Raw genomic sequence first — 288358 nt, 5'->3', positions numbered from 1 at the left:
CGCTGCCGCGCCGCCGTCGACTCCACTTCCGCCTCTTGCCATGGTGGATTTCCGGAGTCGACGGAAGAGCCATCGGGGATCAATTTTATCGCGTCTTCACTAGACGCGATAAGTCGATCCCCAATAGATCGATTGCTACCCGCCGATTCGGCAGGTAGTGAAGACGTGCCCTCAGTTACTGTGCCTGGCACCACAATGGCCTCCAGCTGCAGCAAGTGCAGGGAAAGTCTTGCTCAGCTTCTAAACCCCTGTGGTCAAATGTACTCAGTGTAAACAGTATCTTTGCAAAATTTAGCTGCCAAACTTTACCAGTCTCTACTGAGCATGTGCACACTATGATTTTTCAAAAGCTTATAACATGGCCAAATCAGACTAATTTTCTCACTGGGAAAGCAAAAGGCACATCCCTCACACCAGGGTGACACCCGACTGCTACCCAAATTTCAAGTTCCTGCCACAGAGCATGGAGGTGCTAAATCAACTCAACAAAAAGGTTGTAAAGTATTTTTTAACATGAGCAAAACAACATTTCCCCCAATCTCATTCTTGGAAATGGTTGAACCATTTTGGCTGAAATTTTCCAAAAATTCAGCCTGCGGCAGGCCCCTGGCATGGAGAATTTCAGCCTGGATGGTTACAATTTGGCAAACTTATAAGCAAGTTCAGAGTCCTATAATGGGACGTGTAAGGCAACTTTACCTGTAGGTGGTGCTGCCAGTTCCACCAACATTATTAATTATTATTCTTATTTATTTGTATTGCAGTAGCACCAAGAAATCCAAATCATGGACCAGGACCCCTTGTGCTAGGCACTGTACAAACACAGAAAAAAAACTAACCCCTGCCCCAAAGAGCTGTATAATAAAACCTTTTTTAAAAAAAATGTTCTGAAAATATGGCAGAAATAAAGCACTATTTCAATTTACTAAACACCTGTAATTACAACCTTGCCTACACTGGGAGTTTCAGCCATTAGGGAATTTATGTCAACTTAGCTACATCACTCAGGGGTGTGAAAAATTTCAGGCCCTGTGTGACAAAGTTAGGTCAACCTAAATTCCACTGTAGACACAGCTAGGGCAACAGAAGAATTCTTCCGTCAACCTAGCAACCACCTCTCAAGGGGGTGGATTGACTACAGTGATGGAAAACCCCCTTTCATCTCTGTAGTAAGTATCTACACTAGGCAGCATAGCTGTAGTGCCTTGTAATGTAGACAAACCCTTAATCTATGTGGGAGCAGCTGTGATTGACGTGTCGGGATGCAGGTGTTGTTGCAGAGACCAAAGGTCATCCTCCATTTTGGAAAGTGAGGCATTGGACTGTAGGGAGCTGCAGTCAAAACCAGTCTTTGATGGCTGTTTTTGAAGTTACATAAAACACCAAAGTGGAGATAGGCAAAACTGCTTTAAACAAGATTTGCATCAGTGTAGCTTGTCCCTGCTTGAAACTGCTGCCTGGTACAAATTGTGATTTATACAGCTTTGCTTGTCTACATTCAGGGTTTGCACTGGTACAGCTATACTGGTGGCCAGACCCCAATGGATGTAACTGGGACAAGTCCCCAGTGCAGACAAACCCCATGTTTCTTTCTTTGCATGTTCTACTGGTGATGATAATGTTGCTGACAAGACAGTTTGGTAAAAGTTTTGCTGCTCTCTCCCTCAGTACATATAACCTTAAGTCATAATGCAGTTTGCCAAGAATAAAGGTGAGGAGGAGCAAATGTTATGTCATTTCTCAGCTGAATCTCACCTGCCCCGATTGTTTGTTTCATTTCATCATTGGACAGCATTTCTAGTCAGTGTTATTCTGCCCACCAATTACAATTTTAACAAACTCTGAATTAGCCAGCAATTGTGTTCTATGAGACTGGAGCTTTTCTGAATAACAACACACGCACTACAGTTGCCGTTGAAATCTGTTTCATATTTAGTGTAACAAATTATGCAAAGAACACAAAATAAGAACCATTTAAAATTCCAGTGGGCCTTTCTGGAGAAATGTTTGCTTGGCTGTTTCCCTTCTGCTCTCATTAAAAAGGTGATTCACTAAAAGTAATTGTGTAACAAACCAGAAAGACAATCAGTTCAGAAAGCAGCATGAGAGCCTGTAGAAAACCAAAATGAATGTCTTTGTTTCTTTTATGCCAGTGAGAGTTTTACTACATAATCTTGAATGGACACTTGGCTTAGACACCACACATGTCTAGCCAACAAGGAAAATTCCAAATATTTCTCACTATCAGATATTTCAAATGCTCCTTCTACCACAGTCCTTCTGTACAGAAAATGTCCTTTCTTAAATGAAGAATAATACTAAGGGGATGAAATGGCACTGAGGACTGGTAACAAGAAACAAAGAATTTTAACTCTAGATACCTATATACCAAGATGCTTTAGAAATAGCTGAAGGAGTGAGAGAGGAAGGACAGATAGTTTATATAGATATCCTTGGTTCAGGTCAGGCCTGGGCAGGTGATTACCAAAAGTTATTGCCATTTAATGGCTGTTTTTATCCAGCTCTTTGGGGAAATGGGGACATTAAAAAATGGCACTGTGATGGGGTGGATTAGGCCCAAAAGCCCCCTTGCTGGAGGCCTCAGGGTTCTGCCACACCCATCCCAGGAAAGGAGCAATGGAGAGGTCTTCCAAGCAGGCTAGAGTGGCTGCCGGGGAAGCAACCAATCAGGGCCCAGGAGGGCCATATAAAAGGAGCTGTAGAGCACAGCAGTAGTCAGTTGCTGCTTGGAGCAGGAGGAGAAAGGACTGCAGGTGCAGCAGAGCCATGAATGATGGTTTGCTAGCAGGGACTGGGGAACCATTGAGGGAGCTCCTGGCTGGTTGCAAGGACTGAGTGGGGACAGAGCCTGGGGAGGGCTGCAGGAAGATAGTGTCTTCAGGGAGGAAGCCAGGGCTGGACTACTACCATCAGAGGGGTACTGAGATAGGCCCTGGTGGACTGTATACCCTGGAAGGGGTTTGTGCTGGTTAACAGGCAGATAATGTGACTTGGCCGGAGCACTGTGTCACTGACAAAACCACCTGACAACCACTGAAAGGGGTCACCAGAATTAAAGAATGCAGACATGCCCAACCAGAAGGGGGCACTCATGAGAGGTGGGTGCCAACCCCATTACAGGCACTAATTCAGTATTACCAACCTCAAGTGTTGAAAAAGCAGGCTTCAGAACATCCAAAGCTAGCTGTTCTGTTGTCACAGTACAAGCCCCTATGAGATCATTGGCTTAACATCCCTGGCTAACTGTTCCTGCATCCAGGTTCAGGCCTCTGTGACATCACTAGCTCACCACTTCTAACCTGCTGGACTGATGTCATAGCACAGGTCTCTGAGAGTACTTGCTCAACAATTCTAACTGGCTGGACTTACATCAAGGTTTCTGCTCCACTTACTGGTGGGAAAGGCTTGGAGATCAGTAAACTCTTGAATCAGGCACAGTTTCTCTTGCTGCTCCTACCTCAAATTCTCCTGCCTGATTTCACCACACTCTCTCCACTTCACCAGGCAATGCAGAAACAGCAAGAGGAGTAACTCTGGAGGAAATGAGCTCCCTCAAGCTCAAGAGAGGGAGATGAAGGGGGATTCCCTCTCTGATTTCAACAGAAATCTTCATCTTTAATTTAAACCCCACTCCTTCATCCTTGCTCTTCTAACAGAGAGTCCAGAGGGTGGTAGTCTTCAGAAACCCTTCCTTCATTACTACTACTTCACTGGAAACAGGTGAGTATTTTAAATAAAATGACTATCTCAAGTTAGCTCTCTGTGTCTTTAAAAAAAAAATATAATAATAACATTTTTTTTGCAGTGAAGACCAAGCCCCTGAGGCTAAGCATTATTTCACCCCTTCAGAATGACCCGAAAGAGATTCCTCAAGGACAGTGGGTTGTAGTAAAACAAGATTAAATACCAGGACAGAAAATCAGCTTGAAAGAAAAGAGTGTGCCTAACACATTTAGTCTTATACTTTGCAAAAGCTAGTCTGGATAACCATTTGGGTTATTATCCTTGTCTCTCTTCTCTGTGCTTTGCTCAATTTGTATATCTTTCTGGCAATGTGGTACTGTGATAGGGTATCCAATGTGGTACTGTTAAGGTGGCCAGGTGGACCAATTAACTCCACAGGCTGCATCTGGAGGAGAAGCCAGGCAGATGGGAATTGATTGGAAGCAGGCTCAACTGGACAGGAACAGGAGGGACATCATATCCCTACTCCTGAATGCATTTGGTTGTATTTGTTACTGAGCAGCTATATGGGTGTGTACAGGATTCAAGAAGAGGGAAGCCAAACTAACAATAACAAATGCCCCCTTTAGGAAGGCCTCCAAGTAGAGCCCTGCTAGCAGAGTTTCTAGTTCCCCTGTCGTTCTAGGAGGTAAACTGGCTTTCTCCCTTTCCCTTAGCCATCTGGTCAGGGGAGAAGCAATTTAACCCAGTTCATAAGGCCTTTACCTCAAAGCCTTGAATCAGAGCAACCAAACTTAGAAACAGCAAAATAAAGCATCTAGTGCTCAGGTCAGGCTAGTGATCTGGGGCCTGTAACAGCCAGCATTGTTCCTAGCCCCAGCATTGTTCTCTCTTGCTCAGCTTCCTTTTCCTGTTCATATAGCCCACCCTCAAGGACAGGGCAAGGTGTTCTTTGATTTTTTCCCCCCCCAGGTTGTCTTGGTTGTAAGCATCAGACTATCCCTTATAGGGGTAGTACACCCCAAAACAGGATACTTAAAAATCCCTTGGGTTTGGTGTCATGTGGCTTAGAGTACTTTAGCACCCAGGCACAATGGTCACTGGTACACTAGAAATACATCTAGAGAGATTAGCAGCCTGACTTTCAAAAGAGCCAAGCTTCTGCAGCTATTATTGACTTTAATGGAGGGGAGAATATCAGACATTCAGCAGGTCTGAGAATTGGGCTTTAAATGTTAGTCCAGATATGTTTGTTAGCACCACCACTCACTGCACTGTCAAACTGTAGTTGCTAACACTGTAAATACTTTTGACACCGAGTGCACTTCTTCTTCCCTTTTGATCTTTTCCATATAGCTGTGCTGCCATTCCAGTTGAGAATTAACCCACCAAGGCTCAGTAATGCTCCCTAAGTAAGCCATAATTCCCATCATCTAATATATCTAGGTTGTCTTACTTGTTCTGCATGTGTACAGAAATGCTAGTGATTAAACTCACCTACTCTTCTTATTCTCCATCTTTTATTTCAGAACAACCCTATTTTCCACCTTATTTTATATGTTGCAAGTACTTACACTATCATTTGAATTAACAAAACTTTCCCCTCTCTTCTGCTCCTACTGATTTAAAGCATAATTAAAGAGGTCTGAAAGGTTTGCACCTAGGAGGTTGATGCTGCTTCTGCTAAAGTGAAGATTATTTAACCCAAATAGGCTCTTATCATGGCAAATCCCAACGGGACGTAACCTCCTGGCATATTGAGCACCACCCACATCAATCTCTAGCTAGGTCCTTAAAGCTGTCATCACAGAAACCATTCCAATGATCCATGAATCCAAAACCCTCCTCTCTATAATACCCTAATTAAGATTTCAAATGTGGGGCATGATTCTTCCTTGCAGCCCACATCTGCTCTGCTACCTTCTCCCAACTTCTGTCCATGCAATATTCCAAACTTCTTTATGAAGCCAGAAAGTTAGCCAAAATTACTTTTTCTAAAATGTGGGAGAATGAGTGGAATATCATGGCATTTCTGAGGATCAAAATTTGATGCTAGTTGAACTATACAATATCTCGATTAAAATATGCCAGGTTCATGAAGACTAAATTGTATTATATAGAAAATTTATTGAAATAAATGAAATCCTTAAATAAAATATGAAAGATAAGGCCAAACATGCTTGCTTATCTGCCTTACTTATGAAATGCCCATGAACTTAACTGAAGATAGGCATATTAGCAACAATGTTGTTCGGGAAAATGGTTTTCAAATAATGGGCCATCTGGTGATTTGATAAAAGTATTTAGTTTCTCAAGGCAATCTGAGTGTATACTCCCTAGGCGCCACCGTTTATAGATTAAATTTGACTTGCATGTGGATTCAGCATTACAAATAAGAAACAGCAGCCATTGGACATGTACACTAATGTAGTCCTTTCATCACCCAGTTACCCTTAAGCATCTCCTTTCCTATTGTAATTTAGGTTAAACGCAAAGCATTAGTCCCATCAATAAAAACTAATGGTTATACTTAAAAAAAGAGGCTTATTTAAAATAAAGCAGATAAATAGCTTTCTTTTCCCCTCCCAATCTGACTGTCACGTTGTATTTGGAAGCCGCAGGAAGTTTGCTGGAGGGTGGATTGCAATCTTCAACTGCTGAATGCAAGTCTATCAAAGCAGTGCCTGTTGGCACCGCTGTTAAGGGTCAGTCTGCATTTCTGTTCTTAATCATATTTTCTAGGGGAGTTCTAACTCACCAGCTAATGCACTCTGGTTGATATGAAACTAGGGTGGCCAGATGTCCCAATAAAATGGGGATCGTCCTGATATTAGGGGCTTTGTCCCAATCCCGATCAAAGTCCTGTCGAGAAGTCATTTTGCCCAGATTTTTCACAGTGCTGAAGGAACCCGAGCCGTGCCACGCAGAGGGGCTTGGGCTTCAGCTCGCTCAAGGAGGCCTACTTTGTACTGTAGGGCTCCTTGAAGGCGCCTATGTTCACATTCTACTTTCAACTTTTTAAATCTTATATACACAACTATTCCCTCCTTTTCTCCCCGCCCCTGGAATTTTCCCCCCCTTTTTCTACACTTGCTGTCTGGTCACCCTATATTAGACAGGCAAAGACAGAACCAGGGGATGCATTTTTTCTTTATCAATTTTACATAATCATATGTTATGGCACTGGTGTGTATGAAGACCCTATTGAGGGAAAGCAGAGTTGAAGATATGAGTAACACATGTGCACTGCAATATCTTGTAACAGTGGGAACAGTGTAACATTAATTCCTATGTATTCTTGTCTCAGAGCAGTTAAGTTAGTAACTGAATGTTCTTTAACTCTATTTCAGTTGACATGGCTCAGGTTAGGACCAGGGAATTTTTATAAGGAATCAAACATAAATGATTAAATATGCCATAGTTTAGCAAATCAAGAGAGAAACAGACATTGTGGGCAAGACCTTCAGCTAGTGTAAATCAGAGTAGGTCCACTGAAGCTAGTAGAGCTACACTGATATACAGTCGGTGAAGACTTTTATGGTACCACTGAGTCTGAAATAGCACAGAACTGTATTAAATAACTTTGTTTCACAGTAGCTGAGATTTGTCTAAAAAGGAATTTACACTAAAAATAGAATATTGTATATGTGCACACTTCAGTTATGAACATTAAATATGCCACTTATGCCTATTGTTGGGGTTGGCCTACTCTACACTAGTACTGACTCCTGACTTACTACTCATGAACAGAGCAGAGTTTCTTCATGAAGCTAATAATGAGATCAAGTACTGAAGGCAGGAGGCCCATGCAACATTTTTTTGCAGTTAGTCATAGAGTTTAAGGCCAGAAGGGACCACAAGAAAACCATTCCCAGAGAGTAGTTATCAGTGGTTCATAGTCATGCTGGAAGGAAATAACAAGTGGGGTCCCACAGGAATCAGTTCTGGGTCTGGTTCTGTTCATCAATAATTTAGAGACTGGCATAGAGAGTACACTTATAAAGTTTGCAGATGATTCCAAACTGGCAGGGGTTGCAAGCTCTTTGGAGGATAGGATTAAAATTCAAAATCTCCTGGACAAACTGGAGAAAGGGTCTGAAGTAAATAGGATGAAATTCAATAAGGACAAATGCAAAGTACTCCACTTAGGAAGGAACAATCAGTTGCACACATACAAAATGGGAAATGACTGCCTAGGAAGGAGTACTGCAGAAAGGGATCTGGGGGTCATAGTGGATCACAAGATAAATATGAGTGTAACACTGTTGCGGGGGAAAGGGGAGAAGCAAACATCCTTCTGGGGTGTATTAGCAGGAGTGTTGTAAGCAAGACACAAGAAGTAATTCTTCCACTCTACTCCGCATGGATTAGGCCTCAGCTGGAGTACTGTGTCCAGTTCTGGGTACCACATTTCAGGAAAGATGTGGACAGATTGGAAAAAGTAAAGAGAAGAGCAACAAAAATGATTAAAGGTCTAGAAAACATGGTTTATGAGGGAAGAGTGGAAAAAATTGGGTTTGTTTAGTCTGGAGAAGAGAAGACTGAGAGGGGACATGATAAGTTTCCAAGTACATAAAGGTTGTTACAAGGAGTGGGGAGAAAAAATGTTCTCCTTAACCGCTGAGGATAGGACAGAAGTAATGGGCTTAAATTGCAGCAAGGGCGGTTTAGGTTAGACATTAGGGAAAAACTAACTAAAAGGGTAGTTAAGCACTGGAATAAATTGCCTAAGGAAGTTGTGGAATCTCCATTACTGGAGATTTTTAAGAGCAGGTTAGACAAACAACTCTCACGGTAGTCAATTATTTTTTGTCAAGGTCCAAATTTCTTGGCCAAGGTATAGTCAAGATCCAGACTCCAGAGAAAATAATAAAATAACAATGATAATAAGTAAATAAAAAGATGATGGGGTCCCTTCAAAAGCATCTGGTGGTCCAGCTTTGACATGAAGTCTGCCTATTGACTGCCCCAGTCTAGATAATACTTAGTCCTGCCATGAATGCAGCAGACTGAACTAGATGAGCTCTTGATGTCCCTTCCAGTCCTATGATTCTAAGATCATCTAGTTCCTGACCTCCTGTATATCACAGGCCACTAAATGCCCCTCACACCAAGCACAACCACCAGAACTAGACCAAAGCAGTACAGCATTCAATAGATTAAACTATACAAACTTTCAAAAATGGGCTTTTGCAATATAAAGGCTTTCCCCTTCCAGAAATAAGTATAGATGTATCCTTAGAGAGACAAGATGGGTGAGGCAATATCTTTTATTGGACCAACTTCTGGTGCTGAGAGACAAGCTTTCGAGCTTATACAGAGCTGAAGAATAGCTCTGTGAAAGCTTGTATCTCTCACTAGATTGGTCCAATAAAAGATATTGCCTCACCCACCATGACTCTCTCAATCTTTAATGTATTTATTATCCTCCTAGCACTCCTGGGAGGGCAGAGAGACAAAACCTTTTGCCCTAAGTCAGATTGCAAGTCGGTGGCATAACAGGAAAATGAACCTGAGGCCTTGTCTACACTACAGAGTTTTGTCAATTAAAGTCATGCTGCTTTAATTAAAGCGCTGGTGCATGTCCACACTATGCTTCCTTGTGTCAGCAGAGTGCATCCACACTAGCAGCTCTTGCATTGACACAGAGAGCAGTGCACTGTGGGTAGCTAACCCACTGTGCAACTGGCCACAGGGTGCTTTGGGAAGGGTTTGCAATGCCTCATGGGGCAGATACAGAGTCACATGATGCATGCAGGTTTCTCAATCCCATTGTTCTATGGGCATCCTATTAGATTGCCAGAAGCTTTTCAACTGAAGTGGAGGATGGGGAGCAGAGTGTGTGACAGGGAGCGTGTGGGGGCAGGAGAAGAAACAGACAGAGTGTATGTTGGGGGGCATAGGCACTGACTTCCTCCAGGCCTGGGGGGGGGTGCTCAACCACCTGCTCCACCCCAGGTCCCACCCCCATCCCCCAAGCCTCCTCCTCTGTCCCGCATCCGCTCTGCCCCAGGTCCTGTCCCCACCCACCCCCTTTCCCAAGTCCCCACCCCCTCCCCACCTTTTCCCACCCAGTTCTGCCCCCTTCCCTGAGTGCGCACCGTCCCCGCTCCTCCCCCTTCCTCCCAGAGCCTCCTGCACACCATGAAACAGCTGATTGTGGCAGGAGGGAGGCATTGGGAGGGAGGGGGAGGAGTTGATCGGCAAGGCCACCGGCGGGCAGGAGACGCTGGAGAAGGGGCAGCCAAGCACCCACTAATTTTTTTCTGTGGGTGCTCCAACCCTGGAGCACCCACGGAGTTGGCACCTATGGCTGGGGGAGTGTGTGTGTTGGGGGAGAGTGAGTGTGTTGGCATGTTGTCTCTATGTTCAGGCAGCCGCTGGAAGCAACCAGTCCTGAGGGAGGGGGACACCCCTAACATCAGCCCCTGCCTCTCTCCCTGGCTCTGCACAGCACTGCAGTCTCTCTCTCACACACATACACACACACACCTGCCCCTGCCTGCCTGCCTCTGTGTTCATAGTCGGGGAGAGAGCAACATGCCACGTTAATGATTTGCTCTTTGTTGCGGGCAGCAGAGCAGCAGACTCAGCTGTCAGAATTTCCTGGAACTTTGAAAGGGGAGGGGCACATGCCTTCAGGGCAAAGAGAAATCAAAACAGTGAGCTGAGCGGTCATGGTGGGCATTGTGGAATACTGGGGGAGACCAGTTATCTCGACATAATGAATGGCAGCGTCTGCACTGATGCTTTGTCGCTTTAACTTTGCCGTGAAGAGCTTTATGCCTCTCGTCGAGATGGTTTTATTTTGTTAGCAAAAACAGCGGAGTTTTGCCACCAAAAGTAGCTTTGTAGTGTGTACACCTCCACTGTTGCCTTTTGCCGACAAACCTGTGTAGTGTAGACAAGTGCTCCGTCTCCCAAATCCCAGGCAAGCATTCCAACCCCTAGGCCACCCTTCCTCTCCTTATGTGTTGAAATTATTTACAGCGAATACACTTAGGCCGGAATGTACTTTGGCCTGTAAATATTATAAAAATAATTTTTACAGTGCACTCCATTTAAGTTAATATTGTCAGTGCATGATCCTTTCATGCACAGAAGAGTCACACAGTCCCAATCAAGCCCCATTACCCCATGTGATCCTCTGATTAATTGATTACAGTACAGCCTACAGGATTGTTTGCTTTATCTGCATGCCAAATTCAGTTCCAGCTATTGCTCTGATTATTAGATTAATCCTGAGATTTTTTTTCCATTAATCTATTTTTGTTTACACTGAAAAAAATCAGCTGTCTGTCTATCTGTAGGAAAAAATCTCACTGATATAGACAAACATTTTTATGACATGAAAACCATCCCCATAATGGTGAGAAGACTGTGTAAAACTTTAGGTTGAACCAAGTGAGGGTTCAGTTGTCTAATGCTCTAAAGGAGTGTTCATTAGAGACTCTCATAGACATCAGTGGGAGTTTGATGGGGCCCTTAGGCAGGGTGACCAGATGTCCTGATTTTATAGGGACAGTCCCGATTTTGGGGTCTTTTTCTTATATAGGCTCCTATTGCCCCTCACCCCCTGTCCTGATTTTTCACACTTGCTGTCTGGTCAGCCTACCCTTAGGTGACTAAGTTTTGGAAACTACTATATGCTCCTTTTTCAGGGTATAGTCCTATGATTATGTCACTACATAGTGTGAATGTATATATATATGCATATAAACTGTGAGTGTTTTATATACACAAAACATACACCACTCCAAGTACAAGGCTGTACAATAGTCACACAAGGATAATTTTATATACATAAAATTTATGTGGAGTAAACTGTGGCTATAAAGATAACATGTAAACATCTTTCTCTCTTTTAGTACAGTATATAACAATTACTGTTAGGGGTTTTTTAAAAGACATTTGCAACTAAATAAAACTTTTTAATTTTATTAAGACTTCAGAAAAAGATGAGACCCAGCAGCCTGTAGACAGGGGTAAGTCCTACAAAAACGTAGTTACTAACATTCTAAAAGCCAGCTAACAGCTGTCTGACCATTGGATATGGCTATTTGCATGGTTAACAATTGGATGTCTATCTACTATTTGAATGGCCTGCAACAAGCTGTTTGTTTGGAGACTATTCATAATGGCACAGTCAAAAGTCGCCTGAAAGGCATACTCGTTTCCATTTCTGTTCTTTACCCCTCCAAAATTGGCAATTTATTACATCAAAAAATAGCAGTCACCCCAGAAAAGAACAAAATTGACACAGTTCCCTTTTGATCTTTTAGTTTTGAATAGGCACTCACCAATGAACTTCCCAATGAATATTCAGTGGATGCAAAAGACGTCGTCCAGCATTTTTATAAATAGAGAATTTACTCTAAATATTTAATAAAAGGATGCCAGTTGGTTCTTTAAATGCTATGGAACCCAATTACAAATATCTTTATAAGAGGCAGAGAGAGAATTGCTCCTTATGCATTTATTACATTTTCACTCTTTCCATGGGTTTTTGACATTTCTATACTTGTGGGCAGGTTATTCCATAACTGCCTTCAGCAGAGTTTCTTGCACTTTCCTCTGAAACTGCTGGTACTGGCCACTGTTAGAAATGGGACTGGACTCTAGATGGACCACAGGCTTGCTCCCCTATGGCAATTCCTAAATTCCACTGAGTATCTATATTATGATTCAGAAGCTTACAGTACAAGGAAGTTTCCTATTCCTGCAAAAAGACAATGATCCCTACAAAAATATATTCACTTCAAACTACATGCAGTACCATCGGAATAGTTGTAATACAATATAGTAGTCTTTGTTTCCATATCAAAGTCATTTGAAAGAAGTGTTCAAAAATGTTTGAATGCTGTGGAATACTTAGCATGGTATGACACCAAGCTTTTTCTTGAGACAGACCAATAGAAGAACTATCTGAGTTTTCAAATGTGCACAATTCAGTTTCACCAGATTGTAAGTCTTCCAGGATGTGATTCCCACTGAAATCAAAGTGAGAAGTAGGCACTCAGATACTCTGATGATTAGCACAGTATAAAAACCTATGTAGGACAGAATAGTTGTCGCTGGCATAGCAACTTGTGGTGTGAAAGATGCCACATTAACTATAATTGGAGCAAGTGCTTTTGTCCATGGTTCTGTCAACTCATATTTGTGCAGTAAAATAAGTTTCATATACTATTACTCATTGCCATTGTTATGTTATCTTTTTTTGGCAATGGCAAAATACAAGGAATTTTGAACCCTCATTTTCCCCCGTATTTTCCAGGTAACATCAGTGGTTTGTGAAGTCTTTTTTTCACTGATCTTGGGATGACATGTTCATCCTTTTCTCCCACATGTTGACCACAGTTGTTCTGTATTTTTGCTTCACTGACTAGATTACTGTGCTGCCTTCTGAACACATTATGTTCTTGAAAGTCTTGGAAGCTCCAGCTAGTGCTCAATGCAGTGGTCTAGTTGCTTAGTAGGACTGGAGAAAAGGAGAATGTAATATCAGTGCTCCAAAGATAACTATTAATTTGTATTCAGAAGTGATGTAGAAACTAAAATGTTGACTTTTTTCCTCTCTAGAGACTTACATGATTTAGGACCTAACTACCTTAGAAACCAGCTCGCTTTGCTCTCTGTGCACTGCTGCAACAGTAGAGATCAAATGAGATGCTGGTTAACAGTCTTTAGAGTCATGTCTGGGGCTGAGGGCAGAATATTCTCAGAGTCCTCAGATATGGAATTTCCATCCCCATTTAGTCCAGTGGAGCCTAAGGGTTTGTGTACTGCACAAAAGTTGCACTTCTGTATCTACAGGGCCGGCTCCAGGCACCAGGCAACCAAGCTGGTGCTTGGGGCGGCACCTGGAGGGGGGCGGCGCGGCGCTCGGGCCGCCGGGGAGAGCGGGGCCACAGCCGGGCTCGCCGCCCTCCCCCCGGCGCTCTGGCCGCCCTCCCCCCCGCGCCCTCCCCCCGGCTGCCAGGGGGAGAGCGGCGAGCCCCTGCCGGGGCTCGCCGCCCTGCGCTCTGGCCGCCGGGGGGAGAGCCGAGCCCCAGCCGGGGCTCGCCGCCCTCTCGCCGCCCTGCCCCCGGCGCTCTGGCCGCCGGGGGAGAGCCGAGCCCCCACCGGGGCTCGTCGCCCTGCCCCCGCCGGGGCTCGTCGCCCTGCCCCCGGCGCTCTGGCCGCCGGGGGGGGGCGGAGAGCCGAGCCCCCGCCGGGGCTCGCCGCCCTCCTCCCAGGGCTCCGGCCGCCCTCCCCTCCGGCGCCCTCCCCCCGGGGGGAGAGCGGAGCCCCTGCCGGGGCTCGCCACCCTCGCCCCGGGGCTCCGGCCGCCCTCCCCCCGGCGGGAGAGCGGAGCCCCCGCCGGGGCTCGCCGCCCCCCCCCCCCCCCCGCGGGGGGCGGCCGGAGCCCCGGGGCGAGGGTGGCGAGCGGAGGCTTTTTTCCTGGGGCGGCAAAAAAGCCAGAGCCGGCCCTGTGTATCTATACCTGTATAGTTAAACTGCCACAACAGTGCTAGTTTGGATTCAGTTATATTGATATTGCTTTTTTGCCCAACACACTGGGAATTGAACCAGGAACTTTCAGAGCCAAAAGCATGAGAGGCTAGAGCTAAAAAGCCAAGCTTTTGTAGCTGGGGTTGTAACAACACACACTGACTATGGACTGGCACAGAAGGGGACCTGTAACATCCACTCACCAGTGGGTTACACATGTACTGGAATAGCTTATTCCCATCTAGCAAATGGGAATAGATTATTTAATGTACCAATATAACAGTGTCCACACTAGGGATTGTACCAGTATAACAATAGTGGCACAAAATCATACCTCTAGCAAACATAGTTATATTGATGGGGAAAATGTCTTGTGTAGACCAGACCCCAGTCTGCACACCTTCAAGGCACAGCCCATTTCTTCATGCTTTCGTCATGCTTTGTTTTAGGACTGCCCAAGGTAATGGATTAAGAACATTATGCTTGTCTTTGTTTTTATTCTGTCAGAAGTAGCTGTAAATTCAAGGAGTCCATCTTGTTCCTGCTACTTGATGGCATATCATGGTGTTTCAATGTCTAGCTACATTTAGAGGCTTAGGTGGGGACACATTTTCATAAATTGAATCAAAATTGAAATAAGCATGTACGTTTTTTCTGCCCATAGTCTTAATTTAGAACCTTAAACAGTTTAACCATGCAAAAAGCTTTGTAATTCACCTATAAATGTTCAGACTGGCTTTTGCTGTTTGGGTGCTCAGTGGTGGTCCTAAAGGAAGAAAACATGGTACTGTTATGTTTACAGCTACAGTAAGTCGTGGATCAGTCTAGTAGCGATTTCAGAATCCCCCTTTAATTCCTCTGCTGAATTACATTTCATTTGGCTAGTTAAATAAGATATATTAAGTAATATTATCCACAAAAAGGTCCACTCCTGTAGCAAAACTCCCAGATGATAACGAGGCATTTTGCTTGAGTAAGAACTACAGAATGAGGTCCAGAACAAAGGTGTTTTTGATATAAAGAGGTGAGTAATAACAGCAATGCTTGACTATTTCCCCCCCCCCAAAAAAAACTCAGCTCTCATTCTGGCACTCAAATTAAGTGGCCAAGTTTTCAAAAGTTCACAATGAGATTAGTACTTTTGAAAATCTGGCCACTTCACCTAGGTGCTTGAATCAGGGCTGAGCTCTATTAAAAAAAAATCAAGTCCCTCCTCTAAGTTCTAAGCACTTTTGAAAATCTGTCCTGTTACACTTAACATTTTTAAATAGCACTTTAGTCCAACGTTCCACCATTAAATAATGTATCAGCCAAAGACAGCTTAATTCCAGCTCATTCAAAACACAGTATTTTCCATGTTCGTATGAAGTAAATTAAGAGAGGCTAAATGGATTTTCAAGCTTCTTTAAAAGAAATTACAAACAATTCAATATAAAATTGTAAAGAGATTAGCTGAAAATTAAAAGGATGTTTTAATGTACAGTTTTTCAGTTGTTTCTAGACTGAATCTAGCTCACATTTTCTCAAGGATTTTTCTTACTATCCACAAAATATATGTTTAATACTAAATTAGGTAGAACTAGGAGGCAAACATGTCTAAAGCCTGTTTGCACATTAGTCAAATAGTTCTAAATCAGTTCATCTTTAAAAAGAGATCTCTACTCTGCTTATCTATTTGCCATATAAATGAAAATGATATACTTTAAATCTGAGAGGCTATTTAATTTGTACTCTGATTCCCACAAACTGAGTTCTAGGTTTTATGTTTATAAAGTAACAGGCCTGTTTCAGGATTCATTCTCCGTTTTTGTTTATTTTTTGTTTGTTTTTTGGTGGTTTCCCTGCAAATTACTTCCTCCTTGCTCATGGCACTCAAGCGCTGATCCTGCTCCCATTGAAACAGATAGTAAAACTCCCAATGACTTAACAGGGAGAAGGATCAGAACCCAATGGCTGAGAACCTGTAGCTCCCATTGACATCAGTTAGAGTTCTGGGTAGAGAACAAGATACAAGATTGCTCATGGATATCATCATTATGATGCCAATGCTTGGAGCAGAAAGGACAGTGGCCCAAAAGATTTGGAAAGACCGGGCATGTCTTAGGGAAAGTGAAATAAATTGCTGCTTGAGTGCTGCGGAGATTGAACCTGTAGGTGTTTAATCAGAAAGTGAGCTGGAATTTGGACAAGGAAATAACACACCTTTGCTCCCAGCGGAATGGGAGGATTTGTAGCTATCAGGAAGCAGTAGATTTCGTGAGAAGGCTATCCAGGGGAAAGTAACTAGTACCACTGGGGAACAGATGCAGTCTCTCAAACCCAAACCATTCCGAGCTTTATAAATCAAAACCATCTTTAAATTTCATCCAAAAGTCAATCTAGAGTTGTTGCCTTAAGTGCGTTGTGCCAGACTGGGGTTTTGACATAGCTTGTTGTAGAGAAAATAAGTGACCCACATTGCTCTTTTAGACATCTTGTACCTTGAAAAGCTTTGATCTCAAGGAGTAAAGACACTGTTACATTTTGGAGTAGGATGACTATAAAAAGGGTTTGTTCCAAATGGAAACAGACGTTTTGGCACATAGACCTGCTTTTCTTTATAAATCTGCAGTAAGCCCTAGTCTCTTCCCTGCTATGCAAAAAAGCCTGTGATGGATTTGTCACAGAATGAATGCATACAGTAAGGCATTTCTTTGAGAAACTATGTGTAAAATACCTGTAATTTACTACAGAAAAACACATCCACTTTTGGTGCACAGCTGGGTAATTTTACCCACTATTTCCAAATGTCAAAATTCAATCCATGGCCAGTCTTTCACCTAGATCAAACAGTGCAAGTAGGCCTCTTTTTTACTGATGTGGATAACAATTTAGCCACAGTATTAAAAGACTATTCCACGGAGAGTGTAATGTGATATATTAAGATCACAAGAAAACAGTATACAACTTGTGTTAAACTGTCTAGACTTACTAATACTATGATGGATAGTCATGAAACCATTGAAGAGGTCCCAAAAGAATAAAATCCTACATCACCTATTTTTTCCCAAGAATCAAAATTATGCAGAGGTGGAAAATAATAATGCTTTAAAAAATACAAAATAACCCAACCCATTGTGTGAGGAAAACCTTGTCTTGAAGTTTCCAGATTTATATGGTACATCCTTTATATATTATAGTGCTTCATGCAATATAAAAAAAAAAAGATTAACATGGACAGCTTTTCTAGTCCTACTGCAACACCCTCCGACCCCAAAAGTGCTTTGTGCCAGCTAAAAATTACTGGAGCAGACACACTTCAATCATGCCCTTTTCAGCACCCAACATGCACTCTACACCAGAGGCTAGGAAGGGGATGATGAAGAGCCAGCTATGGCATCTTTGTTGCCAGGATCCACAAAGAGACTTAGACATTGCAAACCTCACTGTGGAAAATGCCTAAGTTTTAGGGTATGTCTACACTTGAGCTGGGAGCATGCTTCCCAGCCCAGGTAGACAGACACACAGTAGCTCTGCTCTAGCTAGCACAGTAAAAATAGCAATGTGTATGTTATGGCACAGGTGGTGGCTCAGGCTACCCACCTGAGTACAAGCCCACCTGATCCCTTTGGTCCAAGCTCGGGTGGCTAGTCCATGCCACCATATTTGCCATAATGTCCACACTGCTATTTTTAGTGGGCTAGCTACAGTAGAGCCAGCAAGCCTCTGTCTATCCAGGCTGGGAGGCTTACTCCCAACTGCAGCAGAGAGAGACCCTTAGATGCATGCCTAGGAAATCACTGCAACAAGAATGGGATCCACAAAGCCTTTAGGTACATAGAGTCCCTATACAATGCCTGCAAAGATAGAGGTGCCTAAGAATGGGATCCACAAAAGCCAACAAACTAAGCAGGGAGCTGCCTAAACTAGCCAATGGGAGACGGTGAGAAAAGAGGCATATTATCCTAAGTCCCTCCCCCCTCAGGAATTTCAGTGCCTAAATCCATGATACAGGGAGACACCTAACTCTGCTGGTGACCCACTGTCAGGAACCATCCTTGAGTCTGATGGCTTACGTGCCCAAGTCATTTTTTGCAAGAATTAAACAGGTGCCTAACTCCACACAAAACTGGGTCCAGGTTGATATGCCGCTAAGGCTTCCCTTATACCTTTTATCCCAGAGGTTAGAATGCTCACCCAGAATGTGAGACACCTTGAGTTCAATCCCCCCCACTCTGCCTGAATGGGAGAAAGGATTTGAAGAGGGGCTCTGCCACCTCCCAGAGGAGTTCCCTCACCACAGGACTATGGGATATTCTAATGTTGCTGTCCTTCAGTTTCTCCTGTTGAAGCCATTCCACAGTATATAAATAGTCATTGGAGCAGGGGTTCTGGATTCTAGATCTCCTACCTCCCACATGGGTGGTCCAACCACCAGGCTATAGAGTCATTCATTCTCATGTTCCCTCTTTGGCTCAAGGACCATTTAAGTATTTATCCAAAGTGGAATGGTGTCAACAGGAAAAAGTGAGGAAAACTCACATAGCATATCCTATTGCTCAGTGGTCAGGGCACTCTCCTGAGATTGTAGGAGACCCCTGGCCAAATCCTCGCTCCTTCTTGGACAGAGAGGAGAACTGAACCCAGGCCTCCCACATCCTAGGTAAGTGTTCTAGTCACTCGGATAAAATATATAAGGGAGGCAGCAGCCTTCGCTGGCCAGATTTTGAACAGGGCCCAATGCAATAAGGGCATATTCAGAGCATGCCTACCACATTGGATCCTACAGGCAAGATAGGCGGAGGAGTGCCTATCTTCCCTACGCTCGTGGATTGCACTGGGGCTTAGTTGTGAGATAGGCATCCAGGCTCATAGAGCAAGGCAGAAGAGCGCATGCCCAGAGGCAGGAACTTAGGCATCCTAGGGAACTTTTACACCAAAAAATGTAGGCACGGAGTGAGTTTAGGCACCTGCCGGGTTAGGCAGCAGCCGACTGGGGGATTTGTGGGTTGCAGTGGCACCTAAAATTGGGACGTAAGCACCTAAATTGGGGATTTAGGAGCCTACATATCTGTGTGTATCTGGTTTATGCTACCAGAAGATTCCCCATACACAGAAGGAATCTTCAGCTGATGCTTAAGCTAGCAGTATGGACTCTTGACATGACCAATATAATAAAAAGATTCCCCAATGAAGCTCAGGATTTAGCCTTAAATATCTGAGAGACTTCACTTACATTAATGAAATTCTTGTTGTCATACTGCAAAGAATCAGGGCACATACCCAGACCTCCATTCAAAAGTATTTTTTGTCAAAGCTAGTTCATCTGTCACCTACAAATTACACTTTATAATGGAATGACTGTAATAACACTGTAGTTACACTGCAATTCTTATGTAATTACTTTATGGTTATGCTTTTTGATACATGTAATTTAATTACCAATAATTCCTTTAACCAAAAGGCTAATTGCAGTGTATATACACTGCATGTACTTGGTTTTAAAAACATGGAAAAGGGGTAATTAGTAACATTTACTTTGTAGCTGGATTAAAGTTATATGAATTAGTTGCCAGCAGTCAAAGCATAATTGCACTGTAAATGCAAGGCAACTACAAGGCCATTAGTCACTCCGTTAAAAAGTATAACCAGTGTTTCATTATTCATTTATATTAATTATGTTATGAAAAATATCCTCATTTCTAATTACTCTGTTCTTCTTGCCATATTCAGCAATATTGCTATCCAATGTTTAACTTTGACTTCCCAATTCACTACCATGAAAGGAGACCTGTGATGTAACAAATATGGAATAGTGGGATCACCAAATGAACCAACCTGGACTTATTCACATAATTCATGCTACATAAGGAAGGTTCAAAATGAATGAATATACATACGTATATGCAACTCCCATTGGCCTCTACTGGTTGTGTGTGCATAAAGACATAAATAGGTATTGGTTCAGAAAGAGAGTGAGTGATTCTCTAAGCCTAGTGATTAGAGCAATCTCCTATGAAACTCAGGTTCTAGTCCTGCCTCTAATGAATATTAGATTATTAAATTAATGTCATATAAAATGGAACAGTCTCACAAGAAGAGAGTGAGCAAGGATACCCTATAGCCTAGTGGTTAGGGCACTTACATGGGAGAGCTGGGTTCAAATCAAATCTGATAGAGTGGTATTTGAAGCTGGGTCTCCAACAGCCTGGGTGAGGGCTCTAACCACTGGGTGAAAGGGGACCAGGACATCATCACCATCACTTTTTAAAGAAAGGGCTGATGTGGCTTAGGAATCACAGCTGTGAATCCAAACAGAGAGGCGCTTAACTCTCTTTAAGGGGTGTGATCTAAGCCCTGTCTCTCTCCTTGGCATTTCTTATTGGCTAGTTTAGGTGGCCCCCATTCTGCTTGCTGACTTCTACAAATCCCATTGTAAGCACCTAACTCTCCCTGTGCATTGTATAGGAAGCCTGGATACCTAACTTAGGGCTGTGATTCTGCTAGACAGCAGGGCGCATAAAAGTTAGGTATTGGAACGCTGAGCCTAAGTCCCCTTTGTGCATCTAGCCCGAAGTGAATTAATCAAAGTCACACAGGAAGTCTGTGGCAGAGCAAGGAATTGTACCTTGGTCTCCCAAGTTCCAGGCTAGTGCCCTAACCACTGGATAATCCTGTCTCTCAATTTCTTGTTCCAAACCACAGATGTAGTAATGGGGGGGACATTTCTAAAGAAATGCTGCACAATGAGATTGGGTATCTCAAGACCTGAGTATAAACAAATGTCCCTGCTGAAATGGGGAAATAAAACCACATGATTGTATCCTTTTGGCTTTATAACATTACAACCAAAATTAAAAACAACTTACATTTGCTTTCTCCCAGTATGTAAAGCATCCTTACTCTCTGCCTTCAAATCCCTCCTGAAAACCCACAGCTCTTGGCACTGACACACTATCTCTCTTTTTCTATTTCTTTTGTCTTTCATTTTGCACGCCTGGTGATGGTGAATTCTGACTGGATGCTGCTGCAGTGTCATTCATTCTAGATGTAATTCCAGGAAAATATAAGGACATGGCAGTTTGGCAGATACAGCTGTGTAAATATTCTGTATTCCTCTGGGTAGTAGAAGTGGTTGGTCCCATATTCATAAAAAAAAATAGTCTTTGTTCCTGTCTGGTCTCCACCCATCCTTGCCTGCTGCATGACTACTCTCCTTGGTGTGAAGTCACAATTCCACCACTCTAAATATTTCACTGAACAGGTGACTTGTCTCTGATGTCACAATTCCTCTGCTCAGCATGAGCTGTTCCTAAAACAAAAGCAGAGGGAAAGGAGAGCCAACGCCAGTGGCACAGGTCCACCAACCAGGGATTCCCCCCAGGTACCAGTGAGCTTAAATATCACAGAAGTGCTCACATTTTGATTGTCATGTCAGAATCACACACTTTTCATCGTCATTTGAAGAAGATTGGCGAGATGTAATGTTCAAAGAGATTGGTTTTGCACACTGTATAAAATAATACTCTCTGTATCTTATTTGAATAGACAAGGCTTGGCAATTCATGGCCATCAGATTGATGAAGGGAATTTTATTGAATTACTGAAGCTTCACAGCAATGACAATGAGACCCTGGGAAGCTAGCTGAAGAGAAAACAAGATTACACAAGTCCAACAATTCAGAATGAAATCATCAGTCTAATGAGCCATGAAGTTATCCACACTATTGTAAAGGAAATTAATTGTGGTTCACAATGCCATTCTGTCATAGCTGATGGAGCTCAGGATTACATAGATATGGCATGCAGTAAGAAAGTGTTAGTCCCCACCATGTAAACCCTGGCATGCAGCATTGGGAGGAATCAATTATATTTTACCAGCTACCAGGCAGTTTGGGGGATTTCACTGCAAAAACTACTATTTATATTAAATAAGCCAAGTCAATTCTTTACATGTGTCCTTTAGGTGCACATGGTTTCATAGATTTTAACACTAGATGAGACCATTAGATCATCTAGTCTGACCCCTTTCATAAAGGGACAGCATCGTTAAAAGCTGTTATCCAGTCATGTGACACTACAAAAGAAATTAAATTGGGAGATGTAAAAACAAAGGCCAGCAGTCTCTGAATAGGAGAATCCAATTGTAAATGTGTTTGCTTTAATGTCCCTCACTTGTAGAACCCCAGACACCTCTGGAATAAAAGTTTACAGGAGAGCCAATGCACAATACCAAGCTGGGTATGTCAAGTAAACTTTGTCAAAGAAAAGTTAATGAGGCAAAAGAAGTGATTCAACTGTGTCTATTATTAAATAAGCAGAAGAAATTGTCTAAACACTGGACTTGGATCCAATAGCACCTCCACAGCCCAAAGCTCCCTATGGTGATGTGCTGTTAGCAGAGGAGCAACTTGATATAATAATGGCTGAAGAATTTTTCAGCATGTAGTACTTCAAAGAAATTGTTGTGCCCTTTGTACAGCTGGAGAACTGATTCCCAGAGCCTGAACTGAATGAGTATCTGAAATTGGAAGGAATGCTTCATGCTGACGTGAATGAGGAATTTGCTGGCTGTGAACTTGAGGGGAAAAGATTCATGACTGAAGAAATATCCCCCACTCAGAGTCTGAATGCTTGAAATACAGCTAGAATACTGTTATGAACACACAGCCTGGGAACTGTCATAGTAGCTCCTCTATTGCATCAGTGTGAGTGACAACTGCACAGGCTTCTGCCATAGAAAGGCTGGGACTGCAGAGTTCCACAACTGATCCATCTCCAGATTAGACTGAGGCAGATGAATTAGTTTCCCTTTACCAGAGAGATTGCATCTTTTCTTTGTTGTTTTACTCACCAGCAGAAAAATTCATAGCACATGTTGTTCCCCCTAAGGTCTGTGCTGTTATGAATTGATTGGCTTTTGAGGCTGTATTAGCATCAGATCATCAGTACAGGCCACTTCAGGATAAAAGATCCTTTAGCAATACCCGTGTCCATCATATGACGTTGTACACCTATCCAGAAAAACAATACATTTTTAGATAGCATGCTTAATACACAGGGCTAGAGCCACAAGGCGGACTTAAGCATTGCAACACACAGGGCTGCAACACCTAACTTTTAAATACCCTGCTGCATAGTGGAATTCCTAATCTTGAGTTAGGCACTCAGGCTCCCTATACAATGCATTGAGAGAATTAGGTGCCTAAGAAAGGGATTCACAGAAGCCAGCAAGCTGAGGGGGAGCTGCCTAAGCTACCTAGTAGGAAATGCCCAGGAGGTGTTGGGGCCTAAGTCCCACATCTCAGGGAGTTATTAGCCGTCTAGGGCATGTCTACACTTACCTCCAGAGTGATCAATCCAGCAGGGGTCGATTTATCGCGTCTAGTGAAGACGCGATAAATCGACCGTCGAGCGCTCTCCCGTCGACTCCGGTACTCCACCGGAGCGAGAGGCACAGGCAGAGTCGACGGGGGAGAGTCAGCAGTCGACTTACTGCAGTGAAGACATCGCGGTAAGTAGATCTAAGTACGTCGACTTCAGCTACGTTATTCACGTAGCTAAAGTTGTGTAACTTACAGGGCCGGCTCCAGCATTTCTGCCGCCCCAAGCAAAAAAAAAGCCGCGATTGCGATCGGCGGCGGGGCAGTTGGGAAAAAAAAAAAAAAAAAAAGCCGCGATCGGCGGCGGCAGTTCAGCGGCAGGTCTTTTGCTCCCAGAGGGAGCGAGGGACCTGCCGCCCCCAAATTGCCGCAGGTGCCGCCCCTCTCCCTTGGCCGCCCCAAGCACCTGCTTGTTAAGCTGGTGCCTGGAGCCGGCCCTGGTAACTTAGCTCGATCTCCCCCCTCCTCCCCCCAGTGTAGACCAGGCTTAAGGAGGCACCTCACTTCACTGAGGATTCTCAGCCATGAACCCTCTCCTGGAGATAGGGCTTATCTGGCTTAAGTGCCTTTCTCACAAAAAGCAGAGGGGGAACCTATACCTCCCTTATATTGAGAGCATTCACCTGGGATGTGGGGATCCAGGTTCAAATCCCCACTCTGGCTGAGCTGGAATAGGGATGTGAACCCATCTCTCCTACTTCTCAGGACAGCGTCCTAACCACTGGTTTAGGGGATACTCTGGGGTTAGGAGGCTCTCCCAATCTCTCTTGTTGGAGCTGTTCCACTCTGTATGAAAAAAAAATGCTTAAATATTCATTAGCCTAGGGACTGGAACCTGGATTTCCCACATTGCAAGTAAATGCCCTAACCACTGAGCTATTGGGTATAAAGGGTGATAAGGACACAGTACCTCTTCCTCAGCCAGCTTTTGTGCAGGGTAGATATGCTCTGAGTATGCCTACTGAATAGGGCCCCACAGGCAAGATAGGTGGTGAAATGCCTAGCTAATGAATCTCACCAGGGCTTAGGCATGAGTTTGGGGCTGAGGTACTGGGCAGTGTCAGGACTTAGGTGGGTTCCCACATGGCCACAGGAACAAACTCAGACACCTAGGGGACTTTACCAATGGAAATTTAGGAGCTTAGGGACTTTAGGCACCTCCAGAGTTACCAAAGGCAGCTGAACAGTGGCTTTGTGAATGCCAGTGGCACCTGAAGGGGCAGTTAGGTGCTTAGGTCCCCTTGTGAAACTAGCCCAATTCTCAATTAGTGGGTCATTAACAGGAGCTCCAAATTCCCTATTGCCACTTATGTGCTCAAGTGCCATATAAATATTCAAAAGCAAGGTCTGATCAGACAAAAGATGGCCTAAGGTTGCCATATCTGAAAAATGGGTCCCCTGTATCACACACGTTTTTAGAGATGATTGTAAAGCAAGATACAAAGACAGAGTTCCAGGCAGATAGAACTAGTGACCCTCTGACAACTGCCCCTCCCCCACGGTGATGTGTTAGAGGAGGCTCTGAGGAGACCCTTGGTAAAATATCAGCACCATGCTGAAGGGAGAGTTGGGATAATTTCCCTGCCTCTGACATCGCTTACTCCCACTCTGGATGTTGGTATATCATCCTTGCCAGATATGATATTCCTTTAAATAATGCCAGACTTCCATTACACCTGACCTCTCCTCTTTTTCATTCCCTCTTCCCATTGTCCCCATCTCCATCCCCCAGTCCCCTCCTTCCCTTTCTTACCTATTTGTGTATGTCGTCTTCTTTTTTTATGTTATCCCCCATCCTATGGCTGTGTAATATTGTTTGATTTTGCATTCTCTGGTCTTGCAGCATTGACAAGTTGTAAAGTTGCATAACTGCATCATTTTATTGGCTATCCTGTGAAATGTGTGGTATTTGGTAACACATACAACCTGTAAGTTGTTTTACCTTTTTGTATTTTTTATTGTTTCTTTTTTAATGAAAATTAACAAAAACAAGGAGGGAGAAAAAAGATGTGATACTCTTGGGGCTCATGAAAATAGATCTAAAGTGCAAATTTTGTGGATTTGGAAGGGTCCAAATTGTCCCAAAAAATTCAAACTATGTGGGAGACTGGTACAGTCATCTTTTTTTTTTTTTTTCTCAGAGTCCAACAAGGATAGAGGAGAAAGTGATATCATCATAGTCTACTGAGAGATCAAGAAGGATGAGATAAGAAAGAGATCAATTATTAGAGGTAAGAAATAGTTTGTTAATTACAAACAAGTAATGGGCAAAATTCAGAAATGGTACAAAGTGGGTGTAACTCTACTCATGGGACTTCAGTGGAGTAACACCAGGTCTTAATTTGACACATAGTATCTATATAGGGCTGTGAAAAAAAGACTTGAATGTTTAAGAGGTAGCTAAAATATTTTTTTTACCTGAAAATTAACAGACTTAATTAACAGGCCTGCCACATGACTTAAACTTTTACATGTAAAGAATATCTTTATTTTCCTTTGGATCTGTGAGACTGTTCTGAAATTCATGGGCCAAATATAGTATTTGGGGAGGAGGTTGGGAGACAGATTCCTATTTCAGATGTTTTAGTCCATGTTGAAAATATACAAATATAAAGGGTTTCAGAAGCATTTTCTGGATGGTTACTTTGTTATGCTTTCTTTGGAAAGAAACTTTTTAAATGTAATTCTCCTTATCTACAGTAGAAGTTCTAGCAAGTTTTAAACTCCGCTAAATTTTGTATTGCGATGTCCAATGTACTTCATTAGAGTTAACTCAAGATAGGAGAAGAAATAATATTTTGAACTTTAACATTACTTTTAGTACATAAAAATTGCCATTGCTAAATTAAATCAATGGTTCATTGAGTTCAGCATCTTGTCTCTGATAATGATAGATGCCAAATATTTCAAAGGAATAAACTCTCCATGATACTGTACCATTGGGCACAGCAATTTCTTCCTGGCCTTATCTCTCAAGAATCTTATACCGTGTAGCATGAGACATATACATTTTTGTCCTAGCTGCATAGACACTTGGTGCATACAAATAGTTGTGTTAATTTTTGAGGTAAGGTTGTTAAACTCATCTCCTACCAACACAAACCATAAAATGTACGGAAATGAGCAGTTAAGTCATTCAGTGGTCCATTTACATTCCACACATCAGTTCCTCTTGTCATCCTCAGTTACCTTTCCTTCCACCACGCACATCAAGAACAACCAGTCTCTCTGAAGAACCACAGGTGCTTTGTCAGAGTGGGGATCTATACTCTCCGATTCTTCCTGTAAGCCCTGTAGCCTTAGAGAGTAGAGAGCTGTCTAGGGATACCTGTTGGTAAACAGGGAAAAGAGTGATCCAGAGCTGCTTGAGAACTTCACATGGACAGAAGTTCCATATGGGAGGGAGCTATCTGCTGGTGAGCAACGCAAGATGACTGAATGACACAGGTCTTACTTGCATCTTTGTTATGTAACAGTTTGGGGCCTTTTGGTCAAAATTCATTTAAGTTTAAAATATGAGAGGAATAAAACAGTAGCATCCCTGTTAGGTAATGACTGTACAGGAGAACTGCACCAAATGATTCTGGGGTAAGCACTCACCCGAACCAAAACCAGTCCGGCATTGTTGGGTAGTAGAGCCTGGACAAAGCTAAATAGAGAAAGATGGGGAAAGGGGTGTCTGTCTTCTGGTGGAGTGCATCCCAGGGCTCTGCTCAGGGTCCTATAAGCCATTGATCCCTTTCTGAAGACCAACAGAAGAGGCAATTTTGAGGTGGGTGGGGGCATTGAGGTGGCGTTTGCAGAAGCCATAAAGGGCAACAATATAACTGTGCATCTCCAGTAAGGATCCCCCCTACACAGTAATCACTAAAGCTGTAATCATTACATCTGGGTTAGGTGGTAGAGGCCCCTGGAGCAGAACTTAGGGGCTGGAGGTGGACCTATCTGAACTCTGGACTCTGCTAACCCTGAACAACAAACAGTGAGTGAGGGATGAAGGGGAGGAGGGAAGTGGCTATTTTAGGATCACATTACTTTACTGGATGCTCACAATGCAAGTGGATGAGTTTATTTAAGACCATTGCCAAGACACCTAGGGTTGGGGAGTCTCACTTACATACACGCAGATATTGTTGATATATTATTACTGGCTTTCCCTGGTTTATTTGGTGCCCTTTTTTCCTCCAGTAAAGTTTTATTGGTTTTGTACAATGGACTGTGTGCTTGTGTAGGGGCAAGTATTGCTTATCAGGGTCATCCAGGGGAGGTAATATAGTTTCCCCAGGTTTCTGAGCAGGGGCTCAAGCAATGTTATTTAAGTTTTCAGAGGGAAACATTAGATAATTAAACCTGGCCCTTGTTGCTGCAGACAACTCCTGGGAGAAGGGTTACACCCCCTCCTAGCTCAAGTCCTGTATCCCCCCCCCCCGTCTTCCCTCTATGCCCCCTCACCCATCACTTATACACCAGCCTTGCATTTCCTCTCCACCAGCACAACCCTCATGTCCCCGATATTGCTCTTCCCACCACCCCACGGGCTCATTCCCCATCGTGCCCTGTACTTCCCTACCACATTCAGTTCTCACCCCCCTCTTGGCCCATATACCCCACTGACATCCTGAACAATCACTGTGCAACCTTCACTCCATCCATAAATGTAATACACCAAAGCACATGCAGATTTCAATACTGTAATTTCCTCATAAAAATTAATACCAAATGTAGAGCAATCACTAACATAGATCATCACCCATTCAGACATTTCCCTGAACATTCAAGAAATATAGCTTGAAGCTACTATTTGCAGTCTGACACTGTGTCTTACTTACACACCCCAATAGAAAATCACATACAGAATCACTTAAAGTGTAATTCATGAAAGCCACACTAGCCATAGAGTAATCATTAAAACATAGGAACTTATAACCAGTAAACCTGGCCAAAGTTCAAGGGTGCATGTTGGTTGTTTTGGTTGGAGGTCGCGATATGTGGGCTGCAAGTGGTGGAAGGGAAGTAGTTGGGGTTGAGAAGAGAAATGGATGAGTGGACTATAAATGGGGTGTGGAATGATTTAACTGCCTTGTGTATTCTTTAGTGGGCTATGCCCAACGTTCACAAAGACTTTTGTGTGGTGTCTAATATATAAATAGATAGATACACATACACACACACACACACACACACACACACCCTTCAACACATTGAATTTTCCCAGCCAGAACATAAATTAACCTTGCAGAGTCTGGTTCTTACTCTCACTGGTGCAAACGTGAGGTAATTTCATTTTGAAGTTATGGCATTACACCAGTGTAAAATTGGTGTGAGAGGAGAACAAGAGCCAGTATATACATGTTTTCTGAGCCTAGTGTTGTATAGCAGCAAGCTAAAGGAAATATACAACAGGATCTAGAAGCCCCCTCTTGTGTTTGTCCTGAAAACTGCAAGTCTGCAATATTTTGATATTGTTATGGCTGTAATTTATTTCAAAACACTTGAACTCTATTTGCTATTGCTAATTCTGTTGTCTTTTAAAACAATGTGCTTTTGTGGTAACTTTTCTTAAGCAACAATTTTAAAAAAATTAAATATAGTCTAACTTTATTTGCAAACCCAAACAGCATATAAAGATTACTGTAAAAATTAATTTCAATGCATTGGTTTCTTTAAATGTTACATACATTGCAAACAGACACCCAAAATCACTTAGTCTAATATTAAGTCACCACAGGGGGAAAACCCCTCAAGTCTTTACCTAGTTCTTACTTGGGCAAAACTCTCAATACTGCTTTGAAGAGACAAAGTGCCATGCAAGTGTTAAGTATCATTATTAAAGTGCAAACATGCTCAAATGGCAAAAAAAAAAAATTATACGGTAAAGGGATATTTTATTGAAAGAAGCCAAAATTGTTATACTGCAAAGCCTTGAGGTTCATGACAAAAGCAAAGTCAAAAGTGTGTGAGAACTTCATGTCAAAAAAAGATCTGCAGGGTATTTTCTCTTGCTGTTCAAAACAAACTCAAATCACACAAGGTCGAGACTCAGCTTCAGATTTTGCCTGAATATTTGACAGCTATGAAATTGCAGTATATTTTGTTAAAAGTTTACTGCTTATGGCTTGAAAGTGCTAATATTAAGTACAAGAACTTTTAACTCAAAGAAATAGCTGCTTGGTCACATTTTTACAGCACGCATGCTTGATGTTTATTTAAACAATGATCCACAGACTACTTTGATACAGACTTGCTTGCTTGTATGCCAGTGATGCTATTGCTTGTACGTCAGTCTAGTTAGTCAAATCAAGTAAATATGCTTGAAGGACCAAGCATTTCTACCATTAAATATGACTGTAATGACATTTGCAGTCACAAAACCTAAAACAAATTCCTTACAACGAGGGCAAAGTGAAGTGGTGGGAGGGAGGGAAATGACTCTGGGACATAAAGACAGTGTGGGAGATTCATCACAAGGTAGGGAATCCCAGAGTTATCTGTATACCCAGAAAAATGAAACACAGCAGACAAAGAAATGACTAAGGGCTTGTCTACATAGTATGTTAGCCCACACCAGTGGGGAATAAATTCTAATGCGTGCCAGCGTGCAGTGCATTAACTGGCCCATGTGAACTGTGCTGGCATGCACTAAAAGGTCCTAGTGCACGGTAATGTCGTATTGTTTGAAATGGGACTACATTAATGTGCACTAGGAACTTTTAATGAATACCAGCATGGTCCACACAGACCAGTTAGTGCGTGATACACTGGTGCATACTAGAATTTACACCCTTCTCGTGCAGACTAATGCCCCATGTAAACAAGTCCTAAATACTAATACTTTGAAAGTATCTTCTCATCAGTCATGTTCTTACTGCTTCAACAATGCCCTGTGTATGGGTACTTGGGTTGAAACACAAAATAAATCGATATATGACCAGATTAATTTTAGTGCCAGTTCTTGCAGTCTTTACTAGGTCCTTATGCAATTTCAATTAATTTTAGTGTGTGTTTTGATTGAAGACTTAAATATCCTGCTGTCCTCTGTCTAGGTTTTTATACAGGCCACAGCCCTGCAAATTCTTATTCATGTAAATACCTTTACAAACATAAGTAGTGCCATTGAGCTCAGCAATACTACTTGCATGGATAAAGGTGCCTGTGCATATATTTTTGCAGGATCGGGACCATGGTGCCCATCACCATGGTATCTGAGTACCCGTTGGATAGTAACTTTTTACACAAAAGGGTAAGAGGATAGTTATAAATGCACTTTGAATGGAGAGCCATTATATGTTGTCAACTATTTTTGTAAACACAACAGAGCTCTTCAGATTTGTTTTTATACAGACAACAAATTTAAAAGGACTAGCTAGAAATACTGCTGTTAAATCAACCCTCTACTCTCTATCGTTCACCACCACATAAGGAACAGTTAGGACCCAGATAGGCAAAGGCTAGACGGACTCATTTATTTCCCTTCTCAAAATGTGTCTTTAAGAAGTGTTAAAGGTTAATCAAAATAAAGGCAATCACTTTTCTGTGAGTTTATTTCAAACCTAAAGATTAGATCATTCCCAATGTGTTCGTAGACACTGATGCTGGTTAACCAGTTTAGAAACATTATGCTTAATTATTTTGATTGAGACTTACATACATCAGATTTTGGTGGTATCCAGTTTTCATCTATCACACATTTCTCTCTGTTTTCCATTGCCAAAGAAACCAGGCTTCAGAACTCAAATTTCACCTTCTACATTATTTCAAGTGTCTATCATAGATACTAGTAGCACACACTACTTTTTCTTGCAGCCTCCATTCGGATGCAATTGTGCTTATCTTTTCAGAGCTTCCATACTGTTTTTTTCATGTTGCTGACCACCAAGATACATGACTCAAATATTTGTATATTGTTTCCAGATTAATATGAAAATTTCCAATACAAACAATAGTTTTATTACATTCTACCAATATTTACATTTTTAAAAAAATCAAATCCTCCAGTATTTGATTCCATGGCAGAGGAGGAACATAATATGCTATAAAATTAGCTTTAAATCATGTAAATATCCCCTAATTCCTTTAGCTCCAGGCAAAAGATGGTATCTCTAAGAGAGAAGATTTTTAAAGCTTAAGGACATTTTGCATCCAAGCAGTAAAAGCCACTAAAGTATTGCTGTTACCTTTGTATTACTATTTGTGAAGAACAAAGGCCTTTCTAAGCACTGAAAAGCATATTGGTGCAATTAAGGTCTGCTAATAACAATTGAAAGTATTTTCATAAGCCAGTGTAAACTGGGGGTTTGATCTTTGATGAAAAGATTTAATCAGGAAATTTCTCACACACTGTAATTGTTGTAAAAACTGTTAATTTGGTAAAGAGTTAGAAAGAGAACTCACATCCTGTTGATGTGTCTATACTTTTCCCATCTAACTATTCCATGAGCTCATTCTTTATCCTCAGCATTCTAATCCTAGTTTTATTGTCCCATAGAGTCAATATGGCCACAACTTGTTTCAAATCTTAAAATTAGTTACATCCTAGTAAAATCCTATTTGGAAGGATCCATATTGTGTTGTAGATGCACATCAATTAAATGCAAAATATAAACATGCACCAGGAGAGAGACAAAGCAAGATGCATACATAATGCAAAGGGAACGTGGGAAAGGTGGACAGCTTTTTAAGAGAGTTATGTAGAAAGGGTTCTCTGCATACTGCTAATGGACCACTCTACACTTTAAAGTTTGGTAAGTGTACAACATTTGTGCAGTCAAAGTAACTCCTAAAAATAAATTTTACCAATATAAACAAGCTGTTCTTACTTCAAGGTCCATTTACCAGTAGCAAACCAGGCACATTCTAACGTGCTGAAATGGTTTGTTTAAATTTATCTTTACCTGGAAAAACCAATGGCTTTCCAGAAGCTAGGTCTTCCACTGTGGAAGGAGCTTACCAAGTCAGTTCACCAAAGCCTGACCTTGCTGACCTCTACTTCATGCTGCAAAGTCTGTTTGTTCTCCCAAACTTTTCCAAGCAGTAGGGATGAGCAGAGGTGATGGGAGAGCTTTGGTTTTGGAGGCTATGCTCCATGTAAAATGACAATAAGAGTCTTGCCTTTACCTTGCCCTTTGTCTCTTTTGCCTATTTAGATTGTAAGATCTTGGGGGCAAGGACTGACTCTCAGTCTGGAAGACACTCTCACTTACTTCAATAGGCTTTGGATCAAGCTTTGTGTGTGTGTACAGAGCCTAGCACAATGAGGCACCCATCTCACTTGGGGCCGCTGGGCATTATTGTAATTATGGAGGTGCCAGTCATGAAACCATAGTTAAGGCTGAGTTCTGTTTTGCCCTTAAGGCAAGGATTCAAGCTCTTTGTTTTGTATGACATATACAGCGTATCCTCCCCAAATCTGCAACATTTACACGGAAGGCACCCAAACAACCTTAGCTCTGTCCTGTTGTGATGCCATGAAGGGAAAAATATATGAACAAAAATTAATGTTTTTAAAAATTAGTTTAATCTAATCTGGGACCCCAAATATTAAATACCTTAAACATAACTACATGGTTATTGCATGGCATCACTACAGGGCAGATTTAAGGCTGTTTGGGTGCCTTAACTGTGCATTCCTTTCCTTAACATGCATGGATTTCTTTTTAGATTAATCTTAACTCTAAATTTCCTAGATTCATAATGGTTGGTTCTGACTTCATTAAAACATCCCTGGAAAGTATTTTACCCGTAAATTACTGATGTGTATTCTCAACCTTAACTCCATTTTAACATAAGTTACTGAGTTCTTTTGTCTCAACATATAAATAATATTTTATTTCTAAAATAAGAGGACATAAGCCTAAATCAATGGAAATATGAATTTTTAAAGAAAGAAATATATAAATATATAGAAAGATATTCAGCTAGGGTTGGAATTAAAAGCCATAGTTGTCGAGTGTACAGAGAAGTGAAATTGGTTTATGGCAATAACTGTAGCTTTATATATAAGATAAATCAAATCTTTTAAATAAAAATCAGTTCAACATACGAAGATTTTTTTTTCCATTCCTTTATTACTCACAGTGTGGAAACACTTGCCCCACTAAAGTCAATAGCAAAACTCCCATTGAGTACAATGGGGCCTGTGTACAGTTAATTAAATAGTTAAAATGTTGTGACCAGAACTTGAAAAGCTAGTGCTCTAGCATGCATGATTGTGGCTTAAGTATTTTTATTTTAGAAATATATGGCCTACTCTCTAAATAGGTTTGTTTATGTGTATTCCATCCAGTGCTACAAATTGCTCTGTCAATAAATGTCCATGATTGAAATCAAGGGAGGAGCACCATTCTTGGATTACTAAACTTGGGTCTTAAAACCATCCAGGGGAAGGAGTTGATAAGACCAGAGATAAAAGGTTGCCACCAGTCTGAGATCTGGAATGTAAATGATACCCAGAAGCCATTTGGGTGCTTTATTTTTTTAAAAAAAAGCACAAAGTCAGAAACACTACTTGAGAGTGTGTAGGTTTTTGCATGTATGGTCACTAGGATTATTCTTATGTAATAGCTGTGATGACTAAAGATGAAAACAGTGCTGTTTTGCAAAAGTAGTAAATTTAAAGGAGGAATTTTTAGGACAACGGTTTGAAAGATTTACTTGTAAAATTGCTCTAATTATACTACTTTTTTCTGAGTCATAAGGAGGTCTAGACCTGGCATATAGGAATAATACCTATAGTTGTAAGCCCACAGTTGAAAACAAAAGTGAGTATGAGAAACCTTAAGACCTGGCCCTGCAAGATGCTGAGCAATGCCAAGTCCCATTGAAGTCAAGAGGTGGTGCTCAGACCCATGCAGATCAGCCTGTTGGAGTGAAGAAAGCTAAAGCCATTGCTAAAAAATAGTCTCTAGTATATTATATTAGTAGCTTTGCAGTAACTCTCTTTGGTAAATCAGACCATGCTTGCTGGTGAATGGGCACCCCTTAGCAAAAGCCTGATGAACTAGGATTATTTTAAAGGCAACTTGCTTATTGGGTAGATTTTTTACCTTTAATTAAGATGATCATTTTCACACCAGAAACAATCTCCAGGGCCAGATTCTGCGGGCCAGATTCTGCCATGATGAACTAATTATTTCTTTGTTCTGCAAGTAGTCCCACTACTTTAGCAAAAAGCACAGAGGCCTAGATCCAGCAAAGTGCTGAAGTCAATCGTACTGCTCACATTCTTAAAGTAAATCTTGTGCCTAAATGCTTTGCTGATTCAGGCCTAAAGTCACAAGCGTGAGAAAGAGACTTAAATGAAGCATTAAGGAGTGAGCAGAGTATAGGAAAACCCCAAACCAAACCCTATTCCATAATGCTGCCAGGAGCCAAGCTCTAAACACAAACCAAAATTTGGCATGAGCATTGTATAAAGTAATTGGGGGTGAGGGTGGAGAGGTAGTTATGGTAAGCTCCCTGGGGTTAGGAACTGTCTTCTTACTATTTGTCTGTACAGCATCTAGTACAGTGGGGCCCTGATCCTTGATTGGGGCCCCTAGCTGTTATTGCAATATAAATAATAATCTAGGGGTAACCAGTGTTACTAACTATCATGCTTTTATAGCAAGTCTTATGATAGTTGATGTTTTTCTTAAAGCCCCAGTTCCCAGTGACTACTTGAGAATCTCAGCTTTCATTTAAAAAAAAATATGTTTTTAGCCCTAATGGTTGTGGAGACAAGCCTGCAAACGTTAACCAAGTGCACCATAAAATAAACCCACAGGCAAATTTAAAGAACCCAACATTCATTATATATTATGATTTTTAAGCCAGTCTTGTGATTTTTTTGGAGCCTGACTCATGATTTTTGTTTATTTAGGGTTGGCAATACTGAGTACTAATTTTCTTCTGGCCTAGCTAGCACAGACTGGCCTAACAACCATGTATTGTTTGATAGATTGATAATGAGGGCAATTGAATATTAACATATAACCAAAGACTGCCCCCTGTTGTAAGTAATTTTCAATTAAGATACCATCACTTAATCTGAGATTAAAGCAAAAGAGATACCATAGGGAGGATATATAACCTTAAAGAGCTGTACAGGGAAAAATCTTAAATGTCAAATGGCTGTTTACTGAGAATCAGAGGGGGAAAGAAGAGTGATGACTCAGTGCAGAGTGAATATCAGGACCTAGGTCTAAAATAGAGAGAGAAATGGTAAGATTTAATTTTTGTCTGTAATTTGTTATACTTTGTCTCATGAATCTATCTTGTTTTTATACCTTTTGGGATTCCTGTACTGACAGATCTAAATGCAATAGAAATTCTGTTATCTTATTTTCAACAAGTATTTTCTCTGCACTAGTTCTTTATGAATATCTATAAATAATAAATACCATTCTAAAGAGATCTGATTTTGATCTGTTGTTTCAAATTAATTTAATTAATTAGCCTCTGAAGGGAGATATTATATGTGTAAAGCCATATAGTGCCAGATCTTAGACTCAGAGCCTAGAGAGATTCTGTTTTCTCTAGAAGAAGAAGCAATGCATAAATCCAGAGCATAAACCAAATAGTCAGGAAAGATAACTACACACACAAAGTGTGGATTGGAAACAGGCAGCTTCATGATGCATCTCTTTCAGGGTATATTGTGTCTCTAATTCTTACATTAATGGATTTCTACATTTTCTTCCTCTGTATGGTAAACATGAGAGAGCTATAAACATGACTCAAATGTATCTGATCCAACTAGCACAAGTGACAACGAGCAAGACAAGGCAATCTTGTTACTCTCAACCTCCTGCCCCCCAGTTTTCTTCAATATTTCCTGTAACAGTAACCTCCATAGGGCAAAGCAAGGCTCCATTCTCTGCACTGCTGCTCCCAGTTCACTCCTGGCATGGTGCCGTTTATAGCTGCGCCAGGTATTTCCCGTTCAATGCTTTGCCGTGTCAGAAAATTAAGTCCATCCACTGAATAAAAACATCATCTCCCGACGTTATAATGGCATGAGCATTGTGTGTGGTCTTTTAGTGCCTCCTGTCTTTGTTACCTCTGAATATGCATACTGCTTATGGAAAACAGACGTTCCCCGGTCTTGAAGGAACCAAATACAAATGGTGTTTTTTGGCAGGGCCAAGTAAAATAAATAAAGTGGCTTTCCAATTTCAAAGTCATTCAGAAGGCAGTGTCTGAAATAAGTGTTAGTTATGGGTAAATAACTAAAGGGTCAGTTTAGCTATGCGTCCAAAATATCAATGGTGAATACCTGGCCCTCTTGAAGTCAATGGAAAAACTCCCATTAACTTCAGTGGGGCCAGGATTTCATCCCCAATGTTTATCCTAATTATCCAACCTTTACACTGACTTATCACCAGCCCCAAGCCTGGCTCTAATATTTGTTGTGTTCCCTCTTTATGGAGACCAGCGGCCCACAACCTTCATGGGCCCTCATATCGAGCAGCTTTAGGGCTGGACTTTCAAAAGAACTCAGTATCCAGTTAGGCAACTGGAAGAGACCAGAGCACCTAGCAACTCCCTCTGTTCTCAATGGCAGCTTCTGGGTTCTGAGCACTTTTGAAAATCTGACCCTTAGAGCTTAGCATGACTGAACTGAAGAGTCTCTGCAGTTTATGCCCCAGCATGCAGAGTAGGATACTTAAAGCACCGAGCATTTGAGCTCCCTCCTTCCTTTCACATAGGAAGCACTAATACCACAAGTAGTGTTTTCACTCACTCTCTGAGCTTTTTCTGCACTCTGGGAAGACATTTTAAGGAAACCCAACATTTTTAAGTGGTCACTTCAGCATAGGGTTGCCAGTTTTGGTTGGACATATTCCTGGAGGTTTCATCACACGACAATCTTTAATTAAAGATTAATCTTTAATTCCCTGGAGGCAACCCTAGTTCAGCAGGCCCTTTGGCATGGGTTCTCACAGAGCAGAGCAGATAGTGACCTACCAGATCAGTCATGACCTATCTCATAGAACTGGAAGGGACCCCGAAAGGTCATCGAGTCCAGCCCCCTGCCTTCACTAGCAGGACCAAGTAGTGATTTGTGCCCCAGATCCCTAAGTGGCCCCCTCAAGGATTGAACTCACAACCCTGAGTTTAGCAGGCCAGTGCTCAAACCACTGAGCTATCCCTCCCCCCTACTTGATCAATGTGTAAAAAGTACCCTACAAAAGAAGGGGAGGGAGTATACTATCTAGCTACTGTAGCCTTCAAGAAGACATGCCACAACAGGTCGGTAGTGTGATGGATAGGTCCTTAGGGATGGGATAGGAGAGCATGGAAGCTTTCTCTATGTTGGCTGGTTGACAGTGGGGAATGGAGGGATTAGGAGCAGAGGACAAGTATACCTATCTCTATATCCTCAGTATTGTACGCTGTTCAAAGGGTTTAAATGGTCAGATAAGCAGACCTTGGGTCCATCATATCACAGCTAAACTGACAGAGTATTTCCCAATGAAGAGATGACTAATGTGCAAGTCACCCTGTCTTACAACAGTGCGAACTTCACAAAAGATTCATAAAAGAGAAAAAAATAACTTGTGATGGTGGTTCTGTGAGCTGCCTAAACGAGAATGGACACTACGGTTTTTAAGACATAGCAGTTACAATGATATTTGTGCCTGGAAATACTGACACTTCAAAGTTATTGCATGTCATTTAGTTTTTTGCAGTTTTATTGGATCTGTTTCAGGGGAGGGGAGTTAAATGAAATTCCATGGGATTTTGCTCAAAAATAACAGGAGTACTTGTGGCACCTTAGAGACTAACAAATTTATTAGAGCATAAGCTTTCGTGGGCTACAACCCACTTCTTCGGATACAGACTAACACGGCTGCTACTCTGAAACCTGCTCAAAAATAGGATCAATATGGAGTGGAAATGGGCTCTGGTTTGATCAAAACAATTTAAAAAATAAATTGAAGAATCAAAATAATATTTTTGCCAAAAAAACATTTTTTCTACTTTTTTTTTAATTGCACTTATGAAAATTTTGCATGAGTTGATGCACAGCTGCCATTTTTAGAGATGTTTTGTGACAAGGAACATTAGGGAAGAAGCCTGCAAAACAGTGACACATTTTTCACTCCATTTTCATTTACTCCCAGTTCCAAATGATAACACCAGCAGAACTGAGCCAATGAGGGGAGAAATCCTATGCATGGGGAATACTGGTATCTTACCTTGACTGAGAAAAAGCAGTTGTCTTCGAGATGCAGAAAAGGAACATACGTTCAAGTGTTTTTGAAAGACTATCACCTCATGCATCACTAGGAATGAAGAAATTCCAATCTAATTCAACATCAAGAAAAAAAAAAAGAACAACAAAAAAAACAGTAAATCAGCCAAGCTTGAATAGTACTAAGGAGAGTTTATAGCAGTTACTAGGTAATGTGTTTTACATGATTATATAAGTGTTGAAACTGACTTAACTTGCTCTTATAAATAAAGAATACCAGTATGCATGTTTATCTCCCTGGAAAAGATAAAAGCGTTCCATCTGCCAGTAGCCTCTGGTTGGGTTTTATCTGTATTGCATGGGTTCCGGATCTGGTAATCAGCAGTGAGCTTTCCCATGTGGAACAGTTTTGGCACTCTAACTGTATTTTAATCTTATTTTTAGTTATCTAGAATTGCTGATTCATAAATGTAAAATTAGGCTGCCAGGGAGCTGGGTCCTGATCGTCAGTTTTGTGGCACTTTGTTTTCCTGTACTAGCGGTTCGAATAAATCACTGATGCCACAATGGAATTTAGTGCTAATGATCACCTGTACACCTCCCCTACCCTTATCCTGCTGAACACATGACAATGAGTATCAAAGCTATCTTCTTCAGTGAAAACTAGGTGAGAAAAACCTGAATGTATTGAAAACCCCAGGAAATTTTATTTGTTACATTGTTTAAGCTAGAAACACTGATGTGCAATACCCATTTATGACAGCATTTCTGTGAAGAAATATGATCAGACACTTCCTTATGCAAGTTGTGTTTTCACTTAACCTCTTTATTACATTGTACATATTTGGTTTTTTTTTTACTACAAGCTTAATAAATTCTAACATCCCTGGACTTCCTGACCACCACTGTCCTACACTAACATGTATATCTTTGGAAACTTCAGTAATTAGATATAACTTACTTTTCTTGCTACCTTTGCTACTTATGCTTTAATCCAGTATAAAACAAATAAACTTTCATCTTCTAGGCACTTAAGCTAATTACATTTAGTCAAAATTTTAAAGTACTGGAATCTGTTCTATATACAGCCATTACGAAGCCAAACATCATAAAATCCAGATGCAAAACTCACAGCAGCTTAGTCTAACAACTTTTCTTTGTCATGAAGTACAAAGCCCTAAAAACCATTGCGCTACCTCAAATGTCCAACTGTTAATCAGACCTTCAAAACCCCTTTTTATTTTATCATTATTAACATATATTCACTTTCTATAGAAATATTAACAAATCTGAGTTGTAACCTTTAAAAGACCCATTTGGATTTGGTCAGCCTCTTATCTGTGTATTTATTTTATCCATATTCCAAAGATGTTAACCATATGTTATAAAATCTACTTGATCCTGATATAAGATTGTCTGTCATTTTTGCCATAGAAAGGATTTCCCATACCTTATTTTTCCAGGCCACTAACGTAAGGGGATCTGTCCTTTTTCAAAAATGAATGAGCTATCATATTTGGCAGCAAGTAGTAAATGTGGTAAATAGTAAATGTGTAAACTGGTCCTTCCCTGATCAATCAGCCTTTTTAGGTCCAAACATAACATTTGAAATCATCCTGTAACTTTTTTCCCAAGCCATACTAAATAGTTTGAAAAAGTAGAACCAAAAAAATCATAATCTTAACTCAAATCAGATAATCATAACTGATCAAGAAGAGTATGAAGATAATTCCCCACTGCCTCCTCCTTTTATTCTGTGCAAAGTGGGTCAGATATACTGCCCATCCACTGTGCACAGGTGGAAGTGAATTTCGATTTGGTGCATTTTACACCTACTCTGCAAAGGTGCATATGACTTCAAAAGGTTCGGAAAGGTGTTATATAATCTCCAAGTTACAAAAAGATCAGTTCAGCCATATAAAGCTATATGGAGCCTGATTCTTCTTTTATTTGCACCAGCGTAGAGTGTGGGGATGTATCATCCTTATGCCAACCTAATGGAAAGTTCCATGAGAAGGTAAGGGTCACGATGGGACACTTGCCAGGCAATGGCTCATGGCCTTGCAAAACAAAGGCGCCCCCTGGTGGTCTAGGGATTATATAAAATGAGGTAAACAAGGTAATAAATCATGGCCTTATGTAAGGCCCCCTGGTGATCTAGGGATTATATAAGATGAGGTAAACAAGGTAATAAATCATGGCCTTATGTAAGGAACGGTTGAACCAATCGGTGTGGGGCTATACATGTGATAAACACATGATTCTCCTTCTTGTCCAATCGGTAGATGTGTGATTATAGCCTAATTGTGTTATGTAATGTTGAGAAAAACTATAAAAGAAAGCTTGTAATAAACAGGATTCGATTCAGCTTGCAACCACATTGGTCGTGTGCTTTATCCGCTCCGCATGGGACCCCACAAATGGTGACCCCGACGTGATTCGGCTTGGACATCGAGGCAGCCGACTGAAGCGTTCGGTGAGAAAAGGCGGAGGTGGCAGCCGCGGCAGGAGGTACCGGAGGATACCGGCTCCTAGTCGTCCGAGAGAGACGTTCGTGAGCTCACAGGCAGCCGACTGAAGCGTTCGGTGAGAAAAGGCGGAGGTGGCAGCCGCGGCAGGAGGTACCGGAGGATACCGGCTCCTAGTCATCCGAGAGAGACGTTCGTGAGCTCACAGGCAGCCGACTGAAGCATTCGGTGAGAAAAGGCGGAGGTGGCAGCCGCGGCAGGAGGTACCGGAGGATACCGGCTCCTGGTCGTCCGAGAGAGACCTTCGTGAGCTCACAGGTGAGCGGCTGCATTTGATAAAATGGGCTCTGCTTTGTCTGCAGAGGAGGAGATGGTGCATGATTTTTTATTACGCATCTCTGAAAAGCGGGGAGAGAAGCTTCCCTCTGACGCGTTGTCCCGTTTGCTGAAATGGGGACAAAGACGCGGGTTTTTTGTTACACCAAATACTGTCTTTGATAAGGCAGTCTGGAAGAGTCTAGGCTCTGACCTCTGGGAGTCGGTCTCTCACGGCAACAAGGAGGCCGTGTCATTGAGCCAAATATGGTGCAAATCTAAGAAACTGATAGAGACGCTTGCGGCAGAAGCCGAGGTCCAGTCAGCCATTAATGACCTCTCTTGGCCAAAAGAGGAGCCACCTTGTGTGTTGTCGGTGGGAGCCCGTGAGTTCTTTGGGGGTGAGGACACTATCATACCACTCATCCCCAGTGCACCCGAAATTAATTCTAGTACCGTCCCGTTACCGGACGACCCCGCGGATAGAATGGAGGTCTCGAGCCCAGAAGGGGATAAGTTACAAGAATTTCGGGCGGAAATGTACAAACAGGGCCTTCAGCTACAGGACATGCTGAATCAGTTGTCCCATTTGGCCGGTGAAAGCCATCCCCCGCAGTCCCACACATTGCGAGCCCTAAACCAGCCCGGCTTTCCTGTCACCAATAATGTTTGTACCCCAGAGTTCCGGGCGGAGTTCCAGGGGCAGGGTAAGCAGTTGCGGAATAGGTTGAAAAAAATGGCAGAACCGGGCTTATCTAGCTTTAAAAGGACATATAGGAAAAAAACACCGAATAAGATCCCTCCGGCGGATGATGTAGCTACCCCCTGTCCTCGTTGTGGTTTGTGGGGCTACGCGATTGGGTGCACCGGACGGGATAACGTGTCCACGCACCGGCCACTGGATGTCACCAACCCGTTTGCCCCGAAGCCTCCGGCATACTCATCCAATGTTTCCACCAATGCGGGTCCCCGGTGGGTTCCAGCGAAGTGGGTCCGGCCGTGGCTCAAGACACGAATTGCTGAGGAGCCCGACGCCGCCACGCAGGAGCCGGACAACGACCCTGTGACACCGGACCTGCACTTGTTGTTTGTCACAGCCTAGACACCTAATAATGCTGTACTTCTATTTGTTCGGACTCCTTATCATAGGAGCGGGGGTCTTTGTATGTCCAAACTCTGTACCTTTTGTTAACCCACGACAAAATGTTTGGGTCACCTGGGCGAACCAGACTGGCCAAGAAGCCTTTTTTGCTTGTCCATGGCCACCCCATCGAATCCCTTTAGAAAATGTCTTATTGGCTATCCTTATTTACACCCCAATGGTTTTCGTGGGTATTTACGTAATATTACGTTTCTTAATAGTTCCTTATTTAAGAAAAAGGGGGGAGGTGTGGGGATGTATCATCCTTACGCCAACCTAATGGAAAGTTCCATGAGAAGGTAAGGGTCACGATGGGACACTTGCCAGGCAATGGCTCATGGCCTTGCAAAACAAAGGCGCCCCCTGGTGGTCTAGGGATTATATAAGATGAGGTAAACAAGGTAATAAATCATGGCCTTATGTAAGGCCCCCTGGTGGTCTAGGGATTATATAAGATGAGGTAAACAAGGTAATAAATCATGGCCTTATGTAAGGCCCCCTGGTGGTCTAGGGATTATATAAAATGAGGCAAACAAGGTAATAAATCATGGCCTTATGTAAGGAACGGTTGAACCAATCGGTGTGGGGCTATACATGTGATAAACACATGATTCTCCTTCTTGTCCAATCGGTAGATGTGTGATTATAGCCTAATTGTGTTATGTAATGTTGAGAAAAACTATAAAAGAAAGCTTGTAATAAACAGGATTCGATTCAGCTTGCAACCACATTGGTCATGTGCTTTATCCGCTCCGCATGGGACCCCACAGTAGAACTGCTGTAACTTCAGTGGAGTTACTCCCAATATATCTACCTCTAGGGATGGTGTCCTTAGCCTCTGTTTGCCAGAGGCAGGGAGTGGGCAGCAGGGGATGGATCACTTGGTGATTGCCTGTTCTGTACATTCCCTCTGTGGCACCTGGCATTGGCCGCTGTCGGAAGACAGGATACGGGGCTAGATGGACCTTGGTTCTGACTCATTATGGCCGTTCTTAGTTTTTAGGTACCCATCTGTCCTAGGGTTTTATACAGCTGTAGTATCTGAGCACCTTCAACGTAAAATCAATTAACAGCAACGTTTCTAGTAGATTTTGTGGCGTCTCTGGCACATCTCCTTTTTTGGGGTAGAAACTTTACTTGAGGTTGTTTTTGTTTTCCTTAATTTAGTTTTTAAGGTTGATTTTTTTTGTTCAGGGTTATTTTTTATTTTGTTTGAGGGATTGAGGATTTTTTTTTTTTTTAGAAAAATGGGGTGTCAATGTTGTGGTAGTCGTATGGTAGAAAGGCCTTTTCAAAGAGGAAGGTTTTGCAGTAATAACAAGATAGCAAGACTGTTTCTGTCTGGTTTCAAAGTAGGGACCACATGAGACAAATGTGATAACCAATAAACTACAGAAATTGGAAACCTATGTGTTAAGTGAGAGGGAAAATCAGCCTAATGTATCTTTTAAAAGGAGCTATGCTAGAAAAGGTTAGCCATTTAAGGGTCCACTCCTGCTGCCCTTACTCAGACAAAATGTCCACTGGTATTAATGGAAGTTTTGTGTAAGAACAAACTGAGCAAAAATTAGCTATCTAGTTTCTCATCTAGACCCCATCAGAGCAGTAACTGATCACCATATTAAATAAACTGGATTAACTTGACCACCCTACTAGGGTTAATAAGCTTATATACAGGAGCACCAAGTTAGCCCTAATTGTCTTATTTCACTTGACCCTTTAAGGGGGTAAATTAAGGGCAGAGAAAAACCTTTACCTCTGAATTTCCTGGATTTTGTTCCTTTAAGCCAGACTCTTAACTTCTTTAATATATTTTTTGTATGTAATAAAATGATGTTTTGTCTAGCTTAAGATATTTCCTCCTTTATATGTTTTTAAACACAACTTATCAGCAAGAGTTTCATATAGTTTTCTTTTTTGTGAGTGAATATTATTGCTGGCATGGTCTGAGACACAATTAATTCCTGAAAGGCAAATATCCCATGAAGACATAAAAATACATAAGAAAGAGTAATAATATTGGCATTTTTGAAAAGAGCAAATACCACACAGGTTATACTTCAATTTATTTACGAGATCATCAAGTCTTGCTGGAGTTTAAAGGGATTCTTTCCTTCATCTAAGCAAGCAAGAAACCAGTAATGCCAATTTTATAATGTAATCATAGAATCGTATGACTGGAAGGGACCTCGTGAGATCATCTAGTCCAGTCCCCTACATTCAAAGCAGGACTAAGTATTATCTAGACCATCCCTGACAGGTGTTTGTCTAACCTGCTCTTAAAAATCTTCAAGATGGAGATTCCACAACCTCCCTAGGCAATTCATTTCAGTGCTAAAGTACCCTGACAGTTAGGAAGTTTTTCCTAATGTCCAACCTAAACTGTCCTGTTCCATTTGTGTGTTCCATTACATGGTCATTGGACTAGAGAGAGAGAGAATGATTCTATAGACCACCAGCTAAGGCACCCATGTGGGAGACCTAGATTCAAGTCCCTGCTCTGAGTCAGGCAGAGCAAGGATTGAACCTGTATTTCCTGCCTTGTGGCTGAGTGCCCTAACCTCTGGGCTATTAGGTATAAGCCTCCTTGGGTTTTCCTGCAAAAGAACTGATGTGAGAAGGTTCACAGCTGTGAATCCCAAGTGGAGGTAGGTGCCCGCCTCCCTCCAGCCAGATATTAGGCACTTAACATCTTTTGAGAGGCTGGGTTTAAGCCACACCCCTTTCCTTGGCTTTTCTTACTGGCTTAGGCACCTGCCCACTCACCATATTGGCTTCTGTGAATCCCTTTTTAGGCACCCAATTCTCCATGTGGATTGTATCGGGAGCCTGAGTGCCTTACTCAGTGCTGTGAATTCCATGAGATAGTAAGGCATCTAAGAGTTAGGTGTTGCAATGCTTAAATCCCTTTGTGAAGCTGCTAGCCCCTAGACTCACACCTGCTGACCACTATATAATTTATAATCCACCACTTATCAATTTGGCCCAATAAATCTGAGTGTAAGGGAGTCTAAGACCTTGTCTATAATAGAAATGTGCACAGATTTACCTAAATGTAGTTAAAACTTGATCTAGTTAAGTTAGTACAAATCCCTCGTGTAGACACATTTAACCGAGTTTCATCCTTGCTTAAATGGGATTAGTTTGCAGCTATAAATTGTGAGGCAGAGACTGTCATTTATTATATCTCTACAGCATCTAGCACAATGAGGCTCTGATCTGGTTGAGGCTTTTAGGCCCTGTTTCATTATGTTTATATGAAAAAGATATTCAAATGTACTAGTGGCAGTTAATCATCTAATTCCAATTAAAAGTCAATGGCAGCCACGTGCCTAACTGCCATTAATGCCTTTGACAATGCTGTTCAATGGCATTTATTGTTCATAGCCAGTAAGTTCCTAAATTACAAATAGACTTTAAAGCAAAGTATAAGGAATGCAGTTTATTTTTCACACAGCTGCCAGGTAACAGCTCAGAGCTGTTTCCCCAATGTAACCCCTGGTGCTCGCTAGCAGAGGCCAGGACCTGTGCCTAGTGTGTAATTACTATAGCACTTATTGATGTCATGCCCTTAAACTAACCTCTTTTCCAATGGGATACAAGAGAACCTACAATACTCATTATTACAGCTGGTCAGAAATGATCCATTGAAATGTTTATTCAATGGGAAATGCAATTTTCCTCAAGAAAACTTCACTTTTGCTGAATTTTTTTTTTTTATTTTCTACTGAAATAATTTAAACAAAATATGTTGTTTCAGATCATGTAAACCTGAATCTAAACATTTCAATTTGTCACACTGAATTCAAATGTTTAATTTTGGATCAGGTTGACATTAATTTTTGTCTGCCTGAGTTGACGCACTGCCTCATGAGAGTTGTAGTCCAGCCAGAGAGAGAGCCTGGCCTATAGGGGAGGGACTTGGAGTACCTGAACTACTTCTCCCATGATGCAATATGGTGTCCCATCTGGTTGAACTGATGTGGTACATCATAGGAGATATGTGAGCTTGATTCCTCATGTGAGAGTTAGTCTGATTGGGGAGCCCAGCCCATAGGAGTGAATTGGGGTCTGAGGATTTCGAACTACAGCTCCCATTAGGCACTGTGGCAACTCAGGGGGCACAGATTAATGTCAAACTGAGCCAAAACTAAACGTTTTGACATTTCCAAAACAAATTGTTTTTGGAATTACCTTAGAACAGAAATTTCAATTTTTCAACCCAGCTCTACTTGTTATGCAGCAAGTACAATAGCTGTTTCATCATTCCATCCCATGAAACTCAATAACCAGACAAACAAATAGCTAAATGCAACCATCTGCTGAACCCGGAGGATGCTTTAATTGGCATCACAAAGAAGACTTTTTAAAGTGAGATTTTAAAAAAGGGGGGGAGGGGACAGGAGAGCAAGGATTACAACATAATGTGAATAACTCATGTAAAGGACCATGTTGTATCATATTCCTTGTCTTCCCCTAAATGGGCTTCAGCATGTGTTCTCTTTCCAAACTATTTATGAAAATGGCTTCTAATTTTGGGTGCCCTTGATTTCTGATTGCCTAATTTCTGACTCATTGAGTCAGAGGTGCTTTGCAGCCTCAGCCTCCATTGATTTCAACTGGAGTTTTGGGTGCTCAACGCTTCTGAAAATCGAGCCCAAGTTATTCAAAATTAGAGGCTATTTTTGAAGCATTTGGCCTTGGTAATCTTGTGATATTTAGGCCTAGACCCTGTTTAGCTACTGCATTGTTAGAGGGCAAACAGGTTCATGTAGTTACATACTATGATGATTGGTGCTATGTAAATACAGACACATATGCTAGATTAGACAGAGTTGGCAGTAAGTTGTCCACTTATAACTCACAAATGATCTATGTTCCTCTACATGTACAGTAATAGTTAAACTTCAGGGAATCTTCCAACTGTGACTAAATAGTCCCATGGAATAAAAAGGGTTAATGAGTTCAAATATGGTAGATTCCTCCAACGTGATGCCAATGGCAAACTAACCACCATCCTTTCTGTGGAGGAATACATGAGGCAGCATTCAAACCTTTACTGGGTTCTTTAGTCAGATTTTTTGGAGAAAACTTCCATCACCTTGACATATACCCTAACAAATGAGTTAATTAATTATACAAATCCCAAGTGCAATGGTGGAATCTCCAGTTGGCTATTTAAGGAAGCTATGTGGCCCATTTGTACTGCCAGAGCAGTGGGAAAAATTGATTTAAGTGAAGCTGTTAAGTTTTACACCAACTGAGCATCTTGGTCATATTTTGTTGTTCCCTTACACTTCTAATTCTTCATATTAATTAGTAACATTAATATTTTTAAGGTACCCTTCATCATAGTATCTCAGCTCCATTAAAAGCACTGATGCCTTCTAAAAAACTAACCAAACTTTTCTCCAGATTTTACTTTTCTTCTCTTCTATAAACATGCATATCTAGGGTGGGGATGTTTCACTAAGGATTGTCATTATTTCAGCTTGCCTTAGGACTGAGCCTTTGGTGAGGGATGATATGTGACTTCACTTTAGAAGAAATGGGGGGTTTGTGAGTAGTTAAAGGGAAAAAATTGAATTTGTTAATGGCGCGTTCCACACTTTTACAACTAAGCCTGTGACACATGTCTTTGTAACTGGCATATAACATAGCACCAGATGAACCCACATAACTAAATTGCAACATACCATTGCTTTTAGTTACTAATAAAACACGGACATGTGTCTCAAATGTTTTTAATTATGTGTTTATTATTAAAGTGCATTTTCTCTGCTGTGTTCCTATAAAGTTTTGATGTAAGTAAAAATTTATGCTCTGAAATTTAAGCTTAATTGTATAATTCAGAACCCTTCTAGATTGGGCATACAGCAGCTAATGGTCATTATCAACATGTGTAGATAATGTAGTGTCACCGCCTCTTGGGGTGGTCTCTCAAGGGGCCTCAGCTTCTCATAAGAACGGCCATACTGGGTCAGACCAAAGATCCATCAAGCCCAGTATCCTGTCCTCTGACAGTGGCCAATGGCAGGTGCCCCAAAGGGAATGAACAGACAGGTTATCATCAAGTGATCCATGCCCTGTCACCCAATCCCAGCTTCTGGCAAACAGAGGCTAGGGACACCATTCCTGCCCATCCTGGCTAATAGCCATTGATGGTCCTATCTTCCATAAATCTCTCTAGCTCCCTTTTGAACCCCGTTATAGTATTGGCCTCCACAACACCCTCTGGCAAGGAGTTCCAGAGGTTGAGAGTGCGTTGTGTGAAAAAATACTTTCTTGTGTTTGTTTTAAACCTACTGCCTATTAATTTCATTTGGTGGCCCCTTGTTCTTGTATTATGAGAAGGAGTAAATAACACTTCCTTATTTACTTTCTCTATGCCACTCATGATTTTATAGACCTCTATCATATCCCCCCTTAGTCGCCTCTTTTCCAAGCTGAAAAGTCCCAGTCTTATTAATCTCTCCTCATACAGAAGCCGTTCTATACCCCTAATAATTTTTGTTGCCCTTTTCTGAAACTTTTCCAATTCCAATATATCCTTTTTGAGATGGGGCAACCACATCTGCATGCAGTATTCAAGCTGTGGGCGTACCATGGATTTATATAGAGACAATATAATATTTTCTGTCTTATTATCTATCCCTTTCTTGATGATTCCCAACATTCTGTTCGCTTTTTTGACTACCGCTGCACATTGAGTGGATGATTTCAGAGAACTATCCACAATGACTCCAAGATCTCTTTCTTGAGTGGTAACAGCTAATTTAGACCCCATCATTGTATATGTATAGTTTGGATTATGTTTTCCAATGTGCATTACTTTGCATTTATCAATATTAAATTTCATCTGCCATTTTGTTGCCCAGTCACCCAGTTTTGTGAGATCCTTTTGTAGCTCCTTGCAGGCTGCCTGGAACTTAACTATCTTGAGTAGTTTTGTATCATCTGCAAATTTTGCCACCTCACTGTTTACTCCTTTTTCCAGATCATTTATGAATATGTTAAATAGGACTGGGCCAGTACAGATCCCTCGGGGACACCACTATTTACCCTTATTCTTACCTTTTTTCCTATCTTTTAACCAGTTACCAATCCATGAGAGAACCTTCCCTCTTATCCCATGACTGCTTACTTTGCTTAAGAGCCTTTGGTGAGGGACCTTGTCAAAGGCTTTCTGAAAATCTAAATACACTATATCCACCGGATCTCCTTTGTCCGCATGCTTATTGACCCCTCAAAGAATTCTAGTAGATTGGTGAGGCATGATTTCCCTTTACAAAAACCATATTGACTATTTCCCAACAAATTATGTTCATCTATGTGTCTGACAATTTTGTTCTTTACGATAGTTTCAACCAATTTGCCCGGTACTGAAGTGAGGCTTACTGGCTTCCTGACTGATCCTCCTTAGTTTTCTCTCAGTCCAGTCAGATCCTTGCCTTCAATTAAGCCTGTCAGCCCTTCACTTTGGGGGCTTGTTATCTCTTTCCTTCTCTGTACTCTCCCCTTTATAGCAGGCCTTATTTCCTCTGGTTGCAGTCTGGGTGCCTGCCTCCATGATTGGCAGCTCTGGCAGCTGAGTGGAGTTGTGATCAAGCTGCTTGCTTGTAAACAGGAGAGAGACTCTCCTCCCTCCTCTGCCTATGTTCAGAGGTTTGTAGACCTCATTACATATCCTCCCCCACAAGACCAGCGTCCCACCTTGGCTACTTCCCTAGGCAGAAAATCGGCAGTGTAATGCAAGCTTCCTGCCTGGTGCTGTATCCAAAAGGCATATGATTGTAGTGACAGGTACCATCTCATTAGCCTCTGGTTTGTTTCTTTCATCACATGTAGCCAATGAAAGGGAGCATGATCAGTAAATAGTATGAACTCGTTTCCTAGGACATAGTAGCACAGGCTTTCTATTACCCATTTGGCACCCAAGCACTCTTTTTCTATCACTGAGTATAGAAAGTTTCTGACTGACATATGCTAGCGGATGGTCTTCTCCATCTACCGTTTGGGAAAGGCCTGCCCGTAGTCCTACCTCTGATGCGTCTGTTTGTAGAACAAATTCCAAAGTCTGGGCTATAGAACACTGGGTGTCTGCAGAGTATGGCCTTAAGTTATTGAAAGGTGTTCTCTCAGGTGGGTGTCCACAACATCTGTCCCTAGTTAGGTCAGTTAGCGGGGCAGCTATGATGGCAAAATGGGGTATGAACCAGTGGTACTAGCCAGCTAAGCCTAGGAAGGCTGGCACTTACCTATTGGTTGTGGGGGGTTTGTAGGTCTCTAAGACTTGACCTCCACTGACTCTGTCTCCCAGGTAATGGACTCGTTTCTTCCCAGTTGCACATTTAGCAACATTTTCTGTCAACCTGGCTTCTCTTAGTGATTGGAGAACAGCAGCTACTTTGTCTAGATGGGAGTCCCAATTCTTGCTAGAGTTAACTACATTGTCTAGATATGCTGCCGCATATTGACTGTGCTGTTGGAGTAATCAGTCCATCAAACATTGAAAAGTGGCTGCCACCCCATGTAACCGTAACCCAAAGGTCATGGTCTTAAAATGAAATGGGCTGAACGGCATAGAAAAAGCCATCTTCTCCTGGAATTCTGGCATTAAGGGGATCTGCCAATGCCACTTTGTCAAATCCAAAGTGGTGATGTGTTGGGCTTCGCGCATTTAGTCTAAGAGTTTATCCACTTGGATGGAGCATCAAATTTAGAAATTGCATTCACTTTTCTGAAATCTATGCAAAACATTAGTGAGCTATCTGGCTTTGAGACCAGCCCAATAGGACACCTCCAATCACTCTAGAATTCTTCTATCACCCTGAATTCTAAAATGGTCCTGATCTTTTTTTGGAACAACCACTTTCACCTTCTTGGGGATTGGTCGGAGCCCTTCCTGTATTACTTTAACAAGTTTGGTATTAATGTGACATTGTGCCAGGAACGTCTTCCCAGGGAGAGCTGAAAATACCTGTGGGAAAGTGACCACCAGTTGGAGTGCCTGTTCCTTTTGCTTTCAGTTTAGATTCTTCCAAGGAGTTCTGAGCTTTCTTTTAGGCAGTCATTAACTTGGGGTCTTAGTTCTGGTTCTTCCAGATATGATGTGATGAAAAGGTTTTCCCTGTCTTTCCAGGGCTTCAGTATATTTACATGGTAAATTTGTTGCTCCCTTCTCTTACCTGGTTATTTGACCACGTGGTCCACAATCCCCACTTTCTTTTTCACCTTATAAGGGCCTGGCCACTTGGCTATTAAATTATTATTCCAAGCTTAAAAGTAGTGTAATTCTGTTGCCCAGTTGAAATATGCACATCTACGCCCCTTTATTATACTTCTTTGTTATTGTTCCTGTGCTTCCCTGACATTTTCTCTGGTGTATGCCCCCAAAGCCTCCTCCTTCTGACGCAACTTTAACATACTGCACTAAATGTTCAGCTCTCAGTGCTTGGCTTTCCCAGGTTTCCCATACCAGGTAGAGAATAACCCTCAGTTGTCTTCCATATAGCAGTTCAAAGGGTGAAAACCCTGTTGGGGCTTGTGGCACTTCTCTGATGGTGAAGAGTAAGGCTGGGGGTAGTTGGTCCCTATGTTAGGGATCCTGGGTAATGAATTTCTTGAAAGATTCAATAAGACACTCAAGAACATCTCTACTAGGCCATCTGTCTGTGGGTGGTACACAGATTTGCGTAATGATTTGATTTTTAATAATTCTTATACTTCTCTCCTCAGCGAGGATGTGAAATTTGTCCCCTGGTCTGTTAGGACCTCTCTAGGAAACCCATGCAAAGACTTTCAGCAACTCATTAGCAATAATCTTAGCAGTCATAGACCAGAGTGGTATGGCTTCCAGGTATCTGGTGGCATACTCCACAATGAGAAGTATATGGTGATATCCAGAGGCATTCTGCTCGCAGGCACCGCCCCCACAGCTCCCATTGGCCATGGTTCCCAGCCAATGGGAGCTGCAGAACCGGGGCTTCTTGGGACGAAGAAGAGGCAGCATGTGGCTCTAGGAGCTGGAGGTCGCCACCTCCCAGGCGCCAGGTAGGGAAGCCAGCCCCGTCAACTCCCCCCCGCCCCGAACACCTGCCACCCTCCCCCCAGCACCCGCAGTGCTCCCTCCCCAGGCCATGCCCCCCCCCCCCCAAGCACCCATAGCACTCTGTTCTACAAACAGATACATCTGAGGTAGGACTAGGCGCAGGTCTTTCCCAAGAGGTAGATGGAGAAGACCATCTGATAGTTTCTGGCTGACATATACTCTTTCCCCGGGAGAAAGTATACTGCATAGGAAAGATAGGAAGTATGGCAAGAGACCACCCTGGCTTAACCAGGAGATCTTCAATGATCTAAAAATCAAAAGAGAGTCCTACAAAAAGTGGAAACTAGGTCAAATTACAAAGGATGAATATAAACAAATAACCCAAGTATTTAGGGACAAAATTAGAAAGGCCAAGGCACAAAACGAGATCAAACTAGATAGAGACAAAGGATAACAAGAAAACATTCTACAAATACATTAGAAGCAAGAGGAAAACCAAGGACAGGGTAGGCCCGTTACTCAATGGAGGGGGGGGGGGGGAAGAGAATAATAACACAATATGTGGAAATGGCAAAGGTGCTTAATGACTTCTTTGTTTCAGTTTTCCCCAAGAAGGTGATTGGATGTCTAACATAGTGACTGCCAGTGAAAATGAGGTAGGATCAGAAGAGTCTAATATAGGAAAAGAACAAGTTAAAAATTACTTGGACAAATTAGATGTCTTCAAATCACCAGGGCTTGATGAGATGCATCCTAGAATACTCAAGGAGCTGACTGAGGAGATATCTGAGCCATTAGCGATTATCTTTGAAACGTCATGGAAGATGGGAGAGATTCCAGAAGACTGGAAAAGGGCAAATATGGAGCCAATCTATAAAAAGGGAAATAAAGACAAACCAGGAAATTACAGACCAGTCAGCTTAACTTCTGAACCCGGAAAGATAGTGCAGCAAATAATTAAGCAATCAATTTGCAAACATCTAGAAGATAATAAGATAAGTAACAGTCAGCATGGATTTGTCAAAAACAAATCATGTCAAAACAACCTGATAGCTTTCTTTTATAGGGTAACAAGCCTTGTGGATGGGGGGAAGCGGTAGATGTGGTATATCTTGACTTTAGTAAAGCTTTTGATACTGTCTCACATGACCTTCTCATAAACAAACTAGGGAAATGCAACCTAGAAGGAGCTACTATAAGGTGGGTGCAAAACTGTTTGGAAAACCATTCCCAGAGAGTAGTTATCAGGGGTTCACAGTCATGAGGGAAGGGCATAACGAGTGGGGTCCCGCAGGGATCAGTTCTGGGTCTGTTCAATATCTTTATCAATGATTTAGATAAAAGCATAGATAGTACACTTATAAGGTTTGTGGATGATACCAAGCTGGGAGGGGTTGCAAGTGCTTTGGAGGATAGGATTAAAATTCAAAATGATCTGGACAAACTGGAGTAATGCTCTGAAGCAAATAGGATGAAATTCAGTAAGGACAAATGCAAAGGACTCCATTTAGGAAGGAACAATCAGTTGCACTGTAAAGGGACGGACTCACCCCTGCGGCACCTCCTGCTGGTCTCTTCTGGGAATTAGCTCTTCCAGCATCCTGTAGCGCCCCCTGCAGGCCAGTGATCCACCTGTCCTTTGGCCCCCGTGTCCCTCCCGGACCCTGGTGCCCTTGTATCTGGGGTGCTGCCCCCTGGCAGTACACCCCTCAGTACTAGGGTCTCCCCTCCCCGGGGAACCCCCACCCACTATCCCTACCTTGCCTCAGAATCAGGCCACTGCCAGTCACCAACTCCCTGGAGCAGACTGCAGTATAGACCACTCATCACAGGCAAGGTTGGGTTTGGACCTGTTGCCCTGGCCTACCCATGGGCTGCCCTCTGCAACCCCCAGTACCCCTTGGCCTCCTACTAGGCCGCAGCCTGGGCCTATCCAGGCTGGAGCTCCCCAGCTCCTAAGCCTTTCCCCGGCCCGGCCCCGCTCTGCTCTGCTCAGGTACTCTGTCTTAGCTCCCTGCAGTAAGGCCCTTCTCTCTCTGAGTACAGAGAGAGACTGCTGAGCTCCTGGCTCCTAGCCTTTTTATACAGGCCAGCTGTGGCCTGATTGGGGCATGGCCCAGCTGTGGCTACTTCCCCAATCAGCCCAGCTTTTAGAGCCCTCTGCCAGGGCTGTTTTAAGCCCTTCCAGGCAGGAGCAGGGTAACCACCCCGCTACATGCACACATACAAAATGGGAAATGACTGCCTAGTAAGGAGTACTGCGGAAAGGGATCTGGGGGTCATAGTGTACCACAAACTAAATATGAGTCAACAGTGTAACCCTGTTGCAAAAAAAGCGAACATCCTTCTGGGATGTATTAGCAGGAGTGTTGTAAGCAAGACACAAGAAGTAATTCTTCCGCTCTACTCCATGCTGATTAGGCCTCAACTGGAGTAATGTGTCCAGTTCTGGGCACCACCTTTCAGGAAGGATGTCGGCAAATTGGAGAGAATCCAGAGAAGAGCAACAGAAATGATTAAAGGTCTAGAAAACATGATCTATGAGGGAAGATTGAAAAAATTGGGTTTGTTTAGTCTGGAAAAGAGAAGACTGAGAGGGGACATGATAACAGTTTTCAAGTATGTACAAGGTTGTTACAAGGAGGAGGAAGAAAAAAAAATTTTTTAACCTCTGAGGATAGGACAAGAAGCAATGGGCTTAAATTGCAGCAAGGGAAGTTTAGGTTGGACATTAGGAAAAACTTCCTAACTTTTAGGGCGGCTAAGCACTGGAATAAATTGCCTAGGGAGGTTGTGGAATCTCCATCTTTGGAGATTTTTAAGAGCAGGCTAGACAAACACCTGTCAGGAATGGTCTAGATAATACTTAGTCCTGCCACGAGTGCAGGGGACTGGACTAGACGACCTCTCGATGTCCTTTCCAGTTCTATGATTCTTCTCTAGAGGGCCTATAAGGTCAATTCCTATTATTTCAAAGGAAGTCTCCAGCAAAGAAAGGGGTACTAGTGAAGCCCACAGGATTCCCTTAGGGGCTGTTAACTGGCATTTGGGACACAAGGCGCAGAAATTCTTGACTTCTTTAAAGAACCCTAGCCAAAACTATTGGGCCAGGATCCTACGCTGTATCTTGTCTTTCCTGAGATGTCTTGCACATGGGGTTGCATGTGCCAGATGCATGGTGAAACACCCAAGGTACTAGCAGTTGTGTCTGTATCTCTTGTGTCTGCTTGTCTTGGTCTATGCCAGGGGTCGGCAACCTATGGCACGCGTGCCAAAGACGGCACGCGAGCCGATTTTTAATGGCACGCTGCTGCCTGCCGGAGCAGCATGCCATTAAAAATCCTGCCCAGCCCGGCCCACTATTCTCCGCACCCCCCTTCCGGGGGCAGGGGGCAGAAGCATAGGCATGCGCACGGGGTGTGCCAGGCACACCTAATGCAGGGGTGGGCAAATGGCCCCACTCTTCCAGCGCAGCAAGCCGCGGGGTCCGCGCTTCCGGGCCGGAGCGCCCGGCCGAGAACAGCAAGCCGCCAGCCCCTCCCCCACCTTCCCCCCTCTCCTGGAGCCCTGCCGCCGTGTGCGCAGCGCTCTGGGGGCCGGGGCTGTGCGCTCCCGTGGGGCAGCGTGTCTGGCTCTGCACGGAGCAGAACATGCTGCTAGGAACCTCATGGTAAGGGGTCCGGGGGGGTTGGATAAGGGGTGGGGGCAGTCGGGACAGGGAGCATGGTGGGATCCCAGGCGGGGTGGTTAGGGGCAGGGGGTCTCTGAAGGGGGCAGTCAGGGAGCAGGGGGGGTTGGATGGGGCATGGGAGTCCCGGGGTCTGTCAGGGGGTGGGGGGTGGATAGGGGTCAGGGCAGTCAGGGGACAGGGAGCAGGGTGGGTTGGATAGGGGGTGGGATCCCGGGCGGGGGGGTCTCTTGAGGGGGCAGTCAGGGAGAGGGGGGGGTTAGATGGGGCATGGGAGTCCCGGGGTCTGCAGAGAAGAAGTGGGGGCAGGGCGTTGGGGAAGGGGGGGGTGGAATAGGGGCACACACACCCCAGCCCCCTGCCCTGACCTGAGCCCTCACAAACCCCCCAGCCCTCTGCCCTGATCCCCCCCTCACACACACCCAGCCCTCTGCCCTGAGCCCCCCTCACATACACCCAGCCCTCTGCCCTGACCCCCCCCCACACACACACACACCCAGCCCTCTGCCCTGAGCCCCACAGCCCTGCACACCCCCCAGGCCCGTGCCCTGAGCCCTGTGTCCTGCACACACCCCAGGCCCCTGCCCTGAGCCCTGTACCCCCCTCATACATACCCAGCCCTCTGCTTGACTCCTTCACACACACCCCCACGACCCCAGCCCTGACTCTGGCACCCCCACACATACCCAGCCCCCCCTGCCCTGTCACCTGCACCCCCCTCACATGCCCCCAGCCCTCTGCCCTGACTCTTGCACCCCGCACATACCCACACCCCATGCACCCCCCCACATCCTGACTCTTGCACCCCCCACATCCCCACCCACACCCTGAGCACCAAATGGGAGCTCCTGCACGCACACACACACACCACATTCCCCTCGCATCAAATGGGAGCTGCCCAGGTAAGTGCCCCACACCCAAACCTCCTGCCCCAACCCTGAGCCTCCTCCCTCATTCTAGCTCCTGGCCAGACCCTTCACCCCCAGCCCTGTGCTCAGTGCACTCCCACCCTCAGCTCAGTGCAGAGAGAGGAAGAGAATGGGCCAGAACCAGGGAGAAGGTAGGTACCCACTGTATGTGGGCAGGGCCGGGACTCCAGACCGGCAGTGGGCTGAGCGGGTCTGGCAGCCGGGATCCCGGCTGGCAGGAGCCAGCGGATGGAACCCCTGAGCGGCAGTGGGCTGAGCCGCTCAGCCCACTGCCAGTCTGGGGTCCCGGCCACCGGCCCCGCACAGCTCGCTGCCGGTCCGGGGTTCTGGCTGCCGGACCCTTGCCAGCCGGGGTCCTGGCCGCAGGCCCCACTCAGCCCGCTGCTGGCCTAGGTGAACAGAACCTCAGACCAGCAGTGGGCTGAGCGGGCCGGCGGTGTAAGACCAACGTTTTAATTTAATTTTAAATGAAGCTTCTTAAACATTTTGAAACCTTGTTTATTTTACAATACAACACTAGTTTATAGTTTAGTTATATAATATATACACTAATAGAGAGAGACCTTCTAAAAAACATTAAAATGTATTACTGGCACACGAAACCTTAAATTAAAGTGAATAAATGAAGACTCGGCACACCACTTCTGAAAGGTTGCTGACCCCTGGTCTATGCAATATAAAAGATCTGTTTTAAGGGCAAAGTAGGGGTACTTCTATGCCTTTAGGGGATCCACCTCTTCGTCGTCTATTGGGTCTACTTCTTTGAAGGCTCGACTCAAGGTCTCATTATTCCTTTGCTCCACACAGAAATCAAAACGTCCGATTAACTTCTCCAGGTTCAGTTGTGGAGAGGGCGTTGTATTTGGTTCCATAGACGGCCCTGGTCTGGGGTCCTCCACCCCACTGGCATCAGCTCCAGTGTTTGTGGTCTCTATTATGCCTACAGAGGGGTTTGCCTCTCTCACCAACTTCGCTTTTTCCTTTCTCTCCTTTTTTCTTTCTGGGATTTTCTTTTGTTAGGCTGGGAGGTAAAACGGTCAGGGTCCTTAAAAGGGAACAAGAACCCTAACATCTCTTCTAGGATGTCTTCCTCAGGCTCCTGTGTTAATGGAAGTCTCTGCAAGAGCTCAGGGAAATATAGCCAGTCTTGGCCTAATGTCCGCTTGGTTCTTGTTCCTATGTAGGCGTGGGGCAAGGAGCTGGCAGGGCACTTAAAGGCACAGGCCTACTGTTGCATGGAAATATTACTCATGAAACTTGAGGCATTTGCCTGCCCCCATCCTATCCATCAACCAGTCAGCTGTCAGCGTTTTCTTGGGGTTTATATGAGGGGGCCACCACGCTTGGATCCCTGGCCCATTTCCTTCTCCAGTGTATCTGGAGCAGTTATTTCCTCTGGAGAAGATCCCCAAATGGCTTGTGTGGCCATATAGTCCATGAGGCAGGTGGCCTCAGCTAGAGTTACCAGTCGGTATTTACAAACCCAGTCTCAGCCAGCGGGCAGAAGAATCTGTATGAACTGTTCCATTACTGAGATCAGCTATCTGGGGTCCCATCCGGGACTCGGGCTTTAACCTTAAAGCTTTGGGCGATTACCTGTGGTCGTGCCTTGAGGGGTAGCACTCATGGCAAAAACACTGGTGGTAGATTTCTTCATCTAGTCCTAGCATTCCAATATGGCTGCCTTCACTTGCTCATAGCCCTGGGCTGCTGCGTCATCAAGCTCCAGGTATGTTGCCTGGGCTTCCCTGATGAGGAGTGGATGAACCAGATCACCCACTGGGCTGTAGGCTAGTGGAAAGCCATGGCTATCCTCTCAAAGGTTATCAGGAATGATTCCGGGTCATCATCTATTGTCACTTTGGGGAGCATCGGGATTGCAGTGATCCCCTGAATTATGGGGTACGCATTCCCCATAGGGGCAGAACTCTGAGGGGTAGCGGCCAGTACTAGTGCTGCCATCCATTGCAAAAACAGTTGCTGACGGGCTGCCATCTGTTCAAATACCTGTTGTTCTCCCTATTGTTGTTGTGCTTGTGAGTCAGCCAGCCATTGCAGGAGCTGATTCACCTCCATAGTTCCCTTGTGTATATAGAAAAAAAAAAAAAAGGAGGGAAGGATTTTTTTTGTTTTGTTTTTCATTCCCTTTTTGCAGGGATGGTTAACTGCAATCGCAACTTTAGTAACACACTGTCACTGCCTCTTGGGGTGGTCTCTGAGGGGCCTTAGCTTCTCTTGATTGACCCTCCTTAGTTTGCTCTGAGTCAGGTCAGTTCTTGGACCCTCATCTTCAGTTAAGCTTGTCAGCCCTTCACCTTCTGGGCTTTTGATCTCTTTCCATCTTGTGGCTGTTTTCTTGGAGGCAGCCTGCTGCAGGACTGTCACCACCTTGTTATCCCGGCCCTTTCTGCCTCCCTTTCCTTCTCTGCACTCTCCCTCTTTTGTACCAGGCCTTGTTTCCTCTATTGGTTGCAGCTGTGGGTGCCCGCCTCCATGACTGGCAGCTCTGGCAGCTGCTTGTGATTGTGATCAAGCTGCTTGCTTGTAAACAGAAGAGAGTCTCCTTCCCCCTCTGTCTATGTTCAGTGTGGGCTTTGTAGACCCCATTTCATGTAGATACACTTGTAGATAAAAGAAAAGCCACTTTTGAGAATGTGATAGGTATATAAACCTCACACTGGGACGGAAGGGGATAAAAGACTATACTGGGCTCAGATAGCCCCGCCCCCTCAACCCTGCAGAGCATGCTCCAACTGTACAGGGCTGAAAGGGAGCAACCCAGCTCAGAAAGGGAGAGCCTGGGGAGGAATGCATATCCTGCAGACTCCTGTGAAAGGAGTCAGAGATGCCTCCCCGAGACACTAAGACTGGGTACTGAGCCCATTTGGGGCTGACGGTTTGGTTTCCCTTTTATATTTTCTTTCTCCTTAGCTGGGACTGGAAGCAGAGAGAGCAGTGATAGGAAGCATGGAGGGTAACACAGGGGGCCCACAATTCTCTCCAGGCGCCAACATTGATTACCCTCATATGGCCCTGGGTCAGAGCCCGGTGGAGTAGGTGGGCACAGGCTCCCCTCAGGGCTGGCTCCAGGCACCAGCTTGGCAAGTGGGTGCTTGGGGTGGCCACTTCGGAGAGGGGCGGCAGGTCCAGCTATTCGGCGACAATTCGGCGGACGGTCCCTCACTCCCGCTCGGAGCGAAGGACCTTCCGCCGAATTGCCGCCGCAGATCACGATCACAGGTTTTTTTTTGTTTTTTTTTTTGGTTTTTTTTGGCTGCTTGGGGCGGCCAAAACCCTGGAGCCGGCCCTGGCTCCCCTACCACTAACCCCCACCTACGGCTAGGGAGGATGCTAACCGCTAGGCCACCTACCCTACCGAGGACCCCACTACCCAGAGATGGAATGTTTTGTTCAACCCAAAATTAAATTTTTCCAAATGTTTTAATTTGCTGAAAATTCAAAAACAAAAAAAAACAAAAAAATCAGTTGCCTTTCAACCCCAACCCCAACCTATTTTTTTGAACTGCCAATGAACAAAAAAAATCAGTTATTTACCCATCTGTAGTCTCTATCCCTTTCCTTGTGAGACAGTGTAAGATGACCACTAGTGATGTCTCCCACGGAGATTAAAAACCCAATTATCCATATTTTTGCTGATATGGGTTTCTGTTAAAGTTTCACCCTACTCTTAATTTCCTGGGTTTCGAATAGTTGTTTTTGACAGTGATAGCATCCTCTATGTGCCTGAGCTATGTCACCTGAAAGGGCCAGCTAGTGCCCAGTTGCTGCACAGGTATACAGGACAGGAGGGTGCAAGACGCCATTGCTCACACCAAGTTGGCATGGACAAGACTATGATTCCACTATCACCAGTCAACCTCTACACACTGGCTAACAGAGCTAGCTGGGCTCAGAGAGGGGAGTACATGGGACCAGTCTAAAGGATGGTGCAGTGCGCCTGTTTCCTTCTGTATTCCAGGGAACTGTAGGAAGGACTGTAGAACCCTGAAACACAATCCCACCTAGAACACCCTCTGGGGGGATGTGGCTACTCACCCCCCTAATGCACATCTGGTAGGTACAAGTGAGCCCTAAAAGGAGGTGGAGGGAATGTGAATCCCCTACGTCAGAGCGGTGTTTGAAGTCTACGTCCAATGATGTTGGTAAAAGAGGTTTAAAATACTTGGATGAAAGGCAATATAAAAATGTGAAATATTGTTAATTTCCTACTCCTGGAACCTTTGCTCACAGGAATAGCTCTCTTAATCTTTAATCCTTATCCTAGTCACATGGGTACGGGTGATAGAACTGACCCCTAAAAGAAGAACAGAATCTCAACTATATCTAAGTATATGAGACTGTCAAGAGGTCATAGTCCTGTTTTATTATTTGTTCATTAAATTTAAAACCTTTTTTCAGTAACTTACTCTTCTTTGTAATTAAAGGTGGTGAGAAGCATATCATTTATATTAAACTGAGATTTCCTTTAAGAACAATATGATGATGTACTGTACATTCTGCGATATGGTTTGGAAGAGCCTGTGGTAGAATGACTCCTTTTGTTTCAAAACTTTGTCAGCCTCCAGAGAAAGGGGAATGGTTTATTTGAAAATATAATGGATTTGTCATGGACCATTGAAATGCAGAGTTTTGAACTGAGAAGAATACACAGAATACAGACCGGTTATTTGGAACCTAACTATCCCTTTGTCCCTTCTTCATATTGTTGTTTTTGTATAAAGAGCAAAAGATATAACACATACCTTAATGTAAACTAATATAGTACAAACCCTGTTAAACCATATATAAAAGTGGCGTTAGTTTTGTCCACACACTCTGTATCTAGCATTTTGCCATCAGTTCTTGTTACACATTACAATTACTAGCTATTTTATAAGTTTAATATATGCCTGTTACCTTAAAAAAAAAGCATTCCTGTCAACAGAAAAAATACTTTACACATGGCTTAATTTTTTTCTTTACAGGTCCAATTATAAATGTTTATGTGTTCTGTTAAGCAGAATGTATGCAGCAATCAAAAGAAACAGATATGCCTTTGAGAAAAAGCTCGTTTGGAAGATATTGTAATCTGGGACCTCTTTCTGGAGCCTTAACTCGTGTTGGTAAGCACTTGGCCATCCAAGTAATCCCATTGGAGGTATTTACAATGAGGCTTTTTTGCTCCAAAAGTTCCACCTTTGTTTCCAGTGGTTTAATTTCACCAGTGCTAGCAATGTTGTGAGCTTTTGAGTAGAAAGGGCTCAAGGCAGCAGTTGGTATCTTAAGCATTGTGTTGCCTAATTCTGCCAACAGCACATCTAAATGACATGGCATTTAAAACACTGGCACCCTGTCTTCATTAGTGCTTCCAATATAAGCCCAGGTAGAGACATCTTAGAGAACTAAGTCTAGTGCAGACAAAGCTAGTGAACTACTTGTGTAAATGCTGACCAGGGTGATTAAAGGCAAGTTAGTACATTCTCATCAAAATGAAACAGTTACTTTTAATTCAGTGTCATGAATACAGCACCAAAGTAGATTAGTTTATAGATTACAAACTCCAGCCTTTCAACACTGATATCAATGCATATCATTTAACTACAACTTTTCTCAAATAATTGCAATTGTAATTATCTTAAATTAGTTTTTGTTTCATTTCCTTATGCTTTGTTGCCTTGATTTGCAAAATACTTACACAACTCTTTATGTTCCTCTTTGAGATCTAATGTGAAATGGAAGTTACATTCACTCTAGCATGATAGGGTGCTTTCTGCCTTTCACATCCTCCAACCCCTACGCACACAGACCCCTCTATTTTTTCTGACTGAGTGGTTTTGCAGAGCAGAGATCAAAAGGAAATTTATCAGTATCTGTCTCCCTTCAGACCATTGAAGCCAGACTTCTGACAACGTGTAGCAGCCTGAAAGCTGAAAAAGGCACCAAGACCAGCAAAAAAAGAGAGAGAAAGAAAAGCCCCATGACTACATTGTAATTGTCAGATTACGAAGGAGGAAATTGCTGTGTGAGCACCCACAGATGCTTTGAAGGTAGGGTGGCAGGGCCTGGGTACTGTGGCCTTTGTTGATTGTTGGTTTGTCCAGCTCAAAAGGCTCCAAGGTCACAGGCCCCTGAAGACCCTTGAGCTTATAGCTCTGAAGTTGAAACAGCATCCTCTTGTGTTATAGAAACTGTGGTTAAAGGTGAACTGAAATGCTTTAAATATACACACACACACAGCTCTTGGAGATCTCATTTCCCTAACAGAACACATATGTAGAGTTAGAAGTTACAAATATTGCACTGTAAATGCAGCTTAACACAAGTTGTTAAAAATTAGTTCTTCCTTCATGTAGCTTCAAAAGCATGAGTTAAGGACAACAGAGTTCTGAGTTTCTTATGACCGCTGTGCTCTCACATTCAAATGCTCTGGTGATGGGTGAAGTAAGAGAACCTAGATAGAGAAATCACTGACACCTAAAGCATTTACAGATTGCTTTGAGCTGCAAAATTGGGATCCTGATTTGAACTTTTCCAGACTTCCAGGAGGTTTGTCTTGGGATTGTCTGCAGTCCCTTCCCTGACTGCTTAGCCAAGGCCTGGTATCGTGATATTAGGCAGCAGACTCTGTTTAGCTAGATTGGAGCTATAGTGTCAGAGAGCACTACAGGAGCCTGTCTATCAAATGTGCACAGTATTCACTCAGTCGTATCCTGTCTCCACCACACTGCAGGGGCCTTCTCTAAAAGCACTATGAAAGATGCAGCTCCTGCATTACTTTAGATGATCACATTAGTGACAAGAGAAACACACAAATTCCCTGAGCTCAAGACTTGGAATGTAAAAACGAGTGGTAGGTGAACCTTCCATTTTGGCAATTCAGTTGGGGTCAGGTAATGAATTAAATGGATAGATGCTTATCCAAACCTCTTCCCAACCGAACTATCCAAAACAATGACATTTACTACACCCGGAGCCAATCCAACTCTTTTTGAAATCAGTAAATGGCCTCTCACTGACTACAGCAGGAAGAGGATCAGGCCCTTGGGCTGGAATTCTAAAGCAAGTATGCTTTCTTGAAGGATTTATGGCTCTTTCCAAATTCGGCACAAAATGGACAGAACGCTTGTATTTTGACTCTTGTGCTTCTAGCCTCAGCTACAGCCAGGAAGGGTAGAGGCAAGTGTAAATGCAAAATAATGTCATAATCCTCCCCCCAAAAAAATTAATGGAACTTTTTATTAACTGAATTAAAAATTGGTTCTGTTTTACTCTCAGTTTGGGTCAGTTTCAATTTTATCTCAACTGGTTCACCCAGCACTAGTAAAAAGCATTCATTATGAATAGGTAATTGTTTATTTTCTGTCTAAATATTTATTTTTATTAATGAGTTGAGATCTCAATGGACTTTTTAAAAAAAAAAATAGTTTTATCTTTAAAGTAAAATAACAGCACAACAACAGGGCAAATTCTCCATTGATCGTAAATGAACATTTTAGAGGTTCCATATGGCAACTGGCACCAGACAAAAGGAAGTTGACCAAAGAGGTTAATTATTTGGGACACATCTCCGCAAAGTTTCACACCATGTTATTACTATCCAGATATTCAGCAGGATGTGGTTATACTTCTCATTCATGGCATTTCAGAAATGTTTAAGACAGCATTGCTGAGCTTTTTCCAGATTTAAAAACTGTCATTCCCAATATTTGTGTTTGACAGTGTAAATGACAAAACAGATATTTGCTTATAGGGTTCTCAACATAACACTCATGTATTTAAAGAAAAATCTTTACTTCTATTGCTAGTGACTTTAGTTGGTCAAAAACATTTTTACCATGAGAAATTTTGAGCAATTTTTTTTTTATTTTTCATGGGAAATTTCTAAAAGCAAATTTTCATTTCTATCTTAATAGACAATTTTCATTGTGATTTGATTTTAATTGAATTTTTTAAAATGAAACAAAATACCATTTGAAATTAAACAAATTGTCTTTTCACTTTGAAATTTCCTTAGGGGGGAACAAAATAAAATCAAAGGCTGGTTGAAAATTATTTCCTCACCAAAATGTTTGTATTTGATGGGAAAATTTTACCACACTTTTTTTTCTGCCAGAAAACACAATTTCAATCAGCTGTACTAACAAACATCTTTGATTTTCAAAAACATCTGGGCACATTCTGGAACTCTTTGGGTTTCCCTTTCAAAAAGACATCATTGTTGGAGCTCAGGGGAGGCAAGAGCAAAGAAGTTTTGCAATTGTAGTCTCTCTTAATGTTCCTTGGGATGCTAGCCACCCCAAAGGGGGTGGGGAAAAGCAGCGAGGAGGTGGGATCATGGCCTTCCAGAGGCCCCCTGTAGTGCTATAGTTCTTCACCACCCCCAACAGCAGTCTGTGCTCATCAGATACAACTGAGCCCTTTAGAGCACCGACTGTGGTATTAGTTTTGTGCCTCCTATGGCCCCATGCACATTCTCTCTATATAGATGATTTCTTTCAGGTGCATGTGTAATCTGCAGGACTATCACCAGGCAAGGGCATATACAAGCTTAAATGAACATTCCTGGACCCTGGACCTCACAATGAATGTTGCTCCATGATTCTTTTCTGAACCTCTTGAAGAGGTCTGTGATGTGGTCTTTCTGTAGGTTTTGGGGGAACCAGATTTGGGGTGCTTCCTTATGCAGCTAGGCACAAATGCCAGCCAGAATTTGGCTCAAAGGATTTCTCAAAATCTACTTTTCTTTTTATTATTGAGACCATTTATTTACTTTCTCTCAGTTGCATGAAATGCAAATTGAAAACAGTCATCAGTGTCACTTTTTTTTATACTCACTTTCTGGTAATGTTCATATTCTGGTTTTCAGGCACTCACATTCCAGTGTTAGCTGGACTCACAACGTGGCAAGTGATGTTCAAATGCAAAATGCTTTTCATTATAATGAGAACAAACCATAACGACTTTTCCATTCATATTATTCTTTCAAAAACCCTCCTTATAAAAACTAGCTTGGGACCTTACACCAAACAGCAGTGTCCTTGTAAAGGTAAAAGTCCTGATGGAGATGAAATTTTCATCTATTTATGTTGAAAGTTAGAGATTTCCTGAAAGGTGCAGAGAACTCTCAATTCCCACTGAATTCACTGGGCATCTCAGACCAAATCCTGACATCTGTACCAGGAGCGGCGCTAGGGTTTTTGGTGCCCTAGGCAGGGGTCCTTCCGCGCTCCCGGTCGTCGTCGGCAATTCTGTGGCGGGGGGGTCCTTCCGCGCTCCCGGTCTTCGGGGCACTTCGGCGGCGGGTCCCGGAGCAGTGAAGGACCCGCCACAGAATTGCCACGGAAGGACCCCCTGCCGCCGAATTGCCGCCAAGGGCGGCAAAATGCCGCCCCCCCAAATCCTGGCACCCTAGGCAACTGCCTAGGTCACCTAAATGGAAGCGCCGGCCCTGATCTGTACTCACCCCTCCTTCAGGCGAAACTCTCACTGACATCAGTAAGGACTTTGGGTTGACACTTAATTTCTTAGGACAAGATTGAGACTTTACATCTCAGCTTGATAAGAGATGGTGCATAGCTGCACCACCTCTGAAGCAGTCCAGGGAAGAAATTGTGACTTGGAAAAGTACATTTCCTTCCTGCTTACTCCCAGGTTGGATGTAAGCTACTCATGGCCCTTACCAGTAGTAGATTACTTCTTCACATGCTGCCTCAGTTGCCTGTGTACAATATAGATAGCTTGTGAGGAGACAAAAGAGTGTCATGCCCTGCTGGAATCACAGGTGTGTGATATGCCTTTTGTGATATTCACTGTAGTTCTATGAATGAATCAGGTGGAAATCCCAACCAGTTTGAGTGAGCTGAACCTAACACAGTGACTGTGAGGTCAGGTTTGGCAGACATTGTATTGCTCGCATTGTGGCACAAATTCCATCATGTGCCAGAGCCTTATATTCTTGGTGACCCTCCCCAGACTGAGGGCATGAAAATAGGGTTAGATACTTCCCCAGAAAGCTGAAGACCGAGAACATCATCACCACAGCACAAGGGTTAGAATAGGGCCAGTGATTTCTGCATGTGACTAACTAAGAGCCCTGCACTCTGCGAATCTATCCTTGGAGCATAGGATGCAGAAGAAGTTCAGATTCAGAAACGTTTATGGCGGATAGGAAAAGCCAAAGCCAGACTTTCCTCGGCTTGCCCATTCCCCACCAGTTAAGTGTCAAAATATGCTGCAACTATCTTTCAGACTGTGTATAAACAGTTTCAATTGTTTGTCCTTACATGGAGATGAATTCTGATTTCATTTACACCAATATAAATCCTGAAAACCTCCACTGAATTCAAAAGCATTACTGTGGGTTTGCACTCATGTAACAGAAATCAGACCTGGCCCAGGGAGTTGGAAAATGTTCACGCAGTTATGAAGTCAATGCTGACGATGCAAGTTTCAACTCTGGTGCTACAATTTATCAGGCATCTGTTCTTTTTTGTTTTAAACAAAATATGAAGTGAAGCTGGTGCGATTGTGCTGACAGAAGATATTTCTTTTAAACTGTCCACACACATTTCAGAGCCAGTCAAAAGTCTGACAGGGAAAAATGTGCTTGCAACTTTAATTAATTAATCTACAGTCAGAAACAAGATCATGCTTCTGAAGACTGCAGCTACAGACCACTGAGAAGATGTTCTCTTAATTAAGTGTCTCAGGCAATATCACACTCTTATCTTTGGGTCAAAGTGCATTATGTGAATGAGAATCTGCACTGCTCCCTGGGAAAACATCCGACTGTGAAAAAAAGGACTAAGAAACAATAACAATCAGTGAAACGCTACTGACGTCTGGTGAAGGGAATAATTCTGCTATGGTAACAATGACCTTTTAGGTCTTTTCCACCTCCAATCTCAATGGCCCAAATCCTGAAGTTCTTACTCATTCTCTCTTCAGGCACAATCACAGATGCCAATCTATGTAAGAACTGAGTAAGGACTTTGGAATTTGGCCCAATGTCTATTATGATAACATACTATGTGCCTAAAATTTTCAAGCTTGGATGCCTAGACATAGACATCTAAATCCATGTGTAGGTTCCTAAATGAGCAGTCTGACTTTCAGAGGTGCTGAGTGCACACAGCACCCATTGCTTCCCACTGAAGAACAGCGTCCCTTTTTTCATTATTCTCTATTAACTCTCCTTCCCTTCCCTGCATCCTTTTGTGATTGGTTACCACTTTTTAATAGTAATCAAGATTGCAAGGTCTTCTGGGCAGAGTTGTTGTTGTCTTGAATGTCTTGCAAGTTGTTGTCTTGCATATGTACATCTACGGAACTCGATACATTATACATAATAGTAAAAATCTATTTTAAAAGCCTTCTTTTAAATAGCAGCTTGGAAATAGTATTAAACACCCTTTAGATTAAATCACTTAAGTCTGGAGTTGGCCTTTTGTGTTCTGTTACTGTTACACCTATTTCCAAGAAGTCCAAATGTACTTGTTTGAAAAATGTTGAAGGCTAATCATTTAAAATTTTAGAAAACTTGGATCGTAATGAGCTACTAACCTTCTGTGCCCTATGTTCTACCCACAGTGCCAACCTCAGCTCCCTGTGCGGTGAGTACATGTGTTAAGTACGTGTGCAATACATGTTTACTTTGTGTTTTTCAGGTGACAAGTCAGGAGGAGGAATTTGGGGTGAGAGTTAAAGTAAAATTAGTTTCTTCATTAAAATTGAAAAAACTAGTTTTGTGATGGGAAGAAGTGTTACTGTTTGTAAATGGGATTTTGACTTTGGTTTTTAATTTTAAGGAACCTGTTTGCATCCTGCATGACTACTCCCTTGGAGAAGCAGGGAGGTGATTGGCAGGAGGAAGACCAGCTGAGCACTCCCTTAGCTGCTCCTAAACCTGTGTGCAACAGAGGGGTTGGGGTATAGGCAAAGCCAAGAGCTTCCTCATGCATGCAGCCAGTGGTTGGGTTTGACAGGTGATAGAGGCAATGCTCTGAGGTTTGTCACTGAAAGCTGCGCAAGAACATTGTGTAGTTGCGCTTGAAGAACAGTTGACCCAGTGCAGGTTCGTTGCCTGCATGTCCTGTCTATGCTAGACTGAAATGGCAGCTTTGCTTGGTTCTAGTGCATTTGCAGTGGTACCTGGAATGCTTGGGAAGCATTTGGAGCACTTGTATGTGTTGACATGAAGTCTTTCACAAGTGCTTCAGCTGGTGCTGTGTGCACTAAAATTCACTAGTGTAGACAGACCTAGAGGGAAACCCCTCTAGTAAGGGTTGAATATGTTACAACCCTAATAAAGGAATGGAGTTAAGGCTCCTGTAACTGCAGTCAATTGCACTGTTAAAATTTCTATTACTTACTACACTAACTACTTTCCCATGTTATTAGGGTTACTGGTTAACACCTCCTCCCATATTCTCTTCAAGCAAAAGGCTTAATTACCCAATTTAACAGCCCAAACAGCCCCATAGAACAATATAACATTCACATAGTTCACATAACTCACTGGAGTTTTCTAGGAAAGCTGGCATGCGCAACTCAAAGGCATTGAAAGCAGTGACGAGTATCAAAGGTCTGTATGTGAAAACGCTGCTTATGCCCTTTACTCACTTTTCAATTCTTCATGGAGAAAACATGTCATTTAGAGCTCAGTCCCCTAAATACCCCTGCAAGGTATTAACTTAACTCTCATGGAAGTCAAAAATGTTTGAAGGTGGAGGTGCTCAGCATCTCAAAGAATTGGATCCTGTATATGCGTTGCCTTAGAATCATCCTCATCATTACCCGCTTTGTCCTGTTTTGGGGTTTTTTAAGTTGCTTTATTTGTTTCACAGGTCCAGATCCTGATTGGGGCCTTTGGGCGCTCCCATAATACTAACAATTAATAAATAACTAGAAGTTTGGGTGTACTGGAAGGATGACCCCACATAATTCATGCAATGTGACATTGTATACTTTACAGCGCCAGCAGCAAGGGTGCCATTCTCTAATGACCAGAACTAATTGTAAGCAGTTTGTCAGTTCTCACATTTCGTTGTTTGTTTCATAACAACCAATTTAAAAGTCATTTTTAATACTGTCATTAACAAAGGGGTACCTGGAATGAAATGCTCCCCGCTATGGCATGGGTAGTAAGTAACTGGAGAACATACCAGCTTTCCATGTGCACTTTGATTAATCCAAACTGAGCAGGACACAAAAGGCAAATACAAAATATCTAACAGGCAAGAGAGAGAATTACAGAGCTGGTATGACTCTGGCATAAGAAGTAGAGTGATGGATTACAGAGTACTGTAATGGTCCACAGCACTTTGCAAATACATGGATAACAAAGGCCCTTCCTGAGGATCTTATGGTCAAACACCAAACCCATTATAAAAGATTCACTAGCAAACACTAAATTCACACCAGAGTCAGGGGCGTCAGACTGGTGTAAAACTGGGGTAATAGAGCAAAGAATAAGCCCTGAGTTCTTTAAGCCAGAAAGAAGCTCATGTTAACCCAACCTACATTATGAAATCTCAGCATTCTGACTACTCGGTATAGTTACAAACTCATATAGCATTATTATAGAGAAGGAAGAAATGTTGAGAAGAAATTATAAAGTGAAAAAGTTAGTTCCTTAGGGACTGCTCCTGAGATGTACTGAGCACTCCATTCCTCACAACTTCAAAGCTAAATATTTGGTTCACATGAAAGCCTCTTTAATTCCCCATTACTGTAAGGTATACTTGTATACAACAGTGGGAGCAATTGTCATCATAAATCAGACAATTTATCAGGAGAGCTATTCTCTAGGGCAAGGCAGATTCTAACGCACCACGACAGACTTTATTTGTAAGCCTCAATTCCACAGGAATTTTATTCAGGCAGACACCTCAAGGCATGCATCTTTTCAAAGTGTTTAGGCAGCAGGAAACGAAATTCAAATTAGATACAGTCACGATGCAAATGCATTATTATTTAGTTCAAAACGACTGAGGCTTCAGGGTCGTAAATTCCCCCATAAAGAGATCCTTCAATTACCTTCTGTTCAGTGAATCAGAGAAGAGGAACCCTTTCCCTAGCTTTTCTCAAGCAGAACAAAATTGACTCCCAAGCAAATATCAATCAGCATAAAACTCCTGTTCTGAATATTTTGCCCTCTATATAAACCTAACTCCAAACTGTATTATATGGTTTTTTCTAGAGATAATATCACACCAACTCCTTGAGGTGATTGAAATCTTGAACCTATATCTGAATTTGGATAATAGACTCTATCTTTCTGGGCTGAACCACAACTCTAGAGTGGAGGATGCTTGAAATCTGAATGATCCATCTCTGGATCTGAATGTGAAAGACCAGGCCATTCTCTAACATTTTTCTTTCTTTTTAAATTGCATCTTCATCTGCAACTCTTCAGTCTCCCTCACCCAACACATACAGGCCATGGTCAAAATTTTGCCACTCTTCCTCCACAACATTTCTAAATACTGAACTTTTCTTGCAGCTCACACCACTAGAACTCTCATTCAAGTCATCATCACCTCCTTGTGAGATATGAAAACTCCTCTTCTCTGGCCTCCCCAATACCCACATCCTACGCCCCATCCCAGTGTATTCAAAACCTTGTTACTATGGTCATCATCCACCATACTGACCATGTTACACACACACACTTTGAATCCTTTAATTGGCTCCCCCTTTTTCACTGCATCAAATTCAAGTTTCTTGTCTTCAGTTTCAAGACCTTTCACAAATTTGCCCATCCATACTTATCTGCTGTTCTCTGAACTATACACCCCCTCTTCCCTGCAGCCCTTCCAACTTTACCAGTGATGCTAGTCTTATCCCCCAGCATTGAATGACATGGATGAGGAAACATGGACAAATTGCTAAGGATGAGAACAAAAGAATAGCACAAACATACAGGGACAAAATCAGAAATGCCAAGGCGCAAAATGAGTTATACCTTGCAAGGAAAATAAAAGGCAATAAGAAGAGGATCTATAAATACATTAGGAGCAAGAGAAAGATGAAGGAAACTGCTCCGGGGCTGGAGCACCCACAGCTGTTTGGCGGCGACAAGCGCTGGGAGGTAGGTGGAGGAGTGGGGATGTGGCACACTCAGGGGAGGAGGTGGAGGTGAGGTGAGGTGGGGTGGGAAGGGGCGCATGGCTGCTGGTGGGTGCAGAGCACCCACTAATTTTTCCCCATGAGTGCTCCAACTCCAGAGTACCCACGGAGTCGGTGCCTATGCCTATAAGGAAAGGTTTAAAAAACTGGGCATGTTTATTCTTGAGAAAAGAAGGAGGGGGAACCTGATATCAGTCGTCAGTATGTTAAGGGCGGTTATAAAAAGGATGATGATCAATTGTATTCCACTGAAGGTAGGACAAAAAGTAATTTCCTTAATTTGCAGCAAGGGAGATTTAGGTTAGATATTAGGAAAAGCTTTCCAAATATAAGGATAGTTATACTCTGGAATAGTTTCCAAGAGAGACTGTGGAATCCCCATCATTGGAGGCTTAAAAGAACTGGTTAGAAAAAAACCTGCCAGGAATGGTCTAGTATACTAGGTCCTGCCTCACCGCAGGGAGCTGAACTAGATAAGCTCTCAAGGTGATGGTCCCTTCCAGCCCTACATTTCCATTATTCCATTATTCTTTTGTCCACTTCTCCCATAACCATCTTTGAGTTTTATTGCATGAAATCCTGGGAAATGGAATGCGCTCCTAGATGTGATCTGTAAGACCACTATTCTTTCCTTCAAATTCCTCCTACAGGTCTACTTCTGCTTGGGGCTGAAACTGAAGCCTGAGCAACTTAGGTTCACGGGGGCCCCCTGTGCCGTGGGGCCCTGGGCAATTGCTTTGCCTGCTACCCCCTAATGCCAGACCTGGCTTTTAATCTACTGAAAAATAGTTGTTGTGGCACAGGTGGGCCACGGAATTTTTATAGCATGTTGGGAGGCCTCAGAAGGAAAAAGGTTGAGAACCTCTGCTTAGGTTATCCATGTGAATCAGACTAATGTTAATTGGAGTTGTAATTAATGGGATTTGTTTACAAAATACTTCACTCAGTGGAACAATATTTATGCATGACTTCTTAGAAAAGCTTGTTGTCAATGTCCAGATATATTCAATGCAAACATTTGGTTGTGTTCCGATTGTACATGTATGTTTTCTGAAATATAGAACTCATGACCTTGAACTGATATCTTTGAACTACACTCATTTTTTCCCAGTACATTTAAAATTGTAGTGCTCTTTTTAAAAATGTAATTATGTGACATTAGTGCTGGTGAGAGGTGTCAGATAAATATCCGTAAACACTGAAGTTCTTTGTGGGCCTGATCCAAAACCCATTAACATCAACGGATTTTGGGGGAGTTCCTATTAGAGGAATTATGGTCTTTTGGTTAAGACACAGGATTATGAGTCAGGAGATGTGGGTTCAATTACCCACTCTGCCAGACTTTCTGTTTAACCTTAAGCAAGTCAGTTGATCACTCTGACTCAGTTTCCCCATCTGTGAAAGAGATAATATAGTCCCTACCTACTTCATAGGAAAGTGATTAGACTGATTTCATTCATGTTTGTAATGTGTTTTGTATGGAAGATATTACAGAAGTGAAAAGTATTATTCATTTATCCACAGAAAAGATACAGTACTCGCAATGACAGTGCAAGATCTCCCACCCTAAGCCCACTTGCAGCCCGCCAGGGGCTTACCCTGAACAAGCCGCGAACCAAGTTTGGGAACCCCAATGCCGCAGTTCAACCTAGAAGGATTGTTGTCATTTTGTAACTTCACTAAAGCATTTATTCTTTTTTTCCATGTGCTCTTCTCCTTCTACCAATTCAAGTGAGTCTGCTTTTCTTGAGGCAAAACATAGAGATTAAAAGGCAAATAATCTATATTTCAGACATTTTCTCTTAGCTTCAGCCAAAAAAAATTACCCTCACTCTAAAAATATGCCTTATTTCTAATCTGTACCTATTTAAAATGAACTGACAAATCAGTCTTCATGTAAATTAGGCTTCATGAGTAGTACTAACAGATAAATACAATGTATGGGATCACAATGCTGCACTTTAAAAGATAATATCATTCAGTGTTGAGCCTGTGCAGGCTATTTCTAGTTAGGCCGTTATCTGTGATTCTGCTATCTAAACAAAAGCTAATCTTTGTTTGCTGTTCTTATCTTGTTCGTCAATTGATCGCATGTTAAGTGTCTCAATGAACAAGGCTAAAATAAAAACAACCATTTACATATAATTTGTTTGGATCAGATTACACTGGAATCAAGGTAAAAGTGGGAGACAGAGAAAGTAGTGTGGACCCTACAAACAGCTAGTGGAGGTCAAAATGAATTAGCAAAATCATTGTTTGCAGTTTTCTTCTCCCCCGCCCCACCCCATCTGGTTACTCTATGTACTTTAGGGGGGCGTGCTAGTTACAGTTACATGACCAGGAGGAACTATGTGAATTTGTAAATGTTCCCTCGTTGTTTTTGTAATGTAAGAGAGTCTGGAATTATTAAACTTATCAAGGATTTTCCCCCTTGGATAGAATTAAAAAAAACCACACAATTACAGTGAATGTAGTTTCCTTTGACTCTCTGCTGCCTGCTGACAATTCTTCCAGCTGCTACTTCTAGTTTTTGCTGTATTGTGCAGTTCTCACATAGCTTCGTTTTACTGAAGTACCAAAATAGGTCTTGATCCTACATTTCCTGCCCCCCAGAAACTCCTAGTGTGTGATTGGGATGTTTTTTTGTGGAGGAGGAACTAGCAATGACAGAGAAGTGCTTTGATGTTGTTTTTGTAACACGGTAGCATCTGGAGGCCCCACCTGAGAGAGGAGTGCTAGGTGTAGTACAAGCACATAGTGAGAGACAGTTCCTGCCTTGAAGTTTACATTCCAAACAGATAGGACAATCAAAGGGTGCAAAGGGTAAACAGACACAGAGGTGTGTAGTGACATGCCCAAGGTCACACAGCAGGTCAGTGGCAGGGCCAGGAGCCCAGGAGCCCTGAGTCCTAGTCCAAAGCCCTATCCATCCTGCCAGTACAGCTGCCCTCCCAACTCCTAATGTCCCCCAAGCTGCCTCTTAACTCTCCCTACTCAGAATCATAGATTTTAAGGCCAGAAGGGACAATTATGATCATCCTAGTCTGACCTCCTGCAGAACGCAGGCCAGAGAAGATCAACAAGTGGTTCCTGAGCTAGAGCATATTTTTAGACTAGAGCATATTTTTAGCCATACATCCAATCTTGATGTGCTGATTTAAAAACTTTGCAGTGGAGGAGAATCCTCCTAAGTAAATTGTTGCAATGGCTAATTACCCTCACTAAAAATGTGTCCCTTATTTCAAGTCTGAATTTATCTAGCTTTGTCTTCAAGCCCCTGGATCTTGTTATGCCTTTGTCTAATAGATTAAAGAGCTCTATACTATCAGAAATCTTCTCCTTGTGTAGATATTTATAGATTGTGAGCAAGTCACCTCTTAACCTTCCCTTATATAATATAAACTACACAGATTGAACTTCTTTAGTCTATGACTGTAAAACAGGTTTCCAGACCTCAGATCATTCTTGTAGCATTTTTCTTCAGTTCTTTCCAATTTGTCAATGTTCTTTTTGAAGTGTGGACACAAGAACTGTACACAGTATCTCAATAATGGTCTAACACTGTATACAGTGCTAATAGCATCTCCCTACTTCTGTTTTTATATTTCCTTGATTGCACATTCAAGCATCACATCTGCTTTCTTAGTCACAGCATCAATGTTAATGTTCATTTGTTATCCTCCATGACCCATAAGTCCCTTTCAAAGGGAGCTGCTGCTTTCTGAACTAGTCCCCCACCCTATAGGTGTGACCTACATTCTTTGCTCCTGGGTGTGTGACTGTACACTTAGCTGTATTGCAACACATGTTATTCAAGTGAGTCTCATACCTTCACCCACACAGCCTCCCTTGTTCTCCCACTGCCAAAGGCAGGGGTGGCTCTATGTATTTTGCCACCCCAAGCACGGCAGTCAGGCGGCTTTTGGTGGTGCGCCTGCGGGAGGTCCGGCTGGTAACGTGGATTCGGCAGCATGCCTGTGGGAGGTCTGCCAGTCCCGCGGCTTCGGCGTACCCGCCACCAAATTGCCGCTGAAGCTGCAGGACCGGCGGACCTCCCGCAGGCATGCCGCCGAAGGCTCCCTGACTGCCGCCCCCACAGCAACCGGCAGGCCGCCCCAGGCACGCGCTTGGTGCGCTGATGCCTGGAGCTGCCCCTGGCCAAAGGTACTATCCCTCTCTGGTAACCTCACTTCCTAATTTACTGAGGCCCTTCCCCTGAAACATAGGAGGGAGATACCAACCAACCAGCTCAACCTCCCTCTCAACCACCCCCGGACAGGGATGAAAAGCCTTCCCCCCAAAAAAGAAAGAAAAACACCCTCACAACCCGTCTCTATCAACCCTCCAGAACATCCTAATCCCTACTAGCTACAGTGGCCTCCAACCAAGCCCCACAACCTTGTTACTCCTCAGGTAGTTTTCCTCCCAATTATAACTTTTTCACCCATGGACAGGAGGTCACATCCAGCTCAAATCAACCCCCTGCTGCGCAGGTGGGACAGTAGGGAGTAACCCAAGTAAGAAAGACCTGGCCTTTATTTTCCCCTTTTCCCAGGGGAATCTTTCACTTCCATAGAGAAAAAGGCAATGGAAACAGAGGGGATGGGCACAGAGGGAAGGGGAGCATAAAACTCCCTTCCCACACACTCATAACAGTCCCATGAAACCTCTCCCTCTGTGGCAGCCTACACAAACAGATGTGCCTTGCAGCATGCCCTGAGGGGCTATTTTGGCCTGAGGTGTGGAGAGGTAAAGCTTGTTCCAGAACTTTCTGCTGCCAGTCCCCGCTCTTTTATAGCGAGGTGAATCGGTCTTGACCACCTGCCCGAACTACAGCTGTGGCAGGACAGCATGAGGCTAATGTATCTCCATTCCCTATCAGTTATTATTAAAATGAAAATCAGGTCAGCTTTTTCTTTCTCATTTACTGGGACCTCTGCACAGTGGAGTTCAAAAGTGCTACCAGACAGCCCATTCCTGAAGGGAAGGTTGCACTGTGGGATTGCAGCTGGAGGACTGCTTATATTGGTACAGGTGTATGTGCATCCATGCTGCCACTGTGCCAAGTAAAACTATACCATAAAGGGGAATAACTATGCTGGAAAAAGTGGAGAGTTTTGTTGGTGGAGACAAAAGGAAGAGTGGGCGCAAGCCAGGCAGTGCTGAGGTTTGCTGGTACAACTTTCTACTGTAGACCAGGCAAGTCTGACTTTCCAAACATTGGTCTGGTTGGAATCTAGGCCTGATCTATATGAGAAAATTAGGTCAATTTAACTAGGTCAGGGGTGTGAAAAATCCATACCCCGCCCTGAGCGGTGCAGTTAAGTCAACATAAATCCCCATGTAGACAGAGCTAGGTTGATGGAAGAATTCTTCTGTTGACCTAGCTACCACCTCTCAGGGAAGTGGATTACCTACACCAACAGGAGAACCACTCCCTTTGATGTAGGTTGTGTCTACACTGAAGCGCTACAGTGGCACAACTGTGCCACTATAGCATTCTAATTGTAGACAAGCCCTAATTCTTAGGTCTAAGATGGAAGCAGTTTAGAATATAGGCCAATAATACAGCTCGACTTATTTCTCACATACAAACTGATACAAGTTATATCACTAGCGCTCCATCTCTAAAGTTGTATTGTTTCCTCTGTCCATGAAACGAATCATCATTCATTTGAAATTCAAACTTATACAAATATTCTGTGCATCTGTTATGATTATTGTCTGTAACTATCTCTGTTCACACACAGGAATTCCTTTGGTCTCATAAATACTAAACAGAGTCTTTCCCCTCCCCTGCCCCCTCCCTCCTTTAACTGTCAGATAATTACACAGTTGGCTTTAGAGTTTAACTTGTCAAAGGAGTTGCATTACTTTGTTCCTTTTGGGCAGCTTCTCCTATTGTGCTCTCTGAACACTAAACAGAACCTATATTAACTGTCAGTTAATTACACACCGTTTTCTTCAGTATTTACCAGTCAAAGGGGCAGGTAGGCTGCAATCGTATCATCTCAATCACTGTCTCTGCTCACAAAAGAATCAATAAAGATGAGTCACTTAGTGTCACCCAGTGTCTGATACTCAAAGCCACCCATTCCTAATTGCCTTTAGAGATGGATGATAATACAAACTTTGAAGTGATAATCAGCCTAATGAGTGGCCTTGCTGAGAGGGTAGATCATGTGTCAGAACAGTTTGCAGATGCTTACAGGCAAACAAAGCCAGCTTTCCTTTTAGAGCGGACAGGACCATGGCAAGTCTGGTACCCAGAGCCCAGTACAATGGTAGAGACTGGCGCACAGCAGGAAACTGAGCCAGCTGATCACAACTGACTCCATCCATCTTGCTCTTTGCCTTTAATCACCACCGTCAGAACAAGTCCTCCAGATTTTCTGCATGTTTACACTGGGTATTTAGGCAATAATTGTATAACAGATAAATTATCCAATTCTGAATCATTGGATTTAAAGAATAGTTATTGGACTTGATGGGTAATGATCAGTGAGCCTGGATAAAACTATTGAGTAAGTGTAATTAAATGCAGTTGGGTGCAGCCATCCAGGCAAAGGCAGACACCACAAAAGGGTCATTCAGACAGCAATGAAAACAAATAACAGCAGCAGCAAAAACAAACTCAGTGTTTGCTTTACTAATAAGAGCATGCTCTGAGGCCTGGTCTACACTCAGTTTTTCACTGATTTAACTAAATAATAGAAAAAACTATTAAATTGGTGCAACCCCTAAGTGTGGCTGCAGTTATAGTGACATAAAGGTGTTTATTTTGGTTTAGCTAAGTTACATCAGATAGTCAATTGTGATCATCTAGCTATGTATATGTGTGTGTGTATATGTAACTGCATACACACCAAAGAGTTGTACTGATTTAAAATCATGTTCTATGCCAATTTAGTTTAAATTAGTTTAAATTGGCACAGGAGTTGAATGTAAACAAGCCCTCAAAAACATTTCCACAAAGGTTGTTACTGGATATGATTTAGTTTTAAAATAAAATTTGATATGCCTATGTGTGACTGGGTTGGCTAATATAGGGTTTAGCACATCAACTTGAAAAAAACCTGTGGGCCATAATCTGAAATCTTTACTTACTTTTTTTTAGCCTAATTCTAGTGCTAAATCCAAGATGTACTAAAGTGTTCACATTGAGGTAGTGATAACAAATGTCTAGTAAATCTTTCTTTGTGATATACACACATATCATAATCAAATCAGTTGTTAGTAATGTATTAATAATTGGCCCAATCCCATATTCGTTACTGGGACAAAACTCCCAATGAGGAGCTAGATTGACCCTTCTCAAGAAGAACATTGTAGGAGAGGGTCAGATAGGCAGAAAAATACTGTGAAGTTTGACTTCATGGCATTTTCTATAAACTATCCCTTCAGTAGGGAGGGGCTTCTAGAGCCACAAAGATAAGTCCTGTCAATACCATGGATCTCCAGGGTCCACAGAGAAAGGACATCCCAAATCTTGGGTGCATAGAGTCATTTATATAGGGGAATGCCCTTCAGTGCTACTTCACTTCTCTCCTGGACTCTCTTTTGGCTTCTCAGTAACAGCTATGAATGGAACCCATAGGGAGTTAATAAAGCCCCAGCTGGTTTTCTATAAGTCTGTATGGATTGGTGTCTCAGAGAGCATGTGGTCCAGTCCTCCATCCCTTCCTGCCCCCAAAGCATCATGGACCATTGGATTCCAATGGAAACACATCTGCAGGACCTGGCGCAAGAGGTTTGGTGCTATACAGTCAGTATTCCAGATTCCACCCAAACAGCAAAGGTCAACCCATGAAAGGTCACCTTGGCAGTGTTGAGGTAACACTTAACCCAAAGAATTTCCAATGAACATAATTTTTTCATAGCCCAAAATTATATTCTTATTTAATACCACACAAGCACCCACTTTAAATGGACAGTTAACATTGCTCAAATGTGTTTTCTAGCATCACAATCACTAAAATTCAAGGAAATCACCAATTAAACTAGCATCCTTATGCGCACCAATCTCAGCTCACATGCCGCACTACCCTAACACGTTAACACATAAAGACATTTACAGTCTTCTCCACTCCAAAACAAATTTCCCTGTCAATTCCAACTACATACCCAGCTATTATGCTCACATCTAGTTCTTCATAATGACACTCAAACTTAGCTAAATTAAGGTAAAAATTACCTGTTGACATATCTGTATCATTGAAGTCTACAATGTGTTGTTTGAAAAACAAAAAGTATGGAGGTCTGAATTAAAGTTGTGCATTTGAGTGTGTGTGGTTATAGTTTAGAACTGAAAGAAAGTTGTGAAGCTGGGAAAGTTTTATGTATATTTGGGTATTAATATTGACAAGGCTGGGATTGGTGTTGTGACGTTGTGCAGTCTATATGGTTTTATAAAAACTTGATAATAAGTCAATATAATGTGACTGGGATAGTTTTAGAGAAAATACGGTAATAAGTGAATGTAACGTAACTGGGATATGCTTCATGCAAAAGGTCTCTTGTAAGGTATCATTACAAAGCTTATAATCTACTGAGTATGATCATCTGATTTGTATAAATGTACCACTCTTGTATCTAAAACTAGAAATATAAAATGTAACTCTGAGGGCCTATTGTAATTATGTAAAGTGTGGGCCATTAATGATGGTTTGGAATCTTGACTCCCATTGTCTGCAGATGGCTGTTTACCTGTGAGTCTCCCTGTATATGTGTGTGCTGGCAAGTGAGTAATGAAGTCTTGCAGTGACATGTGATCATGTCACCTGAACTGGAATCCATCTTTAACCTGGTGCTTTTCCAGTGAGGGGGGGTGGAAACCCAGAGGGACAAAGGGTTCCCGCCTTATGCAAAAGATATATAGAAGAAGGACCTCGGAGTCCTGGTTGATCGCAGGATGACTATGAGTCGGCAATGTGACGTGGCTGTGAAAAAAGCTAATGCGATCTTGGGATGCGTTAGGCGAGGTATTTCTAGTAGGGACAGGGAGGTGCTGCTTCCGTTATACAAGGCGCTGGTGAGACCTCATTTGGAGTACTGTGTGCAGTTCTGGTCTCCTATGTTTAAAAAGGATGAACTCAAACTGGAACGGGTACAGAGAAGGGCCACTAGGATGATCCGAGGAATGGAAAACCTTTCCTATGAAAGGAGACTCGAGGAGCTCGGTTTGTTTAGCCTAACCAAAAGAAGGCTGAGGGGGGAATATGATTGCTCTCTTTAAATATATCAAAGGGATTAATACCAAGGAGGGAGAGGAATTATTTCAGCTCAGTAGTAATGTGGACACAAGAACGAATGGATATAAACTGGCCGTGGGGAAGTTTAGGCTTGAAATTAGACGAAGGTTTCTAACCGTCAGAGGGGTGAAATTTTGGAACAGCCTTCCGAGGGAAACGGTGGGGGCGAAAGACCTCTCTGGCTTCAAGATTAGGCTTGATAAGTTTATGGAGGGAATGGTTTGATGGGATAACGTGATTTTAGTCAATTAGGCATTAACGTGCCATCGCGGGTAAAATGAGGGTCCGGTTGTAGAATCTTGCCTGTATGCTCGGGGTTCTGCTGATCGCCATATTTGGGGTCGGGAAGGAATTTTCCTCCAGGGTTGATTGGCAAAGGCCCTGGAGGTTTTTCGCCTTCCTCCGCAGCATAGGGCAGGAGTCGCAGGCTGGAAGATTCTGTTGTGGGTGGGTCAGCTTTTGTGGCCTGCGTCGTGCGGGAGGTCAGACTAGATGACCGTATTGGTCCCTTCTGACCTTAAAGTCTATGAGTCTATAAAGGAAATGCGGTGGATCTAATATACCTTGATTTTAGTAAAGCGTTTGATACGGTACCGCATGAGGAATTATTGGTTAAATTGGAAAAGATGGGGATCGATATGAAAATCCAGAGATGGATAAAGAACTGGTTAAAGGGGAGACTGCAGCGGGTAGTACTGAAAGGAGAACTGTCAGGTTGGAGGGAGGTCACCAGTGGGGTTCCTCAAGGTTCGGTTTTGGGTCCGATTTTATTTAATCTATTTATCACTGACCTCGGAACCGAATGTAGGAGTGGGCTGATAAAGTTTGCGGATGACACAAAGTTGGGAGGTATTGCCAATTCGGAGAAGGATCGGGATATTCTGCAGGGAGACTTGGATGACCTTGTAAATTGGAGTAATAATAATAGGATGAGATTTAATAGTGAGAAGTGTAAGGTGATGCATTTAGGGATGACTAACAAGAATTTTAGTTATAAGCTGGGGACGCATCGGTTGGAAGTGACGGAGGAGGAGAAGGACCTCGGAGTCCTGGTCGATCGCAGGATGACTATGAGTCAGCAATGTGACGTGGCTGTGAAAAAAGCTAATGCGATCTTGGGATGCATTAGGCGAGGTATTTCTAGTAGGGACAAGGAGGTGCTGCTTCCGTTATACAAGGCGCTGGTGAGACCTCATTTGGAGTACTGTGTGCAGTTCTGGTCTCCTATGTTTAAAAAGGATGAACTCAAACTGGAACGGGTACAGAGAAGGGCCACTAGGATGATCCGAGGAATGGAAAATCTTTCCTATGAAAGGAGACTCGAGGAGCTCGGTTTGTTTAGCCTAACCATCAGAAGGCTGAGGGGGGATATGATTGCTCTCTTTAAATATATCAAAGGGATAAATACCAGGGAGGGAGAGGAATTATTTCAGCTCAGTACTAATGTGGACACGAGAACGAATAGATATAAACTGGCCGTGGGGAAGTTTAGGCTTGAAATTAGATGAAGGTTTCTAACCGTCAGAGGGGTGAAATTTTGGAACAGCCTTCCGAGGGAAACGGTGGGGGCAAAAGACCTCTCTGGCTTCAAGATTAGGCTAGATAAGTTTATGGAGGGAATGGTTTGATGGGATAAGTGATTTTAGTCAATTAGGCAATAACGTGCCATCGCTGGTAAAATGAGGGTCTGGCTGGAGAATCTTGCCTGTATGCTCGGGGTTCTACTGATCGCCATATTTGGGGTCGGGAAGGAATTTTCCTCCAGGGTAGATTGGCAGAGGCCCTGGAGGTTTTTCGCCTTCCTCCGCAGCATAGGGCAGGGGTCGCAAGCTGGAGGATTCTCTGTGACTTGAAGTCTTTAAATCACGATCTGGAGACTTCAACAGCTGAGTTAAGGGAAAGTGGGAGCGGGGGGGGAGGTCAGCTTTTGTGGCCTGCATCATGCGGGAGGTCGGACTAGATGACCATAATGGTCCCTTCTGACCTTGAAGTCTATGAGTCTATGAGTCTAAATATCAAAAAGTCTAACACCTCACTAATTGAGAAGATAACTGTAGTTGTGTATCTTCCACTTTGGGTTGTAAAGCCAGTGATTTCATAGTCATGAGTTTATCGAGAAAAGAGCACAAGAGCCAGGATATCAACATTAGTTAGACTGATGGGATTAATCAACTCATGTTAACATACTGATTATCATACAGTAAAGAGGAATGTTTCAAAAGAATACTCCAGTCTGAGACATAAAGTGAAATCATTGAAATCATTTCTAGAGAGGTCATGGTTGAATTATCACAAAACTCTCTTTACTCAAAGCAGATGCTTATTAAGATTAATTTAGTGTGAAAAGTGAACCGGGATGCATATAAAAGACATTGTCTCTTCAATTATGTAATAAGACACCTCCTCATTGTATTGTGTTCACTGAAAATGATTGTATTTTCCTAGGGGATGTATATCTATAGTTTGCCAAATTCCTCTTACAATCCTTCTTCCCCATTTTAGATGAAATATCAGACTGCAGAGGATGAAGCCAAGAGAGCAGAAACAAGAGAACTCAAATAAACATCAATTTAAATGAAAAAGAAAAGGCATTTCTTATGTTTCTATTATGTTTGTATTCTCAATATACATATTCCAACTAGCAAATCCTAATGATGCCATAATATGAATGCAGAAAGAAATGGAAACAAACTAATACTTAACCTAAGGGTAGGTCTACATGGGGGATTTAATGCGAAACTTTTTGATGGGCATCTGGTAACTCGCAGTATGCATGTCACACCAATAGCATGCACACAGGATTCCTGTTCCATTTTCAATTTTCATCATGTGAACACATGGTGGCAGTATGCTGTTAACTGAGGGAGTAGTGTTCTTGGAGGGTATCCATGGTCCTTTGCTTTGCGGCTGAGCAGCGTGCATCATGGGATTGTTGGAGCTGTGATTTGTGGCATGTGGAAGCCAGGCGGGTTCAAAAATTTTTTTTAAAGTTCTTTCCATTGTCTCCACCCATGCTTCCTTTCTGGGCAAGTGTGATGGAATACACCTCTGTGTCCACACCCTACACACGATTGTAATAATTTCTGTACAAGATATGCCTTGTAGGGTATCATTTGAAAACTCATAATTTGCTGGTCAGTATTGTCCTGATAAAATATGTGTGGCAACACTGAATGTGAAGTTATAAGATTCCCCTGTATGATATTATTAACACATGTTCCAAACCCCAAGCAGAAGTCAGCGAATAGGTCTCACCTAAACACAGAAATATGTACTTGTCTTAATTTGCATTTAACCAGCAAACAGAGTCATCAAGCAGAAAGGTAAAACAAAAAAATCTCAAACAGGTTAAAATAACCAGCAGGGAACATCCTTCCACATAGACAATTTGTCTCCTGGTTCTCAGCTGGAAAGGTTTTTCAAGAGGGCTACTAGAACTATTAAAAGGAAGGACAAACACACCAAGGGACCCCCCCTGGTGGCAACTGCACCTGAGAAGATGAAAGGAAACAGCTGCTGGACTCGGGGTGGGGGGAGATGTCCTGAAGAGTTTGATAAGTAACCTGGCTGGAAGCACTTGGTGAGAAATTTTGCTTGAATCTAACATAGTTTGTTAAGTTAGGTACTAGTAACATTTTATCTTTATTTTTCTTGTAGCCATTTCTGACTTTTATGCCTCATTACTTGTAATCACTTAAAATCTATTTCTTTGTAGTTAATAATCTTGTTCTACTGTTTTATCTAATCCAGTGTATTTAAGTTGAAGTGTTTGGGTAACTTTATGTAAAATAATAAGCTGGTATATTATTCCCTTAAAGGAATAATGGACTTAAAATATTTGTACTGTCCAGGAGAGGGCAATACAGAACATACATTTCAGTGGGAAATCCAGGACTGGGGCTGTGTTGGGGTCACCCTGCAGTATAACCAAAGCTGGTGAGAGCCAGGGTGTAGCTGACAGGCTGCAGTTCCACACAGACACTCAGGGTGTGGCTTGCGTGCTGGAAGGCTGTTTGTGAGCAGCCCAAGTGGGAACTAATTCAGCAAGGCATTGTAAGGCACCCAAGGTTGCATGACAGGGGTGACATAGCCCCCTCAATGGTCTGGATTGACTCCGATATGCCATAGCAGGCTAGCCCTATCTTGAATCGCTGTCTGCCAGCATTGGTCTAAAAATTGAACCCATGCTTTATTTGAAAATGTATTTACCAAAGCAATCTACTTACTGACCAACAAAGAGCAAACCTTTAAATAAAAACACAATGTAAATTGAAAGTGCAACAATGCAGGCACTGCAAAAATTACAGAGGAGGGGGAAGGCTTAAATTTAGAGGCCCGTATAGGTCTTTCCTGTGCCTCTTCTTATTCACAGGGGTCCTGGAGCTGAGTGCCCCAGCATACAATTTTCAGGTACATTGAAGGGCTCAAGAGTGCTGGGCTCCCAGGAGCCAGTGTTTTCAGTGGGCAGATGTTGGACCTGAAAGGGGAATGGCCTCTGGGACAAGTGCTGTGCGGGTATGGTGAGGGGGAGTTGGTGTTGGTTCCAGTAGCCAGTTTTGTCCAGGGGCTGAAGGCCATAGCTGGGTCCTGGCTTACAGGACTGCAGCATCTCCTGGCCTAACAGGAGCATGTTTTGTAGGAGAGTCTTCTGGCTCAGCACAATGCCATGAGTTGCCTTTGCATCTCCCTGACTTTTCCCATGCTCTCTTTGTCCATGGAAATGCTTTGTCTTTGTGTATTTGTGTATATGATGTCAGAGGGGCTATGGGGGAACATCAGGGGCTGAGCCCCCCTGCATCTCCTTTAGGCTGACAGTAGACTGAGGCGGGTGACTAGGAGGCAGAAAACGGTCTTATACAAAAAGGCAAAGAGCAAAGCAGTGACATACCCTGTGAGGTTGTTCACCAGGATGGCCTCTCCAGAAGTGCTTCAGGAGTGGGAGGGGCTTGCGAGCTATGCCATGGGGCATGGGTGTATGTGGCTATTCCCTACAGTGTGTGAACCCAAAATTGAGCAATTCCTCGGGCTTAAGTTCTGCTTTATTTCTGCAGACATGAAGAAAGTGCAGAGAAAAACAGAGTCCTCCAATGCGTGTCAGCTGGAAGGCATGGCATTTAAACTTCAGCAGGGAACAGTCCTGTTTGTACCTTTGTACCCCAGGCATACAATGTCCATGTATACCTTATGTAAACTACAAACATACTAACCAAGCTTCTTTCCCTGTAACCATTGTCTCAATAAACTGTCATGTTTTGCACAAATGATTTTTTTCATTATTCAAATATGTCATGGGAGAGGGGTGGGCTAGGGGCGGCAGCTGTGCTGCCAGATACTAATTTGGGCTGGCAAATAGGATTTGGGGGGGAAAGGCGTTCTCTGGGCAGAAAGAGTTGAGGTAAGGGGAAAGGAAAAGAGGGGGATGGGCAAGTGCCCTCCATGCCTCGGTCCTGAAAACTGTCAATACTTGTGGCTTTAGCATGAGACAGAAGCTGATCGCCTGGGTGGGGCAGCCGGCATTTTGGAAATATGTATGGGAAGGAGGGAGGCAGGGGCTGGATACTCAAAGGTCACCCAGAATAGAAGGTAGAATGGCAGAATAGCATAATAATAATAAATTGTAAGCATAGCTACTTACATTCCAAAGTTCCCTCCAAGGGATCTGCCTCTTCAGTCCCGGCTAGTGTTTCTGGCTAGGACTCGGGCTTGCCCTATGCGGATGGGGATCAAGGTATATTGCCCTTGGCTAAGACTTTCCAAAAAGATCCTGGCTCTCAGGGGACAGCTCATCCCCAGTTGGCCTTGCCAGTTGTCCTCAGTGAGGGGTAGAAAGGAGCCTGCAGGCTCAGCATAGTGTCTTGGACGGATTGTGCTATAATTGCATAGGATCCTGCCCAGTTCATCATAAAAATGGACAGGTTACGTGTCCCCTGCTGGATTGTCCCCTTTTGTCTCTCGTTTCAATGTACTTACTCCTGAGTTGCTCGGTCTTTATCCAGCACTGGTCAGCGTCCTGGTCATGGCCCCTCTCGGATGTCTGCTTGGCAAAGTCCACAAAAAGGTCTTTATTCTGGTGGCTGGCCACGAGAGCTTCCTATGTCGATGAGGTGATGAGATCCAGTATCTCAGCATGAGCTGAAGCAGCTCGAGGCATGTTGTAGGGCTTCTGGAGTGCTGTCCTTGTCATATCACAAGAATGCTAACACACTTGATTCCAGGAGCAAACGGGCAAGTTCTGTCCCTATGCCAACTTTTAAAGGGGGGAGGGGATATCTTGGGAACTTGACACCAGATCAGAGAATGGCATACAGGTGAACAGACAGGTCAGTAACTGTTCACCTGAAAAACACTGTGGGATAGCCATTGGAAGTAAGGAAAAAAGTGGTGCAGAGAAATTGCATCCACCCTAATAATAGACTACATTAATTCAATTTGTATCAAACCTACTCCACTTTATTCTTTATTGCCATAAATTCACAGGACTTTTAATAGCTCCTCTCTCTTCTCCTGACTCTTTCTGTTAGCGCCCTCTAGTGTTTACAGTGGGTCAACTGGCAGAGCCAGGATTCAGCCCTGAATGTTGTAGAAAGCCAAACTTTATAAAGTTCCATAATTTTGTTTATACTATATACAAAAAAATCTTTAGTACTTTGATTATGTAATTTAGATGGTATCTGTCATATCAGCGGACGCACTTACAATACAGCTGTCCTCCAATACAATTTAAAAATGGTTTCATCTTATAGGGTACCCATGTCCCTGAAGAGTGCGAAAGACAGGTTGTGTTTTCCCCTAAACCCTTACTCAGACTTTAATGTTTCCCCAGACATCCCATATCACAGAAGATTTTAGGAAATAATACATTTTAAACTAGGTTTTAATGATTTTTTTGTTGTGGATTGGATAGTAGTGGTCTGGAGTCAAAAGAAATAATAATTTAACTTTGATGTTATTGCAAATTGCATTAGTATCTAGCAGCCACAGACAATGCAATTTGTTGCCATAGACAATGTAACTTGCTTATAACTATGCTCTTCAGATCCATTATTTCCATACAACATTCTGTATATACTGAACATTCTTTCGGTGAGGTTCTTCGTACAGACATTGTAAATTTATTCAAGTTTAGTTTCAAACGCTGAAAAAGAGTTCTTTACACATCCATGAAGTTGCTGAGTTTACTTTGAATTTGGGCCAATGAGAATGCATGCAATTGGCTCAGTGATTTAAACAATCTTCAAATACAGCTTTTCTCCCCTTTTGATTTGCCTTGATTACAAATGTGATTTGTAAGCAAATTGCCTTCCTTTTGATATGTTGATTAAGTTTTCAACATTACCATCGCATACAAGAAGTTGCTGTTTCTATGCCAAAAAAATATGGAACACATAAAATACACTGGAGGTAGTTTTATATAGTTAGGGCCAAATTATTGCTGCTCCAGCATGAGTGTACTGGAGAGGAGAAAGTTCAGGAGCTTCTTTCCCTCTACTGAGCCACTCATGTACAGGAGACTGTAAGTGACAGGGAATCTTGTGTTGGGGAGGATTAGCCTGTCCCAGATCCCATTTACCCCAGCAGGGCTGCACTGGGGACAGCATTGGATACACCTGTTGCTGTTGTACAGATGTATCAAGTCCTGATGCCCACCAAGCTCTCCTCACAGTGCCTGGAAAATTATACTTTGCAAAGGCCTAATGCCTCCAGGCATTGCTTGAGTCTCTCTCTCTCTGCAGAGGTATAACTGAGGCAGGCCTCAGTGTATACATTTTTACATATTTACCTGCAGTGCTTATGGAAAGAATGTAGTTCTTTGTGTGTGTTTAGGAAATTTACTCCACCCTGAAAATCTTAAGTTTCAAGGTTAGTCCTTTTAGCAATTACAGGAAGCTACAGCATGTACTACTGAAACCTATCTGGCCCCAAACTAAGCTTTAAACTTTCAAAACAAGGTGCGTGCCTGTGGAACTGCAAATAACCACTGAGTAGATGCAGTTACTGTATACAGGAAGCTAGGATCAAGTTCAAATAAAAGGTCTGGGCACCAGTTCTTAGCAACTGATTTTAAAGTAGTTGTAATCTACAAAGCTATCTGTTTATCTCTGCGGAGGAGGACAAGGGTATTATATACCTAATGAGAAAGACCATTTAAGCAGCCTTCTCTCCAGGTAAAAAAAAAAAAAAAATATTTTAACTTTTTCCTCTTCCAGATTAGCTGCTCAGTCTATTGCTGACAGATGAGATCAGCTACGCAGAATTTTAACACCATGTTGCCACTGAAACATATATCGGCTTCTGTCCTCGTACTCTGAGTGGAAGTTTTAAAGACAGTAAGTTCAAGAATGGGTTCTGTAATTTTATTATGAATTAACCAATATTATAATTTTGCTATTTTCAGTAAATAGATGAAAACTCTCTCATTCTCCACCCACACGTTATGTCTTAGCATGTAAAAGCAAGCAGGGGCCTAACAGACACAAGTAAAGAGACAATCCTGATTTTAAGAGTTTACAATCTTAAATCCTAATCCTGCAAAGAGTTATGTATGTTTTTAATTTATGCATTATAAGTAATCCAATTGACCTCAATAAGAGAATTCACAGTGAACGAAGTATGTGCATAAGTCTTTTCAGAATCAGGACCTAAATTATACTTTGCGGTTTAAAATCTATTTTGCTTTAATATGCTGAAGCTCCCACTACCCTCTTTTTCTGTTATCCCAATCATTGCTCAGATTTTTATTTATTTTAGCTCATAGGGTTAATATGACCCTTTCAGCCAATAGCGAATCACCCACGGTAATAGGTCAAATTTTCATTCCAAAATCATGTATAATATAACATTTAATTATAAGTACCTACATGCATATAACAAAGCAAAAATTGAATAGGCCATGATATGAAATAAGCACCAATGAGATGCTGTTTCTGAACACAGGAAGATAGGATGAACGTCAAAGTTTCAAACTCGTCTTTTATATTCCTAAGAGCTACAGTACAGTCAAATAGCATAGGAGTACATTAGCTACAGTCCAATAATATAAAAACTCTAAGTCATATCCAAAGCCCATTGGAGTCAATGAAAAGGTTTCCACTGACTTTTTATTTTTTGGATCAGGCTCTATAAGCATAAGAATACATAGGAACACAGCCTGATTCTTCCACCTTCTCTCACTTTTAGTAATACCTTACTATGAGCCAAGCTGTGAATCTGTTATTTCTAGTGGTGAGGAGTTATCTGCCCAAGCAATCGCATTGACTTCAAGAAAACTGCTGGTGCAAGTAACTGCTCATCAATGGCAGTAAGGGATTCACAATGCGGCCCTAAGTGAATAGTCCCATTCATTTTAGGGAGACTGTTTGCAGAGTGAGGGACTACTCAGAGTAAGGATGGCAGAATCATAGCCTGCAAGAAATATGTTAACACATGGCAACAACATTAGTTATAATGTGTCAAAAATGTCTACAAAAAGTTCCATACAAGGGTGACAACAAGATCAACAAGTCATTATTTCTGGAATTTTATCAAGTATGCTTGTTTTATTCTTAGTAATGCAAAGAAAGGTGGAAATATGCAACATATCTTCTAAAGAAACATATCTCTAAGTATCTAATTTACCATATGTGAATTCCAGGCTTTATTACATACATATTTTGCTGAAATATCCCCCATACAGTATGTCTTAAATCTCAAAAGAGCAATGGCATTTGACTGCTAGTTCACACAAATAATTGTGGCATTCCTGGAATGAAGAATCTTGCCTCCCCTGGTGCCCACTTAGTTAATACCTTAAATATTTTCTCTTTACAAATCCAGCACAGAAGACAGTGACTTAAGTGAGGTTAGCCACCAACTGTGTATTCTTTTTATTGGAAATATACATTAATGTCACAATAGAATCACCATATAGGATGATGAACAGAACAATAAGTAAAATATATGAATTATTATTAGGGCCCTACTTAACGTGCGATATTGCAGAAATTGTGGATTCCACAATATTAGGCTTTCACTGCAATTTTGACAGCGGGAGCCCTGCCATGCACAGGGCTGACAGTGGGAGTCCCAGCCACGCCAGGGCTGAAAACGAGAACTGTCATGTTGGAGGGAGGTTACTAGTGGAGTTCCTCAGGAATCGGTTTTGGGACCGATCTTATTTAATCTTTTTATTGCTGACCTTGGCACAAAAAGTGGGAATGTGCTAATAAAGTTTGCAGATGACACAAAGCTGGGAGGTATTACCAATACAGAAAAGGACCAGGACATCATACAGGAAGATCTGGATGACCTTGTAAACTGGAGTAATAGGATGAAATTTAATAGTGGAAAGTTCAAGGTCGTGCATTTAGGGATTAATAACAAGAATTTTTGTTATAAGATGGGGATGCATCAGTTGGAAGTAACAGAGGAGGAGAAGGACCTCGGAGTATTGGTTGATCACAGGATGACTATGAGCCGCCAATATGATATGGCCGTGAAAAAAGCTAATGTGGTCTTGGGATGCATCAGGCGAGGTATTTCCAGTAGAGATAAGGAGGTGTTAGTACCGTTATACAAGGCAGTGGTGAGACCTCATCTGGAATACTGTGTGCAGTTCTGGTCTCCCATGTTTAAGAAGGATGAATTCAAACTGGAACAGGTACAGAGAAGGGCTACTAGGATGATCCGAGGAAGGAAAACCTAGCTTATGAAAGGAGACTCAAAGAGCTTGGCTTGTTTAGCCTAACCAAAAGAAGGCTGAGGGGAGATATGATTGCCCTCTATAAATATATCAGAGGGATAAATATCCGGGAGGGAGAGGAATTATTTAAGCTCAGTACCAATGTGGACACAAGAACAAATGTATATAAACTGGCCATTAGGAAGTTTAGACTTGAAATTAGATGAAGGTTTCTAACCATCAGAGTAGTGAAGTTCTGGAACAGCCTTCCAAGGGGAGCAGTAGGGGCAAAAGACTGAGCTTGATAAGTTTATGGAGGGGATGGTATGATGGGATAGCCTAATTTTGGCAATTAAGTGATCTTTGACTATTAGCGGTAAATATGCCCAATGGCCTGTGATGGGATGTTAGATGGGGTGGGATCTGAGTTACTACAGAGAATTCTTTCCTGGTGTCTGGCTGGTGAATCTTGCCCACATGCTCAGGGTTTAGCTGATCGCCATATTTGGGGATGGGAAGGAATTTTCCTCCATGGCAGATTGGCAGAGGCTCTGGGGGGTTTTCGCCTTCCTCTGCAGCGTGGGGCAAGGGTCACTTGCTGGAGGATTCTCTGCACCTTGAAGTCTTTAAACCACGATTTGAGGACTTCAATAACTCAGACATAGGTTAGGGGTTTGATACAGGAGTGGGCGGGTGAGATTCTGTGGCCTGCGTTGTATGGGAGGTCAGACTAGACGATCATAATGGTCCCTTCTGACCTTAAAGTCTATGATACCCCAAGAAAAAGAACTGGACAACTATAACACACTGTAATAGCACCACCTGGTGACACCTGCCATAATAATATTGTATATAAGAAAACATTGCATGAAAACACCCACCTAAGGCCAGGTCTACACTTACAAGTTTTGCAGACATACCTATGTAGTTAGAGTTATGATTTTTTTTACGACACTTATTCTGGCAAAAGCCCTAGTGTAGATGCAGTTATACCAACAAAAAAGTGCTTTTGCCAAATATAGCTTGTTTCATTCATTGAACCAGAAAAAGAGATACTGGCAAAAGCACTTTTGTGACCATATAACTGCATCTGTATTAGGAGGTGTGACGGGTTGAATCACAGAAACCCCCTTGGGGCTGCCACTGATGTGCCAAGACTACTTCTGCCCCTGCTTTCCTGCTCTGCCAGCTTAGGACTTCAGTGCCCTGCCTGGTTTGAGCCAGACCCGCTAGCCTGCTGCAAACCCAGACCCAGGGTCTGAACCACGTCCCCTAACAGCTGTAGGCTTAACTGAAAGCAACTTACAGAAGTATTCCTGTCTTTAACACTCAGATGTCCAACTCCCAATGGGGTACAAACCCCAAATAAATCCGTTTTACCCTGTATAAAGCGTATACAGGGTAAACTCATAAATTGTTCGCACTCTATAACACTGACAGAGAGATATGCACAGCTGTTTGCCCCCCCCCAGGTATTAATACATACTCTGGGTTAATTAATAAGTAAAAAGTGATTTTATTAAATACAGAAAGTAGGATTTAAGTGGCTCCAAGTAGTAACAGACAGAACAAAGTGAAACCAAGCAAAATAAAATAGAACATGCAAGTCTAAGCTTAATACAGTAATACAACTGAGTACTGATAATATCTCACCCTGAAAGATGTTTCAATAAGTCTCTTTCACAGACTGGATGCCTTCCTAGTCTGGGCACAATCCTTTCCCCTGGTACAGCCCTTGTTCCAGCTCAGGTGGTAGCTAGAGGATTCCTCATGATGGCTCCCTTTTCTCTGTTCCACTCACTTATATATCTTTTGCATAAGGCAGGAATCCTTTGTCCCTCTGGGTTCCCACCCACCCCCTTCTCAATGGAAAAGCACCAGGTTAAAGATGAATTCCAGTTCAGGTGACATGATCACATGTCACTGTAAGACTTCATTACCCACTTGCCAACACACACATATACAGGAAGACTTACAGGTAAAACAGAGCCATCTGCAGTCAACTGTCCTGGTTAATGGGAGTCATCAAGATTCCAAACCACCATTAATGGCCCATACTTTGCATAATTACAATAGGCCCTCAGAGTTATATTTCATATTTCTAGTTTCAGATACAAGAGTGGTACATTTATACAAATAGGATGATCACACTCAGTAGATTATAAGCTTTGTAATGATACCTTACAAGAGACCTTTTGCATTAAGTATATTCCAGTTACATTAGCATATTTTCATAAAATCATATAGAGTGCAACATCACAGGAGGGTTTGGCCAGCATTGCTATACTGGCAAAATTCATGTGTGTGGCCAAGGCTTTAAATTAGTGTTGGCTTGTAATGGCTAAGTGTTTCCTTTATACAAAATGTTTATTCTAAGAAACAAAAAGTGAATGCTAAACATAAGACCAAACTATGCTCTTGGATACATCAGAGCTGTCATGGAAGTAAATGGGATTAGAGTGCAAAGCTCCAAAGACAGATATTGATCTCTTTTAGTAAATGCATGAACCTTTCCAATTTTTATTTTACATGATTCAATTGAAGAAAAAGTATTCCCCAAACCCCAGTCTTGATGGACCTACACCATTCCTGCAGGGAGTCCTGTTGATTTTAGTAGGGCTCACCCCTTCCCACCTGACAAATTGGGGCTGTGCAGGGCCTCACTGGGGACTGAAAGGGTGGCTCACCCCCCACCCCAGTGGGACAGTACAGGGTTCCCAGAGGGATGGAGGGGGATAATCCCACACACACATGCAATAAGGCAATGGAGGGGCTCACCCCCCCCCCCCCCATACATATACATACTAACTGGGGCAGTGCAGGATCTCATTGGGAGTGGAGAGGAAACTCATGTCCCCACACACACTGAGGCAGTGAAAGGTCTCCTTGGGGCACGCCCCCCCCCCCACACACACACTGGGGCAGCGTGGTGTCTCCCTGAAGGCTCACCCCCCCCCCCCCAAACACATACTGGGGCATGACACGTTGTGCAGTCTATATGATTTTATAAAAACATGATAATAAGTGAATATAATGTAACTGGGATAGTTTTAGAAAAATATGGTAATAAGTGAATATAAAGTAACTGGGATATGCTTCATGCAAAAGGTCTCTTGTAAGGTATCATTACAAAGCTTATAATCTACTGAGTATGATCATCCGATTTGTATAAATGTACCACTCTTGTATCTAAAACTAGAAATATAAAATATAACTCTGAGGGCCTATTGTAATTATGTAAAGTGTGGGCCATTAATGATGGTTTGGAATCTTGATGACTCCCATTAACAAGGACCATTATCCGCAGATGGCTGTGTTTACCTGTGAGTCTTCCTGTATATGTGTGTGCTGGCAAGTGGGCAATGAAGTCTTGCAGTGACATGTGATCATGTCACCTGAACTGGAATCCATCTTTAACCTGGTGCTTTTCCAGTGAGGGGGGGTGGAAACCCAGAGGGACAAAGGGTTCCCACCTTATGCAAAAGCTATATAAAGGGGTGCAACAGAACAAAGGAGGGAGAGGAGCCATCATGAATAATCCCCTAGCTACCACCTGAGCTGGAACAAGAGCTGTACCAGGGGAAAGAATTGTGCCCAGGCCTGGAAGGTGTCCAGTCTGAGAAAAAACTTACTGAAGCATCTCTGAGGGTGAGATTATCTGTATTCAGTTTGATTAGACATAGATTTGCGCATTTTATTTTATTTTGCTTGGTGACTTACTTTGTTCTGTCTATTACTACTTGGAATCACTTAAATCCTACTTTCTGTATTTAATAAAATCACTTTCTACTTAGTAATTAACTCAGAGTATGTATTAATACCTGGGGGAGCAAACAGCTGTGCATATCTCTCTATCAGTGTTATAGAGGGCGAACAATTTATGAGTTTACTCTGTATAAGCTTTATACAGGGTAAAACGGATTTATTTGGGTTTAGACCCCATTGGGAGTTGAGCATCTGAGTGCTAGAGACAAGCACACTTCTGTGAGTTGTTTTCAGGTAAACTTGCAGCTCTGGGACAAGTGATTCAGACCCTGGATCTGTGTTGGAGCAGACGGGAGTGTCTGGCCTGGCAAGACAGGGTGCTGGAGTCCTGAGCTAGCAGGGAAAACAGGAATAAAAGTACTCTTGGCACATCGGGTGGCAGCTCCCAAGGGGGTTTCTGTGATCCAACCCGTCACAGGGCAGTGAAAGGTTTCCTTGGGGGTTGAGGGGAGATTCAGCTCCCCCACATACTGGGGCAGTGAAAGGTCTCCTGGGGGGCTCCTCCATACCCACATTGGGGCAGTGCAGGGTCTCCTTGGGGATTCATCACACACACACACACACACACACACACACACACACACCCTGGGGCTGGGCAGGGACTCACTGGGGGTGGAGGGGAGACTAACCCCCCCTCCACACACACACACTGGGGCAGTGCAGAGTATCCCGGGGGGCTCACTCACCACATATATACACACACTGGGCACTGCAGGGTCTCCCTGGGGGTTCACCCCCCACTAGAGAGGCAACTTTCTAATAGCACAAAACCGAACACCTAGGCCCCACCCCCCACTCACTACATTCCCCCTCCCTTCGTGGCTCGCTTTCACCCACCCTCACTTACTTTCACTGGGCTGGGGCAGGGGGTTGGGGTGCGGGAGGGGGTGAGGGCTCTAACTGGTGGTGGGGCTCTAACTGCGGGGTGGGGCCAGAAATGAGGGGTTCAGGAGGAGACTATGGGTTGGGGCAGGGAGCTGGGGTGCTGGAGGGGGTGAGGGCTCTGGCTGGGGGTGCAGGCTGTGGATGAGGAGTTCAGGGTGTGGGAGGGGGCTCTGGGCTGGGGCAGGGGGTTCGGGTGCGGGGGGTGGGGGGGATTTGGACTCTGGCTGGGGGTGCAGGCTCTGGGCTGGGGCCAGGGATGAGGGGTTTGGAGTGCAGGAGGAGGCTCTGGGTTTGGGGAGGAGGCTCAGGACTGGGTCAGGGGGTGGAGCGTGGGCTTACCTTGGGCAGCTACCGGTCAGCGGCGCAGTGGGGCTAAGGCAGGCTCCCTGCCTGTCCTGTCTCCGTGGTGCCCCCTCCGCTTCGGAGCTGGATCTGCTGGCTGCTTCCGGGATGCAGCGCGGTGCCAGGACAGATAGGGACTAGCTCCACAGACTTACACAGACATTGGGGGCAGTGCTGGGTCCCCTTTGGGATTCACCCCCTACCCCCAGGGCAGTGCAGGATCTCCCCCTGGGGGCTCACCCCCACGTACACACAGACTGGGGCAGTGCAGGGTCCCCTTTGGGATTCACCCCCTTCCCCCAGGGCAGTGCAGGGTCTCCCTGGGGGCTCAACCCCCCACAGTGGGGCAGTGCAGGGTCTCCCCCTGGGGGCTCATCCCCCACATACATACACACACACACACACACACACACTGGGGTAGTGCAGGGTCTTCCTGGAGCCTTGCCCTCATATACAGACTGGGGCAGTGCAGGGTCTCATCCCCCACATGCACACACACTGAGGCAGTGCAGGGTTTCCCTGGAGCTGGCAACTCACCCCCCACATACCCACACACACTGGGGCAGTGCAGGGTCCCTGGGGACTCACCCCCCACATACCCACACACACTGGGGCAGTGCAGGGTCTCCCTGGGGGGCTCACCCCCCACGTACACACACACACACACTGGGGCGGTGCAGGGTCTCCCTGGGGGGTGGGGGGGTCTCATGCTGGCACTAGGGCTGGCTCTGGGTTCTCTCCCCTGGCGCGGCGCCGGGCCGGCCGGATAAGGCGGCGGAACCCCGCACGGCGGGCCGAGTTGTACGGGGAGGACTGTGCGGAGGGACTCGGGGCCGGCGTGTCTGGCTGGCAGCCGGTGAGAGCGGGCCGGGCTCGCTGGGTCGGGCCGGCGGCGGGAGCGGGGCGCCATGGCCGTGGACATCACGCTGCTGTTCAAAGCCAGCGTGAAGACGGTGAAGACCCGGAACAAGGCGCTGGGGGTCCCGGCCGGCGAGAGCCCCAGGGATGAGCTGCTCAAGCGGGGCAGCCAGCGGCCCAAGAGCGACTTCTCCTGCCGGGCCCGCGAGGTGGTGAGTGCGGGGGCCGGCGTAGGGACTGCCCCGGGGAGGGGACCCAGGAGTCCGGGGAGGAAGATGGTTATGGGGGTAATGGTAGTAACAGCCAACAGCCCCGTCTGCACAGGCGCCGAGCCCCCAGCCAGCCAGCCCCCCTCCGCAGCTACAGGTGACCCGCAGATTAGTGCCGTGCAAAGTGATGGGGGGGAGGCTGAATCTCTTCTCTTCTCCCCCCCTTTTACTTCGTGCACTTGGCAACCCTCCAGGCACTGGTCTCTTTCCCCTTTATAGCCCCCTCGTCCTGCCAGCTGCGGTGCCCATGGAGTCCGTCGGTGGCTCTGCGTGGCTGCAAGGCTCTGTCCTCGCGGGTCAGATTGCAGGATGAGGGTTTTAGGAGGAGGGTTTTAAAAGGCTCAGTTCCCACTAAGACCCAGGTGCTGGCCGGGCACTTCTGAAAAATCTGCCCAGTGGTCGTTTACTTTCTGTTGTTTGTGTGGGACTTTCACGCAAGAAAACGAGAGAAAGAAAACATTAAAATAAATAAAATAATAGCAAACAGTATGATTGTAAAACTCTCAGCATTTGGTGTGGGGACTCAGGAGAACTTAAAACTACTCTCAACCCTTTAAAAAAAAAAACGGACTAGTTTTCCGGTGGACATTATCCCTTTTAAACTAATCCCTCCCCCAAGTGAGTTGGCAGATCCTCAGTAAGACATGCATATTGCTTATAATAATGACACATCGTACAGTCTTTGGTGATGTTATATAGCCTCTAGTCTCTACTCATTAGTGCTGATTCTGTTGCCTGCAAGGACCAGAATTTCCAAAGACACAGAGTCATCTCCTTTTCTGTAGGCCCTGCTCCGGCAAACATTTATGCATGAGTGTAAATTTACTACTATGAGTAGTGGTATAGGAGTTACTTAAGTTTATTCACTTAAGTAGTTCTAGTATGTGCATAATTACCAGTAGTTTTTCAGAATTGGGGCCATACACACTATCAGTTGTTTTCTTGACCACTACTCATGCATAGCTGGGTTGCAGATTTATGTATATGTTCTGTGTGCAGATAAATGTTACACACCATACAGGTATAGTGCCATAACCATGTTTATAAATTGTATTCACCATGATCCTTTTGACAGCCATACCTGCCTTCTGTTCATTAATCTCCCTCTTTGGGATTTAGTCTGTCATTCCAACCATCTGAACAGCTTTAATGAAGTGCCACTTTTTAAAATCAACAACCAGAGAAATGTTTGTTTCTGGAGTTGTGGTTTTTTAAAAATAAATTTAATAGGCTAAATTCAATCCTGGTTTAAATATTGAAGTCAGTGGACTTGTACCTACATACACTAGAGCTGAAGTGACCTGATATATATAAATTAAATATATAACCTGCAGTTATTGGAAACAAAAATATGTATATTAGAGAGAAAATGTATTATTAAGAAATGAAAATGTTGTGACACTTTTGCTGGAAGGTATCCACAGAGTTGCACTTTTTGGCATAATGTCACAGGAATATTTTACTTTTGACAATATCAGAGATTTGCAGAAGAATGGATTTAGAGGTGGGAGCGAGAAAGTCTCTGAAATAAATATTTTTGTTAAAAATAGTAATGATCTTTCTATCCAGTTATTTATAAACTGAGATTTTACAGTCTAGCATAGGTAGTAATAATTCTTAAATTAAAATCCCATTTAAAGACTATTTTGTTAGTTTAAGATAATTTATAAAATTGTGGTGGTAATTTGACTTTATCAAAACTGGAAGCTTGTCTCCAGGAAATCTCTCATCTTAAATCACTTAAAACTGTAGTCATAAGCACCAGAAAACTTCATGTTCCAGGTTTCTGGGCAATAGCATGAGTGCTGCCTAGGCAAGTGGAAGTGTCAGATTTCCTGCCTGCCAAACAAGGACAACAGGGTTGACTGGTAGTGGGTGACTGAACATGTACAGCAACACTGAGATGCCAGTTAGAGGGACTAAGTGTGAATGGCACCTTAGGGCTAGTCTACACTGGCAATGCTAAAGTGCTGCCGCAGCAGCGCTTTAACGTGGCTTGTGTGGTTGCCCTCTCCCGGTGCTCTAAAAAAACCCACCTCCACAAGGGGCGTAGCTACCAGCGCTGATGCACTGTCTACAATGGCGCTTTACAACGCTGAAACTCTTGTTCAGGGGTGTGAAAAAACACCCCCCTGAGCGCAGCAAAAGTTGCAGCACTGTAAATTGCCAGTGTAGACAAGCCTTTAGTCATGAACAGAGCAATAAGCTGAGCTGCCAGTTTGAGGGGAAGGAGGAATGAGCTTACCTGATCTCAGCCACATAGAAATTGCTTCAGAAATTAGTTGAACCAAGGATAAGTGTTCTGCTAAGCATGCATACCTGAGGCTGAGTTCCAGTTTCAACATGATGCCTGGTCAGTGGTCTCTGGCGACTTCACAGGAGAGATTGGATATGGGCTTGTCAGCTACTTAAGTAGTTCAAAGTATTTTTGTCAGAATGGCAACCAACAGTTTAATTTTCCAGCCAAACCAGAGTAGGCTGTGTAGCAACCTTTAGGGCCTTGCAAACTTGGTCATAGCTGTTTTTTGGAGATACGGTTTGATATTAAGAGGGAGAATAATGCAAACTATAAGCTGCAGTCCGAGGCATTTATTTTTGCTGGAAAGGCAAGAGATGGTTGGCAAATTAAACTAAGTCTGGGTAGGGCTTGTAGTAAAATAAACTACACCGCTACCTCAATATAACGCTGTCCTCGGGAGCTAAAAAATCTTACCGCGTTATAGGTGAAACCACGTTATATCGAACTTGCTTTGATCCACTGGAGTGCTCAGCCCCACCCCCCCAGAGTGCAGCTTTACCGCGTTATATCCGAATTCGTGTTATATCGGGTCACGTTATATCTGGGTAGAGGTGTATAGTTTAATTGTTTGCTACTGCAAAACACAGTTTGATTTGATTATGTGGGAGAGAGCCTCTCTCTAATACTTTCTTACAGGCTTGCAATCACAAATTTAGCTGGTTTTGCCAGAGCTAGGCAATTTAACTTATCAAATTAATTGTTGATTTACGCATTAACTCCTAAATATATTTGTATAAAAACTATGCATATAGGCTTGGTTGATTTAAAATAAAAAGATGTCTGGAACATATCAGACCACCAGTTTTGTCTTAAAACCTCTCCCAAAAGCTCATAAGTCAGAATCAGCAGAGGTTAATTCTGCAGGCCCTGGGCTAACTAAGCATAGTAGAGTTTGCTGGGGAACAATAGAAATTTAGAACAAAGCACAGTTTTCACAATTTATGGAACACTAAATATCCATGTCAGAAAGATGAAATATTTAATGTAGTTTTCAGAAAATATGAGATGCTCACTGATAAGGGCCGACCTATTGCAGTCTATTCGATTCCTTATAGGTTCTTGTACCACCTTCCGTCACCAATGTATCAGAGCACCTTCCAGTAGTTCATTAAGCAACATAACTAACATCTGTCATATATGGTTTGTTCTCTCAGCTTCTTCTCAGGGGCAAACTTCTGTGTGTTGTGTATTGTTTAGGTAGGCTTGTTTGTTTATAAATAATTACACGGTACTGTGTGTTTATGCTAGAGAAGGCAAGATCAAAGAAGTGTGCCTTGCACTTGGAGCAGAAGGTGGTGAAGGTTGTGATGGTCCTTATTTTCTGTGGAAGTTTGTTCCTCAGTCTTGGACCAGTCTGCAAGAAAGCTCTACGTTCTGCACAGATGAGTTTTTCCCTTATGGTAGAAAGTTCCACTGCGTGTGAAAAGTAGAGTAATTGAACCATGGTCTTCATCACAACACTTTAGACAATCTTTTAGATATCCTGGTCCCTGACAGTTGAGTGTCTTGAAGATAAGGACCAAGACCTTGAACTCAACTCAATATTCCATGGGAAGCCAATGTAGAGAACAGAGGGATGTGCTCAAGGTAACTCTGGTTGGTGGATTTATTTAAATCAAAGCAATGTAAATCACCGATTTAAACCATGATTAAAATCAGCAAGCAGGAAACCTTGATTTAAATAATCCATTATAATCGTGTTTTGCATTTGTACTTTTTAGTTACTGTTATGAGCTGGGTGAACCCTTGTTATAGTTCGAGTTAAACCCTGCTGAGAAGGATGGGTGTGAACTGAGCCTTGAATTAACATAACTATAAGAATAAATTAATCACAAGCCCTTACCTAAGATTAAAGGGTTATGTGAACCTGCCCATGAGTTTGGACTGAATGGGTGGGTGCGGGGTTTGCTGAGTATTGTGTGAGAGAGTTTGAGAAAATAGATAGAATACAGAGGACCAGAGAATGATATAGCTGGAAGGAGCAGCTGGAAGTCCAGTGTTTGACCTTGAAAGAAAACTGGGGAGAGGTTTTTGGGTCAGGGGTGCAGGATGAAAAGAGTGCTCTTGGTGCTGTGAGGAAAAGAAGCTGTTTCCTGCTTGATTCCTTCTGCATTCAGAGACACATTTGTAAATAAACCAAACTGCATCAACAAAATACCTGTCTATCACCAATTTCTACTCCCAGCTGGAACAAACCCAGGGCCCCAAAGTTTGACTAGCTGCTCAGATCAAAAAGGGGCAGCGTTATTTTCCTAAAGAAAGGTTGATTCTCATTAGTTGGTAAGCATTAAAACATGTTGAAATTAACATAAATGTGGCCTCTACTCTAAATTTGGTGCTTCTTTTTGCTAACTAGGAGGATGCATTATATCTATACTCATTTATTTAAACAATTATATAGCTTAATTTACATTTATTCAGATTCTTAATTTTTCTTTTTTTTAAATTGTTAGAAAATGGTGAATGATTAATTTCTTATTTAGTAGAAGAGGATTAATTCTTTATTTGAGATTGTTTTATGTCAAGCTCTATTTGGATGGAAATTCAAATTCAATTGAATGCATAAAATCAACATTTTAATCTTTTGATTAAATATATATGGCAGCCGACCATCTCAAAAGACTATGGTGTAATCGGCAAAGCAGTTCAGTTACTGTGTATCAAGCATCGTGAGTGGCTAAACAGTTAATTCTCAAGCAACAGTCCTTGCCACTTATAATGCAGGTGTTAGGCACAGGGCCAGAGAATGAAGCCAGATAACTACATGAGGCTTGAGGCCTTCTGTGCTTTTCTCTGCACTTTCCTCTCTCACAACCACCTCTCTTCAGCCTCTTTGGGTACATCTACACTACCCGCCGCATCGGCGGGTAGTGATGGATCTATCGATTTATCGCGTCTCGTCTAGAAGCATAAATCGATCCCCGAACGCGTTCCCCGTCGACTCCGGAACTCCACTGCCGCGAGAGGCGGAAGCGGAGTCGACGGGGGAGCGGCGGCCGTCGATCCCGCGCCGCGAGGACGCAAAGTAAGTCAATCTAAGATACGTCGACTTCAGCTACTCTATTCTTGTAGCTGAAGTTGCATATCTTAGATCGACACCCCCCCCCCCCCCCCAGTGTAGACCAGGCTTTTGACTCTGTGGTGCAGTGCAGTCCTCTAGTGAAAGGAGGGCGTGTCCACCGGGTTGAGGAGCTCCTCAAAGTGCTCCTTCCACCTCTCAACCATCTCCTCTGTCAAAGTCAGCGTTTCATCACCCTTGCTGAGAACAGCCTGGGCAACATCCCGCCGACCCCTCCTAAGGCGACGAATGGTTTGCCAGAACACCTTGGAGGCCGTCTGGCAGTCATTCTCCGCGGTCTTTCCAAACTCCTCCCAAGCCCGAGCTTTCGCTTCAATGACCACCACAGCTGCAACCCTCTTCGCCAGGGTGAGGGTCGGGTCTGATGCAAGAATGGCAGCAAAAGTGATGGACCACGATGGACTGGCACTCCGCAATGGAAACTGGGGCTTTAAATTTTTTCTTTCATTTTGGGTTTTATGTTTGCAACAAAAATTAATTTGTGCATAATTATAAATATATATTTTTATTTTTTGTGATATCACACATTTTCAGTTATGGATAAAAAAGGCCTTTATTAGGTTTATTTTTAAGTTGTAATAAGTTTATAAGTTGTAAGGCTATTTCTTCATATTTTGCTTTATATATTGTAAGCACCTTTGTTTTAAGCAATCAGAACCTTTGTTCTGGTAATCAGTATTATAAATACAACAATATATAATGTAACCGTAGCAATCCCTATAGCAAAATTGTCAAATAATCCGGAAGAGCACAAAATATAGAGCATATAGAGAATAATATAATCCCCCTTAGGGGAAAAGTTATAAATGGCTCATCCCTCAGCTGAATGAGTTATTATCCCTATGGCATATCTTGCCAGCTTTGGGGCATCAAAATTCTTAAAAATCCACATTAATCAGTTAAAATGTTTAAAGAAAAAGCATATTATTAATATTTTGCAAAATGGTTTTGTTGGAGTGTTTTCTAAAATGCTTGTTAAATTACGAATTTAAATTGTACTGAAACAGACAGTGCAATTTCTGGGCATGAGAGGATTTTCTCAGGAGTTTATACCTGAATATGCAGAAATAGCTGTTCCCTTACATACTTTAATTAAAAAAGATATTGGAAATCAAACCTACAATTGACTGAAGCAGTCACTAAATTGAAATGGGCATTAGCCTCTGCTCCTGTATTGGTTCAGCCTGACTATTCACAACCATTTGTGTTGGAACAAGCTGCTACAGAAGAAGCACTGGCAGCTGCCCTGGGTCACTACAGGAATTCAATTGTCTATTGGAGCCCAATTGTTTATGCATCTCAAGTATTAACTACAGTAGAACAGAAATATTCTTAGTGTAAAGAACATATGGTGGCTACAATTTGGACTGTTAAGCATTTTGCTTATATTGCCTTTCATAGAATCATAGGACTGGAAGGGACCTTGAGAGGTCATCTAGTCCAGTCCCCTGCACTTATGGCTAAGTATTATCTAGACCATCCCTGACAGGTGTTTGTCTAACCTGCTCTTAAAAATCTCCAATGATGGAGATTCCATAACCTCCTTAGGCAATTTATTCCAGTGCTTAACCACCGACAGGAAGTTTTCCCTAATGTCCAACCTAAACCTCCCTTACTGTAATTTAAGCCCATTGCTCCTTGTCCTATCCTCAGAGGTTAAGAAGAACAATTTTTCTCCCTCCTCCTTGTAACAACCTTTTATGTACTTGAAAACTGTTATCATGTCCCCTTTGTCTTCTCTTTTTCAGACTAAACAAACCCAATTTTTTCAATCTTCCCTGATAAGTCATGTTTTCTAGACCTTTAATCATTTTTGTTGCTCTTCTTTGGACTTTCTCCAGTTTGTCCACATGTTTCCTGAAATGTGGCGCTCAGAACTGAACACAATACTCCAGTTGAGGCCTAATCAGTGCGGAGTAGAGCGGAAGAATTACTTCTCATGTCTTGCTCACAACACTCCCGCTAATACATCCCAGAATGAGGTTTGCTTTTTTTGCAACAGTATTACACTGTTGACTTATATTTAGCTTGTGGTCCACTATGATCCCCAGATCCCTTTCCGCAGTACTCCTTCCTAGGCAGTCATTTCCCATTTTGTATGTGTGCAACTGATTGTTCCTTCCTAAATGGAGTACTTTGTATTTGTCCTTATTGAATTTCATCCTATTTACTTCAGACCATTTCTGCAGTTTGTCCAGGTCATTTTGAATATTAATCCTATCCTCCAAATCACTTGCTTGCAACCCCTCCCAGCTTGGTATCGTCCACAAACTTTATAAGTGTACTCTCTGTGCCATTATCTAACAGAACCGGACCCAGAACTGATCCTTGCGGGACCCTACTCGTTATGCCCTTCCAGCATGACTGTGAACCACTGATTATCAATACCCCGCACACCCTAGTACAATTCTTATTTCCCAAGTATTAAGGGATACCCAAAAGAGGATTAATCGGTTAATTAATCACAATAATGATTAAAACTGGAAATTATAGTAGAGCTAAGGAAATAATGTGCAGTGCAATGGGTACATATACATTCATAAACATTCAAGAAGCTTTAAGAGATATCCAAATGGGGAAGATGCTTAGCTTCATCACCAATGAATATTTGCTGGATTGGTATAGGAATGAAACACAACTAGTCACAGAGATTGTTACCACAGCTAGGTTTCCCGGGATATCAGTGTTACCACTTTACAGAACATTTGCAAGTTTGTTTTTCACTTTCCCTTCCAATAATTGAAAAGAAGGATGTTTATGAGACAATAGTATATATGTTCACTTTGTAGGGGTCCTTGAAGACTCCATTTTTAAGGGACGTGTCAAGGTCTCCCACATACTAGTAAGACACATGGATGATGGCAAACACCAGTGTTCCATCTAATTTTTTACGTCCATGTGCGGAATGAATTTTGTTATGTGCACCAATATGGAGGTGATGTGTCACACATCACCTCCATATTGGTGCACATAACAAAATTCATGTGATGGGGGTGTCTTCAGTTTACATGATGATTTAATGATTTTTTTTTTAAAAAAAGAATTGCCATAATGGGGCAATGTACACATCAAGAATATGCTAGACTGCTTTATACAGGTATTGAGTAAGGAGGAAAAGAAAAATTCCCCATCTCAGCGGTTTAGTGTCTGAAATTACACTTAAGTACAAATCCATAACAAATGATGGTGTAGATGCATGTCTAACAAAGTTTTTAACCACCAACCCACCTGCCTGCCCTGATATATTGACATTGGTAAAAAGACAGTTCTCATTGTCCTGTAGCATTGCAGTGGTGATAGTTTTTCCATAACATATTTAAAAAACAAAAACAAAATCAGGCATACACTTACAGCAAAGCAGTCTCTTGGACTTGTTATAGGTAAAACCAAATGGGGTTAAAGCATCTACATCAGACTATTCTTTACTGATTTGAAGGGGGTCTAAGAACAACATATGTGGACACAGTCACAATATGTAATCAGCAGCAACAACAGGCGGAAATAGAACACTGCTAGTCTAGCTAACTGGATCTAGATTTCAAACAAAATAGCTGTTACCCATATATTACAATAGTTTAATAATGTTTGCAGTGTTGTTGTAGCCATGTTAGTCCCAGGATATAGGAGAGAGAAGGTGAGTGAGATAAGATCTTTTATTGGACCAACTTCTGTGGTGGATGAGACAGAGGTCTATGCTAGAAAATTAGGTCGGTTACTAAGGGAAGCTACTGATACCATAGCGGCATGAGTTCCTTAACACTTTATGTATGTTAATACAGTACTATATTTGCTAAAAGTTCAGGCTTGGTGTAGGATATAATAATTGATTAGACTAATTTCATTTAAATCTATGAGAAAATTGAGACGATGCCAGAACTGAGTCTGTTTCATCATAGTTAATTAGTTATTCTGTGATGAAATACACCAGAAGAACTAGTGCTATGAAATCTTATCAGAAAGAGACTATGGGACAACAAATACTACCAAAAATGTCAGAATTGAAGTTGTTAGAATCCTTATATAATATATATAATCTTAAACAGATTTACTGTTTAGTTTATAGACTTGACTCTAATGGTTGCCTAATAATTCCCAAAAGAGAACATATGCCTGCAAATGTATTGTATAGTATTCTTGGTATTGCCAATTATACTCTTTAGTAGAAATTAATTAATATGACCAATTTTGGACTACAAGTTATTTTTAGTTCACTTTTTTTTAACTGTGGTAATGAGTTAGAGTCTAATAAACTGGGCTCATAGCTGAGGTCATTAGGGAAAAAAACAGATTTATTCTCCCTCTAACTATTAAAAAGTTCATTATTTCATAACATATTTCTTGATAATGCTGTGTTTTGTACAGTACTTGCACACAAACTTTTATCTTTTGAGTGATTCCAAATTTTACATTTTTTTAGCCCAATTTAAATGCATTTCTTTCCAGCATGAATGTCAGATTCTGCTTCATAACTGAGGTTGAAAGTGGTATCTGATTTATTATCAGCCTGATTCTTTTTTATTTTTCAACCCCCCGTTGCATTCCCTCTATCCTTCTTAGAGAAGAATTTTGTCCTAAAAGATTGAGGGAAGCTATGAAGATCATATTAAAAGTGCTGGGAAAGAAAGAGTGAAAAGCAATAAGAGAAAATGATATGGGAAAGATATTAAAATGATTTCAGAGTACAATAAAAAGCTTTCATTCAATCAGCTAATGGTCCCCATGTGACTGTTTCTGGTTTCAGCCAAATTCGTTTAAGAAATAGTGGTGAGTATACATGGTCAGCCTTTGGAGGATGTAGTTATGAGTGTCCTTATTTTTGGGATCTCTTAAATGTCAGTTCAAATTCAGCTACCTTTAAAAAAAGAAAAGAAAAGTAAACTCCTAACCCCATTGTATAAGTTGTTTTCTCAATATAAAGTAAATGACAGGGCTGAAAATTACGGTGATTTTTTCCCCCTCTGAGTTGCTAGTTATTTTTGCCACTGTGGCTAATCGACCATCCTGTGGCAGTGAAGCATCCAAAAGTATTCCAAGTCTGCCACTCAGTATTCTGAGGGCATATGCCCTCTGTGGTGGAGGATATCCATTCCTCCCCATCCCCCCATTTTAGTCTTCCAGGGCCAACTTTGATGCCCCTGGGTCACTGACTTTTTTTGGATGAGAGGGGCGAGGGGATTTTTTTACTGGGTTTTAACTGTGGGAGGAACCTCCCTAGGATCCTATTGGTGGAGTTAGAGCCACTGTAAACTCTTTTCAGCTGCTGGCTAGCAGTTGAATTGGCTTCTCCTCTGAGTTGCTGACTTGACATCTTGCCACAAGTACAGGATGAGTTCAGTGGAGGCTCAGTTACAGGCTTCTAGCACATGGTGGATTGGGGAAGAAGGGAGGATTTGGCCTCTTGCTGTCCTTAGAAGCAGGCCCCACTTGTGGCGGGGATGAACCCCAGGAAAGGGAGAAACAGAAAGGAGACTGCGGGGAGAGTCTCAGAGGGAGCAGAAGGGGAGTGAACTTAAGTGGAGGAACAGAGTGAGGAAAGACAGGCAGAGAGAGGGGGGGGGGGGGGGGGACTGGAGAGAAAGTGGAATACTGAGTGAGATCCAGGGAGCTAGAGAGAACAGAAGAAGAGGAGAGACAATTGAACACACAGAGTAGGGAGATGGACACAACAAATAGGACAAATGAGAGAAAGAAAATGAGGGAGAAAACAGAAAATGGCATGGAGAGTGATAGAATGGGTCTGAAATGGGAGGAGAGAAAAAGGGAATGAAGAAGGGGAAGCAAGGAAAAACTTAGAGAACTTTTAGGTTAGTGAATTCTGTTTCAGTTATGCTTTATTTTTTATTTTATTTTTATTGTGATAGATGTTATGTATCTCTAAATTTTGGGAGTAAGATGGGCTGACCATTTTGATCACTTCTGTCATGTTCATATTGTTGGCAGTTTGGATTCTGCAGTTAAAGAACTCATGAAAAAGACAAAAATAAAAATTGAAATTTAGCCGAGCAAACAGAAAATCAGCTTCATTCTTTGGAGAGTTGTCCACTGGAGAGTTCCTCCCCCCCCCCCCCCCCCCCCCCCAGATGTTGCTTGCTTTGAGAATACCTCAGCTCTTTTTCTTCTTCAGGAGAGATCTGAAGATTATCATTTCTCCCTTTTCTTATTTTAAATAAGGGGCCTGTACTTTTATAGGTGCGTATGGCATATGTCCCACATTTTAGTTTTATACTATGTTGATGTAAAAAAAAAAATCATGACGAGGCAGGGAGGGATACCCTATTTGTCTTGGGCATTTGTAGAATGCTGTTCACCATAGAATCTTCTGAATACAGAGGCGGGCCGAAGTGGTTTCCTTTCTCTGACTAACAGAATGTCAGCGAGATCATAGATCTTAGGAACTTTGTGCTGTGAAACTTTTACCATATTATCAGAAATACAGTTGTGCTACTGTAGTTTAGGACTCTAGCAGTGATTATACATTAAATTTTGTCAGCAACAAAATGGGAGTTTTTTGGTTGTCGTATTCTCTCTCTCAACACAAGTACAAAGGCACGTGAGTAGGAAGTACTTAAGATGTGGGCATTCAGAGCTGAAAAACCAAAGAAACTGTATTATGTAAACAAATAGTAATAAATATTTGCTGTCAATATGTGCTCAGGTAACATTTATGCTGCAGTATCTTTGGAATTGTTTTTATCGCCATAATTAGATGCTAGGGTAAAATCTCAATGTCAAGCTGTTTCCTTGTATTTTTTGGCACCTAATGGATTAAAATTCTTTTTGTTTCAGCATTGATGAAGAGATATTGTATGTCAGTAAAATATTGTGTAATGTTCTTTGTCTTGTGATCTCCATGCCAGTACGCCTGTAAAATGTTTTTCAAGGTGGAGAATAATAGGTCAAGGATTGGAATTACATCTTTAGCAGTTAGAGCAATTAAAGGGTAAAATTGTGGGGTGAGGGGAGTTGCCAACAATTTTTGAAAAATGTTTCTAATAACTAAAATATTACAGTTTAAAATAATTGCTTAGAATGATAAATAGTGGCTACTTTACTGAAAACATAAGTTTTCCTGGTTTCAGGGCAGTGGTGGCAAACCTTTCTGTCTGCCAAAAATAACACTTCATAGTTGTCAGGTGCCAACCTTTCAGGTGTTTGTTTGCCCCTTCTCACCCTTTCATTCCGACTCAACTTCCATCTTTTCCTTTGTTTGGGGGCAGGGACAGCAGTACAAACACATATACCTCATGTACTCAAGTTTAAGTTTCTGCCTTCTGTTTACACAAATATTTTGTCTCACACCTTTGAAAAAACAAATACATTTAAAGGTAATCCATCCCCCTCCTAAGTATTGTTTTCCTGGTAAGTAAAGTCCTCATGATGAAGCCCACAATGGATGAATTTTTTTTAAATGTTTTCACCCGGTTATCTATTTTTAATACATACTAAGGTGTCTTGGAGGCCATATAAGTGCTTAGATGTAGATAAATATGAAAAAATGAATTTGTGCAGAATCACCATCTGTCAGGTATTTCCTTTTTTGGTTGACTGCTTTTTCTCCTGGGGTGTTGTGGATTTAATTTGATTCTGGTATGCAGCGTGACCTGTGTCCACACTGCAAAATGGACGGAAGGGAGACTTGGGCTCAAACCAGGGACAGAGCCTGGGCTTAGTGTGCAGTGTAGCCGTATCCCCCAGAAACTCTGAGAAAAAGCATATCAGTTAATCAGACAGATTCACTAAGATTAAGAGCAAGGTCTTAATGTTTTGTGGTCACTAAAGATTTGAAACTCTGATGTAGAAGGCTTCGAGCTGGCTGCAAACTGAATTTCACTACTGTAAAAAAAATTTCAAGGTTTTGGAAATTTTGTTATCCTGAATCGGGATGAAAAGCCAAACCCTGGACATTTTTTGTGGAAGTGAAATTCTGCAATATTTCATTTTGGAAACACTGAAATATTCCCACTGTGGGAATGTTTCGGTGTTTTCAAAGCAGAATATCCTCCCCAGGACACTGGAATGCCTGGCTCCATGGCAGCCTGTGAGCTCTGCCTCTGCAGTAGCCCATCAGGTGAGCTGCTGGAGAGCTCCAACCCCGTAGCATCCCACCAGGTGGGTTTCTGAGGAGACAGGGAGGTGGGTGGGTGAGTGAGCAAGGAACCAGACAAGTTTCTGTTGGAATTTTTGTAGAAACTGACATGTTCCCATGGAGAATTTCAAATGTGAAGAATCAGCATTTTCTGATGGAAAAACGTTTTGTTGGAAAATTTCCAACCACCGCTCATGACGCAGTCTCAGAATTTCTGGTTGTTTTCAGACTGGCACTATGCATGCAGAGCTAAGGTTGCTTGAGTAATTGGATTGTGTGTGTGTTTTTGCATACCTTCAGATAGTTTGGAAGTTGTTGTAAAGTGGAAATTTAACTTGGAATTTCCAAGCTTTCTAGTGTTTCTGTCATTTGAGGAAACTCCAGCATTCTTTTAAGAGGTTTTTTTGGCTGAACTAAGTGATACATTCTTTCAAATTTAACTCCAGGTTTACAAAGTTTATGCCTGGGAGTTTTTTTTATTTTTATTTGATTAGGGGAAGAGTGCGAGCAATGGAGGTGGGAGTTGAATAGGTATCTTACAAAACTTTGAACTGGAGGTAATATATTATGCAAGGATAGAAAAATCTAGCTTACTTTAATTGTAAAAACAAATAACTGAGATAGCAAACTGACATGTGAAATAAAAACGTGATCATGATGATAACCATTTAAAGATTTGTGGAGAAACAAATATTTATTGAAAATAAAAACCAGGTCTAAGGGCCCTAATGCTGACTTTTGGAAATATAACCATGTTGTGGTATTTGGAATACCCTATGTCCTGTACAGTAGATATTGTTTAAAATTGCTTGGGAACTGGAGCTTGCAATTGTGAGTTTGGAATGTCCTGCGGATAATTAAGTTGTGGTCAGGTTTTAGAAAAATAAAAAGTTCTCGAACTATGATTTTATAAACATGCTACAATAACATTTCTTTATATTTAACAGTTTCTTGTAGAAAGCTGATACTCTCACGAGGCATTGATTAAAGGTAAAACATCAAGAAAGAAAAAATATTAAATTAAAACTTCACTTAGGATGTTGACAGTTGGCTTGTAATATTAAACAGATGTGCGTGTTCTTGGGATATTCTTTCAGAACTTGGTTACAAAGGTTTTATTTTTAAATGATAGCTACAAATTTTTGATTATTTTTCATTTCTTTTTTCTTCAGCTTTTATTCTATATTGTACTCTAGCTAGATCCACCTGGATAATATATGTAGTATAATTTTTGTTGTATTATTCGGGGAGGCGAAGAGTTTCACCGTGTAGATTTAAATTGGAGTACAGCAGATTTCATTATCTAAAGGATTTATTGAATGTGTTCAGCGATTCGTAGGCCAAATTGTACTGGGAGATATGCAAATACTGCTTTTATTGACTTCATCGGGAAGTACGTGAGAGCAGAACCTGGCCCATTTAAGCTGTACTCATTGAAGAAACCGAAATAATGATATTACGTTTTTAAACCCTAAGATTTAATTAAAAAATCTAGTTTAATAAAATAAGCAGGGAAATATTGAGTAGAAGTAGGGAGATGTTGTTGTCACTGCATATGGCATTAATGAGGCAGTAGAATACTGTGTCCAGTTCTTGTGTCCACACTTTTAAAAGGATGTTGAAGAATTGGAAGGGGTTCAGAAAAGAGCTACAAGAATCATCTGAGATCAGGAAAACCTGTCTTGCAGTGAGATACTAAATTAAATCAACCTATTAGCTTATCCAATAAGAGGTTCGGAGGTGACTCGATCATGATGTAGAAGCATCTATGTGGGAAGAAGATTTGTGATAGTAGAGGGCTCTTTCATCTCTCAAAGGCATAACATGATTCAGTGGCTGGAAACTGAAGTTGGACATATTCTGACTAGAAATAAAGTGCGTATGTTTAACAATGAAGGCAATTAATCTTTGAAACCTAGAGATGTGGTAGACGCTTCATCTCTTGAAGTTTTTAAATCAAGATTGGATATCTTTCTAAAAGGTCTGCTCTAGTTCAGCCAGAAGGTGTGAGCCTGATGTAGGAGTTACTGTGTGAGATTCTTTGGCCTGTGTTATTTAGCAAGTCAAACTACATCTATGTGCCTGTGGTACTACGGTCCCCATTATTATTCAGAATGTCCCACTGTCTTTAATGTAGTTATCTTCGTAACACCCATGTAAGAAGGGAAGTACTATTATTCCCACTTGACTGATGTAGAACTGAGGCACAGAGAGATTAAATTACTTGTTCCAGGTCTCACAGGAAGTCTGTGGCAGAGCAAAGAATTGAACCCAGGTCTCTCGAGACCCAGGCAAGTGCAGTAACCCTGGGACCATCCTTCTTCTGATCACAAGCATAATGTTCTAGTCTGGCCTTAGAAGTTATGAATGTATGAATGTTCTGTCTTCGTTTTAATAATAAGAGAAGTAAGCAATGATGCATTAATTTAAAGCATTTCTAATGTAGCCGTACCAGTCTTGAATTTAGTCTTATAACTAGTTTAACCATCAGTTGTAGAAATTACCTTTGTGAATTAAGAGAGCTTTATTTTCTGTAATAGTTTGGTATTGTGGTTTCTTCCTACATAAATATCAGTGGAGATACTCAAATCCAAAGAGTATTTAATCATTTTATTTGAGTTGGGAAGCGAGCGGGGTGGGGGAATTAAATAATTACATCCTTTGAACTGCTTTGGTCTTTATACCATCTCAGTTTCATACATGTATCAGGTATCCCTTTCTCGTGTATTCTACTTCTCATTTCTCTTAAAAAGATCATGATATTCAATTTCTGCAATAAAATAAGTACAACTGGCTCATTAAAATATGAATTTTGTTTTATTCAATGATATTCTTTCAGTTTCCTAACATTAAATTCTCGCCTTGCTTAAAAACCTATTGTATAATATTACAAATAGGAAACACTTATGAAAACACAGATGCTGCATCTGTATTTTGATCACAGAATCAAAGGTGTAAAGAATCAAGAGAACACTGTAAGAACTTATCTAAGAATTAAACAATTTGAATAAAATCTGACCTTGCATATCATTTTATTTCATATTTACCATTCTTATGCTTCATGGCATATAAAGTGCACTATACTGTGGTCTATGATGGTAGCATTGTTTGAAAATTTATTGTCCCTGTCATGGAAAATTACAGTAGTTTTAGATGTAGTTTGTGAGTTCACACAGTCCATTTGGAATACCGCTTAGCATAATTTTCTTTTGTAGGAAAAATAAAACGTACATTTTTTTAAAAAGAAAGTTTTTTTTCCCTTAAGAATGATGGGCTGAAAAGAAGCCTTTTCATTTGTTTCCTAAAATGGGGGGAAGGTGTATTTTTATATGTTTATTTTTAACAATGTTACCCCATATAGATAGTCACGTGAACATTATTCCAGTTGTAATGAAATGTAGTCAAAAGCACCCAGGAGAGATCTAGGAAATAATATGGTTACAAATATTCATTGTCTAAATCTGCTCTGGAGTGCATGTGAATAGTTGCCATAACACCAATAGGCGTCATTCATGCACATCTGAGGGCCGAATTTGGCTAAGGGTGGCAGTGTTGTCAGTGTTTTTAAATAACTATGACTACAAAAAAGAAAGTAAAAGATCTTTTAAGATTCTTCATATTTTTTGATTTTTTTTTGCTTTGTGTTTAATTTTGTTCCGTGGACAGAACACTTTTTAATTCCTAAAACATAACAACAACTACTTTATCCATATTGTGCAGCAATTAAATGAAAATTGAAATATACTAGTAGAATCTTACTGATTTCAATGGGACTTTGTCACTATATATTACACAAACCATGCATTAGGACATTGGTACGTTTTTGTCATAGAAGTTGTATGATGAACAATTATTCTTGTATATTCTGAAGCATCTTTCCACTTAAGCTTTTGTAGTAGCTACCTCGCAGTTCAATAAAACCAGGGTTTGGCCCTTAATGAGAAGAATCATTTGAAAGTAACATGATTAAAATATTAAACATTTGAAGTTCCCTGAGTAAATTGCATACTTTCCAGCCTCTCTCAGCATCCTGTATGGAGACAAGAGGGTTTACATTAACATATTTGATATTATCCTTATTACCAGTGCTTATTAGCAGTGCTAAATCTTTGATGAAATACTGTCCATCCTGCAAAACTCTTACTACTAGGTGCAGATTTATTAACTTTAAAGGGATTAAGACCAGTAGCTAGCTCTGTGCCTGGCAACAAGAGCTTTCATGATCTGGCAACTAGGTAACAAAATGAATCCTTTAAGAGCTATCAAACCAAAAAAAAAAAAATTAGATATAAATTCAAGTTTTAGACTGCGGTCAATTGAGGTCTAGACAAAACCCTACATTTGTTCACTGCCTAGTCTCCAGTCTGCTCCAAGTTTGAAAAGGTAATTGAACTCTGTCTGTAATTACTGGATTAGACACAGATGGGCTCTGTACATTTCAGGGGGGAAAGCACTGTTTTGATTCATTTTATGATTGCCTGTAAGGTTGAACTTTTCAAAATGTACTTTCATCTGTTAAATGGTTTCTCAAATTCCCAGGGGTATATCTTCAATAACTGATGTTTTAAGCAATTTGGGCCTATCAGATCCTGTCTTTGAATGTAATAAGCTGCCCATTTTCTAGTATTATAAACGTGCATGTAGGTTAATAGCTACATCTCTCACATATTTTCAAAATTGCACTTTTTTGGAAAACTGAAAATTTTACTCAGCAACTGGTATATAGAAACTCTTAGAAATGCTATCTTTTAGGGTGAATAATATCTACACAGGAATCAATAAATTATCCAATTAAACCATGAATGCTCTTACTCATAACAGCAGTCAGATCAACTCCCTACAGTAATTGATAAACGATAGGCTTTTCAGTAACTGATAAAACTTCTCTTCTAGGCTCCAATTCAGTAAGGTATGTAAACACATTCCTAATTTTAAACATTATTCACATGCTTAAAGTTAGACATGTGCTTAAGCATATTACAGAAATGGGTCTTAAACACATTTTAACAGTGAGGTTTCCCTTCCAGTGAACCACCCCATCCCTCAAATCAACAAGAAAAATTGTGGAACATGACATGCCATCTGCTGACCATCACTGTTTACTTTGCTTGTATTTCATGAGTGAAATCCTGTCCTCACTGAAGTCAATGGTAATTTTGCCACTGACTTCAATAGGGCCAGGATTTCGTATATCCTTCCCCCGTAACCCTTTGATTGTCTTGTCTGTTTAGATTGTAAGCAGTTCACGAAAGGGACTATCTTGCTTCCTGTTATTCTATGTCTGTTAGTGCCCAGCACAGTGGAGCCCTGATTTTGGTTGGGAACTCTGGCCATTACCGTAGTACAAATAATAAATAATAATTTAACAATAACCAATCAGAATGCTATGTAGCAGTGAAGACTGCAGCCTCAACACATAAAGGGAAAGATTCTTTAAATAAAATAGGACAGATTTTTATATTTTACTATTAATATCTCAGAAGTTGCACTTCAGCCTTTTTGTTCTATATAATAATCTTCCAACTAGAATACGAATGAGTTGTATATGAGCAAAAATACATGTAGGTCCTTATCCTGTGAAGAGATCTGGCTGTGCAGACCCTTAGGGTACGTCTTCACTATCCGCCAATCTGGCGGGTAGTAATCGGTCTATCGGGGATCGATTTATCACGTCTCATCTAGACGTGATAAATCGATCCCCGAAAACGCACTCCCCGTCGACTCCAGAACTCCACCAGAGCGAGAGGCGGTAGCGGAGTCAACAGGGGAGCCGCGGCCATCGATCCCGCGCCGTGAGGACCTGAGGTAAATCGATCTAAGATACGTCGACTTCAGCTACGCTATTCATGTAGCTGAAGTTGCGTATCTTAGATCGATTCCCCCCACCCCAGTGTAGACCAGCCCTTACACTCAAGCAATTGCTTTTGCAGGATAAGACAAGATTGTCTACATAGGGAGTTATTCTGGAATAGCTATTCCTAATTTCCATGTGTGGATGCTCTTATTCTGGAATAAGAGTGCTTTATTACAAGTTATCTTAATCCTTTGAAATAAGGCACTCTTATTCTGGAATAAAGTAGACTTAATAAGGCATAGTTAATACACTGAAAGTGTAAATTTTGCCTTATTTCACATTAATTTTGTTAATCAGCTGTTACAATTCTGTGTCTTTTTTACAGTGGAGCTTTTAGTTGAGACTTTAAGCTGTACTAAATTAAGTTTTGAAGAGTTGTAACAATGTTTTTAAATTCTATTGTGCAGTCACATAAATAGACATTACATCCTGAGAAAATAATTGTTGGTTTATTCTGAAAAATATAATCATGATAGGCTTTTCAGTTGCCTAACTTGCCTATTGGCACTGATCAGAAACCAGGATTAAAAAATTCAGATATTTCTCCTATTTGTTTGTTTCAGATGGGATTCTGGATAAAAGCAGATTATAGCCAGAGTAAATGGGCTATATGTTCAGTCACATAAGAATACTCAAAGAACAGGCTCCACTGTAGTAGTTAATAGAGAGTCCATGGCTGCCAAGTCCTAGGTCAGACAACTTTTGTTATCAGCTCACAAATTACATAAATCACCAGTTCATTATCTTATCTTTGGGAAATACATGGTGTGTGCTGCATCGGATAGTAGTAATATTTCCATCCTAACAGTCTGAGTGATTAATAAAGTGGCGTATATATGCAACCATTAATTAGGAAGTGGTCTGTACAATAAGGATGATATACAATATGCAAACAGATCCTGTTTTACTATACAGAACATAATACTAACAAGTAATGACTCTTGGTGGCAAGGTAATTTCATTCATTTCATACATTGATGGCAACAGTGTGAAGAATAAATGTTGTGTTTTTAACATATGTTCATACATAAAACTTTTGCTGAAACATGCAGAAATAACCTTTGTCAACATACATTATTATGAATTATAGGGGGTTATTGGTGTGCAGATAGTGAGAGAAAGGGATATGACTATAGTAATAGACACATCCAGTTTAACTTTCTGATTTATAATGGTGTAGTAATCAGTATTGTGTAGTAGTTGGTGTACAGAGTAATTACTAGTAGTTAAGAATGAACCTGGTGATGACTTCTCATGTTCTCAGCTACCATTTTATAACAAACAAGACAGACTCTTCCCAGTGAATAATCAGCTTTTCTAATGTATTGCAACAATAGGGCTTTTTTCTTTTTCTTTTTTTCTTTTTTCATGTTTAAATAACTTTCCTTGTTGGTAAGACACACCTGTTAGCCAGGAAAAACTGATAAGATTGAGATGTTAAATGACTATGAAATTGAGGTGTCTAATAAATGGTGAAGGTTATATTTTGGGGTCTATGTTGTTCAAAATGTATTCTCTCTCTATGCTTGATAAGCTTGGAAAACGTCGCTTGATGCCAGTTTTCTAAATTAATTAATTGTAGTGCACATTCATTAGCTGGGTGTTCATATTTCCAATTTTTTAAGCAAAACATAATACCTAAGACATTATTCCAGAAATGCCATTGTAATATACCCATATTACACACCAAAAATTATGTTAAAAGAACATTAAGGTTGCAAAGTTGAGTTCTGAAAAGTTCGGAAATGCCAGAATTATTTATGCTACTCCTTTATAAAGGTTTTTCCCAGAATGTGCTGAGAACCTGTGTTTCCCCTCCTTTGGCTTCAGTTGGAGTTACAGGTACTTAACAAGGTTGAAAATCAGGCAAAACATTGATTCAGGAGCCTAGTATTAGGCATCGGTTTCAATATTGTGATTCTAGTTATTAAAGTTGAGTGTGTAGGTTCATAGCAGTTAGAAATACAAAAGATCTCCTACCTCTGTGGTGCTAACCCTGTCACGTGCACCAAAATTTTCTTTTTTATCTCATAGTTATGCAGAACTTCAGCTTTCATTAACAAATAATTTTTTTAGCTCTTCATGGTTGCAAAGAGATTATTCTAAAAGTAACTAAAGCAGTGTCTTCCGGAGTTTGTAGACAACCTAAATCAGTAAGTCTGTGATGTCTCGCAGCCTCCATGCAACTCAGGGTAGTTTAGTTCTGAAGCTTAGTAGAATGTTAAGACTTAACAAAAATGGTTGTCCATTGTGATGGATATTATGGTAGTTAGAAACAAATAAAAAAGACATTTTGAGGCTATGGTATACAACTTACTGTATACATAGTATACAACTTACTAGGTTACTTATGGCCCCATCTATACTACCAGTCTATTGGTGCCAGTGCACAATTGTTTGCTGTGATTCAGGTTGTCTGTGGGTTAACACAATTTTTGTTTGTAGTGTAGATGATACAACATAGTTATGGAATCCATATTAGGAAACCAGGTTACATTTCATTCTGATACTACCTGGTATATGTTTCGTCATTTTCTTGATTACATACTCTTGATATTTGTAAAGCAGGTGTACAAAAATGAACAACTGTATTTTTAAAAGGAGCAATTCTAGTGTTGATGGGTTTTTTAGTTTGTTTTTAAAAGTGATGGTAAATGTCCTCTGCGCCCCCATGGAAATCTTTCCATTGTAATATTTTGGACCAGATTTTCATAATTCTCTCCCTGCAGTTGCATCCACATTTTCCAGACCTAATTTGTGATCGAGATACCGTACATGGATTCAGAATCACTCAGAGTGCTCACATTTTTGGTTTAGCTGCATCCCTTCAACTAAATGTTGAAAATATGACCCTGGTTTCTTGGTGGTGTCATTTCTAAATCTAAAGTAAAATGTTGTAACAAACTACGTCTGGATTCCTCCTTACTGCTTATTATCCTTTTAAATAGTCATCCCATTCTCCTCTATTTCATGCTTGCTTAGAGGGTCTCTTTTTTTTTTTTTTTCTGTCCCATATTTTTCTTGGTTTATTTCTAATTCTTGATTTTTTTGTTCTTTCTCTAATTGTGTGTGATTTTATTTCTGGCTCTATTTGCTCTATCACACTCTTTTTCATGTCTGGTTCTGTTGCAGTCTGTGTTTCATGTAGGCTTTGTTTCAGTATATTCCTGTCTTGAGTCTCCTTTTGTCTGTGGTCCATTCAGACCCTTTCTGATACTGTTTTTCTTTCTCTGCACTTCCTTTTCTATTAGCATGCACCATGGAATTAAAAAACACTCATTTAATTGAGCAATACAATAATTAAAAATTGGCGTGGGGATGACTTAGTGGCCTGCAGATCTCTGGCCAATGTTCTTATCCTCCCTATGCATCAAACGGCAGTCTTTCATTTTTCCAGTTTGTGTGAATGATTATCTAGGATGATGATATGAAAAAGAGGATGGTGTGTATGAATGAAAACCCTAATCTGCTGTAGAAATTCCTTTCCCTTCCTTGTTGTTTGTTCTCCTCTCCCTTCCTCTCTTTCTCAGCCCTTGCTTTTCTGTTTTTATTTTCCCAACATTCAGAATTGCACACCTTTGATTAAAGGTGTGATATTTAAATTGATTTAGTTATAGCAGTGCAAAACCATGTGTGGGCACTCTTAGTTCTATTTTAATCTGATTTATGTTGATTTAGTTTAACATGATAAGGAATCTTCCCCTTCCCTTGCCAGCTTCACAGCCTAGTAGAGCTCACTGTCACACATTTGTTCCTGATATCCAGCCTATATTTTGCCTTTTGTGAATATCTCTCTGTATAACTCAAATAATTCTTCCCCCATCCTTGGTATATACATTCAAATAACTGCAGACTTTTCATATCTCCTCCTTCTGCAACACTGACTTAATACATATCTTGTCTAAGTGATAATTTAGATTTATTTCTTTTTGATTGTTTTTGCCAACACTCAGTCCTTGCTCACAGTCCCTCTGCTGCAACTTCTCTTACTATTTTCCTCCCTCCCTCACTCTTTAGTACAGTATTGCTCTTTTGCCCCCCACTCCTGTGTTCCCATTAACTCATCCACTCCCTCTTCTCACTGCTCAGATCATCACCCACTCTGCAGAATTTTTAAAAAGGGACACAAACCCCAACAAAAGATGGAAGTAAAATGACATTTACTCCCCATCATCCTTTCCTTCTCGGAGGCCGCTTTGTATAGAATGTTGAATGAGAGTCCCTTTCCTCGCCCCTGCCATATGCACCTGTGCTATGCCCCAGTTCAGCTGCGGAATGTCTACTTGTTTCTATCCACTCCCACTCCTTTCTCTTGTGCCTCCCCTCCACCCTTCTTTTCCTTTTTGTTGTTTTGCTTTCTGTTCTTATTTACTACCTTGTTTGCATTTCATCCCCAATTACTTCCTTCATTTGCTTCCTCCCTTACCAAAAGGCTACATGGTGCTATGAGTTGGGGGTGCTCACTGGAGGCTTGGGGCTGGGCATGTGTTCTGACAACCAAACTGTGGGAGGCAGCATGATCTAGTGGATAAGACACTGGGCTAGGAATCAGAGAAGAGGGGTGTATTCCCAGCACTGCCATCAGATCCATAACTAAGCATTTTAGAGCCCGGGGTGAGCAAGCATATTTATGCCCCCTAGAGGTGACATGGGGGGGTCATGTGGGATCACACACCCCTTCTCTCCCCCCCTCCCCCGATTTCTGCCTTGCATTTAGCACAGAGGATTTCAAACTGTGGGGAGCACCTTCCTAGGGTGATGCGTCCCACAGTTTGAAAACTGTCGTCACCTGCCAGGAGCCAGCAGATCGGAAACTGGTGGGAGGCACCCGGACCACTTGAGTCCCTGGCTGTCCATGTTTTGGGAGCTGGGGTGCTGTATGGCTGCCCGGCAGCCCTCTCTGCCACCTCTGCATGGCCGGGTGCTCCCCAGGCAGGGTGGGCGGCACAGCTCCAAGCTGCACCCCGATATGCTCTTGCGTTTGCCCCGAAGGAGCCCGGTGCTGGCCAGCAACGCCCCCTGGTGCTGCCCCCTGCCCACAGAGCCTGGCTGCCATGAGACCTATGCAAGGTGCTCCCTGGAATACTCATCCCACTTGGGCACCTGCCTCTCAGCAGCCTGGTCACACCCTGCTCACAACCCAGGGACCTGCCATTGCAGCCAGGTCACTCTCCCCACACGCCCTGTGTGCAGAGTGGAACCGTCCCTTTCTCCTCTGGGCTGCCCTGTCCCACCAGCTCCGGCAACCGAGGCCGTGAGAATGGAGCAACCCCTAGCCGTACCATATTTCAAGTTCCCAAATAGAGGACACTGCTGGGGGAGGGGGTACATTTAAGGGTCACTGGAGGCAGTAGTTGAGGGGTGTCTGTGTACTGGGAGGGATATTTGGGGGGCGCTGGAGTGAGTACAGTTGTGGGTGCTGAAGGGGGAACCTGTGATGGGAGTACCCACTGGAGGTGGGGGGCAGTATTGCTCTCTCACAGTGGCAGGGTTGCTGGTGCAGGCCACGGATGCTGCGCCAGCCGTCTTTCAGTGCCTCCTGTGGGCCTCTCCCCCTCCCCAGAGCTGGGCAGGAGCACCATTTCAGATTTGCGGGGACAACTTTAACCATGATTTCAGGTTAATCACCTGAAAACTCTAGGGTTTTTTTGTAGATAACTTAGAAATTAGCTGACCAGAGCACTGTATCTAATTCCTATATAAAGAAAGAAAAAATGTATACAAACTAGGGCTGTCAATTAATCGCAATTAACTCACGCGATTAACTCAAAAATTAATTGTGATTAATCACAGTTTTAATCACATTGTTAAACAATAGAATACCAATGGAAATTTATTAAATATTTTTAGGTTGTTTTTCTACATTTTCAAATATATTGATTTCAGTTACAAAACAGAATACAAAGTGTACACTGCTCACTTTATTATTTTTTATTACAAATATTTGCACTGCAAAAATGATAAACAAAAGAAACAGTATTTTTTAATTCACCTCATACAAGTACTGTAGTGCAATCTTTTTATTGTGAAAGTACAACTTACGTATGTAGATTTTTGTTGTTGCATAACTGCACTCAAAAACAAAACAATGCAAAACTTTAGATCATACAAGTCCACTCAGTCCTACTTCTCGTTCAACCAATCGCTCAGACAAACAAGTTTGTTTACATTTACAGGAGATAATGCTGCCCTCTTCTTATTTACAGTGTCACCAGAAAGTGAGAACAGATGTTCTTGTGGCACTCTTGTAGCCAGCGTTGCAAGATATTTACGTGCCAGATATGCTAAACATTTGTATACCCCTTCATGCTTCCATGCTGATGACGCTCATTTAAAAAAAAATGTTAATTAAATTTGTGACTGAACTCCTTGTGGGATAATTGTATGTCTCCGGCTCTATTTTACTTGCATTCTGCCATATATTTCATGTTATAGCAGTCTCGGATGATGACTCAGCACATGTTCATTTTAAGAACACTTTCACTGCAGGTTTGACAAAAAGCAAAGAAGGTACCAATGTGAGATTTCTAAAGATAGCTATAGCACTTGACCCAAGGTTTAAGAATCTGAAGTGCCTTCCAAAATCTGAGAGGGATGAGGTGTGGAGCATGCTTTCAGAAGCCCTAAAAGAGCAACACTCCGATGCTGAAACTACAGAACCCGAACCACCAAAAAAGAAAATCAACCTTCTCCTGGTGGCATCTGACTCAGATGATGAAAATGAAAATGCATCAGTCCGCACTGGTTTGGATTGTTATTGAGCAGAACCCATCATCAGCATGGACTCATGTCCTCTGGAATGGTGGTTGAAGCATGAACGGACATATGAATCTTTAGTGCATTTGGCATGTAAATATCTTGTGACGCCATCTACAACAGTGCCACGAGAACTTTCAGGTGACATTGTCAGCAAGAAGCGGGCAGCATTATCTCTTGCAAATGTAAACAAACTTGTTTGAGCAATTGGCTGAACAAGAAATAGGACTGAGTGGACTTGAAGGCTCTAAAGTTTTACATTGTTTTATTTTTGAATGGAGGTTTTTTTTGTACATAATTCTACTTGTAACTTCAACTTTCACGATAAAGAGATTGCACTACAGTACTTGTATTAGGTGAACTGAAAAATACAATTTCTTTTGTTTTTTACAGTGCAAATATTTGTAATAAAGATAAATATAAAGTGAGCACTGTACACTTTGTATTCTCTTATAATTGAAATCAATATATTTGAAAATGTAGAAAACATCCAAAAATATTTAAATAAATGGTATTCTATTATTGTTTAGAAGTGTGATTAATCACGATTAATTTTTTTAATTGCATGATTAATCACGATTAATTTTTTTAATCGCTTGACAGCCCTAATACAAACACCAATTAAAGCCATATTTTAAGCTTATATGAAAGTTTAGAACAATCAGGAGATAATACAGCAAAATATTCCTAATCCCAAACCTTGAGGTTCTAATTATGGTAGGCCTCCCAGCCAAGAGAAAGACCTGAAATTATTTTTCTAAAGTGTTCTGATATTTTCTCATTAATATAGCTGTCGATAGTCCACTGACGGACTCAATGCATTGCAAATGTCATTCCATCCTTCTGCAACACATGTCCCTAAGTATGTTGTATGATTATTGACAAGCTAATAATACATTGTGTCTAATAAAGACTTGACCTGTTGAAGGGCTAAAAGGATTTTAGTATCTACTTGGGTAGGCTCAGATGGAAGGAGTTTGTGCAGGTAGAAAACAGTGTGTCTTGTAATTGGGCTTGGCAGAATTTGATTTTTATTTTTTTATAATTTTGATAGATATCTATATTTATTTTTAAGCTTTTAAAATTTTTATTAGTTTAATTTTCACAGTTGCACAAAATTATGTCAGGCATTTTTTTCTATTGATTTAAATTTTCAAAGTTTAAATTAAAAGTTGTGGGAGATTATAGGGGAAGGGTTAGATAAATATTAAATCTCAACAGATGTTGATATTAAAAAATTAAAGCTTTATAACTGTTAAAACACAAATTGTCAACATCACATCTAAACTGTAAGAAAATCAAACTCTAAGGTCTGAAAAAGCATTTTTCTTACTTCGCCTATCTGTAAATTTTCATTATTATTAATGGAAATATTATTCATTTGTGTATGTTGTGAAACTGACATTGACCAACAAAAATCTAATCCTTGTAAGTCTACGTACAATGGACTTGATCATAAAATCCATATAAATTAGAAATGGAAAAGACTACTGGGGACAGCTCCCTGTGAGTTTAAAATTATTCCCTGCTGTATGTTTTCCGGGGCTTTCCAGTCAAATTTAAGTGGCTTTCCCCACTTCCCTTGGGAAACTATTCCAATCTAATATGCCTCAGTGTGAATATTTTTCTGGTATTTTTGCTACATTTTCCTTTCTCTGGTTTTATAACATCAAACCTATCTATGCTCCCTTGTATGAACCTAAACAATTACTTTTTCTCCCTTGCCGAAAAAATAATAGATAGTTATGTTCCCCTTAGTTCTCTTTTAACCAAGCTATAAAAAAGTAATTCCTTTAATCTTATAGTTCCTTATGTGACATTGTGCTACTTGTTGTTGGGGCTTTGTAGTTTACAGAGCTAAGACTGCCAACTTTCTAATTACAGACAGCTGGACCCCCAAGGCCCTGCCCCACCTCTTCCCCCAAGGCCCCGCCCCTGCTCCGCCTCTTCCTCCAGGCCCCACTGCCCACTTGTTTCTCTGCTTCTGTACCCCATCGCTCGCTGCTGTGTGTGTCCCCCCTTCCTCAGAGCTAGATCCACTCCACCTCCTTTCCCCCTCTCTCCCCCCTCAGCTATGCTCCCTCTGCTCTGGAGCTGCAGCCTGATGCGGAGCCTGCCTGCCCACTAGATGCAGGTAGGAGGCGGCCCCGGCTGAGCAGGGGCTGGCATGGATTGATGACCCGGCGCCTCTCCCACTTGCGGTAACCAGACTTTTGGTGTCCGGTCAGTACATCTGACTGGACACTGCCAGGTTCCCCTGGCAACCCTATACAGAACTGGTGCATGAAACTTTGTAAATACTTCTATTCCAGGATGATAATTGTTTTTCATAACGTCCTGTCATTTTATAGCCATGCTGACATAAATATGTTGCTCAGTCTGTGGTTGCGTCTTGTCTATCATACTTAAAAGCCTTTTTGTGCTGTTTTCTCACTAACCTCACAATGTAATTGTGATTTTTCTTGGCTGCTTGACATTAAAAGAACTCTCCTATAGAACACAGTTTTTTGTAATGACTTTTTTCTTTCTGATTGACGCCCTTTTAGAGTAAAATTAAAATGCATGGAAATCTAAATGCTTTGTTGAAATTGGTTAATTGGGTACAATTAAGCTGTAAGAAGCAGCCCATCAAGTAAAATCCTATGACTACATACAGAACTTTCTGTTCAATTAAAGAAAAAATACCAACCCTCATTTGCAATAGCAGTGTTCTGATTTTCATTAAATGATGGTATTTTATGCTATTTTGTCTAAGCCAAGATTAATTTCTATGGTTACAGGGAGAAATAAATCTCTAGATTGCTTTAAAGAAAGATTGTGTTTGTTCAGAACAGGGTTGACAGTCTCTCCTTAAGAGAAACTATTACTTAAATGTCTTTCCTTGGTTTAAATGCATAAAAAATATTTGTAATGGTACCCCAGTGGCATCATAAAAATGTAAAATAATTGTACACTAAAGTAACCAAAATTACAGGAAATAGACACTTTTTAAAAAAAATTACTAGAATTGTTAGCTTGGAGAGGGTGGGAGGAATGGAATGTCATGCTGCACAACCAAACTCTATTGTCAGGTATTCAGTGATTGACTGACAATTACAAGTCTTTTCTTACAAATGTTAAAATAATCTGCTTGATGTTAAGAAAAAATTCCATTTTCGGTATCCCTAAAACTGTCCTTATTGATCCATAATGTACAGAATTCTCAAATCCTTTCTTGCGATGAATTTCAGTCTGCATATCTAAGGGTATGTCTACACTACGAGAGTAGTTCGATTTTACTTAAATCCAATATGTGGAATCGATATTACAAAGTCGAACGTGTGTGTCCACACTAAGGACAGTAATTCGACTTTGTGAGTCCACACTAACGGGGAAAGCGTCGACATAGGAAGCGGTGCACTGTGGGCAGCTATCCCACAGTTCCCGCAGTCCCTGCTGCCCATTGGAATTCTGGGTCGAGCCGCCAATGCCTTCTGGGTAAAAAAAAATGTGTCGAGGGTGCTTTTGGGTAACTGTCGTCATCCGTCCGTCACTACCGCCCTCCCTCCCTGAAAGCTCCGGCGGGAAATCAGTTCGCGCACTTTTCTGGTCAGTGACAGCGCGGACGCCACAGCACTGCGAGCATGGAGCCCGCTGCGACCATCGCTGCAGTTGTGGCCGTTGTCAACACCTCGCAGCTTATCATCCACCTTTCCCAGAGGCAGATGCAGAGAAATCAGGCGAGGAGGCTACGGCACCGCGGTGAGGACCTGAAGTCTGAGAGTAGCACAGACCTGTCAGAAAGCACGGGACCCAGCGCCGAGGACATCACGGTGGCAATGGGTCATGTTGATGTTGTGGAACGGCGATTCTGGGCCCGGGAAACAAGCACGGACTGGTGGGACCGCATAGTGCTGCGGGTCTGGGATGAATCACAGTGGCTGCGAAACTTTCGCATGCGGAAGGGGAACTTTGTGAGTTGCTGTCCCCTGCCCTGAAGCGCAATGACACCCGGATGCGAGCAGCCCTGACTGTCCAGAAGCGAGTAGCCATAGCCCTCTGGAAGCTTGCAACGCCAGACAGCTACCGGTCAGTCGCGAACCACTTTGGCGTGGGCAAATCTACCGTGGGGGTTGTTGTCATGCAAGTAGCCAACGCAATTGTTGAGGTACTGCTCTTAAAGGTAGTGACCCTGGGAAACGCGCAGGTCATTATAGATGGCTTCGCCGAGATGGGATTCCCAAACTGCGGTGGGGCTATAGATGGAACTCACATCCCTATCCTGGGACCGGACCACCAGGCCAGCCAGTACATCAACCGAAAGGGCTACTTTTCAATGGTGCTGCAAGAACTGGTGGACCATAGGGGACGTTTTACAAACATCAACGTCGGATGGCCGGGCAAGGTTCATGACGCTCGTGTTTTCAGGAACTCAGGTCTGTTTAGACGGCTGCAGGAAGGTATTTACTTCCCGGACCACAAAATAACTCTTGGGGATGTGGAGATGCCTATAGTCATCCTCGGGGACCCAGCCTACCTGCTAATGCCCTGGCTCATGAAGCCCTATACTGGCGCCCTGGACACTGAAAAAGAACTCTTCAACTACCGTCTGAGCAAGTGCAGAATGGTGGTGGAGTGTGCTTTTGGCCGTCTCAAGGGGAGATGGAGAACCTTACTGACTCGCTGTGATCTCAGCGAAACCAATATCCCCATTGTTATTGCAGCTTGCTGTGTGCTCCACAATCTCTGTGAGAGCAAGGGGGAGACCTTTATGGCGGGGTGGGAGGTTGAGGCAAATAGCCTGGCTGCTGATTACGCCCAGCCAGACAGCCGGGCGATTAGAAGAGCCCAGCGGGATGCGCTGTGCATCCGGGAGGCTTTGAAAGCTAGGTTCCTGAGTGAGCAGGGTAACCTGTGACTTTTCAGTTTGTGTACAGAGAAGCTGAACCTGCCCCCGTTTCTTTACCCACTAAATGTTCAGTATCCTTTCCAGTTACATACCCCGTTCCCCCCCTTACAACCCACATTTAAAAATAAAATCACTTGAATTTTGTTAATGAACACCGTTTTCTTTATTACTGTTTTCGTGGGAAAGTGTTGAAACTGGGACGCAGACTGTGGTGGGGAGCGGGTGTAGTGTAGTGATGCAAATGACGCTTCTAAACTCCAGGAATGACAGGCTCCGCAGTGGTGGACTGGTGGTTTCAACGGAGCCTGCCACCCCTCCTGTTCGGGACTCTGTGTGTGGGGGGGCTATGTGACTTTGTGGCAGGGGGAAGACGGTTACAGATCCCCTGCTGCGTGGCTCTGTGATCCAGGATAAGGACCGCTGCATAAGATCAGTAACTGCCCTCCCCCGCCACAAAGTCACAGAGCACCCACCACAGAACACTAAAACCACCTCCCAGACTGACCAGGGTAACTAGTGACTGTAATGTGTGTGTGCCCTGCTGCTGAACCTGCCCCCGCCTCTGTACCCTGGTAAAGGTGACTGTCCTGTCCAATTACCAACCCCCTTCCCCCCCTTCAGACAGACTCTCCTCTAAAAGAACATGATGGAAACAGTAATTAACAGAAACGTATTTTTTATTAGCAACTACACATGAAACTGGGGGGTGAAACTTGGACGGGGGCTTGGGTGAGGCGGGAAGGAAAGGACTTGTCAAATTTTGGGGGATGAGAGCCTTCTAGTAGTAGAGCAGTCTGCAGGGGTGGAGTGAGAGTTTTCACGGACTCTGCCGCCCCTCCTTCTTTGGACTTTGGGTGAGGGGGGTATGGGACTTGGTGGCGGGGGAGGGTGGTTACAGATAGACTGCAGCGGGGCTCTGTCCTCCTGCCTCCAGTCCTGCAGAACATCCACAAGGCGCCGGAGCATGTCCGTTTGCTCCCTCATTAGTCCAAGCAGCGTTTGAGTCGCCTGCTGGTCTTCCTGCCGCCACCTCTCCTCCCGTTCCATGTGTGATCGGTGCATTTGGGACAAGTTCTCCCTCCACTGGGTCTGCTGGGCTGCCTGGGCTCGGGAGCAGCCCATAAGTTCCGAGAACATGTCCTCCCGTGTCCTCTTCTTCCTACGCCTAATCTGCGCTAGCCTCTGGGAGTGTGATGCCAGGCTGGGTTGGGAGACAGTCGCAGCTGTGGGAATGGGAAAAAGGGAGTGAATTCCTCAGAAAGATAAATTTCGTTGTGAACAAAGAACATAGTCTTTCTCTGTGAACAAGACCATGCACAGCACCTATCACATGCGCACTCAGGACAAGGTCGAATTTTCGGCCTTCGCATTCAGTGCCTGGGGTCTTGCAGTGCAGATCAGAGAAGCGGGGCAGGACACCGGAATTTGTGTAGCAGGCCGACATGGTAAGCCGTAGACTTGTGGCTGCTTAAAACTTTAATAGTAGCACTGGCCTCCTTTCACACTGAAAGCAATGCCAGTCCCTGCTGCCAGCAATCCGGCAAGCATGAACTCTGCCCCTGTCCCACCCCCTCGCGGCTGTCCCAGGGAAAGATCCCTGTATGCTGCCCCTCTCCCGCCTCCACCGCGTGGCTGTAAACCGCCGGTTACAGTTCTGTAAAGGAACAGGCAAGCAGTCCCAATACTAACATTCCCCTACCTAATTCAAAGCAGGTCACCATGAGCGACATCACTCTGATGAGGATTTCAGAGACGGAAAAAGAGAGGATGCTTCGGGAAAGCCTGCAAAGACCAGGGCCGTATGCTGCCATGCTCTGCAGGGCAATGATCCCGGAGTACTTGCTTGTCTCCTGGGGCGGAAATGTTTGCTACTACGGAGGACCCAATAAGGCCGCTCTCCTCAGGAACCTGATGCAAAGGCTTTTCAGTTACCTCCAGGAGAGCTTCGTGGAGATGTCCATGGAGGATTTCTGCTCTATCCCCGGACATATAGACAGGATTTTACTGTAGCTGCACTGGCAGGGACCAAACAGTAGAGCGGCTTGGGCAGAACAATCATGCTAAACCGGACATTGTTAGATTTATTTTAGTAGTTGCACTGCCAGGGACTGAACCGTTAAGCGCCTAGGGCAAACAAATCATGAAAAACCCACTGTTAATATTGTTAATATTCCTGTTCTGTAAAAAATAAATGTTTAGATGTTTAAAACACTTACTGACTGATCCTTCTCCTGATTCTGTGTCCAGGTTAACGCCTGGGGACGGTTGGTAGGGGATCTCTGTAAGGGTGATGAAGAGATCCTGGCTGTCGGGGAAATCAGCGTTGTAAGCGCTGTCGACTGCCTCGTCCTCCTCATCTCCTTCCTCATCTTCCCCGTCCGCTAACATGTCCGAGGAAGCGGCCGTCGACAATATCCCATCCTCAGAGTCCACGGTCAGTGGTGGGGTAGTGGTGGCGGCCGCACCTAGGATGGAATGCAGTGCCTCTTAGAAACGGGATGTCTGGGGCTGGGATCCGGAGCATCCGTTTGCCTCTTTGGTCTTCTGGTAGCCTTGTCTCAGCTCCTTGATTTTCACGCGGCACTGCGTTGCATCCCGGCTGTATCCTCTCTCTGCCATGGCTTTAGAGATCTTCTCATAGATCTTTGCATTCCGTCTTTTGGAGCGCAGCTCGGAAAGCACGGACTCATCGCCCCACACAGCGATCAGATCCAACACTTCCCGATCAGTCCATGCTGGGGCCCTCTTTCTATTCTGAGATTGCACGGCCATCTCTGCTGGAGAGCTCTGCATCGTTGCCAGTGCTGCTGAGCTCGCCACGATGTCCAAACAGGAAATGAGATTCAAACTGCCCAGACAGGAAAAGGAATTCAAATTTTCTCGGGGCTTTTCCTGTATGGCTGGTCAGAGCATCCGAGCTTGGACTGCTGTCCAGAGCGTCAACAGAGTGGTGCACTGTGGGATAGCTCCCGGAGCTATTAGCATCGATTTTCCATCCACACCTAGCCTAATTCAACATGGCCATGTCGAATTTAGCGCTACTCCCCTCGTTGGGGAGGAGTACAGAAGTCGAATTTAAGAGACCTCTATGTCGAACTAAATAGCTTCGTGGTGTGGACGGGTGCTGAGTTAATTTGATGTAACGGCGCTAAATTCGACATAAACTCCTAGTGTAGACCAGGCCTAAGTTGTAATTTTTAATCCTCAAGGGAAAATTATTTACGTGTAGTTTTGCTTCCCTGAAGATAGTCCCAAGATAGACCATAATAGCATTCTAAGGGTGTATCTACACTGCACCTGGGAATGAGCCTCCAAGCCCAGGTGGACAGCCTTACGCTAGCTTGGCTTGAGCTAGCACTCTAAAAATAGTAGTGTGGACATTGTGGCTCCAGTGGAGACTCAGGTTAGCCACCAAGCTCAGGCCCAGCGGATCAGGTGGGCCTGAGAGAGCTGTCAAATGGCAAGCCGAGTATGCTGTCTTAGGTACCATCCTTTCTGAAGTTTTGATATAGATCCTTGGTGCTGAAGGATACCATCCTCCCTGGTCGGCTGACTAGGGTTTGGAGTCAGAGGTTGGATTGTATGTGTCTGGCCTGGGGATAGAAGCTGTCGCTGTTGAAATACAGAGGACTGATAAGCTTGCAACGACTGAAGGCAGAGATGTGTCTTCTTTGGGAGCGATGTATAAATCCCCAAAGACTTCAATGTAGCCCTAGAGTCCTTGAGACTATGCAGTTGGTCATCAGTCTGCTGGGGAAAAAGAGAGTCAGCCAGAATCATGGCATCTGCCATAGCCATGCGTGGGTTTTGATGGCTCCAGTCATCAGGTCTTCCACAGGAGGTCCAACAAACCATTCAGGATCTCCCTTTCGAGGGGTTGGCTCTCTGTGCCTCAACAGCATGATCAATCTAGGGGGTAGGGGTTCCCACATAATCCTGTTCCACCTTGGGACTTAAGCCTGGTTGTGACATTCTGTATCCCTATGTTCACCCTTTTTACAAAACTATAATGGATTTTGTACAAAGTATGCCTTGTGAGGTACCATTTGAAAACTCAGAAGTTGCTGATCATGATTGTCCTGGTAAAATATGTGTGGCAACATTGTTTGTAAAGTTATAAGATTCTACCATATAACATTACTGAGAGACATTCCAAGTTTAGAAAAGCAGGCACAAACCAGTTCCTCAAAGGGCAAACTAATGCCTCAGCCAGGTGGCAATAAAATCAAATAGGCTATCACCTGCTTAAGTGGCCATTTTTCAGCAGGAAAAAGGGTGTGAGTGAGAAATCAACAATTTGGAAAAGAAACAGCTGGAGGTTCTCGTCCCCCAGACCGTCTGTCTCTTGAACCTCAGCTGGAGGTGATTTTTCAAAGAAAAAGAGAACAATAAGAAATGGGAACAGATACCCCAAAATACTCCTCCTCTTTTCTCTACTCATGGCATCAACACACCTGAAGGACAAGAAAGTAACATTGAACTGTGGGGGGGTCCCTGGCTGAAAGGAGTCCATCCAGTAAGACTCCTAAAGCATCTGGTGAGATAATCCTTTGCTTTGCTTTGAGTACATTTAGCTTGTTAAGTCAGATATTAATTGTGTTTTATCTTTTATTTTCCTGTAACCAATTCTGACTTTTATGCCTCATTACTTGTAACCACTTAAAATCTTTTATTGTTTAATCTAAACCAGTGTGCTTGGACCGAAGGGTCTGGGAAACTCCATTTGAGATAACAGGATCTGTGCATATCATTTTCTATTGATGAAATGATGGACTTTGTATGTGCTTGTATTGTCCAGGAGGGTGCTGGGCAGTACAAAACGCACATTTCTGGGGGAACGTCTGGGACTGGGAGTTTGCTGATATTGCCCTACAGTGTAATCTGAGTGGCTGGCTATAGCACTCATCCAATATACCTGGGAGTGATTTACATGCTGGAGACTGTGTGTGAGCAGACTAGAAGTGGTGGCTCTCGCAGCGAAGCAGTGTCAGAGGCACCCCAGGTTGGAGAATTGAGGGGACACAGCTGTCCATCAGTCCAGATTTTACTCTGGATAATGTCACACTGGTGTTAACAAAGTTAATGGGTCCACTCTTTGAACAGCTGGCTATCTGTTAGTTGCTTCATCTTCCAGTGAAGGTGGTCTTTTTTGTGGTAGGAGAATTGAGAGCCAGGTATCTGACCCACTGTATACAGTTGTTTACAAGGACAAGGTATACTTAAACCCTCATCCAATATTTCTCACCAAAGTCATTTCTCACATGTCTATCAGGCAATATTTCTTTCCTAAGCTTCATGCTTGTGAGGATGAGGAGAAATTGCACACATTGGATGTTTGGAGAGCGTTATCGTTTTACCTGGATGGTACTAAATCATTTGGGACATCCTCATAACTGTTCATGGCAGTCGTGGACAGGATGAAGGGCCTTCCAGTCTCATCTCAAAGAATCTCATAATGGATTTCCTCCTATATGTGGCATGACATGGCCAGTGTAACTGCCAAGCAGGGTGCTAGTGTATTCAACTAGATCACTTACAGCCTCTGCAGGTTTTCTGGCTCAAGTGCCTCTACTGCACATTTGTAGAGCTGCAACTTGGTCATTGGAACAGACTTTTGCTTCTCACTATGCCATTTGTCAACAGTCAGATGTCCGATTTGGCTGCATAGTTCTTCATTCTTTATTCAGGTAGACTCTGATCCCACCTCCAGATTGAATGGCTTGAGAGTCATCTGAAGTAGGATGGAGATGTGTAATCACTCAAAGAAGAAAAAATAGTTACTAACCTGTTCTGTAACTGTTGTTCTTCAAGATTTGTTGCTCATGTCCATTCCACAGCCCACCCTTCTTCTCCTCTATATCAGAGTCTGTCTGGTAAGAAGGAACTGAAGGGGTTTGGGTGCAGCAGCAGAGGGTATATGCACCACCCTAACGGGGAATGCTATGGGAAAAATCTCTGCTAGTGCACTGGGCATGCGCACACTGGAAGTGGAGGGCTCTGCGTGCGCTGCCCTTGCCACGCCTCCAGGTACCTCCCCCGAAAACTCCCATTGGCCACGGTTCCCCATTCCCGGCCAATGGGAGCTGCGGGGGCTGGTGCGTGGACGCAAGGGCAACACACGGAGCCCTCTGCCCCTCCGCCAGGGGGCCACTTCTGAGAGTGGTGCCGGGCCCACGGCGCCACGGGGGGCAATCCCATGGGCTGGATCCAAAGCCCTGAGGGGCCGGATCCAGCCTGCGGGCCGTAGTTTGCCCACCCCGGGCTAAAATATGCTTGGTTATGATATCTTAAAAGTAAAATCAGTTTCTCTTCAGCTGATTTTCTGTCATATTGACACCATTTTTATTTGTGAGACATATATCATGTACCCCCCTGCTACCAGGTTATGTTGCAGTTTTAGGTCACAATCTCTTCCACTGAAGTCAGTCGTTTAAACTCCTGGGGCTAGATTCATGGGGGGGGGGGGGGGGGGTTCTAAGGCATATCTACACTCCCTCACCCCCCTCCGGGATGTGAATATCAGTGTGCACTAAAATGCTGCACTGTAACTCCTCTGTGTGGACGCTGTGGGTGCAGACTTAAATGTCCGTAGTTCACACTAATGTAGTCCTCTTCAAAAGGGATTATATTAATGCGAACTAGGGAAATTTAAATTCATGCCCACACAGGGACAGTGTAGCACTCTAGTCCACACTGCTATTCACACCCATGTAATCTAAATTGTGGGGCAATGTAGCCATACCCTTAGACTCTGCAACACTCAGCCCTTTCAGATGCCCTGCCACCAAGTGGAATTTACAACCCCAAGCTAGGCCCCCAGGCTTCCTATGCAATGCATAGGGAGAGTTAGATGCCTGAAAAAGAGATTCACAGAAGTCAACAAGCTGAGTGAGAAGCTGCCTAAGCTAGCCAATAGCAAATGTAGAGGGCGGAGGGTGGCCTAAACCCCACCCTCCTCAGGGAATCAGATGCCTATGTCCAGGCCACATCATGGGTCAGTGCTCCAGCCACTGGGGTATTAAGTAAAAGGGAGGCACCAACACCACCAGGTGGAGCCCTGTAGGTGCAATAGGCAAGGGGAGACCCTACTTTGTGAATCCCATCGGGGTTAGGTGTGAGTTAGGCGTGAGCTGCTTGGCAGTGTCAGAACTGAGGTGGCGGTGCGCATGCCTACTAGCAGAAATTTACATACCTAGGGGACTTTACAGTGGAAACTTAGAGGCCTACAGAGTTAGATGGCAGCAGAGCAGGGGGTTTTGTGAATGCAGATGACCCCTAACTGTTGAACTTAGGTGCGTAAGGAGGCAGTTAGGTTCCTGAGTCCCACTTGTGACTCCTGCCCCTGCTTACTTCAATAGGAACAAATGGTCACTTCATTGTTTTCATATGTTAAGTTCTTATTCTACTACGATTTAAGCACATGCTTAACTTTATACACTGTGAGTAGTCCTATTGACTTTACAGGCTTTTTTCCATGCAATGACTGGTTCCGTTGAAGTCAAGTTAAGCATATTTATGTGCAAGTCTTTTCAGATTGGGGCTGGAGTGTGTAATGTTCATAATGAACTTCAGAAAAAAATCAAAACATTTTATTACTGAATGTGACTGGAAATGTTATTATTTTTTAAAACCTATTTGAGTCAAGAATATTTTACACTAAATGAGTTTCAGTTGTGAGAATAGAGGGAAAAGAAAAAATATCTCTTACAAAAAGACACAAATGAAGTTGAATGCAGTTACTGAAGAGTTGCAAATGGAGTCTTTTCAACAACAGAAGTAAAGGCCAATTATTGCAAATACGTATTTTGACCAGTTTGCTTTTATCTCTCAAGCAAAACATCCCCCACAATTGCTGTGGGGTTTGTATTTTAGTCAGTGAGGTTTGGATGCCTGTGTGAAAATATAAATGTTAAGGAAAGTTATGATTGGAGTTGGACAACAAACATGAAAAAACAAATTGGGACGGTCTATTAAAATCAGATGTTGCCTCTATTTTTTTCTTATTGAACGTGCTTGTTCCCAGAGAGAGAAAGAGAGTGAATATAAGCAGACGAGTAGAGCTGAAAATTTATACTGTTTTGACTATGTGAGATCTTCCATTTATTTGGTTTAGAGTTCAGGATATGTTCTTTGGGCCCTTTAATTGTCATTGCTTACAATGCATTCTCATAAAATGTCTGTATAGTTTGTGTAGACATAGGTAGCAAACTAATCTATTCTGTTAAGACATTTAAAAATCACACAAGAGCTAAATGTATGCATTATTACCATTAATTCAAAATGTACTGTACATTTTTTAGTTTAAAGTTTCTATTTCAAGTAATCTATTGAATAAAGCAGTTTCTGTCTTCAAATTTAATATTTTAGCAATTCATAGAATGATTCTACTTATACACTTGAGTAACCATTACACAGATTTTCATCTGATAAAGATTGTATCTTTTGGCCTTAGAAAACATAAAATATATTCTGAAGCTGTGAAAGTGTGGTGTGGTTTTTTTCTTTTTTTTGTGTGTGCACAGTTCTAGAGTTTGGTTTAAGTACAATGCTAAGTTTTTAATGTATAGCAAAACAACCAGTGACCCACATCCTACAAGATACTGAGTGTTTTCAGTGCTTACTGAAGTCAGTTGAAGCACTGATAGTATTTAAGTAACTTAACAGGATTAAGCCCTAATTTTGCCATCCTCTGTCTAGTAAAACTAAATTTAAAATCAAAATGCTAGTAACAATTGCACGCTTCTTAAAAATGGCGTATTCAGCATGTGTTTTTACAAAATCTTCTGATCCTATTTTGAACTGGTCATTTTTAAGAACAGTATTGAAAAATGTTCTGTATTGACCTAAGTTGAAACTGAGTTAAATACCCCCAAACCTCAGCACACCTTTGTATTATAAAATAGGGGGAAAATGAAAATGATCAGATGCAGAATGTATTTTAAAAGTTGTAGTATTTAAAATGTGAACTGAGAGTAATAAAAATCAACATCGGTGAGATAATTTTTGAACCTTGTACAATATATAAAAATATATATACTTAATAAAGTAAAATTATAAAATGAATGTTTCATTCCAAAATAAACTTTTTCTTATTGTATGAGAGAGTGCTTTTAAAATGTCTTTTGTTTTTTTTTATCATTTTGATACTGTGTAAAATGAAATGTTTTTTGCTATAAAACTGGCAATAGTATATTAGCTGTTGCATCTTAATACAAATGTTAAATAATCAGATTATTTTTTTTATCACTACTGAATACTGTCTGAACTATGTCAAGTCTCCATAATGTCTTTGCAATGGTTAATATAAATTTTGCAGGCATGCGTTCAAATTTTATTTTTTGGCTTTTCCCCAAACAGAAAATATTTGAACGTTCACTAGCTATATGGAGAAATACATAATAAACACTTTACGAGTACATTTTTTTTTAGTGTTTAAAGTTTCATGCCTTATTTACTTTGAAGGAGACCACAATGGAAGAAAGGAATGTGATTTAAGATAATCCATAACCATACTTCAGAATTCAAACTTGGAATTTGAATAATTTTGTTGGCAGAGGTCCTTGTACTCCATATTGTGTCCTCATATGTAGAAAGAAAAACTGACTTTTGGAACATCCACATATATATTTTTACGGGGATTACTTTTTTCATAGTCAAACTGCATTGGGCTTGATTTTTGTGTTTTATTTTTTAAAATAAAACTTGTTTTGTAACTTTTATTTCTGTCATAGTTAGGAGAAATATTGTTATAGAACAAACATCTGTGATATAATATGTAAATTACATTATTAATAAGGTAATTCTGAATTATGCTCTACCTTTAGACTTTCCCTATGGATTGTTGTTGTAGTTGTAACCCATTTGCTGACGTAAAGCAGAAACCAAACAAGGTAACAATTTTCATGAGATTAGAGGTAGCCAGGCTGACTGTCTCCTGGCTTTCTGCTACCCCATTTAAGCGCAGGCCACCCTTGTCCCATTGTTTAGATATTACTTGCTCTTTTGGGTTTCAGATTACAAAAGCAATTGATCTGTATGACCTATTTTAGGAACTTCAACTTGCAGGGGAAACCTAAACCAAATGTATATTCTCAAGAAACAAATCATCTGAAAACTGGGCAGTTGTCATTTTGATGTAATGTACTTTTTTCAGGAAATTCATATAGGACAGCACCACATGATGGACTAGAAATAAACAGCCACCAAAAACTATTAGAATGGTGTGAATCCAGTATTATTTCAACCAGGAAATTCAGAATTGAAGTTGAACATTTGGGTTTAATCTTCATCATATGCCCTATACCTTGGAATTGCAGCATATATAGTATGTTATATCGGATACTGACCTCAGGTTCCTGAAATGTATAGCTAGAAGTCCTGGAAACGAGTTTGAGAGTCAGCTCCAAATCTCAGCTTTTAAATTGTAAATTTGTGTATTATACGTGCATTTCCTGAAGTGCCTCATAGTAGAGCTTCTGTCTGCTCATCTTAAACCTCCCTTCTTAACTTTCATGCCTTACGAGGTGCCAGTGTCTGAACCAAGGGATCCTGCAGAGCCCATGTGCACCTTTTGTATGCTTTTCACCACACAGCCGAAAAGGCTTTGTACTCAGATACACTTCAGCATTTCTGAGCTGCTCACTTCATCAGCTTAAAAAAAATCTCCATGCAAAATGTACAGTTTGTGTTTAGTCCTCGATCCTGCAAAGACTTACACATGCGGACAGGGGCATGTGCGGGGATTTAAATGTGACTGCTTTGGGGAAAGGGCACTTTAAACACCGCCCCCACAGTGTCTCCGGGCTCTGCTGCCTCTCCCACCCCACTGGTTCTTGCTGCCTTCCTGGGCTCCCCACCCATCCCCCACAGCACTCCACTGCCTCTCCTTGCCCCCATTGTCCCGGGCTCCAAACAGTTACTGGAGGCTGTGGGCAAGGAAGGGGGCTTAGTAGGGTTGCCAATTTAGATTGGACATATTCCTGGAGATTTCATCTCATGATATAAGCTTTAATTAAAAATTCATCTTTAATTCCTGGAGACTCCATGACAATCCTGGAGGGCTGGCAACCCTAGGGTTCAGCTGGCTTCCTGGGCCCCCTCTCGCAGGCATGTCTCCAGCTCCACTCAGCCCGACTTCCACCCTGGCAGTAAGGGGGGAGGAGGAGCTCGGGGGAGGGAACCCCGGGGCGGGGGCCAGGGCAGAAGATGCGGATGGTGGCGGAGATGATTATTGGGGGGCATGTGCCCCTGCTTCCCCCCCCCCTTGCGCATGCCCCTGCGAGCAGACTCAGTGGGGCTACCATGTTTAATCACACGTGTAGCTTTTTGGCAGGATCTGGGCTTTAGGGCTATGAACCGTTGAAAGTGGCACTCTATGAAATCAATATCCGTTCTCACTGGAAGACTTTTCAGTGAGAGCTATTAGCTATATCCACACCAAATGTCCTCTAGTTCTAACTGTTCCTGCTGTTTAGCAGTTTTTTAAAAATGAAATAAAACACGAGAATTTTTTTTAATTATGGAAAAAGTTCATTGGTTTTAACTCCCCTTGTACTCTTAAATTTTGAATAGGTTTTGCTCCAAATTCCAAGAAAAATTCACCTTTGAATAGAGGCCAGACTTGAAAAATTTCAGCCAACAAGGTGAAAGTTTTGGAAGATTAGGTTACAGGGTTTTATAATGGAAGCAGGCATGCAACCTTAATTGTAGCTGTTGCTACATCTCCCACTTCTACAGAGGCTGTAGCTTTTCATGTTTGAGCCATGCAGTGTCTGTATATCTTCTGACTGCTTTTTGAAAGTCACAAGTCCTTCTAAAATATGTTCTGTTGACAGGCAATGGATGTGTTTGAACTAAAAAAATTCCACTGTAGAAAAAATAAAAATAACAACAAAAAGTTTTAGAAATGTGTTTTTTTTTTTTTTTTTTTTTTTACATCTTACATTGTTTGCTTACTTAGCAAGAGGGGTAGTGGTAAATGCAAAGAAGCTTATGTGAATCTTTACATGGGAACTATTGGGTGCTCAAAACCATTGAAAATCAGGACTGTTGTTTAGGTGTCTATATATGGAGCTAGGAGCTTAACTTTTAGGATTTCTTAAAAAAAAAAAAAAAAACCAAAAAAAAAAAAAAACCTTTGGCTTTAGATTTTAACTTCTGTCCATAATCAGCGTTGATACTGCTGTCAGTTAAGTTGAAAAGCGGTACGTTACATATACAGGTCTGTCGCATTTAACATGCGCAATTTCAACTTTACACGGTCGGCAAAAACAAAAAAAAGAGAAAAACAACAATTTTAATACTATACCTGTAGTGCGGGCGATTTCGCCCGCCATTGAACTCAATGGGATTTTGGCTATATGCGGTTTTCGCTTTATGCGCTAACCGCGGAACGGAACCCCCGCGTAAGATGAGACAGACCTGTATGTTACAGAAGACTTATGTAAAAGCTGTTCTGTAGTGCATCACTGTAAGGTATTTTTAAGTATTTTTTTTACAAACTGCATCTCAAAAAGTTTTAAAGTTAACGTATCGTTATAAAGTTTAACAAACTTTTCAACTTCATATGGCAGGAAATAGTGTTTTATTGTTCAGATGGAAGTGTAAACTTGACAAAATGCTACATTTGTTCAGTGAAAATAATTATTCAGTACTGCAGAATTTTCCCTATAATATGTCATGGAAATATTCCAGTCACTTTAATCGTAAAAAATGCTGCTGCTTCTTGCAATGTTAAATTTATGCAAATTGGAGCCTACAGTTTCATGAGTGATTGTTGCAAGTAGAACAGAAATCTTGTATATATTGCTGAGATATGAAAATGACACAAGTCAAGTTGTTTAGGCCTGATTTGTATGTGCCTTTTGAAAGTGCTTCTTAGCAAATGTTCTCCTGTTTATATCTCTTTTCATTTATTAAAAGTATCCCACTTTGAAAAATACAAAAATAAAAATGCATGTACCACTGCTATTTAAATATAAATAAAGTTGTGCATGCCACCTGTGATAGCAGATGGCAACCGTTCACAGCTTCCTTTCTGCTGGACTTGCACTAAATGCAACATTTGTTCTCATATTCGTTCTCATTTTTAATAACAACTAGATTCATTATTTTTTAAAAACTAAATACGTGTGCATTCAAGATGCTGTCTAAATGAAGATACAACGTTTAAAGTACATACAGCTTGGGACCAAAAGTTTAAAAAAAAAAGCCATATTAAAACTACAAATGTGAATGTACTGTACAGAGAATCTTTGATACTGGCATGACACTGAAACTTTCTGTTGCCATCTAGTGGATGATGTATGTATCACATTACAACATTTTCACTTAACTCTTGTCTAGAGAATCAAGACTCAATCATTTTCTCTCTAATAGGATTACACTAGAGAATTTTTAAATGTTACTGTGATTTGGGTGCTTAGTTTTGTGGTGTTTTAAGATTAGACTGGGTTGAAATTTGTGTTACAAGTTCTCATCGGAAGTTATTTTTCTTTATAGATATTAGAAATGCTTAATCGTATTCTGTTTGTGTATTTGATTTTTTTTTAATCTAGCCCCAACCATAGCAGGATAAAAAAGCTAAATTTAAATTTAAAAATGTAATTTGCAAGGTGCGAGCCTGCTGCAGAATTTTATTACTCTAGTACCCTACTTAAATTGTTGATTTGATAATGTCCTGTATGTTTGGTAATGACTGATTTAGAGACTTCCTTTCTCAAGTAATAGTGCAGTAGATACACAGCTGATAGAGGAGGTAGGATCACAGCATCTTCAGTGAGGGGCCCTCAACTCTGTAACTCTGTTGCCCCCTTGTTGGTCCAACGGAGCCTACATTTGTTGAATGCCATGACTAACTTCCCAGATATTTCCTGAAGGGCAGGACAAGATTAAGTCATTGGCACTACATTTTCATGTCTAGGGCTGCAGTTTCTGGAGTCTTGTGATATTGGAATCTGAGCTTTCATTAATAGTTTCTTAACTCTCAGAATGGCAAAGAAAAGCTTGAAAATGTGGCATTAGTGTAACTGGTGTAGTAATGTCTATCTGGCCAAGTCTACACTACAGGGACTAGTGCAGTATAGCTATGGCATCATAGTTGTGCCGGCATAACCCTGTAACGTAGATGCAGCCTACAGCTATGTAAAGGGTTTTTACGTTGCGGTAGGAACACCACTTCCCGAGTGATGGCAGCTGAGTGGATGGAAGCATGCTTTCGTCGACCTACCTGTGTCTACCCCAGGGGTGGGGTCATCATAGTTACTTTCATAAGTGTGGATTTTTCAACCCCTGGAGCTCCATAGCTATGTTGTCCTAATCTTTAAGAGTAGCCCAGGCCTGAATCTGCTGTCAGCGAGAAACAATAACTCTCAGAGGTGTAAATTATTTTGTGCATCTCAGTGAGGTGTTAACTACACCTGTAATTAGTGGGGGTCCCACCACAGGTTAACTACACCTGTAATGCAGGAGGATAAGAGTGCAATGGGCCCTGCCCACCTACCTAAGCTGATGCATCCCAGCTGCTGGGATATGTCCTATGGGAACCCCCTCGGCTGCCACTCCCTACCTCTCCAATGGGTGAAGAAAGCTCCTACTGCTATTCCTCCAGGAATAGCAGTGTGTGGATGAACAAATTATAGTGAATATTAAGTAGGCTGAAGGGGAGTGGGCTTATGGAGTTTTCATGGGTATTTTTCTATGGAATTCTTTGTGATATAAAATAAACACAGTACATAAAGCATTGGCTAGGTGTTTGAAAAATTAAGTAAATTGTCTAGTCCCTTCTAGTGAAACTTTTTCTTTTCACAGTGACCTATCTGGGTCAACGTAAGCCTATGGCAATGACAAGCTGAACAAATGTCAATAGAACACTGCGGAGGCAAGTGAGAAAAGGCAAAAAGAAACAGCATCAGTACAAGGCCACAGAGAATGCCATTAGGATTTAAGGAAAAGGGGAAAAACTCTTTTCTGGTGCAAGTCCTGGGAGATAAAAGCCTGATGTGAGTGGAGGCATAATGATATCAGTCTGAGTCCAAATTCATGGAAATAATGTTACAAATGGAGGAGAGGCAAAGTAGTGTCAGTGCAATTAAAAATGTGAGACGAGAATTTCAACACAGAATACTTTGCATGCAAACGGCTGAAATACTTCTCTTACTACAGCTTTCTTGCTTGTCATCTAGACTTCTGTTTATGTGAACCGTTCCTAACTAAAGTTTGGAAGGACACTTTCATCACACAGTAATGTTGGCCAATGAGAGAGATTTATATATTTGTGCTAATCTACCCCTTTTTGGCTTTACTTTTTATTTTTACATGTTAATTTAAATGTGAAATATGTCACTATTTTACATTTCTACTCTGTTTTCTGAAATAATTTCTTGCTGCCTATTCAATAATGTTTTTCTGTGCAGACACCATATAGAAATACTAATTTGGGAATATATTTGGTTTTTATATTTTGTTCTAATTTTATATATATAAAATACATGTCACACCACATGGAGTGGGAGGCAAGGAAAAGAGAAGCATGCAGAAAACAAATTCAAATAAAGATGAGAAGAAAACCACCTGCAAATTCCACACATTTGTAGAAGAGTTTGCCTTGTTCCCCTTTGGGCCCTATTCTCCAAGTTACTACTCCAGCTTACTTCTCCTTTTACAACTCATTTTAATAATAAACAGAGTGAAGTCACTAGCAAAAATTCCCTTTGATTTCAGTGGGGCCAGAATTTTGCCCTCTGTTTACTACATGGAAAGCCTTAGAAATTAAACCAGGGAAAATTCTTATCTGATATCATGAATTGTAAGAAAGGGCAATTGGAGAAGGAAGGGGATAGAGAGCGTAATGTTTTTTTAAAAAAAATACATGGATGTTTTTATGTGTCGTGAGGTACAACTAAATTACTTACAAAGTTATACAAATAAGCAAGCCTCCTTCCTAAACTCATGGCAGCCTGGTCTCTCTAAAGTATGTTCATATCTGATCTGTGTCTTTGGCCTCTCCCTTTATCGTCTTCCATCCACAATCATTGCAAAGGCCATCCAACTGATGTAACTCTTAGGTCTCTGCTGGACATGTCCATACCAGTGTAGCCTAGCCTCTCTCAACTTGTTTTCAATTGCAGCAACCCTTACTAAGCCCCTCACAACCCTTTCATTTCCTACTGTTTGACCATCTCAACATCTTCATTTCCTGGTGGGGCATACTGGTTCAATTTCTTGTGACTGGCGTTAGATTGTTTCTGTTCCGTACGTTAGATTGTGGTCAATTGCAGTTTTATACACTCAACCTTTCTATTGGCATCTTTTTATCAAAGAGAATCGGGGTCTGCTACAACCATTTGTTCCAAAAGCTTTAGTACAGTGCCAGGCATCAGTCAAGAGGGCCACATTATCAGCAACCATTGATCCTAGGTATTTAAATTATTTCAGTCTTCTAAGCTCTCTGTCTGTAATGTTATTTTGGTGGGTCCGCCTCTGTCAGTTATCATAGCCTCAGTCTAAGTCAGGCCTGCTCAAAACTGTGTTCCCACTGTTCAGAGTTGGTTTGCACAGTCTCTCAATCTTCCATACATATCAGTAGGTCATCATCAAACAACAAATTTCAAGGTAGCTCTTCATATAGTCTCACTTATCGCCTCCAAGACAGCCACAAATAAAAAAGGACTCAATACTGACCCCGGTGCAGTACAGCATTTACTAGAAATTCTCGCAGTACCCCCATTTGGTTTTCATTACAGTAGTCACTCCATCAAACATATCCTGGATAAGATGGACATATCCTTCTGGCACACATCTCTGTTGCAAACTCCACCAAAGTAATTCTCTTGGTACATGATTGTATGCCTTTTCCAAGTCTACCAAGACCATGTCCAAGTGCTGTCTGTTTTCTCTGAACTTCTCCATGAGGATTCATAGACCAAACATGGCATCAATTATATTCCTTCCCAGCATAAGTGTTAGTAAGGACTTCCAAATTTCAACTGTTTCATGCAGGCACTTTTCAATAATCTCCCATATTTTCATAGCTTGTGATGTTAGCTTAATTATCACTCAGTTAACACACAGTATATTATCTCTTTTATTTTTATTTTTAAAAATGGACACCATAAAGCTTTTACCCCATTCATCCAGTATTTTCTGTCTTTTAAAAATATCATTGAACAGACTTGTAAAATACTTGATGCCTTCTGTTCCCAGTGACTTCAGCGCATCCACCGGTACTTCATCTGATGCAGGTGCCTTTCCCCTTTTTCATTTTTCTTAGAGGAGGAAAAGGTAGTAGCGGCACTATGTAATCTATCACACCCCTTCCTTAGGTTCTCCTCATTGATCACTCAAAATAATCGTCCCAGACTTTGATTGATTCACCATTGTTTGCAATATACCATGTTCATTTTTAATATAAGCAAACCCATTCACATCCTTTTTCGTTTTCTCTCTTGCTTTAGAAAGTTTGTAAATGGCTTTTTCTCCCTCATATCCGCCTAGTCAGTTATTTAGCTCATCACAGGCAAATTTTTAGCTTTCACAACCTTTTTTTTTTTTTTGCCTCCATACATGCAGTCTTATCACTGCTTACGTCCACTGGCCTGACATCTTTTAAAAGTTACCTTTTTCTTCTCAACAGATCCTTTAACTTAAAGAATCCACCTCCACGTCTCCATTTGTATTCTTTCCAACATTGGTTTAATCACTCCTAGGACTTCTTGTGCCATTTCCAGCAATACTGTTTTTAGTTTGTACCAGTTACCATTTTCAGGTCCCCGTGTGTAGTCAGGAAATCTATGCATTACTTCTTGTTTAAAGATTTTTTTTCATTCCCAGCTTTGTTTCCACCACTTAGGGTATGCCTACACTACGAGAGTAGTTCGATTTTACTTAAATCGAATATGTGGAATCGATATTACAAAGTCGAACGTGTGTATCCACACTAAGGACAGTAATTCGACTTTGTGAGTCCACACTAACGGGGCAAGCGTCGACATTGGAAGCGGTGCACTGTGGGCAGCTATCCCACAGTTCCCGCAGTCCCCGCTGCCCATTGGAATTCTGGGTCGAGCCCCCAATGCCTTCTGGGGAAAAAAATGTGTCGAGGGTGGTTTTGGGTAACTGTCGTCATCCAACCGTCACTCCCGCCATCCGTCCCTGAAAGCGCCGGCGGGAAATCAGTTCGCGCACTTTTCTGGTCAGTGACAGCGCGGATGCCACAGCACTGCGAGCATGGAGCCCGCTGCGACCATCGCTGCAGTTATGGCCGTTGTCAACACCTCGCACCTTATCATCCACCTTTTCCAGAGGTAGATGCTGAGAAATCAGGCGAGGGGGCTACGGCAGCGCGGTGAGGACATGAAGTCTGAGAGTGGCACAGACCTGTCACAAAGCACGGGACCCCGCGCCGTGGACATCATGGTGGCAATGGGTCATGTTGATGCTGTGGAACGGCGATTCTGGGCCCGGAAAACAAGCACGGACTGGTGGGACCGCATAGTGCTGCAGGTCTGGGATGAATCACAGTGGCTGTGAAACTTTCGGATGCGGAAGGGAACTTTCCTGGAACTTTGTGAGTTGCTGTCCCCTGCCCTGAAGCGCAAGGACACCCGGATGCGAGCAGCCCTGAGTGTCCAGAAGCGAGTGGCCATAGCCCTCTGGAAGCTTGCAACGCCAGACAGCTACCGGTCAGTCGCGAACCACTTTGGCGTGGGCAAATCTACCGTGGGGGTTGTTGTGATGCAAGTAGCCAACGCAATCGTTGAGCTACTGCTGTCAAAGGTAGTGACCCTGGGAAACGTGCAGGTCATCATAGATGGCTTCGCCGCGATGGGATTCCCAAACTGCGGTGGGGCTATAGATGGAACTCACATCCCTATCCTGGGACCGGACCACCAGGCCAGCCAGTACATTAACCGAAAGGGCTACTTTTCAATGGTGCTGCAAGCACTGGTGGACCATAGGGGACGTTTTACAAACATCAACGTCGGATGGCCGGGCAAGGTTCATGACGCTCGTGTTTTCAGGAATTCTGGTCTGTTTAGACGGCTGCAGGAAGGTATTTACTTCCCGGACCACAAAATAACTCTTGGGGATGTGGAGATGCCTATAGTCATCCTCAGGGACCCAGCCTACCCGCTAATGCCCTGGCTCATGAAGGCCTATACAGGCGCCCTGGACAGTGAAAAAGAACTCTTCAACTACCGGCTGAGCAAGTGCAGAATGGTGGTGGAGTGTGCTTTTGGCCGTCTCAAGGGGAGATGGAGAACCTTACTGACTCGCTGTGATCTCAGCGAAACCAATATCCCCATTGTTATTGCAGCTTGCTGTGTGCTCCACAATCTCTGTGAGAGCAAGGGGGAGACCTTTATGGCGGGGTGGGAGGTTGAGGCAAATAGCCTGGCTGCTGGTTACGCCCAGCCAGACAGCCGTGCGATCAGAAGAGCCCAGCGGAACGCGCTGTGCATCCGGGAGGCTTTGAAAGCTAGGTTCCACAGTGAGCAGGGTAACCTGTGACTATTAAGTTTGTTTACAGAGAAGCTGAACCTGCCCCCGTTTCTTTACCCAGTGAATGTTCACTGTCCTCTCCAGTTACATACCCCGTTCCCCCCCTTCCAACACACGTTTAAAAATAAAATCACTGGAAATTTGTTAATGAACACAGTTGTCTTTATTACTGTTTTCGCGGTAAAGTGTTGAACCTGGGACGCAGACTGTGGTGGGGAGCGGGTGTATTGTAGTGATGCAAAGGACGCTTCTAAACTCCAGGAATGACAGGCTCTGCACTGGTGGACTGGTTGTTTCAACGGAGCCTGCCACCCCTCCTGTTCGGGACTCTGTGTGTGGGGGCTATGTGACTTTGTGGCAGGGGGAGGACGGTTACGTGGCTCTGTGATCCAGGATAAGGACCGCTGCATAAGATCTGTAACCGCCCTCCCCCGCCACAAAGTCACATAGCCCCCCCACACACAGAACATGAAAACCACCTCCCAGACTGACCAGGGTGCCTAGTGACTGCAATGTGTGTGTGCCCTGCTGCTGAACCTGCCCCCGCGTCTGTACCCTGGTAAAGGTGACTGTCCTGTCCAATTACCAACCCCCTTCCCCCCCTTCAAACAGACTCTCCTCAAAAAGAACATGATGGAAACAGTAATTAACAGGAACGTATTTTTTATTAGCAACTACACAGTTAGGGGATGAAACTGGGACGGGGGCTTGGGTGAGGCGGGAAGGAAAGGACTTATCAAATTTTGGGGAATGACAGCCTTCTGCTCCTTGAGCAGTCTGCAGGGGTGGAGTGAGAGTTTTCATGGACTCTGCCGCCCCTCCTTCTTGGGACTTTTGGTGAGGGGGGTATGGGACTTTGTGGCGGGGGAGGGTGGTTACAGATAGACTGCAGCGGGGCTCTGTCCTCCTGCCTCCGGTCCTGCAGAACATCCACAAGGCGCCGGAGCGTGTCCGTTTGCTCCCTCATTAGTCCAAGCAACGTTTGAGTCGCCTGCTGGTCTTCCTGCCGCCATCTCTCCTCCCGTTCAATGTGTGCTCGATGGATTTGGGACATGTTCTCCCTCCACTGGGTCTGCTGGGCTGCCTTAGCTCGGGAGCAGCCCATAAGTTCTGAGAACATGTCGTCCCGTGTCCTTTTCTTTCTACGCCTAATCTGCGCCAGCCTCTGGGAGTGTGATGCCAGGGTAGGTCGGGAGACAGTCGCAGCTGTGGGATGGGAAAAAGGGAGTGAATTCCTCAGAAAGATAAATTTTGTTGTGAACAAAGAACATAGTCTTTCTCTGTGAACAAGACCATGCACAGCACCTATCACATGCGCACTCAGGACAAGGTCGAATTATCGGCCTTCGCATTCAGTGCCTGGGGTCTTGCAGTGCAGATCAGAGAAGCGGGGCAGGACAGCGGAATTTGTGTAGCAGGCTGACATGGTAAGCCGTAGACTTGTGGCTGCTTAAAACTTTAATAATAGCACTGGCCTCCTTTCACGTTCAAAGCAATGCTCCTAGCGTTGGCCAGTTCCTGCTGCCAGCAATCCGGCAAGCATGAACTCTGCCCCGTCCCACCCCTTTGCGGCTGTCCCAGGGGAAGATCCCTGTATGCTGCCCCTCTCCCGCCTCCACCGCGTGGCTGTAAACCGCTGGTTACAGTTCTGTAAAGGAACAGGCAAGCAGTCCCAATACTAACATTCCCCTACCTAATTCAAAGCAGGTCACCATGAGCGACATCACTCTGATGAGGATTTCAGAGACCGAGACAGAACGGATGCTTCGGGAAAGCCTGCAAAGACCAGGGCCGTATGCCGCCCTGCTCTGCAAGGCAATGATCCCGGAGTACTTGATGATCTCCTGGCGCGGAAACGTTTCCTACTACGGAGGACACAATAAGGCCACTCTCCCAAGGGACCTCATGCAAAGGCTTTCCAATTACCTCCAGGAGAGCTTCATGGAGATGTCCCATGAGGATTTCAGCTCTATCCCCGGACATATAGACCGAATTTTACTGTAGCTGCACTGGCAAGTACTAAACAGTAGAGCGCCTAGGGCAAACCAATCATGATAAACCGGACATTGTTAGATTTTTTTGGAGTAGTTGCACTGCCAAGGACTGAAACATTAAGCGCCTAGGGCAAACAAATCATAAAAAACCCACTGTTAATATGAATGTTCTGTTCAAAATAAATGTTTACATGTTTAAAACACTTACCGACTGATCCTTCCCCTGATTCTGGGTCAGAGTTAACGCCTGGGGACGGTTGGTAGGGGATCTCTTTGAGGGTGATGAAGAGATCTTGGCTGTCGGGGAAATCAGCGTTGTAAGCGCTGTCGACTGCCTCGTCCTCCTCATCTCCTTCCTCATCTTCCCCGTCCGCTAACATTTCCGAGGAAGCGGCCGTCGACAACATCCCATCCTCAGAGTCCACGGTCAGTGGTGGGGTAGTGGTGGCGGCCGCACCTAGGATGGAATGCAGTGCCTCGTAGAAACGGCATGTCTGGGGCTGGGATACGGAGCGTCCGTTTGCCTCTTTGGTCTTCTGGTACCCTTGTCTCAGCTCCTTGATTTTCACGCGGCACTGCGTTGCATCCCGGCTGTATCCTCTCTCTGTCATGGCTTTTGAGATCTTCTCGTAGATCTTTGCATTCAGTCTTTTCGATCGCAGCTCGGAAAGCACGGACTCATAGCCCCGCACAGCGATCAGATCCAAGACTTCCCGATCAGTCCATGCTGGGGCCCTCTTTCTATTCTGAGATTGCATGGCCATCTCTGCTGGAGAGCTCTGCATCGTTGCCAGTGCTGCTGAGCTCGCCACGATGTCCAAACAGGAAATGAGATTCAAACTGGCCAGACAGGAAAAGGAATTCAAATTTTCCCAGGGCTTTTCCTGTGTGGCTGGTCAGAGCATCCGAGCTCGGACTGCTGTCCAGAGTGTCAACAGAGTGGTGCACTGTGGGATAGCTCCCGGAGCTATTACCGTCGATTTCCATCCACACCTAGCCTAATTCGACATGGCCATGTCGAATTTAGCGCTACTCCCCTCGTTGGGGAGGCGTACAGAAGTCGAATTTAAGAGACCTGTATGTCGAGCTAAATAGCTTCGTTGTGTGGACGGGTGCAGGGTTAATTCGATTTAACGCTGCTAAATTCGACATAACCTCCTAGTGTAGACCAGGCCTTAGACCTTTCAGATGTTTCAGAAGGCAGAAACCTCAGAAGTCCATAAGAAGAAGTAAGCTGATTCACAGTGCCCTCATTGGGTATTACCTTACAGTTCTACTGGTTAAAAAGAGATCAATGTGAGACACTGGCATAAGTCAGAAGAGGGAAAACCACTTCATAAAAGTGTGTTTGTAATCACCATGTCCAGTGCCAGACAAATCTGTAGGACCCCTTGGGGTTTCTGGTTCCTGTGCTATGCCCTCATGAACTGTTTCATATCCAGCCTGTTCTAGTGCGTGCATTTACCTCTGCTCTGATAATTATCTTCTCGTTGGGTGATATGTTTCCGATAAGGCACAACAACTCATCAAAAAACTCCTCTTTTATCTTTTGATCCTCTCCTAACTGTGGTGCATACCCATATGGAGAGTTACCTCTTCCCAACTCCGTTTAATACTTATCAGTTGGTCTGATCTTCTGATAAGTTCTGTCGCATGTTTCTGTATGGTTTCATCCAGAATAACTCCAACACCATTTCAGGAGGTTGAACTCCCTGAATAGTAGATTTTGTAACTCTCTGCCAGCATCTGAACTTTACCATTAAGTCTCTTGTACACATGCCGTGTTTACTCTCTTCCTCTTTAAGACCGCATAAAGCTCCAAGCTTTTTCCAGTCAGCATTTCTACATTGCAACTTGCAAATTTCAGCTTACTCACTCCCTTTAACTTTAGCAGCCCTGAGCCAATTACAACAGCCAAGCAAGGCTGTTGCACTGTCCTTGCAGGGAATGCCCTAACTCTGAGGTACACTTGTCACAGACATCAGTGCTCATGAGCATATCTAATGGGCAAGCTTTACAGGTTGGCTGTCCATCGCTGACAACCTGTAAAGCTTTGACATCAGAGTTTCCCTTCTAAGTGAGCTGCCTACAGAGACTACTGGAGCCCACCTGCTCCAACAAGATTTATTTTATGGTGGTCTTTACTCACCTTGACATCCTCCTCATTGGGCATTTTTTAGAAGTAGCCATGCCACCAGCTACCCCATCATGCACTGATGTTTATTTTCAACCAAATGTCATAATTCTGTATTTGTGACAGCATAATTTGCTGTACACTGAATAATTAATACCTTTTTTTTAACATACCTCAGAGAGATTTTTGGTTCTCCTTTGAAAACTTCCTTTGTTCTACATAGTCATTGTATTCATGTACATTTTTTTTTTAAGATACTGAACCATATTTGAGGCTCAGGGAATCACATTGGGGATCTCACTCCTTAGGCTAAGTAAGGCTGTATTTCTGAGGCTTCTTCCTTTCTCTATGCTAAATTGCATCTTGTATGGTACCAGCCCCTTTAAACCCAGACTTAAAAGTTGTTAAAAGGCATTGAAGCCTCATAAAAGGTGGTTCATTGTTCCATTTAAATGATCTTTTGGAAAGCGTAAAGATAATATAGAGGAAAACGTATGGACTAATGACAGGAGGAGTTGAGGTGGGTGGGGAAAAAATGAAGAGCTGGGTAGAAAAACAGCTTCCCCTCTGCATGCACATGCACTCAGATATGTTCAAATTCTGCAAGTGATTATCAAATGGTTGTGAGGAGTTACTTGACAGGCTTAACTTTTTTTGGTTGAGGTGGAGCAGGGATTAGTCAGTCTGGATAATAAAGCAGTCACTGCAAAAATAGAAAGGTGAAAATATTCAGATAAATAATAGTGATCAGTTTGCTTCCTTTTTTTCATGGACATGGGTAATATAGCTGCCATGAGGTTAGTTCTTATAATTGAAGTCAAATGTTTGGGTCAAGTTTTCTGTTTTATAAAGCACATACGTATATTTGATATTTTCTTTTTGTAAAAATCTTTTTTTAAATGAACCTGTTTTCTAAAATGTGTGCATGATCCTTGCCTGCCAACATTCAGTTACATTTAGTGCTTTTTTCTTCTCAAGCTGGGCCCTCATTTAAACTTACCTCACTTAGATTATTTTTATGCTTTGGCTACATGCATAATAGAAATGAGAATCTTATTGCAAAAGGGAATCTGTATAAATAACTTAGATATCTGTGTAACCTTTATAATTATAGTCTCAAATTACATAATAGGTAGTAGTTTAGTTTATAGTTCAAGTGCACAGGACATACTGATATTTGTACATTTAAAATGGAACAGAAAATAGAAAAATGTTAAAAATCCATTTTAGCTGATTGTGGAGTTAACATTTATACTTTACTTTCCTATTTAGATTACTAATATTGGGAAACTGAAGGATTTTCTTCTGCAACACAGAAAGGATTACATTAATGCTTACAGGTAAGTGCGTATTGTGTTTAAATAGTCTCTATGTTTTAAAACTTGATTTTCAAATTTATAAAATGAGCCCATTAAAATTCTGTGAGCACACTGACATGATTTAAAACCAAAAATACAGTTTGCTGACCAGTTTCATACCTGATCATACATCATTCAGGATAAGCAAGACCTGTTGCCTACTACTAAGGCTATGTCTACAAAGCAGCTGAGAGATATACAGGCACTAGCTGCTCAAGCTAGTGCACTAAAAATAGCAGTGTGACCATGACAGTACAGGTAGCAACTCAGGCTAGCTGCCTAAGTATAACATTGCCTACGATCCTAGGTACCTTCTGAGTCGGCTAACTTGAGCCACTGCCCATGCCGTCCCAGCCACACTGCTATTTTAGAACACTAGTTCATGCAGAGCTAGCATGTGTACCTCTACTCGAGCTGGGAATTGCACCTCCCAGTTGTGCTGTGGATAAGCCTTAAATGGTCAGTGGAAAGCCTGAGCAGATAGATGATGAATGGCATGAGATAAGGCTTTTCAAACTCTGGGAAGTGAATTCCAGAACTGAGGAACCTCATTGAGAACACCATATTGGAATACCACTAGCTCTGAATTTCTTTGCTTTCTTACATCAAAATTTTGAGGAGTTAATTCTGGGTGCTTGAACTTATGGGGAGAATATATTTGATTTTGTGACAGTAAAAGCATCCTCCCTTAAGTCAGTGTAGGAAACATTTGACATCCTTGAATTTATTTGCTGCCTGAGCACCCAAGGAGCAGGCGTCTTGTCTGTTTCAATCCTCTGTCCGTTTACGAGATTGGAGCTGGTAGGAAAAGCTAAGGAAAAGCACACTTAGGCTATGTCTACACTTTGAGATGGGGTGTGATTTCCAGCTGGCGTACACATAGTCACACTAGAGCTAGCACAGGTTCAGGTGGTTTTGTACTTGGCATCGCTAAGTTGTGCCACTGCTGACTGTGCTACCACAGCTACGCTACTATTTATACTTGCTCTAGCTCTCATCAAGCTAACACAGGTATGGCAACATGAGCTGGGAATCAGACCTCTTGCTTATAATGTAGATGTAGCCTTACATCTACCATCCCAGCAAACTTAGCACTTTCGGTTTATTGGTAGGTCACAGTCTAAGGCTTAAGGTTTTAATATTGGTGCAACCTGAATTTTGGAGTTCTTAATCCAAATAATCTGTAGGAAACATTTAAAAACAGTAAAATGTAATCTTTAGGGACACTTTGTGATACCTGTCAACCTCAATAAGTGTACTGATATATATTTACACACTGTGAACAACATTCCATTTAATGGAAAACTGGTATGGAGAGTGTAGAGGAAAGGTCTCCAGTTTATCAACTCCACCACTGTGAGCAGATGTTTGAAAGTTCAATTTAAAATACTTGATGATTAGTCATATTATTTAGTCTTTCTTTCTTTCTGTCTTTCTTTCTTATAAAAATATGCAGTCCAGTGCCCATGGCTCATGGCACACTCATTGTGAAGACTATAAACAATTTGAAACAATTACCTAAATTCTCCCAGAAGCCTCAAAACTAGCACTTACTCCACCTATCTAATCATTCTTCTCTTCCTCCTTCCTGCCTCCAGTCCACCGAAAAGTCAGAGAGAAAATGAACCTTGCAGCGTAACTTGAAAATCAATAAATTCAGGCTTTGGCTAATTGACCAGGGAGGTATATTCAAGTGTGGAATACCCCAGATGGAAATTACCATGCCTCCAACCTACTCGCATTTTAAGATGATCTTCTGTGCTGTGGTATCATATGGGGAGAAAGGTGGCCTCTGAGATTACCAGAGCCCTGCCAACAGCTTAAATTTCACCTAAAAGTGAATTGGAAGCCCACGCAGATCATAGAACACCCCTTTTTAACAAATGGGCCATCAAATTTTACACCAGGTGACATTTCCAAACTGTCTTAGAGTGTAGCTCTGTATAAAGGATCATGCTAGAATTCATTCTTGAGATGACAAAAGCATATGTGGCAACGCCCATATCTGAAAAAGAAGCATACTGGTCAAGCATAAATAATAAAAACTACTCCTGGCTTCTGCTGCTATACAAACTTCCAGCATCAGCTAGAGAGCCATCAGGATTCTTCAGCTGGGAACTTGAGTAAAAGAATGTGGGCAGACTTCCCCAGCTGAGGGCATTGATACCACTCTGTAGTTTCTTGTGTTTTTTTCCAGCCTATCAGCATAACTGGAGTTTTATGTTGCAGCCAGCCCTATCCACTTCCTGATTCTGGCAGGACACTGAGTAAGCTAATCAGTTGCACCAGCCAAGCCAGATGAAATACAGATGTAGAAGTGAATGTCAACTGAATATTGAAGACCTTGAGTCCCAGACCATCTATCTACCTTTCCCCCAAAGGCCTCACAGATGCATGGAAGTGATGACAAGATAGAACCCCTCCCATTAGAGAATGCTAGAAGTAGATGAGCAATCATCCAGTGCTACCCTTTGGCTCCTCTTGGTAACAGATGAACAGAGCCACTCAATAATGACTCCTTCCAACCCTGTGAGGGTCTGTGGCTGTGTCAGCAATGCCAGTTGATCAGTGGTATCAAAAGGTGTCCCATGGTGAATTGCCAGATTACTGAGTGCACTTTTTCTCCACAGATACTGGTAACAAATGTTCTTTGTGCTAAAAGAGGACACTAAGGGTTTGATTTTCAGAAGTGCTGAGCATCCTCAACTATATTCAAGCCAACAGGAGATGTGAGTGCTCTGGACTTCTGAAAATCAAGCCCATCTGTATATATTGACATACACCAAAGCCAGACAAAGAGTAACTATATCTCCAAAACAACAAACAAAACCAGTATAAAGATACTTGGTATAAAAAACTCTTGTTTTTGTAATATTGGTTGGAATAGTTAATGAACAACACTAGGTGGTGCTGTAAATTTAATACAAAAAAGGCTGTCTTATTTTGTGAAAGCCACAGTATGAATGGGTACAGTAACAGAATTTCAGTAACTGCAATGAGGGGGGGGGAAAAGCTGTCATAATAATTGGGTGTATATTGACTCTTAAATTATTTGAATATTCTGGATGCACTAACTTTTTGTGTACTGTATTTGGTTTACCTGTCTTGAAAGGGAGATTAAAAGTGAAGTGATGGATGGAGTGAAAAGTAGTCTACTTTCACTTCGGATTTTAAAAATATTGCCGTATGCTTTTTGGAAATGCTCTTTTGTAATCTCTTACAGCAGTAATCCTCAATGTTTCTCCACAGATGCTAACAGCAATAGAGTCTGTATTTAAAGTGGAAACCTAAAATATACAGTATTGTCAAATGTTTAAAGTAGGTTGCTAAATTGTCATGAGCTCATTATGTTCATGAAAAATAATTTCTAATAGATCTCAGTTTCCCATGAATACATGCCAAGGAGTAGAATAATCTGCTCTCATGACGTAAATGATAATATATCTCAGTGAAAGCATATAAAATTGTAAAAGATCTGGTGTTCTGTAACCAAAAAAATCCATCTGCTTTCCTTCCTAATTTATTGGTTTTGCTTCTCCTAACAGTCATATTATTTTAGTAATGTCTTTATGGGTGCTTCACTTCAGGTGCATATGCACTTCTTGAGCTCTTCATTGGAGAGTTTTCCGTCAGCAGTGCCCGTTCGGCATGCACTGATGCCAGACACCGAATCTATATATGGATGCGCAAGCAAACTGCCTTCAATTCCTTCTCAAACACCTCAGCCTGAGATAGAGCTCTAGCATGCCCACCTTGAGTGTGCCTCAGCTATTTTGTATACTTGTTGCTTGTTAAGTTGACAAACAGTGGCTATACTGCACACCTTTTAGCGGCACAGCTGTAGCGGCACAGCCGTGTTACTAACGCTGCGTAGATGTAGCCTTAGTTGTCACTCAGCTTTCCTTTTGATCTTTGTTTTTTAAACTACAGCCACCCTCTGGCTTTACCTTTGTGACACTGCGCCCCCTATTCTTCATATTCATATCATAACAATATGATATGAATATGGCATAACTAAGATGTGTTCTATGCAAGATGGGACATATGAGGTATCATTGGAAAGGTTATGATTTACTGAATATGATTATCCTATTTGTATGCATGTATCATTTCTGTATCTGTAGTTAGGAATATTGACTATGTAACAATTACAAGTGGGCTTACACTTGGGGAATGCCCACTAGACCGAATGCAATGGATAGGCCATTAGGGAGAACAATAGGACTTCGAAGATGCTAATCTCCCACCTTCCTGAGAAGCTTCCTGGGATGCTGCTTTGACACAGCAGGGTCATCTGATTGTCACCTGGTACTGAACTCCATCTTGAACTACTAGTATTTTTCCACTAATACGGGGTGGGGATCAAATTGGGAAACAAAGGATTCCCGCCATATGTAAATCCTATAAGGCAGGGAAGTGAGTTAATCAAGATTAATTTTTCACTGAATCCCCGCCCGGGATGACTGCTGGAAACATCTAGGAAACAAAGACAAAAGGGGTGAGGGAGACTGAGCCCAGGCTGGAAAAGGTGTCTGGCATGTAAAAGGAATATCTGGAGTTTTAAGCTGCAAAAAAGAGCAAAACAACATTTAGGGTGAAAAATTATTACTTGTAACCAGTTTCCTTAGTGTATTAAGCTTAGTTTGCGTGTTTGTTTTATTTGCTGGGTAATCTGCTTTGATCTGTTTGCTATCCCTTATAATCACTTAAAGTCTATTGTTTGTAGTTAATAAACTTGTTTTTGTTTTCTCTAAACCAGTTTGTAAAATTCGTAACTGGGGGGCAAAAAGCTGTGCATATCTTCCTCCATGTTGAGAGAGGAGGCGAATTTCAATTAGCTTACACTGTACAGTTCTCTGTGCAGTGCAAGACAATACAATTTTGGCCCCTGTACCCCATCTCTGCAGAGTGTGGGAGGGGGACATGGTTCAGGAGGAGAGCTTTCAGTTAGTTTTTTGACTGGTCCATGCATTTCATAATTTTTATTTCTCTCTTACACTTAAATTTAATTCTTTGAGTAGTGAGTTCTAAAATGCCTAACTTGTCCTGGCTGGAGTAATTATCCCTATTGGTAACTTTTTAAAAATATATATTCTATCTAGGTTTTTTGTTTCTACTGGTGGCGCACATCCGCACATTACCTTGGTGCACGTAACAAAATTTATTCCGCACATGGGTCGAAAAAATTAGAGGGAACATTGGTTTACACTCCAGAGGGGGTGTGCACTTGAGTGCTGGGCAGTTCCTTAGCTGAAAGACTCCCCAGGCAGTACTGATTTCAGTGTCTGTGTCTTTCTGCAGTTGGGTGTGTCCCTACCTGTGTGTGTACTAGAAGAGGCTTGAGGGCCGGGCCCAGCAAGACAGGGTGAGGGAGCCCCGACTGATGGAACAGGCTGGCTCAGTGGTACCCCAGTATATCAGGTGGCACCCCAGAGCGAGGGGGGGGGAGTAACCCACCACAATCCTCCTTTTGGGGAGGGTAAAATTTGGCAGTTAGTTATGGCCTTAAATAAATTAGCTAATATTTGTTAGGTGCTATCAAGCTGTTCTGAAGTATTGTTTAATATTAGTCTTTTAAGTGCTTGTTAATATCTGGTTTGTCGTTGTCTCAAGGATTTGCTCATTAATAATTTGTTTCCTGGTTGGATATTAAATTTCTGACTGCTGTTCAGAGAACATGTTCTGTTAGTTGTAGTTACTTGTGGCATTGCATATATTTTAATGGAAGTAAAAAAATGAACGCCAGACTTTCCTAAAGCAGAGTTTACTCGAATTGTAAACACATTTATTTTTAAAGCTTATTGATAGTTACAAAGGGTGTTTACACCTATGATCAATACAGATAATATCAGAAGGTTAAATATTGATTCCTGTCACATGTCAAAAAACCACCATTGTTAAACTGACTTTTATAGATTCTTTCCTGTACACTGGAATTCAATTAATTTGCCGTTATAATATATGTCACTGGTGAGCAACACTAAAAAAAATCTTTCCCTGACTTCATACAGACTTTAGGCCTGAATCTCCTCTCACACCAGTCTTAAGCTGTGTGACTCCATTGATTACAATGGAGCTATGGCATAAGTGAGAAGAGAAATCTGCCCTTTCATGTTTTAGCCTTGTAGAAATTGGTACATAGCTATTCCTTTGGGCCCTATCCAGCCCCCAACTGCTTTCATGGTTCCAGAGCTGCTGGGAGTTAGGGTGACCAGATGTTCCGATTTTATAGGGACAGTCCCAATATTCGGGGCTTTGTATTATATAGGCGGCTATTACCCTCCATTGCATCACGATTTTTCACACTTGCTATCTGGTCGCCCTAGCTGGGGGATTCTTGGGCTCAGAATATGCTCCATATTCTGTAGGGTTGTGCTATAACTTTTCATGCTTCTGCATATGTCTAGATAGTGGAGACCCAACAGAGCTCTTTTCCATCTTTGCTTGGCAAAGAGATAGTGATCATTTCTCTCAGATGCAGACCCAGTCATAGTTTTTATGCCTTTGTCACCTCCAGTGGATTACTGCTATGCACTCTGGCCATCTATCCTTCCCTTCCTTCATCTCACAATCTGTCCTGCATCCATCACTTTACCTTTCTACCTATATGGCTCATATCATGGTATCAGGTTCTTGTAAATCACTCAGACTAGTGCAGAATGAGGTTGCTTGCTTGCTTAATTAGTGTTTTGTGCATGGAGCATACACACCTGTGCTCTAGATATCATACAGGCTTCCAATTGTTCTTCAAGGTGTTTTGTTTTCAGTTATACAGCTCTTTGTGGTTTAGGTCCTGGATATTTTAGAGACAACTCTCTCTCTCTCTCTCTCTCTCTCTCTCTCTCTCTCTCTCTCAATGGTTGAAAGAGACATTTGAGATTAAATGAGTGCTTGAGCTCATAGTTTCTAGATTTGGGCAATGGAGCAGGTCATACTCAGTGAAAAATCTACAACTCTGGAATTTGTTTCCTTCCTTGGATTGATAGAGCACCAGTCCTTTGCAGCACGTGGGCAAGTTTATATAGTTACTCAGACTTTCTCAAGGTGTGTGTTGAGTGAGGAGGATATTATTTTGGAGTTGGTGTGGGCTTGGCAGTGCTTAATGTTACCTCATTATGAATTATACTGATTCTTAGGCCTGGTCTACACTAGGAGTTTATGTTGAATTTAGCACCGTTACATCGAATTAACTCTGCACCCGTCCACACCACGAAGCTATTTGGCTCGACATAGAGGTCTCTTAAATTCGACTTCTGTACTCCTCCCCAACGAGGGGAGTAGCGCTAAATTCGACATGGCCATGTCAAATTAGGCTAGGTGTGGATTGAAATCGACGGTAATAGCTCCGGGAGCTATCCCACAGTGCACCACTCTGTTGACGCTCTGGACAGCAGTCCGAGCTCGGATGCTCTGACCAGCCACACAGGAAAAGCCCCAGGAAAATTTGAATTCCTTTTCCTGTCTGGGCAGTTTGAATCTCATTTCCTGTTTGGACATCGTGGCGAGCTCAGCAGCACTGGCAACGATGCAGAGCTCTCCAGCAGAGATGGCCATGCAATCTCAGAATAGAAAGAGGGCCCCAGCATGGACTGATCGGGAAGTCTTGGATCTGATCGCTGTGTGGGGCGATGAGTCCGTGCTTTCCGAGCTGCGATCGAAAAGACGGAATGCAAAGATCTACGAGAAGATCTCTAAAGCGATGGCAGAGAGAGGATACAGCCGGGATGCAACGCAGTGCCGCGTGAAAATCAAGGAGCTGAGACAAGGCTACCAGAAGACCAAAAAGGCAAACGGATGCTCCGGATCCCAGCCCCAGACATGCCGTTTCTACGAGGCACTGCATTCCATCCTAGGTGCGGCCGCTACCACTACCCCACCACTGACCGTGGACTCTGAGGATGGGATATTGTTGACGGCCGCTTCCTCGGACATGTTAGCGGACGGGGAAGATGAGGAAGGAGATGAGGAGGACGAGGCAGTCGACAGCGCTTACAACGCTGATTTCCCCGACAGCCAGGATCTCTTCATCACCCTTACAGAGATCCCCTACCAACCGTCCCCAGGCGTTAACCCGGACACAGAATCAGGGGAAGGATCAGTCAGTAAGTGTTTTAAACATGTAAACATTTATTTTTTACAGAACAGGAATATTAACAATGGGTTTTTCATGATTAGTTTGCCCTAGACGCTTCACGTTTCAGTCCTTGGCAGTGCAACTACTGAAAAAAAATCTAACAATGTCCGGTTTAGCATGATTGGTTTGCCCTAGGCGCTCTACTGTTTAGTCCCTGCCAGTGCAGCTACAGTAAAATCCGGTCTATATGTCCGGGGATAGAGCAGAAATCCTCCTGGGACATCTCCACGAAGCTCTCCTGGAGGTAATTGGAAAGCCTTTGCATCAGGTTCCTGGGGAGAGCGGCCTTATTGGGTCCTCCGTGGTACGAAACGTTTCCGCGCCAGGAGACAAGCAAGTACTCCGGGATCATTGCCTTGCAGAGCATGGCGGCATACGGCCCTGGTCTTTGCATGCTTTCCCGAAGCATCCTTTCTTTCTCCGTCTCTGAAATCCTCATCAGAGTTATGTCGCTCATGGTGACCTGCTTTGAATTAGGTAGGGGAATGTTAGTATTGGGACTGCTTGCCTGTTCCTTTACAGAACTGTAACCGGCGGTTTACAGCCACGCGGTGGAGGCGGGAGAGGGGCAGCATACAGGGATCTTTCCCTGGGACAGCCGCGAGGGGGTGGGACAGGGGCAGAGTTCATGCTTGCTGGATTGCTGGCAGCAGGGACTGGCATTGCTTTGAACGTGAAAGGAGGCCAGTGCTGCTATTAAAGTTTTAAGCAGCCACAAGTCTACGGCTTACCATGTCAGCCTGCTACACAAATTCCGGTGTCCTGCCCCGCTTCTCTGATCTGCACTGCAAGACCCCAGGTACTGAATGCGAAGGCTGAAAATTCGACCTTGTCCTGAGTGCGCATGTGATAGGTGCTGTGCATGGTCTTGTTCACAGAGAAAGACTATGTTCTTTGTTCACAACAAAATTTATCTTTCTGAGGAATTCACTCCCTTTTTCCCATCCCACAGCTGTGACTGTCTCCCGACCTAGCCTGGCATCACACTCCCAGAGGCTAGCGCAGATTAGGCGTAGGAAGAGGAGGACACGGGAGGACATGTTCTCGGAACTTATGGGCTGCTCCCGAGCCCAGGCAGCCCAGCAGACCCAGTGGAGGGAGAACTTGTCCCTAATGCACCGATCACACATGGAACGGGAGGAGAGGTGGCGGCAGGAAGACCAGCAGGCGACTCAAATGCTGCTTGGACTAATGAGGGAGCAAACGGACACGCTCCGGCGCCTTGTGGATGTTCTGCAGGACCGGAGGCAGGAGGACAGAGCCCCGCTGCAGTCTATCTGTAACCGCCCTCCCCCGCCACAAAGTCCCATACCCCCCTCACCCAAAGTCCCAAGAAGGAGGGGCGGCAGAGTCCGTGAAAACTCTCACTCCACCCCTGCAGACTGCTCAAGTACCAGAAGGCTGTCATTCCCCAAAATTTGATAAGTCCTTTCCTTCCCGCCTCACCCAAGCCCCCGTCCCAGTTTCATCCCGCAGTTTCATGTGTAGTTGCTAATAAAAAATACGTTTCTGTTAATTACTGTTTCCATCATGTTCTTTTAGAGGAGAGTCTGTCTGAAGGGGGGGAAGGGGGTTGGTAATTGGACAGGACAGTCACCTTTACCAGGGTACAGAGGCGGGGGCAGGTTCAGCAGCAGGGCACACACACATTGCAGTCACTAGTTACCCTGGTCAGTCTGGGAGGTGGTTTTCATGTTCTGTGGGGGCGGGAGGGCGGTTAGAGATCTTATGCAGCGGTCCTTATCCTGGATCACAGAGCCACGCAGCAGGGGATCTGTAACCGTCCTCCCCCTGCCACAAAGTCACATAGCCCCTACACACAGAGTCCCGAACAGGAGGGGTGGCAGGCTCCGTTGAAACAACCAGTCCACACTGCAGAGCCTGTCATTCCTGGAGTTTAGAAGCGTCCTTTGCATCACTACACTACACCCGCTCCCCACCACAGTCTGCGTCCTAGGTTCAACACTTTACCGAGAAAACAGTAATAAAGAAAACGGTGTTCATTAACAAAATTCAAGTGATTTTATTTTTAAACGTGTGTTGGAAGGGGGGGAACGGGGTGAACGGGGTATGTAACTGGAGAGGATAGTGAACATTTACTGGGTAAAGAAACGGGGGCAGGTTCAGCTTCTCTGTAAACAAACTTAATAGTCACAGGTTACCCTGCTCACTCAGGAACCTAGCTTTCAAAGCCTCCCGGATGCACAGCGCGTCCCGCTGGGCTCTTCTAATCGCCCGGCTGTCTGGCTGGGCGTAATCAGCAGCCAGGCTATTTGCCTCAACCTCCCACCCCGCCATAAAGGTCTCCCCCTTGCTCTCACAGAGATTGTGGAGCACACAGCAAGCTGCAATAACAATGGGGATATTGGTTTCGCTGAGATCACAGCGAGTCAGTAAGCTTCTCCATCTCCCCTTGAGACGGCCAAAAGCACACTCCACCACCATTCTGCACTTGCTCAGACGGTAGTTGAAGAGTTCTTTTTCAGTGTCCAGGGCGCCAGTATAGGGCTTCATGAGCCAGGGCATTAGCGGGTAGGCTGGGTCCCCGAGGAGGACTATAGGCATCTCCACATCCCCAAGAGTTATTTTGTGGTCCGGGAAGTAAGTACCTTCCTGCAGCCATGTAAACAGACCAGAGTTCCTGAAAACACGAGCGTCATGAACCTTGCCCGGCCATCCGACGTTGATGTTTGTAAAACGTCCCCTATGGTCCACCAGTGCTTGCAGCACCATTGAAAAGTAGCCCTTTCGGTTAATGTACTGGCTGGCCTGGTGGTCCGGTCCCAGGATAGGGATGTGAGTTCCATCTATAGCCCCACCACAGTTTGGGAATCTCATCGCGGCGAAGCCATCTATGATGACCTGCACGTTTCCCAGGGTCACTACCTTTGAGAGCAGTAGCTCAACGATTGCGTTGGCTACTTGCATGACAACAACCCCCACGGTAGATTTGCCCACGCCAAAGTGGTTCGCGACTGACCGGTAGCTGTCTGGCGTTGCAAGCTTCCAGAGGGCTATGGCCACTCGCTTCTGGACACTCAGGGCTGCTCGCATCCGGGTGTTATTGCGCTTCAGGGCAGGGGACAGCAACTCACAAAGTTCCATGAAAGTCCCCTTCCGCATGCGAAAGTTTCGCAGCCACTGTGATTCATCCCAGACCTGCAGCACTATGCGGTCCCACCAGTCCGTGCTTGTTTCCCGGGCCCAGAATCTCCGTTCCACAACATCAACATGACCCATTGCCACCATGATGTCCTCGGCGATGGGTCCTGTGCTTTCTGACAGGTCTGTGCCACTCTCAGACTTCATGTCCTCACCGCGCTGCCATAGCCTCCTCTCCCGATTTTTCAGCATCTGCCTCTGGGAAAGGTGGATGATAAGGTGCGAGGTGTTGACAACGGCCATAACTGCAGCGATGGTCGCAGCGGGCTCCATGCTCGCAGTGATGTGGCGTCCGCGCTGTCACTGACCAGAAAAGTGCGCGAACTGATTTCCCGCCGGCGCTTTCAGGGAGGGAGGGCGGGAGTGACGGTTGGATGACGACAGTTACCCAAAAGCACCCTCGACACATTTTTTTCCCCAGAAGGCATTGGGGGCTCGACCCAGAATTCCAATGGGCAGCGGGAACTGTGGGATAGCTGCCCACAGTGCACCGCTTCCAATGTCGACACTTGCCCCGTTAGTGTGGACTCACAAAGTCGAATTACTGTCCTTAGTGTGGATACACACGTTCGACTTTGTAATATCGATTCCACATATTCGATTTAAGTAAAATCGAACTACTCTCGTAGTGTAGACATACCCTTAGATATTTGTGGCACCGTAAAGACTAACAGATTTATTTGGGCATAAGCTTTTGTGGGTAAAAACCTCACTTCTTCAGATGGGGTTTTTACCCACGAAAGCTTATGCCCAAATAAATCTGTTAGTCTTTAAGGTGCCACCAGACTCCTTGTTGTTTTTGTAGATACAGACTAACATGGCTACCCCCTGATACTTAGATATTTGTACATCTAATATAGCCTGGGTATACAGACGAGCAGTATAAACTGGAAAAAATAAAATAAGCTTTGTTCTGTTAGCTAATGATCTGGGGGGGGTTTGGTTTTTTTTATTTACCAGAGACTTAAATTTCATTTGTTGCCGTAACATCTGTGCACCTAACAATGTTTGAAAACAAACAACAAATCAATTAACTATTTGTGAACTCAATAAAACATGCTCCCTTTATACAGCTGAGAGCGCTCAGGTGATGTTAACCAGTATTGGAAGAAAATAAAATAGTTAATTTAGAGACTGAAAATAAATTCTTTCTCTGGCTCCTGCACATTGCCATACATTTTTTTGGTGCCGATTAAATCACATTATCGCAGAAGGAAGTATAAGTTTGCTGTACTCGTGTACTTAAATTTGCAGGTCATCTGGGTCTACTTCAGAAATATATACCTTTCCCTTTAGGAACAGAATATACCCTATTTACTTTCATTAGAAAGATTTATTTTCACATTTGTTTTCCACTAAGGTTATGGACTCTATTTTATATTACTATATTTTAAAAATCTAACTTATTAGTGGCATCATTCCAAAATGTTTCTACAGTATTTTGAGATACTGAAAGAGAAGTCTACATGGTTGACTGAAGATTTTTAAGCAGCGTTTTTCCTCCAGATCTTTAAGAAAATCTGTACTCAAATGATATAGCAGATCATAGAAATAACATATCTTAAAAGCTAGCAACTGGCTCTTTATGAAGACCATGATGATGCATCACTTTACTAGAGCCTTACCATTGGATAGATGGGTTGAAATGGTGGTTTACAATTGCTTGGCCAGTACAAGTACAGTCATTTAGTAGCATTGTCTGACCTGACCCTTTTGTCAAACCTGGAGGGGTATCTACCTCACCGAGGCCAGGTTGCAATGCTTATGTGATGTTTACTGCTCATGCTCAAGTGCTGTGTAGTGTGGAGTACTAGGTGCTTCTCATGAGCTAAGAGTTCTTTGGTGGTGATAATGTGTGTTCTCTGTGGAATCAGAATGTCTCCTCACTATCAGGGCCCTGGCTAGGCACACTGCTGGTTATCTCCTCCACCTGTTTAATGGGAAATTGCAATCCGTTATTCCTCTAATTCTCTCTACAACTATACATACTAGATCTTGACACACTACTTCCCTGCCCTCTACCTGGCATTGCAGAACAGATTGGGACATGTGACAGGAAGAGACAATCACATGTGGACTGTTGAGCCGTGCAATTTAGCAACCCAGTTCAGTGGCTTTGTAGCAGAGCCCAGAGTGGCTTGAGCAGGCCTTTTTAGAAACCCTAGTATCAGATACTATAGAGAGAGGAAAATTTGTTTAATAGGAAAGATATTTGTTTTACTGAATCAAGCTGGTTTTCCAGCTTTGCAGCACCAGAACTCTAATGCATGCTACCCATAGAACAAACTGACCTTTTGTTGGAAATTAGGAAAATTTGCCACATATAATTTCTCTTCATATTTCAAGGCTGCTACAGTCATCCTCTGTGTGCCACCAGATGACAAGGATTTAACTGTATTTAAACAGCTTGAGGAAGCAGTTAGTTTCTTCACTTGTATTTCTGAAGTCTATTTAAAAGAAAATTAGTTTCTGATTACTGTAATCTCTATTCTCTTCTACTCTGTATTTTTTAAAAGTGCCCGGATACCATGAAAGTGTTCAAATACCACAGTAATGGGCAGAGTATAAGAATCAAGAGATGAGGACACAATAGCTTCTGTAGTGGAGCACCCAATACACTATGAATACTGCTTGGATTATAGTGTACCGAAACACAATACTGCTGGGCATGGTTAGGGAGGAGGTCCATCATGAAGCTAGTTACAGCTCCCTAATTTTCTGCCTGGACCCAAGTGCAGGTTAGACAAGTCCAGGGGCTTCAGCTTAGAGTCTTGCAGCCCAACCCAAACCCAACTACATGTGTCAGGTTTGGGTTGAGTAGAGTCTGAAAACAACATGATGTTCTTGGGCTCAGGTAGGGTTGAGTAGTCTCTGATCATCTCCTCCAACCTGTGGGGTTGGTGCAGCGGCAGCTCTGTGCCCCGCTCCTGTCGGCCACTGCTGCTTCACTATGCAGTGAGTGTGCCAGTGAGTCACAACGTGTCTTGCTTTGCAGCACACACAGCATAGCAAGGCAGTGTCAGAAGGCAGGAGCGGGGCACACAGCCAGTGCTGCGCTGACCCCATGGGCAGGAGGTGGCCGAAGATGGATCGCAGGCCTGGGCTTGGGGAGTGTGGAGTCCCCACCAGACCAAGCCGCAAGGATGAGATGGCAGTGTTGACACAGGTTTGGAGGGAAGTGTCAGGTTCACGTTGGGTCTGAAAATGACTCAGCACTCGGGCTCATGTCGGGTTTGGGCTAATCAGGTTGAGGTCAGGCAGCCCTCTACTCCCTCTGATAATATTCCCCTAGTGACCATTCACTAGCTGTGGCTAGCTAGAGGACATTGTGGTATGCCCCATCCCCAATTACCTGGATATGGGGCATAGCGCAGTGTTTGGTCTATGTGGAGGCTGGTGTAAAAGCTGGATTTACTGGCGCTCTACCTGTGGGGACTCGCCCATGCCAGGTGAACCCTAGTCAGAGGAGCGCTGCCTGAGCTATGGAGAGGGAGTGGAGCAAAGAGAGGATCTGTTCCAATATGTTTAACGGCATTAATTTTATTATACTGTAGGTGAGGAATTTATATGCACACTCCAAATCTCTAATAAGAAAATATTTATAACCCATACTTTGCAGCACAGTTGCATTGTCTCTTTCAGGTACTGACAAAACACTTTGATGTAATACTTTCAAATAATGGAAATATAATTTCAAATAATTGCTGCTATTTTCTTTTATATAATCACTCATGATCTGTCTCTAAATAATCTGTTATGTTTGAAATATATAACTTTATTCTGGCTGTGGGATGGCATTTCTACTGTTTTTCTGAAATGAGACAATCTCTGAGCATTAATCCTCCAGATCCTATTTTAAAAGTGCAAATTAGGAAGACTAGAATTCCTACTGGGATTTTGTCACAGATTTATGAAACCTCTCAATTCTTAAAAAAAAAAAAAAAACCCAAACCCCACAAATAAAATGGCTAACTATGTAAATGGAAGAAGCATAAGTGGCTGCACCTATGAGTTACAATTTTCCCCATTTCTTCCCCTAATTGGATTAGCTGGTTTATCTTTTATTTAAAGAAACTGAAATAATTTTGTAGTACTTCGCATTTAGAATTGCTCTCATTGGCAACTCTGACCTCCTCAACTATGCACTTGGTATACCACGTAGCTGGGAATAATAAGAAACAAAACAGAATAAAATACAGATTACCAACTATCTCACTTTTTATTTTTATATACTATACATAAATATAATTATATGTGCATGAATATAATATACATGCTCTGAACAAATGGGAGAGTTGGGTCACACATAAAGGATCGCACTAATTAAAATTGGGGGAAAAAGTTTCCATTTATAGTTTTAAAGTGGGGTGTAATGTGCTGTGGTGGATATATAGCCAGGAGGAATGAGATAAATATCAATTAAATCACCTCAGTAAAAGCTTTATCACCCTCTCATGTACAGAGCAACTATGGAATCACTAAAAAGTGGATACTGTCAGACCATAGATATTCTCTCCTTGTATATTATCTTACTGGGTATCTAGTGTGTTATATGTGTTATTGATATAATATGCTGAATTAAAAAACTAAAGCTATAACGTGGGCACTTAAATGCTTTGGACCTGTTTTGCCTTTGAATGGAGAGTTCGGCTTAAAACTCCCTGGTAGTATTTGACCCTTTGTATGTTTGCTTCCATTTTAGTTTATCTCTGAACTACAAGACTAATTGTAAAATGTTATTAGAAACTATTAACTGCATAATATATCATCTATAAATAAAGAGGCAAGCAGTAGTAGATGTTTTCAGGTATCTGATAAACCTATATCATGTTAAATATATTCTTTTCCATACACCTTCTTCCAAGTGCTGTCCTTTGAAGTCAGAGATTTTGTAGTAGTCAAGCAATGTGCATTATAAAGGGGAAGTTCAGAGTATGAAATGACAAACACATGAATTTCAGGGAACTCATAATCTCCACATTTTTATAGTTCTTTCACTATTTGAGTTGTTCCTACATCCTATTCAGTAAGCTAGTGTGCTTCTTCTGAAACATGGATCTTTTACTTTCAGAACCAAAAACTGCCTAAAAAGAACAGGTACTGAGAATGATAGATGATGGGTTCTTCAGTTGCATGCTTCTTTTTTTTCTTTTCTCTTCAGTTTGGTAAAAGAGAACCTGTGGTGGACTTTCATCTAGGGGTTTGATGGGATGAAATAAGTTTCTCCACAAATGATACTTTTCTTACAAATCCCAAAAAGCATGTTCTCAAATATTGATTATTTCATTGAATACTTATAGCCTCAGATTCTTCTTCGACTGATTGAACATGTCCATTCCACTGTAGGTGTGTGCATGCCTCTTTCACAGCTGTCAGATAACTTTTTCTCTCAGTGGTACCTGTCAGGGTGGCTCAAGCGCTCTCTGCTGTCGTGTGCCACTACATAGCTTAAAAGAGTCCACGGTAACTGTGAAGTCACTTGGAATCTATACGCTATAGAAAAAGAGGAAGCAGTTCCAGCCACAGCAGGCTTACAGATATCAGAGCTTGATACCTGATAGAGACCTACAGAGAATAATGGGCAGGAATTACAGGAGGTGTCCACCTCCCTTCTCCTCCTCCTCTGCGACAGCAGGTTTCTCTTGATCAGTGGCCCAGTCTAAACACACATTTTGACAGGTTTGTCAAGGGCAATATACCAGTTCCTACAGGCCCATCTTTTCCTACCGGTTATGTTTTGCAATATTCTCTCCCACTTCCTCTGTGCTTGGGCTTGTATCACATCTCTTCAGTGGGTCTTAACCTCTGTGGAGGTGGGATATTCCCTTCAATTTGGTTCTATCCCCCTTCCCACCTGCCTTCCCTGTCCCTCTTCAGGAACCACTCTCATGAGATTGTTCTTCAGCAGGAGGTCCAATCTCTCCTTCTAGTGGGCTCCATAGTGGAAGTTCCTCTGTTTCTCAGGGAGAAGGGTTTTTATTCCTGCTATTTCCTTATTCTCAAAGTAAAAGGCAGTCTCAGACCTATTTTAGGTCTAAGAGAGTGAAACAAATACCTGAGGAAAATAAAGTTCCGCATGGTTACCCTACTTTCTATTATTCCTTCCCTGGAACAAGAGGACTGATCTGCTGCCCTCAACTTAAAGATCAGTCCAGACCAGACTACCGGAAGTTTCTCAGTTTCGTAGTGAATGGAAGCCACTACCAATTTGCAGTACTTCTGTTCGGCCTATAAGCAGCCCCTCACAGAGTGCATGATGATGGTGGTAGCTGCATATCTTCGGAGGTTGGGGATCCATGTGTTCTCCTACCCGGATGACTGGCTAGTGAGAGACCAGTCCGAGATTCAAGTACTGTCCTCTGTGACCATCATCTAATCCAGGGGTCGGCAACCTGCGACATGCGGGCTGATTTTTAGTGGCACGCTGCTGCCAGCCGGGGTCCCAGCTCAGCTGCTGCTGGCCTGGATGGACGGAACCCGGCCAGCAGCGGGCTGAGCGGGGCCGGCAGACGGGACCCTGGCTGACAGGGGCCGGTGGTCGGAACCCCAGACCGGCAGCGGGATGAGCCGCTCAGCCCGCTGCCAGTCTGGGGTCCCAGCCACCGGTCCCTTGCCTGCCGGGGTCCCGGCTGCCGGCCCCGCTCAGCCCACTGCTGGCCTGGATGGACGGATCCCGGCCGGCAGCGGGCTGAGCGGGGCCGGGACCTTGGCTGGCAGGGGCCAGCGGACGGAACCCCAGACCGGTAGCGGGATGAGCGGCTCAGTCTGCTGCCCATCTGGGGTTCTGTCTGCTGCCCACGCTGCTGGTCTGGCACGCGAAACCTCAAATTAATGAAGACGTGGCACACCACTTCTCAAAGGTTGCCGACCCCTGATCTAGACCACCTTCAATGCTCTGGGGTTATTATTCAGTCCAGACAAATCAATTCTGAAACCTGTGCAAAGAATAGAATTTCTGCTTCACACAAGGTTCCAGTTGTTCCAAGGCTTGGTCATGGAACTAAAACCACATCCTATTACCACAACGCACACTTGCCTCAAACTCCTGGGGCACATGGCAACATGTTCCTATGTAATACAGCATGCCAGTCTAGACCTCAGGAGGCTTCCGCAATGGCTAGCATCAGTGTATCCTCCCAGTTGACATTGTCTACAGAGTAGATCACATACCAAAGATAACTTTGTCCTCTCTGGACTGGTGGACAGGCCCTTGGAAAGTTTGTTTGGGAATTCCCTTCGTTTTCCTGTAACCAGTGCTTACATTGATCACAGATGCCCCATTCCTGGGTTGGGTGGCACACATGGGAACCCTGCAAACTCAAGGGTTGCGGTTTTTGCAGGAGAACTCACATAAACATCAGGAAGGTACATGCTGTTAGTCTAGGCTGTTCAGCCTTCTGTCCACATCTTGTGGGGAAAAATCTCCTAGTGTTAATAGACAACACAGCAATTACATTCTGTGTAAACAGACAGGGAGGGGCACATTAGTTGCAACTGTGCCAGGAGGGAATTCTGCTGTGGGAGTTTTGCATCATCAACTCCATTCATCTCAAAGCTGCTTACCCTCCCGGAAAGCAGAACACATTGGCAGGTCCTCTGAGCAGGTCTTTCTCCACTCACCATGAATAATCACTACATCTGGATGTACCAAGTCCCTCTTCCAGCTGTGGGGGACTCCCCAAGCGGACTTGTTTTGCAATGAAGGCCAATAGAAACTGCCATCAGTTCCGCTCCCTGGAGGAGGGTTGGGGGCATCACAGTGCGGGTTCATTGGTGGATGCTTTCTTGCTACCAGGGAAGAACTCTGTGCTCTATGCCTGTCCTCTGATACCATTACTTCCCAGAGTCTTGTTCAAAACCAAACAGGACGATGCTTACCTCATACTAAGAGCACCAGTGTTTCCTTTACAACATTGGTTCTCAACCCTACTAGCGTTGTCGGTGAGACCTCCTCTGCCTTTTCCGTTGGATCCAGACGTGATTTTTCAGGACCACGGCCATCTGCTCCACTGCAATCTGCAAGCATGACAGCCTGGATGCTTCTTGGCTAACACCATTAGAAAGGGCTTGATCAGAAGACGTTCAGGAAATACTTCTGAATAGTAGAAAGGCTTCAACTAGGTGTACTTACCTGCCCAAATGGAAATGTTTTTCTATCTGGTCTCAACAGAAACGTGTCTCTCTAGTGCAAGCTTCCATCAACCACATTTAGGGCTATCAGTTACACCTAAAACATCAAGGTCTGACAGTTCTGCTACAGTACCTTTAGCAGCAATTTCAGCTTTCCACCCTTCAGTGAGTAATAGATTGCTTTTTTTGCAATCCCAATATCAGATTTCTAAAAGGGTTAGACAGTTATACCCACAGGTACCAGAACCTGTTCCTCCAGGGGATCTCAACCTGGTGCTAGCAAAATTAATGGGCTCACCCTTTGAACCTCTCGTGTCTTGCTCCCTACTCCACCTTTCTGACAGTGGCATTTGTGGTTGTGGTAACCTCAGCAGGTTGAGAGCCTTAGTCTCAGAGCTTCCTGATACAGTTTTTTATAAGGATAAAGTTTACCTCCACCCCACCCAAAATTCTTGACAAAAGTAGTTTCCAATTTCCACATTAACCAGGCAAATTATTTGCCAATTTTCTTCCCAAAGCCTCACATGCATAGAGATGAGGATAAACTTCATTCATTGGATGTTAAAAGAGCTTTAGCCTTCTACTTGGACCACACTGATATTGGCATCCTTTCATCTGTGAGAGACTGGGGGAATTGCAGCCTATGATGTAGATGGTTTGCAATGTCTCATGTGACTGAATAGTCCAATCCGAGATTTGCATGTTTTTTGGCAGTTGTTGAAATGTGTGTGTCTTGGTTGGGAGCTGCTTGCTTCCTGTGGGCTCTTTTCTCTTCAAGCTGTAGGAGCCAGCTCCTGTCATGGATTTTGATGCCCTGATGGAAACGATGGCGCCACTTGTTACGATCACTTGCCAAGATTTCCCATTGTTCAGGATCAATTCAAAATTCCTTCATATCTCGCTTGCATATGTCTTTATAGCGACGCCTGTAGTTCTTGTTTCCTCTGATAGCTCCCCGTATAGCATGTCCTTGTGTATGTGTCTGTCTTCCAACTACTCATATGGGCTGGGTGTACCACACTAGGTCCTTTGGATCCTCAATGTAGTTATTTGTCATGATTGCAGACAGGATGAAAGGCCAACTGGCTTCTCCTCAGAGGATTTCTTCCTGCACATTTGTGCTACCAGTTAACTAATATCATGTCACTTCCTAGAGCCTTTGCCAATTCGACAAGAGCTTCAGTAGCTTTCCTTGTGCAAGTACCTATCTGAGATATTTGCAAAGCAACAACGTGGTCATCAGTTCACACTTTTGCTACTCATTATGCCATTTCTAGCCAGTCTAGGAATGGAGCCAATTTCGGACGGGTTGTTCTACAATCACTGTTCAGGGAGACTCCGAGCCCTCCTTCATGTTAATCTGTTTGTGAGTCCCCTACAGTGAAATGAACACTCAAAGAAGAAAAAATGTTTACCTACTATGACATTCCGGGGTACAATCCAGCCAGTGAGGGGTTGTGTCGCCACCTGCCCTGCAGCCTGGGGTACCTCACAATGCTTTGCAGCTGTAGCTCCCAACTTGAGCCCCTCATAAACAGCTGAACAGAATGTAGGTAACTCCCTGAGTGTCTGTGTATAGCTGCAGCCTGCCAGCACACTCCAGTCACACTCTGGCATCCACCAGCCTTAGTTACTACTTGGAGGGTGACCCCAACACACTCCCAGTGCTGAATTTTCCTTCAAAATGTGGGTTCTGCAATGTCCAGCCCTTTCCTGGAAAGTTCAGATATTTTAGGTTTGTTGCCCCTGTAAGGGAACAATGTCCAACAGTTTGCTACTGGGGTCACCCAAACAATTCAGTTTGAATGCAACACTAGATTTGTTTGATTCAAGAAGAAAACAAGTTTCTTTAACCACTAAGAGATTTTAAGTGAGTACAACCATAAGGCATTAAAGTCAGAAATAGTTACGTGAGAAACAGAGACAATGCCTTCTTGTGCGAAAACAACAAATTAGACTTGGTTCAAGATAAGATCCTTACCACATGCTTCCAACAACACGGCTGTCCAAATTTCAGGTCAGGTTCTCTCCAAAAGTCAAATGGCTGCTTCCTTTAGTTGTCTTAGGTAAAAGAGAGAGAGAGAGATGGATAGGAAGAGATACCGTGAGGTGATTTTGCCCCTCACTTTATAGTCCAGTCCCCCTTTGAAATGCATTTCCTTGAGGGTTACCCCAAAATAAAGTTAATTCCTGCTGTGAGGACAGAGACAAGAAGTCTTGTGTTAAAAGAGGTTCCATGCTGTTTGCTAAAATACAGATCTGTTTGTTCCTGCCCCCGTCCCTTGCCAAAGAATGGCCATATGACAGGTGATTGCCCATCAGCTTTGATGACAACTGGCTAGAGGTGTCAGCTTTGAGAAACTGGTTTACCCACTCTCCAAACTTGCTTGGTAAACACCTTGAGTCATAATTTCAGCTTATGTTCATAACTTTACCTATAATGTTGTTGCACACATTTCACCATGATCTTACTGACCAGTGAGTTGTTAGTTTTCAAATGCTACCTCACAAGGCACATTTTGTACAAAGATTATTACTATAGTGGTGAATATAGGGGTGCATTCGGTCACACCTACCTTTCTGTAAGTGGTGTTGTTCGAAATGTGTTGCACATGTCCATTCCATGACCCACTTTCCTTCTCCTCTCTATTGGAGTCTATCCAGTAAGAAGGAACTGAGGGGAGTCAGGGTGGCTCTGTCCTCTTATACGTGCATACAATGGCATGTGATGGCCGAGGGTGCTCAAGCTGCCCCGATAGGTACTGAAGAGGGGGGAAAGTTCTCTGACAACTGTGCATGAGGCATGCACACACCCACAGTGGAATGGACATATGCAACACATCTTGAAGAACAATAGTCACAGAAAGATAGGTGACCGTTTTTTAGTGATATTTCTCAATGTGCTGGGTATTGTACTTTGAGAGTGGCCCGTTGCACCTTCTTGGTCTTTATGAAAATCAGGCTGTATAACAAAAAAACCCCCAAATATCTATATGAAGAGAAGTGCGGAAAGGAAGGTCAAAATATACATTTATAAATTATACACAATTTTAAAAAATGATAGTATTTGGTTTTTTTCCCTAGCCATCTTATGTCGGAATACATTAGGATGACAGACACAGAACGTGATCAGATTGATCAAGATGCTCAGATATTTATGAGGACATGTGCTGATGCCATTCAACAGCTGAGAACGGAAGGTAAATTAGTATAATAGTAAATGGATTATGTTAATTATTGAAGAGTTCATGATAAATGCTGATATGACTGTGAAGGTTGAACAGTGTTCTGAACAACCTTTTAAAAGAAAGATACATAGGGTTTAATTTTCCATTCACTTAAACCCATGTAACTCCTGACTTCAGTGGAATTATTCTTGATGTACATTTGTATGAGTAAAAGGAAAGTCCAGCACATAGAATTTAACCTAGCCACCCCAGTCCATTAATTAGCATCTGATTAAAAGAAAAAAAATCTAAGTCTTTCTAAACATTTACCGTGTAAGTAATACTTTTTTCAAAATGGCATACAGGCCTGACCCAAAATCCATTAAAGTCAATGGGCGACTTTCCCAGAAAGCTGTACTAACAAAAGTCAACAGCTTAAGTGACCAATACACACAGAGTATAGAAATGTAAATATTTCTAATCAGACTGCGTAGTTACTAAAACTTCATCATTACTTTCCCCACCGTTTCTAAGCATATCCTTTTTAAATCAGACCTAGCTTTTGTGTTAAAAGGTGATATCCTAGCCCTACTGAAGTCAGTGGGTCCAAGATTTCACACCAAGTGAAGGTTGTTGGGTATTATTTGTTTTTATTGAATCTGGGAACAATACAGAAACTAAATTTTGCACAAAGTGCTTATAATGTGTGTCTTTTATGTCTAGAAATATAAAAAATATTGTATCTTGAAGTGAAATTACTTTTCATTTTCAAACTGACGAGCATCATTCTGGGATATGGAACTAGTTATTTGTTACATTCGTTCTGATAAATAATGATAAAATTGAAGATTTCAATGAAATATGGACAAAAATCAGAATTGATCAATTGTCCTTGCTAAATTTGAAGCCTTTCTTCTAGAGGAAATTCTAACAAAAAAATGAAACCCTTCAGTGATGCAGAGTATTCCAATATTAAAAGATTTTACATTTTCTGTTACTTCATAAACAGAGGGCTTGTCTACACAAACACTTCTTTCCTGGCAAATTGGGGTGTAAATCAACCCCGCACTAGACTGCTACACACTTATTGTCCATGTGGACCCTGCTGCCGTGCACTAACAGTTCCATAGTGTGCTTAGATCAGTGGTGGGCAAGCTGCGGGCCACATGCGGCCCATCAGGGTAATCTGATTGCAGGCCGCGAGACGTTTTGCTGACGTGGCACCGCCACTGGGAGCTGCGGCGGGCTGTGCCTGCGGATGGTCAACGTCAGCAAAATGTCTCGCGGCCTGCAATCAGATTACCCTGATGATCTGCATGCGGGCCGCAGGTTACCCACCACTGGCTTGGATCTACTCCTGGTTTAAAGCGGGTAGATCAAAGTGCACTAGGGAACTGTTCACACCCCCGCTTGCCACAAACTAAACATTCATATAGACAAGCCAAGAAGAATTAGTTGTATACAACTAAGTGATAATGGTTTCATTATGCAAAGTTATCGTGATAGCACTCTTGGAATATTGTGGCCACTGCTGGATACTGAGTTTGTGAAGGAATATGGCCAATCTTGATAATTTGAGGAAGAATCTTCTGATATCCAGATGAAAGCCTTGCAGGGTATATTTTATGAGGGTTCAAGACCTGAGTGTTTTTTTGCCTTTTTAAAATGGATTTGACTGCATGCACCAGTGTCATGTCAGTACGTGGCATGTCCAAGGTCATGGTCAATCATGACAGGTCAAGCTACAAGAAGAGGACAAAATTGATTGAACTGGTAAACGATAATTTATAACTAGGGTTTCTATTTTGGGGGTTTTATTAATTTTATTTGGGGGGGATTATTTTTAGCAATTTTCGAGTTTTATGTAGATGTCCAAAAATTGAGGGGAGGGGAGGTCGGGGCTCTCTTTGTATACATTCTTTGTATATTTTACTCATAAAAACTGTAATGAGTAATCTGTTTGTAATATTTCATATGCTCTTTAACATAGTACTGTTTCAAACAGCACTACATTAAAGCACACTGGGGTACTTTTAGTGCGCACCAGCAGGATCTGAATGGACCAGTTAATGTGCAACACTTCAGTGCACTTTAGAAATCACACTTCTATAGTCTATATTACTGCTCTGTATAGACAAGCCCTTAGAAACAAGTATCTATTTCTTGTCTTTATTATATAAACTCCAATTTCATTTTTTTATCTGAGGGGTTTTATCTGTGTTTATTGGTTAAAAATCTTACAGTTAGAAGCCCTATTTATAACTAATGCCAATGGGAGCATTCCAAAGAGGACCATCAGCACAGGGAGTAGACTATTAAGAGAAGAGACTGGAATACATGGTAAAGATAAATTCAAGGAATGGGTGGGCATACTGTGTCAGGGTTGGATAACCCTAGGTTTACTTGCTAAAAAGCCGGTCTTTCCTAATATGTGATAAAGATTGTGAGATAAGTGTACTAAAGGTTTGCATCAAATTTAAGCTTCCATAGATAGATAGATACACCTCTGTAGCACTAATCAGAAATGTATATCTGTAATGTTGTCATGGGAGCTATATGTTATTAAAATAAAAAACATAAATATTTAAGGGCCAAATTGGTGTTTGGCACTGGGCAAGACACAAATATCAGGACAATCTCTGTCCTGGAGAGTTTACAGTCTAGAACACTAGGCAAGTTGAGTCTTTAGATTTGTCTCTTTAAGCTTGGCTTGAGCAAAAGTCTATTTTTAATACAAATGTAATTGACACATAAGTAGGGCACCCAAAGAGAATATCTACAAGCAATGATAAAAGGTAAACTACATGATACTATTTTTTATTTTCTTTAAATGCTATTGTGAAAATATACATTTAATTTCTTAAAATATACTAATAGACTTTTGTAAATATAAAGTTGTATATAGAGTATAATCTGTGGAAAACTGAAGAGGTGGGCTTTCATATTCTTCAATACCAAGTGTAAAATATTATCTTGAAATTTTTCATTTCAGCACACAAGAATGTCCAATCCCCACAAGTGAGGGAGCACAGAGCAGCCGTCTTGGACTTCACTGAAGATTATTTAAAAAGTACCTTGTACATTTTTTTCTACAAATGTATAACAGTTCAAAGTGAATGATTATTTGATTGTACAATATTGTCAACCTCTTTATTTTCATATTTTTAAGATCATACTGATAATTTCTGAGAGAAAATCTTGATAATCTAACTACATTTTTTTCTGCTCTTCTTGACATTTTTGAACAGGAGTGTGTAAGCTGTACTCTGAACAAAGAGCCGTCCGAGTCAAACGAATGGTAGATAAGAAAAGATTGTGAGTACTGTTACTTTAAATTGCCTGATTCCCTATGTAACTCTTTAACTGAATAAATGTGAACCTAGTGCATGGGACTAGCAATTCTCAATTGATGCACGTATTCATTAGAAGCAGCAATATGTGCATCTTTCATTGTGAACTGCTGCATATTAGTACTTTTTATGCCTGTATCACACCGTGAAGGCTATAAAATGCTGAATGCTAAAATATATAACCATTTGTTCCAGCTTTCAGATATGTATATGAATAAACACTGCTAAGAGGGATAAAAGAATGCTTGACTTGGCATTTTTTGTGATGAGGACTAACTAGAAACTGGATTGAAACCACAAACTCATAGCTCATCAAACAGCTATTGGAAGAGAACAGCTTCTTCCTGCCACTAGCATGAGTTAGATTCGAACTAGTCACCTAGAGGTGAAAAGCCTTAGTACTGTTTTACTACTCCCCTGGAACATCCAGTTATCCAAATGAATATTTTTTTTCAAGGAAGGCTTCTGTGAAAGAATATGCACATTGTTGCTTTTTTCCAACCAAGGGTTACAAACACAGCTGCCTGCAAGTTTTTTCTTTTTGGTTTGTTCATTTTCATGTGGGGAGACTGTGTGAGGAAGTTAACAATTTAAAGTTTGTCACTTTAAACCAAAGTCTCTAAAGTTGTAATACTGCCAACCTTTTCTCAGTCTTCATAATGCAAATTTTAACTCTGATTTCCCTTAGGCAGGTTTTCATGTGGAAATAGCAAATTGCACAACGTATGTGCCAGTAGTTAAAGTCTCGAACATTTTTCAAAGAACTCGTACTCCTTTATCTGGTTAGAGTGTGAACATGTCAGATATTATTTAAATTAAAACTAGTGGGGTGGTCTTTAAATATCCTCTGGGATGTATATTCCACCCAGAATCATACAACATCTGTAATTAAAGGTGATGGGATTCACTCGAGGCTTTTCCCCTTAGAAATAAATTGCTGTAAGATCTATTTTGTTTTTCTTTTGTGGAGAGGTTCAAACCAACTGTATGAGAAAGTCAGGATAACTCCTTAAAATTTTTTGTAACCCATTGAGAGGCAGTTTCTCATGATGACACAATGGATAAAAAGTAACCCAGCAATAAAGTCTTGCACATTAGGCATAAAATCTTGTCAGATTCAGTATTCTTCATATTGAATTTTGAAGAAAAAAGCAGTTTGATTCCGGCAGTCATCTAATTAAGCTAATAAATGTTCCCTGCTATTCTGCTCACCATGCTGTTGTGCTATCACCTCCATGTGAAACCCATTTTCAAGATGCCTCAGTGAACTAAATGGAGAAAACAAATCAATTTTATGTGCACTAACAATGGAGCAAAAGAGAGAAACTAGAAGTTAGAACTTCTCTCAAGGCTAAGCAACAGTATAATGCTTAAATAAAATCTTGAGCAGAAGACCAAAGGATGTTGTTTTGCCACTTTTACCCAGTGTAAGAACCAGAAAACAGATGTTAGCCAGGTGGAGGCTGTATGCATTGCAGATGTGATATAATAGCTAAATTGCTATTTAAATTAAAATTCAATTTAAATAAAGCACAGGGCATAAACCAATCTTTCTGAGGACTTAAAGAAAAATTGCTTTTTTTCATATGCCTTCAACTAGTTGATCTGTAATTTCCCTAAGGATTTCAGTAGACACTTTATGTGATAATAAGAATTTGTTTTATTATTTAAACTAGGTTTTGTTAAAGTCTGCTGCATTGCAGGCTTTTTATTCATTTTTTAATTGAAAACGGGTATATTAGCATACTCTGGAAGTTAAGGATTACAAAAAATAAAGGGATATATTTATTTAAAAGTCAATTAATCCTTCATCAGATCTTCTTTACTGCAGTTTAGCAGGCATTAAATATATGCTTGTTAACAGGAGCCTTTTTTAGTATTGTATAAGTAAATCTTGTTTCTCTTTATTTAGATGAGCATGTTAAATCTTAAACAAACTATCTGGGTGTTTTAATTTCCTGACATAATATAATTTGGCTTTGTGTATTCAAAAGTTCTGCCAATTAGATTTGACTAATTTCCCAAAATGAAATGTTAAGAGAAGTAGGCTGTTTCCCTTCTCTTTTATGTTGCTAGGTTACTGACCTAGTGGATAGTGAGGAAGCAGTAGATGAAATGTATCTTGATTTTAATAAGACTTTTGACACAGTCCCTTATGATATTTTCATAAGCAAACTAGGAAAATGCAGTCTAGATTAAATTACTATAAAGTGGGTGCATAACTGGTTAAAAGACCATACTCGAACAGTAGTTATCAATGGTTTGCTATCAAACAGAGAATGTATCTAGTGGGATCCTGCAGGGATCAGTCTTGGGACTAGTACTAGTCAGTATTTGCATTAATGACTGGATAATGGGGTGGAGAGTATGCTTATAAAATTTGCAGATGACACCAAACTGAAAGGGGTTCCAAGCACTTTGGAGGACAGGATTAGAATTCAAAATGACCTTTAGTTTGAGAAAAGAAGGCCATGGGGGGCCTGATAATAGTCTTCAAATATAATAAAGGCTGTTAAATGAGGACTGTAAGTAATTGTTATTCATGTCCACTGAAGATAGGACAAGAAGTAATGGGCTTAATCTGCAGCAAAGGGGATGTAGGTTAGATATGAGGGTAGTTAAGATCTGAAACGGGCTTCTAAGGAAGAAGAACGAGGAGTACTTGTGGCACCTTAGAGACTAACACATTTATTTGGGCATAAGCTTTCATGGGCTAAAACCCACTTCCGATGAAGTGGGTTTTAGCCCATGAAAGCTTATGCCCAAATAAATGTGTTAGTCTCTTAGGCCTGGTCTACACTGGGTGGGGGGATCGATCTAAGATACGCAACTTCAGCTACGAGAATAGCGTAGCTGAAGTCGACGTATCTTAGATCAACTTAGAATCACTTACTTCACGTCCTCGCGGCGCGGGATCGATGGCCGCCACTCCCCTGTCGACTCCGCTTCCGCCTCTTGCCATGGTGGAGTTCCGGAGTCGATGGCAGAGCGATCGGGGATCGATTTATCGTGTCTACATTAGACGCAGTAAATCGATCCCTGATAGATTGATCACTACCCACCGATCTGGCGGGTAGTATAACTGTACCCTAAGGTGCCACAAATACTCCTGTTCTTTTTGCTGATACAGACTAACACGGCTACCACTCTGAAGCTTCTAAGGGAGGTTGCAGAATCCCCAGCATTACAGGTTTTTAAGAAGAGGTTGGACAAGCACCTGTCAGGGATGGTCTAGGTTTACTTGGTCCTGCCTCAGCAAAAAGGGCTGGACAGACCTCTCAAGGTCCCTTCCAGCCCTACATTTCTATGATTTTATGAAATGTGCCTAATTAGTTAAAAATAGTTATATTCATTGATATTTAAAATTATATTTTATCTCAGATTATAAACTGTTCATAGGTACAGACTACAAACTCTGGCAGTGGATACAGCTTTTAAAGTTAGTTTTCATTTATATGGGGAATCAGTATTTTATTGGTTTTCTGAACAATTGTTATTGTCCTTTTCAGCAAGTCATAGATTTCTGTCTATAGTACAGATGCAGGAGGCTTTTCTTTACTGTACGTGCTTCCCCCAAGACCCAGTTCTTGTAGTTAATTTTTTGGACCAAACGGAGTTCCTGTTACCTCTCTTTTGTCTTGTTTTAAATATAGTGAGACTGACCAGATTAGACTTTTTATCCCACTTTCTCCATTTTTTATTAATATCCTAACTAGGTACATACAAAAGGAATTATACACAAGTATTTAGACACAGTAAAATGTGTGGAAGCTAGTGCAATACCTAGTGCACTGTGTGGGCAGGTGTTACTGCCTGATAGTTTTTATCAGTCATTTGCATTCTTGGGTAGCAAATTTTCACCAATACTGGAAAAAATGTAAAGAAGTCAGATGTGCTATTTAGTTGCTCCATATAACAGCATAGTAGTTTAGCTGCAGTCCTCCATTCCCTTGCTGTTAGAGTTCATAGCTGAGAAAGGCAAACCACTGAAGTTTACTGCTCATTTTCAATCCCACTATTATTCTATTTTTGTATTTTTTTAGGAGAAATATGTATGACAGATATTTAGTAAGAGATCACTGAATAAACAACTGATATTTTAATTGGGCTTTTAATAATAATAATAATAATAGATAGGGATTAATTAATTTATTTATGTAGCTCTTTTCATCAATAAATCTCAAAGCATTTTACAAATGAGGTCAGCATCATTATCCCCATTTTACAGATGAAGAAACCGAGGCACAGAGAGATGAAGTGACTTGCCTAAGTGAGGCAGGCCAGTGGCTGAGCTGAGGATGGAATTCATGTTTCCTAAGTCCCAGCCCAATGCTCTTTTCATACCACACTTATTAACATTACAGACAGTTGCAGGGAGTTACTTTACAATAAATCTGTACATCATATACAAACTTTCTTGATTTGCTTCTAAGTATCTGCTATGCTCTTCGGCAAACAGTATATGTGAGATTCATTTTCCTTTACTGGCTGCACTACTGGAGTACTTTGGCTTGCTGAGTAAAGATAATTATATTTGAAACCAGATGCTCAGAGTTTATATTTTGTTACCTTTGCTTGATGATATTTTGACAATATATACAGTAAGAATTCAAAAATTACTTGAAAACTAATGTTGAATTGGCCATTGGCCAAACAGAAAGTATGTTTGGTATTAGAGGACTGTTTAAACAAATTAGCTTAGAATTGACATTTTAATATGCTACGTTTATCAAATGAAGTTCATTGAAATCTTTAATAAGGCTGCAATAAATGGATACAATATTTTGCTTACCCTGAGCAAATAATTATTTTTTTCTGGAGTGAGTAAAATGTCCTTCATTTTCTTTATTATTCTCAAACATCATGGTAAAGGATGGTAAGTAGATTTTGTGTCTTGGCTGGTAAATTTTCATAAGAGTTTTGTAAGGCTGACTTTACTGTGTGCTGTATTTCCAAGTAATCTTTGATCAACTCCTTATTCTCATTTTAGGGAGAATCAGCTGTATAAACTTAGTTAAATTATGGGCTCTTGTGCTTTGTAGGTCCAGGCTTGAACCTGAACAGAGCAATAAAGCTCAAGCACCCTCTTTCCCGGAAAAAATTGTACAGAATTCTTCAGAAGAATCTAATGAAAAACTTGCTTATGAGGAAAACAAAGGTAAGAATCCAATCCTATTCATTTTTACTTTTGTGGCAGGCACTCTTCATCCAACTGGATACCTTCCTCAGATCACAGAGCAATTGTAAGGCTTCCTCTTGTCACTTGTACCTCCTCTTCTTTCTGTCTCCCTTCCTATGGTAACCAGGCTGTCGCAAAGCATATTCTGAGAGTGAGGCAGCAAAGTCTTAAACTTTGTGGCATGTTTCAGAAGCATTCTTCAGCCAACAGCAAAAACTTTTTTTGAAGCAATTTTTTCCATGCAGAGCTGCCAGCAGAGATCACTGTGAACTTTCCCACAAGCCTTTATTCCCTGGTTGTTTCTAATTTCCTGATTTTTTTTTTTTTTTCAATATTTAGGATATGACAGCTCAACCCATATTAAACCAACTCTGTGAATATCTTGGTTCTCACTTTTTTAGTACTCCTCTAAATGCATTTGCCCTGAGGTCCTGTAAGATTTTGTAGAATTTCCTTAACTGATAAAAGGGCAGGCGGTCTGAAAATTAGCCTCCTATATTCTTAAAAGAACATCTGCTCTTTTTAAGCCTGAATCTAGCATCTACAACAAGATTTGGAATGTTAAGAAAAAGTGTATGTGAGTTGAGGGAGAGGAGGCAGATGGGATGGCGAATATCTTGTTCATGCAAGAATGCTTTTTCTCCACAATCCTGATTTTTTGCTGCTGAAGGGATTGTGTCCTGTCCATCAGTAGGTGAGCATTGTCTGATAGTGAGGTTGTGATACTTGGGATAAGTATTCAATTCAGCCAGTTCCCTTTAGGCTAGAGCCTGAGGATAGTGTTAGAAATTCTCTAAAGGTGTCTGCCTGAGCCTGAGGTCTGTCTCACTTTTCTCCTCTATCTGTCTTCTCAGAGTATGTCGAAACTGCAAACCATCCCCCCTTCCAAAAAAGTGTTCTTAACTCAGGTTACCTAAAGTAAAAGTTAAAAGCTGAATTGCTGTGTCTTTGCTGCTATTTTAACCTGCGCTGGCTAATGTGGGTTAGCTAATGCAAGTTAAGAGCACTCCTTGTTTGGCAATGTAAGCATATTCCAAGTCTGCATTAGGGCAGGTAAACTGGCAGAACTTTTTTGCAGGAAGCCTTTCTGTGCAATAACAGCAACCTCAAGGATAGTTTCAGAGTTTATCCCCAAAGGGACCTCTATTTTCTGAATGCTGTTATAGAAACAAATGCTTTCTCCAGTATTAGTTCTGCTATTCGATTTGATAGAGGAGCCTGGGGTACTGTATGAATATGATCCATAGCACTGAAATTCTGTTTAGAGGGAAACAAAAACTGGGATGACTGTTACTTGAAGTTAGGGTCAGACTGCATCAGCATCTGATAGACAGAGGGGAAGATGTACATGGAAGTGGTCTATTAATCAGAAGGGTATTTCTGGTCATCAGCTATTGAGTGTTTTTCTTAAACAATTTTGGTGAAAGAGGGCAGTGATTTTACATGTCATGTGGAAGGATGATTGGGGAGAAGTGGAAACTCCATTTCTAAATGAAGGCTCTAATTTTGAATGGTCCCTCAGCACATATAAAAATTTTAATTCTCAGATGCTGTAGTTTTATCTACCTAACCAGCTACATTTCTGCAACTTTACAGTGAGCTTTTTCTTCTCAAATTGAACCTGCTATAAGACATAAAGTTGCAGGTTTTGAGTGTCTGTTTATGATGCACACTACGTTTTCATAGTAAATCTGAGCTATGCAGCATGTAGGTTATATTCATGTTTTTTCTTAGCTCATATTAGCAGCATTTTATAGCTGGGAGGCATGCCAGCAGAGAACCGGCAATGTAGTAGTATCTTCAGTGGTTTAATAATAATAATATATGGCGATATACCTATCTCATAGGACCCCAAAAGGTCATCGAGTCCAGCCCCCTGCCTCACTAGCAGGACCAAGTACAGATTTTGCCCCAGATCCCTAAGTGGCCCCCTCAAGGATTGAACTCCCAACCCTGGGTTTAGCAGGCCAATGCTCAAACCACTGAGCTATCCCTCCCCCTGTGTTCTGTGCAGTTCCATCCGCCTGGAACACCACTGCAATTTTGGACAACTCTGTGCAGCTCAATCATCCAGAGCACTGTTATAATATTCAGCTCAGAAATCTGTGCCATGCCACAAGAGGTTCTAGTCTTTGATTGCCTAGGGCCATCAGATCTGATAACAACATTACACTGCAAAGAGGTGTCACTTATTGCACCTTTCACCGCATTTGAGACTTGATTGTGATTGTGCTAGTTAGTTTCATTATTAGCCTGCCTTTAATTGTTTAGGTTTCAGAGTGGTAGCCGTATTAGTCTGTATCAGCAAAAATAACAAGGAGTCCTTGTGGCACCTTAGAGACTAACTAATTTATTTGGGCATAAGCTTTCATGGGATAAAATCCACTTCATTTAGCCCAAGAAAGCTTATGCCCAAATAAATTAGTTAGTCTCTAAGGTGCCACAAGGACTCCCCGTTGTTTTTAATTGTTTGGAAGCAAGTAGCTAAAAGTGTATTTTATTATATAAGTGAAGCTGATGCAGAGCTCTTAGAGGTGCTGATTACTCTTTGAGAAAACTGTGAGGCCTCTCTATGAAAATAGTTCTACCTGAAATATTTTATACACACATACAATACCCCCACTCACCCTGCACCCCGTGTTCTTTATTGCATGAATGAAGTTGACTTAAGAGTTTGCTGCTATTGTTTATAAAACCATCATTTTCATTATGACCTCACAGTAGTTGCTGTGAAAATTATGGTGATGCTATCAATAGGGGATTGTGAGTTTAAATCTTTTGACCTTTTGATTTCTTAAGTGTTTTCTGTAATAAAAAACAAACAAAGGAAAATAAAAAAATATAATCGAGGTTATTTCTAAATAGGATGTTTTCCATTGGGCATCAGTAGCTTGGGAAATGGTGATTGTTTGCATTTCTGAAGTGTCTGTCACCATAGCCTCTGGGCACTCTTACACAAACATCTGTGCTACAAAGATTGTTCCCTGCTGGGAGCATACCTCTCGCCCAAATCCCCACGTACTCTGTCCTTTGTTAGAACATTTGGAATCTTGGATGAATCTTTTGCCTCAGTTCATCATAGTTTAGTCCGTTCTCTGGCAGATTAGATTACGGTACTTTGTTTTGATACTGAACACCTTTTTTACATCTGAATTATAAAAAACATGCATCATTGTAGGAAACACCCATTTGGTGTTTGTTTGATAAGCCTTTAAGGATTATATATTGCCCAATTTTGATTTGCTTATTACAAACAGGACAGTTTGTTTATGGAATGAAATATAAATGATGGTTTTTGAATTAATCCTTCAGTTTAGCACATCTTTCATTTCAATGTGAAGGAAACCAGTTTGGAAATGGGTTAAAAGGAATTTGATTGTTAATTAAAACAGTCAATGCATCTTTCAGAAACAACAGTGATATGAAGTACTTCATTTCAGCAATCCTAGGAAATAGATATTTTTCTTTCTCTAGGTTTTGCTAGATGAATCATAATCATAGAGCAACATTAAGGTATACTCCAGGAAAGCCCCAAATTTGCTTTCCTGGTAACAGAAAATGTGTTGTAGTGACAGGAGCAACTCTGGGAAGATGAGAGAATGTCTCTCACCTAGTGCTTACTCTGGGTGTATTTGCTTATTAATGAACTTGTTGGATACACGTACTGTTTCTTGCCAAGTATTGGCAGTGCCTGGAAATAATTGGGTCCTTTGGGATAAAAAAGGGAATATTTATTATTATTTTATAGTCCGTTCCTTAAACTAATAATTATCCTCTTTTCTTTGAATTAAGTGAATAAGATCAGAATGACAGATGAAATCTTGAACAACTACTTCACTGAAAACTGAACAGGATATTTTCCTGCAATGACATGTATTCATTAAAATTTTGGTGTAATATCTAAACAAAATAATTTATTTCTCTATGAAATACATGTAAAGAGCTGATGATGCCCCAGGGAAAACATAACCAGAATTATTTGTAAACAGTCTTAAATTTTTTCTTATCTTTACTTGTTTTTTATTAGTTAGGGCACTTGTAAGAAACAAAAAGTCTGGTTTTCATAAGAGCTAAGCTGATCCTGCTGCTCATTCACAATCCTTTGTTTGTAACATTACAATCATTTCCACAGAAACCAGTTGTGATGTCAGAAACCAGTCCTATAATTTTTGGAGAAGGAATGAGCAGTTACACCAGAGTTTAAAAAAAAAAAAAAAAAAAAAAGATGGGTTTCATGCAGATGTTCTGGTAACAAAGAGCAAGAGGAAAATATCTCCTTACAATATCTCTCATGAAATTGTTTTTAAACAGACTGCTGTTAGAGGTTTCCCAAGAGAAGTTGGTTTCTCAGAGTGATGCATCAACATTGCTTATTTAATTGAAAACATTCAAATACAAGATTATAAACAATTACAATAAATAAAATAAAAAAGTATCTGAGCATCTAAATAAGGAAAATATTATGATTAACAGTGATTCCAAAACTTACAAAAAGGTGAAACAAAAACCTTTCTGCATCTTAGTTTTGTGACTTGAATCTGGTAACTCTAAGCAACCAAGGCATACGGTCCTTTGTGGGATGGCACAATGTCCCAGTTGGGGGGTAGTAAAGAACCTCCCAGGGATACAGTAGTAACTCTGACACTTGGGTATTGATGCTGCTTCTTACCAAAACAGACAAAATGTCAGAATCAGTTGGTTCCTATGAGAACATAACATAAGAATGGCCGTACTGGGTCAGACCAAAGGTCCATCCAGCCCAGTATCCTGTCTACTGACAGTGACCAATGCCAGGTGTCCCAGAGGGAGTGAACCTAACAGGTAATGATCAAGTGATCTCTCTCCTGCCATCCATCTTCACCCTCTGACAAACAGAGGCTAGGGACACCATTCCTTACCCATCCTGGCTAATAGCCATTAATGGACTTAACCGCCATGAATTTATCTACTTCTCTTTTAAACCCTGTTATAGTCCTAGCCTTCACAACCTCCTCAGGCAAGGAGTTCAACAGGTTGACTGTGCGCTGAGTGAAGAAGAACTTCCTTTTATTTGTTTTAAACCTGCTGCCCATTAATTTCATTTGGTGGCCCCTAGTTCTTATATTATGGGAACAAGTAAATAACTTTTCCTTATTCACTTTCTCCACACCACTCATGATTTTATATATCTCTGTCATATCCCCCCTTAGTCTCCACTTTTCCAAGCTGAAAAATCCTAGCCTCTTTTATCTCTCCTCATATGGGACCCGTTCCAAACCCCTAATCATTTTAGTTGCCCTTCTCTGAACCTTTTCTAGTGCCAGTATATCTTTTTTGAGATGAGGAGACCACATCTGTACACAGTATTCAAGATGTGGGCATACCATCGATTTATATAAGGGCAATAAGATATTCTCCATCTTATTCTCTATCCCTTTTTTAATGATTCCTAACATCCTGTTTGCTTTTTGACTGCCGCTGAACACTGCGTGGACGTCTTCAGAGAACTATCCACGATGACTCCAAGATCTCTTTCCTGATTAGTTGTAGCTAAATCAGCCCCCATCATATTGTATGTATAGTTGGGGTTATTTTTTCCAATGTGCATTACTTTACATTTATCCACATTAAATTTCATTTGCCATTTTGTTGCCCAATCACTTAGTTTTGTGAGATCTTTTTGAAGTTCTTCACAGTCTGCTTTGGTCTTAACTATCTTGAGCAGTTTATAGAGATAAAAGGAATGAAAAGAAAGTGGTATTTTTCTCCTTGTCCGGAAGTACCTTATAGTAGTTCATCTTAAACTGCAATTTCTATTGTATACTCCATTTTCAGAAGTTATATATTTAAGATGTTTTAGGTCCCAGTCTTGCAAATCAAATACAACTTCACTTATGAGAGTATTCCTATTGAAATGAATGGGGCTGCTCCAGTATGTAAAAACAAACAAACCTGGTGTTAAGTGTTTGCAGGATGGAGCCTGATCTAACTTGTTGCATGCAGGCAGACCCCTCGTGAGGAATCAGTTGCACAATTGGGGCCATAATCTGCAGAATCAACAACATAAGGAAATGAGATAAGTCTTGGGAGGTTTATGCTAATATTTTGAAATGAGGTTCTGGGTTTAATTTTGCAAAATAATGTGAGTAGCAAGGAGGTGGTTTTCTGAAATCTCAGGAAAGGTAATGGCTTTCTACAGTTGGTGTCATTTTCAAAAGTGTACATATATTTCTGTTAAAGTCCACATTGTGGGAGAAATGACTTTGTTTTGACTTTTACAGATGTCTCGTTTCCTGACAAAGGAAACGATGCTGCGAAGACTTCTGAATGGGCTTAACTTTATGCACTATGAGTATCTCCACTTGCTGCAACGTCCATACTTCAATGCAGCTACTCCCAGTGAACAAAATTAAGCGTGTGTCTAAATCTTTGCCCCCAGTCCTGCACTTGTACCTTACCTGTGTGAACTGCTGATAAATGTATAGCATGAGTCTCAATTAACTAGAAATGAAATCTAATCATTTGATAGTTGGTACTACATGAGTAAGCAGTGGTTGTAGCTTCACATTTCAGTATGCTGATATGTTTGGGATTTTTGGTTATCTTTACAGATCAGAATCTGACAGATGCCCACACTAACTTGGGGCTATGGGGGGATGGCAAAGGTGAAGATGAACTGTCACCTGAAGAAATTCAGATGGTAAATTCTGTTTTATATCTTCCCTCCCCGCACCTTTCCAGCTAATGCTATCTGTGCATATGGGGCATTAAGGAACACAATACACGCTCTCACTTGGCTCTCGACTTGCTTTTTATGCAGAGTAACTTAATAACAAATTTCAGCGTAGCAGCCGTGTTAGTCTGTATCAGCAAAAAGAACAGGAGTACTTGTGGCACCTTAGAGACTAACAAAGAACAAATGTGCCTTTTCAACTTGGATTCCTAATTCTTAGTATCAGTATTTAAAATTGCTACAAAAAAGAGAGACTGCTGTGCAGCCATGATATTAGTGAGAGAGTATTTTTTAGCAATTAAAACTGCCCATTGAAATTGAAATTGAAATTGCCCTTTTAAATTGCTACTATGGGTTGCTGTTTCAATCATCAAACAAAGGAAGTCATGGCAACATTAAGAGAAGCATAAAGAAACTTTTGGAAGATAAAGATTGCTGCTGCTATTGCTATCCCTATTTGAGTTATTCTGTTGCCAGTTACTCTTATGTAATTTCATTCTTTTTATCTGTGAATTTTTAGTGCTTATAAAAGAGTTTGAGCAGTTTTTTTAGTGTGAATAGGCAGCCTGCAAGCTTTCCTTCATAGCTGTCTGTGCAGCTCACTTCTTTGCCACCTTATGAGGCTTGTTCTCAGAGCACTGTGTTGGAAAGCTAGAAAACTCAAACCCTGGGACTAACAAATGCTCTGATCCCAATTGTCAGAAGGGTAGGTAAGGAGAGAGGCAGTCTCCGAGGCTCTTCCTACACTAGGGAAATTTTCTGAATCTTTCGTGCCATTGCTAACACCAATTCAGCTCTATCAAAAGGGGCATTGCCAGCAGATTGAGGGACGTGATCATTCCCCTCTATTCGGCATTGGTGAGGCCTCATCTGGAGTACAGTGTCCAGTTTTGGGCCCCACACTACAAGAAAGATGTGGAAAAATTGGAAAGAGTCCAGTGGAGGGCAACAAAAATGATTAGGGGGCTGGAGCACATGACTTATGAGGAGAGGCTGAGGGATTGTTTAGTCTGCAGAAGAGAAGAATGAGGGGGGATTTGATAGCTGCTTTCAACTACCTGAAAGGGGGTTCCAAAGAGGATGGATCTAGACTGTTCTCAGTGGTACCAGATGACAGAACAAGGAGTAATGGTCTGAAGTTGCAGTGCGGGAAGTTTAGGTTGGATATTAGGAAAAACTTTTTCACTAGGAGGGTGGTGAAGCACTGGAATGGGTTACCTAGGGAGGTGGTGGAATCTCCTTCCTTAGAGGTATTTAAGGTCAGGCTTGACTAAATCCTGGTTGGGATGATTTAGTTGGGGATTGGTCCTGCTATGAGCAGGGGGTTGGACTAGATGACCTCCTGAGGTCCCTTCCAACCCTGATATTCTGTGATTCTAATTTCAGCCACTGGTTATCACCATCATTTCATGCTGTGTCAGTTAACCCTGCTGTTGGCAGAGCTGATTGACATGGTGCTTTAAAATGCATGTAGCAGCTGTAGCCCATCTACATGAGGTCTCCGTGTCGCTAAACTTTCCCTAGTGTGGACAGGACCCAAAGTATTCGGAAACCAGGTCTCGTGGGGCTTTGATATAAACACCTTGTATTGCACTTTGAAGCAAACTGGAAGCAATACAACATGACTAGGGTTGCTAAGCAGAAGGCTGCTGCATCCAGCAGTATCTGAAGCTTCCATGATGGTATTCAAGAGTAATCCTAGGCAATGTTCACTCTAAATTTTTTCCATCCATGTGCAGATTGAATTTGGTTATGTGCATCAATATCGAGGTAATGTGCGGATATGCGCCACCAGTAGCAACAAAAAACTAGATATAATATATATATATTTTAAAAGTTACCACAGGGATAATTACTCTAGCCAGGACAGATTAGGCATTTTAGAACTCACTACTCAAAGAATTGAATGTAAGCGTAAGAGAGAAATAAAAATTGTGAAAGGCTTAGACCAGTCAAAAAACTAAAATAGCAGCACTTCGAAAGAATAAAATTACAGAGAATATATGTGCATTGCAGGAAGTATCAAGAAGTAACAACAACAATAATACACGTATGTGTTGGGAGGTGTGTGTGTGTGTGTGTGTGTGAGAGAGAGAGACAGATAGAGACACGCTGAGTGTGCGTGTGTGTGAGAGACACATGCTGCCCCCTTAAGTATGCTGCCCGTTTAAGTAAATTGGGACTCACCAGTCTGAAGCCTGTTTGTTCAGACACAGCAGCAGCTGCCAGCAAGCTCCGTCCCACTCCTGAGCCCTGTCGTGTCCCCTCCCCTGCTCTGTGGAGATGGGGTACAGGGGTGGGGGGGAGGAGGACACCCTGACATCGGTGCCCACTTCCCTTCCCTCTTCTCCTCCCTCTCTCCCCCCCCCCGCTCTGCACAGAAAGCAGGAGGCTCTCAGGAGCAACTGGCCAGGGGCTCCAAGGCAGAGGGCAGGAGCAGCGCAGCAGTGGGTGGAGGGGTACCTGAAGTGCACGACACTTGATAGACTGCTGGACAGCCATATAGCTTAGAGGGAACTTAGATCCTAGGTAGAGCACTATAATACCCATCTTAGACATGACAAAGGTGTAAATAAGTGTGGGAAGGGCTATATCTAAGGAAAAAGGTCACACTCACTTAGCTAATCGCAGATTTAAAAAACAAATACTCTTGACCACAGTTGCTGAGTGTCTAGGGGGAGGGGGAGGGACCAAAACAGCCTCCTGAATTGCAGACCACATTGAGAGAGAGTGAATGTGGGCTGTCTCAAGAGAAAGGAGCAGACATGATCCTACTTAAAGCCCTTAACAAGCTTCCCTGGATGATGACAACATCCTCCTCCTCACACATTATCATCTTTTTTTTTTCTCAATCTGACATAAAAAGGCCACTTTTCACAGAGGCCTCTTTTCTTCTGTTTTCTTCCAGCAGTCTGCATGCTAATGTTAGAGTTCTCCATGTAAATCTCCTGCAGGTCAAATGGAGGTTAACACCAGCTACTTGAGTTGCTATATATAAAATGGTTTTCTAATAGTTGATTAATAACCTTGTTAGTGTCTTTTCTTTTGGCTCTGTGCTATATACTAGGTTTTGGACCAGTTGCCATACTCTTTATTCTAGCAGTTTAGGATAAAGTTTCATCTCTATACAGTATTTAAAGATTTTTTTTTAAGTGATTGAGAAATAAATATTCACAACGAGTTGATGGAAGGAATTCTAGAATTCACAATCCTGAACTAGCTGTAGCCTGACATTCTGTCAGCTATTCCTAAGGGATAGCTGCTGGATGTTTTTAGAAAGTGCATTATTACTCCATGCAATTTTTCAAAGTCCTCCTGCTCTTCATTTTTATTTTTTATATACTTGCACTTGGCATTGTCCATCTTACACCAGCTCACTTTTTACACTTCATTTGATGTGTGTCACGAGTAGGGTGACCAGATAGCAAGTGTGAAAAATCGGGACAGGGGGTGGGGGGTAATAGGAGCCTATATATAAAAAAGCCCCAAATATCGGGACTGTCCCTATAAAATCGGGACATCTGTCACCTAGTCACGAGTGACATTTAATATTAAAAAAACCTGCCTAAAAACAACATTGAAGTTCTGAGCTAAATAAACAAATACAAGGCCATCCTGTCACTTTTATTCTTAACGTGCCTTGTTCTGCTGACATTTTGCAGGATGATACCCCAAACATGACAATGACCTGACATCCCTACCAGGCCTAGGCTAGTGGAATAACTTATGTTGGAAGTTTTAACCTTAGCTCCAAATTTAATAGTCCGGTCAGTGGAGCATCAGATACAGAATGCTACTGCAAAGTAATGTAATTAACATGGTAAGTAAATTGCTCCTGGGATGTGCATTAGTTTACTTTTAAATATTAACTGCAAATTTTCACTTCAAATGTGTTTTTGTTAGCATCAAAGGAAAAGTAGCTTCCCTTAGCACTGGAGCAAATAGCACTGAAAATACAGCAGGAAACAAGAGGAGAAAGAAGCATACAAAAGTGAGCTATCGCTATAGCTAGAGTTACCCTCTCTCCTGCCCTAACTTACTTAAAATGTTGCCAAAAGTCAATCCTGAACTGGTTGGCTGATTTTCTTTTGATTGAGGTGTAGGCTAGCGGCCCATATGTTGAACGTTCCTTACCTGCAGTTCAAGTGCTGGAGTCCTACCTGAAAAATCATTGATATCTTACCCAGAGTTGATCTCTTTTGCTATACAAGCATTATAAGAGGCGAATGTGGCCAGCATTAATCAAAGCTGTAAGTAAGGTACTTCAGCTTCTCACCCTCTCAAGTGGGATTTGAACTTAGTGTTATCTGCCCTTATGGTTCCCCCCTTTGACCTGTTAGCCTCCTGCTTGTGGTCTTTTTAGTGACCGTCACCTCCATGAGGAGAGTAGGTGAGCTGCATGCCCTACACTGTTTTGTTAAGAACAAGGTACAGTTTAGGCCACAGTTTCTCTCCAAAGGAGTACATGTCTTCCATCTCAGTCAGTCAGTATATTTACTGGTTTTCTTTCCAAAGCCACAAGCTCGTAAGGACGAACCAAAGCTCCACATTCTGGATGTTCTGGCTTTTTGTCTTGATAGAATGAAGCCCTTTCAGATCTCTTCCCAACTATTAGTCTCCTGTGCAGAACAATGACTGTCCAAGTGGATCACCAGCTCTGTTGTCATGTGCTACAACACGTAGGTTGCCACCCCTCCAGAAACACTGTCTGTGCATTCAACCAGAGCATGCAACATCCACAGCATTTGTAGGAAACATCCCTATTGCGAATATTTGTAGAGCAGCAATGTGGTGGTCAGTCCACACCTTTGTGAGACATTGTGATTGCCACTAGGTCAAGGGAAGATACTAATGTAGGGAAAGCAGTTCTGCAGTCCCTCTTCCAGTGAGATTCCTAGCCCCACCTCCACTGGAAACTCTACGGGAGTCACCCAATGTAATGGACATATGCAACCACTCAAAGAAGCAAGAACGGTTACTCACCTCTCATAACTGTTGTTCTTCAAGATGCATTACATGTCCATTATACAGCTCACCCTCCTTCCCCAAACCTCCAGGATGTTTCAACTAAGGGTTGGGTATGAAGGAAGTGAAGGGTGGGCAGCATGGCTCTGCCCTTTATACCCTCCGGAGCATGAAGGCACCAGGCATAGGCATGGCCCCTATGGATACTGCTAGGAAAAACTCTTCAGCACTGGTGCACGGGATGCCCACACATCTAGTGAACATATACACCACATCTCGAAGAACAACAGTTATGAGAGGTGAGTAACCATTCTTTACTGGTATTGCCCTCTTTCCTTCTCTCGCTCTCTTTTTTTAATATGAGCAGTAAGAATGTTACTGATATAATCTTTTCCCACTAATTGATTGATGCTCAAAGTGCTTCTAGCAAGCCTTAATTCTATTTTCTAGACCTAAGGGTATGTCTTCACTACCCGCCATATCGGCGGGTAGCAATCGATTTATCCGGGATCGATATATCGCGTCTCGTTAAGACGCGATATATCGATCCCCGAACGCGCTCACCGTCGACTCCGGAACTCCACCAGAGCAAGCGGCGGTAGCGCAGTCGACGGGGGAGCCGCGGCCGTCGATCCCGTGCCGTGTGGACCCCAGGTAATTCGATCTTAGATACTTGTAGCTGAAGTTGCGTATCTTAGATCGATCCCCCCCCCCCCAGTGTAGACCAGCCCTTATATGAATAGGTTTATTATTAAATATAACTAGATGAGGCTATTTACAAAATGCAGGGATGTGTGTAGTGGTTTTGTCTAAATGAAACTGCACTGTCGCCAACACCTGAAAGCATTTTTGAGCAATAGTTCTCCAGTTATCCCTGAGGTTTGGAGACCTGCTGGCACCTAGCCAAAGGATTTTGTGTATATTTTGATTAATTTTAGGTTATTTTAATATTATTGTGTTGATTAACAAGAACTCAAAACTGATACATTTCCAAGCTGTTCTGAAAGATTTTCTCCCCTGGCAGAAATAAAACGTTTGACGAAACACTGGGCCCAATTTTTCATTCGTGTGCAAAAACTGAGTTCAGTGGAATTACATTAGTCTGAGTAGAAATCAGGCAGTTATATGCTCTTCCCTTCAGCATTGCATTAGGACATTATATCAGATAACATGCTTCATCACAACACTGCAACAACCTAGTGTCTTCAATGCAAGAATCTCAATGTGCTTTACAAATGTTAACGAATCCACACAACATCCAATCGCTGATTTGATAAGGGGTATTTAGACATTTCTCCTCTATTTTTATGTATGCTATTACAGGATTAGTTAATTTTTACGCTTTTAATTCTTTTTCTGTGAATAATGGTCTATAATGGTCCAGGTGAATGGAAGTTACATTTATTTTAAGTAAATTGACTCCCAAAACGAACAAGGTGAGAAATACTGTAGAAACTGGAGTATTGGTTTTAAATTGGAATGTGTTGTGGCAAATTATACCCATAATTCACAATCAGTGTTTCATGATCTTTCTTGAGGGTAAAATAATGAGTTAAACCTCTATCATATGGCTACAACTGCAATTTAATTCATTATTTCACCCACAGGAGAGATCATTACATGGTCCAAAATGGTTGCAGACTATTGTATTATTTGCACAATAAATCCTAATTTATAACCCATAGTGCAGGTATATTAATGCTTTTATAGTTATTGTAAGCAGATGTCTTGTGGTCAGATTGAGTGTAATTAAATCTGTTTCTGTTTGAAAAGGTCTAATTTCCTCAACTACTTTCATCTTATTATTTTTTGTCTACGGTGAAATCACATACAGACATTTAATGATGTATCTCTTGGGATAACAAAAAAGAACTCTAATTATTACTTTTATTCATTAAATCTTGGGCAAAGTCTAAGCAATTTGTCACTTTGTGCCATCCTTTTGTAGCAGCATATTTTACTGTCCTAAAAAGAGCTTTCTTTATTAAGCCATAGATAGTTGAGCTATATTTAGATTGTCGTAGTTTCAGTTTTATGTTCCTATCATGTAAATTCTTTTGTGACATATTGATGTATTATGTGCTCTGTCTTCTAACCTTTTGTTCAATTGACTGTTCTATCATAGCTTATTACAGTGCAGACCAAATAATTCATCAGCCATCATTTCAATTACAAAGTTTATCTAGGGATATTTTTTTTAAATATGAGTAGAGGGTTTGGGATTTCTTTTAGAATACATTCTCAAAGTGCATTTATACTATTTGTAACAGATCACAAGCATTTACTGTGTATTGAAAATCTGATTTCTAAACTGGTTATATAATTCTTACTAGGGTGCTAAAAAATGGTAACATTTTTGGTGCTGAATTTTTAATGCAGGACTGTCCCAACTTATTCCCGCAACAGCACAAACAAGTTTGAATAGTCCTGCGTGAAAAATTCAGCACCAGCAATTTTACAAACAGCTATAAATTGGCTGCCTTCTCCAGTCAATGACTATCTTGACTACTCGGTGCTGGACCTCCTGGGCTCGGTACACCACTTTACTTCAGGTTTACACTGGTGTGACTCCATTTAATACTTACACCTGTGTAAACCTGATGTAGTGCAGTGGTGAATCAGGTCCCAAGGGTGTAACTCTTCTAGCCATTCATGACTATAATAGTAAATATGTTTATACCAGTCATTAGATTTTGTTAATGCGTGCTCCCTTTGGAGGAAGAGTCTCCAAAGACAGGGTTCTTGTGATGGGAGGTAATTTAATTATTTAGGTTGGGATGTTAGGATTCTGCCATGATCTAATCATGAATCTGTGGGCAGGGGAATAGGCTTGGACTGTGGATGGATTGCTGCTGATAGGATTGAACCTCTGGAAGACACTTTCTAGAGTGCTTCAATGCCTGTGGGGACTGGGGGCTTGTGTCGCTAAGTATCACCCCCTAGCATCACTCTGTAATTGAGGATGGGTAGGCCATGGCTGTGGGCACAGTTGAATATTCCTGATACATGGAATGTAGCTGTTACGAAGCCACCCCTAAATATATATCTGTAGACAGGATAGGACATTTTGGAAGAAACAGATAAATGGAAACAGATAAATTATAGTATTTAGCACCCACTCTTCTGTTGTGAATGTTGAGACAATATTAATTGGACACCTAGCTCCTTTTAATGGGTTAATGCTCGTTTTAAATATCAGAATGAAATAAATGCCACACAATTACTAAAATAGTCTTTCAAAATGTAAGACAGTCTGTTGTGGGGTGGTGACCACTCTGTAACACCCCCTGTTGGCCAAACATGGGCACTGAAGGCACCCCCTGTTGGATTTCCTCCCCGAGGTGTAGCACCTTAGCTTTCCAGACACCAGGCTGTTCTAGAGATGTGACCAAGTCACAAACAAACACTTCTTCCAGGGTAGCACAAGTCACTAAAATTCCCAACAAACACAAGGTGGTTCTGCCTTTCAGGAGCTTCTCTTCAGCCATGCGCTCCGTTCCCAGCCCCTTTCTGGGCTACCGTTGAGAGTTTGTCTGGCTCTGGGATAGAGCGCTCAGCCTCCAGGCCGTTTTTCCTGGAATACTGTCCTCATCCCCTGCTGGGCTCTGTTTCTTGTGTCCTTCCCTACTCTGGTATAGAGCACCAGGTCACAAGGCTGGTAGCTTTGGAGTACCCAGCCTCCTGCAGACCATCACTCAGGGCTTTTCGCAGGAGCCTGCCTGCTCTCTGTGATTCTGCTCCAGACTGATCTCTCTCAGCCCTTCTTCTGTGACCCAGGTGTCCATTAAAGCATCATCTGACACCCCTTAGCCCTGCCCTCTCAGGCTGGGAAGCAGCTAATTAATTATGGCATATCTGGGGCTGGTCCCAATTCTCCTTAAAGGGACCAGTCACATTGTGACACTCTATCCATAATGAGTAAATAAATCCCAGAACAGTGTATCCTAAAATGAAATATTCTTAAATTCAGGCTTCCTTTCTTGAAGGGCAAACTTCCTCATCCATAGATCTGCTTGGTATGTTCTATACCTGGAATGGTCTAATGGTCACTCTATGAACTAAGACCATTTGGAAGAGAAGTAGTACCTGACTGTACCCAAAAAAAAAAAAAAAAAAAGAATTTGTACTGTTGCTGTGTTGGAAAGTTGGAATAGCATTACCAGCAGGAAAGAAAAATACTGGACTCTTATACACAGTATTCAGTGGCATATCCTAGAAATATGGATCAACTAGTAGACATTATGGAGGCATGGTTCAGGCCTCCATAGTTAAAGAAGTGTTGATTCAGACTCTTGAATCTCTGAAAGTAAGATTCAACTTCTGTGTTAGTACAAAGATTCCAGTGTATCTTCCTGAAATTTACAGAACATAATCTATGAATAAAGATTGAATTTTCTGAGGGTTTTCAAATAAATGTCAATTAGTTTGAGATAAAAGTAGATCTTTTGAAAAAATTGTGCTGTGAGCATAATCCTTTTTTATGCTAAGAGGACTGGGGAGAAAGTGATAGGGTGAGCAACGAACATTGTGATTAATTATGAAAGATGGCAGCATAATGGCATTAAAGTTGCCTACTCGTGCAGATTGGAGCTGCACAAAAGCTGAGTTTGATTCGCTCTATGCCATATTGTGCACATTGATTTACTTGCCGTATCTTGAAAAAATTAATGATAAATTAAATGTTTAAATTACTCTGAAGTATTGAAATGTTTACATTGTCCATCATTTTAAAATAAATACAGCTTAGGGCATTTTCAGTAATGTCTGTGTGGAAAGCGAAATGACTAGCTACCAACATCAGACTAATTTTACATTAATGTAACTACCCGTCTTTCCTGTTAAAGATCATGGTTCAGGCAGTTACTAAATTCCTCTGCTTTTTGCATTGACATATAATGTTCTGAGTAATTTTTGCTTAATCCCTACAAAACTTCTGTTTCTTAGAAATACTGGGCATTTGCTCAGATTGCTACTAACTCCTATTGGACAGCGCTGCGGCACCAGTGCGCGGGGTAGGGACAGCACATGGAGCCTTTGTGACTTTCCCTCCGCCTAGGAGCCGAAGGGACATGCTGGCCGCTTCCGAGAGCTGTGTGGAGCCAGGCAGGGAGCCTGCCAGTGCCGCCAACCGGACTTTTAATGGTCCGGTCAGCACTGCTGACTGGGTATTCCAGTCAAAAACCGGACACCTGGCAACCCTATAATGGAGAAGCATTGTATTTTTATTGCTAATGAAATTGAAACTTGATTAGATTATGCAAAACACAAAGGAAGTGTTTTAATAGATGAGTTCAGTGTAAATACCAAGTGTTCTTGAAAGAAATGGAATAATACTCATTCTGTTGGCACAGTTAAGGTGCTGGACTATTTCACTCTGCTCCTGTGTGAAATTATTTGGACTGTGGGGACCACATTTTCCACTATTCGTACTGCTATGTATGGGGCTCTATATTTAGAAATACAGTATATCACAGGCGCATTCTACTTAGGATGTGTATTATAAGTATTAATGTTTCATATTCAGTAAAATTTTCACTGAAAATAAATCAACCCGGCATTTTCAACCTATAGTTTTTCAGGGACTCTTTGAAACTTTATAGTGGGCGATTTCAGAAGCATACCTTCTCAGCTCCTACTCAAGCACTGCTCTTGTAGAAGTAATCAACATAATTCTGAATTCCCCTGGGTGGGGTTTTCAAATGGAACTTGTGACTTTCAATGGGATTTGTTCTCCTAAATCACTTAGGCACTTTGGAAAATCCCATCCCCCATCTAAATAGAGTTTCATAATGTGGTGATTAGGGCACAGAAACTGGTTCTTATTGGAAAACTTTCTTTAAGATGAGGATTGCAGTTAGCCTGTTATTTATATGTTACAGTTTGGCTGTGCAGACTTGTCAAATCATCTTCAGGGCTCTTAGTCTTTTTGGAAGAGCATGATGCAAAAAACTACTACTGTGAACTCCAAATGAATTGGCAATTAATGTAGTCCATCTCTGAAAGAAGAGCTTATTTCTCTAGTAAAATCTGTTTATGGTTATTTGCTTGGAAAATGTAATGATAATAGTAAATTTAAAAGCTACTTAATTGAGTAACCCCAATTTAAAATGAAAAGTGACCGGTTAGAGAGACTGCAACTGTACTGGCCTTTGCTTTATTTTCTGAAGTATCAGTACTAGATGTCAGAAAGTTTTATATTTTGGCAAACTCAAGCTCTTCATTTCATACCACACTAGGTTAGAATAATATCATATACTATAGCTGCTTCTCAAGTGAAAACATATATTAAATCAGGAGGAATGTTGCTTTTATTGTGTCTTTTGTGTACTTGTGCATTGAGCAAATCTGTAAAATCATTTTGGCTCATCATTGGGGGAAAAGAGGAGAGTAATGGCTTTTCAGGTGGCTGGTTAAAGCAAACATGTTCATGCTGGGTTTTTTTACTTCCCAAACTGGGGTGAGTATTACAGAAAGATCTCTGTAGCTCTTAAACATTGACTGTTAGTGATTAATTAATTATAATTAATATTGAAACCTTGCTTTCTTGTTTAGAATGTCTTTTACAACAATCTGATCTGTGACTTCATTTGGTGTTTTTTGTTATTGTTTTGTTTTTTCTCCTTTAGTTTGAACAGGAAAACAAGCGACTTGTTGGTGAGATGAATAGCCTATTTGATGAAGTGAGGTACAACTTTCTCTTATTTGCTGGGTTTGCATGTTTTATAACCAGGGTCCCGTGTTCCAGGGCTATAGAATCCACCTCTTGCTAATATCTTGCTCCAGAATATGGGCTTTCATTTAAAAAACTGAAGTCCATAAAGTTGGATATAAACCTTGAAAATGTGAACTGAATGTAAACGCGTGCCATGTTGTTTCCTGAGTCTGCAGGCAGCCTGAAAAAAATCTCTGCAAGGTGTTTGATGTTTCCATTTGATGGGTTATGTCTGAAACTTAAATATAGCCATTTAAATATTAACTGTTTCATTGCTGATCATTTTAATAGAAACATCCAGATTGTGTTTATCCTATAATGCCAAATTATCTCCCATGCTTCTCCAGGTGAAAAAGACCCAACTGCCCACCTACGAAACCCCTCCATCTTTTCTCTGACAACTTCTACCATACATGTGTGTTCAATACAAGTCTTCAGCAATCAAAAATTGTAAACATGGGGTCAGCTTAAAATAAAATAGATATAATGTCAAAATAACTAATCTAAGGGCTACTGTAGTTGTATTATTCATTTCCATATCATTTTGATAACTCTTCCCCCTCATTGTTAATATAAGTGAAGCTGCTACAGAACTTCCAGTATACTATAGCACATCTGCAGGCTCCACTCCCTCTCACCATAAACATGGAATATTTGTACATTACTGCTAACTAAACAAATTGCTGATAAAATGACTATCTTATTAATAGTGTGATTTGCTGGGTTTGAGGATGTGAGTCTAGAGTGAATCTACAGTGGAAAATCTTTGCACTAACACAATGACATATCTGGGGGGGGGTGTTTTGTTTTGTCAAGACAAATTGAAGGGAAAGTGGTTGAAATCTCCAGACTTCAAGAGATATTCACAGAAAAAGTCTTGCAACAGGTAAAAAAACATTTGCTGCTGTAACATCAAAATGTCAAGAGAAATAACTGAACTGTATGCTTAAGAGAAATGAGCTTTTCCTGCAGACATTTCTCAGCTGTGAAACTGCTCTGTGTCTTGTTAGTTGCATTATGTTATCAGAGATGTGAATAAAAGAAAACACAGACACTGAGGAAAAATGGAACTTAAAAGTCGTGTTTCAAAGTCAAATACATGATGGCTTTTCCTGCATAATAATCTTAGTAGATACATCTTCCTAGTAACATTAAAAGATAAAAACTCTTGAATTAACTATTAAGGTCCCTTTGCCTCAGAACAATGTATTGTTAATGTTACTTGTTACTTATGCTCAGTTAGTGGCATTTTGGAAACGAAACATCTTCCGTAAAACAACTGGTGAAAAATTATATGCTATATCTGATACAAGGCTACTGAAGTCAATGGAAGTTTTTCTATTGATTTCAGGCTCCTAGTGACATAGACAGAAAATTTAAGATTTAATTAACCCTCGGTCCCTTGAAGATTGGTAAAGATGCGTATAAGATATTAAGATACATACTTTATTTCATAGTTGGGATCTATTCTGACCCAGATCTTTACAGTTAACATTTTTCTGCAGAATTTGTCATTGTCTTTATGGAACTCTTGCTCAACAGGACACCGAAATTGACAATATTCATCAGTTAGTTGTGGGTGCAACAGAAAATATCAAAGGCGGCAATGAAGACATAAGAGAGGTAATGTTACTAAGTAGTGTTTCGATGCATTTCTTGCTCCTAGCTATCAAAGCATTTTTGCCCTATACCATGGCCATATTTGCAACTTATGGTTACCTTAGGGGCATAGCTGATTAGCAATAGTAGTGTGGGTGGAAGCTACCTGGATCACTTACACTGAAGTGTAGTCTGTGAAACTTCATGTTTCACTAATGTTGATCTGAACAACCACTGGGACCTGTAACCTTTGCTTGTCTTCACCTCCTTGTTAAAGATGAGGATGACCCCGCGCTGCATGTAGTCACCTATGCAGTGTCCCTAAGGAGTTTGGTGGAAGAAGACACCACTGAAATCGATGGAAATGTAGTCTTGATACATTATCTTGATCAGAAGAGGCCCTTCCCCATACTGCATAAGATCCTGTTTATAGGTTCACTTATCTAAATGCTTAAACATGAATTTAGGACCCTATCATTAGGCACTTATTTTTGAAAATCGGTTTGGGACTTTATTTTCAGAGACTTGATTTAGGATTGTTATTATTCAGATTTGGTTATCCAAAAGGTAACATGGTGTAGTGGGCAGAGCATATGATGGCAGGGATCAAATTTTTTAGACTAATTGTCAATAGACTAAATAGATTATTATTATTATTATTATTATTCAGCACTCAAGTACAGTGCATCTCATTCCTGGCTCTTAAAGCATCATTATCTTCATTTTACAGCTGGTGGAACTGAGGCACAGAGAGTGTAACTAACTTCCCTACGGTCACATAGTGTGTCAGTGGCAGAGCTGGGACTCACACACATCTTCTGATGCACATTAACTTGGGGAAGTCACTTAACCTCTGTGTTTCAGTTTCCCTACCTGTAAAAACTCTTTGAGATCCACAAATTAAAACTTCTCTATTTAAGAATTGAGACTGATACTATTAATGATAGTCTATTGACATTAAGTCTAAAATAACCCCCCCTCCTTACCATTTCAGTTGAAAAACAAATCTTGGAAGCAATGTTTGCTATTTTGAACTTGGTCATTTACAATATTTAAATATTGCCTTGACCTATGTTAAATTAGCCCTCAGTAACAGCTATTAAGTTATTTAATCACTGAAGAGCTTTAATAGAACTGTTTAGAGAAGCCGTTTCTCTTGTTCTTAGAAAGTCAACGTTTGGCATTTAAATAGATAATGTATGCATTTTTTATCAATTCTTATAACACTTTCTTTAGAACTGTTCATTATTGTGGATGGCAAATGTTCTATCATTAACTAACCCAACTATATTGGTAGGATGGGGGATTGCTTTTTTCCCTTCAATTGACTCTGCTTTTGAAATTTTGAGGCCTGAGTCCTGGGGGGAGAATCTAGAGAAATATGGGCCTAACTCTTCTCTAAGTGAAGTCAAGGGTGAGTTTTGCCACTGGCTTAAAGAGGTGCCAGACTGGGCCCAGATGGACTGTTGGTTGAGTCATATTATGGAAATCTAGTATTTTTAAGGAAAAATAGTCATTGAGCTCATATCTTCCTACAGGCAATCCAAAAAAACGCTGGATTTCGAGTATGGATCCTTTTCTTCCTTGTAATGTGTTCATTCTCCTTGCTTTTCCTGGACTGGTATGACAGTTAATAAAACAAAGCCTGTGTGCTATGTTTGTATAAGATTTAGACATTCCTCCTCTCAAAGCAGGATACACTCTCTGCAAATGTCATACTGTTGTGACTGGAAAATATTTTCTAGCAAAAAAAAAAAAGTATGTGTATGTACGTACAAAAAAGTGTGTGTGTGTGTATGTACCACTCTTGCAGTGAACAGATCAACACCATTTAAGTCCATTCAGCAGCTTCATAAAACAAGAGAGAGTCTTCCAAAGCTAAAAACTTTGAATCAGCTAGCAAGTAAAAAGCAGGCTCAAGTTTAGTAAGTTGCAAGAAATTTTCAATAAAATGTAAATTATACATTTAGGAAATTATAGCTCCCCAAGCCAATTAGTGGAAAGTTCACAATGTAGACAAGATGTACAATGAAGAAAATTGTTGCAATGCAGACAGGGTTGAGCTTTTCTATCTATTGTCTCAGGTTTCTTTTTTAGTCACATCACTCATTACAAATTGTAATAACCTTGTACATCTGTGACAGCCACTCCTAATCCTGTAGAATTAGTTTGTGCAGCGGTCATTTGTATTTGTTGGAAAATAATTGTCTCTTAAACACTGTTATAAAGCTTTACTTATGCTAGGTTCCAAGAAGTGTCATGTATGTTAAATTATAGTAAACACATTGTGATGCAACTGATGTATTGAGATGTTGGAGCAAAGCTGAAGAATAGATAACATGGAAGCCAAACTTTTTGAAGTATTAAAGTTGTTAACTACGTGTTCAAAAAACAAACCTCAGAAGCTGTTGGAGCCAGGAGCTTATGAACCACCTCCTGTTGAAGTCAGAGGGAAAACTCCCTTTGACTTCAAGGGCTGCAGCATCAGTCACCAAATGAGTTTTATGTTTCCAGCTGCCTGAAATTTTTGAATGTTTTCTTTTGAGGATAGTAATTAGTCTTACTGTTCAGCAGATGGCTGTACAGTGAAGTTGTTTACTGGTCTAAGTTTAAGGGAAAATATATTTAAATCACATCTCTGGAGGATAATAATGAAAAGCAAATCTTATAAAATTTGAATTTATGTTTTTGGTAAAAATTTTGATTTAAAAGTTCATTTTACTGTGTGTCTTGAAATGTATGTCAACATACAGTATGCAACAGGCAATATCATCCTTATTCTTTATTTTGCATGAAGTGAAAATGTCAAAAGTTACATGTGAATTAATTTACATTCAATAAAGTACATGTCTACTAGCAGACAAAACATGGTATGTTTTAATGTGTTTACATGAGTCTGAACTTTTTTAAAAATGCAAAGAAAAATTTGGCACATAATTTATTGCTTTTTATGCATTCCACACAGCATAATAAACAAAGCTTTTTATAGTTCATAACTATATAATGCACACTCATTGTTATGTTTGGTATCAAACCTATAGAATTGAGAAGCAGTGGCCATTTTGTACTTTATTGGTATGTAAAGTTTTGATACTAAATACATTAATAATGGATTAGAAGAAAACCCAAAAGTGGAGCTGACCAAGTTTGTTCTACTACAGAACTAGACAAATAACCAATGGCTTCCTTTCATTTTTGTATAGTGCCTACAACAACGGAACTTTTGACATGTCCACTAGAAATATCACATTCAAGTAATATGAAAGGAAAAGTGAATCTCATACCTAAAAGCTTCACACACTTATTTTGTCTAACTGGCAGATTAATAAAATTATTTTTGTAATGCATATTTAAGATTAAATGAAAAAACATTGTTTCATACAAAATAAGAAATTTGTCAATACAATGAAACATCAAACTTGAACGTGCACCCACAATACTAGGCTTGTCTACTTTTTTTCCTCCAAAATCATACATAAACAGAGTTATGCTTCTTCACTCCGTTTTGACATGTCACTTTAAAACAGCAAGTAGCTTAAACTAATACATTAGTTTCACTTGTGATGTCCCGTAGTTTAAAAATTAGCAAATTGCAAACAGCATAGTTAACTCAAAGCAATTCAGAATATATATAAAAAGAGGGAAAGTGTTAATGTTGTATAAAAGGGATTTTTTTAAAGTGTTACTCCCTCTGTCATATCAGACAAATTACAGAGGGCGGACTACATCGAGAGTGAAAGGCTTTCTGCCTCTTTCTTCAATGTGATCAAAGGATGTCCTTTCTCATCAGAACACCCTCCAGTTCATAAGTTGTTTTTACACAACCTGAACAAATCCATAACTAAAAGTGTGTCTCTCGCTCCACTGTGTCCTATCTAGTTTGTGTTTCAGTGCACATCCTTACTAACATACTAAAGCCATAGTGGGAATGTAGTGAAATTTTGTTGACAGTAATAATAAAACATTGAGCATGCCTTGTTGCAGAGAACTTCATTATCACTTACAAATCAACAGTGAAGAAAAATATGCTACCTGACAGTTTTTCTTTCTCCATTCTAATCATTACAGCAAGTCCTTGATATCAGCCTTGAGCTGAAAACATGTTTTAAATACAGCTCTTCGCTAAACAAGAGATCACTCTAGTTATGGCTATGGTGTTTCAGTTTGCAAAAATGGCTATGTAATAAAAACAAAAAGTATCAGTTCAGACAATAAAGCACATTATGTGAAGTCCAAACCACTGAAAAATCCAGTGAAAAATTGTCAGCATCCAGTAAATTGCAAGAAAATATCTAAAATTGATTTCTTAACATTGAAAATGGTGTCAGAGCTCTAAAGCGATGCTGATATGCACCTTATTTTATGCCCATGAATGTTTTGTAGCAAGTTTTATTTTTTGCAAAGCAGTATCAGCAAACAGAAGCAATTGCACCATAAACATGAGTAACCTCTAAATTATCCATAATTATATTTAATGAAAAGTTCCTTAAAGTCCCTTAGTTACCTTCAAATGACATATTAATAATTAGCTTATCGCACTAAGCTGATTTCTCAGCAGCTTCAGTCTCCTGTTCAGACAATTTCTCTTCTGACAGTACTGTCATCCATGGAGACACTGAACGTGTGATGGTTTGTTTGGCCAGATTGTAGTGGTTTATGACGGTGTAAAATTTCCCTCGAGCGCTGGAGTCTTGTTCAGAGTAGTAGTTCTCTAATCCAACTGGAATGCATTGATTATTCTGGAAGAAAATCCACCATTTACATTAGAGACTGTTCCAAAGACAAGTAACAAGTAACTTCTCTTTATAGTCTTCATGATTTACTTGTGAAAGTCAAGAAGCAACACCAATATTGTTGAATTGTTGTGATGATACCACTATATACTGGTCTCAATAATCCAAATTTATTTTGGAATACGTTCCTCACTGTGATAACCTCCTACATCACATCTTATTTTCAGGAGTCCCAAGAGGACAATAGTCATGCAATTGTATTCCACTATACTTCAGTACAGTTATTAGACAGACACTCTAAAATAGCAGACAACATCAAGCAGTCAAATTTAGTTGGTTACCCTAACAAGGTTTTTTAAATGGCTTTAAATTTCTAGAACCAGACATTTTTGGTGCCTCTCAATTCAACAGTTAACTAATTCAAACAGCTAAAGCTACAATTCCATAGTTAGATATGGCTGAGGGCACTTTAATAGCCTGGTTTCAGTCTGTGTTGAATAAAAGCTAACAAATATGCTGTTGCCAAGCTATGACCACACTATGACAGTGTAGTAAACTTAATGCCACAGCAAAAAAATACGCCTATATATGTTTACCCAAAAAGAAACCAAGATTTTCAGAAATACATGGCTGAAGTTAAGCTCTTAAATCCATGTTTAGGCATCTAAATATGGATTTCAGAGCCTAAATGTAGCCACCTATTTTTGAAAATGTTGTCAGATGGGGACATGTGCATGCATGTACATGCTTTCATTATCTGTTGGCTAGCTCTAAGCTATCATTCCATTGATGTTGTAGTAAGCAACACCAGCACTAGCTAAGGCAATTTCAACTCCGTTTAGGAGGCTAGTTCTAGTTAAGATAATGAAGGAAAATATAACTAAGAATAAAAATCTTTTTCCAAGGTATTGGTACTTGCACTACTCAGATCAGTCTGAGGAATGAATAAGTCTAATTATGTCTACCTCATCTAGAAACACATTTAAAAAATGGTATGCTAAGTCTCCTTACAGAAATGGAATATTTATTTAAATAATATTCAAATACACAATACATTTTAATAGCATTCTCCCAGAACTCCACATCAACAACATTTAGTGGCAGCACTTCTCAGGCACAATAGAGGGCATGTTAAAATTACAACCTTAATGACTAGATACCCTTTTAACAGCGTTTATTTTTCTGTTTGTCAGAATCCTCATCTTAGTAGAAAAGAAAGTGGCTTTTAACTAAGTACCAGTAACTTGGATTCCCCAAACAGCTTAATGTTTAAAGAGACAGACAAAAATAAAACACGATATTCTGGGAGATACAATGAAAAGTGTTAATTTAGAATGTGTGTGTCCTAAAACGTTGGGGTAGAGCATGCATTAGACAAACACTAATCCCATTCTGTGGGCCACACACATACACAAAACTTAAGGAAAAAGTAAAGGCAAACCCAAACTATGAGGTTGTATATGTTAGATCTATCAGAAAGGGTCTGAAGAATAAAATATTGTGGTAGGCCTGACCAGTGCAGGAGGCATTGCTGCCAAAGGGCATTTGAGTAAACTCCCTTTTGAAATCCTTAATAATTTGTAAGAGTGCATTGGAGTTGATGACTTCGCAGTTCTAATCCATTCAGTGGTGTTTACAAAAGCTGGATGAATGTCAGATTAATGACAACACATGACAAGAGACAGTAGCTCTACCCAACAAGATTCAATCTACCTAGATTTTCCTCTAGTCCTAGGCTCATGCAGAGCCCCAGTGAAGTCAATGGGGCTCTGCATGGACACAGTGGTCATAGCACCCAGAGGCAGTTGGAGGATGGGAGCCTTGGTGAGGAAAGGCAAGGGCAACTCTGGGATAGTGATTATTTCATTGTTTTCGCTCAGCTACAGCAACTGCATCATCATCTGGAAATATCCATTCTTAATTTGAAAAACTAGAATAGTTCTGTAGTTGGCATTTATGGCAACTGTGCTTTCATTATAGACACAAACTGGAAGCAATGCCAATGATTCAGGTTGCCTGATTCTTCTCATTATAGGCCCCTATTTTCAGTTGCTTGTAACTTTGACAAACTGAGTTAATATTCCACGTCACATGTCCAACTCATCTACGTTGCATATCGAAATTACTACATGGATATGGCACATTCTGTATGTGATTCTATCAGAACCTTAACGATACCATTCCCTGACTTTCCTGCACTTACATTTAAAACTGATACATCACAGTGAATGTGTAATGGTTATAGAGTGCTTGGGGAGCCTTAAAGATGAAAGGGGCTGTATACATTTAAGCTGTTATTAATGATTATTTCACCCATCTGTGGAATGTGTTAAGATGTGGGGAATGGGAGCACAATCCACTTGCCTAATTAAAATTGCAGGGGGCAAACAGAACAGAATTACCAGCATTGGAACCAAGCCAAATCTACTTAAAGATCCTGTGGTACTTTTGGAACTGTAATTGATCATAAAGGCACTTCATTTTGTCACACCCAAACAATAGCTTCCCAAATGGCACAGTATCCCTGATTAAGGTGGTGGTGTTTTTTTTTATAGTCACAAATGTACACAGCACCTGGCAGAACAGCTTAAGACACATATACTAGAGATTCCATCTTGACTGGATTCCTACTCGCAATGAAAGGATTTTGGCCCTTTGAGGAACTAATAAGTGTACCTATTGTATGGCCCAGCCCAGAGTTCTTGAACATTCCCCACCAGTAAGGTACTGGTCGTAGCCACCCACTGAGCTCTCTGATGTAAATGTTCTGTGGGGCTGGTTCCAGAACACTACCTGTCCTGCAGCCTTTGTCTTAGTTCAGAACATCATCCTGTATCCTTTTTATCTCTTTTCCTAATTCCCAGATTAGGAAAGACAGTAACACAGAGGGGTGATATAGATAGTGGGTACGCCTCAGGTCTGGGACACCAGTCTTTTTCACAGCCTGCAGCTGTAGCTAGGCATAGATGGAGCCCTTCATACCATGGCAACTGTGGTTTCTAGCTCTGCTTGAATTTGGCTGTATCAAGATGGCTTTTGAGTTTTCTTGAGGTGGGCTGTGTTGATGGCCTCAATGCTTTCTTTAGGAGGAGAGTGATTCTATTCAGCTCCATTAATTTTGCTGTGTCAATAGCTTCAGGTGTAATGTGCAAGGCTGTGCTGGCCTTTAGTTGATTTATTGAAATTGTTTTGACCTACTGTCTCTGGGTTCAACAGAAGGCAAGCACTCTGGCATCTGGGGCCAAAAACTCCTTTGTGAATATGTTAAGGTAACTCCATATCCTGGAAAAACTGACCCAGGATGTTTAGATGAGAGTGAAATGACCCATGTCTCCAGCTTTTTTCCAGAAAGCCTTTGACAAGGTCCCTCACCAAAGGCTCTTAGGTAAATTAAGTTGTCATGGGATAAAAGGGAAGGTCCTTTCATGGATTGAGAACTGGTTAAAAGACCAGGAACAAAGGGTAGGAATAAATGGTAAATTCTCAGAATGGAGAGGGGTAACTAGTGGTGTTCCCTAAGGGTCAGTCCTAGGATCAATCCTATTCAACTTATTCATAAATGATCTGGAGAAAGGGGTAAAAAGTGAGGTGGCAAAGTTTGCAGATGATACTAAACTGCTCAAGATAGTTAAGACTAAAGCAGACTGTGAAGAACTTCAAAAAGATCTCACAAAACTAAGTGATTGGGCAACAAAATGACAAATGAAATTTAATGTGGATAAATGTAAAGTAATGCCCATTGGAAAAAATAACCCCAACTATACATACAATATGATGGGAGCTAATTTAGCTACAACGAATCAGGAAAGAGATCTTGGAGTCATCGTGGATAGTTCTCTGAAGACGTCCACGCAGTGTGCAGAGGCAGTCAAAACAGCAAACAGGATGTTAGGAATCATTAAAAAGGGGATAGAGAATATCTTATTGCCCTTATATAAAATCGATGGTACGCCCACATCTTGAATACTGCGTACAGATGTGGTCTCCTTGTCTCAAAAAAGATATACTGGCATTAGAAAAGGTTCAGAGAAGGGCAACTAAAATGATTAAGGGTTTGGAACGGGTCCCATATGAGGAGAGATTAAAGAGGCTACGACTTTTCAGCTTGGAAAAGAGGAGACTAGGGGGATATGATAGAGATATAAAATCATGAGTGATGTGGAGAAAGTAGATAAGGAAAAGTTATTTACTTATTCCCATAATACAAGAACTAGGGGCCACCAAATGAAATTAATGGGCAGCAGGTTTAAAACAAATAAAAGGAAGTTCTTTACCCAGCGTACAGTCAACTTGTGGAACTCCTTGCCTGAGGAGGTTGTGAAGGCTAAGACTATAATAGTGTTTAAAAGAGAACTGGATAAATTCATGGAGGTTAAGTCCATTAATGGCTATTAGCCAGGATGGGTAAGGAATGGTGTCCCTAGCCTCTGTTTGTCCAAGGGTGGAGATGGATGGCAGGAGAGAGATCACTCATGTTCTGAAACTCCTGTAAGTCTGACCTGTATGTAGCCAGTTAAGAGTGCTTCAAAGGTGCGGTCTATCTTGTGGCAGATATCTGCATTAGGCTCACAATGTCAAAATTCACCCAGCATATAAATAAGCCATGGCCTTATGTCTACTGCCTGGTGGAAGGAGACTTTATTGTGGAACGGCTTAGAGGCTATAAAGCTATCCCCCAAGGCCAAATTAGGAGCCAACACAAGTTTATACTATTGAGGCACTGGCACAGAGCTGCACCATGATGTTTATTTCAGAAGCAACATCGTTGGTCCTCAAACACTCTGGGACAGGATCATTTACTCCCTAAAGCCTCAAGATGAGAAGCATCAGGTATTTCCAGTGTCTCGGTTCTTGGTTGTCGAGGTACAGAGCTGTCTCACAATCCAGAAACCTCTGGGCCTCAAAGCAGGAGTCAAGACACACACATTTTATGGTGGCGTGGTTGTGAAATAGGTGCAAAGCTATTCCATAGAGCATAGCTACTGGAGCCTTGACACAAGTAATTCCAATGCATAACATGCCACGTGATCCACCTCTCAAGGCAGTTAGAGAGTCACATGGAACGGACAAAGCCATCCATGACATTTAATGGTCAAAGCAGGGTCTTACTGCCATGAGATTTCCACACAGCTGTGCTCCAAGCACGACCAACAACATTGAAGGCCTCAGATCAGGTAATGTCAATGCAGCTGGTGCGTCATGGTCTAAGCAGCTGTACCATTGCCATAGGAGATGACAATGTAGCATTCTTAAGTGCACACAGACACTTTGAAGCCTTGGATCCACAGAACAATGTAAAGGTTTGAAACAGTGGTGCCTGAGGCATCCATGACGTAGTAGGACTGTCCATCACAGCCAGGCATTGATTCAACAAGGGCCTAAAAACAAGTTGTTTCAGTTTGAAGATACCCCGCAATGTGTGGACATCAGAGTAGAGTAAACTAAGTTGACTCAAGGCTGTGGCAGTATGGCCTTTATGCAAAGATACCCCATGGCACTAGATCTACTGATGTGGGACACTCATTACCCTTTGCAAGCAAAGCACATCAGTTTCCTAGGCTTGGATATCAATGCAAGAAAACTTCAATGCAGGCAAAGTTAGCATAGACAGAGTCTGCCCAAAGAGCTTCATGGTCAATGCAAGACAGTTAAAGTAATCTTTGCTGGTGCAGACTTTTGCTTGCAAATGTGACATTTGTGCAAAGCTTTGCCTCATCTTCCAGAAAAGAGGCAGAGGCACAGGCATTGGCACCAGAGACAGACGCTAAAGTCAGCATCGTGAGAGTTTTAGGCCTCATGACATGCAGATCAATTATTGCAGTGTAGCTTTGATATTCTATGGATTTATCAGACAAAAAAAAGTTTATGATCCCTTGTATCATGAGATGATCATAGATCTAAACTTCCTTTTGGAAATAGTCTCCACAAAACCCTCACCACTGGGAATGTAACAAGTAACAATAAGCGTCTTTGCATGAGCTATATGTACCAGTGCATTAAACAGCCAGACAGCTTTGAGAGCCAGGGGAGATCCCATCTGTCCCTTGTTAGAAGGACAAGACCAAGAGTAGGAATCCAGTCAAATAATATCCTCAGAAATGCTGAATTAGAGGTAAGAAGTTTTCCCTTCACTGACCAGTCAAGGTAGCAAAGGCAAGCAAAGACAAGAGAGGACATGGGACAGCAATTCAAGTAAGGGAGGATGTAGAGAGTTTACTGCTGAAGAGAATATGATATAGGTCTTCCTGGAAGAAATAGCCTTTATTACAGTAGCACTTAACAGGCCCAACTGAGATAATCATTCTAGGCACTGTACAAAGACATTGAAAGCTCTCAGAGCAGAGACTATCTCAATAGACAAGACGGACAGGTTAGGAGAAAAAGTATTATTGTCCCCATTTTAAAAAATGAGGCAGAGAGAGAGCAAGTGACTTGCCTACGGTCACACAAGAAGTCTCCAAGGCAGAAACAGAAACTGTAGTCTGATCTCCTGAGGCCCTGAACTCAGGCAGGGTTGCTAAGTGAAAGCCTTAGTATCTGTGCCACCAGGAAACTAGCGAACACTCCCACAAACAGAGGCTGAACTTGTTGGCTCAGCAGGATCAGCTCCCTAGCAGTAGACTGTTGATTGGACACATCTTAGCATAAAGCGTCCTGTTCCTGCCACAGCCCTTGTTTGAGCAGCCAGTTGCTAGGCCTGCTGCTGACCAGACCCATGAGACCAAGTTCCTGCCGCCTCGCCTGGTTCCCACTCCTTGTGCCTGTTACCATGTCCTGTTCCTGCTTCCTCACTGCAATTCTGGCTGTGACTCTTGGTGTGACTCCTGACCACAACCCCGGGCTCTGACCACTAGGTCAAACCACCCATGTTACAGGCCCTGACAGGCCCAGTCAAGTGCCTTAAACACAAAATCATGTATTTATTTTAAATAAGAATTTAATGGAAAAAAGGTAGCTTAATAGAAAGAAATGAAAGGATGTTGTTAAAAGCTAGCAGTATAATAAGAGGCAGACAGCCAGGGATGTGAGGAGATGACAAGCAGTAAGAAGGTAGGCCTCATCCTGCAGACGGTGATGGTGGTGAATTTAGAAGTGAAAGAAATCAAACTGCTCAGCTGTATGGCCAGAGAGATAAATTCTTGTGAGAATTGTGATTCCAGTTCCAATCTCTTTCTCCCCTTCCTTCCTAGTAGATTCATACTCTATTATCTTCATGCTACCTCCCTACCCTTTAACACTGTGTATGTAATTACATTAATTAGCAAAGATTTTTTCCTATATATTTTTCCTTTATTGGATCTTCAGTCCTGTTCCTGCAGGAGGCAATATATACCCAAGGTGGCCATTGTAGTATAAGATATTCCTGAGGGCATTCTGCACCAAAACATTAAAAATTCTGTGCACAATATTTTAAACTTCCGCAAATTTTATCAAATAAATCTGGAGGCTCCAGCATAGCATTGGGGAGCACAGGCCACTGGCTGAACAGAGGTGGGAGATCACTCTGCAGCTCCCACCCCGACACAGACTCAGCGATGAGGCTGCACCCAACGCTGACACAGCACAAGGACTGGGCCTACCCCAGAAATACCCCAAGGCCCTGCCCCTTTGCACCAGGTGTGGGCAGGCAGGCTCAGCAAGGCAGAATCCAAGTGTGGAGGGAGTTAGTATGGGGGGATCCAGATGTGAGTTGAGTGTTATGTGGGGCGATCTGGATGCAGGCAGCTCAGTGGGGGATCCGGGTGCAGTAGCTTGTTGGGGGGGGGGTTTCTGGGTGCAATGGTAATCAGACTCTGCAGGGGGGTCCAGGTGAAGATGGTTGGGGCTCAGCAGGGTGGGGATCCAGGTGGCTCATTGTAGTGGTCCAGGGCAAATGGGGCTCATTGGGAGAGGGTTGGGGGGGGAGGGTTTGGGTATGAGCGGGTCTGGATACACAGAGGTTGGGTGGATGGGGAAGCAACACCCTGTACAGGGATCCCTCCCCCTGCAGCTGAGGAGAGATGGGTGCAGGAAGCAGGTGGAGGGGGGAACTGGAGGACTTGCAGAGCTTCCTGCAGCTGGGGGAGGAATCTGGGGGTGGGTCGGAGGCCGTGCAGGGGAAAAGGAAGTCCCATCCTCTGCAGCTCAACTGGGACTAGCAGCTGAGCCTACCACAGGTTAGGAGCCACCAGCTGGGTCTTCCCCAATCCCGACCCCTACCCCACAGTGATTTACCTCTCTGCCATCTGCCCTGGCACCTAAAACATACTGCTGGAGAGGGTCGCATGACTGCTCTTGCAGTGGCGCAGAATTTCCCCAGGAGCATATAAGAGCTTCTTTTTACACACTCTCACTCCCACTATGACAATTTTCATACATCTGTCATATCCAAAGTAGGAGCTAAGTCCAGATGCTTCGCTCCACGTTTTAGATTTATATCTTTGTTCCTTCCTATGGCCTATAAATTTGGGGGAAACACATGACATCCATCTTGCCTAATAACTAAGATCATCTTTCAAACAGCTGCAGGTGAAGATTACCTGATTTTAAGGGCATAGGAGTTAAGAATTATGTTCTCTTGATCTCTGGAGCAGTAGCAAAAAGAATCAAGAACATTATGAAAATTATGAGATAGTTGATAAGTGAGGTGGTGAGTATGCAGAAAGAAAGAGAGAAAGCCTTATTCTATAAAAAAATTTAAATTATGCAAATAAACATAACTTTCCCAAGGATAAGGAAAAAGTAGCAGAGACAGTTTTGCATATTCTTTGGTTTTTCTAGAATATGTGTGCTTTACCTTGAAAACGAATCCTTCTGGACAGGTATGATCATACTTGTAAACCTTGTAGACTACTAGAAATACAACACATGTTAGGAACGCAAGGGCAAAAAGGACCAGAACAGTTACCTGCAAAGAGAAACAATACAACATTCTTGTTAGTGATGCATTACTTATTACATTATCATTCATTAATGTACTTAACACCTGTCTAGTATCAGTGTGCTTTGCAATAAAAGAAAAATCAAACAGATCAAACAGGTAATTAACCACTAAGAGAGGTGAACAGAGTAGCAAGAGTGCCCCTGTTCCTCCCACTCAGAGAAGCCAGAAGATAGTTCTGGTCATTTGTTCATTGCCTAGAGGGCTGTTGTGACAGTTGGGCCTATAACTTTGTCTGCTTGGGAATTAACCATGAAAAGTAGGTCAAATAATTACTAGACAGAAAAACTGAATTAGTCAAAAAAAGGGACGATTAATATAACTCCAGGACTATGTTGAGATCATGCTTTGTAAACAAGAAAGTGTCCGGAAATAAATGGACCAAAATTGGTGTGTTGGAAACTTGGCCTTGTTTTGTCCACCAGTTATGAGGTGATGGGCTATTCCACCCACCACTCCCTTTTTGGGTCCTTAAAGAAAGTCTTCGAGAGGAAAAGAGGAAGAACAGAAGGAGGCTACTGAAGTAAGCTTCACCATCATGGTTGCCACCCCCACCATCTCCTGGGACCCCAGGCCTTTGTCATCCTGATCCTGAGAGATGTCTTGACCATATCAGGCCGGAGAGAGGAACCCAGATGATATCACCACCTCTACCGGTCCAGCTGAATCCCGAACACCACCTGGGATTAAACGGTATCTGATTTTAACAGCAGCAGCAGCAGCCACTCCTCCTCCTCCTGGCCATCTCAACTAGCTTCTCTTTTCCCCAACAAGACAGTTATATTACCATCTTTGATACCATCTAAGAGACTATCAAACAAGGGGGGGGTCCTTCTAAAAAGCTCTCTCGAGCCGAAGGGAAAGGGAACAAGGGATGTTGTTAATATGAAAACCTCACTACTGTACATTTCAAGTGTTTTAACTGTTTTTCCTTCTTTAATAAAAAGTTAAAAATGTTTAATGTGGGTTTTCCATGGTTCCAAGCGAGCTGATGTCTCTGTAGAACAAGCCCCAGACTTTGTTTAACACTGTTTAATGCTGGATACTGACTGGGTTAACACCTTTGCACCACTTATTCCATCTAAACTAATACAAAAGGCCCTGGTATTGAAAGGTTCTGTTGTCACCTTTCCTGTTCCATATGTGCTTGAGCCTGCTGGGACAGAATGAGGTGGTTTGGGGCAGCAGTGCCAGCAGCATGGGTATAACATACGCTCTAAGTCTAGCTTGCATTGGTTAAGTGTATTTCCTTTCCCAATGCATTCCCAAAACAGGGATTTGGCTGTCAGCAACTTAACATCAATCTAGAAATGACAGAAGTGCCACTGGTGGGTGCAAGAAAACACTTTCTCCATACCCTCTGGATGGTTATCTGCTCCCTCTAGTTAGGGAATGAGAGACTTTTTTGTTAATGACCGTTGCAATCTGGGGATCCTTTTGGGATTCTCAGTGCTCTAGCATTCATAGGTTGCATCAGCAACTTGTCACATGCAGGTTGCACTGTAGAAGTGTCTTGCCACTTCCAAATGGAAATACAGCAATGTGTTCAAAATAAGGCTACCTTTGAAGACTAGAAACTCCAAATACAACTGCCCAGCTACCTAGCCATGCATGTGGTAGAGCATGTGACAATCTGTGCTCAACAGACTGCACTGGTTACCAGTCTGTTACTGAGTAAAATTCATGGTGTTGACTTTGACCTAAAAAAGCTCCATGACTGAGGGTCTTTATGCCCACTGATGTCAATGGAAAGACTCCCATTGACTTGAAAGGGTGCTAAAGCAGAGTTTTAGTCTCTTTCCCTAAGCACCATCCTGATGGTTGTGATGTAAGCTCCCGTGTTCAAACCACCCATTCCCAGAATGGAACTGTGGGTGGGGCTTTGGCTCTGGAATTAGATCTCCACTTGTCCTTAGAAAGCCAAGTTGGTTGAGCTAAAGGGCATGTTACAGAGCTTATCTCATCAGGCCTTTGCCTGGAGGGAGGTGTAGCCTGAGTGAGTTTTATTTGTTGTTTGGGGAGTTGTCTTTGAAACGACCTTATTATTTTTAGCTGAAATTCTAAACGGATGTACAAGTGCCTAGATGCTGCACGAGGCTTTTTTGGGGGGAGGGGGAGGACAAATCAGAAAAAATAGCATGTTTCAGCAAGAGAAACAACAGTAAACAGAGCCAAACAAAATTAGGTGACTAAGGCATCAAAAGAGAAAAGGGATTACAATGGAATTTGGATTTTAAAAAGAGCTAAGTGAGCCAACTGTACAAATCTTTAAAAGAGAAGACTTTCACTGCACTAGGCTTACATTAGCAAAAGACAATATTTTGAGATTTTAGAAAGCAAGAAAGGATTTTGGAATTCTGCATTTAGAGACAAAAAGAAACCTGTGGTCTCTTTACAGTAAGTGCTAACCAGGGCTGGGAACCCCATCCTACAAACCTTATTCATGGCAGTGGGACCACCTGTGACATTTACAGATCTCAGTATCAGATTTTGGGGCTTTGTCTACCCTAGAAAAATTACCTGCACTACAGGTGGTGAATTATAAATGCTGACACTCCTAGTTTGCAGTGCTGTTGTAGTCATGTTGGTCCCAGGATATTAGAGAGGCAAGGTGGATGAGGTAATATTTCCCATTGGGCCAACAGAAGTGGATAGAGTTCTCTGAAAAATAACTGCTCAACGCGTAACAGCAGTAGAAAAAGCTAACAATGTTAAGAACCATTAGGAAAGGGATAGATAATAAGACAGCCAATATCATAATGCCACTATATAAATCCATAATATACCCACACTTTGAATACTGCGTGCAGTTCTGATCACCGCATCTCAAAAAAGATTTATTAAAATTGGAAAAGTGAAGGGCAACAAAAACTATTACATGTATGGAACAGCTTCTGTATGAGGAGAGATTATAAGTCTGGGATTTTTCAGCTTGGAAGAGAGAGGACTAAGAGGGGATATGATAGAGGTCTATAAAATTGTGACTGGTGAGGAGAAAGTGAGTAAGAGTGTTATTTACTCCTTCACATAACACAAGAATCAGGGGTCACCCAATGAAATTAATAGGCAGCAGGTTTAAAACAAACTTAAGGATGTACTTCTTCACAAAACGCACAAATCGACCTGTGGAAAATGTTGCCAGGGGATGTTGTGAAGGCCAAAACTATAGTTCTTTTTTTCAACCCAGTTAGATAAGTTCATGGAGGATAGGTCCATCAATGGCTATTAGCCAAGATGGTTAGAGATGCAACCTCATGGTATGAGCGTCCCTAGCCTATGACTGCCAGAAGCTGAGAGCGGATGACAGGCGATGGATCACTCCATGATTGCCTGTTCTGTTCATTCCCTCTGGCATTGGCCGCTGTTGGAAGACAGGATACTGGGCTAGATTAGGGTGACCAGACAGCAAGTGTGAAAAATCAGGACGGGGTGGGGGGATAATAGGAGCCTATAAAAGAAAAAGACCCAAAAATCTGGACTGTCCCTATAAAATCGGGACATCTGGTCACCCTAGGCTAGATGGACCATTGGTCTGACCCAGTATGGCTGTTCTTATGTCCAATCCTGCAATTTTACTGGGAGTTGTAGGTGCTTGGCACTTTGCTAAATCAGGCCCTGGGGGGCTGATTTTCAGGGGTGTTGACTACTGACATCTCTCACTGACCTCATCTGGAGCTGTGGGTGCTCAGTGCTTCTGCAGATCAGGTCCTAAATGACTTGCCCATTGTCACATAGTCCGCAACTGGAAATAGATCCCAGGTCTCCCAATTCTCAGTTCATAGGTCTTACCATTCTCCCACACTTTATTATAGAATATATTACCTAATCTAATTAATAATGGTATTCAAATGTGAATTCTTATTCCTGTGATGCGTGTAATTTACAACCATGCTACATTTCCAAACCCCTAATCAGAAATCTCTTGGCTCCTTCCAACCCAACCAGGTGTCTTATCCTCCTCCCATCCTGCCTCCCCTCCAAGATACAAATTACTCCTTGCATATGCCTCTATGGATATATACAAGGAGAGGGAAAGAATAAGGTCCCTAGATTACAATCTGAACTCCCCTCAGTTCCACCCAATTCACTCATCCTCTCCTATAGCCTGACCAATGCCTCATCTACCTTCCAACAGCCAAATTTCCCCTGATAACACAATAACCCTCCTTTTGATACCCCAGAGCAACCCTCCAGACTGATCGAATCACCTGGCCAGAAATCCACTCCTCCCACACAACTAATCCTCCCCATGAAAATCCCCATCCTTACAACAAGTCTCCCCCCCCCCCCCCGAACCAACATTTGATCCCCATGGCCACCCCGTCAAGAACAAGCAATTGCCAACTGCAATCTGAGGGGTGGGAGGATGGAGGCAAAGGACAGGAGCAAGCTGCTCCACATCCATGACGCCCAACTGAAACAGTCACTCTACTGCTTCCCCCCACAGTAACTTTTCATCCTCTCCCTCACTTAGGGGAAGGTTCTTTTCTTCCTCCCACAGTGGTCCTGGCAACAGTTCACCCTCATCCTTTGTTCTAATGGGAGGAGAAGGTAGAATTTCTGGTGCAGACACGGCTGTTCTCTTCCCCAAGGGGACTTTGCATCTCTTCTGCTCATGGCAGGCAGTTGGCGCAGTGCCTGAGGTACCGACACAGTGGGAGTGGAGAGTTTGTGTGCTAGTGAGCGTGCATGCCTAAGTACTCTCCTGAGAAGCGTTTGGGTCTCCACCATTTCACAGGAGTGATTACGCATTAAAATGATTTTTATAAGTACAAAAACAGTTCATGGAAATATTTCCATTACATTGTTCTTTAAAAGGAAAAACTAGAGACAAAAACCTAAACGTTGCGCCTCACTTGAGCGAGTCCATTTCAGCTGGTTTTAGAGAAAACTGGTGTAATTGCTCAAACGGAAGAGGTGACAATATATTAAGCATATGACAGATTTCTGAATAGATTTTAAGTGAAAGTCTAGCCAGAAGCTGTGGTGGGGGTTATAAACCCCTGCACTGGTGACAAAGGGGTTAAAGAGCTGCTGTGGACAAGGCTGGCCCACCTCTCCAGCCCGGTCAGTCATGTCAGGGGTGGAATCAGGGTTTAGAAAGCAGGAAGTTCCAGTCAACTGCTGGACAGCTCTGGGAGAGAGCAGACAGCAGCTCTACAGCTTCCACGAGAGGACTCCTGGAAGGCTTCAAGGAAACTGCCCTCAAGAAGGTCAAACTGATCCTACAAGGAGACAGCAGACTCTGGCTTACCATCCGGGCAGGATAGGTTCAGCAAGCCCCAAGGCGAGCCGCCAAACGGTTGGTATTTCTATGCTCAAGCCCTCCCGAGGTTAGGGAATAGGGACCTATACTGAAAGGACATGGGGAGTGGGAGCTAGGAGCCCCATCCCCTTTAAAACACAGTTAGACTATTCAGTTCTGAGACTCCTGTTTATGCAGATGGGGGTCCCCTACAGGTTTTGCAGCACCCAAGCAGCAGGAGGCACCTGTCAGTAATCCGAGAATTGTGGCAGAAGCCTATTACAATAATCTAGGCAAGAAATGAGTAACAAATGAACCAAAGTTTCTGCTGTGGGTACAGTTAAATGATTATGGATTTTGGAGATACTGAACAAACAAAACTCCCGGGTTCTGACAATTAAACTAACATAGGAAGAGGCAAATGATACAGACGAAAAAAAAAAAAAATTAAAAAAAAAAAGTCTGAAAAGCAATGCAATAGATTTAGTGCTACGAGATCTTCTAATCAATCCATTCCCCTACACTACAGCTGCAAAAAACATTGTGGAAGCTGTGTTCACCTCTCTCATTGACTACTGCAACCTCCTCCTCTCTCACTTTGCTGAAATTTACCTTGCTCCCTTTCAACCAACCCAAAATGCTACTGCAAAGTTATCCACTGCTCCAACACTGTCTGCCCCTCTTCAAATCCCTTACTGGTTTTCCCTCCCCTTCTGAATTAAATTTAACCACCTTAGCTAAAAGTCAATTTGTTTCAATGCCATGTGCAATTTAGCTCCCATCTCTGTTCTCTTCTCCTTTCTTTTGTCCAGTTACTTGGCTTACTGCTCCTTTTGTGTCCTCACCTCCACACCGTTTTTCAACTAGCCCCTTTCTGCCTGAAGCCTTTCGTTAACCCAGTCTATCATGCTTCCACCCTCCCCTCCATCAAATTTTTTCCTCAAAGCACACATCCGTCGGGAGGCATATAATCCTACTCCTAAAAGCATTCATGTTAGTAAACGTGGAACTAACATGGCATGCTCTAGGTCTCCCTGCTCAGCCACTTGCTTTTAGTCGCATGCCATCCCCCAGTGTATGTCTCCATATTAAGCAATTTAGGTTGTAGACTCTTTGGAACAGGAACCTTGTTTCTGATTTGTCTGTAAGGTACCTAGCACACTCAATGCTACACAAAAAGAGTGAAAAACCTGTATTTACCTTTCACCCAAGTGACTCACAACCTATACAAATGCTCCACTTACCACTGAAATGCAGGCACGTCTGGGAGGAAATACAGCAACAATGCAAAACAGTTTAGGCCACACAGAGAATTTTATTGTTATCCAGGAGAATTTTAGGCAGGCAGAATGTAATTACTCAAGACTAAGTCTGGCTCGAACACTACAGGTAAACACTGTAAAACATGTAAAACATACCATGGGCTCCTAACCAAATGGTCACAATGTACCTTCCACAGCACAGTGACCCCTACCATTATGTTAGAGCTTTGGTTCAGGACTTAACTTAGTAAACTGGAAAAGAACCACTGGTAAAATCAGCTCCTCCACTTTATGTGACACCTATGCTTTCCATGATGATCTCCGAGACCCAGGAAATCTCTTTGTGCCAACTGGCAGAAGGAATGGGGGACATAGAGTTTTACAATAATCCCTTGAGTCAAGTATATACACATTAATACACCAAAGGGTGTCCTGCAAGGTCTCTCCCAAGAGCCAGTAGCCCACTGATCATCGTAATAGTCATGAAATGTACATATGGATAATATTTAAGAAGTTACGTATCTATACTGGAAATTATATTCTTAAAGAAATTAAATTCTTCTTTGAAGTTAAAGGCAGGTCACCTGGAGGTGACATGCCTCAAATATGTTCTGTTCTGGCAAGGGGTAGTAGACGCTTATCTCTCTGGGCTGCTCTACACTTGATACACTATAGTGGCACAGCTGCATCACTGCAGCTGCACCGCAGTAGCGCTTCAGCATAGACAACTTACGCTGACAGAAGGGGTTCTTCCGTCGCTGTAGATAACCCACCTCCCGAGAGGCAGTAGCTAGGTCGATAGAAAAAATTCTTCCATTGACCTAGCACTGTCAACACCAGGGGTTTGGTCTGCTTAACTACACTGCTCAGGGATGTGGATTTTTCACACCACTGAGCAATGTAGCTGGGTCGACCTACCTTTTTAGTGTAGATTGGGCCTAAATCTAGTCATTGTGTATTGTCTCTCTCACAATGTAAGTCTATTTGCATACTGAGCCAACTAATCAAGATTGTGAAATTGATGAGAGATCGCGAAATATACAGGAAGGAACACAGCACCGTGTCTGGTTTATGAATAAAGGTCAAAGGACTGTTTTGATATACCTGGGGTTACAAAGAGAGACATAATAGGATATCCTTTACCAAAGCGACAAGCTGGCAGCATGCTCGGTCTCAGGAAACAGGGGCTGGACACTCCAGGGAGATGCTCGGAGGGCTCAGGGGTTGGCACGTTTCTATCACTAACCTGCAGAGGGACAACGTAGCCTGCATAGGCTGGGAGGCAAATGCCATGTGTTGTCCATTGCCAGTGGAGTTGGGGAGCTGACCCATGGCAGGCACAGACAAGGCTTCGTCACATTAAGGGCAGGTGGTAGCGAGGTGCCTCACTGCCCTGGGTACCCTTAGGAAGCGCACAGCGTCCCATCCAAGTGAGCTCATCCCTCCTAGTTTAGGAGCTCTTATGAGAGCACAGCCTGAGACAACACAGCCCGATGGTAAAGAGAAAGATTCAGTCTTGAGAAAAATGGGAACTGGATGTCAAAGACTGAATATTCAAACCTACATTAAGTTTCAACCCATATTAATTCTGATTCACGAAATGCTTCAAACTATGCATAACAGTTCTATTAAACAGCTACAGTACTTCATGTGGTGTATTTTGGTAAAGGATATCATATTATGGTGTATGCTTTTGCTAGTTCAAAAGATTAATAGGCTCCTTCTTTCAGAAGGATATTTCTAACATGCTGTGTCAGATCTGGCCATATGGCCAGCACACATTGCACTAGACTTTCCCTCTACAATTCCCTGTAAAAAACTGCCTTTATGGGCATCCTTGTTCCAAGGCCCAGCCTCTTAAGGTTAAGGAGGATGGGAGATGCCTCAGAATTACTGGCTGGGCTGCAATGCATGATGGGAGAAGCAGCAAGATATTAAGTTTGCCTTTCTCAAAAGAGAGAGACAAGGGAGGAGGCAGGACTTGGCTGGAGAGATGCTCCAGGGAAGTGAGAGTTCTGATAAAAGGCCAGCAGCAGAAGAGCTCTGGGGAAGATGACAACTGGCAGGGGAAATTAGCCAGGGATGAGTGCTTCCAACTGGAGAGTGATCCAGGAATGGAGCCTATGAGGGGATTGGCTAAAGAATTTAGGAAGCGGCAGATAGATATAATATAGGAAGAGATCCTTGAAAACAGAGAAAGAGGGCAGTTTTAGAGTGGACAGTCTATGGCAGTGGTCTCCAACCTTTTTACGCCCAAGATCACTTTTTGAATTTAAGGGCAACCCAGGATCTACCCTGCCCCTCCCCAACGCCCTGCCCCACTCACTCTATCCCCCCCCCGATCACTCGCTCTCCCCCACCCTCACTCACTTTCACCGGGCTGAGGTAGGGGGTTGAGGTTTGGGAGGGGGGTGTGGGCTCTGGGCTGGGGCAGAGTGTGTTGGGGTGCAGGAGGTGGTGCTGGCTCTGCGAGAGGGTCAGGGCTGGGACAGAGTGTAATTGCCCCAGAGTGCCCCTGCCTATTTGTGTGATTTTACAATGGCAATCCTATTGGAAAAAATAAAAATAAAAATTCTCTCCCTTGTTGCTCTGGGAAAGACTTTCACAAATAATATGAGGACATGACCAAGGCATCAGTCCTGTAAATATTTACATGCATGTAACTTTAATCATGAGTAGTTCCACTGAAATCAAAAGAACTATTCATGTGAATTAAGTGTTTGCAGGTTACAGGCCTTAATGACTAGGCACAAAGGCACTTAAGCACATGCTTATCTTTAAACAAGTGCTTTGCTGAATAGGGATGGGATTACTCATGTACTTACATGCTTTGTTGAATTGGGGCCAATGTGTCATGAAATCCACAAAGTAAACAAAAAAAAAAAATAGAAATATATTTTTCTCGTCTCTTTTTCAGTTACAGAAACTTTAGGCGTTACGAATAGGAACAGCTGGCAAAAAGTTTTTAGATAAAAAGTTGTTTGCAGTGTTGTAGCTGTGTTGGTCCCAGGATATGAAGAGACAAGGTGGGTGAGGTAATAGCTTTTCTTGGACCAACTTCTGTTGGTGGAAAAGGCAAGCTTCCCAGAACTCTTCTTCATTAGAGCTCTGAAGAAGAGCTCTATGAAGCTTGAAACCTTGTCTCTTCCACCAACAGAAACTGGTTCAAGAAAAGATATTACCTCACCCACCTTGTCTCTCTTCAGACAGAAGTGTTATTCTTAAATTGATTCTATCCCTTCAATAATGAAACCTTTAAGTATGTTCTATACACTTGCATTTCTTCCATCTATTAAAATCGCTTATTGAAACAGTAGGAAAAGATACTAAACTGTAGGATTTGAATAATGAAAACTGTTTTTTCTTAGGAGGATGCCTCTTTTGCTTTTCCATAACCACTTGTAAACATTTAAACAACTGTTTGTTACTTGATAGCACATGACTTGCACCATATGGTTGTGCTGCAAATAGGCTTCGGGTTTTGGCTGCGTAGTTTGACGTGTGCATAGATGTCAAGGATAATGTCCAAACAATTCATTTGCCTTTGTAAGTACCACATGGATTAGAAAATGTACTACAATTTTTTTTTAAAAGTGTAATACATTGGAATGTATTGGGGAAAACAAACATTTACAGTTTAAATTATTTGGAAAGTAAGTGTTTCTCTACCAAGGTTTATTTCACAAAAGGTAAAAGCATCATCTTTCAATTGTGCTCTAGTGTACCACATTATTTCTGAAACTGTTGTGTGCGGCGACAGTGTGTGAATCACTATACCAGTGTTCAATGGGAGGAATATCAAACATCTAGTGTGAAATCCTGGCTCCACTGAAGTCAATGAGTCAATTCTGACCTGCAATAGCTTCTTCCTCTCCCCACAATTCCCACCATAGGTCTCTTCTGAGCAGAGACTGCCAGCCATGCTGAACTATGTGTAGTGATTCTGTGTTGTGGACGCTTGTTGGAGACTAGATAAAAACCTCTACATGTAATTCAATTGACGCTGGCTTTCCAAAGGTGACAGAACAATTCCCCGTATTTCCCTACAGTAGTTCCACAGACATCTATTCACACTCTAAACTAGCCATTTAAATTCATGTCCATTCCGGAGTGGTTACTTGCGGAAAACTAGAATAGGATTCTCATATACAGACAATGTTCATATTCTGTCCATTTTGAACACTTGAACCAAATTCTGATTTCAGTTGCATTGAAGTAACTGAGATCCGAATCTGACTGTATACATCTAATTGAGCTTTAGGGGAAAATTACAGTTTAAAATCTACTCTATAACAATTTCAGCTCTATCATAATTTATAGAATATTCATAGAATAGAATATAAATAGAATAGTGTAGTCAGAATGCAGAGAATATATTTTATAACTTCTTATTCACCCAACTGCTGAAACAAATGAGCTACCTGACATATGCACATGCTGGCTGCTTAGTTTGTCATAATGTAGAACTTCTTAAGAAGCACAGCTTTAGATGATCTGCACTACTGAATCCCCAAAATACAATCTGCTTTGTCCTTATTTAAGGACTACATCTTGGAATACACATGTGAATTATTAGTAAATATATTTGTTTATATTTTTAGTGCAACATTATGTTTTTAGTCTGCAGAAAGCATATCCATAGCTGATGTACAATATTAAAGTCATTAAAACAGCTTCTGAAGCTTTTTCCATGCACACCAGCCAAAGTCAATATACCACCAGTTAAATAATGCATTTTATAATTATAGCAAATATTTAACTTTCAAACAAACATCCTTTTGCTCTCTCAGAATCAACAGCAGCAGTTAACACGATGGTTCACAATTAATAAGGACCCAGGAGAAAACCCCACAACAATCTCTTCTTTTCATCTGCATATTTATGAAATTTCATCAATTATTCATGAATTGTTTACTACTGGGAGTGGTGAATATAACAATCGTCTCTGCTGGAGAAGCAGTCAGTGCTTTCTAAAATGTTACGAAGCAGCATAACTTAATCCTAACCCTGCTATAAGGAAATTGAGGGACATTTTTAGGGCCTGATTGTTCTGTATGAAACTACTGTTTTCTATTAACTAAACTTCAATTTTCCTAATTGGTCACCCCTCACACCCTCCCTTCAGAAACCTAGACATACAGCCATAGTGTGATTCATCATGCAATCCCCCAGAGATACAAAAATCTTACAGAAACCTCTCTCTGATGCAGCAGTTACCTAGCAGCACTACCTAGCAACCCTGTAGTTTGAGATTAATCCCAGAGAGGTAATTGTAAAGTCATATCTAAAAGACATTTTGTTTCAAGTACGCCATTCAAAGGTACATAAAAATGCAACATAAAAATGCTCTCGCTTCTAACTAATCAGCCCTACAAATTAGAAATGACTACACAACAGTATGACAAGCAATTTACTTGTTGCTTAGAGAGGTCTTCTTTGCTCAACTCTCTCTCAACACAGGCACAAAGGCTCCAATTCCACTGTTGGCTATATGCATACAGCTTGCTTTGATTTCAGTGAAAGCTATCTGTACATTTCTGAGGGTAGCTTTTGGCCCAAAGAACTTTCAGAATCATTGTTCATGCGTGGTTGCTGTGTTCTATTCTGCATGCTAAAGAGTATGTTCTTCTCTTGACGTGCCCACAAAACTCCCATTAACACTAATGGGAGTTACACATGTGCATTGGGGAAAGAATATGGTTCTTTATTTCAGCTCAGCATTTTATCTCCAAACTAAACCTTAAACCTTCCAGATATGTTTTAGTCTGTGCACTAAACTGCCATCACATACTAAATATTTTAAGATGTTTTCTGAGTGAACTTAATGCCTGTGCAAGGTGCCAGACAGACAGCACAGGAAACTGAAGTTTGACAGAAGCTTGCCTTGCTGCTGACATTTCATCACTTTGCCTTGCTAATATGGCTCAAGGAACCCTATCCTGGGGGAGGGAAAGGGGGGGTGGAATGATTCAAGTCTTTTCATCCATTAAGTCCTATGTCTCTGTTAGGGTTACCATATTTCAACAATCAAAAAAGAGGATGGGAGGAGCCCCGCCCTAGCCCCACCCCCGTCCTGCCCTAGCCCTGCCCCTTCCACTCCCTCCCACTTCCCACCCCCCTCAGAATCCCCAACCCTCCTCCCCACTCCTTGTCCCTTGACTGCCCCCTCCTGGGACCCCTGCCCCTAACTATCCCCCAGGATTCCACCCCCTACCTAAGCCTCCCTGCTCCTTGTCCCCTGACTGCCCCCTCCTGAGACCTTCCCTCCATCCTAACTGGCCCCCTAGGACCCTACCCCCTACCTGTCCCCTGACTGCCCCCTCCTGAGACCCTCCCCCCATCCTAACTGGCCCCCTAGGACCCTACCCGCTACCTGTCCCCTGACTGCCCCAACCCTTATCCACACCCCCACCCCCAGACAGACACCAGGGACTCCCACGCCCCATCCAACCACTCCCCACCCCCTGACAGCCCCCCCCCCCAGAACTCCCGACCCATCTAAACCCCTCTGCTCCCTGTCCCCTGACTGCCCCCTCCTGGGACCCCTGCTCCTAACTGCCCTCCAGAACCCCAACCCCTACCTAAGCCTCCCTGTTCCTTGTCCCCTAACTGCCCCCTCCTGAGACCCCCCCCCACCCTAACTGCTCCTCTAGGACCCTACCCCCTACCTGTACCCTGACTGCCCAAAACCTTACACCCCCAACCCCCAGACAGCCCCCCCCAAACTCCCAACCCATCCAACCCTGCTCCCTGTCGCTTGACTGCCCCCTCCAGAATCTCCCTGCCCCTTCTCCGACCCCCTGGCCCCCTTACCGTGCCGCTCAGAACAGAGTGCTGCAGAGCAGCGTGCTGGGCAGCAGGGGAGGGGGAGCAGGAGCAGGGGGAGGAGCTCCAGACTGCAGGAGGCCCAAGGCGAATGGCCGGACGGCGATCTGCGAATGCAGGGAGGGGGAGGGAGGGAGAGAGAGGAGGGGAGTGATCTCAAGTTGCAGGGGAGAGGAGGGGGAAGCGGAGGAGGGGTTCTAGAGCCCCGTGCGAGTGTCATGATCCGGCCAGCTGCCCTGTCAGCCGCGCGCGCTCTGCCTGGGGGGGAAATCCAGACATTTACAAATTCCCCCTGGACGCTATTTTTAACTCAAAAAAGCCGGACATGTCCGGCAGAATCCGGACGAATGGTAACCCTAGTCTCTGTCAGACTACCTACAAAGGGAGTTACTATAACGTGGACACATTTTCACCAAGGAATGGACTTAGAACCCCCACTTTCACTGAACAGGCATCAGATGGTAACAGTTTTTATACATCACCATACTAGGGGATAAATTTGAACCAGTAAGCTGGTGGCAAACAGCTCGGTTACTAATTCTCTGAGCCATCAAATCACTCAGTGCATTCAAAACCATCAACCATCACAAGGAAAAATATTGGGAAAAAGACTTCTCCTTTAAAAGAATGTGTTTGATAGGGTAAAAAAAAAAAACGCAAAAAAGAAAGTGCATGCCTGTATAGTACTTCTCCTCTAAAGCTAATGGGAGTATTAGTCACATAATGGGAGTTACATGTCCATAAGATACTCGCCACTTAATCATGCTGAACTTCCATTGACTGAAACTTCAATGGGATTTTTGTCAAAGTAATGAGTGAAGTACCTGGATGTTAGGACCAACTCTTGCAGTCCTTATTACTAATGCCAAGATACTGTAATTGCACTCAATTTTTTTTTTTTAATTTTCTGCTATATCTTTGTTCTTTAAATCCAGTTTTCTTTGACTACAGTTGGTAATTGATTGAGTGTAGTTCTGTAACAGCAATTGAGTTATTAACAGCATAGATAGCCTTGCTTACCTTAAATCTTTCCGAAACTCCTTCAGTGATGCTGATTGTGAATTCAGCTATCTTGGGGGTACGAAATTTTCCTTTCTTGCGATCAGGTTCATATTCTGTTTTTGTTTTGACCACAACCTGATCAAAAACAACAACAAAAAGTGATTACTAGTTAGATCAGCACACCCTAAGGCTCATTTCCTAAAAACAACTAGCTTTGCACTGACATGGGAGTATTCTTGGTCATAGCTTTACATAGGAAATAATGTAAATTTCCCAATACAATTAAAAGGATACCATTGTCACATTCTGGGGTGCAATCTGGACCGGTGAGGAGTTGTCACTACCTGCCCTGTAACCTTGGGTGCCTCACAATGCTTTCCTGTTGTAACTTCCAACCTGGGCCGCTCAAAACTAGCCTACCAGCATGCAGATCACACCCAGATTGTCTGTGTGCTAGACCGCCCCGGTTCAGCAGCTCTGACCCCAGCAACTTGTCAATAGCCTCACTCTGGCTTCCACCAGTCTTGGTTACCACTTGCAGGGTGACCCCAGCACACTCCCAGTCCCAAAACCGTGTGCCTTGCAATGTCCAGCCTTCTTCTGGACAGTTCAGAGAAATAATATTGTTTGTTTATTCCTCTAAAGACACAAAACAACATCACAGTTTATTAAGCTAACCAGGGTAAATACACACTTCCCTTTAAACACAGCACTGAGTAAAAAGGAAAAAAATTAACAAAATAACATAGGTTAAGTGAGTTCAAATATAAGGAGAGAAGATAGAAAGAGTTACACAAGTAAAACAAAACTAAATATGCTTCTAAAAGCCTAAAACTTAATCTAGCAAGATACAGGCTTTATTCAATATAGTTTCTCTCACTAGCAGGGGTGCTGGAACAATTTTTATAGTAGGGATGCTGAGAGCCATTGAACCAAACCCTGTTTATAATGGAAGCCACTTCAAGCGAGGGGTTGCTGCAGCACACCCTCCCCCCCCCCCATATTTCCAGCACCTATGCTAACCAATCCTTCTTCTTCAAGTCTTGGCTGACTTTCCCTCAGTCAGCACCTTCCACAAAAATACAAGGCATTGGCTTCCCTTGTCTTATTAGATTAAAGATCTTTGCCTAAGCAGGTTTCCCCACTTATATTCAGTTCCAAACCCCTCCCTGCCTTGGTTTTAAGACCCATCTTTCTCAGCTTGCAAGAACTCTGGCCTCTTGTGTCCGTCTAGTGGTGGATGCCAAAGATGGCTTCCATCTTTACTCTATCTTCCAAAGTCCAATGAACTTGTTTCAAGAGGCAGGATGACCTCATACTGTTCTTCCCTTCCTGTGGGCTTCTATTGTTTGATTCCACCATGCTTAATTTACATAGGGACAGGTTGACAGCTGTGACAGTCCCTCCTATCTGGGCATGCATTCATAAAAGACCTTACATGATGCATTAATATTGCATTCAATTGGTTGATTCAATTGCTTATCACTTGAGGTACAGCTCCCCTGTCTGTATAGGCTAGTAAACCTTTGAAATGGATTCTTCTGAAAAGTAAAACCCAGACCAGGCTTCTGCGGGGTGTAGACACCATCCTGTCTTCGTCCCCACTTGTTAAATGAGTTTTCCTCCACCTCTTGTTAGCTTGATGGGCCTGTTTACTGCTTATATGTAAATTGATGGAAACACAAATTCCTTTGTTCAGGATACCTGTTTAACAACTCCCCCACACACCTGGTTTACACTCTTCGTTATAATTGCAGCATAGATTCATAATTCTTAATACCCATTGCATACTTACATCATATAAGAATATTAATGAGTGAGTTATTAGTTTTCAAATGATACCTCATAAGGCATATTTTGTGCAAATATTATTACAATAGTGTGTAGGGTGTAAATGCAGGGGTGCTTTGGGTCACAACCACCAAGTAATCTTTTTTATTCATTTTATCTACTTTCACTGGCATCAAACACACCACTGATGCTAACTAAGTAATTCTTCCTATTACATATAATTCCCTCATGGAGGACATGAAAATTAAAATATCCTTCCTATCAATTTTACCCTTTTTCAACTAGCAAATACTGACGAATATCCCTTCCATGTGTTTTTGAGGAAGCTGAAGGGAGTATATAATAGAAAGACTATTCCACAAATGGTTGGTTTTGTTTAAACGCTATATTTTATTTATGCATAGGGGTGTATGTGCATGTAAGCACATCAGAAATGCAATTGGTTAGTTCAATCCACTATTGGTTAAGATCAAATATGATGTGTTGCTGATTTTTTTCCCTTTCCTTTAGTATATTTTAAGAGCAGATATAACGGTCACAGTTCAGGGCAACTGCACCTGTATTTCCCCTCACTGGTCCAGCAAGGGCACCTACTCTCCGGCTTTCAGCTTCCCAGCTGTTGTCCTTCTGGGTGACAATCCACATCTCTCTCCCTTCTGACCAGGGTATTTCCAGGCTGCACAGTTCCTTGCCTTAACTGTGTTACTCCCAGCACAGACAGGTTGCCCAAGGACACCTACTTGCTTTCTCTTCAGAGACTGTTACCAGGTGTAATTGCTACCATTATAAGGTACCACACAACACTTCCTATGCAAGCCTATGTTATTCTTAAGGTAAAAAAGCACTACAGAGAAGATATACTAAAAACAATAAAAGCACCTATACACATATTAATAAGCTTACTAGAGATCACCCTAACAGAGTCTGTCAGGAGCAGTCCTTCCACCCCTCACCCAAGGGGATTCCTTCTGGTTACAAGCTCATCACAGCTTCAGCTCAGAACAAGCACCCAGTCTTACGGGGCCTCATTAGGCCCAGTCCTTCCAATCCTTCCCAAAGGATTGGGGCCCTCTCTGGACCAGGGCCCTGTCCGTTTACTGGATCAGGAAGAAGGCCAAGAGCCAGTTTAAAACCAGTCTGTTTATCCCAAAACTCTTCCTTTGTCTGTTGGTCCCTGGAAAATCCAGTTTGAGCTAGTATATGTGCACCTTTCTGGGGAGGAGGCTGGGGAAGCGGGTTTCAAAGGGCTAATAACAGAGGCAGTACATTAGCCTCTCCCTCCTTACTAGAGAAGATACACAACAACACATACACAATTGCCTTTTTAGTACAATGTACCCCAAAGGTATTAACCCAAATTCAATACGATTTAGCTTAATTCAATAAAGTTTATCTTAATTCCATAAGGTTTGTTCAGGATATTGTCACAATGGTCATCTCTATCAGCTTCAGGGGAATTCAACTATTGAGGTTTGAAGCCAGAGATTGACTGGATCAGATAGTCAATTAAGAGGTCAGTTAAAAAACAAACAAACAACAAACACTAGCAGATGATAACATAGCAACAATAGCAGTATTCTTTCACAGTAGCATTCTGGGACTGAAAGAAGTATAGGTCCATCCACCTACCTATCTACATACTGTGTTCTGCATGTATGCTGTGATACTGTTCAAGTGTCAGGCTAACTTTAAAAAAAAAAAAAAAAAAAAAATTACCTATGGTAATTAACTGCACACAGGCCTTCTCCATAAAGAGACTTCTCCTGAAATCCCATAAGGCCCTAAAAGCCGCATCAAACAATTCTGTGTCATCATCGTATCCTTAAAATATTCCATACCTCAGTCATGTCCCTATTAATCTCATGAATTTTAGTGAATACAAATCTAGATTCCTTTATTCCTTCACAAAGTTATAGTTCATCATCTTCTCTGCCCCATTTTCAATCTTCTACAACTTTTCAATATCCTCCCTATAGCATCGCATTCAAAACTGGGCACAATCCTCCCTTGGTACAAAGCCTTGAGGATCTGTTCCATATTTTGTAATCTTCCAAAGAATATAACTCTGTATCCTTTTTGGCTTTAGGGCCCAATACTGTCATTAGATGAAACCCATTGATGTCAATGGAAACTATACACCTCTGAAAGCAGAACTGTGACACTTATGCCAGACACTGAACTGAAAGCTTTGGGATTTGCCTACTTTCACAGCTGAAACAGTGTCTTGAACATGTGATGGTTTGGGCCCAATGCCACAAACGTACACAATATCTTTAGAATATTGCATAGATGTGCTTAGTTTTGGAAACTAGTTTCCATACATCCTATCTTCATTTTGATTATAATGGTGTTCAATGGCATCATGGGAGTTAATTGGTCTTGGGTTTTTGGATTTTTTTTTAACCCCCCTCCCCCCCCCCCTTCATCATATTGCATAATCTCAGGCATTTAAAAAAGAAAATCACATCCAACTGACAGTGAACATAGTTTTATCTGCCTGGTTATATAATGTTTTCTTTTGTTTAACATAACCAAAAATATACTTAAATCAATTCAGCCTTTAATTTAGAAACTGTCAAAGCCATCAAATTCTTAGCATTAGTCACTACTCTTCATGAAGTTTTTATGCTTCATTGCCACACCAGAGCTTTGTAACTGCATAATAAGCTTGGATATGTGAAATATGTACTTACATTTATTACACAAGACTACACTGCTACTTCAGAATTTGATTTCTGTCAATCCTTTCTACTACTGGCATCTTTAATATGAGCTCTATTGAAAATAAAACATTTAAGTCTGTATCAGTGGCCTACAAGCTAAGAAGCATTTTACCTGGCTGGGGCCAAGTGGGCACAAAAGGGACCCATTGAGGCCTATAAAATACTCTTCTACTCATGTGTAAAATGATTGCACAAAGGAAGGGAAACACACACACACAGTTGGGCAATGGGGAAAGAAGAAATGCTAACCAAATATTTGAGTCCATAACTTGCCCTTGGTTCTGCTCACACAACTCCTGTTGTCTGTTGACTGCCCAGTGCTACTTGACCATGTACTAATCAAAGAACAACTTCCAGTAGCAACAAAGTTAGCACAGCTCTTACTGGATTAACCACAGTGGCTCCATTTTGGTTAAGCTGCTGCCTGTGGACCACAGGGGTTCCTGGTTCAAGGCTCTGCTTAGCAACTGAGTAATATAACGTGCACACTCAGCAAGTTTGGCCTCTGGATGCAGGACCCTGCTAACTAGTTGTCTGCTCACCAACTGGCAGACACAGTCAGCCACAACAACAGTTTTAAAGCCTTAGGGTCCAATTCTGCCCTCAGTACAGCAATTACACACATGTAACTGAGGGCAGAAATGGACTCTAGGGCTCTGAGGATGCTGTTATGGGCTAATCCTATCTAAAGTGCCTGCCAAGTGGTGACCACATACTATACAAAAATGTCAATGGGAGTTACACCCATGTAATAGAGGGTATAAATGGACCCTTGTTGTCTACCATACATGAACATTTTTAGACAATTTTATAGATATTCTCTCTCTAGGGTAAGAACACATGAAATTTTCAAGATATGCAACCTATACCTACCATTTATCTAAGAAGAGAACTAAGCCCTCAAAGATTACGAAGCAAAAACTCACCATGAAATTTGTTACCATATATATATTTAGTGACCATTTGCCAGTTCAAGTTTGGGGCTGCTTATATTATTTTTCAGAAGGTATCAACGCCAGAGACCAGTAAGCTTTTAAGTTATACAAATGGAAGAATGTTTGAAAAAAAACTGTTTTCTTGTATCTGTTCCATTATGTCCCATAATTGATAAGTATTATCAGATTATTTGTGCAGGGAATGAAAAAATGTCTTGAGGTTTCTGTATTTGCCCTTCTGCATCAAAATTTGAATAATCAGGCTTTGCATGAGGGACCACTATGCTGCGGTCAGGGAGGTGAAATACAAGCCTCACCCCCAAGTGAACAGGATATGGGGTGGCAGTACAACCTTTCTTTGATCCACACTCCAGCCTATGGGCTGGAACAGCAGATACTAATCCACACACACCCCCTATTCAGGAGTTTTGAACCACAAAATCTGTTAATTATTAATCTAGTAGCCCAGCCACTATCCCATCCACAACTTCCCCTTTCTGGTTGGCTTATCTGGGGCCAGCATGGAGCCCCTTCTGAGACACACAAGTGATACAGAAGTTTCCTGCATGGCTGTTTTGCCTGAGCCCACACCCTGTGGAGTTCTAAAGCAATGCTTCCACACTGTGGGATGTCTTACAGCCAGCGGGGGTACATTTCACCCACAATGAATTTTCACAGCTGCCTTACAGATTCTGAAGACAAGGGCATACAATAAAAAGAGTGACAACATATCAAGAACAAGCTTGCAAATACTACATTGTATCCCCAAAGCAACAAAGAAATCTAAATGTACTTATCACTGATTTTTTCAGTACCATCTAACCCTATAATACATGTTTTAATGATAACTAATGGCATTAAATGAAAAAAAAATCACTTTTACTGAAATATTTATGATTGTCATTGGCTTAATTATTTATTTGTTTCTCAAGAAGAAATAGCCACTCCTTAAAATGCCCTCTAATAAATGAGATTTCTAAATGGCCTATTATACAAACGATTCTCCTGTTGTTTGAGAGAGATTGGATGTGATTCTCTGTGGTGGAAACTGTAGCCTACTGTACCTTATCAGGAGGCGGGAACTGTAGCTGATTGACATCCAGGGGTGTGATCAAGGGGATAGTGTCAAATCCATCCTCCAAGAGGGGCTGCTTTGTGCTCTTCTCACTGAAATTATTCCCTAGTTTCACCATCCTTCCTGGATTAAAAAAAAAAAAAGTCCTATAAACACACACACACACAAATGAAAACCACAACATAGTGATAGGTCTCAAACTCATATTGCACCAAAAATATGCCCCAAACACACAAATCCTAAAACCCGTTTTTGTTTTGTTTTTTTCAGGCAAAATTTCTTCTGTTGAGCTCAAGTGACCTAATTCCATTTTTTTACATTGCTATTACTTTCTGAATTGTCATTATGAAGGCATAGCTATAATTGTGTCACAGTTTGGGAGGGGGTGTTTCTTTTTGTTTTAAACAGAAGACTAATTGAAACAGTATATTTCTTCCCAGTCCAAGGGTGAATGGCATCCTCTCCAGAGCGCTTTCTGGAAGCCTTGAATAATATCAAGTGGAAATGCAACATCTTTCTATGTAATTTATCCATCCATCCCCGCAGTCCCCTCCATCTACATCGACACAGCTTCCCCGCCCGCCCACCGTCCATCAATCCATTTCCACAGTCCCCATCTCTGCATCTCTCTCTGTCCAGCGACACCGCCCCCCTCTCCGCATCCATCCCTTCTCGCCTTTCTCTGAACGTGCCCATCTCCAGGAGAGGTGGGTGAGAGAGCGGAGCGCAGCGTCCTTCCCCACCACGAGATGCTGGGCATGAAGCTCTCCTCCCCTCTCCCAAAGAGCAGCAGCAGAAAGAATCGCTACCTAAGGGAAAGAACAGGCTTGGACTTACCCCAGCTACTCCTCTGCCTTTTCCCTTTGTGTGGGGCCGGTGGGTGGGTGCAAGGCAGGGGATGCTCCAAGCCCTTCTGCTTCAGTTCTCGGAAATGGCGGAGCTGCTCGGACGCCTCTCCGGAGCGGCTTGGGGCGGGAGGCTGGGTGCAGGGAAAGGATCGATCGGGGATGGGTTGCCTTGGGGTTAATGGGCTTGTGCGCGTTGCTAACAGCAGCAGCGCCTCCGCCGTGACGCATCCGCCGCGTGTCTTAGGGCAGATCCGAGCAGCAGCACAAAGGGGCCCCGGGGGGCGGGGGAGGCGCACCGCTAGCTCCCCCTGCGCCGGCTACTGGTGCAGCTGCAGGGCAAGGCTCCCCCTGCAGCAGCGCTACAAAGGGGGGGGGGCGCAGTTCCCCTTGCAAGGTCCTGGGGCGGCGGTGGTGCGAAGGGGCTGGGGTTGGGTGCATTGCTCCCGCCAGGGTATCCGTGGCACGGAGCAGTGGAGATGCATCGCTTTTCCCTCCTAGAGGTCAGGAGGGGAGCGCCAGGCGGTACAAGCAGGCTGGGCTGTGAGGGGACAATGACCTCACCGGGGCCCTGTGAGGGCTGAAGCAGCGGTACAAGCGGGCTGGACAGAGCGGGGGTTGGGGGGCGTCTCTCTCCCCAGGCTCCCGGTGGAGCTGCAGGTCCCTCCCTGCTCCTCTGGCAGGAGGCGCGGTGCAAAGGGGCTGGGGGCTTTGTTCCTGAGACACGAGCGCTCGTCGCTCTCTCCCCGGGGCAGCGGCGCCCAGCTGGGGCCGAGAAGGGGGAGTGCGGCGCTCCCCGAGCCTGCCCCCTTCTAGGGGCAGAGGAGATGCTGGGGAGCCGCGTTATGGCCGGGGAGGACAGGAAGGGTCGCGTTACCGCCCCATCTCTCCATTCTGCCGACTCAGCCCCTTAACAGGGAGCAGCCCGCCTCCCTCTCCCCGGGGCTCGCACCTGTGAGTCGCTGCGTCCATACACACCCCTGGAGCCAGGCGCCCACGCTTCTCGCCTTAGGCGGGGGTTGGTGAAAGGGGGTCAAAAACGCTGCAATCTAAAATGAAGAAGGAAAATCTGCGCTAAATAAGCCGCCCGGTGCGCCCTGCTCGCTGGTGCAGCCAATCTATCATTTTAATTGCATTGTTTTCCTGGGCCCTGGTAATTGGGAGGACGCGATCCGTTATTCAGCTTTTCTGGCGCTGCTTGCTTTGCTGCTCATGGGCTATGCATAAGTATTTCAGCACCTGCACAACCTCCTCAATGTCAGAGCCAAGTCAAAAAGGAGAGGAGGCCACAGGGAGGGGAGACAGCCCAAGGCAATGGGCCACCTTATAAAGCTCAAGCTGTCTGATGAGTATGGGTAGGAGATTTTAGGATTCTTGTGCTTCCTCATTTGGACAGTTAACTTTGCCCTTAAGTATTTCCCCCTAACCCCAACAGACAGACCTGCCATTCAGATTAGTAAAACACAGGAAGGTCAAAACAAACAGAAAACTAACTCTTGTATTGAAGTCCATGGCACTCCAAGGCAGACACAGATCACAAAGCCCAAGCAAGAGGCCATTTTGGGTGGGGAAATGTGTTACAGGTGCACTCTCCTAATGTCTTCTGTAACCCCAGGCAACCAGTGTGCACTGCTTGTAATCTTGCAGGTGCATCACCTTGTGGAAAGCAAATGTAGGCATCCTGAGGAATACTGATCTACATATTATGAAGTCACTGAGGGGATGGAGAGGATAGAACAAGGTTGCTTAGCCAAGATCCACTGACAAAAATCAAAGTACACCCTCTAAAACAAGACACTGCTCACAATTGATCTTTATAATATGATCATGCCTCTCCTTTCTTGTGTACTTGGTTTATGCTGTAGGTTTATGCTCATTTCATATGGTGAAGATTTCCTTTGTCACCATAAGGGCTAGAGACTAGTTATGTGCCTAACTCCCATTGATTTCAATACCTTTTAGGATCTGGACTTAAGAGTTTATCTATATTTGGGAGTCGGCCATCAGTGCCCAGAAATAGGGATAATAATATCTCTCTGTATCACAGGGGTATTGTGAGGATAAATACAAGATGCTTTGAGATCTACTGATGAAAAGTGAAAACAACAGGAGTCCTTGTGGCACCTTAGAGACTAACAAATGTATTTGGGCATAAGCTTTTGTGGGCTAGAACCCACTTCATCAGATAAATGGAGTGGAAAATACAGTAGCAGGTATATATACATAGTACATGAAAGGATGGGAGTTGCCTTACCAAGTTGGGGGTCAGTCTAAAAAGACAATTCAATTAACAGTAGAATACCAAAGGAGGAAAAATCACTTTTGTAGTGGTAATGAGGGTGGTCCATTTCAAACAGTTGAAAAGAAGGTGTGAGTAAGCCGATTCACCCGATTCCCCGGAATCGGGCCCCGCGCCTAAGAGGGCCCCGCTCCGGGGGTCTTCAGTGGCATTTCGGCGGGGGGGGGGAGGTCTGCTCCGGGGGTCTTTGGTGGCATTTCGGCGGCGGGGGGTCCTTCGGTGCCGCGGAAGACCCGGAGCGGACCCCCAGCCGCGAAGTGCCGCTGAAGCCCCGGACTGCTGCCGGGTATTGGAATCTGGCCCCGCGGGTCATAAAGCCAGCCCTGTGAGTAACGGTAGGGAGAAATTAGTATGGGGCAATTAGGTTTTGTAATGACCCATCCACTCCCAGTCTTTATTCAGGCCTAATTTGATGGTGTCCCAATTTGCAAATTAATTCCAGTTCTGCAGTTTCACGTTAGAGTCTGTTTTTGAAGTTTTTTTGTTGAAGAATTTCCACTTTTAAGTCTGTTATTGAATGACCAGGGAGACTGACGTGCTCTCCTACTGGTTTTTGAATGTTATAATTCCTGATGTCAGATTTGTGTCCATTAATTCTTTTGCGTAGAGACTGTCTGGTTTGGCCAATGTACATGGCAGAGGGGCATTGCTGGCACATATATCACATTGGTAGATGTGCAGGTGAACGAGCCCCTGATGGTGTGGCTGATGTGGTTAGGTCCTATGAAAAAAGTGCTATATGAGAGCTGGGTATCATTACCATTCAAGTGCAGACAAGGAAAGCTGCTAATTGCACTGGGTTAGCTTACCAAGGCTAAGTTCAAGTGGTAAAATCAGTTATTCACCAGTGGTAGCTGAGTTGAAGTTACTCCCAAATATGAACAAGACCTGAATTTTAAATGAAAGCTTATATTTTTCTTCAAGGTGGCGGCTGCATATTTACAGTGGTGGGATGCATGCTATTGCTTCCACTGTACTGCTGAAATTCAAGAACCTCCTGGAAAGCACTACCTGTTAGGGGCATACAAGCATGCTTTTGTGGCCTCAGTAGTTTAGAGCTGAGGTTAATAAAGAGCTATGTGGCCTCTACTACCCAAAATTTCTTCTTTTGCACAGCTAGCTGCCCTTGCCCAGAACAAGTTCACATTTTTAAATTCCATAAATCCCCTAATTTTTATTGTTTAGTGGCATTAGAGTTAGGAGTGTTAGGTGTGTAACTGTGCAAATGACTTAGGGTGGGATTTTTATAAATGCTCAGCATTGACCTACCTCCCCTCTTGACTTCAATAGGAGCATTGTTAGGCTAGTGTTGAATGCTTATGAAAATCCAACTTTTCATTTTCAGTTGGGCAGGGACTCTTGGACCACTTGGTCATGGCCAAACAATCAATTTGTAAGTACCTGGAGGATAATAGGGTTATAAGGAACAGCCAGCATGGATTCGTCAAGAACAAATCATGCCAGACCAACCTAATTTTCTTCTTTGCTAGGGTTGCTGGCCTAGTGGACGGGGGGAAGCGGTAGATCTGATATTGATTTTAGTAGGTTTTAGACACAGTCCCACATGAGATTTTCAAAAGCAAGCTAGGGAAATGTGATCTAAAACAGTGCTTCTCAACCAGGGGTGCATGTACCCCTGAGCGTATGAAGAGGTCTTCCAGGGGGTACATCAACTCACCTAGATATCTGCCTAGTTTTACAACAGGCATAAAAAGCATTAAGTCAATACAAACGAAAATTTCATACCGAGAATGACTTGTTTATACTGTTCTATATAATATACACTGAAATGTAAGCACAATATTTATATGATAAAAATGAGAACATAAGTAATTTTTCAGTAATGGTGTGGCTGTGACACTTTTGTATTTTTATGTCTGATTTTGTAAGCAAGTAGTATTTAAGTGAGGTGAAACTTGAGGGTACGCAAGACAAATCAGACTTCTGAAAGGGGTATAGTAGTCTGGAAAGGTTGAGAGCCACTGGTCTAAAAGAAATTAAAAATTAAAAGAAAAGAAACGGGTTGAAAAACCGTTCTCAAGTAGCAGTTACCAGTGGTTCGCTGTCAAACTGAGAGGGCGTATCTTTTGGGGTCTTGTAGTGGTCAATCCTGGGTCCAGTACTATTCAGTATTTTCATTAATGACTTGGATAATGGAGTGGAGAGTATGCTTATAAAATTTGTGGATGACATCAAGCTGGGGGGAGTTGCAAGCACTTTGTAGGAAAGGATTAAAATTCAAAACATTCTTGACTAATTGGAGAATTGGTCTGAATATAGCTAGATGAAATTCAATAAAGTGCAAAATCAGGGCCATTCCTAGGAGAGTGCGGGGCCCAGGACATAGGTGCCGAGTTTCTATCTGCCAAGGGGTGCTCTGCCCAGGTCCCACCCTGACTCCACCCCTTTTCCAAGGCCCCACCCCTGCCCTGCCTCTTCCCTTCCCTGCCCAGTTCCGCCCCCGAGCGCACTGTGCCCTCGCTCCTCCCCCACAGCGCCTCCTAGGGTGACCAGATATCCTGATTTTATAGGGACAGTCCCAATATTTGGGACTTTTTCTTATATAGGCACCTATTACCCCCCATCCAAGTCCCGATTTTTCACATTTGCTGTCTGGTCACCCTAGCGCCTCCAGATGCCGTGAAACAGCTGATTGGCGGTCGGTGCTGGGAGGGAGTGGGAGGCGCTGATTGCCGGGGCCAACCAGCGGGCAGGAGGCGTGGGAGAGGAGGAGGTGGTTGGTAGAGGGGCTCCTCCTTGCCCCCCCGGCCACCCACCTCACCTCCCTGCCTGCCTCCTCATGAAGCGTGGGGCCCCCCAAAGCACAGCGCCTAGGGCAGTCACCCCAATTCGCCGTACCCTAGGGATGGCTCTGTGCAAAATCCTTCACTTAGGAAGGAAAAATCAAATGCACAACTACAAAATGGGGAATAACTGGCGAGGTGGTAGTACTGCTGAAAAGGATCTGGGGTTTATAGTGGATCACAAATTGAAAAAGAGTCAAAGATGTGATACAGCTGCAAAAAAGGCTAATATTCTGGGGTATATTAACAGGAATGTCATATGTAAGAGACGGGAAGTAATTGTCCTGCTGTAGTCAGCACTGGTGAGGCCTCAGCTGGATACTGTGTCCAATTCTGGGCACCACACTTTGGGAAAAATGTTGATAAACTGGAGAGAGTCCAGAGATGAGCAACAAAAATTATAAAAAGTTTAGAAAACCTGACCTATGAGGAAAGGTTAAAAACAAACAACCCCGTAGGCATGTTTAGTCGAGAAAAGAAGACTGAGGGGAGACCTGATCACAGTCTTCAAATATGTTAAGGGCTGCTGTAAGGAGGGCTGCGATCAATTGTTCTCCATGTCCACTGAAGGTCAGACAAGAAGTAATGGGTTTAATCTTCAGCAAGGGAGCTTTAGGTTAGGTATTAAGAAAAATGTTCTAACTATAAGGGTAGTTACGATCTGGAATAGGCTTCCAAGGGAGGTTGTGAAATCCCCATCATTGGAGGTTTTTAAAAACAGCTTGGACAAACACCTGTCAGGGGTGATCTAGGTTTACTTGATCCTACCACAGTGCTATGGACTGGACTTGACTTCTCAAGGTCCCTTCTAGCCCTACATTTCTATGATTCTATGATTCATGCTCCACCATGTTCCTAGAGGTAGACACATATTCACAGCTCAGGATTCCCATTTCACAGATGGCTACTCCCAGTGTGGGGCCTACCCTCCTTGAGCCCGCACTAATAGACAACAGAGGCTCTATGCCTTCCTCTTCTAGGAGGCCATCCTGGTCTGTGGATCCGGCCTCAGAGTAGCTGTCTGTTCCCATGAAGGGACAGTAGGCTGCCTTTGGCTACAAAGCCAAGCAAGTCAGGGATAATCCCGGTGTTGAAAATAGCACTGGAGAGATCAGGACCATGGCTGTATTGCTAAGTCTTCAATGGGCATTGAATCTATAGGTGAAATCCTGGTTCCAAGACTCCCATTGAAGTCAAAGGAGCCAGGATTTCACCCTTAATCTTTAGACTGAAAAACTGAGCAAATTTGACTTGGAAGTAATGAGAGAATATACTTGTAAACCCACAATATCCTATTCCGAGAATCACCTTTAGAGCCATTTAAAGTGATAATACAAAGTATATTTTGATTCTTATTTTTGCTCTCTAAGGGCCAGGATATAATTTTTTTCTATCATCATTTCCTTTTTTCTCTTTGGCAAATAATTGATTTATTTTCCCTTCTGTTTCTCAGGGAATACAAACCAAATGGATTTTCCTTCATTGACTGTGTTGTTGTCATAAGCATTACTGATAATGTCAATGTCGTCAGCACAATTCTAGGAAATACAGTTCATTAGTTAACTTGGTGGGTATAAGGCCATCTTTTCAGCAGCAAAACAAATCTTGTGGGAGACCAGCATTTACAATGGATATTATTTGCTTTTAAAAAGTTTCTTGGTGGAGTAACAGATTCCAGAAATAGGTTTTTAGGATCCACAGGATACTCCTAAACCAGCACAGAGTATTTTTATGGTATGTGAAATTTTGGGCCTAACCTGCTTGTCTATATCTCTTTCAATCACTGGGAGATCAATTCTGATCTGTGTTTTTTTGGGGGGGAACCCTTAAAAATTAGGTGTATCTCAGAGCACTATAACAGCAGAAGCATTTACATTATACACTGCTGTTTTCTTTGGCAATCTTGCATGTACAGAATATCCAGATCCGTGCTCCATGTTCTGACAAATATGGCCACTGTTCACGTCTTACCTCTGGCTAAGTATAGGTTTCCTATGAGGTTTGTTCTGGTTCTCCAATCCAAGATGGGATTCTAATTATTTTTTTCTTTATAGGGCACTGGACTAAGACTCAGGAGACACTCTCTGTGCCTCCGTTTTCCTTTTGAACCCTTTATCCATCTGGTCTATATAGACTGTACGCTCTTTGAAGCAGAAAATGTCTCTCACTCTTCGTATAGTGGAAAGTGCAATGGGATCTGATCTGGGTTAGGGCTGCTGTGTGCTACCATAATGCAAATATGAAATAAAAATAACCCAGAACAGTGACTAAGACTAAGTATCAAACTAATTTTAATTTGCTAAAACTGGACGTTCTAAATAATCTAGCCAACATATGCATTAGCAAGAGAGAATTAATATAATATATACTTGTATTTCTAATAATCTATTTGTGATTGATGGAATCCAAAATTACATATAGACCCACAGTATTGTATGCCTGCAATACATATTACAAGATGGGGCAGTTAGGGTTACAGCTTTGTTTGAACTGAAAAGCATATTACCATACTATTCCTCAGTCAAAAATTGTATGGCTGTTACATTACTAAGATGTACGCTACATGTTTAACAAAATGCTGTATACATAATATATGAGAGGGAATTGCAATTCCCACTGAGCTATGTTCTCCCACATAGAGTTGAGATGGATAAATAAGATTAATAATATTTCTACCTTATAAGCAACATTTTACAAATTATTCTTGGCTTTGTTAGTAAACAACAAATATTACCTATACTGTAGTGAAATCTGCCCCCACAAATGGAAATGATATAGGAAGGACTTCTCTGAAGCAATGGCTATCGTAGTTGATCAATTAACTTTGGCAATGCTTGTATCCCTAGTCAGAGTTTATTGAATTGAACCAGTGAATAAACTACAGCTGGGGGAGTGTAATCCATTCATTGGTTTGTGGAGCCAAAGTCACGCATTGTGTCACAAATCCATATGATGCCCCCAAGTGCACTTGAGAATATACTATAGGGAACAAACTTGCAATGGCAAAGGGATTAACAAGATGACTGAGCAGGTCTTTTCCACCTCTAATGTCTATGATTTTACATTTGGATCCCTGAGTTAGCTAAAAGATGTGCAAAATTAGCATGTACTGAGACAGCTCACTATTGATTATGCATATGAGGAAACTCACGTATGTTTTTTAATTCCAGCAAGTACATTTCATACACTGTACCTATGAAATATGCCCTTTATTTATTACTATTTATTATTTTTATTGCTGTAGTTCCTAGGAGCCCTCATCATGAACCAGGACCCCATTGTGCTAGGCCCTGTACAAACAGAGCCAAAATACTGTCCTGCCCCCAAAGAACTTACAACCTAAGAATAAAACGAGACAACAAATGGATAGACAGATCAATGGGGGAGTACAGGCAGACAGTGAGACAGTATTGGTCAGCATGATAGGCAGTGGCCTCTGCACACCAGCAGCCTAATCATTGTCAATTCTTTTTGTAGACATCACAGCAAAGAAGAGTTTTGAGGATGGATTTGAAGGTAGATAATGAGGTAGCTTTGCAGACCTCTATGGGAAGTATTTCCCAAGCATATGGAGCAGCATGGGAGAACGCATAAATGTGATTGTTTGAAAATTTAATAAGTGGGTGATGGAGGTTGGCATCATGGGCCAATCAGAGGCAAGCATTGAAAATGAGAGATGAGAGGCTGGGGATTGCCCAAGAAGGGCCTTGAAAGTGAATACAAGCAACTTATGTGTGATTTGATAGAGAAGGAGGAGCTAGTAAAGAGATTCAAAGAGAGGGGTGATATGGTCAAAGCGACATGCTAGGGAAATGATCACTGCCGCAACACTCTGAAGAGTGGGGCAAGATTGCATGTGCCAAGGCCAGAGAGAGGGCCGCTATAGTAATTGAGATGCAAGATGATGACACCTTGAGCAAGAGGTTTAGCTTTGTGGGTGGATAAGGGCTGTATCTTAGAAACGGTATCCAGAAAGAATCAGTCAGATTTAGACGTAGACTGGATATGAGGACTTAGAAAGAGGTCCAGGTCAGAGATGACACCCATGTTATGGGCCTGCGTGGCAGGCCTGATGGTGGTGGTGTACGTAGTGATTGAGAAAGGAGGTAGTGGGCAGGACATGGAGCAGGGCAAGAGCAGGCACTCTATTTTAGCCACATATAGCTTGATCTGAAGGCTAGACATCCATGAGGAGATGTCAGAGAGACAGGCCAAGATTTTAGATTAGAAGAATTAGAAGGAGACAGGAGTTGAGAGGTAGTTCTGTGAGTTGTCAGCATACAGATGATAGTTGAATTTGTGTGTGGATGAGATTACCCAAAGATGAGGGGTGAAGAGAGAAGAACCTTGGGGAACCTCCCAAGGTTGGAGATGGGGATGAAGAGGATCCTCTGAAGGTCCTGCTGAAGGTGCAATTAGAGAGGCAGGAGGAGAAGCTGGAGAGGACAGAGTCACAAAGCCAAGGGAAGACAAGATTTCAAGAAGAGCATGGCTGACCATCACAGGTGGCTGATATGCGTACTTGGGATGGTCAGTGGTTCTCAAACTTTCCAGGATACTGTATCCCTTTCAGGAGTCCGATTTGTCTTGTTTACCCCTAAGTTTCATCTCATTTAGATAATTGCTTACAAAATCAGACATAAAAATACAAAAGTGTCACAGCACACTATTACTGAAAAATTGCTTAATTTCTCATTTTACCATATCATTATAAAATAAATCAACTGGAATATAAATATTGTACTTACATTTGAGTATACAGTATATAGAGCAGTATAAACAAGTCATTCTCGGTATGAAATTTTAGTTTGTACTGACTTCACTAGTGCTTTTTATGTAGCCTGTTATAAAACTAGGCAAATATCTAGATGAGTTGATGTACCCCCTGGAAGACCTCTAAGTACCCCCAGGGGTACACATACCCGTGGTTGATAACCACTGGTCTAGGTAAAGTTGGTCTTGCCTCAGCACGGGGGGATGGACTAGATGACCTCTCAAGGTCCCTTCCAACCCTTCATTTCTATGATTCCTCTGGTACGTCAAGGAGGATGAGGAGGGAGTATTGGTTCTGATCTTTAGCTAGAAAAAAGTAATTAGAGACTGTGGGAGAGCAGTTTCAGTGGAATACAAGGGGCTGAAGCTAGATTTGAGAGGGCCTAGGATAGAATTGGAGGAGTGGAACTCCAGACAGCGATTGAAGACAGTGAGGTCAATGAGATTAGAGATGAAATGGAGGTAGGGCAGTAGTTGGAAAGGCAAGTAGAGTCAAAGGTTTTCTTAAGATGGAAGAGACTAGAGCAGTATTTCTCAACAACTGGTCCGTGGACCCATGCCATTCCCTGAAATCTCCCTGACACAGTTTAGGAAGGCAGCAAGCTAGTCCTTAGCAGTGGCGAAGCCAGGTTTTAGCAGCAGGGGGAACGAACACATAAAAAAAGGCGCCACCCGCCATGAAGAAAAATGAAAGAAAAAAGAAAAACCCCGACTGACCCGTCACCGAAGTGCCGTCGAAGACCCGGAGCAGACCTAGAGCGGCTGAAGGACCCGCCACCGAAGTGCCGACAAAGACCCAGAGCAGCTGAAGGACCCGCCGCCGAAGTGCCGCCAAAGACCCGGAGTGTCGCCGAAGATCCGGAGCGCTGCCGGGTGAGTAAAAATTAAAAAGGCGCCACTTTTCTGCTCAGTGGGAGCGGCTGCTCCTCCCCAGCTATGCTACTGGTCCTTAGTATCAAAAAGGTTGAGACACCCTGGACTAGAGCATACTTGTGTTTTGAGGGGAAAGAGCAAGAGGAGAGCAAGAGGTTAAGGGGAGGGGAGGGAATGAAAGTGGGCATATGGGAGATGGGATGGGTCATTGGAGGGGTTAGAGGAGAGCAGTTGAGAAACTTTGGCATTTGTGACAGGGGAGAAGAAGGCGAGAGTTGTAGGAGGGGAAGGGAAGGCAAGCTCTCGGGAGGGAGAAGGCCATGTCATATTTTGTCAATTTTCTCTTGGAAGAAGTTGGCACAATTGTGTGCGGAGAGAGAAGTGGAGGCAAAGAGGAGGGGAGGGTTTGAGAAGTGATTCAAAGGTGGTGAAAAGGCAGCCGGGCGAGCAAGTGTGGGATTCAGTTAAGTTGGAGAAGTGGCGTTGTTTAGCCAGGGGGCTGAACTGAAGGAGGAGAGAATTAATTTGTAGCAGAGGAAGTCAGTCTGGTCACGGAATTTTCAGCAGAGTCGCTCTGCAGTGTGAGAGCAGGAGCAGAGGAAATGGATGTTGGGGGTGAGCCAGAGCTGGCAGTTGTCAGGGAGGACCTTGTGATAGGAGAGGGGGCAAAAGAATCAAGGATGGAGAAGAGTGAAACACGGAGAGAGTTAACAAGCATATCAATGGACAAAAGGGAAGAGAGGGCAGAGAGGAGAGATCTGTGAGCAGATAAGTAATCAACACTGATGGACTGACAGTCACAGAAAAGCCAAGTGGCAGGGCATGATACAATGTGAATAAGAAGTATAAAGAGCTAATTTCCCTCTCTTACTAAAAACATACCTCTTTGAGCATATGCACTGGGAAAATGCCTCTCTGTTCTAATGGCCATTGAGGAGGACAGCAGTATCCCAAACCAACTACAGTTCTGCATAGCCCCCCACTGCATAGGTTCTTCTATTCTTTGGTGATCTGCATTTACAGAACAGTGATCATACTCTAAAAATGTCCCTATATAGGACCCAGTCCTACCCAGAGATATTCATGTCATATAGCAATCTGCTTGCTCAACACTTTCTGTGAGCAAATAACTTGACTGCTGTACTGAATAGCTTGGAGCCGTTCATCCTGCTCAGCCCCAGCTCACCCCATAATGCTACAACCTGCAGAGCAGGAAAAGGGGTATATATTAGAGGTTGAGAAAAGGAGTGCCACAGGCTGACAAAGCCCTGCACTTTGCACACTAGATACACAAAATGAGCACTAGCCATCAGAGAGTTTATGATCCGTTTCATCTCCAGCTTATGCGTAACTGTTGTCATAGATAGATTGCTACCGGTGGTTACAGTAGAAGAGTATAAGGAATGAGGTCATTATGAAGTACCTTGCCACATTCACAAATCAGAAGTTGCCACTGCAGGACCTCCTACTTGGATGTTGCTAGATTTCACTTGTTGTCTAGACTTTGTTTTTAACAAAACAAAATTAATCTTCCACTACAGCCCCAATCACTGATGTGTTGTAGGAACCTTCCACAAACACCAGTTTTTAAGTTTAGTTTTGGTCCCCAGGTCTCTTTTCACATCTTTCTTGGCAAGCCACAGAAACAGAGCTGTTAGCTAAAGAACCCGGTGTGTTCTTTAAGTCCACTGTGCAGTGGAATACCCTTATCTAATTCTCAAAATCCTGACTGCTTTATGACAATCTGACTTGGTACTACCAAACTCTCCACTCCTGGACTAATACACATCACCTAAATTTCTTTCTATTGTCTCATAAAAGGGGGACATTTCCAAATAAGTTACAGAGGAGCATTTTAGCGAGATAGTTTTGAGGGTAGAATCTATCTGCCACAATTCTGTGCTTGGAAATATTTTTGTTTATGCTCCACAGATAACCTAAGTCATCAGCTGCATGTTCAATTCATGTTTCATCACACTGGTTTGGTCATGACATAAATGAGAGGAGGAATATTCCACATTTCTGCTGTTTTTTGAGGTCGTGAAAAGCTGCAGAGCTCCTTCAGTCAGTGCCAGTGAAGAAAAGGAATTATGAGTAGAAGTTGTGCTTAACCCTAATATCTTTTCATTCATAGATGTTGAATTTTGGTTTTACTATTCTCTACAAATACTAGACTTGACTAAGACACACTAGAATTTCATGCATTCTTTATTTCCTTCTCCTATTCCCACGTTTGTTTTTTTCTATGCTGCTTCATGAATGGAGTGATACATTCCCATGTATTCCCAATACACTGGCTCCCTCCTTGTTTTTCATTCACATCTCTCCTAAAAAAACCTCACTTCTCCCAGAAGGATGCAAAAGGCAGAATATTAAATTAACTATATTTTAAAAAACATATACTGTTCTTTCCTCTGGGTTTCCTGTTGCGTGTCATTTTGCTATGTCTGCTCAATCGATTGTAAAATCCTCCTCCTGATAGTGTGTCTTGTACAGAATCAAGCAAGTGACCAGTGCACAACATATAATACACATCCCTAGTGTGGAGGTATACAGTCATGGGACAGCAATCTTTAGCTAAAGTTAGTGATCTCTGAGAAAATGCTATACTTGTTTGTGCTTTTTTTAAAAAAAACAAAAAACTGGTGGGCAGGCAACAGAACAAACAACCTAGTAGTGGAATTGCTCACCATTGGCTTGACTCATTAAGTCAAATTCTGCTCTGATTTACTTGCTCTGGAATCTCACTGAGTTCATTGACATTACAAAGATGTAAATCAGCAGAATTTGGTCCATGGAGTGTGCACCCTGAATACTACCACAAGCAAAATGTAAAAATGATACTCATGTAGTTTGTAGTAAATAGTTGTAGTGTTACATAGTGAACTGAAAAGAAGCCCTGGTTGTGCAAATAGGAAGTATGCTAAACTTGTCTCTACTGGCAGTTATTCTTAGAAATTATACTAGAATAAAATCTTGTTTACTGTAATAAAATTGAGGCAAATTCTGCTCTCATACCAATACAATTCACCTTTGTAACAGAGCAGACTATGGCCAAATTTGGACCAAATACATCCCTGTTGCAATATAATAGAGTTGTACTAGGAATGAATGTGGCCTAATATGTTTAAATAATATTAAGGTTGTGACAAACAAAGGAGGTGTGGTGGGAGGAACAAGTAGACAGGGCAACCTATGTCCTGTTGTGACCAGAGTATGTATCAATCATGTCAAGTTCTCAGTCTGAGAGGGGGTTTAGGGATTGGAGGTACTGTAGAGACTTCTCTCCATATGGAAATGGAGAATGTGAAACGGTTCTAGCAAGGTGCACACTCCAACCAACAGGACTGGACAGCAGATTACTAGGATTTTCATTTTCACCAGTGCTTAAGTATAAATTTTTGTTTCTTTACAAAGCGGAGTAAGTCCCTTTCTTTTCAAAAATAATTTAAACGAGAAAATTACTCATGTGCATATTGACATGTTCAGCCTTAAAGATGCTGCATACACATCTGCCATGTATAGTCGTCTTTGCAGTTTGTGGTTCATTGCCACAGTCAACTGAATTGGCTCTTTTGGAGCCATTACAATTTATCATGTCAATGCAGCTGAAAACACTTTAACATACCATGTGTCACATCCTGTCAAGTTATCAGCTGATGCTCCCAAATCAGGATTAGGAACAGTGCTGATGCAGAACAATGCAGCAATTGCTTGTGCAACAAAAGCTTTCATAAAAAGACACACACTCTGCTGAAATAAAGAAGAAAGTGTTAGCTGTTGTTGTTTGCCAGCTGTCCCACCAGTTTATTTATTCAAAGGCACTCAGTCCTCTACATATCTGTGTTTAATGCTAAAAGAGGCTGCACCTGCATGTAGTGAAGAGAGAATTGCTTCTTTAAATCAAACAGATCTCAGACCACTAATCCTTTTTTTTTTTTAAACAAACCAGTAATCTTTGCAAATACACACTGGCTACTGCTAGTATTGAGTTTATTACATCCGAAGATCTGAAAGCACATGGCAAACATTAGTGAATTAACCTTAGCAGCAGCCTTGTAAGGTAGTTTAGTATTAATTATTGTTATGCAGATGGGGAAACTGAAGCTCGGAGAGGTTAAGTGACGTACTCAAGGATACTTGACACGCGTGGCAGAGGTGGAAATAGAATTCAATTCCTTGAATCATAAACCTATCCTTCTTCCCTAACATACAAACCAAGAAAACAAAAGTGACAATGAGTATGTGACAGACTTTTAAGGGTGGATTTTAATTAAATTGTCAGATATTCATGTTGAAACGGATGAAGAAATGTTTGTGTTAATAAACACATCTGGTAGTTAATCTTCAGTGAATGATCAAAAACTATCAGGTTAGAGACAAAGATGAAGACCTGACAGTGTTAAAAGCAGTAACATAAAATATGCAAAAAACCAGTGATTCTCTGGTTATTCTATATTAATACTGTACTAAGGTTGTGTCTACACTATGGAGACTATACCAGCATAGCTACGTCAGTGTAGCTATGCTGACAAACTGTAGATGCAGCCTACACTGATGCAAGAGGTTTTTCCATTGGAGTAGAAAAACCACTTCCCTAGACAAAGTTAGCTACGTTGATGGAAGATGGAACATAGCTGCATCTACATTAGGCCCGTTTAGCTATGTTGGTCAGGGGTGAGGTTTTTTTTTCATACCCCTGACTGACTGACATAGCTATGTCAACCTAACTTGTAAGTGTAGACCAACCCTTAGAGATGACCTGGGCGGGAATGAAAGAATGGTAATAAAGAGGTAAAATCTACTAATTCAAGGGGATATTAATCTCAGACATATGAGAATTGAGAAATGTAATCAATGATTAAGAAATGTGGTGTTCTAGACTGGAATATTTGAACATGTGGAAGGTATTCGTCAATTTATTTTGCAAATCTGGATGCCTAAAGTTAAGCTCCTAAATTCACATTTAGACTCCTAAATAAAAGTGACCCTGAGTTTCAGATTTAAACAGCACCCATAAATCGGACTGGAGTAGATGGGAGCTGCAGGTGCTCAGAATCTCTAAAACAGCGGTTCTTAAGCTGTGGGTCGGGACCCCAAAGTGGGTCGCGACCCCTTTTGAATGGGGTTGCCAGGCCTGGCTTAGACTTGCTGGGGCTGAAGCCCGAGCCCCACTGCCCAGGGCCAAAGCCAAAATCTGAGAGCTTCAGCCCTGAGTGGCAGGGCTCAGGTTGCAGGCCCCCTGCCTGGGGCTGAAGCCCTGGAGCTTCAGCTTTGGCCCCCCTGCCCAGAGCGGTGGGGATTGGGCTTTGGCCCACCACCCGGGGCAGTGGGGCTCGAGCGGGCTCAGGCTTCTGTCCCCTCTCCTGGGGTTGTGAAGTAATTTTTGTTGTCAGAAGGGGGTCGTAGTGCAATGAAGTTTGAGAACCCCTGGCCTAGAAGTAAATCGAGATAGAGCTTTTAGTGGTCTCTGCACAGGTTAATCCTGCTTGTGATTTAAGTTCATTTAAATCACAAAAGTCATTCTTGTCTGCTTTGTCAAAACACAGTAATGTTTTGGCTATTTTACAAATTGCCACTACACATGGATTTCAGATAGCATCCAAAATGCACAAGGTCACATATATATTCAAGTGACCTTTTATTAATTGAGAGTATTAGGTGCAATTTTAAGGATAAGACCAGTTTCAACTAAATACCAACTTACCTGCTGAACCACTTATTTAAAAAAAAAAAAAAAGTCTTCACCGAGCATTCTGGGATATGATTATAGACTTCTCTTTGGCCTTGAACCAGTTGGTCTGGAGCCAAAGGAGGTGTATAATATAATGCCACCGTTTTATATTTAGGCAAAAGTCATTAGAAATGAAAGTTATGTAATTCCTCAGAGAAAGCAAAGGAAAAAAATAGGACAAATAATACTCAAAAATTGCAGTTAGCCTGCAGCTAAATCAAATCAATTTATCTTTAAAAAAATATTAGGACAAAGTCTTATATAATGCAGGAAGAAAAAGCTCTTCTACAACAAAATGTAATTATAAACAGATTAATATATTAAACACACTGCCTTTACATTTGTTAAACAATTTTGAGCTCATTATCATTTGAGTGTGTAAATAGAATTTGTGTATGCAAATAGATTGATTGGGCACTCATATCTAACTACCATTTTTCTGCATGCTAATATAGAGGCCAGGGTGAAAATTTGGACCTCTTCAGATCTTTATTTTGTGTGTGTACTTTTTAGATAATTTTGCAGCTACAGCCTAGCAGATATACAATTTTCAGGTAATTTTTGCTTTAATTTCAATAGTCATAGGCTGAAATTTTCAAAAGGGACTATTGATTTTGGGTACCTCAGTTGTTGGGTATCCAACCTGAAGCACCTCAGAAGAAGCCTGATTTTCAGAAACCATTGAGCAGGGACCCTCTTTGAAGATCAGATCCCTTTACAGGTGTCTTAATTTGAGACACCTAAAATCATTGGTCACTTCTGAGAATTTAAACCACAATTCCTAAATGTGCTCAGTACTTGATGGGGATAGAAATGTGGTTGCAATTATTTGGAGGCAATACTGAAACTTCACAAGCTCCTCAGGACAGGGACCTTGGGTAACATTTTCAAAAGCACCTAAATAGCACAGGCCATATTTACACTTGGAGTGCTTTACCTATATAGGAATACCAGTATACTATGCTGGCAAAGTGTGTCTAGTGTGGACACAGCTATACTGGCCAAGCTGTGCTTTGTACTGGTTCAGTAAAACCACCCCACATAAACAAACTAAACTATATAACTAAAAGCACAATTTTGTGGGTATAATAGCATCTGTACTAGGGGTTTCTGCCAGTACAGCTATGTCGGTCAGGGATCACACCTCTTCACACCCCTGAGCAACACAGCTATGGCAGAAGAAGTCTTTAGTGCAGACAGAGCCTTAGAAGCCTAAATTTCATTTTCAAAAGGGACTTAGGTTCCGATTTTAAGGTATTTATGCACCTAAAGATGTAGGTGCCTAGTGGGATTTTCAAAAGTGCCTATTAGAAAGTCACTGGGAGTTGGGTGCCTAGGACCAGAGCTGTCCCTTGGGTACGGCGAATGGGGGCAACCACTCCGGGCCCTGCACTTTGGGGGCCCCCGCGGGTAGGGAGGTGAGGTGGGCGGGCGAGCAGCGGGTGGGGGGCGAGGAGGAGCCCCTTACCAGAATCTCCCCCCAGTGCCTCCTACCCGCCAGCGGGCCCTGCCGATCAGCGTCTCGCCCTCCCTCCCAGCGCCTACCATGAATCAGATGTTTCGTGGCGTCAGGAGGTGCTGGAGGGGAGGGGGGGGGGAGCGAGGATGCGGCGCGCTCGGCGGAGGGGGCGGAACTGGGTGGGGGTGGGGCGGGAGCGGGAAGAAACAGGGCAGGCATGGGGCCTTGGGGGAAGGGGTGGAGTGGGGCGGGGTCTGGGCAGAGCCGGGGGGAGCACCCCCTGGCAGATAGGCGCCAAGTTTCTAATGTCCTGGGCCCCGCACCCCCCTAGGACCTTTTGAAAATCCCACTAGACACCTGTCTCTGTTTACCTTGTGGACTGGACTTTAGGTTGCATAGAGCTACAGATGCAGGTAAGGGTCTAGTAAGATTTACAAAAGCACCTAAGTGAGTTAGGCTCCTAACTCCCATTGAAAATCAATAGAATTATGATTAATGAACAATATGTTTGTCTACTAAACAAATCATGCCAGATTAACTAGATTCTTTTGATTGAATTACTAGATAGAATGGACGAATGGAATGCAGCAGTGTATATTGCAATTAAACTTTTTTGCAAAATTTTAAATACAATGGACTGAAAACTTGAAAAAGGATTGCAAATAAAGATAACTAGTAAACAGCAATTCATTGAGTCAGGAGATGTCTGTCAGGATGCCACTGGAAATGATGTGAGGCTGTTTTATTTATAATCCTCATGAATAATCTGGTAGGAATAGGGGCATTTTACTAATATGTACTGCTATTCCTACAGGATACTATTGTGTTTCTACACTCTGGATGCACACGGGTTTATGTCGGTGTCATTTGCTTTAATGGAAAATGCATATGAAAAACCTTTATCCAGAGTGATGAGTGTACCATATGTACACATCTTTATAAGATTAGAGCCCCATTGTGGCTTAAAGTGCTGAGTTTCTCCTCTCCTTGTAATCCATTTTGGTTCCTTTACACTGACAGTCCCTGCAAGTGGAGATCCTTTGAAGAGGCATAACCGAAAAAATGCAGCAGGTAGTATAAGTAGCGACTCAGGGGGGAAAGTAAGTGTTAGACCCACAAGATGTTGTCGCTTAAGGGATAACTCCTGTTCAATTAGTTGAAAAAATGAAAAGCATGACCAGCTGCATCCAGACAGCACAGATGTCAATTAGCACACAACTACTGATATTTAGATTTCTGCCTCATGTAATGCAGCCAGAGAGCAAAATACTTGGAGAGAATAATATTTGAAAATCTTTTCTCCTGGTCTTCAATAAAATATTCATTATTGATGGTAATTTATTTAATTGCTAATTTTTATATTATATATTGCTATTTTATATTATTTTATAAAGCTCCCATCAGAGGCATCAGATACTAGACATTTTAGAAAAAAAAAAAGGCTCAAAATGGCTAAAAATGAAAAGGCCCAGGATCTGGCCAGTTAAAAATTACATCAAAGTGGGTTGTGATGATTTGGAGTTTTGAAGGAGAATTATCCAAAAAAGAAAAGATTGTGAAAAATAAGAGACATGACCAAGAATGAACTGGCCCAGATCGAAGGGCTTCATACCAAGAATTAAAGACTGCATCAGAAGAACTCTGCCAAATATATTCAGGAAGTCCCTTGAATCAATATCCTGAATCAGAACTGACAACAAGGACATCCAACTGCCTAAGAGAAACATAGGGGAGCAAGATGTCTTAAGTGCTAGACTGAGGACAGAATGAGGGTAGCAGATGTTACTAATGCCTTTGCCTCCTTCACGAGGGGAAAACCATATTCTGCAGCTTCCGAGAACACTTGCAGAGTACTTTCCATATTCAAAGCACTAGACAAACATGAATTAAGTAATCCTCACAACATCCTATGCAATAAGCAAAATTGAATTCCAGGGAAGTCCAAGTAGAAGCAAATTAGCCAAATGCTGAATGCTTGTCTTGAGGACAAAGAGAGAGAAAAGGACAGCTTCTGGAGTATGTGGAAATGATAACAGTTAATCTGAGGTACTGGTGCAATATGGACTTCCATGCTGAAGCTCCTTAATTCTGGACCTTGCACCTCAAAAAGAAGGGTGCACAAATCTCCCAGTTTCCTATAGGCATTTTGCTCAATTCACTGAATTGCCTCAGTTTAATTCTGATTGAACTTGAGCCAGTTGCCCCTTACCCAAGCAAAAAAGTCTACAGGTTAATGAGATAGTTGAGACAGCTCAACAGGTAAAGAGACAAGCAGCTGTGTATCACTGGTGATATCTCAACCCTCTACAATCCTTTAGAATATCTCCTAGTATTCTCATATATAAAATGTAATCATAAAAAAACTAGGACTGGAAGGGACTTCAAGACATCATTAGTTCATCCCCCTGCACTGAGACAGGATTAAGTATACTTAGACCATCCCTGACAGGTGTCTGTCTAATCTGTTCTTTGAAACCTCTTTAAACCAGCCCTGAACATGTCTGAAGACTTATCAGGTCCTTCCTCAGCCTTCTCTTCTCTAGACTAAACATGCCCAGTTCTTTGAACCATTCCTCATAGGTCATGTTTTCTAAACCTTTGATATTTTTCTCTCTCTCATCTGAACTCTTTCCAGTGTGTTCACATCTTTCTTAAAGAGTGTGCCCAGATGTTGAATATTGGAGGTCAGGGGAATTGTGGCACCCCATAAAGGGAACTCAGGTGATGACATGGCAAGTGTCCATCACCAGCTTTGAGGCCTTTTGTAACAAGAATGAGCTCAACCACTGAAGAGCTGTTTTGACCACTACTGCCAAATGTTGCAACCTACCCATCAATACCCAGTTTTCAATGGTATAAAAGCTTGCCAGTAGATCAGTAGCATCAAGGACGGGATACTTTCTGCCATTGTTCACGGATGACTGTTCCTCAGTGTGGCTATTGCTATGTCATTAAATGGTCTTGATCCAAATGGAAAGATGTTAAAAAACAAACAAACAAGATACTGGATTTGAAAGTCTTGACTTTCTCGGAGATCTTCTCTCCAGTCTCTAATCTTTGCCTTTGGCAGAAGATTATCAAGACGTCAATCTAAATAGGTTCTCTATGACCCCCCAAAAGCTTTTTAAAGCAGTGGGCTCACCATGATGCTTTCTGGCTGGGATTTTCAAAGGAGACTTTGGCCTATTCTACACACAATTTTTGTACTGGTTATAACCGTCATTGATTTTTTTAAAACTGAATAGTTATACCAGTACAATCCCTAGGGTGGACACAGTTATACTGGTATAAAGGCACCTTATACTGGTTTAGCTTATTACTATTCCCATATGGGAATAGCTATGCTAATATAAAGCACCTTTATACAATTATAAATTCATCCATAGTAGGGGTTGTACTGGTATAACTATGATAGTTTTAGTTAAACCAGTATAACTTTTGTAGGTAGACAAACCCTAAGAGAATTAGACACCCCAATTTCACTGGAAATTGAGGACCAGATTTGTAATGGTATTTAGGTGCCTAAAGATGCTGATAGATGCCTAGCTGGGTTTTAAAAAACAGCTGGGCACCTAAGGAGTTAGGTACCTTTGAAAATCCCCTAGGTTCCTATTTGCATCTTTAGGTGCCTAAATACCTTTGTGAATCTGGCCCTAGGGTCTAGGTTTACAAAAGGACTTAAGCACCTAACTTCCATTTTAGGTACCTAAGTCCCAGAATCAGTCCCCACTGGTATTCACAAAACCCCTACTCAATTGGCCCAGAATCCTATAGGCACCTAAACTCATTTGATGCTTAAATTTTTGCATTAAAAGTTCCCAAGATGCCTACATTTCTGCCTCTGCACATGTGCACTGCCTCACCGCACCAAGTGTCCAGACACCTGAGCTCCAGAGCGAGTCATGAATGGGGGAAGACAGGCATTCCTCCACCTAACTTGTTGGCAAGGCCCAGACAAGTAAACATGCTCAGATCTCACCTATTAGCTTGGGCCCCTATAGGTGAGCTTACACAAAACAGCAGGGTGGGGGTAGGGAAAGAAGAGGGCTCACCTGAGATAGTGCTCTGGTACATCTCTTGGTACTCACCTGAGATGTGGGAGAAATCCAGTTCTAGACCCCCTTTACCTGAAAGAGAAAGAATTTGAATAGGCATCTGCCACCTCTTATGTGAGTACTCTAACCACTGGAATATAGGATGTTCTGATGTGGGGCTCCTTCAGTCTCATCTATTGAAGCTGTTTCACGGAGGTTAAATAATTTAAAAAAATTATTGGAGCATGAGGACTGGATCTTGGGTCTCCCACACGAGTGCTCTAACCACCAGGCTACAGAGTCATTCCCATGTTTTCTCTCTCTCTCTCTCTCTCTGGCCCAATAGTGAAGCTATTGAAGTGTAACTGAATAATGGAAGAATCATTGGGCCAGTGACAGCACAAGCACAAGACTGACTCTGTGCTCTGTAAAGCACTGACCTGAGAGACCCAGAATTTAGTCGTCCTGTTCCTATGGATGTTTTAATTATTTATCCACAGTGGAACAGGTTCAACAGAGGAGACCAAGGGAACCACATCAGAATATTCCATAGCCCTATACACTTAGGACATGTAGAGAACAAGATGCTCTTAAAAAGTTAATAACTATTTTAACTTGTGTAATAGTTAAAATATACCTTTAGTTGCTTTCTAAACTTTCAGAGGTGCTTGTGCTTTAGCAATTCAGTTCCTACTGACTTTAGAGGGAGTTATATATGGTAGTTAAATTCTGTTCAACTTGGGTAATTTTTCCTAACAGTGATACAGGTAGTAACAAGATAATACCAATTATGATGATAAACATTCTTACCGCTAATGGTAAATCAATAAAATGTAATTGGCTTCTATAGCAAAAGCCACTACAAAAGCTATGTTATTTGACACATAGCACTTTATAGTTTCCTTTATAGCTTTCAGTGTTGTAAACAGATTTAAGACCAAGTGAGGTGGTATGAGCCTTATTTTACTAGCTTCAAAACTACATTGTATAAGCCCAAATTATAAAGGCATCTGCAGCAGTTGCATAATTAAGGTTGTGTTGAGATTTACACTTAGGTCAGGATTAAAATCCTTGGTTTACACTTCAATGCTTGATTTTAGTCTGCACATTTGGCACAATAATGTTTTATTGATTTGTCTACATAATTTTTTTCAGGAAAATATTTACTATTGTAGAGAAAATGCTTTCAAATGCTCCCTTTTTGCCCACATTTCTTTGGGCTACTCTAGCTAAACAACCTCACTCCTACAATCCTACAAATTCTCCTACTCGGATACATTGGACATAGCATAAGCTACTTCTGAACTTTTAAAAAAAGTCAGTCCTTTGATTCAGGATAGCTGGTTTGAGCTGCACTGAGAGTAGCTGATGGAAATGTCAAGTTCTGCACCTTCTTCTGTTTTTCTGATCATGCCAGCTTGCTCACTAGTCCATTCATCCCAAAGACTATAGGGAGATAGGCTCGGCAGTAGCAGGCAAAGCTGGCACATTGCCTGGAGCTCTAGGGGCCTAAGGGGTTGCACAGGCCTTTGGGAAGACCAGATATAAAACTGTGCTGTACCATTTAGAAACCCAGCACAGAAGTTACAGCCCAGCAGTAGGATGGACTGAGGAGGCACTTCCCTAGGGGTGTTCTAGTTAGTCTCATGTTGGAGGTTTGAGGCCCCATGGTGCAGATCCTATAACTGGCACATTTAAAGAAACCCTATTGTAAACTATGTCCACATTAAAAAAAAAAATCCTTCTAATCACAATCTTCCTACACATCACGCTTCAACATAACCATCAACTAAAAATCTACAATTTAACATAAACCTTCTATTTCAATTCAACTTCCATTTTTAACCTCTCTACGCAGCAAGAGATAAAGGATGGCCATCTTGTGTGAAGGCGGAGGCATGCTATTTTGGGTGAGATAACGAGTAGAAAACAAAATGCTGGGTCTAGGTTGCAAGGGTGATGACTAAATTAGGGATTTTCTGGCTTTTTATGGTTGTAACAGGGCATGCTGGCCTATTACACGCAGGCCTTTTACTAATTTCAGCCTAGAAAGAGGCATTTTTGGAGTTGTAGATCTCAGGGATCATGGAAACTATGGGAACAGAGGCAGGTCTATAAATCATTTCCCTCTTCTGAGTGAGACCTGTGCTGAAGGAGCTGAGAAAAAGACCTGAAAACTCTTGGAGGAGGTAGAGGGGTAAAATTGTTCATTTGGTAAAGGATGGCTTGTGAGTCCCCACTCCAAGGGGTGAAGATTTTGGATTTGTAAGAAAGGGTTGTGACGTTGTGCAGTCTATATGGTTTTATAAAAATATGATAATAAGTGAATATAATGTAAGTGGGATATGCTTCACGCAAAAGGTCTCTTGTGAGGTATCATTACAAAGCTTATAATCTACTGAGTGTGATCATCCTATTTATATAAATGTACCACTCTTGTATCTAAAACTAGAAATCTAAAATATAACTCTGAGGGCCTATTGTAATTATGCAAAGTGTGGGCCATTAATGGTGGTTTGAAATCTTGATGACTCCCATTAACCAGGACCATTGTCTGCAGATGACTGTGTTTTACCTGTAAGTCTTCCTGTATACGTGTGTGCTGGCAAGTGAGTAATGAAGTTTTGCAGTGACATGTGATCACGTCACCTGAACTGGAATCCATCTTTAACCTGGTGCTTTTCCAATGAGGGAGGGTGGAAACCCAGAGGGACAAAGAGTTCCCGCGGGATGCAAAAGATATATAAAGGGGTGGAACGGAACAGGAAGAAAGAGGAGCCATCATGAAGAATCCCCTAGCGACTACCTAAGCTGGAACAAGAGCTGTACCAGGGGAAAGAATTGTGCCCAGGCCTGGAAGGTGTCCAGTCTGAGGAAAAAACGTACTGAAGCCTCTCTTAGGCCTGGTCTACACTATGACTTTAATTCGGATTTAGGAGCGTTAAATCGAATTAACCCTGCACCCGTCCACACAACGAAGCCATTTATTTCGAAATAAAGGGCTCTTAAAATCGATTTCTGTACTCCACCCCGACGAGCGGAGTAGCGCCAAAATCGATATTGTCATTTCGAATTAGGGTTAGTGTGGCCGCAATTCGATGGTATTGGCCTCCGGGAGCTGTCCCAGAGTGCACCATTTTGACCGCTCTGGACAACAATCTGAACTCGCATGCACTGGCCAGGTAGACAGGAAAAGCCCCACGAACATTTGAATTTCATTTCCTGTTTGCCCAGCGTGGAGAGCACAGGTGACCACAGATAGCTCAGCTCATCAGCACAGGTAACCATGCAGGCCGATAATCGAAAAAGAGCACCAGCATGGACCGTACGGGAGGTACTGGATCTGATCGCTATATGGGGAGAGGATTCAGTGCTATCAGAACTTCGTTCGAAAAGACGAAATGCCAAAACTTTTGAAAAAATCTCCAAGGGCATGATGGAGAGAGGCCACAATAGGGACTCAGATCAGTGCCGCGTGAAAGTCAAGGAGCTCAGACAAGCCTATCAAAAAACAAAGGAGGCAAACGGTCGCTCCGGGTCAGAGCCGCGGACATGCCGCTTCTACGCCGAGCTGCATGCAATTCTGGGGGGGGGCCGCCACCACTACCCCACCTGTGACCGTGGATTCCCAGGCGGGGATAATCTTATCAGCTACACCTGAGGATTCTGCGGATGGGGAAGAGGAGGAGGAGGACGAGCTTGCGGAGAGCACCCAGCACTCCATTCTCCCCAACAGCCAGGATCTTTTTCTCAGCCTGACTGAAGTACCCTCCCAACCCTCCCAAGCCAGTATCCAAGACCATGACCCCATGGAAGGGACCTCAGGTGAGTTTACCTTTTAAAATATAAAACTTGTTTTAAAAGCAAGCGTTTTTTAATGATTACTTTGCCCTGAGGACTTGGGATGCATTCGCGGCCAGTACAGCTACTGGAAAAGTCTGTTAACGTGTCTGGGGATGGAGCGGAAATCCTCCAGGGACATCTCCATGAAGCTCTCCTGGAGGTACTCCAAAAGCCTTGCCACAAGGTTTCTGGGCAGTGCAGCCTTATTCCGTCCTCCATGGTAGGACACTTGACCACGCCATGCTTGCAGCAAGTAATCTGGTATCATTGCCTGACAAAGCCTGGCAGCATATGGTCCCGGTGTTTGCTGGCATTCAAGCAACATCCGTTCTTTATCTTGCTGTGTAATCCTCAGGAGAGTGATATTGCTCATGGTAATCTGGTTGAAATACGGGAATTTAATTAAGGGAACAGAGGTGGCCGTTCCTACTGGGCTGTTTGCCTGTGGCTGAAAAGAAATCCTTCCCTGCAGTTCCCTGGGCGGAATTGGCCCTGAGCTTTTCACGTTTGGCTAGCAGGGATCTTCCCTGTTACCAGCCACACGGTGGGGGGAGGGGTACACCGATCATCCCAGATAATTCATGGCGGGAGGGGGGGGGGCGGGGGGGTTAGTTTGGTTTCTGCAGGGATCTTCCCTGATACCTGCCACGCGGTGGGGGGAGGGATAAAGCGATCATCCCAGAGAATTGGATGGGGGGTGGCGTTAGTTTGTTTTCTGCTGCTGAAGGTTAACAGGAAAACCGCAGCAGTCAACGGGCTTTGCTTGGTATGTGGGAAAGGAAGGCGCAGAAGCCGAAAGACAATGGCTTACCATGGCTGCATGCATGCAAGCTGAATTCTGTTGCCCGGACCTGCGTCTGTGATCTCTAACACCAAAGCCACAGGCACTCAATATTAAGATGGAAAATGCGACCTTGTGCTGAAATCACATGTGCTATGTAATGTGAATAGTGTTGTTCACCATGAAAGAGTATAAGCATTGTTCTGTAAAATGTATCATTTAAAAAACTTCTCTCCTTTTTTTCAACCCTCCCTCCAGCAGCTGCAAATGTTTCAAGCCTCCCTCCTCCGTCCCGAAGGCTATCTCAGATAAGGCAGCGGCGTAGAAACAGGACGCGAGACGAGATGTTCACGGAAATAATGGAATGCACCCGCAATGAAAGAGCTCATTTGAATGAGTGGAAGGACACGGTATCTAAATTTAGGAAAGATGCCAGTGAACGTGAGGTCATGAGGGACGCTCGAGATGAGAGGTGGCAGGCTGCAACGCTGGGGCTGCTGCGTGATCAAACGGACATGCTCCGGCGTCTGGTGGAGCTTCAGGAACAGCAGCAGGATAACAGACTGCCGCTGCAGCCGCTGTATAACCTCCCTCCCCCCTCACCATGTTCCATATCCTCCTCACCCAGACGTGTAAGAACGCGGGGGGGAGGCTCCGTGCACCCTCCCACTCCACCCCAGTGGACAGCCCAACCAAAAGGCTGTCATTATATTGAATTTTTTCAGTGGCCTTTTACTTCCCTCCTATCCTCCTCCAGATTACCTTGTTGGTTCTCTCCCTATGTTTATAATCACTTAATAAAGAATACATGATTTTTAAACGATAGTGACTTTATTTCCTTTGAACGCAAGCTGGGGGAACGGGGAGGGTGGGTTCCTTACAGAGAATGAGTCAATAAAGGGGGCGGGTTTTCATGAAGGAGAAACAAACAGAAATTTCACACTGTAGCCTGGCCAGTCATGAAACTGGTTTTCAAAGCTTCTCTGATGCACAGCGCTTCCTGGTGTGCTCTTCTAATCGCCCTGGTGTCTGGCTGCGCGTAATCAGCAGCCAGGCGATTTGCCTCAGCCTCCCACCCCGCCATAAAGGTCTCCCCCTTACTTTCACAGAGATTGTGGAGCACACAGCAAGCAGAAATAACAATGGGGAGATTGGTTTGGCTGAGGTCTGAGCGAGTCAGTAGCGATTGCCAGCGACCTTTTAAATGGCCAAATGCACATTCTACCACCATTCTGCACTTGCTCAGCCTGTAGTTGAACAGCTCCTGACTCCTGTCCAGGCTGCCTGTGTATGGTTTCATGAGCCATGGCATTAAGGGGTAGGCTGGGTCCCCAAGAATAACTATTGGCATTTCAACATCCCCAACGGTTATTTTCTGGTCCGGGAAGTAAGTCCCTTGCTGCAGCCCTTTAAACAGAGTAGTGTTCCTGAAGACGCGAGCATCATGAACCCTTCCCGGCCAGCCCACGTTGATGTTGGTCCCTTGGGATCCACAAGTGCTTGCAGCACCATTGAAAAGTACCCCTTGCGGTTTATGTACTGGGTACCCTGGAGCTCCGGTGCCAAGATAGGGATGTGGGTTCCATCTATCACCCCACCACAGTTAGGGAATCCCACTGCAGCAAAGCCATCCACTATGACCTGCACATCTCCCAGAGTCACTACCTTTCGTAGCAGCACCTCAGTGATTGCTTTGGCTACTTGCATCACAGCAGCCCCCACAGTAGATTTGCCCACTCCAAATTGATTCCCGACTGACCGGTAGCTGTCTGGCGTTGCAAGCTTCCACAGGGCTATCGCCACTCGCTTCTCAACTGTGAGGGCTGCTCTCATCTTGGTATTCTTGCGCTTCAGGGCAGGGGAAAGCAAGTCACAAAGTTCCAAGAAAGTGCCCTTACGCATGCGAAAGTTTCGCAGCCACTGGGAATCGTCCCACACCTGCAACACTATGCGGTCTCACCAGTCTGTGCTTGTTTCCCGGGCCCAGAATCGGCGTTCCACGGCTATAACCTGCCCCATTAACAGCATGATCTCCAAAGCACCGGGTCCCGCGGTTCGATAGAATTCCATGTCCATATCCTCATCACTCTCGCCGCCGCGCTGCCGTAGCCTACTCCTCGCCGCCTGGTTTTGCAGGTTCTGGTTCAGCATAAACTGCACGATAACGCGCGAGGTATTTACAATGTTCATGACTGCTGTCTTGAGCTGAGCGGGCTCCATGCTTGCCGTGGTATGGCGTCTGCACTGTTCACCCAGGAAAAAGGCGCGAAATGGTTGTCTGCCGTTGCTTCCCTGTAGAGGGGGAGGATATACCCAGAACCACCCGCGACAATGTTTTTTGTCCCATCAGGCACTGGGATCTCAACCCAGAATTCCAATGGGCGGAGGAGACTGCGGGAACTATGGGATAGCTATGGGATAGCTACTCACAGTGCAACGCTCCAGAAATCGACGCTAGCCCCGGTACATGGACGCACACCACCGAATTAATGTGCTTAGTGTGGCCGCATACATTCGACTTTATACAATCTGCTTCCAAAATTCGAATTATATAAATTTGGATTAATCCCGTAGTGTAGACATACCCTAAGGGTGAGATTATCTGTATCTAGTTTGATTAGACATAGATTTGCCCATTTTATTTTATTTTGTTTGGTGACTTACTTTGTTCTGTCTGTTACTACTTGGAACCACTTAAATCCTACTTTCTGTATTTAATAAAATCACTTTTTACTTATTAATTAACTCAGAGTATGTATTAATACCTGAGGGAGCAAACAACTGTGCATATCTCTCTATCAGTGTTATAGAGAGCGAACAATTTATGAGTTTACCATGCATAAGCTTTATACAGGGTAAAACGGATTTATTTGGGTTTAGACCCCATTGGGAGTTGGGCATCTGAGTGCTAAAGACAAGCACACTTCTGTGAGCTGTTTTCAGGTAAACCTGCAGCTTTGGGGCAAGTAATTTAGACCCTGGGTCTTTGTTGGAGCAGATGGGAGTGTCTGGTGCAGCAAGACAGGGTGCTGGAGTCCTGAGCTGGCAGGGAAAACAGGAGCAAAAGTAGTCTTGGCATATCAGTTGGCAGCTCCCAGGGGGGTTTCTGTGATCCAACCCATCACAAGGGTGTTGACTTGATAGTTTTGAGAGTTGTGTTATCTGGAAGGGATGGTGTATTCAATCTGGTAAGGGGAGCAAGGAAGACAATGAAGTGGCGGCAGCAGCACCTGCTTTTAAACTATTTTTCAAATTTCAACTATATTTCTATACTGTTGTGCTGGAAGAACTCAATGGCTGCCATCTTTGATCTGCAGACAGTTGCAGACCTGGTTAAAGCCAATTGGTGTGCTAAGCACCCTTGTTTCAGTCTAAGTGGAAGGAGTAATTAATACTCCTTTATGTAGTGATAGCTGGAAACAGTAGGAGGCTATTGGCCCAGTGTCTTGAGCAGATGGCAAAGCTTGAGCAGGGCTAAACCATGTGGAGTGAGGGGTTTCCCTGGGATTGGTTACAAGCAGGTCTGGAAAAATGTTTGTCAAGCTGTGTGTTAGATGCAGAAAGCCAGGATGCAGCAATTGAAACAATCAAGCATGGCCCCGAGTGAGGTCAGAGACACAGAGCTCCTGGTGCACAGAACTGACTGGAGGGCACATTTGGAAATAGTGAACAAGGAAGGCATGCTGTCTGTTCTTACTATAATCAGGGAAACAGGATTTTGCACATTCTTTGTAACAGGATGGATTGATCTAAATCAAAGTGATTTAAAGTGCTGATTTTATTATTTATGTAACAAGCAGGAAACCTTGATTTAAAACATCAATTTTAATCTTGGTTTATATTTGTACTTTTCCTAAAGAGATGTTGATCCTCCTTAAAACATGTTGATTTGCAATTAAATATAACCTTTACACTAAATTTGGTACTCTTTTTTGCTAACCAGGATATACTATCTATGCATGCTTTTTATACAAGTAATTATTTACCTTAAATTACATTTATTCAGATTTTTAAATTTTACCTTTTAATTATGTTAGAAAATGGTTAATGATGCATTTCTTATTGAATAGATTAATTTTTTAATTGCAACTCGCGTCAAGCAGTATTTGGATGGAAGCTGGAATTCAATAAAAATTCACAAAACTAGTATTTTAAAATAGTTTTATGTAAACTAATAAACAACCTTAAATGTGCGGAATACATAAGGAAAGTAGCAAAACATGTTTTGCATTTAAAACTGGTTTATTTTTAAACAAAGAAAGTTCTGTAGTTGGAGTATTGAACTGATTGCTTCGGGTCACCATGTCCTTCAAGGTTTTAAAACTAGTAGATCCCACCCTCACATATCATTTTTATTCAGAGTGGTAGCGGAAACACTTTCATGCTTTTTCAACCACTTGGTTTCTTAACTTTGAATGAACTAGTCATTGAACTGAACTAGTCAAATAAACTGAAATGAAGACAATACAGTATTCTCTCTGTACCTGCAAAAGAGGCTACTGCAGTCAAAACTGGTTTAGCATTTCAACAAATTCTGGTTCATGTCCTTAGCCAGTGACTTCCACCAATTCAATGGTTTGATTTTCTTTAAAGCTTTGGCAGCAAATATTGGCTTGAATATTTTTTATTTAACTTTAAATTATTTTAATAGATTATACTAAATTGAGGCCTTAATATAGGTTTAATCATTTCAAATTTATATATATTTTTAAAAGAAATGTATTTAAATTTTAAAAATCTAAATAAATAAACCAAATTTTAAAAATATTTTTAATCCATACTGCTTTGTAAATAAACAGGATTGTACCAAATAATTCACCTCTACCCCGATACAACGCTGTCCTCGGGAGCCAAAAAATCTTACCGCGTTATAGGTGAAACCGTGTTATATCGAACTTGCTTTGATCCACCGGAGTGCTCAGCCCCGCCCCCCCGGAGCGCTGTTTTACCACGTTATATCCGAATTCATGTTATATCGGGTAGCGTTACATCGGGGTAGAGGTGTATATCTGACGCATATAATCAATTTCTCCTCCTCACAGAAACAATCCTGCAAGGCCCAGAATATTGGCTAATCACCCAGGCCAATCAGACAACAATATGTGTAGGGGTAGATGTTATTGGGAAGCCTATATTGTTTTTTAATGAAATATTTGGTGGAATATAGATAACGCAACTAAATAAAACTGAGCATTGATATTCTTTTGCACAGTCTTACTCATTGCTACTGGTGAACTTAGTTATCCCTGGAGAACTGCAAAATATAAAAACCAGAAGAATATATTGAATGTATTTAGCTAAATCAATGGCTCATAAAATATAGCACTGATTTTTCAGACTAAACAAGAACATAAATTGCCAAGACACACAGTGATAACCCACATTATGAAACTTGATACGCTATCCGTTCATAATAGCCACAGATTAAAGCCTGCACAAATCCTTGCTATTGGTGGAAATGGTGACTGCTCCAGCTTTTACTCTAATAGCAAGCATTGTCAAGAAACCACTTTGTTACAGTTTACTGTTAGAGTTCCAGATTTCAACCCAGTTTATTAACTGCATAACCACACACTAATATAAATGAACAGGTTTTATAATTGTTGATCGTGTATAGAGCAAGAGTTTTCTGACTGCATACAGAGTATGTATAAACAAATAAACCAGGCTTAATTACTGAATTGGAGCCATGATATCGGTCATACAGTCATCTGAAGCAAGACACAAAAATATAATTCACTTCTGTTAAATAAGGCTTTTATTGCCACCTGGTGGACAATTGCCAGTAACTGATTTGAAAAAAAACACATGCAAATGAGTAAAGATGCATAGACTTGTAAACACAGGGCCAAGTTCATTCTGTGTGAATCTGTGATTTCATTACTGTTACATAAGGGATGAGTTTAGCCCACAATCCATGGAAGAAATTTGCTTGACAATCTAAACCCACAGGGCAAAAAGCTATTGATTACATAATGCATTATTGCAAACCCCAAGAACTCAAATCATGAGACTCTAAAAATATTTTTTGGGGTTCACTTTATTTGCCTTTTACTTTGAGTATTTAGTATACATTTGGTTCATGATTTCAGGCTTTCCTCTGCAATCATGAGGGCCAAAAGTCTCCCCCCCCCCCCTAAAAACTCCAGTTCTCACAAGTGCATATCTCCAGGAGCTGGAGCTTTAAGAATAACCTCCAAATATTATGAGACTTGCAATTAAACTCATGAAAGTTGGCAACACTGATGATGGGTGCCTAGGTCTCTTATTCAAAACAGTCCGGCATGTTAATTCGTCTATGAATCTACAGCAGTGATTCTCAACCTATTTACTGTTGTGGGCTGCATATGCATTACTATTGTGGGCCGCATCCACACAATATATATACTGCCTGTATGGCCCTGAGGATGTCACATGGGCCGCAGCTGTGTGCTGATTGGGCCACAAGCGGCCTGCGAGCCACCGGTTGAGAACCACTGATCTACAGTAACCAATTCTACTGCAGCAGCCATAGTTTAACATAAGCAGGGCCAGCCCTAGATTTTCAAGGTACCCCATCCAGATTCCACTCCCGCTACCCCCATGGCTGCACTCCTCACCTTTACTAAACACAGTGCTTAATTTGTGTTGGACCTGAGCACCTCTCCCAGCACCTCTAAGCATGGCAGTTCATAGCCCTGGCACCTCTAGGTTTGCTGCATCAGTTTTGAATGTAAAACATTGCTTGAGCCCTGGCACCTCTTTCATTACAAATTAAACACTGACTAAACAGCACAACCCTACCCACATCTGCCTCCGGTTTAATTGTTCCGTAGCCCTCCCCTGTCCATTCTGTGAGGATTCTTACGCCAAAGGGGTGCAGGAGGGTGAGAAAGAGTGAGTGCATGCACAAGAAATTTGACTTCTCAGATCATGTTTAAGATCAGACACAATTGCAGACAGGAAGAGGAGTTAAGTTTGCAAATTAGTGGCCTGATTCTGCTAAATTTATGCTGAGTGGTATTTATTCACTCAGTCAGATTAATAGATTATAAAGCCAGAAGGGACCATTATGATCATCTAGTCTGACCTCCTGCATAACACAGGCCAAAGAACCTCCCCTCACCTAATTTCTGCATCAAGCCCGTCGCTTCTGTTTGAGCTAGACCATATCTTTCAGAAAGATATCAAGTCTGGATTTAAAGACTTTGAGTGATAGGGAATTCACCACATCCTTAGATAACTTGTTCTGATGGGTTAATTGCCATTGCTGTTTCAAAATGTGAACCTTATTTCTAATCTGAATTTGTCTAGCTTCAGCTTCCAGATGTTGTATCTTCTCATAACAGAGGCAGGAAGATGGGGAGTTCAGAGGTGCCATTAGAATCTTTGGCCATGCAGTAGTCTGTCTTCAGCTTCTTAATTCATGCTCTGCATTGTTCTCAGTCAATTCTCAGTGCCGCCAGCCACTTGGATATAGCTTTGTAGACATGTTAATTTTTTGGGCTCTTACTGAAGACGAAAATCTTGCTCGCTTTATATCAGAGGTTAACGAGAATCCAGCTGTGTTCCTCTGGCCACTTGGCAATGCACTTGATGCAGGACTTCTTCTTAGTGATGGCCACACTAGTACACAAGAGGTTTAGCTGTGTTTCCAGTTGAGCAGTCTGCGTGGTAATGAAGGGTTAAACGCCAAGTAGCTTAATTTGAACCAGGAAGTTGCTTCCAGTTCCTGGAAAGTGAGTGGGAAGTTTTGGGATGGAAGAGCTGGCAAACTCAGCCCCAGAAGATTGTGGGATAGCATTGGCAGACTCTCCAGACCCAAGTCTGGTGACCCGGGCTTCAGCTGCATTCATACTGCAAAATATCCGCATCACAGGACTCAGGCTCTGACCCTCCCTCTAGCAGGGTCCACAGGCCTGAGTCCAGAAGGGTTCCTGGCCCAATTCTAATTTCTGTGTGGATGGAAGTGGGGCTTGGTCTTAAAATGGAGTCAGAGATCGGGTCTAGTGCATAGGCGTGTGCAGCCCATTTCATTAGGGTGTGCACCCAGGGAGCCCCGCCCTAGCCCTGCCCCCATCCACTCTCTCCTACTTCCCGCCCCCTGACTTCCCCCCTCAGAACCCCCAACCTCCCCTGCTCCTTGTCCCCTGATTACTCCCTCCTGGGACCCCTGCCCCTAACTGCCCCCCCAGGACTCCACCCCCTACCTAAGCCTCCCTGCTCCTTGTCCCCTGACTGCCCCCCTAGTACCCTACTCCCTACCTGTCTCCTGACTGCCCTGACCCTTATCCACACCCCCTCCCCCAGACAGACCCCCGGGACTCCCACACCTATCCAACTACTCCCCACCCCTTGACAGGACCACCAGAACTCCCGACCCATACAACCCCCCTGCTCCCTGCCTCCCCCAACTCCTCTCCACACCCCTGCCTCCTGACAGCCCCCCCCAGAACTCCTGACTCATCCAACCCCCCCCCAGCTCCTTGTCCTGACCACCCCCTCCAGAGACCCCACACACACTAACTGCCCCCACAGGACCCTCCTTGCTCTCTGTCCCCTGACTGCCCTGACCCCTATCCACCTCCCGCCCCCTGAGAGACCCTGGGACTCCCATGCCCTATCCAAACCCCCCTGCTCCCTGACTGCCCCCTCCAGAGACCCCCCACCCCTAACCAACCCCCCCCTCCAGGATCCCACCCCCATCCAACCCACCCTGTCCCCTGACTGCCCCCACCCCTTATCCAACCCCCCTGGCCCCAGACCCCTTACCATGAGATGAGGCTCCTAACTTCCCTGTGGAGCCAAACACTGCCCCGCGGGAGCGCGCAGCCCCGGCCCCCAGAGCGCTGCGCGCGCGGCAACATGCCTCCAGGGGAGGGGGGAGCGTGTCTGATTCCCCGCGGAGCCCCGGCCCCCAGTGCGCTGCGGCATGGCTCCAGGTGAGGGGGGAGCGTGTCTGACTCCCCGCGGAGCCCCAGCCCCAGGGCCGGCTCTAGGATTTTTGCCGCCCAAAGCAAAAACAATTTTGGCCGCCCCCCCCCCCTTTTTTTAATTACCCCCACCCCCGGCCCCGCCTCAACTCTGCCCCTTCCCCAAATCCCCAGCCCTGCCTCCTCCCCCCAGGCTCTCAAGCCTGGGAGGGGGAGCAGCGGCGCGCGAAACAAGTGTTTCGCGCGCCGCGGCCGCTCGGGATCTCCCCCTCCCTCCCAGGTTTGCGAGCCTGGGAGGGAGGGGGAGACTCCGAGTGGCCGCGGCGCGGGCGCCGCTTCTCCCCCTCCCTCCCAGGCTCTCAAGCCTGGGAGGGAGGGGGAGCAGCGGCGCGCGAAACGGCCGCTCGGGATCTCCCCCTCCCTCCCAGGTTTGAGAGCCTGGGAGGGAGGGCGAGTAGCGGCGCGCGAGCGGCAGCGGAGGTGAGCTAGGGCGGCCGGGGCACATTTTTAGGGGCGGCATTCTGGCGCCGGCCATGCCGCCCCTAAAAATGTGCCGCCCCAAGCACCAGCTTGTTTTGCTGGTGCCTAGAGCCGGCCCTGCCCGGCCCCCAGAGCACTGCGCGCGGCAGCATGACTCCGGGGGAGGGGGGAGCATGTCTGCCTCACCGCGGAGCCAAATGCTGCCCCGTGGGAGCGCGCAGCCCCAGAGCGCTGCGCGTGCGGCGGCATGGCTCCAGGGGAGGGGGGAAGGTGGGGGAGGGGCCGGTGGCTTGCTGCGTTCGGCCGGGCGCTCCGGCCCGGGAGTGCGGACCCTGCGGCTTGCCACGCCGGGGAGTGGAGCCATTTGCCCACCCCTGCATTAGGGTGTGCCTGGGCACACCCAGCACACCCCGTGCGCACGCCTATGGTCTAGTGTGTCGTGTAGACATACCCTATATCTCTAACAGCATGAGAATTTTTGCCATCATCTACTTAAAAAAAACAAAAACAAAAAATCCTGAATGTTACAGAAATAGAAAACTGTCAATCATCATGATCACTTCAGCATTTCCAAGCTGTAAAACAACTTTGGAGGAAACCTGGACAAACTCATGGATTTGTGTCAATCCTTATAGTTTTCAGATAACAGTAAGAATGAGCTTTGCTTTGTGGATTTTTGGTTTCATTCAGATTATAAATACAAAGTGAATATTAGGATGTGGAGTGTTCTGGCTTACAGAGAATGACCTGATGAAGTTAAATTTACAAGTTTCGCACAAATGGAGACTACCTGTAACTGGAGGTTCTTCAAGATGTGTTGTCCCTATCTGTATTCCAAACATGGTATGCGTGCGCTCCATGGTCCTGAGACTGGAGATTTGTAGCAAGAAGTGTCTGTTGGATTGCACCTTCGCAGGTGCCCTTCTTGTGCTTTGGAATGATGGCATAAAGGATGGCATGGACCTATGTCTCTCCAGTTCCTTCTCTTACCAAGAATCAGAGAAGATCCAAAGCAGAGGGGAAGGAGGGCAGGATAGTCAATGGACCACACATCTTGAAGAACCCCAGGTAACCTCCATTTCTTTTTTGAGTGCTGGTCCCTATGTGTACTCCACAGGTGGGTGATTGGTAAACAGTATTTAAACAAAAGAAGGGTGCAAGATTGCAGCTAGTATAGATGTCTGTAGTACTGCTGTCCCCATAGCTGCATCTGCAGAAAAGGCCTAAACTTCGGTGCAACTCTTCATAATGGTATGGCTGCAACTCCAGGTAGCCGCCTTACAAATGACCTGCTGTCATAACTATAAAAGGAAGGGTAACAGCTCTCCTGTGTACAGTACTAAAATCCCTCCTAGCCAGAGACTCCAAATCCTTTTACCTGTAAAGGGTTAAGAAGCTCGGGTAACCTGGCTGACACCTGACCCCAAGGACCAATAAGGGGACAAGATACTTTCAAATCTTGGGGGGGGGAAAGGCTTTTGTGTGTGTCCTTTGTTTAAGGGGTTGTTCGCTCTTGGGACTGAGAGGGACCAGACATCAATCCAGGTTCTCCCCATCTTTCTAAACAAGTCTCTCTTATTTCAAAATTGTAAGTAAAAGCCAGGCAAGGCGTCTTAGATTTACTTTGTTTTCTCAACTTGTAAATGTACCTTTTACCAGAGTGTTTATTTTTGTTTGCTGTACTTTGAACCTAAGACAGAAGAGGGGGGTCCTCTGAGCTCTTTAAGTTTGATTACCCTGTAAAGTTATTTTCCATACTGATTTTACAGAGATGATTTTTACCTTTTTCTTTAATTAAAAGCCTTCTTTTTAAGAACCTGATTGATTTCTCCTTGTTTTAAGATCCAAAGGGGGTTTGGATCTGTATTCACCAGGAGTTGGTGAAAGGAAAGAGGGGGGAAGGGTCAATTTCTCCTTGTTTTAAGATCTAAAAGGGGTTTGGATCTGTATTCACCAGGAGTTGGTGAAAGGAAAGAGGGGGGAAGGGTCAATTTCTCCTTGTTTTAAGATCTAAAAGGGGTTTGGATCTGTATTCACCAGGAGTTGGTGAAAGGAAGGAGGGGGGAAGGGTCAATTTCTCCTTATTTAAGATCCAAGGAGTTTGGATCTGTATTCACCAGGGAATTGGTGAAGGTCTCTCAAGGCTACCCAGGAAAGGGAATTAGCTTTGGGATGGTGGCAGCAGACCAGAACTAAGCTGGTAGTTAAGCTTAAAAGTCTTCATGCAGGCCCCTACATTTGTACCCTAAAGTTCAAAGTAGGGATACAGCCTTGACATGGTGGTAGCGGTGGGATCGTTTTAAACCCAAAAGCCAGTAAGAGATTTTTTTTTCCTTCTAGCTGCTTGAAGAGCAGAGCTGAAGGTAGATGCATATCTTATCTCTCCTTGCCTGAAGGCAGAGGTGTTAAGTTTTTTTAACAAGGTCCTTTGTTAAGAGAAGTGTTCAAATAAGTGAGCAAACTTTGATCTGGTAAAGGTAATTTACAAACTGAATTGTTTTTTTTTTTTCTTTTTACATCCTCGGAAGTAGCTAGTTAGAAAGTCTCTGTTAACTCAGCAGCACTCAGCAGGAGCCTAAGCTAAATACATCCCAGTTTCAGTCAACTGCAGAGGGTGAGACCCAGCACAAGAAAACCAGGAAAATGACTACCAAAGAAGAAAAAGCTAAAGAGGAGGCCCACAAGAGAGCTATGGAGCTGAAAGAAAAAGAGATAGAGCTGAGAGACAGAGAAAAGAAAGCCAAAGAGGGGGCCCACAAGAGAGAGATGGAGCTGAGAGACAGAGAAGAGAAAGCCAAACAGGAGGCCCATGAAAGAAAAGAAACAGCCAAATGCAGTTCAGTGAACTGATAAGTGTCAAAAGGCCTTTAACCAGCTTAAGGCAACACTCATGTCTGACCCTGTGCTAAGGGCCCCAGACTTTGACAAACCGTTCCTAGTAACCACAGATGCTTCCGAGCGAGGCGTGGGAGCAGTTTTAATGCAGGAAGGACCGGATCAAGAATTCCATCCCGTCGTGTTTCTCAGCAAGAAACTGTCTGAGAGGGAAAGCCACTGGTCAATCAGCAAAAAGGAATGCTACGCCATTGTGTACGTGCTGAAAAAGTTACGCCCATATGTTTGGGGACGGCGTTTCCAACTACAAACAGACCATGCTGCGCTACAGTGGCTTCATACCGCCAAGGGAAATAACAAAAAACTTCTTCGGTGGAGTTTAGCTCTCCAAGATTTTAATTTTGAAATACAACACATTTCGGAAGCTTCTAACAAAGTGGCTGATGCACTCTCCCGAAAAAGTTTCCCAGAGTTAACTGGTTAACAATTGTTCTTGGAATGAAACATATTGTTAGTTTTTATATAATCAGTAGTATGTCTAAAGGTACATGTGTCTTATTAACTCTGTTTTCTCCTAGAGCTCCAGGAAAGAAATCACAGCCAGTGTGGAACCAAACGTCCAACACTATCTGTGATTTGGGGGGCGTGTCATAACTATAAAAGGAAGGGTAACAGCTCTCCTGTGTACAGTACTAAAATCCCTCCTAGCCAGAGACTCCAAATCCTTTTACCTGTAAAGGGTTAAGAAGCTCGGGTAACCTGGCTGACACCTGACCCCAAGGACCAATAAGGGGACAAGATACTTTCAAATCTTGGGGGGGGGGGAAAAGGCTTTTGTGTGTGTCCTTTGTTTAAGGGGTTGTTCGCTCTTGGGACTGAGAGGGACCAGACATCAATCCAGGTTCTCCCCATCTTTCTAAACAAGTCTCTCTTATTTCAAAATTGTAAGTAAAAGCCAGGCAAGGCGTCTTAGATTTACTTTGTTTTCTCAACTTGTAAATGTACCTTTTACCAGAGTGTTTATTTTTGTTTGCTGTACTTTGAACCTAAGACAGAAGAGGGGGGTCCTCTGAGCTCTTTAAGTTTGATTACCCTGCAAAGTTATTTTCCATACTGATTTTACAGAGATGATTTTTACCTTTTTCTTTAATTAAAAGCCTTCTTTTTAAGAACCTGATTGATTTCTCCTTGTTTTAAGATCCAAAGGGGGTTTGGATCTGTATTCACCAGGAGTTGGTGAAAGGAAAGAGGGGGGAAGGGTCAATTTCTCCTTGTTTTAAGATCTAAAAGGGGTTTGGATCTATATTCACCAGGAGTTGGTGAAAGGAAGGAGGGGGGAAGGGTCAATTTCTCCTTATTTAAGATCCAAGGAGTTTGGATCTGTATTCACCAGGGAATTGGTGAAGGTCTCTCAAGGCTACCCAGGAAAGGGAATTAGCTTTGGGATGGTGGCAGCGGACCAGAACTAAGCTGGTAGTTAAGCTTAAAAGTCTTCATGCAGGCCCCTACATTTGTACCCTAAAGTTCAAAGTAGGGATACAGCCTTGACACCTGCATAGGTACCTCTCAAAAAGATACTGTTGAGGTTGCTTGTGCTCTCAAAAATAGTGGGCCCCCACCTTGCCTGGTGGACAAATACATGCCAACTGATTACACAGAATGATGCATCCAGAGATCCACTTAGAGAGTCTCTGGGCAGATAATGTTTGTCCTTGCAATCGGTCTGCTATAGCAACAAATAGCCTCAGTGTTTTCCTAATCAGTTTTGTTCTTTGCAGATAAAAAGCTTAGGCCTGTCTGACGTTGAGGGAATGCAGTCTCTTTTCTTTGCTGAAAGCATGAGGTTTTGGGAAGAATACCGGTATGTGAATAGTTTGGTTCATGTGAAACTCAGAAATTACCTTGGGAGGAATGTTTGGGTGAAAATGAAGGGAGACTTTTTCCCTATGAAATATGGTATACAGGAGGTCAGCCATGAGTGCTCCCAGCTTGCTCACCCGTCTGTCTGATGTGATGGCAACAAAGAAGGCAACGTTCATGGAAAGGTATGACATGGAACAACGTGGTCCTCAGTCCGAAGGGTGGTGTGATAAGAACAGAGTACCAGGTTGAGGTACCACTGCAGGGTGGACTACCAGTGGAAAGGTCCTAATGAAACCTTTCAGGAACTGAATCACAGTCAGGTGAATAAAGATAGAATGGGCTTCCATCGGGGGATTAAGGCACTGATTGCTGCCAGATGGACTCGCAACAAACTAATAGAAAGTCCTGAGGTCTGGTGATTCTGGTGATAACTGATTATGTTGTGTCCAGGTAGAGAAATGCCTCCATTTTGCTAGATAGCAGAAGAGTTTCCACCAGAAAGTGTTAGCATTGAGGACAGCTTAGACAGCCTCTGAACATGAATGTTCTAGGTCTGATGCCCATCCAAATGCCAGGCTGAGATGAAGAGGATCTGGGTTGGGATGTTTGATCCTGCTGTTCTGCTGAGTTAACAGATCTGGAAAGAGAGAGATACTGACAGGAGAATGGGATAACATTTGTAAGAGATCCAGAAACCAAAACTGTCTGGGCCAATTTGGTGTAATGAGGATGACCCTGATGTGGTAAATTTTCCACAGAACCTGAGGTAGAAGCAGGTAGGAGGAGGATGGGAGAAAAAGTGTACCTCAGATGGTCTGTCTAGGATAACAGAAGGGCATCACACCTAGAGTCTCTGTCTAATGCTGCTCTGGAGCAGGAGAGATTGAATTTCTTGTTTGTTTGGGAAGTGAACAGGTCCCAACATGGTGTTTCCCACTGGGTGAAAATTTTGTTGAAGACAGAATTGTGTATTTCCCATTTGTGGTCTGTGGACAAGTGCCTGCTGATATCGTCTACCAGAGTTCTGAACACCGGTAGGTATGTTGCCAAGAGTGTGATGTGGTTTCTGATGTATCAATTCCATAAACTCACTGCCTCTATGCACAGAGGAAGAGATTTTGCTCCGCTCTGTTTTGTCATCATGTCTGATATTATCTGGATGTGATGGAACCAAATAAGGGGGAGGAATGTGTTGCAGACTAGACGACCTGTCCTTACCTCCTAGAGACTGGTATGCATTTTGGCTGTGATTGTTCATGTGGGCTCCCCATCCTATGAGGGATGCATCCATAATTAGAGTTGCTTCAGAGGTGGGTGGAAGGAAAGGGACTCCTGATCACACCTGTTTCGGTTTTGCCCACTAGAGAGGTTCTGACCTTTTGGGGAATGGTTACCTTGGTATTTATGTTCTCTCTGTCTGGTGAGTAAACAGACCGAAACCAGGTTTGCAGATAATGGAGATAAAGCCTGCTGAATGGCGTTATGTATATACGTGAAGCCATGTGGACTAGTAGGAAAAAGAGATACAAATTGTGATTGTGATACAAAGTCTGAGGGTGAATTGAGTTATCAGGCTGTTCATGGCCTGAAACTTGTCTATAGGAAAGTAGGCTTTCACTGAGAATGAGTCTAGGGTTGCTCCTATAAAATCTATAGTTTTTGTGGGAGTCAGAATGGACTTCACTTTATTTACACAAATCTCCAATGATATCAGACGGTGAAGTAAGAATACAGTCACCAACTGGGTCTAGTGGCTCAATCTGCCTGTTAGTAGTCAGTCGTCCAGATATGGGAAGACGGTATAGCCATTGCATCTCATCTGGGCCACTACCGCTAAGAAAATCTTTGTGAAGAACCTAGGTGCTGTTGCCAGCCCAAATGGGAATACTCTGAACTGGTAGTGCTCCATGTGGGACTGGTGATAATCCACATGAAAGTAAGCATCTTTTATATTGAGAGCCAGGAACTATGTGTTCTCTTCTAGGGAAGGAATTATTGAATTATTGCCAGTATCACCCTGCAAAATTTTGCTTTGTGAATAAAGACATTTAGTTGGCGTAGATCCAGAATAGGTCTCCAACCTCCATTTTTCTTGGGAACTATGAAAAATCGGGAGTATAATTCGTTTCCTGGATGTTGGGATGTCACTTGTTCTATGGGCCCTCACTGAAGGGGAGAGTCTACCTCTTGATGAAGGATTTTCTCGTAAGAGTGGAACTGGAGGCTGGTTGAGGAAAATACGTTCCTCCCCAGAAAATCAAGGCATTTAATGCCCTTGTCAGTTGGAGTCGACTTGGGATGCTGTCCTAGACCTCTCTGTAGCCTCCTGCACCACTAAGGAGTTGGGGGATGGGTGTGTAAATAAAAACTTTACCCCTTTGGTTGGAACAAAAAAGCATTTTTACAGAGTAGGCGCACAGGAGGAATGGGCATGCCCCACCATCCTGATGGGTTCCAAAGTGTCCTAGTTAACTGGGATGGCCACCCTACTAAGGCCAGAGGGTTGCAGGATGTCCAAGAGACTGTGTTGAGTGTCATGGACCTCCTTATGACGGATCTGGAGCTCAGCTGCCACCCTCTGCAAAAGCTCCTGGTACTGCCTGTGGTCATCAGGTAGAGAAGGGGATGATGGAGCAATTGCCTCATCTGGTGAGGAGGATGACACACCCATTGGGACCAGCAGATCGGGCTCAACTTCCTCCTCTGCAGACTCCGATGGAGGCAGTGTGATTCCTCCGTGCATCACAGGTGTCTAGTATATGGAGTCCATGGAGCCCACTAGGGCCAGTCGGAAGGATCGGACAAGGGTGGGGATGTGTGGCCAAGGCTTTGGGTACCAACGGTCCCCTGGGTAGTTGTAACCAGGAGGACGGCAGCTCCAAGACCTCCAGTGTGTTCTGTCTGGACTTGTTTCCTTCAGGGGGAAAGGTTTGTCTGGAACAACAGATTCATCCAGTGAGAAGGTAGATTCCTGTTCTACCGGCAGTGCCACCAGCCCCAGTGGAAGAATGCTCCAGCTTGTGGACATGGTGGGAAAGCATCCTCTCCTCATAGCGGTTTATTCTGGTGTTGAAACATCTCTGAGGAGGACTGGCCCAACAGGAGAGGAGACTGATGATAAGGTAAGGCAAAAATGTCCTCCGGTGAGGTAAAGGTTTCAGTCCTTCCCAGAGTTCAGAGTTCCCAGAGTCAGGATCAGCTGATTTGGTGCATCCAATGACTTGGTACTCTGAGGATCCTATCTGGAATGTACCAGAACCGTTGAATGGGGGGTCCAACATAGAACTCCCAGTCAGAACCAGCTGATGCTGATCTTTCGGCCTGTGAGATCAAGATGAAGCCAGTACCAGCAGATCCTCTTTCCTTTGCAACTTCCCTTCCTGGACAGAAGATTTATGTGGACTTAATTCCTTAGGATCCATGCACGAGGACTCACCTGACTTGGACCGACATGGGGAGAGATCATTTTTCTTAGAGGCACATCTGGACAGGGACCTGTCCTTATGCCTATGATCATGTCCCCTACTCTCGTGAGAGGGGTTTCTTTTGCATAACTAATATGGCCTCTGTTCTCAAGCTCGTGCTCAGCAGGGCACTGCTCACAGTCTGAGGCTGCTGTATAGGAGGATCTCCTCAGCCTGGATCTAATTGGGGTCTCGTGGCCTTCTCTGTGAGATGTTTTCACAGACACAGCTCTCATTCCTCACAGGTTCAGGGAGGGAAGGAGCAGCAGATGCTGCACTTAGCAGCCATGTGAGCCTCCCCAAGGTAGTGCTGGTGTTTGTTGCTGATTGAGAAGAACAGGGGCAAGACATATTGTTCTTAAATCCTGGGACTCTGCATATTCCTTCTCCACAAGGAGAGGCTCCACAAGGGTGGGAGGAACTAAACAAACTATACTAGCCATTAAAACACTAAGTCTAAGCTGACTAAAAACTATTTACAATATACATTTACAGATTCTGAAAAGAGAGAGATTCTAACACAACAGAGGATTCCGACTTAGGCTATGTGATAATAAGAAGGAACTGGAGAGGCGTCAGTGCATGCCACCCTTTATTCCCTTGGTCCAGAGCATGAGGGGAGCAACTGTGCAGGTGCAGACCAACCGACACTACTTGCTACAAGTGTCTAGTCTCAGGCACATGGAGTAAATACGTACTCACGTGTGGAATACACACGTAGGGGACCAGCATTTGAAGAGCTACTAACTCTTCTGCCACTCAGACAGAAGTTCTGTGTTTTACATGTGAACCTGACGTAACATTAGGATACAACTTTTTGTATCTTGGCATATTTTCCTGTATCTTATTCCCCTGTGCCCTAGCTTCTAAAAATCAAAATTTAAAAAGGTGGTGGGTTTGAGGGGGAGGGGGAAAGGAAAGAGTGGTGTTGTAAACAGTGTAGACTGTTTGCTTAATAGCACTGTCTTTTAAAGCACATTAGAAGTGTTAAAATATGCTTAAGATGACAGGAGTGATTCGTGACTAGACAGCTGCTGAGAGAGGCATCAGTGACCGGGGAGAGAAATTTGAAATGTAAATTACTCAGAGAAAAAAAACCTAAATGCCTTTCTTCCTGGGGTTCAGAATTTAGGAATTATTTTAATGACTCCTGAAATGAAATTCAGTTGTTGTGTCCCATGAAGCTGTCAGAATTTCAACCCTCAGATTTGTTTCATAGGGTTTCTCCTTAATAACTTGCCTGATGCGACCACTGTCTCTACTCCTACTCCCCGGGTAGGAAGAGGTGATTCTAACTGAGAGCTAGTGTTCATCTGTCCATTTGCTGTTTTGTTATCTTAGGAAGTTGTGAGCTGAACTCCGAACCAGGACTTAGTGTTTCATCATGTGTGAGCACAAGCGAGTGCTGTCCTTCATATCAGACATTTAACTGAGGTCCTTCCTGTCTGAGTGGAAGTTAAGATCTGCTCAACAAGAGTAAGGGATAAACCTAGTACCGTAGATTATTAAAATCAGTTCTAATGGTGACTGGCATCCAAACCTTAAAACAATTATCTGACTCTTTTAATGTCAGTTTGAACCTTCTAAGGTCCCAGACAGGTCCTAGCTATTCTGGGGCCCTACACAGCCCCCTCACAGGAGGGGGGGCGCCCAGGCCTCCGGGGGGAGGGCTGGCTTGGAAGGCAGAGGGGAACCGCCCCCCAGCACTCACCGGTGGCGCGGCTGGGATCCGGTCCCTGCACTTCACACCACCGGTGAGTGCAGGCCCAGCCCTGCTGCAGGCCTTGGGGGCAGGAAGAGGCGGGGCTGGGGTGGAGCAGGGGCGGGGGTTTTGGGGAAGGGGTGGAGTGGGGGCGGGCCTGGGGCAGAGCAGGGGTGGGGGCTTTGGAGAAGGGGTGGAGTGGGGGCGGGGCTGGGGCAGAGCAGGGGCGGGAAGAGGCGGGGCTTGGGCCGAGCAGGGGCGGGGGCCGTGGGGAAGAGGCAAGGCAGGGCAGGAGCAGGAGCAGCACGCAGCTGCGCAGGGCACCAGGAAATTTGGTGCCCCACACAGCTGCGTACTTTGCGTATGGGTAGGGACGGCCCTGGTCCCAGATGTGCATCTCTGCCACTGGTATCCCCTGTTGATAGAATACGGTGGTAAGAAGACTGGCACCTAGTCTACACCAGTACTCCCACTATTGCTTCATGATATACTCATGTAAACGAGGCCCAAATGACTGAGTTATTAGCCTTCAGACTACGGTCCCTCATCTACAATAGAGCTAGTACAGTGTTATCTGAACCAGTTTTAAACATGGTTTAAAAACTCTATTTAGCCTGCCAGGGTTGACATGGCCTAATTCAGGGGTCGGCAACCTTTCAGAAATGGTGTGCCAAGTCTTCATTTATTCACTCTAATTTAAGGTTTTGCATGCCAGTAATACATTTTAACTTTTTTAGAAGGTCTCTTTCTAAAAGTCTATAATATATAACTCAACTATTGTTGTATGTAAAGTAAATAAGATTTTTAAAATTTTGAAGAAGCTTCATTTAAAATTAAATTAAAATGCAGAGTCCCCAGGACTCGGGCAGTGTGAGTGCCACGGAAAATCAGCTTGTGTGCCGCCTTTGGCACGCGTGCCATAGGTTGCCTACCCCTGGCCTAAATACTAATATAAGCAACTAAGCACCCTTTAGAAAGGTTCTGATAACATAGTTTTGTCGGAGAAAAACACAGTTTAGACTGCATAAACAGAGGTTTACTGTAGCAGCCCAATACTAGGACAGGAATCCTTGTAGCTTCCCCAATTTGGTGTTGCAAACTTTACATGCAATGGTATGTAAACATCTTCTAGAATACTCTAGATAGCTGCACGCTGATAGCTCAAAAGCTAGAGTCTTCACCCTGAATTTTTGGCTATAATTCACTCTTTTAAACTTTCCCTGACTCTGTTTACAGTATTTCCTTGCTGATTAACACTTAGGGCAGCTCCGCACCCAGACCCAGATATAACAAGAAGGGTGAGTTAAAATAATCACCAAAGAAAGTGGGTTTTTAAATCACCCCTCTTGTTATTCCAGTGCAAATCTTGATGTGGAAAACACTTATTTTGGAATTGAAGTGACTAAAGTTTATTTTCAGAGGGATAGCCGTGTTAGTCTGAATCTGTAAAAAGCAACAGAGGGTCCTGTGGCACCTTTAAGACTAACAGAAGTATTGGGAGCATAAGCTTTCGTGGGTAAGAACCTCACTTGCATCTGAAGAAGTGAAGTTCTTACCCACGAAAGCTTATGCTCCCAATACTTCTGTTAGTCTTAAAGGTGCCA

The 288358-nt window shown here is 42.6% G+C and overlaps 2 protein-coding genes across 3 annotated transcripts; one reads left to right on the top strand and one right to left on the bottom strand.

Annotated features, from left to right (window-relative positions):
- Window positions 1-98265: 98265 nt before the first annotated feature.
- STX18 (syntaxin 18) lies at window positions 98266-208396 on the top strand. 2 transcript variants are annotated; one of them, XM_065405118.1, is made up of 11 exons: window positions 98266-98427; window positions 154347-154414; window positions 176943-177058; window positions 180018-180095; window positions 180274-180340; window positions 185418-185533; window positions 192145-192233; window positions 203858-203916; window positions 204760-204829; window positions 205486-205566; window positions 207081-208396. In XM_065405118.1, exons 1-11 carry the CDS (start codon window positions 98266-98268, stop codon window positions 207174-207176), a joined length of 1002 nt encoding a protein of 333 aa, XP_065261190.1. In that variant the 3' UTR covers window positions 207177-208396. The 2 variants fall into 2 exon arrangements, with proteins under 2 accessions (XP_065261190.1, XP_065261189.1); XM_065405117.1 differs by lacking the exon at window positions 207081-208396 and having other exon boundaries at window positions 205486-205683.
- A 1684-nt stretch (window positions 208397-210080) lies between these two features.
- On the bottom strand, window positions 210081-241129 carry NSG1 (neuronal vesicle trafficking associated 1). Its single transcript, XM_065405449.1, is given in 6 exon segments — window positions 210081-210281; window positions 219052-219162; window positions 233548-233664; window positions 240043-240176; window positions 240891-241011; window positions 241013-241129. Coding segments are annotated over 6 exon segments (801 nt in total).
- Window positions 241130-288358: the final 47229 nt, after the last annotated feature.

Source organism: Emys orbicularis, chromosome 5 (assembly GCF_028017835.1).
Source record: "Emys orbicularis isolate rEmyOrb1 chromosome 5, rEmyOrb1.hap1, whole genome shotgun sequence".
Classification (NCBI taxonomy): Eukaryota; Metazoa; Chordata; order Testudines; family Emydidae; genus Emys; species Emys orbicularis.
This window is presented reverse-complemented; position numbering and strand designations above follow the sequence as displayed.

Bases quoted from the DNA above. Each gene is read 5' to 3' on its own strand.
- STX18 (XM_065405117.1), top strand. From the start codon at position 98,266: ATGGCCGTGGACATCACGCTGCTGTTCAAAGCCAGCGTGAAGACGGTG. The intron at 98,428-154,346 runs GTGAGTGCGGGG...TTTCCTATTTAG, and splicing joins CCTGCCGGGCCCGCGAGGTG to ATTACTAATATTGGGAAACT. The intron at 203,917-204,759 runs GTACAACTTTCT...TGTTTTGTCAAG, and splicing joins AGCCTATTTGATGAAGTGAG to ACAAATTGAAGGGAAAGTGG.